The 286,037-nt window shown below is 50.8% G+C and overlaps 1 protein-coding gene, 3 long non-coding RNA genes and 1 other non-coding gene across 14 annotated transcripts; 2 read left to right on the top strand and 3 right to left on the bottom strand.

Moving 5' to 3' along the window:
- Nucleotides 1-46,566: 46,566 nt before the first annotated feature.
- On the bottom strand, nt 46,567-52,315 carry LOC132356806 (uncharacterized). Its single transcript, XR_009500079.1, has 3 exons — nt 52,236-52,315; nt 47,626-47,696; nt 46,567-46,698 (listed from the first exon to the last, which is right to left on the bottom strand). It is a non-coding gene; the product is annotated as an uncharacterized LOC132356806 (long non-coding RNA).
- Nucleotides 52,316-53,614: 1,299 nt separating this feature from the next.
- On the bottom strand, nt 53,615-125,240 carry LOC132356805 (uncharacterized). The gene is made up of 3 exons (XR_009500078.1): nt 124,815-125,240; nt 122,495-122,732; nt 53,615-53,927 (listed from the first exon to the last, which is right to left on the bottom strand). It is a non-coding gene; the product is annotated as an uncharacterized LOC132356805 (long non-coding RNA).
- Nucleotides 71,757-71,863, top strand: LOC132358114 (U6 spliceosomal RNA). The gene has a single exon (XR_009500466.1). It is a non-coding gene; the product is annotated as a U6 spliceosomal RNA (small nuclear RNA).
- Nucleotides 123,726-237,613, top strand: BCOR (BCL6 corepressor). 9 transcript variants are annotated; one of them, XM_059909849.1, is made up of 16 exons: nt 192,926-193,022; nt 210,947-211,010; nt 213,150-213,275; nt 214,597-214,675; nt 215,567-218,407; nt 219,071-219,124; nt 219,596-219,782; nt 225,297-225,557; nt 225,873-226,217; nt 226,821-227,146; nt 227,463-227,717; nt 232,630-232,796; nt 233,991-234,136; nt 234,552-234,629; nt 234,832-234,988; nt 236,519-237,613. In XM_059909849.1, the coding sequence occupies exons 3-16, from the start codon at nt 213,190-213,192 to the stop codon at nt 236,808-236,810; spliced, it is 5,274 nt and encodes a 1,757-aa protein (XP_059765832.1). In that variant the 5' UTR covers nt 192,926-193,022; nt 210,947-211,010; nt 213,150-213,189; the 3' UTR covers nt 236,811-237,613. The 9 variants fall into 9 exon arrangements, with proteins under 9 accessions (XP_059765830.1, XP_059765834.1, XP_059765832.1 ...); XM_059909848.1 differs by lacking the exon at nt 192,926-193,022 and adding an exon at nt 193,446-194,198; XM_059909847.1 differs by lacking the exons at nt 192,926-193,022; nt 210,947-211,010 and adding an exon at nt 123,726-123,952.
- LOC132357261 (uncharacterized) lies at nt 170,113-182,362 on the bottom strand. Of its 2 annotated transcripts, XR_009500185.1 has the most exons (4): nt 182,199-182,362; nt 176,091-176,257; nt 172,836-173,120; nt 170,113-172,117 (listed from the first exon to the last, which is right to left on the bottom strand). It is a non-coding gene; the product is annotated as an uncharacterized LOC132357261 (long non-coding RNA). The 2 variants fall into 2 exon arrangements; XR_009500186.1 differs by lacking the exon at nt 176,091-176,257.
- Nucleotides 237,614-286,037: the final 48,424 nt, after the last annotated feature.

Genomic DNA, 286,037 nt, shown 5'->3' with positions numbered 1-286,037 from the left:
TTAAAAGAATGACTTGGTCACTGAGGATATGATATAACTGGTTAAAACTGATTAGGTCCAAGATGGCAGAAGAACTGACTTCCAGTGGACCTTGAGCCTCATTATACGCTCATTGTAATGCATTAGCATATGCTAAATGACACACAGGCACCATGACAGTTCCGAGGCTGACCATAAAAGGTCAAAAACTGGGCAGTAGCCCAATTCCTGGAAATCCCCGCCCCTTCCCCCAAATAGTTGGAATAATCCTCCCACTCATTAGCCTATGAAATTACCCAGCCCATAAAAACTAACCACCCCATATTTCAGGGCCTCTCGCCTTCCGAGATGGCCCACACTCAGTCTGTGGAATGTGTTTCTTCCAGGGCTGTTCTCGCCTTTTGAGACAGACCGCATTCTGTCTATGGAATGTGTATCTCTCTCAATAAATCCACTTCTTACCTATCACTTTGTCTCTCACTGAATTCTTTCTGTAACGAGACATCAAGAACCTGAGCTTCATTAAGTCCTGAGACCAGGTGTGCGATTTCAATTAAAAGACGGTGGGTTCAAGTCCCAAATCTGGGTTTCGGCTGGGTTCGAGTCCCACCCTGTGGGTTCAAGCCCCAGTCTGTCGTGCGGTTTCACTCTGACTCTAAGCCCAGAGTCCTTCACTTTACCTAACAACTACTTCACTATGATGAGGATCACGATTTCCAGGACACAGACTGAAACCAAACAGCAGGTCCAAGAGGGAGGGGATATATGTACACATATAGCTGATTCACTTCGTTGTACAGCAGAAACTAACACATTGTAAAGCAAGTATACTCCAATTAAAAAAAAAAAAGGGGCATAGGCCTTGAAGCCAGAGGTGAGAAGTCCCAGCTGAGTAGCCCTGGGTGAGTGGAAAATGAGATCAGCCATCAGTGCAAAAAGAAAATGAAGGCTGTGAGCAAACACATCCCATTCAGGGGAACTATTTAGAAGAGGAAAGCAAAATGGCATTGCCATTATGAAAACTCAAACATAATCAGCTACTTGGGGGGTCTGTTAAAGAAAGAATGTGCTGGCAGAAGGGGTTTACTCTGCAGCATTTATAAAAGGGGAAGCTCAGAGAGGCCACACGTGGCTTGGGACCAGCACTGCTCAGGGAAGTGGACCCCCTGACCTTCAGAACACTTGCGTTTGTCTGAGCAGGCAGAAGGAAATGGATGAGTCCAGCACGGAGCCTAGAACTATCTCACCCTCCCGCCGTGACTGATCAACACCCACCAAGCTGAATCCTGCCCCGTTTGACTTTCCTTCTGGCTTTGCCTAGAAGTCAGTTCACCAGATTTAGCAAATAAAATACAAGTACTTATACTAAAAAATTATTTGTTGTCGATCTGAAATGCTAATTGAACTGGGCATCCTGTAGTTTATATGGTAACTCAAACTACACAGCGGGTTGGCTGACAGTTGAGTGAAAGAACCTCCCATGTTTTCACAAAAGTGCCCAGACCGTGCTGGCCGACCCCGCATCTCATCGGCACACTTCACACATGCTGCAGTTGCCTGTTTATCTTTTGCCTCCAGGCCACGAGTTCCTTCAGAGCAAGGACGGTGCCTGATCCACCACCAAATCCTGGAGGCGCCTGGTATAAACAGAACTTTTTATAATGTCTGCATTTTACTTTTGAAATATTTCCACCTGAATAGTGTGACGTTATGTCTGTGTTAGTTAAAACTTCAATTCTGGAGGTAGTCATTTGCCCTCCATCGAAAATCCCCTCTCCAGCTAGTCAGCTAGCTTTGCATCAGAAAGGCTATATCTAAATGCAAGATCACAAGGGCTTCATCAATACCTGAGGCTTCGTTAATTAGCAAAGTGAAAGTCAGAAATAGGTTTTCATTGATGAAACTGGTGCCTTGTTAATTAGCATGACGGATGTTAGAAATAGGCTCTTGCTGGTGAAATTAAAGGGATTCAGGATCTATGGATTTGCTTACGTATGTTTGAGATACTCTCCACCTTTACATGAACAGGTTTTCAGAATCTAGGAAGACCTGTAGGCTGCACCTTAGAGATGGCACCTGAGGCTTGGTCCAACTGTTAGTTTTGGAGGATTTCTGGTTCCCTGATGCTTCTGGAATGTTGCATCTGCCTCTAATGGACCTTTCATGCAAAGAGTAGGCTGAGAGCTGGGGCTTCTCAAGCCTAGAGAATAGGTTGCAGGGACTTTTTTGTGCCTGGTTGCTAATGAATGCCTGTTTAATAAACGTTTCCGTGAACTTCCCTGGTGGCGCAGTGGTTAAGAATCGGCCTGCCAAGGCAGGGGACAGGGGTTCGATCCCTGGTCCGGGAAGATCCCACATACCGTGCAGCAACTAAGCCCCTGCGCCACAACTACTGAGCCCGCGAACCACAACTACTGAAGCCTGTGCACCTAGAGCTCATGCTCTGCAACAAGAGAAGCCACCGCAATGAGAAGCCCGCGCACCGCAACAAAGAGTAGCCCCCGCTCGCCGCAACTAGAGAAAGCCTGCGCACAGCAACGAAGACCCAATGCAGCCAAAAATAAATAAACAAATAAATTTTAAAAATAACAAATAAACGTCTCCATGTGTGATGTTTGGGCAGAGACTTGCTTTTGTGTGAACTGGTAGTGAGGTTATGGGGAGGCGCTTAGCTCACCCTCACTCAACCTCAAACTTTTCGGAGATGTGTCAGTTATTAAGATATTGTGTCTCAGCTCCAAACCCACCCTTCTTTATGATGCCGGGGCTCTGCAGACCACGTTTCTGCATTGCCAGCTGCTCCTTGTTAGGCTCTGCCCGTAGGAGGTGCTAGAGGAAGACTCACAGCTAGAGGACGAGGAAGGGAATTGTTTCTTTCTTCCTTTGGGCATCTGCTGGCTTCCTGTTCGCTTCCTGACCCTGTGAGCTGCATCGTCCATGTTTCTTCACTCCGGCAGCAGCAGTTTCTTCCTGTAGCAGCAGCTGAATCCAGTTTGCAGTTTGCCTGACATCCACAGAACCGGCCAGCATCCCCTCCTCAGAGGTCTGGGTCCGAGCTCCATCAGATTGCCTTTCTGAGCTCAGAGACATCAAAATCAGCTGGCTAGCATGCCCCCCTCAGGGATCTGGGTCCCACCTCTATGGGCCGCCTCCTCTGAGCTCAGACACCAGCACCAGCCAGCAGGTGCCCTTTCCTCAAGCATCTGAATTTTAGCCCCATGTGATCCCCACTCCAAGCTTCTAGGTTTTAATCATTCCAGCTTTCTCCTTGTTCCCCCAGGAGTGGTAGTTACCGCCTGAAATTACAACCTCCGTGATGCCTTAGAGCTCCCTTTTTGCTTTTTTGGTTCTTTGGTGACTAGTTAATAATTCCTTATACAGGCACACCTTGGAGATATTATTGCAGGTTCGGTTCCAGACCATTGCAATAAAGTGAATATTGCAATAAAATGAGTCACATGAAGTTTTTTGTTTCCCAGTGCATATAAAAGTTATATTACACTATACTGTAGTCTATTAAACATGCAATAGCATTATGTCTAAAAAAATAATGTACACACTTTAATTAAAAATAACTTTATGGCTCAAAAATGCTAACCATCATCTGAGCCTTCAACGGGTGGTAGCAGGAACATCAAAGATCACTGATCACAGATCACCATAACAACTATAGTAACAGTGAAAAAATTTGAAATATTGCAAGAATTACCAAAATGTGACACAGAGACACGAAGTGAGCAAATGCTGTTGGAAAAATGGAGCCGATAGACTTGCTAGAACAGGGTTGCCACAAACCTTCAATTTGTTAAAAACGCAATAAAGCGAAGCTCAATAAAATGAGGTATGCCTGTATCTAGCTAACAATTCTCTATATTAAATTTCTCTCTGTTAAAATAACCAATGTGATTTTTGTCTCTGGCCTGAAGGCTATGTAACCTTTCAGAAAGAACTTTCGGGTTATGCATGACCAAACTGCCTTAGGTCAGCACTCAGATATTCATGGAATAAATAAATGAGTAAATGACTGGATTTCTCACTGTAAATTAATAATAACTTTCCAGGTTTTTTATACCAATCTCCAGTGATTTTAATTACCGTGAGTCAGTCCCCTGAGCCCTCCTGCTTGTGAAGGAGAGTAACAATCAGACCTAAAAAGAATAAGATACCAAAAGTTTAAAGGAATAAGAAGTGCAGGAAGCCAGGGCCACAGCAGAGGTAAGTGGACCCACCACAGTCCTCTTCCGGCGATTTTCAGTTGATTCAACTGATTCAGCTCTGCACTGGCAACTTCTCACCTAACCTAAAAGTCCGCTTCCCTCTGGCCCAGACGTCCTGCTTTTCTTTGATCTCACTCTTCTCTAAGCTCAGAACCATCTGGGCTCTTTTGGGGGAAGCAGAGAGGCACCTTTATTCACCAACCCTCCACCCCATCCACACACACAAAGTTGACATCCTCAGAAGGCATCACTCATTCAAGGGAACACGTTGGTGGCTGAGAGGCTGCCCAACTGGCCTCAGGATCAAAACGATCATTCCAGAGCCGGCTAAGACCCTAGTGCATGCCTTGACTTCTGCCTTGTTCCCAGACAGCCATGGTTCAGTCTTGATCCTCTGCATTAGTGGACATTCTATCTTCCATCCCTTTGGCAACGGTGATTTAGGTGGGTTATACACTGGGCCTTGAGCTGAAGTCTGGAGATACGAAGTTGCTTCCATGGAGCTCACGGCAAGAGCAAAGATGATTGTAACAATGGCCAGAGAGGCACAGAGGAAGAGCAGCCATCGTGCTCTGGAAGGGGTGAGGAAGTCATAAAAACTGCTTGCTCTTTACTAAGAATCATTGTTGCCAATGTCAATGTTGGCCCCGGCTTCCTCTGGATACTTCTGTACTGTTTGGGGGCGCCCACTGGCTTCAGTGAGCTTCTGTTACCAATAAGGAACACTTGTCTGTTCTTTAGAGTTCCTGCCCCGGGCTCCTGGAGCAGCTTTATTCAGGAGAGCTGGAAATGGCTGGAAATGTATCTCTCCCAAGGGCAGGGCGGCCTCTGCCCAGGACTGATGGGTGGGGGGAGTATGATAGCCCAGCTCCCTCACCATGGGTGGGACCACCCCGGGGTGTAGCACGCTCCGGAGCCCCAGCCCCAGGGTCAGGCTGAATGGAGCCGCAGGACTTTATCTGAAATGGACCCCTGGCTTCTTCCCCCAACCTAAGCTGCCCAATCATCCGTGTCTGTCCCTGGGGGCTGGGGGCCTCCTTTGTTTCCCTCCCTAGGTGTCCATCCAGTGCCCGCAGGGAGCGTGAAGGGCCTTTGTTCTCAACGCATGTATTCAGCGGCAGCTCTTCTGAAGCCACTGTGTTGCCAGCCTACTTGTGTCAACTGAGGGAGGAACTCTCAAATTCCTCATGGATCCCGCCCTGACACCCGCCTTCCCTGTCCACCGGCCCCTTTCACCAGGCAGCTCTCAGCAGAAGGGGGGCCCCCCGACAGACTCCCCCCTCCCCGTGCAGCGCCTACCCTCATCCGGCATCTGCAAGTGAAACCGTGCAACTCAGATTGGGACTTGAACCCATGGTTTTTTCATTGAGATCGCACACCTGGTCTCAGGACTTAATAAAGCTGGATTTTTGATGTCTCGTCGCAGAAAGAACTCAGTGGGAGACAAAGTGATAGGTAAGAAGTGGATTTATTTAGAGAGAAATACATTCCACAGACCGAGTGTGGGCCATCTCAGAAGGCGAGAGAGCTCCGAATATGGGGTGGTGTTTATGGGCTGGGTAAGTTCATAGGCTAATGAGTGGGAGGATTATTCCAATTATTTCTGGGAAGAGGCCCACTTTTTGGCCTTTTATGGTCAGCCTCAGAACTGTCACGGTGCCTGTGGGTGTGTCATTTTGCATATGCTAATGTATTACAATGAGCATATAATGAGGCTCAAGGTCCATTGGAAGTCGAATCTTCCACTATCTTGGACCTAGCCGGTTCTAACTAGTTTTTGTCATGTCCTATGGCTGTCATTCTTTTAAAGGTTGTGCCCTGCCCCCTTCCCTCCTGTTTCACAAGCACTGGGGGCCCTCCACCAGCAACCACTCCCTTCCAAGCCCTCACTCCTGAACCTCTCTCAGCCTTTCCCCCTCAACTATTTCACCTGCGCAGATGACTCCGGAGCAAATCTCACATATTTAATTCAGCTTCAGGTACTGAGGGCCATTAGTGTTCCCAGGAAATAGTCAACAGGGATCTTCAGCATCTGAACCCAAATACCAGATAATTCCTGGAGCAGATGTTGTGCAGCCCATATCCCCGTGACCCACCCAGAGGGATGTCATCTGCTGACATCCCTGTGCTTGCCAGTGGCTTCTGACTTACAGTTTCCACTTCAAAGCTGTGTGACCTTGGGCAATTCCCTGTATTTTTCTAAACTTTGGAGTCCTCATCTGAAAAATGGGAATAAAAACACCTACCCTACCTCTCCACCAGGCTACTTTCTACTAAAGCATACCTTTGTACTCAGTCACCAGGTGTGGGCTGCCTGGGAAAGGCATGACCTGCAGCAAGGTGGCTCTCTGTACTGAGACAGCTGGGGGCTGTCTGCTCGTCATATACCCACATACCTAGGGACGGGCAACAAGAACTTCCTTGAAGGTGGATCTGGGCACACATCTCTGTGTCTACCACAAGAGGGATAGGGGATAATACCAGAAGAGTGGTCCTCCTGAAACTGAGCAGGACCCTGTGGGGCTCCTGGACATGGAAGCCTTTCCGTGTCCCCCGTTCCTTGTTTGTAGGGAAGAGACTCCAGCCTCCATGACCTTCCCTGAGTCCCAAAGGGCAGATTCAAACAGTTGCTAATCAGGGAAGGGAGGGGATGCAGAGACAAGGGAGAAGCAGTCAAGAAACAATAGTGCAGGGGCTTCCCTGGTGGCACAGTGGTTGGGAATCTGCCTGCTAATGCAGGGGACACGGGTTCGAGCCCTGGTCTGGGAAGATCCCACATGCCGCGGAGCAACTAGGCCCGTGAGCCACAACTACTGAGCCTGCGCGTCTGGAGCCTGTGCTCCCCAACAAGAGAGGCCGCGATAGTGAGAGGCCCGCGCACCGCGATGAAGAGTGGCCCCCGCTTGCCGCAGCTAGAGAAAGTCCTCGCACAGAAACGAAGACCCAACACAGCCATAAATAAATAAACAAAAAAAAAAAAAAAAAAAAGAACTAATCTACCACAGAAGTCTTTTAAAAAAAAGAAAAAAGAAAAAAAGAAACAATAGTGCAGCGATTAAAGCAGGGCTCTGGTTCTGCCTAAAGGGATACACATAACAATTTCTTTGAGCTCTCTACAGAACTAAAACCCCCAACAAATGGAAGATGTTAGCATTCTTCATTCCAGAGGAGACCACCTGAGACCAGATTAAAGGAACCAGAGAAGCTCATCAAGAGACTACCTGAGGCCAGATTAAAGGAGTGCAGGCCCTGCACACACCCTAATCTTACCAGCAACCCCGCCCTTGAACCATTGCTATAAAACTCCTCACCAAATCCTCCTGGGTTCGGACACGCAGTTTTTCAGGGCCCACACACGAGGCCACTGTGTCCCCCTTTGCCTGGCAAAGCAATAAAGCTATTCTTTTCTACTTCACCCAAAACTCTGTCTCCGAGATTTGATTTAGCACCGGTGCACAGAGGCCGAGTTTTCGGCATCACTCCCAACCATTACTTAATTCTGTTATTCATTTAGACAGAGTGGGCCAGTCGACAAGTTTTTATCAAGGACCTTCTCTATGCAAGGGATTAAACTAGGTGCTGTGGAAAGATAACTCAAACAAGACATGGTACCACCATGGTTTATATTCCCTCAGAAGCAGATCCTGAGATAAGAGGTGAGTGCTAGCTAAACGGTTTACTTGGGAGGTTCAAGGAACAGCACAAGTGAGACAGGGAAGGGAAGTCAGCCAATGAAGGGTGGGCTTTACTGGCTACCACAGGGAAAACTCAGGATGATGGTATAGAGCACACGTCTCAGCGTTATCCCACCCAAGGGGCAAGGGAATTGGGGTATTTATACACTAGCTCCCATCTTTCATTGGCTGAGAGCTGTGCTCAGGAGCCATTGTCAGTCCCTGGCATTTTCAGCCTGCCCTGTGCTGCCGGGCACAGAAATGGTAATTGCTGAGAGGATATGGGGCGGGGCAGGGCAGGGAACACGGGCTGTGGGTGCTACACTCACATCAAGCACTTTACAGTATTGAGGGGAAGACTGACCATCAGAAAACAGCCTGACAAGTTCAATGACAGAGGTATGCTTGGAACACAAAACAGAAGTCCCTAATCTGAGAGGCCTCCTCAAGGAAGTAGCCTAACACATGAACTGAGTCTCAAAAGGCAGCAAAGCGTTGGCCTAGAAGAAGGGGCTGGGAAGGAGCCCCTGAGGCTGTGACAGATGGGCTGCTTCAGGAGTTTTCAAGTCATCCAGTGTAGCTGGAGCATAGCCAGCATGTGAAAGAAGAAGAATAGGGGGATGAGGCAGGGAGAGAAACTGGTGCTAGATCATTCAGAGCCTGAATGTGGCTTTCTACTTCCTATGGAAGGATTGGGCAGACTTGCTAGGATTTTAAGCACAGGTAGGTCATGAATCTGATATACTTTCTAGAGAAATCACTGTGGCTGCAGAGCAGAGAATAGATTTGAGGGGACAGGACTGAGGGCAGGGAGCCCAGGAGAGAAATTACAAAGGTTGAAAACAGAGAGGTGGCAATGGAGAAAGAGAAGGCAATAGAATCAAGAGAGATGAAGAATGCACAAGGCTTAATGGCAAACAGCATGAGGAGCCCTCGAGAGGCATCTATACCAGTCATAGGTTCCCACCCAGAGTTTTAATCCATTCAATACCTCTGAACTTTCTACCACACCTGGAAGGACTTTTTACTTGGAACCAGGATACAACAAGGAGATGTCTGTAAGTTTTACCACGAGATCACAAGCATAAACTGTGAGTGGGTAATTGAGATGCAAGTACCAAGTCTGTGTTATTACCCTGAGAACATTCCAGGACCAAAGTCAGACAGAGGGCCCCAAAGTCTTGATTTAAATCCATTTTCAATGAGAAGATTCACCACCACGTATTTTTTTCAAGGCACACAAAATGTTAGCAGATTGCTAGCAGGTTAAAGGTAATCTTTCCAATTGGATTTCCCTGTGTCATATTAAACAAAAATTTTTTAATTGAAGTATAATTGACATATAACATTATATTAGTTTCATGTGTACAACATAATGATTCAAAATTTGTACATATTGCAAACTGATCACTACAATAAGTCTAGTTACCATCCATCACCAAACACAATTACAAAAAAAATTTCTTTCTTGGGAGGAGGACTTTTAAGATTTACTCTGTTAGCAACTTTCAAGTATACAGTACAGTATTATTAACTATAGCCACCATACTGTACATTACATACCCATGATGTAATGATTTATTTATTTTATAACTGGAAGTTCGTACCTTTTGACCCCCTTCACCCATTTCGCCCTCCCCCACCCCCCATCTCTGCCAACCACCAATCTGTTCTCTGTATCTATGAGCTTGGGTTTGTTTTTGGTTTTAATCCCACATATAAGTGATATCATACAGTATTTGTCTTTCTCTGACTTATTTCACTTAGCATAATGCCCTCAAGGTCCATCTATGTTGCTGCAAATGGCAAGATTTCCTTCTTTTAATGGCTGGGCAATATTCCATTGTGTGTGTGTGTGTGTGTGTGTATATAACAATGTATCCATTTAACAATTTCTTTATCCATTCATTCATCAACGGACACTTAAGCCGTTTCCATGTGTTGGCTACTGTAAATAACGCTGCAGCGAACATGGGGTTGCATATAAATTTTCAAAATAGCGTTTTCATTTTTTTTCAGATAAATATCCAAAAGTGGAATTGCTGCATCATATGGTAGCTCTATTTTTAGTTTTTTGAGGAACCCCCATGCTGTTCTCCATAGTGGCTGCACTAATTTACATTCCCACCAACAGTGCACGAGGGTTCCCTTTTGTCCACATCCTCGCACTGTATCATTTTCAGCTCCTTTTTCCTCCATTGACTTTTTGATCCTCATACCTTGCCTAAAGTACGCTGTTTTGGTTGCTGTTGCGCTTGTTTTTTCCTAACAGGCACCAAAGCAACCCATGTCTCATTCAGATAAGGTAGGAAGCAAAGATGGTCATGGTGCAAAGTGTTCCTGTCTCTCCAATTGCAATGGTGTCTCCAGTAGACTCTGATGTATTGTTAAGATCAAGGCCTCAGGGGCTTCCCTGGTGGCGCAGTGGTTGGGAGTCCACCTGCAAATGCAGGGGACACGGGTTCGAGCCCTGGTCCGGGAGGATCCCACATGCCCCGGAGCAACTGGGCCCGTGCGCCATGGCTACTGAACCTGAGCTCCAGACCCCGCGAGCCACAACTACTGAAGCCCGTGTGCCTAGAGCCCGTGCTCCGCAACAAGAGGAGCCAACCCAATGAGAGGCCCACGCACCGCAACGGCAGCCCCCTCTCGCCGCAGCTAGAGAAAAGCCCCCGCGCAGCAACAAAGACCCAACACAGCCAAAAAAATAAATTAATTAAAAAAATTTAAAAAATAAAAAAGAAATAATTCCTCTCCTCCTTAAAAAAAAAAAAAAAGATCAAGGCCTCAAAGATAGACATTACCTGGACGTTGTATACACCCTTTCTATGTATAGCCCATTGGCCAGAACTTAATTATATGGCTGTATCTAGCTGCAAGGAAAGTTGAGAAATGTAATTTTCATTTCTAGTGGTCATATATCTAGCTGAAAAATGAGGCTTTTTTTTTTAACGAGGACAAAAGAAGGGACATTATGGGGCACCTGGAGGTCTCTGCTGTGTTAGCTAGCTATTGCTACCTAAAAAACCACCCCAAAACTTAGTAGCCTAAAACAACTACCATTTTTTTTTCTCACGATTCTCTGGATCAGGAATTTGGAGCGGGGGGTGGGGGTGGGGGTGGGAGTATGACTCATCTCTGCTCTGCACGATGTTGGCTGGGGCTGGAGAACCCACATGGCTCAGCTGGGGTGGATCAAATGCCTGAGGGCCCACTAGGATGTCTGGGCCTCTGTCTTCTCATGGTATTGGCAAGAGTCACTAATATGTCTGGGGGCTTCGTTCTCCTCCAAGTGGTTTCTCTCTCCAGCAGGATAGCCTGGGCTTTACATGGTAGCTGGAAATCCCTCCCCAAGCAAAATGGAAGCTACAAGTCCCCTTGAGGCCTGGTAATTCCACCTTTTGATGGAAGCAGCTAAAGATACTTTGCAAAGGGAAGTGAACCCTGGGAGACATGATTCTTTGGAAGCCGTGTTTTAGAATCTACCACCATATGATCCTGCAATCCCACTCCTGGGCATATATCCAAAGAAAACCATAATTCAAAAAGACATATGTGGGCTTCCCTGCTGGCGCAGTGGTTAAGAATCCACCTGCCAATGCATGGGACACAGGTTCGAGCCCTGGTCTAGGAAGATCCCACATGCCACAGAGCAACTAAGCCCGTGCGCCACAACTACTGAGCCTGCGCTCTAAGCCCGCGAGCCACAACTACTGAAGCCCGCGTGCCTAGAGCCCGTGCTCCTCAACAAGAGAAGCCACTGCAGTGAGAAGCCCGCTCGCCACAGCTAGAGAAAGCCCGTGCACAGCAATGAAGACCCAACGCAGCCAAAAAAATAATAAATAAATTTTAAAAAACAAAAAAACAAAAAGACACACACACCACAATGCTCATCACAGCACTATTCACAACAGCCAGGACATGGAAACAACCTAAATGTCCGTCGACAGATGAATGGATAAAGAAGATGTGGTCCACATATATAATGGAATACTACTCAGCCATGAAAAAGAATGAAATAATGCCATTTGCAGCAACATGGATGGACCTCGAGATTATCATACTAAGTGAAGTAAGTCAGACAGAGAAAGACAAATATCATATGATATATTTATATGTGGAATCTAAAAAAAGACAATGATACAAATGAACTTATATACAAAACAGAAATAGACCCCCAGACATAGAAAACAAACTTAAGGTTATCAAAGGGGAAGGGCAGGTAGGGATAAATTAGGAGTTTTGGATTATCAGATACACACTCCTATATACAAAATAGATAACCAACAAGGACCTACTGTATAGCACAGAGAACTATACTCAATATTTTGCAATAAGCTATAAGGGAAAAGAATCTGAAGAAGAATATATCAATATATATACACACATACACATATATATATAACTGAATCACTTTGCTATACACCTGAACTAACACAACATTGTAAATCAACTATACTTCAATTTTAAAAATTTAAAAATAAAAAATAAATTAAAAAAAAACAATCTACCACACCTGCAATTGGGGGTGTACTAGTCTACTTGAGTTGCCTTAAGATAATACCACCGACTGGGTGGCCTAAACAACAGAAACTTATTTTCTCACCGTTCTGGAGTCTGCAAGTCCAAGATCAAGAAGCTGGCAGGGTTGGTTTTTCTTGAGACCTCTCTCCTTGGCTTACAGATGGCCACCTTCTCATCATGTCCACACTTGGTCTTTCCTCTTGTGATATTGTGATCTAAAATAAATATATATTTGGTCTTCATCCCTGTTTCTGGCACAGAGCTCCTAAAACTATTGGAGTTTCCTAAGTGTTGAGAGCAATAAAGGCATCTTTTGTTATGTTAATGAGGTGACTTTTGGAAAGCACACAGGTAACCTGAGGATGAGGGCCGGTTGCCAGGGGACCCAACCATAAGATCTGAGGATTGGAACTTTCAGTCCCTCCCCTTACCCCAACTTCCGGGAAGGGGAGAGAGGCTGGAGGGTTAACCGATTGCCAATGGCCAATGATTTAATCAATAGTGCGTACGTAGTAAGCCTCCATAAAAACCCAAAAGGATGGGATTTGGAGGACTTTCAGGTTGGTGAACCAGAATGTTTCCACTTGCCCGCCGTGCTGGGCCCCAAACTCCAAGAGGACAGAAGCTCCTTTGTTCAGGACCTTGCCCTGTGTATCTCCTCTTCATCTGGTTGTTGATTTGTATCCTTTAATATCCTTTGTAATAAACCAGTAACCTGAGCTCTGTGAGCCACTCTAGCAAATTAATTGAACCCAAGGAGGGGGTCGCTGGAACCTCCAATCTGTAGCCTGTCAGTCAGAAGCACAGGTGATAACCTGGGCTTGTGAATGCAGTCTAAAATTGAGGGGGTAGGGCAGGAAGTCTTGTAGGACTGAGCCCTTAACCTGTGGGATCTGATGCTATCTCTGGGTAGATAGTGTCAGAATTGAGTTGAATGGTAGGACACCCAGCTGGTGTCCCAGAATTAATTGGTGGTGTGGGAAAAAAAAACCCATACATTGTAATTGGTGACCAAAATCCTTACCTCTGTGCTCACACATCCCTGGTGTCTCTTCCTCTTCTAAGGACACCAGTCAGATTGGATTAGGGCTCCATCCTTACACTTTATTTAAACTTAATCGCCTCTTTAAAGGCCCTATCTCCAAATACAGTCACATTGGGGGGTTTCAACATATGAATTTTGGGAGGACATAATTCAGTCGATAACAGGGGGTAATATATTAAGTTTGAGCAGTCATTTACACCATTTACCACTGCTTATAAGCTAGTCTTACAGAGACTGAGAATTTTCTTTTGAATTCCACCATGTAAATACTGGTGCCTTGGTTTGGTTATATATGCATATATCAGGGATCTGAAAGAAACCAGGAATTTAACAAAACATTAATTCTTGCACTTTTCCTATAGAAGCATCTCTCTTCTATAAAAAAAAAACCAAAAAAGCAGTCTGCTTAGGATACAGAATGTTGGAAATAGCACACTAGTAACAACAACAAAAATCTGGACAATCTGAAAATCACAACTTTTCTTAAACTCATCAGAGAGCTGAGGTCACAGAGCAACCAAGTGACCCGAATGCTAAGAAAACACGGGTGCCTCCAAGGTGAGACAAGATGTGAGCACCTGTTTGCCTGGGGTGGAAGCCACTGGACACTGGCCTTAGTGAAAAAAGTACAACAACATGCAAGATCAGATGGGTAATTTCATCAGAGAGAATAAAACTATAAGAAAGAATCAAATGGTGGGACTTCCCTGGCGGCCCAGCGGTTAAGACTCTGCACTTCCACTGCAGGGGACACAGGTTAGATCCCTGGTTGGGGAACTAAGATCCTGCATGCTGCACAGCACCGCCCGGCCAAAAAAAAAAAAAAAAACTTTCCTTAAATGCATACTTGTGTTGGGTTAACAATGTCTGAGTAAATTAAGTATTAGAAAAAAAAAGAATCAATGGAAGTACTGGAAATGAAAAACATTACTGTGCCTTTAATGGCTCAGCAGGAGACTTGACACAGCTAAGGAAAGAATCAGAAAATTCGAAGATAGGTCAATGGAAATTACCCAAACTGAAACATTGAGAAAAAAATTGTAGGAGAAAAAAACAGAACAGAGCATCACAATGCTGTGGGAGAATATCAGTGTAACATATATGTAATAGGAATCCTAGGAGAAGAGAGAGAACAGGGCAGGAGAAATATTTGAAAAAATAATGGCCAAGAATTTTCCAAAATGAGTGAAGCTTATCTACCACACAAATTTCTCATCCCAGCCTCTTCAGCACTACACTTGGGGGTTACCTTAAACAGCAGAGTCACCAACAAAAAGCTCAAAAATGTGAATAACATGGCACTAAACAGACCACGAAAAAGACACTTATTTATAGTAGGAGAGCCAAAACAAAAAAGCAGAGCATCACCATGTTCAACCTCAGCTGGGAATGGGCACTTTGGATGACTCAAGTTTTTCACCCCTCTGCACAAGCCCATGAATGACCATGACTGTGCCATGAGTATTTACTTTGTGGTTACAAATAAATTTTAGTGAGAAGGCAAATTTGCAAATAGGGAATCCACAAATACAGGTATTCCTTGATTTTCTAAAGTTCGCTTTATGCCACTTCACTTTTACTAAAGACCTGTATTAGTACCTGTTTTCACTAACCCTGAGAAATTCGAAGAGGATTTTCGCTTTTTCAAATAAAGGTGAAAAGCGAAAATAGCGTTCAGTGTTTGTTTTGCAGCCAGCTGTTATAGAGGCAGCGCGCACCCCAAGCAGCAAGAGTGGTCCCGCCAAGCTCCTTCCCTGGGAACTACCCTCAGCATCAAGCCACCATAGCTTGCACCTGTGTCTGTGAGCATCTGCGTTTTATTTATCTCCATTTATTTTGTGCACCTGTTAGCGAGATGTGTCCTAAGGTAATTGCTTCTTTGCTTTACGCCATTTTGGCTTACAAAAGGTTTCGCAGGAACACTCTACTTTCAGATAGCAGGGGAAATCTGTAATGAGGAGCTATTGTATTTGCACACGACTTGGAAGGCTAAAGAGCGGCAAGAAGCCATAATTATTGTTCCTCCAGCAACAGCAGGCAGACACAAAGCGTACAGCAAGTGGAAATTTTCATGGCCACCTCCAGGCACGTCTCTGAGAATCACCTACCTTGGTCCTGCACCAGCATGCAATTCACTGTACTCTCTGACGCTCTGGAAGTTTGAAGGAATCTGAGAGCTGGTATCAGCTTTCCTGGACCTTGGCTCTTCCAACTCTTCCAATTGTTTTGTTAGCACCTGATCTCCAGTATTAAATCCCTTCCTATTTGAAGCACCAAGTGCTGTTTTCCCAACCAAACCCTGACTAATACACATTCCCTAAAAAAACATACAGCTTGGAGGAAGATTGGAACAAATATTAAAAGTCCAACTTTGTATAAGTTGTCACAGCTCAGGATTTGCCGGTAAGGCTGGGGTGTGACCTAATTCAACCTCAAGGGGCTTTGCGAGTCACTTTGGCTTCTTCATCACAGAGGGGCACATGACAACAGAACTGCTTTGTCTTCAAAAGTGCTGTCCCATTTCCTATTTATATTTTCCAGGGTAAACCCTTATCTTAGGCCACGAAGACACTGTGACAGGATTTGTGTGCAAGTGATTTATGAAGGCAGTGCTTCCAGGAGAGACCAGTTAAGAGAGTGAGGAAAGCAGGACAAGGAAAGGAAAGCAGTCGAGCAAGGGCGCACACTTGGCCTGACCCCGCCAGGGCTCTTGAGTGTAAATTACACTTTAGTCTTTTTCCCAACTCCAGCCAAGGGAGCTGGGCTTGCAGACTCCCGCGCAATGAGTCATTGGCGAAGTGCCATCCCAATTCCCAGGCGCGGACTGAGTGGCTCCGGTAACCGGAAGGCAGACCTCTGAAGAGTGTTGCACGTGCCGTCTGTTAGCAGCGAAAGTACAGAGAAGTCAGGGAAGAGGCACCCAGAAATCAAGGAAAGGATTTGAGGAGGGCTGTGTGAAACACGCACCCTTTCTTTGCTGAAATGGAGAAGAAGCAGGACATCGGGGTGACTAAGCCCCAGGACTCGAAAGCCATTCTGATTGGGTTTAAATCCCAGCTGTGGCAGACACTGAGTTGACCCCTGATATCCATTTTTCTTAATACAGAAGCTCTGACTGTCAGCTGGGCCCATGGCTGCCCAGAATAAAAGCCATATTTCCCAGCCTCGCTAAAAGCCATGTGTGGCCAATGTGAGGTGAGCAGTAGTTTGGGTACTGACTTCCATGAAGTGTCTTTAAAGGGAGCGAGACCCTTCTTTAACCCTCACTCCCTCCTGCTGCCTGAAGTGTGGTCCTAAAGGCTGGAGCGCACACAGCCATCTTGAACCAAGAGGTGGAGATAGGGTTGCCAGATTGAGTAGATAAAAATATTTTATTTTTACTTAATTTTTATTCAATTGAAAAATTTCAATACTTTAATTGTACTATGTTAGTTAATTATTTAATATGGCACAGGACATACTTAAACTAAAAAAATTGTTAATCTGGAATTCCAGTTTAATTGGTGTCCTGTATTTTATCCAGCAACCCAAGGCAGAGACCATATGTTGTTTTTCTAAGAAAGAATATCTTTCTTGTTTAAGCCACTCTTTTCTTCCCCCCCCCCCCACCACTGTCTCTGGCAGCCGAACCCAATCTACTAACACTGGATTAAGTACAAAACTTGTTGGGTGACCTTGGAAAAGTTACCTAACCTCAAGATTGCTATCGTTTAGATGGGGGTGATTATCATAATCTACACCGCAGAGGGCTGTTGTGAAGATTAAATGCATTTCAAGTGACCAGATACAGTAGGCAGGGTTCAATAAGTGTTAGCTATTATTGAAGCAGTGGGGTCCTCCTCTCACTTATAAATGATCTCCAACACATTTCCCCTCCCCAAACAACATCATTGCACAGCATCCGGGTTCACATCTTCACCCCTGAAGACCATAATTCTATCTCCTCTGAAGGTCTAACGTCTCCCGATTTACAGAACCACTATTCGGCATCAAGCACTGCACCCTTAGGAGGTAGCTCCTGAATCTATTTCTCTCAGTCAGTTTTGTAGGGATTAAAAAAAAAATGCAGAGAAACTGGGACTGACCATGCGACGCGAAGTCTCCCACGGATAAGAGTCTTTCTATCTTCGCTCAGAATTAGACACAAGAGGAAAACCGCTGGCGCATTCTCACCTTCCGTCTAAATTTAGAAATCTGAAAACACTGTTCATTTTGCCAGACATTTGGTGCCTTCCTTGTGGGTCTGAAGGTGGAGAATTAAATCTCAACACTTTCTTGCATGAGAAGAGTGTATGGAACATTAGACAGTGATCCCCAGAGACAGATCCCCACAGCGCGATCCCCTGTGTACTTACAGGACAAGACTTTTCCTGCAGAGAGAACCAGCCGAACCAGTGTAGGCTTGCAGGCCTTGCAGCCACTCGCTCAGCCCCTCCGGCTGCCTGCAGGTGTCTGTTTCCAATATCTGAACCCGTTCCATGCAGAGGTCCATTTGAAATCAAGAGAATTCTGTCCCAAAGGCAAGGGGAGAGCCCACCCAGATCTGACAACTTGTAGATTTCCTCCTGTCAGCATATTCTAATGGCCTGATTAGCAATTCTATTGTACTTAATTTGCACCCAGGGTAATTCACTGTCAGCCAGAAGAGCCATCAGCATGAAAAATGGCACCAAAATTAAAAACCAATAGTCAAATTTCAGTTGGAATGAGCTCTCCAGGCATAATGATGAAGCAGGATGAACTGGAGTCAGCGGGTCCAGCCCACGAGGTGCAAGCATGTTAGTTACTAACATGCTGCCTGGAGTTTGAGCCAGGCCTTTCTGCATCATGGGAAACAAGCAGCCGAATAGAAAATCGAGAAGGAAAAATGTGTTGGTCCAAACTGTCAAGCCAAGTGGCTGTTTGCCATCTCCTAGCCCACTGTGGTGGTTTTAAAACATGTCCCCAAATTCTTTGACAGTCCTCTCATCAAAGGGTGGAGGAGGCTAATCCCTTCCCTGGAATATGGACTGGCTTTTCAGACTCGCATGGGATGAATAGAATATGGCAGAAGTGACGCTGCGTGATTGCCAACACTAGGTCATAAAAGGCGATACAGCTTCTGTCTGGTTCTCTTTCTTGGAAGCCCTGGGCTGATGTGTAAGAAATCCCACTGCCCTGGGACTTCCCTGGTGGTCCAGTGGTAAAGAATCCGCCCTCCAATGCAGGGGATGCAGGTTCGATCCCTGGTGGGGTAACTAAGATCCCACATGCCGCGGGGCAACTGAGCCCACGCACTACAGTTACTGAGCTCACACGCCTCAATGAGAGAGCCCATGTGCCGCAAACTACAGAGCCCACGCGCTCTGGAACTCATGTGCCACAACTAGAGAGAGAAAATCCCCACGCCACAACTAGAGAGAAGCCCACGCGCCACAACGAAGAGCCCACGCCGCAATGAAAGATCCCGCATGCTGCAACGAAGACCCGATGCAGCCAAAAATATAAAGACAAAACAACAACAACAAAAGATCACATATTAAAAAGAAAGAAAGAAAGAAAAAGAAATCCCACTGTCCCAGAGAGCCCCAACTGAATCTCAAAGGAATGTCGTAAAGAGGCAGAGACAATGACACCATGGTGGCAACCTCAAAGGTCTAGCAGTGACAGTGCCCTACGGAGGCTGGTGGAGGTAGGGGTGGGTGCTAGCAAGTCACACACACACATTCCCCGCACCCACCAGAGTATACTTGGTTACAAGTCCTATCCCCTTCTGTCAAGCAGGTCGACCACCTCACACCTTCCAGAAATCCCTTTACTACTGAAGTTGGGTAGCATTAGTTTCAGTTGCTTGAAACCAAGAAGCCTGACTCAAAACACCCTCATCCTAGCTGAGCCCAGTACACAAGTCTAAAATTAGCAAGAGGCACCGAAGTGCTGCCGGTCTCACGAGGGAGGCCACAGAAGCTACAAGGATCCAAGACCACAGTGAGCTGTGTTACATGCCCATTCCCCACTCTGGCTTCGGCATGGAAACAAACGAGAGGTCACCTTTGCAAACTATTTATTACAGGGTCATACAGTATTACACGGATAATCCAATATAAAAATATATATTCTAACTAAACCTTCCTATGAACACACATGCCACATACACACACAATTTCCTTTAGGGCGGAGGTTAAAGGCCATAGTAGCTTAGTGCCTAGGCGGGTACCTAAGATAGCCTATTATTCATCTCATAGGCCTATGCAGGAGATGTCACCATCACTGTCGCTGCCCACAAGTTCCCTCACTCTTACCGCTTATTGTATCCAGGCCCAACTTTCAAATGGCAATCCCTGAGTTTCTTCACGCAGGGGCTTCTACTGATCACCAATGCTGCTCTGCCTGTCCCCGGGCAGACTGGGGGTGTGGGAATCAGTGGCGCCCCCCCCCCCTGGAAAGAGCCCCCAGTGAATGACTGATGCAAGTTGGTGGATGAATGCCCCAGCTTCCTCACTGCCCTCCCCTCCCACTGTGTCTTCACACGGTTGTCTGTGTCTGTCCTACGGATACCAGTCAGATTGGATCAGGCCTCATCCTTAATGACCTCATTTTACTTTAATCACCTTGTTAAAGATCCTATCTCCAAATACAGTCACATTCGGAGGTCCTGGGGGTTAGGATGTCAACATATGAATTTGTGCAGGGCACAATTCAGCCTAGAACGGTTGCCCACAGAGGTACCTGGCTCGCTTGTGCATCCTTTATTAACTGTCTTCCCGCATACCTGCATGCCCCTGCTGCTGCTTCCTGCCCTTGAATCTTTGTCTCAGGCTTGCTTCTGAGAGAACCCAAACAGTACTACGGTACGGCCACTCCCTTCCTCTCGCCCTCGGCAACTTAGGCTGTCACTGTGGATGGGATCCAGCACCGGATCCATGTCAGAGCAAATTCCAAGTCCCCCACGGCCTCTCCCCTGGGCTGGGAGTGAGAGCCATCCAGCTGGGGAAGCTCAGGCACTTACACTCTGCGGTGGAGAATTCCCTTCGTGTGATTCGTTCCCCCAGCAGCTCTGCTGTTCATACCTTGGCTGTGATTGGCTGCATGTAAATTAGCTAAGCCTAATCCATTGATCGTAGTTGTGATTACTGCACACACTGCACTACCCACCCTGCTGGGCTGGCTGTAGGCTTGGTATGGATATGCAAATTAGGCAACCCTCATTTGTTGATGCTGATAAGATGTGGGATGAACGAAGTCCTCCTGTGTGGCATCGATAAGGTGCTGAGGCTGGAACTGAGATTCGGAGTCGCAATTCATAGGCTCACACACTCCACAGAGACCATCCCTGCACACCCAGGAGCCAGGACACATTGATTGTGAAACGGTGACGGAGTCAAGACATCTAGGGGCCCGGTGGCCTTTCCTGCCTTTATAGCCGTTGTTTGGGTGTCACATCACCCCAGCCTACCAGTGTGACCCTCCTGATATGACCACGAGATTCTGTTCCACACCTCACAACTGTGCCAAGTGACACAGCTTACAAAATGTCGCTTCTTACATCAGCTCCTTCGTGACAAGCCTGCAAAGTAGAGGGAACAGGAATTGTCATCGTCCCCCTCGATCTACTTCTGTTTTCCTGCTGAGGTCTCAGAAACTTTGCCTACGGCCCCACTGCTCAGGGACTACGTGGCTGGAGCTAGGGCCCCGGCCTCTGGGTCTGGTCCTCTCCCAGGTATCACTGCACCCTGCTTTGACAAACTCAGCTGGCAATGCTGGGGCAGCCCGGGGCCTCGGGTCCCTCTGCCACATTCCCGGGGAGCGGGGGGGAGCAGCCTGGGTGAGGCAGGTGGAGAGGGGCCAGATTCTCACAGGTTCTGGAGCCTCACTCACACACCAGCCTGATTCCATCTCTCCCCAACTCCAGTGTGGTTTTCAGCTGTGGCTTTTTCTCCAATCCTGACCTTGGCTCCTAGAGGCCCAGCTGTTTTCAATTGCCGGCACTGGGGGTGGGTTGGGCAGGAAAAGTCCTATTCACACCAAATCTCAAGTGTAGCAGTGGAATGGCGGGCCCTAGCAGAGCGGAGCCGAGAGCACTTTGGTGCCTCAGATGGATTTATTCAAAGTTCATAATTACCCTGAAATCTCTTAAAATGAAAACATGATTGAAGAATTAAACCTGGTAAACAAATTAGTCAGAAAGAAAACCTCCGCATAGCAAATGACAAAATCCCAAGATCCAATGCAGCAAATGAATGGGCCTGCGCTATAATTGGCAGCCAGGGCTGCAGACAGACCCAGGGCCCTGGCAAAGGCACGGCTGGAGAAGCAGCCAGCCCCTTGGGCTAGGGTAGGCTGGGCCCCTGGGGCCGTGCGGTCAGGGCCCGGGGAGGGCTGTGGTCGGGGCCCTGCTGCAGCCGCAGCTGCGTGGGCAATTGTAAGTGCCTCCGGGCTCCACCGTAGCCCGCCTTCGGGAGCCTTGCCCTGGCGGAGGCTGGGGAGGACGGCAGCTGTGGGGAGGCCTGGCTGCAGCCTCAGGCCCTACAGCTCTGTCTGCGAGAGGGTTTTGGGGAGGGGCGGTTTCTTGTGCTGAAAGGAGCTGTTGCTATTTTCTGTGCTCCCCCCGCCCCCCCTCCATCTCTCATCACAGAACCACTGGGAATTGGGGCAGGGGTGCTGGTTCACACAGGATATATTCCCTTTGTCTCTCCTCTGAATCAGACCTATTTCTCAGGAACTGCTAACCTCCGATTTGGGGCTTTCTCTAGACAAGGAGGGGGTGTCCTGATTACTATTGCTGTGTGACAAACCACCCCCAAACTTAGTGGCATAAAATAGCCATTTTATTATCTTCAAATTCTGTGGGTTGGGAACTCACACAGGGACAGCAGGGACAGCTTTTCTTTGCTCCATGATTTCTGGGGCCTCAGCAGGGAAGACTCCATGGCTGGGGGTGACTGGAGAGCTGGGGGCGGGAATCATCTGGAGGCACGGGGTGCTGGCTGTCAGCTGTCTCAGCTAGAGCTGTTGGTCAGAACACCTACGTGGGACCTCTCCATGTGGCCTGGGCTTCCCCCCAGCATGGCGGTCTCGGGGCTCCAAAAGCAAATGTTTCCACAAAGAAGGCAGACACTACATTGCCTTTTCGGATGCACCATTGGAAGTCACGCCACATTCTTCTGGTGACAAGTGAGTCACAAGCCCATTCAGGTTCAAGGTCAGGGGCAGTGACACCACCTTTCCATGGGAGGAGTGTCAAAGACCTTATGGCCACGCTGTAAAACCAGGACCAGGGGGTTCCTACTGGTCCAGCTCTTCTTGGCAAGATTGTATCACATTCCAGGGACAGCAGATCCTTTTTCTTAGGTTCAGGGCCCTGGTCCCCCTCTTTCCATGTGTAGTGGGTTGAATGCTGGCCTCCAAAAAGCTATGTCCATGTGTTAACCCCTGGAACCTGGGAATGGGAGCTTATTTGGAAAAAGGGTGTTTGCAGACATATTTAAAGTAAGGATCTTGAGACGGGATCTTGGATTATCCAGGTGGACCCTGGATCCGGTGACAAGTGTCCTGATAAGAGACACACAGAGAAGATACATGAAGAGGAAAAAAGGCCATGTGAAGACAGAGGCAGAGATTGGAGTGATGTGGCCACAAGCCAAGGGATGCCCGGGGCCACCAGAAGCAGGAAGAGGCAAGGAAAGATCCTTCCCTAGAGCCTTTGGAGGGAGCGCAGCCTAGCCAACACCTTGATTTCAAACTGCTGGCCTGTAGGACTGTGAGTGACTCTGCTTCTATTGTCGTAAGCCACTCAGTCTGTGGTAATTTGTTATAGCAGCCCTAGGAAACTAATACACCATCCACGGGACCTTGGCCAAGTGGCCTTAACTTCATTGAGTCTCAGTGAGATGGGGATAAAAATAGTATCTGCCTCCTAGGGTTGTTGGGCAGATTCGTGAGATGACCTGTGTAAAGTGCTCGGCCCAGCATCTGGCACTATTCTTGCACTGTTATTTATTAATAGAGTCATATAGAAGCAGGTAGAGGCCTATTTCAAAAAAAAAAAAAAAGGAAAGATTAGAAAGACAATGGAGTGTAACACAAAGGCAAGTGATGTCTACTTTATCCAAGTGCTGCCTACCACGGTCCCTTCACACATCACCTGCCTCCTGCCCGGACTTGGGACCCTTTAGGCGAGTTTACCCATGACCTAGGACCCACCCTTTAAGACGTGGCCTGCCCTGCCGGCTCTGGCCGGCTCTCTTCTTCCCTGCCTTTCTCCAAGGCTGCTTCTCTGCGCCCCTGGCCCCATACTCGCTGACCTGGGGACTGCTGCCTGGAGTTCTCTTGGCCTAAGAGATGTCTGCACCCTCTGAAGTCCCCACCCACACCGGGAGGGTCTCCAGGGCGGGAGCTGCACTTTTCCCTGTAAATGACCATTCCCATAGAGATCAAATAAGATTGGCGACGAGTTGGCAATTACCTGAGCTGGGCCATGAGATCATGGAAGATCACTATATTATTCTTGCTGTTTTTGTGTGTGTTTGAAATTGTCCCCAGTAAAGCTGTGAAATATGTGTGTGCACGCGCCAGCTGCGGCAGTTTGGGTTTCCTAGGAAGTGGACTCTCAGGTGGACTTTAATAAGATGCAGGATGCTTATCAGGGAGAGCCCGTGGCACCAACCCTTGTGGAAGGGCGGGAGGAGAGCCGGACTGGGCAGAGGGAGACCTGGCAGCAGCCTCCGGGCCCTCAGCCCCAGGGAGCGCTGGAGCTGGACCCACCTTCAGAGCTGTACTAGTTTCCTACTGCTGCTGGGGCAAATTCCCCCAAACTTGCTGCCTTCCACCACCGCACATTTATTCTCTTATAGTTTAAGAGATCAGAAATCCAAAATCCAGGTGTTGACCGAAGTGCGTTCCTTCTGGAGGCTTCAGGGGTGAATCCGTTTCTTTGCTTCTTCTAGCTTCCAGAGGCCACCTGCACCCCTTGGCCCTGGGTGCTACCTTCAACCTCAGAGGCAGCAGGCACATCACTCTGACCTCTGCTTCTGTCCCATCTCCTTCTGCGACTCTGACCCTCTTGGCCCCCTCTTATAAGGCCCCTTGTCATTACATTGGGTCCGCCTGGATCATCTCTCCATCTCCAGATCCCTAATTTAATCACATCTGCACAGTCCCTTTTGCCGTGTGAGGTGACACACGTGTTCACAGATTCCCAGAACTAGGACGTGGACATCTTGGGAGGCTGTGCGGCATTACTCAGCCTTCCACAGAGTAGTCCAGAGGTGGGCCTAGGTGCCTAGGACTCTATATCCCTATATTAAAAGGTCACTGGAAGGGCATGACTTTGACCGAGGCACTCTCTGTAGCTGAGGCACCCCTGAAGGTGCTAATAGCCGGAGGGGGCCCCTGAAAGCACTCCACAAACCAGGACAGCAAGTGGTTTCTTTTTTTTTTTTTTTTTAAGATTTATTTATTATTTATTTATTTTATTTATTTTTGGCTGCCTCGGGTCTTAGCTGCAGCACACGGGATCTTCGCTGAGGTGCAGTTTTTCATTGCGGTGCACGGGCTCTTCGTTGTAGTGCGTGGACTTCTCTCTAGTTGTGGCACGCGGGTTCTCTCTCTCTAGTTGTGGCGCGCGGGTTCTCTCTCTCTAGTTGTGGTGTGCGGGTTCTCTCTCTCTAGTTGTGGTGCGCAGTCTCCAGGGCGCGTGGGCTCTGTAGTTTGCGGCACGCAGGCTCTCTCGTTGAGGCGCACGAGCTCAGTAGTTGTGGCGCAGGTGCTTAGTTGCATGGCGGCATGTGGGATCTTACTTCCCTGACCGGGGATCGAACCCACCTCCCCTGCATTGGAAGGCGGATTCTTCACCACTGGACCACCAGGGAAGTCCCAGAAAGTGCTTTCTTAAAGGGGAACCTGGGCAGTATATTATGGCGTCCACTACCACACTCCGTCCCCAAATCTTAGCACAGAAATGGGCACCAAGTAGGCTCGTAACCTTGACTTTAGGTGCATAAGTTGCCACCTAGACACTCACCCACAGAGGAATTCCCAGAAATGGATCATAATGACAATGGCACCCACTGACTGAGCACATACCATCCATCTGCCAGGCCCTGCACTAAGCACGAGACTCACATGACCTCACTGCGTGCCCGCCCCTGCCCTATTACTCTTCCCATTTGTTTAAACAGAAAAGGAAACTGAGGCTTAGGAAAAGTCCTCTGTCTGAGGTCACACAGCCCCAGGAAAGGCAGGACTCAAACCCATGTCCTTCTAGCTGACCAGCACCATGACACAGTCCAACTGAAGTGATGCAGCCATAGTAGAATGAACTGGACACTCAGAGACCAAAAGGATCCCCTCTACTGTCACCAAGCCTCACCGTGTAAGTCTGGGTGTGTCCTCCCTGGACCCTGCCATAATCCCTCCATGTGGGGGATCACCTCCCAAATAAAATCCTTGCACTCAGTGTCTGCTTCTGTGTGTGTGTCCTGGTTGTATGTTTTTTGCTGGTGAATGAGGTCAGGTTTATGCAAGTTTTGATAAATAAAAACATAAAAGTGAAAAAAAATTCAACTCAAACTAGGACAAAACATAGCACAGAGAACACATCAGACTTGGTCAGGTGAAATCTCGGAAACCAGATACTTTTGTTGTTGACATGTGAAACCTGGGCAGAGAACACATCTTCAGCTGCCACGGAAAAAGAGGTAGGCATTTCTTTTCCTTCACTCTGTCTCTCCCCTTTCTCTCTTCAACTTCATCTCTGCCCATTCCCTCTGGCACATACCACAGTAAAACATGCGCTCATTCCCTGAATTACTTATAGTTCTCTGCTCTTTCAAGCCTCCATTCCATTCCATGGGTTATTTCCTTTGCTGGAATGACCTTTGCCCCTTTGTCCAACCTGGAAAACTCTTATTCAGCCTTCAGAACCCAGTTCCATCATCCTTTGAGAAGGCCTTTCTTGACTCCTCCCATCACCTCTGTGCTTCTTCCCTTGGCGTTATAATTGAATTTGTTTCATATCTCTAACAGGACACCCCCCCCCCCACACACACACACAGTGAGTTCCTTAACTGAAGAGCCTCTAGACTCCTAGCAACTGGGACCTACAATGCTTAGCACGTATTAGAAACTCAATACTGAAATTTAGTATGGCTTATTCCCTTTTTGTCTTGCATGAGAATTTTGGAAAGTGTGTATTATAAAGGTGATCCTTTTAAAACCTAAGTCGAGAATGAAATATCTAGGATTAAACCTACCTAAGGAGGCAAAAGACCTGTACTCTGAAAACTATAAGACACTGATGAAAGAAATCTAAGATGACACAAACAGATGGAAAGATATACCATGTTCTTGGATTGGAAGAATCAGTATTGTCAAAATGACTATACTACCCAAGGCAATCTGCAGATTCAATGCAATCCCTATCAAATTACCAATGGCATTTTTCATAGAACAAGAACAAAAAATTTTAAAGTTTGTATGGACACACAAAAGACCCTGAATAGCCAAAGCAATCCTGAAGAAAAATGGAGCTGGAGGAATCAGGCTCCCTGACTTCAGACTATACTACAAAGCTACAGTCATCAAAACAGTATAGTACAGGCACAAAACCAGAAATATAGATCAATGGAACAGGATTGAAAGCCCAGAAATAAACCCATGCACTTATGGTCAATTAATCTATGACAAAGGAGGCAAGACTATACAGTGGAGAAAAGACAGTCTCTTCAATAAGTGGTGCTGGGAAAACTGGACAGCTACATGTAAAAGAATGAAATTAGAACATTCTCTAACACATACACAGAAATAAACTCAAAATGGATTAAAGATCTAAATGTAAGGCCAGATACTATAAAACTCTTAGAGGAAAACATAGGCAAAACAGTCTTTGACATAAATCGCAGCAATGTCTTTTTGGATCCACCTCCTAGAGTAATAAAAATAAAAACAAAAATAAACAAATGGGACCTAATTAAACTTAAAAGCTTTTGCACAGCAAAGGAAACCATAATCAGAATGAAAATACAACCCACGGAATGAGAGAAAATATTTGCAAACAAAGCAACCAACAAGGGATTAATCTCTAAAATATACAAACAGCTCATGTAGCTCTATATTTAAAAAAAAAAAAAAAAAACCCAATCAAAAAATGGGCAGAAGGACCTCCCTGGTGGCACAGTGGTTAGGAATCTGCCTGCCAATGCAGGGGACACAGGTTCGACCCCTGGTCTGGGAAGATCCCACATGCTGAGGAGCAACTAAGCCCGTGCGCCACAACTACTGACTCTGCGCTCTAGAGCCTAAAAGCCACAACTACTGAGCCCACGTGCCACAACTGCTGAAGCCCGTGCACCTAGAGCCCATGCTCCACAACAAGGGAAGCCACCGCAATGAGAAGCCCACGCACCACAATGAAGAGTTGCCCCCGCTCGCTGCACCTAGAGAAAGCCCGCACGTAGCAACGAAAATCCAACGCAGCCAAAAATAAATAAAATAAATTTTTAAAAAAAGAAATTAAAAAAAGGGCACAAGGTCTAAATAAACATTTCTCCAAAGAAGACAGAGATGGCCACAAAGCACATGAAAAGATGCTCAACATCACTAATTATTAGAGAAATGTAAATCAAAACTACAATGAGGTATCACCTCACACTAGTCAGAATGGCCAACATCAAAAAATCTACAAACAATAAATGCTGGAGAGGGTGTGGGGAAAAGGGAACCCTCCTACACCATTGGTGGGAATGTAAATTGGTATAACCACTATGGAGAACAATATGGAGGTTCCTTAAAAAACTAAAAATAGAACTACCATATGATCCAGCAATCCCACTCCTGGGCATATATCCGGAGAAAACCATGATTTGAAAAGATATATGCACCCCAATGTTCATTACAGCACTATTTACAATAGCCAAGACATGGAAACAACCTAAATGTCCATCGACAGACGAATGGATAAAGAAGATGTGGTACATATATACAGTGGAATATTACTCAGCCATAAAGAAGAATGAAATAATGCCATTTGCAGCAACATGGATGGACTTAGAGATTGTCATACTGAGTGACGTAAGTCAGACAGAGAAAGACAAATATCATACAATATCACTTATATGTGGAGTCTAAAAAAATTATACAAATGAACTTACTTATAAAACATAAATAGACTCACAGACTTTGAGAACAAACTTAACGGTTACCAAAGGGGAAAGGTGGGGGGGAGGGATAAATTAGGAGTTTGGGATTAACATATACACACTATTATATATAAAATAGATAAGCAACAGGGACCTACTATATAGCACAGGGAACTCTACTCAATATTATGTAATAAGCTATAAGGGAAAAGAATCTGAAAAAGAATGGATATATGTATAACTGAATCACTTTGCTGTACCCCTGAAACTAACACAACATTGTAAATAAACTATACTCCAATAAAAAAATTAAATTAAAAAATAATGAAATAAAACCTAAGTCGGATCATATCACTCCTTTACTCAAAGCCTTGCAGTGACTTCCTATTTTACTCAAAGTAAAAGCTAAGGTTCCGACACTGGTCTCCAAGACCACTGGGTACCAGAGGGTACAAGAATCTGCCCCACCTCTCACATCTCTGCTCATATCTCCTATTCTCCCCCTCCCTCTACCCCAGCCACCCTAGCCTCCTTGGTGCTCCTGTAACATCCCAGGCAATCCTGCCTCAGGACCTTTGCACTGGATGTTCCCTCTGGCTAGAACACTCTTTATCCAGATAACTGCCCGGCCTACTCTTTCACCTCCTTTGAGCCTTTGCTCCAATGTCACCTTCTTGATGAGACCTCCCTGACCACCCTATTCAATTCAGCCACCATCCCCATCTCATACTCCCAACCCTGATTTTCTCCTCTCCTTTTACATTTTCCATAGAACTTCTCTCTTTTTTAAGAGATGCGATAATTTGCTCATGTGTTATGTTCATTGTTTGTCTTGCCCCATTCCTAGAATGTATACTTCATGAGAGGTGGATTTTTTTTTTTTGGGCCACGCCTCACGGCACGTGGGATCTTAAGTTCCCCGACCAGGGATCGAACCCAGGCCCCCTGCAGTGGAAGCGCGGAGTCTTAACCATTGGACCGCCAGGGAAGTCCTGAGAGGTGGAATCTTTTGTCCATTTTGTTCACCAATACGTCCCCAGCACCTAGGCCAGCTCCTAGCACATGGCAGTCACTCACGAAGTATTTGTTGAATAAATGAACCTAGGTTATCAATCCCTCTTGGATTAGAAAAAGTAGGCCGGCCCTCCTGGAGGTAAAAGCATAAAAGCAGCCAGAGCCCCCAACCTGTCTGCCTCCCAGGGAAGCTCAGGGCAGGGGTCTCCCTCTTTCCTGGAGATTCTCCCAGAAATGCTCCTCCATGTCTCCTACGACAGCTTTCATTTGATGAGGAAGTTCTCCCCTCACAGGCACCCAGTTGCCCTGCACATCCTCAACTCTCTGAGCAGGGCTGAGACTCAGGGACGGGACGAGAGCCCAGGAGCAGGCCAGCGGAGGCCCCCATGGCCTGTGTCGGTGGCAGGGAAACCTGGCCGCCGTGGCCTGTCCTGAAATGCGCCCCAAAGGCTCGGAGAGGCTTCGCCACCTCAGCACACACCTCCCTTCGAGTTCTGGGGCCTAGCGGCCTAAACACCCCAAGGAGGAGCCCGTGGGTGACAGGGGGTCCATTCTGAGCTGTTACAACACAATCCCTCGAAGCCATCTCTCAAGCCCTAAGGAAAATTCCACAGGTTCTCCACAGTGAGCACTTACAGGAATGTCTACCCTGTTCAAAGGAAAAAGACAGGATACTGATAATGACTCCTTCCTTCACTGGGCCAAGTTCTGGGAGACCAGGCAGGCCCTGCATGTAATTAGATAGCGCAAGAGGCAGGCGTGATTCACCCGTCCACCACTTACAAGCATATCAAAATTTCAGGTTTTGCAACTGAGGCTCAAAATGAAACCGTTTGGGTTTGGCAGACCTGCTACAGTGTGCTGGCTTCAGCCTCAAACTGGTGATTTAGTAAACAACTGTGTGGTGGTAGGGGGGGAACCCCAGCTCCTCAACAGGCAAGACCCACCAGCTTGGCACAGAGGGCCGCGGCAGCATTTTGATAAGAACAGGAACGAAAGCAGAGAGAGGTTTCCGAGTTGAGAGGACTCCAGGGGTGGCGGGGATGACGGCGCGGGTCTTGAAGGCACGGCAGCAGGTCAAAGGACCCCCTCAGGCCGGACCTGTGGAAAGTGCTTTGATCTCCTAATCACATCTATTTATCCTGGGTCCAGCCTGAGACAGAAGAACTGCCCAGAAGGACCAGCCTTTGAGGGCAAGCCGGGCTCCTGAGGACCTCTCTGAGCTCTTGCTTCTCTGGAGGTACTTGGGGTTCTGTGGGTACTTCTTGGGCAACCAAGAAGGCAGTCCTGGGATCCCTGAGCCCCAGATGGACCTGGTTTACTAGGGCCCAGAGAGCTGCCAAGGGGGCAAAGGGGGTAGAAGCCACTGGGCCGTGACCTCTGTGGCAGCCGGATACAGAGGCGAGAGCAGCAACGTCCATGGGATTTACTTGTCCTCAAAGACCTCCAAGTGTGCGACGTGGGGAGGAGGGCCGGAGGGCGGGAGAAGCCAAGTTCGAAGTGGCCTTTCATTGGACTCCCCGACATCTAATAACAACAGTGATCACAGCACTTACTTCGCGCTTGGCACTTTTCTTCAAACTTGCCCTTTACTAACCCATGGCCATGCTACTGTAATTCCCATTTTACAGATGAGGAAACTGAGGCACAGAGATGTTAAGTAACTCACAAAAGGTTACCCGATTTGCAAATTGTGCAACAGGAGACTTCAACCCAGGCCATCTGGCTCCACCATCCACATGCCTCACTACTGAGCCCACCGCCTCGTCACCCTGTTTTCTCCTCTCCTGCCTCCTGACCCTGACACGGTAGCACGCGGGCAGAATCAGGACCTCAGGAGCCCTGATCTGACTCTAACATCCAGGTTTATCATTTTCAACCTCCCTGGGTCCTGTTCCTCACCCATTTTGTCAAATGAAGCTTGGGAGATGCCAGGAACGTGAACACGTTAAAAAAAACAAACAAACAAACAAAAAACACACCACCACCACCAAACGTCTATTGTTGTTTTCTTTCCTCTTCTCAACTCCTCTAGGCTTCCTGCGAGATCAAACTTATGAGAGGTGTGTGAAAAGAGTTTGGGGGGGCAGAGCTGCCAGGAAAGAGGGGGCTGGGGTCTTTTCCTGACTGGAAAGGGCTTTGAATCTAGTCTCCTTTTAGGGCCTGCCAGCAGAGCCGTTTGGCTTTAACTCCGGGAGGTGCCATTCACATAGGATACACACTGATGGTGACCCTTGGAGTCATCCAACATGCCTACCAGGCTGAGTGGGAGAAGCTTCTCGAAGAAAGGGCACATTTGCCTGGGGAACAGCCCAGCCCTGACCACAACCCCTGGGCGTGCGGAGCAGGGACTTAAAGGCCTGAGGCCTTGGGGGCCGGGGGTTAGATGAAGGGCAGAGGCCAAGAGAGGGGTCTGGGAATGCCAGGTAGGCAAAGCGGGCCTGGGACGGGGCGGGGGGAGCAGCCATGAGGGAGAAGCTCAGGGACGCCCGCACCCACACCCCCGCTGGGCTGTGGGAGGGAGACCCTGACCACATCAGGGGTGTGTGGCGAGGAAATGAGGCCTCCTCAGGAACGAGCTGCAAATGAGAACCGTATGGAGTTTCGGGATCCCCGCAGGAACACAGGGAAAGGATACAGTTGCATCCATGGGAAAGTTATTATCATCTCCGCTGAAGTTAAACATTCAGGAGGCTCTGTTTTCCATCTCCTCCGCCTGGGAGCCTGTGAAGGGGGAGGCGGATGGGAGGGCGGGGGCGGGGGGCTTGTCGGGAGGGCCCGGTGGGTCACGTTTTCCGAGGGGAGTCAGGGACAGAGAGGCGCTGTTAGAGGCGTCCCGGAGGAGGCCAGCGTCTGCTCGCTCTTTCTCCAGGGCTCGGGAAGCCAGTTTGCCAAGGGCAGGCTCTCTCTGGGAGCTGTCAGAGGCTGCTTCACCTCCGCAAGTCCCTGGGCAGATGGTGGGGAGGAGGAGGGAGAGAGGCCTTGGGCCCTGAAGAGACAAACAGGTCATGTAGAACTCGGGCCGAGCTGCAGGAAGGCGAGGGCTTCAGGCTTCTGGACAGTTTTCTATCCCTTCAAAATGTACTAGGAATGGAAGTGCCGGGCAGAGAGGTCCAAGAAGGGAAGAGGATCAGCCTCCAGCTGCTGGACCTCCACCAGCATCCACTAATGACCTTTGGGACAATAAAGCTGCCTGAGAGAATGGTCCCCCTGCTGCGGCTGCCCTCAGAGGGCACGGAGAAGCTGGGCTTTCGGGCTTCAAGGGAACAAGTGTGCTGAGCACGGGGCCCAGCGACCTCCAAGCCTGAGGAGCCCGAACACCCATCTCAGAGATGCCTCCCTCCCTACTCTCCCTCTGCCCAGGGATGTTCCTTCACCGAGCATGGAAGGCAGAAGGCTGCCTGCTACCTGCCTCACAGCTGCTCCCGACCCTCTATCCCATAGCCCTATTGAGACTTTCTGGGCTCTTCTCTCAAGGATAATAACAGGGAAAGACAGGAGGTTTTTAAAGGTTCCTTTCACACACACACACACACTTTCCTGGACAGAAGGATGCCTGTCTGGGTGCCAGCGACGTGTTGTGGGATCTGCAAAGGCCATCCCAACATTGCCCAGCCTCGGAGGACCTCCCAGGCACTGTCCCAGAGACGAACAGGAAGGGGACTCCAGTCCTGTCTGCACGGATGAGAAGTGTGGTGGAGCAGCTGTGGGCTCTGGAGCCTGCAAGACACAGGCCTTGGCCCCAGTTCTGCCACTAGTCAAGCCACATAACCTCTCAGACCAGTTTTCTCAACTGTTAAAGTGAGGAAAGTAACACTAGTCGCCAGAATGGTTTTAAGGATTAGCTGACAAAACACATCTAGCCCATGGAAGACACGTGCCAAATGAAGATTCCCTTTCCGGCTACATCCCTGACCCTGGAGACACAGGCCTTGAGGACTGGAACTGAAATGAGTTAGCAATCAAATTTAAATACTAACAACAGAGACCTAACTACAGAGGCTTACACAAACTTGAAGTTTATCCTCTCTCGTAAAAAAGAGTCCAGCAGTAGGCAGTCTAGGGCTGGTATGGCAGTTCTACAGTCATCAGGGTCCCAAGCTCCTTCTATATTTCTGCTTTACTTTCCTTAGCATGGGGCTCCCATCCTCAAGGTCACAAGATAGCTGCTGGAGCTCCAGCCATCATCATCACAGGAAGGAGAGGTTTAGGGAGAAGGAGAAGAGCAAGCGGCAAAGGGGATTCTTCCCAGTTAAAAGAGCCCCTTTGAAGACTTGCCCTTATTATTATGAGCCACCTCTAAGCTTCAAGCAAAGCTGTGGATGTAGTCTTTTAGAGGCACACAATGCTGCCCCTAATAAAATCCAAGGAAGACGAGGAGAAGGCAGAGTTGATATTCACGAGTACGGCAGCACTGTTGTTAAAATAGTGAAATATCTCCATACTGATGATAAGTGGCCCCTTCCCCAAGCCTCGCTCCCAATGTCCCTCCTTGTGGCCCTGACCCCTCCTCTATCTCCCTATGACCTAGCAACTGGAGGGTCAATGCCTAGCCCAGCAGAGGACCTCAAGAACCCCGGTTCAGCACTGGGCAGGCATCTGCTCTGATTGGTCATTGCCTGTCCTATACGGCGGTGAAATATTTCAAATGTCACCCTTGGAAGGATGGGTGCCAGGCAGGTGAAGAGCCCAAATGAAGTTTCCTAGTAGCTGCACAGGAAGACGCAAAAAGAAATGAGTGACAGCTCAAAGGACACAGAGCAATTCTACCGAGCACGACTTAGTCTGCTCTCTAGGATAAGAAGTACCCTTAGAACCGGGCAATCAAGGCCCCTGGCCTGGGTCCCATGCTCTAGAGGGCCCTGCTCTGGCCACACCCCTGCCCATGAGGCAAGGCATCCACAGGACCAAAGGGACACCCACTTGGAGTCTCTTCTCCCCTCTGGACATGCTCTGGGATCCTGGGACCCCAGAATTCCCCTCCAGACAGCCCTAAGTTCACTACCAGGGACTGCCCAGGCCTCCTCCCCTTGTCTGTCCTCCCAAGGGCACACACTGCCATCTGTTCACACCCTTAGGTGCCAGGGGTGACTGTTTGCAGGGGGATTTGGGGGAGGGCAGAAAGTGGACAGCGCTGGACCAGGTGGGTCGGAGGGTGAGCATTTAGGTGCACCAGGCCCCTCCCAGTGTGGAACGGAAACGGGTAGAGCGGGCCCAGGAGCCAGCTGTGCTCCAGTGCAGAACGCTGCGGAATCCAAGAATTCGAAATTCACACCTGGCTTTTCACATCACTGTGAAGTTACATTTGTCAACATACTTCGGGAAGGTTGATTTGAGTTTTGAAATATTTAGAGGTACAGAATGGGGGCTTCTGTGTGTCCTCCTGTCCTGGCCCCCAACCAAGTTAGGGGTGGGCGTGTCCACAGTGATCAGCCATTTGTAAGTCTGGCCTCTGTATCTTGGGGGAGAGAATAATCAGAACAGGGAGCAGGGCTTCCCTGGTGGCGCAGTGGTTGAGAGTCTGCCTGCCAATGCAGGGGACACGGGTTCGAGCCCTGGTCTGGGAAGATCCCACATGCCGCGGAGCAACTGGGCCCGTGAGCCACAATTACTGAGCCTGCGCGTCTGGAGCCTGTGCTCCGCAACAAGAGAGCCGCAACAGTGAGAGGCCCGCGCACCGCGATGAGGAGTGGTCCCCACTTGCCGCAACTAGAGGAAGCCCTCGCACAGAAACGAAGACTCAACACAGTCATAAATAAATAAATAAATAAATAAATAAAAAAGAACGTGAATTTCTTTAAAAAAAAAAAAAAAAAAAGAACAGGGAGCAGACCTGGATGGAGTGAGTCAGCAGCAGGGCCCGGGCTGCAGCCCCGAGAGGTACCTCCCGTCCGCTGTGGGAGCCCTGGGTGTTCCTCACAGTATCGTGAGGCAGGGCTGCGGCTCTGAGGTCCGGCTGCGTGTTGTTTAATGACCGCCCTGGTCCCTGCAAGGGACACTGACTGAGCATCTTCTGGGGCTGATGAACCAGCGAATGCAGGCGGCAGCCGAGGCGCAGGTACCGCTAGCGGTGGAGAAGATGGAGTAACCCACCAATGCCTACTCTCAAGCCCACGGAGAACTACAGGTAGAAGAGGCTGTGTGTGAGCTTAATGCTGATGGACCAGACAGACGCCATCACAGCCAGGACAGCCCTGTGAAAAGGCAGCTGATGGAAAGACCCCAACCCCATCTCCAGAGGAACCCCCATTCTCCAGTCATAGGGAAATCAAGAGCCTTGGCGATGGTCTCAGAGCTGCCCCTTTCCCCGTGGAGCCTGCTGGAAATAGCAATTTCGGCCCATCTTTCTAGGCAGTGACAGACACAGAGCACAGCACGGTGGCTGTGATGGGGACCTGACCTGCTCCTCATTCTCACCCCCAGCCTGCAACCCAGTCCCTGCTCCCCGGGCTTTCCAGGCGCAATTCCCCAGCCTCCCGCAACCTCCCCTCTTCTCTTTCCCCGGGGCCGTCTCACTGCTACGCTTGAGCTTCCGGAGAAATCATTAAAGCTGAGACCGGCCACACATACCGGTCAGCCACGCTCCTAAAACCCAATGACAAATTTGATGCGTAGGCACCGTCCAGGCACTCTCTGGGGTGAGGGATGGCGGAGTCCCTAGTTTTCATGGGTCACCCAGATAAAAACCCCAATGCTTTCTGGTTTCTTATGAGTAAATGCTTTTTAGTATACGTGGGTCCGGCTATCTTTTTCAGTAGGAAATCTCGTTTTGCTAACTTTCAAAAGTGTATGATAAAACCTTCCACAGCTTGGAAGAAGTAAGTTTTGGAAAGCAAAGGGGAGAAGGCGGGGGGTGGGAGAGAGAGAGGGGGAGAGAAATCTCACTTCCTGAGAGAGACTTCGTCAACACCCCAAACAAAATCTAGACCCTCGATTATACTCTCTTAGCTTCCGCATCCGGCATTTTCCCTCCAGAGCATTTATCTCAATTTGTAATTATGTATTTACTTATAAGGTAATTTGTTTTCTGGCTGAAGTTAGGAACGGTGCCTAACGGCTTAGGCACTCAATAAATATGTGTAAAATGAATTTATGAATTCTTCAAGGGAATGGTTCCAAAAACAAAGTTTTAAGAATTTGCAGGAGAGTGAGACCAGCTGCCGTGTACTCTCAAACCAATGCCAGTTATTGGTTGGGATTCTGCCCCAAAACAGAAGATCTGAGAGGAGGCTGGTACTGCCCTGAGCCCCAAATATGCACCCGAACGCCTCCTGCCCCTCAACCCAGCTGTCCCAGTTATCATAAACGGTGGAACGAATTTTCCCAAGACTTAGTAACCTAAAAAAAATAAAAATAATTATGCTTACAGATTCTGCAGGTCAGGAATTCAGACAGCGGGAACAGCTTGTCTCTCTCTGTGTTGTCTGGGCCCTCCTCGGGAAGACTCAGAGGCTGGGGGCTGGGGGATAACGTTGGTCATCGGGTGGGGGCCTCGGTTCCTCTCCCCATGAGCCTCACCACGTAGCCTCTCGCATGAGCTGGTTTGGATCTGCTCACAGCTCGGCAGCTGGGTTCTAAGGGAGAGCATCCCAGGTGGAAGCTGTATCGCCTTTTATGACCCAGCCTCAGAAGAAAATTAGCATGATGTCTGACTCATTCTGTTCATGCAGGTAATTACAAAGTCCCACCCAGGATGGAGGAGGGGGACTCAGACTCCACCTGTTGATGGGAGGGTGTCATGGTTCTAGAAAAACAAGTAGGACCAGAAATATTGTTGTGGCCATTTTTGGGAAATAAAATCTGCCACGAGCCTGACACCAATGTGCCAGCCCTAAGCCTCGTGCCCTCAGATTCCCCATTCCCCACTCCCGCCCTGCTTCCTCTGCTCAGCTTTGCCTGAATGTTTACTGGCATCCATGGAAAGCCCTGGAAGGAGACTGGAGGACAGGAGGAAGGGAGAAGCCAGGGAATTCCTCCTCCTTGCTCTCTGCCTCAGTAGCTGGAGCACCTCTGTGGCCGCAGATCCCAGGGGACAGAACCGTCGCAGCTCCGGCTCCTGCCTGCTGAGCCCACTTCCGGACTCCACCGATCCAGCTCTTCCCCACCTCCCTCCAGCTTCAGGGGCAACAGACGCTTCCTGCACTTGCCTATCTCGGCGTTTTCCATCACATGTGTAAACAATTTTATGCATTAAGTTCCATCTGCTCCAAACACCTAGAGTAGTTCCTGTATCCTTGATTGGACTTTGACCGATATAACTAGCAAGGGCCAGCAAGTGCTTGCAGAAAAGCAGACAAGGTCACGGAGTGCATGTCAGAAACCCTAGAATCGAGTCTCAGCCCCATCGTCACTCAATTTGATTCACTCTGAAAAGTTTGTCTTTCTCCTGGATTCTAAAACAGCAAAATTAAACAAGTCTTTGGGACCCCTATGTTCATAGCCAGAATTTCCAATTTCCTTTTCAGACATTTAGAGTAGTTGTCTGACTTTGATAGCTCTTCACTTTCTTGAGTGTACTTTGGACCAACAGGACCCTCATTCACAGGGCCAGGAACCACAGAGCCAAAAATGTTGGCCAGATAATGCGTGTGGTAGCTCACCTCCAAGATGGCCTCCACTGAGCCCCACCTCCCGTTATTCAGGCCCTTGTATATTCCTCCCCTGATCAACAGGATATTGTGGGAATGACAGAGTGTGACTTCCGAGGCTAGATTATCAAAGACGTTGTGGCTTGTGCCCTACTCTCTCTTGGATCAACCTATCTGGGGTAAGCCAGCTGCCATGTTATAAGGACACTCTATGGAGAGCCCTAAGGAGACGTCCATATGGTGAGGAACTGAGGCCTTCTGCCAACAGCCAGTGAGGAACTGAGGCCTATTGCCAATATCCATATAAGTGAGCCATCTTGGAAGTGGATCCTTCAGCCCCAGTCTAAGCCTTCGGATGACTGCAGCCCCAGCCAACATCTTAACTACAACCTCATGAGAAACCATGAGCCAGAACCAGGGAGCTAAGCTTCTCCTAAATTCTTGACCCAGAGAAACAGTGAGGTAATAAAGGTTTGTTGTTGTTTTAAGCCACTAAGTTTTGGTGTAATTCGATGTGCAGCAATAGATAACTAATACAGCACAGTAACATTATACTCTGAGAGCAGCTCTGCGGATAGAAACTCTGCTGTTGACCCCTGGGAGGTGGGCATCCCCACATCCAAAAGTGTATTCCAGGTAGACAGGACCAAAACTTTAACAACCTATGAAAGTACCAGAAGAAAACACAAACTAATTTTTTACATGATTGGGGTAAAGAAAAAACTTCCTAGGCAAGCCATGAAGTCTAGAAGTCATGGAAAAGACGGACAGATTTGACAATGTAGAAGTAAAACCTTGTGTATGAAAAAAGACATCATGAACAATGTCTAAGATAAATGACAAACTGGGAGAAAATATGTGGAGGAGAAGGTGAAAGCACACACCACAGTGCCACATGGAAGGGGTATGAAGAGCAGATTTTATTGGGAAGTTTTTCAAGTAAATGCTCAGCAGGATGAGGTACATGGACCCTGTGCTCTCATCAGTCCACAGAAAGGAGCTGGGACTCTGGATGTAGGATGCACAGTGGGCTATGATCCACGAAGGGACCCTGCCCCTCCCCACTCTGGATGCTACCTTTCAATTGTGTAAGATTGGAGAGGCTTTACATACAGGGAACAGTCAAGACTTGGAGGTATGTGTGCTGGAGGAAGGGGAGCCCTCAGCCCAATGCAAAGTTGGGTTCAGTCACAGCCACTCCCACTAGGGGGAAGGTGGGAGTCCTCAGCCTGAGCAGGCAACAACAGAAGGGTTCCAGGAATCATCATTGGACCATTCTGCTTGTCACTCCACAAAATGTTTGCAACATACATAACAGGCAAAATGTTACCATCTCTGATAAGCAAAGAGTTTCTACAAATTAGAAAAAAAATAGTCCAATAAAATATAAGCAAAATAGGACTTCCCTGGTGGCGCAGTGGTTAAGAATCCGCCTGCCAATGCAGGGGACACAGGTTCGAGCCCTGGTCCGGGAAGATCCCACATGCCACGGAGCAACTAAGCCCGTGCGCCACAGCTACTGAGCCTGCACTCTAGAGCCCATGAGCCACAACTACCGAGCCCGTGTGCCACAACTACGGAAGCCCGCGTGCCTAGAGCCTGTGCTCCACAACGAGATAAGCCACTGCAATGAGAAGCCCACGCACCTCAACGAAGAGTAGCCCCCGCTCACTGCAAATAGAGAAAGCCCGCGCGCAGCAATAAAGACCCAACACAGCCAAAAATAAATTTAAAAAATTAATTAATTTTTAAAAAATAAGCAAAATATAGGAACACAAATCACAGATGAAGTATACAAGACCCAAAAACATATGAAAAGATGCTCAATTTCACCCAATGATAAGAGTAATGCAAAATTAGGGACCTCCCTGGTGGTCCAGTGGTTAAGAATCCGCCTTCCAATGCAGGGGACGCGGGTTCGAGCCCTGGTCAGGGAACTAAGATCCCACATGCCGCGAGGCAACTAGGCCCGCATGCCACAAACTACAGAGCCCACATGTGCTCTGGGGCCTACGCGCCACAACTACAGAGCCCATGCGCTCTGGAGCCCGTGCACCACAACTAGAGAGAAGCCTGTGCACCGCAACAAAAGATCCCACATGCCGCAACTAAGACCCGACGCAGCCAAAAATAAAATTAAATAAATAAAATTTTTAAAAAGGAGTAATGCAAAATAAAAACCAAAATGAAATACCATTTTTAACCTGTTCCACTGGCAGAAAAATTGAAACAATTGACAATAGCTCATGTTGGTGGGAGGGTAAATTGGTTCCGCATTTTGGGGTAAAGCAACTTGGCAATATCTTTCACAACTGTAAGTGTGTAACTCCTCCTTGCTCAATATACCCTACAGAAATAAATCTTAAGGAAACACGAAAACTCAAGGGGACATGAACTAGTTCATTCCAAAAATATTTATTGCGTGCTGTTCCAGGTACTGAGGGCTGTTCCAGGTGTTGGCACCTTTCCAGGTGCTAGGAGATGTAGCAGAGAAAAAACAAGTCCCTGGTCACATCCTAATGGAGGACACAAAAACCTGTGGGCAAATGAGGTACCATTACACTCACCAGGGATGCTACAAGTAAAAAGACTGACAATGTTGAGTGCTGATAAGAATATGGAGCAACCAGAACTCTCATACTTTGCTGGCGGGCATGTAAAACAATTTGTCAGTTTCCTATAAAGCGAAATATACACTTATCATATAACCCTGTATTAGCATTCAGATATTTACCCAGAAGAAAGGAAAACATATGACCACAAATCCTTGTAGATGAACATTCATAGCACTTTTATTCATAATAGCCCCAAGTATAACTGACCCAAATGTCCATCAGCAGAAGCATAGACAGATTGTGATATATCCATACAATGATAGACTACGCAGCAATAAAAAGGAATTAACTATAGGTACACGCAACATGGATGAACCTCAAAAATATGCTGAACAAAATATTATGCAGTCACATGAGTGCATCCTATATGATTCTACTTATATGAAACACCAGAAAAGACAAAAACTGATCTCTAATGGTAAAGAAAATCAGTGCTTGCCTGGGGCTGGGGGTGGGAGGAGGGGATTGACTGCAAAGGGGGCACAAGGAAAATCTAGGGTGATGAAAATGTTCTAGACTTTGATTATGGTGGTGGTTACATGGGTGGTGGTCACATGGGTCACGTTTGTAAAATCTCATCAATCTGTACACTTAAAATGGGTCTAGTTTATCATATGTAAATATCCATCACTAAAGTTGATTAAAAGAAAATGTGTGGGTGGATTCTTGCTGTCTATGGCACAATCCCACCCACAAAACCTTCTGGAGGCAAGAGCATGGCTTCTATCTCATGGCCTCCAAATAAGGCACCAAGGGCCATGCTACAATGTGTGAGAGACACTGAACCCCACAGTCACACAGAGGAGGACACAAGGGGACACCTGGCAGGAAGTGCTCTCTCTCTCAGGAAGTGCAAGATAGTGTTTTGATCAGAGGCAGCAGATGTGAACTGAAATAGTACTGCTCTATGATGTTAGGGACTCATTGCCCTAAAGCTGAATCCAAGATTTAAAAACTATACCTAATTATGTGTCACCCTATGGTTTATGTGTCTAACCAAAGTTGCTCTTGTCCTTGTTACCTATTGCCACATCATGCACCCAAACCTAGTGGCTTTAGTACAACAACTCGTTACTATCTCTCACAGTTCTGTGAGTTGACTGGGCTCAGCTGGGGGGCTTGCTCAGCTGGGGGGTTTTTACTCTGGGTGTCTTGTGCAGCTGCAGTCAGGTGTTGGCTGGGGCTGGAGTCTTGAAGGCTTAACCCAGCTGGACATCCAAAATGGCACACACACGGGGCTGGCAGTTAATATTGACTGCTGGCTGGGAACTTAACTGGGGCTTCAACTGGAATGCCTTAAGTGTGGCCTGTCCATTGTAGTTTGGGCTTCTCACAGCATGGTGGCTAGCTTCCAAGAGGGAGTGTCCCAAAAGTGAGCATTCTAGTAGGCTCAGGAAGCTTCAAGTCTTTCTGTGATCCTGTCCTGAAAAAACCACACAGCATCACTTCCACCTCATTCTCTCAGTCAAAGCAGGCATAGGACCCACCTGGGTTCAAAGGGGTAGAGACGCAGACCTCTCTACTTGATGGGAGAGTGACAGGTCACACTGCAGAAAAACATGTGGGATATTGTGGCAACCATCTTTTAAAAATGCAACCTATCCGGCTTCCCTGATGGCGCAGTGGTTGAGAATCTGCCTGCTAATGCAGGGGACACGGGTTCGAGCCCTGGTCTGGAAGGATCCCATCCCACATGCCGCGGAGCAACTGGGCCCGTGAGCCACAACTACTGAGCCTGCGCGTCTGGAGCCTGTGCTCCGCAACAAGAGAGGCCGTGATAGTGAGAGGCCCGCACACCGCGATGAAGAATGGCCCCCGCTTGCCACAACTAGAGAAAGCCCTCGCACAGAAACGAAGACCCAACACAGCCAAAAATACACAGCCAAAAATAAAATAAATAAATAATTTAAAAAAAAAATGCAACCCATCCCAAATACATAGTGAAACCTCATTTTTCTTTGTGCTTCAGTGTAGTTTTAAGTTGGGCTCCAACAACTTTGACTAAGGGCAAAGGTTTGAGAAAGGCAGGATTACACTGATGGTCAGCCCAGTGGTATGGAGGTCTTATTATATACACACTAGCAGTATTAGGTATTAGAGAAGTTAGCGCCTCCTCTACAGCACTTAGAGGGCTTAGTAGTGTCTCTCTTACTCCAGGATTCCCCTCTGCTGTTAGCCCTCACCCTTCCCTCAGGATCAACCTCATCCAGAAGATATTTCTCTGGGCCACACCTGACTCTACAATCACATCTCCCAGCATTTCAGTCTCTGTACACTGCCCTACAGGCATTTACAGTATTTCGTAGAGCTGGGCTGCAATGCCTCATTACACCAACAGGTGGCAACCTAACATCTGACCCAGGCTTGTACTTTAGGGAAAGGGGATGTGGGATAGGGTTGGGGAGAAAGAAAGGCAGCAAAGGAAGTATCTAACGTTCCTGTGCTGCAGTCTGCAATTTTCGAGTTTGAAACATTAATTGTTCTAAAATACCCTTTTCATCAAGCTTTGAAGTTTGATAACACCGGTTTTCTCCCGAACACAGGACATCTATGACAGCTGTACTGAATGTTCCAGAGGGAGCCTCGATAATCCAAGATTTCATCCAATATCCCGACTCGTTTTAGAGCCAGTCAGCAATCCATAATGGATAAGCCACTCTGCCAAGGGCACTCTATTAGACTCTTAAAGTGGGCCATGACAAGGAAGAAATCCAGTCTCTAGTTTCAAGGTGCCTACATGGTAACTTTCAAGACACCTCCAAGACAGTGTCTAATCAACTTAAACCTGGCAACTGAGGGCTCAGGTGTGGGCCAGTGGGAGCCCATGATTGCCCTAGCAGGGGGGAAGGGGAGAGGGGCCAACGTGGGGAGGGCAGAGTGGGAGGGCCAAAAGGAAACCGGGTGTTGATGCACACAGGATACAGTTGGGCAAAACGTCAGAGGGAAATGGGGAGAAAAAAAAAAAAAAAACAGTGTAAAGCGTGTTGCAGGAAAAGACAGACTTGACTTGAATGGAGGGTACAGACCCTAACTTCAAATTATAAGATGTTAGTGCCAATAGGGACCCCAGAGACCATCCAGCCCCAAGCTCATTAGCTAGGAGGGCCACTGTCGGTTAGCGGCACGTCTGGACTGGAACGTGGCACCCTGACTTCCACATGAGGTCTCTCTCCAAGTGTTGAGCGAGGATGACGTTAACACAGGCAGAGAAACAGTTATTAGTCAGAATTTCCAAGAGGCAGTAACCTCTCCTCTTTTTCACCGAGTCCAGCTCAGTTTGGCAAATCCCTGAGTGACCTCGGGGAGGCTGCTTCTCCTCTGAGCCTCATTTCCTTCTCTTATCAAACGCTTACTGTACGCTTTGTGCTATTCCTGATGCTTTATATGTTAATTCATTTTGTCACCGCTACAATTGTCTGAGGTAGGTGTGATGATTACTATCCCCATGTGACAGACGAGGAAACCGAGGCAGAGGTTAGTAAACTTGTCCAAGGTCACACAGCTAGGAAGTGGTGGAGAACTGGTTCAAACTGGGGCTGTCTGGCTCCAAATGTGTGCGCTCAACCACTAGGTAATCCTGCCTTTCAGCTGGCAGGGCTGGACTAGATGCCCTCCAAGGTCCCTTCCAGGGCTGACTTGGTAAGCTTCGACCCACTTGCTTCCTCTAGGACTGGTCCAGGAGAACCCAGGAGAGTTCCAGGAAAAAATCCTCCCCGAATGGCCATGTATCCTTCTGCGCTGGGGCCCATTTTACAACCCTAGACATCATGGAAAAGGCCAATGGGGACGATCAGAATCCTGAGATGAGAGACAAACGTGGAGGGCAATGGAAGAACTTGCCTTTTTCAACCCGTTCATCTTTGTTGTTGTTTCTCTCAGTGGCTGTTCTTATGCACAGAGGGTCCACTTTTCCAAATGTGATTTTTAAACTGCAGCAGAGAGAAAGCCAAATAAACACAGAATGGTCGGCCAAGGGCCCGTACTTTCTATTCCCTGGTTACAAAGTAAAATTAGCTAGCTGGTGGCCAGGGCTGGGAGATTTATTTTGGTCTGAAGTCAACCCACAGATTAACAATATTGGCAAGAACTATACAGGAGGGGAAAATATTTTGGACAAGGCTGCATATGTTTGCAGATACATCATCTGCCTCTGTGCAGCAGCCAAGGTTAAAGAGAATGGGAGTCAGGAGCAGGATGCGCTGTGTCCTTTCCGTGAACAGTCGGTTTTCTCCCGCACGATGCCAGCTCCCGCCCTCTGAGAGCAGTTGCACGGTACATCGCAGGAGACGGGGAAGGTGGCCGGGAAAGGACACTCCCCATCTTTGAGAAGACGTGCTTGCTCATCTTTTATTCCTCCTTTCCTTCCAAGACCTACATTCCATTCTGAGGGTAATTCTCAGGCAAGAGCAATTTCCGGATTCTCAAGGACTAACCGAGGGTAGTGTCAGAAAAAATTATCCAAAATTGGAAATAGGCGAAAGAGATTACTGGGTGTTCTTGCTGCACCGTGCGGGGCTGGCACCTTTGATTGATTTCCTATTGACTGGGCTATTTTACAATCCCGTAGCTGCAGAGGTTGGTTAACTTTCAGATTTTTGTCTGGTAGAGATGCAAATAATTTCTAACCTAGCTATCTCACCCTAAACTTCTTCTGTTAAACTGCCTATAGATACCTAGCCCCTCACATTCTCACTGTAACGGGTTTTAACATCTTAGAGGGTCCCCTCATTAATGAATGAGCTAAATCAAATCTTTGACATGCGGTCATTTTCTATTTGCACGAGAGGCAAGTGTTTCCACCTGTGTAAAATTCCACTTTAACACAGGAATTCCACTTTAACACGACATTTTTTTCTGGCCTCTTTGTCATCCCACCTCAAGCCCCAGGTTCAAGACCCCATACTGCGATGGGGCCGCAGATAAGACCCTGGCCCCTGGCCTCGCTCATCTCCACCCTGCCCTGGAGTATGCTGGTCCTTCAGGGAACAGCCATGGGTAGGGAAAGGGATCCAGGACGAACCCCCCCCCCACCACCACCACCACCAGGAGTCACAAGGCCTTAGAGAGCTCATGAGCTTGGGCAAAAGAAGGCATCAATTCTCTGACTCTGCGGAAGTGATCTCATTCTCAAAATGGGAATAGTCATTTCTACATTGCAGATTTCACAGGGAGTTTCTAAAGTGCTTCTCAAAGTTTAACGTGCATATGACTCACCTGGGGGAATCTTTTTTTTTTTTTTTTCACCTGGGGGAATCTTAATATAGAAATTCTGATTCGACAGGTCTGGGGAGCATCTGAGGGCGTCCTAACAGCCTCTCAGGTGAGGCTGCTGCCGGTCCGCGGGCCTTTTGAGTAGCAAGGCTCTGGGGCTGTTGGGAGAGCCTGCCCTTTGAAAATCCCAGGGCACAGCAAATATACCTTTGAGGAGTTAACGATTTACACTTAGGGCTCCACTCCCACAAGGCATAGGGTCACAGGTCTGCATAAATCCCAGGAACCACCATCACCTAAACCCATGGTGTGCCTGGGCCGTTACTCGCCTGATCTCCCTTAATCCCCATAACCAGCCCGGAAGTAATTCCAATTTTACTAAAGAGGAAACTGAGGCGCACACCAGTTACATAACAGCGCTGGCTTTTGGAGCCGGGTTTGCCGAGCTCTAACCACATTACCACACAGCTTCCTTCCTCCACCATGGCCTCGCAGGGCCGGGCTCCTCGGCCACATCTGCGGGGGCATTCGAAAGGGACAAGGGAGAACTCTCCTTCTTACCACGTGGCCCCCATTGCCCTCGCATTCCCTGGATAATTCCTCCACCCTCTCCCCCTGCAGCTGTCAGAGGGAGGGAGGGCGTGACTTCTGATTAATTCCACAGCAGACAAATGTTCCTTGAGAACCTGTGGTTGGCAGAGCTTGGTTCTTCACCCTGGAGAGGAATATGGAGAAATTCAAAGAACGAAAACAGATCTCTGCCTTCAAGGAGGTTAGAATCCAGTGGAGAAGCTATCATGTAGATACACTACTGCAATACAAATTCAGATTGTCCGTGCCAGCCCTTTTGTTTGGGGAGCCCGTCTCTCCTCTGGGTAGGGCCCCTGTTTATCAGCAGACCTTTTGGTCTGCAAAGATAATCCTTCTGAGTTTTTTTTTAATGGGACTGGGGTGGGGGAGGACAAGGCAGGTGGCAGATGGGGGCAGGGGGAGGGAGGTTGTGAGCGGCAATTAGAGTCTATTCGGTTGACGGTGTGTGCTCCCAGGGACCCAGGGACTGGGTGCTCCTTTGGCAAATGTAAATATCAAACCAATAAATGCTAATGTAGCATGAAAAAGTGCTGATCTGGGAGAAAGTTCCAATCATTTAGAGAGCTTGTCGCAGAAAGCATTTAGGTGTTCCGGCTGCAAGGGAGCTGGGGAGGGAATCAAGGGGATGGAATTCGGAGCTCCCTTCTGGGTGGTAGTACTATCCTGGCCACCCATTCCAGGAAAAGGGAACCAGCAAAGAGGGTCATGGCAAGGTGTTGGGGAGCGGGGGACAGTAAATAAAACAAAGCCAGGAAAGGGGGTCAAGTTCCTGAACATCTGGCACGAGAAGAGGGAGATAGCAAAGAGCCCTGTTATCAAGATCTCTGTGAACTTGACACCTGCCTTGATGGGTCTTTGCCCAAGGTCATTGTCATCCTGATGGGTTTCCTGAATGTGGCCCCAGCCACATCAGCCTGCCTTCACGGACCGCTTTCTGATTGATGGCTCTGATCTCTCTGTCCCTCACCCCCTCGTCCCACCCCACCATATGCCCACACTTCTAACACACCTGTCAAGACCACCCCGCCCAAAGTCTGCCACACCTACCCACCTCACAGAGGCCCTGGAGGAACTCTGCAAATCCTTATGAACTTGATCCAATACAAATGGCCATTAAGGGACCTGTGAGATGAGAAAGCAGGGAAGTATGTTGGAGAGAAGACTCGGCTGGGTTCCAGGCCTGGCTCTGCCACCTCTTTGACCTTAGAAAAGATATCACACCTCTCTGAGCCTGGAAGCCTCAGTTGCTTCATCTGTAGAATGGGAATAACAACTCCCACCTGGACAATTAAGTGAGACAGTGATATATATGCAAGGGCTTGGTAGCCTACACATCCAGCTGGTCGCAGGGCAGGTTGCCTGGGAGACGAGCAGCAGTGGGGGCCTCCACAGCCAGACCCCGCATGTGAATGACATCACACTCTGCTGGGCCCCAGGCTTGCTGGGTTCTCTTTCTGGTCCCAGGACACTGAGCAAACACCTGAAGCCTCCTTACAGCACTGCTGCCTCTGAACATCAGAGAGAAAGAATGTTCAGAGGGAAAACCACTCATCCACCGTCCCTGCCTCCTGCTCTCTAACCCAAACTGGCTATCTGATCCGGTCAAGTTTACATCTAAATATCTCTGGAACCTGCCTCTTCCCTTTCCTTACATCCCTTTCCCAGAGCTGCCGCCTTGGCTCAGATCCTCTTCACTTTTGCCCGGAAACTTGCAGGCTCCCCACTTCAGTCTCCCAAACCCAGCCCCCTCTTCTTCCTCGAGGCTGCCTCCGTTACCCCACTGCTCTGCTTCCACCGTCTTTCGGCCTCATCGGGCCCTGCCCTCACAGCCCAGCCCTCCTGCTCAGAGGCCCCAGAACCTGCTCCCGCACCTCAGGGCCTTTGCATCTGCTACTTAAACAGGACAGCAACTTTGACCCGTCCTTTTTGGCCCAGCTGGAAACCCCGGCCCCTAGGTTACCCTCAGTGGGATGTGAGCTCCTTCCCATGCACTTTCTTCTCTCAGGGTTTGTACAGCTCTCAGCCTGGTAGGACAGTTATTTGGGTTTTCATGAATATGGACTCCCTCAGAACATGCTCAGAAGCCCAAGGTCAAGCTCTGGAAGGAGAGTTTCCGGTAAGGAAGGGCAGCTGGGCCCTGAGCCTTAGCGGCTGTCTCTCCCTAATTCTTCCTTTCCACAACCTTGGGATCCTCTTTGAGACCTTGAGCCCGCTGTCGACCTAGGCAGAGGCATGAAAAGACCTTGCAGAACAATGTCAAGGGACTAGGGCAGAATAGCTAAGGCAGTTCTCAGTCTTTCAAACACTCACAGAATGCTCTGAGCCAGGCGGAGCTCTGGAGATACAGCGAAGACCAAGGCAGACCCAGATTCTGCCCTCCTGGAGAAACCTGCTCTAGGGGATGTCAGCCACCATGGCATGAGGACGCTCAAGCAGCCCTGTGGAGGGCCCGTGTGGAGAGAACAGAGGCCCCCAGCCAGCAGCCAGCACCAACTTGCCAGCCACGTGAGTGAACCACCTTGGAAGTGGATGCTGTGGCCCCAGCTGAGCCCTCAGACAACTGCAGCCTCGGCCGCCTCTGACTGCAACCTTTTGAGAGAGCTGGGCCACAACCGCCCAGCCAAGCTTCAGATTTCTGCACCAGAGAAACCAAGAGAGTGGAAAAAATGACTTTTGTTGTTTTAAGCTACTAAGTTTTGGGGTGAGTTGTTACCCCGCAATACATAACTAATACTGTGCCACAGATGATTGAACTCAGGTGGGGTAATAGCACATATCATTATAGTAGCTCTCATCTGTTGAATACCCACTATGTGCCAGGCATCCTACTATACTCCACACACCTTACCTAACCTGCTCCCCACAATGATCCTGAGGCAGGGCTTATTATTCCCAATTCAGAGATGAGCCACTTATCCAAGGCCACACAGTCTGGGACACTGTCCTATGGGCCTGTGTGAAGAATCCCGTCTCCTAGGCTCATCTCTTCCTCCTCATGTGTCCCACTCAGCTTGGACTTGGATCAGTGACCTATGATCAGGAAGGAACAAGGACTATCTAACAAAGATGCCTGTGTGGGATGCCCAGGGCCCACATTCCCCGAGTGCCCATTGCTCCCACCCATCAAAGACAAAAGCCTTGGGAAACTGATGTGCACAGCAGACTGTATTTTCCAAGAATGGCTGTAACAATACCATCCAGCCCACATCCTCTTCTACAATGTGACACTGACACTCCCTGTTGAGAAACTGGGTCTCTGCCCCCTTCCCTTGAATCCAGGCGGGCTTGTGACCGCTTCAGTCAACACTTCCACTGTACGTGGACGTGATGCCGGCTGACTCCCAAGGCTGAGTCATAAAAGCCCATGCAGCTTCCACCTTATTTGCTAGAACAATCACACTTGAAGCCCTGAGCCACCACATAAGAAGTCCCATCATACTGAGGCCACCATGCTGTGAGGAAGCCCAAGCTATATAGAGAGGCCACCTGTAGGTGCTCCATCCACCGTCCAAGCCTTTGAGTCCCACCGAGCCCAGGCACCAGACATGTCAATGATTGAACCTGCAGATGACTCCAGCCCCCAACTATCATCACTGGGCTTTGAGTCTTTCCAGCTGAGGCCCCAGACATTGTGGAGCACGGACAAGCCATCCCCCATTGTGCCCTGTCTGAATTCCTGACCCATAGAGTCCAATGAGCATAATAAAATGGTGGCTTGAAGTCGCTAAACTTTGGAGTGATTTGCTACATAGAGATGGTAACTGGAACAATGTGCCAGAAGGTGGGTGGAAGGCTGGGTCAGCCAGTGGGTCCCTCCCTCCCCATCATATACAGACCTGCCGCAGCTGTGTCTCAGCTCTGAAACCCAGGAAACTCTGCACCCACCTTATACCACTGCCCCCCCCGCCCCACTTACCACTGAGAACTGAAACCACATAATTCCCTCTCCCTGTGATTCTCACCCCCAATATTAACTCCCTTGCCTGGTCACCTTCCATGCTGAACAAGGCTGCCCTGTATAACCAATAGGATATCTTGGAAATGATGAAGTGAGATTTCTGAGGTTAGGTCATAAAAGACATTGTGGGTTCTATCTGGCTCTCTTTTGAATCACTTGCTCTAGGGGAAGCTAGCTACCATGCCATGAGGATTCTCCAGCAGCCACATGGGAGGGGCCCACACGCCAAGGAACTGAGCCCTCCTGCCAACTGCCAACCCCATTTCACCAGCCACACAAATGAGCCACCTTGTAAGTGGGTCCTCCAGCCCTGGTAAATCTTTCAGATGGTTATTGGTGACCCGAGCCAACATCCTGGCTACCACCTCATGGGAGACCCCAAGCCAGGACCACCCAATTCAGCTGCTCCCAAATTCCTGATCTTCAGCAACTGTCAGATAATAAACGTTTACTGTTTTAAGTCACTACATTTGGGGGTGATTTGTTATTCTCTGTCCCTACGTTAAACAATTCTGGGACCAGGCATGCTTTCCGATCCCCATGTTTAAATCGTACTGAGAACAAACAAAAATAATTTAGCTCTTTGCTATAAGAAATACTTGCTCCTGGAAGATAAGACTGAACCAACTAAAATAGCTTGTTATCAAGACCAACAGCTAGCTCATCAAGACTTAGTACAAGACCTCTGCCTTGCTGTGTTTCCCAAACCAAAACTACTTTGTCAGAAACTCTCCCCAACCCCAGTCAGTTTCTTGCCTTGAAAGACCCAACTTCAAAATCACCCAGAGTCCAGCCTCTAAATGCTATCAATACCCTTCCCCAGGGTCCCTGCTTGGAGACATCACTAGCATTCTGTCACAGGGGTCCTCTTCCCTACTGAAGTAGGTCTAATAAATTAAGCTTTGCTTGATTGAAAAGTTTTTCTGGGGACTTCCTTGGTGGTCCAGTGGTTAGGACTCCGCACTTCCACTGCAGGGGGCACGGGTTCGATCCCTGGTGGGGCAACTAAGATCCCGCAAGCCATGTGGCACGGCCAAAAAAAAAAAAAAAAGTCTTTTTGGGACGTCGATAGTCAATACCATACACCCCCCAAACTGGGGCATCCACTCTTGGGATTTGGTCATCTGTCCAGATATAGTCGCCACTAGCCACATGTGGCTATTTAAATTAAATGACGTGAATCACTTTGCTGTACACCTGAAACATTGTAAATCAACGGTACTTTCATTAAAGAAATCCCAAAAAAATTACATAACGTTGAAAATTCATTTCCTCAGTTGCACTAGCCACATCTCAGCACAGATATAGAATATTTCCCTTCTCACAGAAAGTTCTATTGGACAGTGGTGCTCTAGAGGAAAGTGGATCATTTGCTTCAGAGGATGGCTACCCCTGAGGAAGCTCACAGAAGCAGGAGGGGGTGTGTGGGAGGGACTGCAAACCGGGGGCAGGCCACTGCCCAGAGGAAAGCAGACGGCCCAGCTCCTCCCGGGCTTGACAAATGCCCGCCTAGGCCGCAGGCACGACTCCACCAAGCAGGCCCCTCCGTGGGCTGCAAGAAATCACCAAGCTTTAGACCCACAGGGCACACGGGCATGCTGATTTCTGGGACTGTGCACGATCCCTGCAGAGCGGCGCTGGCTCAGCTGGAACGCAAGACAGATGATCCCCCGATCAACACACAGTCTCCCTCATCAACTCACCGGCCTGCGGCAGGGCCCTGCTCTTGCTTCAGGTCTGACAGCAACCTGCTGGCCTGCAGAACCTCCTAGCCGAGTTTCCTGGATCCTCGTCATCCCCCCAGGTCGGGGACGTGGGGAGAAGTTCGAGAGGAAACCATGGCCTGGTATGTGGCCCTCGCAGAACAAAATCCGAGCAAAGGAGAGATTCATCAAATCCTCGGACTTATTTGGCCTTTTCTGGGCTTTGAGAATTTTTATCTCTTCCATGGTAACTCTTCCCTGGCTGGGGAATGTCATTTTAAATCATTCTGTCTTTAAAACCGTGGGATGAGGGGAAAGAAAAAGTCACCTCCAACCAGGTTTTCACCATGCAAATCAAGGACATTTCAAAATGCTGGCGAGCTGCTCCGGGGACTTCAAAGATGTCCAGGTCCAATTACGCTTCATTTGGGGTGTGAATTGAGGAACTCTGGGGGAGGTGGCCCGAGTGCAACGTGTCAGGGTCGATACTGTGGTAATGAACCTAGGCCTTTGTTCCTGGGAGCCCAGCTGCTGACAAGTGGGCCGTTTCCTGAAGGGCGGAGAAGCGCTGTGTCCCCCACCAGGTGCAGGAAGCAGGGTAGAGACGGACGTAGATGCCAGTCAAAAAAAAAAAATCATTTTAGGATGGCTTTTATTTTTCTTCCTTTTTAAAAATCAAAGGTTTACGACAATGTAATATTATACATCAACTATACTTCAATAAAAAAAGGTTCACACAATTAAAAAAATTAAAAGGGGGCGTCAACGTCAAAATCTTGTCATGTCCTAAAATTAGCCACGGTAAGGGTCTCCTGAAATTTGACTGAATTGGGATCTGGGAAATGACTCTAACTTACGGTTTAGATACGTACCACCTCAATTTCTGTGCCTGAGTATGTTTGGATGGGCACTGGGAAAGGTCTGACAGGGGAAGATTCATCATTGAATGGTTAAAAAAAACAACAACAGCAAAAACATTTTGGGCAAATAATTTTGGTTTTGCTTGCTAGTTAGAATTGAACTGACTGCCCTCTGTGGGCAAGGCTGATGGCTTAAGGGCATTCAAAAATGATTCATTCAAGTTCTTCTAGCCCAAAAAGCCCCTCAAAAAGCCACAGCATATTCAGAAATCTCAGCCAAGACTGCTGGGTAGATTCCTAGCAGGACATGTGAGGGCAATAAATCTGCTGCAAGTGTGAGAAAGGAGATCAAAAGCTGGTCTCTCCCACTCGCTAAGATGCTTATGCAATTCATTATTTTATGTCCTTGGCTCTTTTTTCAAATGCAGACACCCTGAGAAAGGTAACACATCCAGTTACTAACACCTTAGTGCAAATGCATGCATCAGAAACATTTGGAATCGCAAAGGAATCTGGGTAAGGCTGCCTGTGAAGAGGGAATAAAAAGTACAGATGCTGAAGTCACACCCTGGAGATTCAGTTTCCTAGGGTGGAGGCCTAACAGCAATATTATTTTTTAAAGCTCCCCAGGTGATGTCAATATACGGCCAAGTCGAGAACCTCCGGGATAGAGGATGGTGGGGTGAGGACAGAGAGGGAGGGAGTGGAAGAGACAAAAGAAAAAAACAAGAGTTCTTCTCATGAAAGACCTGCTTTGAGTCCTGGCACCCAACTTGCTGGCTGCACGATCCTGGTCGAGTGACGTAGCCGCCCTGATCTTCATTTTCTTCATCTGTCAAATGAGAATAATATTCTTCGTAAAACAGTGGCTCTCAAACTTGAACTTGAGAGGGCATCAGATTCACCTGGAGGGGTTGTTTAAACACAGATTCCCAGGCCCCAGCCCCATTGCCAAAAATCCTGACTCAGTAGGTCTGGGGTGAGCCCCCAAATTTGCATTTCTAACAAGTTCCCAGGTGATGGTGATGTTGCTGGTACGGGACAGCGTTTTGAGATCCCCTGGTATCAGGGGCACCTGAGCTGCTTATTACTCATTCACCAATTTTATCCATGACAAGGCCAGAAACCAAAGGTAACACCTGTTCTCTCTTGAGAAGGGCTCAAGAGCCAAATAGGGGGTTGAACTTGCACACAAATATCTCCATTGTTTTAGCATTTTGCTAAGATACAGCCCACGTTCAAACCTCAGGCCTGAAGCCACCAACGAACCGTCCTGGAGAAGACTGGAAAAATTGTGCCGGGCCACAGAGAGGCCACATTTTAAGCAACACCCCTCCTCCCCCCAAGAGCATCCCTGACATATGTCGTCCCAAAGAGGCCTGGCCTGGTCTTTCTGGAACCCACTAGGCTGGGGCATCGGCACCAAGAGCAAGTGTAACTGATTCACACTGCCCTGCTCCCTGGGGGAACAATTCATACAATGAAAGCTCCAAGCATTGAGGGAGGGGCACACATTTCCTCTTTAAAATGCTCAATGGCTTTCAGGAGCTGGAAGAGGGGCTGGGGTCTCCTACCTTAGCTGCCCCTTAGAGCAGGGCTGGTGAGCCCAGGCTCTGAAGTAGAGAAGATCATCATTTATGCGCTCTGTCCATCCCAGCCACCCACCCCTGTTCTTCCTGTTCCAGAACCCAGTGTCCTTATGCCTCCAGCCTGGGTTTTTGGTCTCTCTTTGCCCCCCACTTCCCCTACCTCCTCCTATCAGAAGGTTGCCAGCTCAAACTTGTCAGTGACAAGATGATAAAAGAGCCCAGTCTTCACATATTTGGGGGTGATAGGTTGAGGCCCTTCTCATGAATCAGAGCATTTTCCCTGGGGACTCTGAAATGGGGGCCTCTCTGGCTCAGGGATTCACAGGGGACACTGCAAGCCACAGAGGAGTCTCCAGGATCAAAATTAAAGCCAGAGCATGTCAAGTCAGGTCCAGAAGGAGACCCTCCATTGAGAAAAGGGAAAGTGAACCAAGAAATAGGAACTCTGCCCATATGGGTTACATCTTCCACTTAAGGGTCTTCTACCCCGAGTCCCACAGTCACCAATTAACTAGGCATGAAGAACCTGAGATCATTCTGGTTCACCAGGGCCTCATGCCATCTCTCCACAGCTGCCACACATTTCTTGCTCCCTGGACCCTGCAGTCTGGGCCCACCCCACCCCTAGTCTGGGCCACATATGATGTCACCTGCCAAAATGGTGCCAATTTGAGTGTACCAGCTTCCTGTGGCTCCAGGCTTTGGGGGTCCAAATGATCACAACCTGATGTTATTATTTTTAAATTCATCTTATTGTTGTTTCATCTGTTAAAATGTGACACGCTCCATAGGGCAGTCACTAGCAACCTTGTTAAAGTACCAGCCCTAGCACAGTAGTTGGAACATTTTGATTGCATGGGTAGATAGGTGAGTGAGTAGATGGATTTAAGGGTGGATGAATGGATGGATAGAAGAATAGATGCATGGAAGGACAGATGGATGGATGGATGGAAGGATGGATGGGAGGATGAGGATGGATGGATGGATGGTTGGATGGTCAGATGGATGAATGGATAGATGGATGGGTGGGCCGACTGACCTCCACATGTTACTAACGTACTTCTCCTATAGATACCATAACACCTAGACCAGCAGTTAACAAATGTTTAGATCTTGGGACCCCTTTACATTTTTATTTATTATTGAGCACTCCAAAAAGCTTTTGTTTATATTGACCCATGTATCAATATTTCCCATATTAAAAATGAAAACCGAGGAAAGTTTTAAATATTTGTTAATTGATATAAAAATAATAATAATGAACTTATTAGATGAGTGGTAGGCAGCCTTTGAGATGGTATCCAGTAATTCCCACCTTCTGTCACCCACATCCTTGAATATTTCCCTCCCCTTGAATGTGGGGTGGGCTTACTGAGTCACTTCTAATAGACAAGACAGAAGTGATGGGATGTCATTTCCAAAATTAGATTATAAAAAGACTGTGGCTTCTGTCTTGGGTGCTCTCTTTCACTCTCTCTGGGGGAAGCCAGCTGCCATGTCACAAGGCAGCCCTGATGAGAGGCCCACATGGCAAGGAACTGAGGCCTGCCAACAGCCATGTGAGGGAGCTGAGAGCTGGATCCTTTCTTTCCTTGGTTGAGCTTTGACATGACTGCAGCCCTGGACCATGCCTTGATTACAGCCTCATGAGAGATTCCGAGCCAGAACCACCCAGCTAAGCTGGCTGCTCCCAGATTCCTAACCCACAGAAACTGAGAGATAACGTGTGTTGTTTTCAGCCACTAAGTTTTGGGGCTATTTGTTACACAGCAATAGATAACTAATACACATGTTAACATCAATAGCACAGTTTAATGAAAAAAAAGACTGTATTTTCTAAAAAAAAAATCAGGGAGAAAAGTGACATCGCTTTACATTTTTGCAAACCTCTTTAATAGCTGGCTTCATAGAAGACAGCTGCTTTCTCCTAGCTGCTTCAGCATCCAATCTGTTGTGATATGTGGTTTTGGTCAAAATACATGAAGAAAATCCAGCCTTATGGAGCTTGCAGTTAGAAAAGACAGTCTTGAAAAGGTCTGGGGTACCACAGGGATCCTTGGAACACACTTTGGGAACTGCTGACTTAGACAATCAGGGCCTCAAAAGAGTCTAACTCTAGGGCCTTGACCCCTAATGTTGCTTTCCTGTTTGGGACATTTGCCAGTTTCTCCAGGTGCTAGGGTGACCATGGTAACTGACACCACCCAGGAGGTCTTGTCCCCTGCTGGAAGGGATAAGGCTCTCCTCCAAGGCCCAACAGCAGAAGACAGTGATGAACAAATGCCTAGTCTTGACTGGGTCACGCCCAAGGTGTCACCCAGAAGGGAAAGGATGGCCCACTTCTAGCAGCCAAGGTTAAGGCTGAGGCATCTGGGGCACAGGACGGCAGAGGGGGGTTGTTCTGTGCAGTGAAGCCTTCTGGAGACTGTGGTTTGCTGTATCCTCAGGCATTTCCCCCTCTTCACCCCTTTCCTGTGCACCTCCCCCTCCCTGCCCCCCACCCCAACTATAAGGCCTCTTTCGGCAGGAGCCAGTCTGATTTTCTCTGCCTAGTTGGTCAGAGAAATGCATGCAGCTGCACCAAAGAATAAAAATAGCCTCCTCCGTGACCAGTTTCTTCCCACTTCCCTTTCTCTCTCTTCGTGCTCGCCTCTCTGTCCCCACCTTCTGTGGAGGCAGGAAGGTCCCCGGAGGGCGCGAGCATCACTGAGCTATGCCAGGCGCCCGAGTTTCCCTCCCAGGCAGCACCTGTTCCTGATTCTATTTTGCTGTGGCCCGCGCAGGCTGGCACTGGCTTCCCAGGGGACAGGGCATTGTCAGATGGGTCCCTGCCGGCCCAGCGTCCAACCACCTCATGGGGCAGCCTTGCTCTGCTGCACACAAGCACGACAGACATTGGCACATAGAGTGCCCACCGGCGGTGCTGGGATCTGGGGCGCCCAGCCTCTCCCGTAGCCAGCCAAAGGCCTGCACGCGAGCCTTCCAGACCTTCAGGCACCTTAGAGGTTAAACAAGATACCTCAAGCTGGAAGGAAAAAAAAAAACTGCCCAGGTGCTATGCGCCCAGGCTCCAGGTGGTGTCCCCAGCATCTCGGGCTTCCTCTGCGCAGTGAGGATGGAATCTGAAAGTGGGCATCGGTTTTTTAGTTTGGAAGCAGAAGCGGAGAATCAAACCAGCAGCAGCTCGACTCCCCGAGGCGAAGGTCTTGCCTGCCTTGGGCAATGGAGCGTTCCTAAAACCCCGTGCCACCGGCGAGAACCAGGGGTATGGCACGCTCAGCCTCTCTTCCCCAAGGCTGTAGGGCCCTGCGGGGACAGAGGACAGGCCACCTAAATCATTTCAGCGCTGGCTTACTGGGTCCAGGGCTGTTCGCCTCACTGTACTGCAGTTTGGGAACAGAGTAAACCACCCCGGCAAAGCTGGGCGGACTTGTCCAAACCACACAAAAGTTCAAACCACACAAATGTTGGCTCCAACTGGGCTTGGAGCGCAGGGCTGGCTTTATCTGTCCCCGAGGGCTTTGCCCTGCCTTGCAATTGATTAGGGCTCCTAAAAACCACTGAAACGGTTTATCTTGCCCACTCAGCCTCAAGCCCCCTGATGGGCTGGAGTGGAGCCTGGATTGTTCTGGCAGCCAAGCCCCAGCCCAGCTTCCTCCCAGCTTCATGGCCCCCAGGACCACCTGCCTGGCCCCTCACCCCACAAAGACTCCTCATTTTGTGGCAGGAAATAGGGGCCAATGACATGACCATGAGAATGTTATTCACCACAGAAAGGGAGATCCTTCAAACCTGATGGGAGAGGAGGGCAAGGTTTTGTAAATACAAAGATTTAACTGGGAGGGGTACGGAATTAAAGTGGGCTTTAACACAAACTAGCGGGTTAATGGGGGAGCCCAGGCATGGGTAGGGGAGAGTCCCGTGGTAGCTGACTTTTCAGGTTCACACCAGGACACCTGCCACCTTTCCCAGCCTCCATGGCATGTCAGTCATTGCTCTAACTGTGGACAGAGAGGCTGTATTCGCCCTGAATCTACAGCAGAACCCTTTTGGCCTCCGAAAGCAGGTGACGCACACAAATTACCTGAATTCTTTCAGGCTGTCTTCTGCTCCAGCAGTTTGTGATAAAAGAACGTGTAAACAAGTGGCTCGTCACAAGGGTTTCTATCATGTTTAGTCTCCCCTGACAAAAGGGACACCCTTCCTTGAAAAACACCTAACAGACATAAAGGGCTTTACAGTTTACAAAGCTGTGTAGCACCCACCATCTCCTCTCATCCCAACAACTGTGTGAGCAATGGGGTGTGACTCCTATAGCAGTTAGGGTTCAGTTGCAGGAAACAGAAAACCTCTCCAGCTATTTTAAGCCAGAAGAGATATAATACAGGAAACTAGGTGCTTACAAAATCATTGGAGCAGGCTCTAGACGCCCGTAACACCACTGAGCTGGGCTGCCAAGACTGCTGCCATCTCTGCCATCATCAGGAAGGTGGGAAGGGAGGGGGTCAGCCACAGAGATGTTGATTTCAAGAGGACACTATTGTAGTTGCCATCCAAGGTCAGGAAGCCACTGCCACCACAACACCTCTCAATACAAAGCCGGTAACTAATCAGACACTAGAATGTTGCCTCTCTCTCTCTCTCTCACACTGACACACACACACACACACACACACACACACACACACACACAGTCTTCAGCAGCAACATCCAGAGTAGCAGGCAAGTAGTCTCTTCCCCACTGCTGCCTTCCTAACCTCACACAGGTGCATCTCCTTGCTGGAATCTAATTCTCATCTGCAGCCCCAGCTGCAGAGGTGTCCAGGAACTGTAGTTCTTAGCCTTCCAACCTCTGCAGAACATGAAGGCGCCACAGAAACAGGTTGGAATGGAGGCTGAGTGCCTGCCACCTCATCTCCATTTTACAGATAAGGAAACTGAGGTTCAGAGACGTTAAGGAACATGTACAAGGTCACATGGCTGGCGAACCCCGATCTCTCTGACTCCAAAACCTGCGCTCTCATCTGTTACACGGAACCAATGGCCCCATTCCATTTGGGGCTTTGGCAGTCTTGGGGGCATCTTTTGGCCCAATGGCCCAGACTACAGCAGAAGCCACCACACATCTTCTGCATGCTCAAAGGCTGGACAGCAGGCTGTGAGTGGAACTGAGGCCCAGGGACTCAGAACCGAACCCAGGGTTCCTGACCCCACGTTGTGTAATGTGTTCCTGTCCTTCCAGACACACACACACACACAGACACACACACACAGACACACACACACACACACACACTTCCATCAGCATCTGGAGGAAGGGAAGACAAGCTCAGGCTCTCCCTGGAGACATACAATCCTCTAGCACTCCCTGGGGACAGCTGTTCGGCATTTTTCCAGGTGAGGTAAGTACAAGGCTGACCAGCATCCAACCCCCACTACCGTGTTTGAGAAATTGCCCATCTTCCTAGTTGCCTCCCACCAGAGAAGCAAAAAACACCATACAATCATTTTCCCAGCTGCCACTGCAGTTAGCGTGGGCTCCTGACTTACGCTCAGCCAATCAGATGCCCCATCAAAGACTTGGAGTCAGGAGCTAGTGAAGCAGAGATGCACAGAGCACAGGAGTCCGTTCTGGTGGAGGGTGGCAGTCACCATGGCAATGACATTCCATTCCTGGGATGGCAGGGACCATATCCATGTCCGGAGGTGGCAGGGTGTCCTGGACTTGGCAGTGGGATTGTCACTGGATGGGCCTGACTTTGGCCGTGGTCCTGACCGCTGTGCAGCCTCCTTTGTTTGGCCTGCTTTCCAAACCCGGTTCTCCAGCCCTCCTGGTTATTTTGTGAACTCACCAAGACCCTTTTGATAAAGTCCTTTTCTGCTTAAATAAACCAGAATTGCTTCCTGTTGCTCGGAGCCAAGAGCTCTGGCCGTTACAGCTCAGTTGCCAGATTTTGCCTGGCTTCCCTCAGCGAGACCACACAGGACACCAGCGATTCTAGATCCCTTGTGCATCGTGGCCCACTTCCTGGGAGCTCGTGTCCCAGGACGTCAGCCTGTTGGCCTTACATCAGGAGAACTGGCCTGGTTTGTCAGAGGATCCCATGTCCATCCTGGGCAGCTGCACAATGACGTTCCTGGGCTCCATCTCAAGACTCCCTCCCATCAAAGGCCTTCTCACTGACCATGACCTTTCCTTGGGCACAAGTCAGAGGCCTCCCACACACACACACCTCCCCCAGGTCTCCCATTCAGCACCCAGAGAACATTTCCTCTTCCTCCAGAGGCTTTGCTTTTTGTTAGCCTTCGTTCCACGCTGAGGCAGAAGAGCTGCGGGCCCAGCTCAGACTTCACAAATGCAGGCTGGGGGCAGTGACGCTCCCGCAAGAGATAACGGCTGGACATTAAAAAGAATGAAATAGGGCTTCCCTGGTGGCGCAGTGGTTGAGAATCTGCCTGCTAATGCAGGGGACATGGGTTTGAGCCCTGGTCTGGGAAGATCCCACATGCCGCAGAGAAACTAAGCCTGTGAGCCACAATTACTGAGCCTGTGTGTCTGGAGCCTGTGCTCCGCAACAAGAGAGGCCGCGATAGTGAGAGGCCCGCGCACCGCGATGAAGAGTGGCCCCCGCTTGCCACAACTAGAGAAAGCCCTCGCACAGAAACGAAGACCCAACACAGCCAAAAATAAATAAATAAATTAATTAAAAAAAAAAAAAGAATGAAATAATGCCATTTGCAGCAACATGGATGGACCTAGAGATTGTCATACTGAGTGAAGTAACTCAGACAGAGAAAGAAATATCGTATGATATCGCTTATATGGGGAATCTAAAAAAGAAATGATACAGATGAACTTATTTACAAAACAGAAACAGACTCACGGACTTAGAGAACGAACTTATGGTTGCCGGGGTGGGGAGAAGGGTGGGGTGAAGGGATAGTTAGGGAGTTTGGGATTGACATGTACACGCTGCTAAATTTAAAATGGATAACCAATAGGACCTACTGTATGGCATGGGGAACTCTGCTCAGTGTTATGTAACAACGTAAATGGGAAAAGAATTTGAAAAAAAATAGATACATGGGGGACTTCCCTGGTGGTCCAATGGTTAAGAATTTGCCTTCCAATGCAGGGGACTCGGGCGCTCGATCCCTGGTGGGGTAACTAAGATCCCACATGCCCCGGGGCAACTAAGCCTGCACGCCACAACTACTGAGCCCGCGCTCTCTGGAGCCTGTGTGCCACAACTAGAGAAGCCCGCGTGCCGCAACAAAGACCCAGTGCAGCCAAAAAAAAAAAAAAAAAATAGATACATGTATATGTATAACTGAATCACTTTGCTGTATACCTGAAGCTATCACAACATTGTTAATCAACTATACTTCAATATAAAATAAAAAGTTTAAAAAAAAAAAAGAGAGAGAGAGATAATGGCTGGAGATGACATCCCAGGTTCAAGGCCCCAGCTTTGCCGTCAGCTCATGATAGGGCATTGAACAAATGGCTTGTCCTTTTGGGGCCTTAAGAAGAGGGGAGAGTGAGAGTCCAGCCACAGGAAAGTGAGCAATGCTCCCTGCAACCACAAACTGGGAGCGGAAAGGACCATGAGAAGGGCACTCCTCACCTAGGTGCTGGGCCTTCAGGTCAGATCAGTGGGTGGAACTGACCAGGGCCTCACTCAGTCAGAGGCAGGCAGGAGCCGGAAGGGGCTGGATTCCTGCAGTCATCACCGTGGAGCCAACTCAAATCAGCTGAGTGTAGACAGGGGTGAGGGTAGGAGGCCTATCTCAGGAGTTGGCCCAGCCGGTGGGCAGACTGGAAGTCCTCTGGGATGACGACAATGTGCTATAAACTTGGGCTTATCTCCGTGATATTGTCTTTGTTCCCGTGACCCTTGCTTTCCAAGAAAGGGTACCCCCAAAACAGAACTGAGGTCCAGAGAGGTGTGTGTACCCTGAGGCCAGCAGAGCCAGGATGCTGCTGTGGTTGGAGAGGCCACAAGTGATGGGGCCACCTCGGTCCTGGCTGGGACTCTGAAGGAAGCAGGAGTAGCTTTCTGTAGTCAACACGGAAGGGAGAAGAACAGAAGGGGCCCAGCAGAAGAAGGGTGCTTTTCTCCCCTTTGTCAGGTGAGCAGGAGAGGTTCAAGGACATCATGGAGTGCTAGGGCAGGATGGGCTGAAGACGAGATGGAAAATCACATCACCATCCGATTCTGGTGGGGGCGGCCACAAACACCAGCCTGCCATAGAGTCAGCCTTGGCCATGCTTTGAGGGAGAAGCACGGATTTTGGAGTCAGACAGACCTGGGTTCAAATCCCAGCTATGCCATTCAACAGCCGTGGGAGCCTAGACAAGCCTTTTTTTGGTGGACTGTTACTTGGGCATCCCCAATAAGCCATGCTTCCCAGTATGTGTGCCCTCATGTTGTCCCCTCCCACACTGACTCTGGGTTTGGGCATGTGACTTTCTTTGGCCAATAAGGACATTAACAAGCATGATGTAAAGCGGAGGCTTGCTAAGTGCTTGCATGCTGAGGCTTGTCCTCTTGGAACACTCCCTCTTGGAAGTCAACTGCCATGCTTGGGGAAGCCCAAGCTAGCCTGGTGAAAACGACATGAGGAAGAGAACCGAGGCAGCCCAGCCAACAGCCAGCACCAAGACCCCAGGCATGTGAGAGGCCCTCTTCAACCTTTCAGCCAAATCTAGCTGCCAACTGACTGTATTCACATGATAGACCCCAGCTGACACCACCTGGAGCCCAAGAACCACCCAGTTAATCCACAGAATCATGAGAAATTATCATTCATTCATTATCATTCAGTGTTGTTTTAAGCCACTAAGGTTTTGGATGGTTGTCACACTGTAATAATTAGCTGAAATACTGTGTAAACTTCTGAGCCTCAGCTGCCCCCTCTGTAAAATGGGGTGATAATATTCGTTGCCAAAAGTTATGAGGAGTAAATTTAACACACAATAACAATGAGCATTTATTGAGTACCTGCTGTGTTTCGGGCACTGTGATAGATGCCAAATGTACATAATTTAAAGCATATAATCTGTAGAGCATCTATCTCTGTGAAGTAAGTACTGTTAGGCCCATTTTCCAGACAAGGAGACTGAACTCAGAGGGGTTAAGTAACTTGCCCAAGGTGGCAGGTTAAGGTCAGAGCTGGGGCTCTAACCCAGGTCCCTCTCATTCTAATCACTAAGACCCAGCAGGGCCTCCTCCACTGGCACCGACGAATGAATGACCTTCCAGGGGAGCACCAAACCTTCCTATGCTTCAAGAACTTTGTCTCTGTCAGGTGGTTGGAGGATGGAGACAGGGGGCATACTCACAAGGCCAGCATCAAGTCCAAGTACCCTTGAGGGCAGGTTAACAGGGCTCCGTTTGGTGGCCAGTCCCCTGCTCTTGGCGCTGCTTCAGTGAGCCGTGGGTCACAAGGGATGACAGAACTCAGAGCAAATCCATTCTCACTTCTAGGAAAACAGCTAATGGGGCTTAGCAGTACCACAGTCACAAGCAAAAGGCAGCTTGTTTCTCAAGAGGCAGGAGCACCTCAGCCATGAGTGCCCCGCCCCCGCCACTGGAAGGCCTCAAGAAGCCAGAAGCCACCCCTTTTGTCCCTCTGAGAGACAGCCCCCCTCAACACACACACACACACACACACACACACACACACTCACTCACACACAAAATCACAGGGGAGGGGGCAGCTGTGGGGTCCTGGATCACAATGGGGTAGGAGTGGGGCATGACCAGAGGGCCCCGCTGGCCCAGGCGGCCGCTGCCGGGAGTCTCCCACCCTCCCAAGAACTGGTGAGTGACACTGAAGACGGTGGCAGAGGGATCCTTTCTCGCCCTCCCCAAGCTGACGGCATCACTCTCCACCCCAGAGGCCCAGGAACAACCTTGTCCTGGGGAGGGTAGGGAAGCCTGCAGCTGAAAAAACCCACACCCTTCCCCCCTTTCCTTGATTCCGCCCATCTTACCCGTCTTGCCTTCACGGGGTCCTTTTCACAAGTGTTCACACATGATACAATGCGTGAAAAGAGATAATCTAAAAGTATATTGCTAGAATGCTCTCAACTTTGCTTAAAGTTACATATATATTTGAAAAGTTATATATATATTTTCATAAATATACAAAAACGAGTAGCAAGAACCATCTGAAAATGTTGACAATGATTATCTCTAGGTGGTAAGATAAAGTTTTTTCTTCTTTGTACCTTTTGTATCTTCGACTTCTCTACAAAGGGCACGATTGCTTTTAGAATCAGAAAATAAACTATACTATCTGTGCTTTTTAATGAATGTGCACGGCCTGGAAAAGTCACACCTTAAAACTCTTCCCAGGGACTTCCCTGGTGGTCCAGTGGCTAAGACTCCGCGCTCCCACTGCAGTGGTCCCGGGTTCAATCCTTGATCAGGGAACTAGATCCTACATGCTGCAACTAAAGATCCTGCCTGCGACAACTAAGACCCGGCACAGCCAAATAAATGAATAAATATTTTTAAAAAACGCTTTAAAAAAAAAAAAACTCTTCCCATCCAGCACCTTCATTATTGGTTCACACCTGGATCATTAGTAGTGTCTCCGGACACCTGAGTCTTCACCCAGGGTAGAGATGGGAAGGGAGCGGCCCCAATGCCCAAGGCAAAAGGGGGCAGGGCCACTGAGGCCAAGCAGAAAGGGGCGGGGTCAGTGAGCCTGGAGCCTGTGCAGTCAGTACCTAGGACTGCTTCCAGCCCTCCAGTGGACTGAAGACCCGGTACCCAAGGCATTGCAAGACTGGGCTGGAGAAGTTGCTGGAATGGAGGGCCTACCCTGCCTGGCCTGGGAGGGCAGGAAGCCCTGGCCCAGGAGTAAAATTCCGAGGCCTGGCTCACGCATGCCGCCTGGTTCACAGCGGACCCCATCACTTAGATTAACAGCCCTAACTTGCAGGCAGAGCATGAATTGTAGGAGGCGAGGTGGCGCATATACAGCGCTCATCACAATTCCTAGCACACACAAGGCACTCAATAAATGCAGCTGTGATTATTAGGGATAAACACATGCCCATCAGCACCGGCTCTCCTGGGTAAGCCCAGCACCCCAGTCATCTGGTGCCAGAAAAGGGACGAGCCATCACGGTGCTCAGCCGGCAATCCCCTGTTTTGTTCCTTGCTGGGTCCTGCTAAATATGCAAGCAGAAAAATTTTTTCCACCCCCAGAGCAGTTTCTAGATGTGCTACCTTGGCCAAAGCAAGCTGCTAATTAACATGGGTGAGAAATGCCCAGATGATACCATCAAAGGCCGTTAAAGTACCCCCAGCTGGTTGTGGGTGTTTGTTTTGCTTCCCATCAATTCTGCTCAGAACGATGACAGTACCCAGGCAGAGTGGGAGCCACACAGGGCAGGGTGGGTCTGGGGAAGGCAGACACAGCTGGGAGTGGTCAAGTTCCCTCACACAGAGGAACGGACTCAAGATAAGCTCTATCCTCCTGTACTTTCAGACTTGCAGTGCCCAGCTGCTCTCTCCCTGCTCTGACTTACACACTTGCTCCCAGGAAGGGGTTTTCAGTAAGTTATTTACACATTAGTATGAATTTCAGTATTCCCAGGGGCCTCTGGTTTCATCATGGAATAAAACTCTTTATTCTCTTCCCTTGAAATCCTACCATGTGGGGGGGGGGGTCCTTGGCCTTAAATGAGAAAATGGGAAGGAGTTCTAATTCTGTTTTAGCCATTCCTGGGCTCAGCCACCCACATCCCCAAGATCAGGACCTTCTCTACTCTCTGAGTTCAGCAGCGTATGTATTCACCTTTATTTCTCATTAAGGAAACCTCAATAAAAGCATGAAAAGCTCTTCTCTATCTTTAAAAGAGAAGGATTTAGAGAGTAAAAAAAAAAAAATGTGTTAAACTGATAAAAAGAAAAAAAAAAGACACAGAACTCAGAAGTCCTAAAGGAAAAGATGGGCAGATGTGACAACACAAACCTCCTTTGCAGGGCAATACAGCATCAACCAGAGGTTGCGAGCTGGTGTCCTGCTGACCCAACCCAGCCCAAACATGGCTGTCTCTTCTAGTGCTTAAAGTTTTTTGAATGAGTTGCCAGCATTTTAAAACTGGAAGTTTGGGCTTCCCTGGTGGCGCAGTGGTTGAGAGTCTGCCTGCCAGTGCAGGGGACACGGGTTCGAGCCCTGGTCCGGGAGGATCCCACATGCCGCGGAGCAACTAGGCGCGTGAGCCACAACTACTGAGCCTGCGCGTCTGGAGCCTGTGCTCTGCAACAAGAGAGGCCGCAATAGTGAGAGGCCTGCGCACCGTGATGAAGAGTGGCCCCCGCTCGCCACAACTAGAGAAAGCCCTTGCACAGAAACGAAGACCCAACTCAGCCAAAAATAAATAAATAAATTTAAAAAAAAAAAAAAAAAAAAAAACTGGAAGTTTTCCCATAAAAGTCCATATTTCCAGCGTCTCCTGAAGAATCAGAAGATCTGGCACACTGGTTCCCAGCAGAGGCATGTGCTCTCCCCGGCCTGCCATGGCCTCGGAGCCTGCTCCACTTATTCACATCGCTTGCCTCGCCTGCAGCAGATGCCTGTGATGTGCCGTAAACAAAACGAAAAAAAGCAAAAGGTGCTTCAGGAGAACATGTTTGCAACACATCCAAGGAAAAGTTAATATCCATTATATATCAATAAGAACCCCACCAACGGTTCAATTCAAGAATGGGGGAAAGTATAAACAGGTAATTCATAGAGAAAGAAATTCAAACAGCCAATAAACGTGAAACGTACTCAACCTACGGGTGATTAGGAAAATGCAAATGAAAATGAGAAGATACCTTTTTGCCAAAGCCATCAAATTGGCAAACAATCAAAAAGCTTTCTAGCACTGCTGTTGGCAAGGATGTGGGGAAAGGAGAGCTCGTGCGTGTTGCTGCTGAGCGTGTAAATTGGTGCAACCTTTGTGGAGGGTGAGTTGGCAGCTCTGATCATTAGTTTAAATACATGTACCTTTAAAGAAATGCAGGTAAATTTTTATTGAAGTAGAGCATGCAGGGAGAAAAGGATGCAAATCCTGAGTGTGTGGCTGAGACACTGAACGCACCCAGGTGACCGCTGCAAAGGGAGAAAGAGGATATTATCAGTACACAGAAGGCCCCCTGCGCCCTTTCTCAGTCAGTAAGTCTCCCCGAAGAGAACCACTGTCCCAACTTCTAACAGGATTTGACTGTTTCTGAACGTTCCGTGAATGGAATTATGTAGTATACATTCTTTGGTGTCTGGCTTCTTTCACCGAATATTATATACTTATTTTATTTTATTTTATTATTATTTTTTTTATGATGCTGTTTTTTTTTAAATTTATTTATTTATTTATTTATTTATTTATGGCTGTGTTGGGTCTTCGTTTCTGTGCGAGGGCTTTCTCTAGTTGCGGCAAGCGGGGGCCACTCTTCATCGCGGTGCGCGGGCCTCTCACTATCGCGGCCTCTCTTGTTGCGGAGCACAGGCTCCAGACGCGCAGGCTCAGTAGTTGTGGCTCACGGGCCCAGTTGCTCCGCGGCATGTGGGATCTTCCCAGACCAGGGCTCGAACCCGTGTCCCCTGCATTGGCAGGCGGATTCTCAACCACTGCGCCACCAGGGAAGCCCTTATTTTATTTTTTAATCGAAGTACTGTTGATTCACAAAGTTGTGTTCATTTCTGCTGTACAGCAAAGTGACTCAGTTATACATATATATACATTCTTTTTTATATTCTTTTCCATTATGGTTTATCCCAGGACATTGAATATAGTTCCCCGTGCCATACAGTAGGACCTTGTTGTCCATCCATTCTATATGTAATAGTTTGCGTCTAATAACCTCAAACTCCCAGTCCATCCCTCCCCCACAAATATTATATTTTTAAACTTCACCTATGCTGTTCTGTGAAGCAGAACATTCACTTTTGTTGCTGTATAGCATTCCACTGCGTGGCTAGACGGAACTTTATTATTCTGTTGTATTGATGAAGAACACGTGCGTTGTTTCCAGTTTGGGGCTACTGCAAATAGTGCTGCTAAGAAACATTCTTGCATGTGACTTCTGGTGCCCATAGAAACACATTTCTGTCGGGTATACAGTTAAGCCTTGAACAACATGGGGGTTAGGGGCGTGGGGCCCTCTACACAGTTAAATCTGTCTATAACTTAGAGTCGGCCTTCCAGATATATATGTTTCCTCTGTATTCACGGTTCCAAATCCGAGGATTCAACCAACCCGTGTAGTGCTGTAGTATTTACTATTGAAAAAAACCCGCCTATAAGTGGACCCGAGCAGTTCAAACCCCTGTTGTTCAAGGGTCAACTGTATACCTCTTGACACCGCTCACACTAGGAATCTATTTTACAGAACCCCCTGAGAGAACAAGACTTCATGTCCAAGGCTGTTTATTATAACATTAAAAAAGAGTGCGGTCAACCTCTGTGTTCATTAATAACGATACGGTTAAAAAAAATGATGCAATGCTTCCCTGTGACTTGAAATAGTATGCAGCTCATAAAAAAGAGAACGAGCTCCATAGGTGGATTCTGATATGGAAAGGTGCTCACACATCCACACATCGTCAAGTGAAAAAAAAAAATCCTGCAAAAAAAATTGAGTATAGTACGATTCCACTTTTTAAACTAACAAAAGATAAAACAGACCTTTACATGTGGAGATGTGTGTCCATTATATCCGGAAGGACTTTTCACATATGAACTAGAGAAGGGAAAGGCAGTGGGGGGAGGGGGAGGAAGGGGTGAGATTTTATGTATATTCTACACATCTCAAATTCATCTACTCTTCTCCATCATTGCCACTGTCCTATACTAAGCCACCACAGCTCTGGTGCTGAAAACACAATGGTCTCCTTATGCGTTCACCTCTCAAGTCATCTCTGCCACCATCAGGAAGGTGGGGACTCAGGGGACAGTGCATGGAAATGTTGGCCTCAAGACTCAAGGGTACACTATTGTAGCGGGGTCAGTAAGGCTGCCCGTGACACTGCCCATCAAGTGAAGAAAGAATCTTGCAAAAAAGTAGGTAGGGTATAATCCCATTTTTTTTTTAAATAAAAATTTTCAAGTTAAAACAATACAAGTGAATATATATATATGCATTAGAAGATTTGGAAGCCACGGCCAGCATAATATCTCATTATCTGCAAAGCAGGTGACAGGCCAGTGTTCCCCCAGGAACAGCTGTACCATGGCACCCTAGTGACCTTCCATGTATCCACACGGGTCACAACACAGGCAAAGCTTGAACCGCAGCTAATCTTCATCTTGGCAGAACATGAGAAGATGGAGGCCTGTAGGGAATGCTCTGAGGCCATCTTCCATTCATCTCCCATATTAGTCAGCTCACACTGTCATGCACAGCACCACAGACTGAGTGGCTTACACAACAGAAATTTAATTCCTCACGGTTCTGGAGGCTGGAAGTGCCGGATCAAGGTGCCGGCAGAGTTGGTTCCTTCTGAGGGCCAAGAAGGAAGGATGGGTTCCAGGCCTTTCCCCGTGGTTTATAGATGGCTGTCTTCTTCCTGAGTCTTTACATCATCGTCTCTCTGTGTCCTAATCTCCTCTTCTTGTAAAGACACCGATCAGATTGGATTAGGGCCCACCCATATGATCTCACTTTAATGTAATTACATCTTTACAGGCCCTGTCTCCAAATACAGTCACGTTCCGAGATACTAGGGATTAGGATTTCAACATATGAATTTGGGGTGGGGGGGGGATATAATTCAGCCTATAACACCCCCCTATCTGCCCTGGGAGGCTTTCACGGGATGGTTTCTCATCACCTCCTGGGTTCTGATGAGCTAGGAAATTTTCATACCACCCCCCTCAAGATAGAGCTTATACAAAACTGCCTAGTTTTATATTTTTATACTGCCAGTCTAGAATCGGCCCATCAGGCCCATTTTGTTTTGATGTCATCCTTTTTGGGGTGAGGCAAACACCCAGGGAGCTGGCACCTCTGACTAATCTTCCTTTCACTGTTTATGTAAGTAAGAAACTGTCCAAATCTGAGAGTGGCTCACTTCATCTTTATCAGCCAAGGCAGCCAGGGCTTGGCCTTTGGCTTTCCTAGAAAGCCTTGTGTGTGCTTGACAACAGACACTGGAATGTGTTGCAAAAGCAAAAACAAAAATCTTGCTAACAGAGGTGGGAGAAAGGGAAACAAGAAGGATGGCTCCCAATTCTGTGTTCCTCCCACACATCCGGCACCCGGTGCTCTTATGCGGGGATGACCCAGGCCTCCCCACCCCAGTCTCTCGGTCACCTGTATTTGCACTTGCTTGCCATTTAGAAAATGAATTAACGAAAGATAAAATGCATGCACTGAAATATCTAGAAGAGCTTTTTACATATGAACTGATGGCATCAATAATCCTCGGGGAAGGGATTTTGACACTTCATGTGTATTTTATACAACGGGCCTCAGAGGACACAGGTGACCTGCCAGAGGTGGGAAGGTTGGCCTCGGACAGGCAAAGTCGAGTTCATTCACAGTTAACATCCTGTACAGGAATCATTACTCTCAACTCTTTCCCCAACAAATAGAAGTTTAGCTAAAGAAATCAAAACCATGAGGAGAGACTACTTCACACCCATCAGGATGGCTATTTTCAAAACCCAGAAAAAACAGAGAATAACAAGTGTTGACGAGGACGTGGAGAAACTGGATCCCTTGTGCACTGCTGGCCGGAATGTAAAATGGTGCAGCCACTGTGGAAAATAGTAGCCAGACACAAAAGGACAAGTGTATGATTCCACTTACATGAGGTGCCTAGTGTGGTCAGATTCATAGAGGCAGAAAGTAGGATGGTAGCTGCCAAGAGGAAAGAAGGAGTCAATGTTTAATGGGTGCAGAGTTTCAGTTTGGGAAGATAAAAATGTTCTGGAGCTGGATGGTGGTGATGGTTGCCCAACAATGCACATGTCTTTAATGCCACTGATCTGGACTCTTCAAAAAGGTTAAGATGGTAAATTTTATGTTATGTATATTTTACCACAATAAAGAAAGAGGATAGTGCTCGCTTCAGCAGCACATATGCTACAATTGGAACCATACAGAGAAGATTAGCGTGGGCCCTGCACAAGGATGGCACGCAAATTCGTGAAGCACTCATTTTTTTAATGCAGAAAAAATATGAAGACTAGAATAAAAATTTCCTGGGGGAGGGAGGGATAAATTAGGGGTTTGGGATTAACAGATACACAGTATTATATATAAAATAGATAAACAACAAGGACCTACTGTATAGCACAGGGAACTATAGTATCTTGTAATAATCTATAAGGGAAAAGAATCTGAAAAACGAGTGTGTGTGTGTGTGTGTGTGTGTGTGTGTGTGTATGTGTATCACTGAATCACTTTGCTGTACACCTGAAACTAAACTAAACTAATATTGTAAATCAACTATACTTCAATTAAAAAAATAAAAATTACCTGGTATCCGAAAACCTAGCTCACCACACGCACACACAAAAAAACAGTATAAAAAAGGATCTCTTCTAAAGTAAACTTTATACTCCATACACACACAGAAGTTTAGCTCAAGATTTGAGAGGCTTTGCTGCCTGGAGATGGAATTTAAGAAAGACACCAGTTTCCTTGTTGCAGTTTTGCACGTGTTGAGAGAGGGACTGGCTTCAGCCACCTGCGAGCTAATGGCCAGAGAGATTCCCCAGGCGGGGATGGTCCTGAGCCAGGGAGGCTGGACACACCGTGGGCATGTCATTTCCCTTCTCCCTCTTCTCTGTCTACAGCCTGGGTCAGAGGACACAGGGTTAAAAGCTGAGACACGCAAAGCCTTCCTCAAATCCTCTCTGTCTCTCCCCACCCTCCTCCCATCGCATTTCTTCTGTGGAACCTTCCACGAACTCTTCCTTCCCCGAACTGCTGGAACAGTTATTCATTCCATATGTGTCTTTCAGCGTGTCTGACTTACTGTTTAATATCACGAGCCGACTTTGCACGGGTGTGTGTCTTCTGGCCCCAACTAAACTAGAAGTTGCCCGAAGGTAAAGACTGATGCTTAGCCTCCCTTGGATCTCTTTAGCTCTCCCATCAGTGTCTAGTGCAGAGGAAGCGGCATGTACATCCAGACGATGGAATATCGCTAAAGCGCTAAAGAGAGATGAGCTGGCAAGCCATGAGAAGACGTGGAGGAAGCGGAAATGCTGATTACCAAGTGACAGAAGCCCGTCTGAAAAGGCTACCTGCTGGATGAGTCCAACTACTTGACATTCTGGAAAAGACAAAACTATGGAGACAGTCAAACGATCAGTGGTTGCCAGGGGTTGAGGGAGAGGGAGGGATGACTAGATGGGGCACAGAGGATGTTTAGGGGGTGAAGCTATTCTGTATGATACTGTAACGGTGGATGCATGACAGTAGGCATTGTCACAATCCACAGAATGCATACAACAAAGAGTAAACCCCAATGTAAACTACGGACATTGGTTAGTAATCGTGTATCCATATGGAGTCATCAATATTGAACCAATATTCTAATGCAAGATGTTAATAATAGGGGAAACTGGGGGTTGTATATGGGAACTCTATACCATCTGCCCAGTTCTCCTGTAAACCTAAAACTGCTCTAAAAAAGAAAATTTATTATAAATATATATATATTTATGGAAAAGAATATGAAAAAGAATGTATATATATATATATATATATAAAACCGAATCACTTTGCCGCACAGCAGAAATTAACACAACATTGTAAATCAACTATACTTCAATAAAATAAAATTTTAAACTAAAAAAAAATTTTTTTATATATAGTTGGATAGTTGAGTGAATATTGGACCATACACATGGACACATCCAGTTATGAGGGAGCTGGGAAGATTTACCCAGGCCTGACATTTTTCAAAATCCAGTGAAACATAGTTGGGAGTAAACGAAAGTTTCTTCTTGAAGCCAAAGAAGAAAAATTAGGAGATAAGCATTTATTTGTGAGTTAAAATTTACGCAGAAAGTTGCTAGATTTGCCTGTAGGTGTTTGTGTTTCTTTACATTTTGCCCTAACTAGTGTTATCATATTTTGTATTAAAATCAGAACTAATTTTGACAGAGAATCAAAGCGTCCTTAGTGGGTATCTGACATCCCCTTTCCAGGCCTTCTCCAGCCCAGACCTCTGATGGGAAGGAACAGGCCACATATCACACGGCTTCGTTCAGAGAACGAAGGAAGGGAGTTAAAAACCAAATGAACAACATTACAGCAGTATCACCTGGCTACCAAACAGTTTCTGGAAAGACAGTATTCAGGGAACTGCACTGCACAGAGAAACACAAAGGCTCTGATGTCAACAGATACTTGTCAAGAAAGTGCTTGACCGAAAGGCAGCGGGCAGGACGGCCATTCCAGGTGGTCATTTTGTTTCTGTAACAGCCCAGGGCAGGTCCACGGCAGTGGCCTATGTGAACTTCCAGAGCCTTCCTGCCCCTCCAAACCCACAGTACAATGACATAAACAGGTTTAAAACACTTCTGTATTTCCCAAATATCTCGCCTTCACTATACTAAGCTTAATGTATCTGCAGCAAGAGCCACTAACTAATGTTATTTTGCTGGCATCCAGGGCTCATGACCTCACAGTGTACATGCACAGAAAGGAGAGGCAACCAAGTGCCTCCAGCGGGTGGTCCTGACACTGGGTTTTGAGCGGGACTTTCCCACTGTTTCTGACTCCCAGGTAACTGCGTTTCTCAGCTTCACACCGCACCACGGTTCCTTCTTTCCTTTATCATACTCCCCCAGCAGCCCCCCATGCCAACTTCTGATTAGAGGCTGGAAAACAGGCCCTAGGAGGGAACTAATTACTTAAGTAGGGGACAGAGAGGCCCAGGAATGGCTTGGAACACTCTCCGTGCATCTCGAGGGTTATTGCTGCGGGCCATGGTGACTAGCAGTGTCTTAGGTCAGGTTCTCCAGAAGGAGAGCCCCAGACATGGATTCTTGTGCGAGTGAATTATTGAGGGAAGGGCTCTCAGGAGACACAGGTAATGGTGGGAGGGAAGAAGAACAGGGCAGGGAAAGAAGCCAAGCAAAGATGGAGATTTGGCCAAAGCCTAGCCTCAGCCTGATCCCCTGGAGGGAGGGGGGTAGGGGCAGGGGAAAAGGAGGCGGGGCAGCATCGCAGAGTCATTCATTCCCATACCTGACACAGGGGGTGGGCCTTTATATCTCCCATATCAGTCAGTCACCGACCACAGGCCACCTCCATGGGGGGCAGGAGGGCACATAAGCCCCAAGCCATCAGCTGTGGGCGAGGCTGCTCCTGTAGGGTGGAGGGCTGTTCCACAGAGAAGGCTGAAGCTGTGAGCTGCTCAGCTGGGATCAATGCAGGGCATCTGTCTAGACACCACCAGCAGCCACAAAGGGCTGCCCTCTAAAACAGAAGCAGGAGAGAGGTAAGGTAGAAACAAGAAAAAGCCTCCTGAGGTGGCAGGATTCTTTAGAAGTCCTTCCAGCTGCCTGTCATTAGAACAGATGGACAGGGAACGGCCTCAACTCAAGTGGATCTTTCTAGGCACATCCAAGCAGAATGTTTGTGCAGGTGCCCTCAGAACAGACCCAATCCGAGAACCACACACGTAATCCTGCTGTCAAACAGTAGCCTGAGACCTAAGGGGCTCCCCAGAAAGCTTCCAGAATAGTTTAGTTCTGACAACAGTGGCAACCTGTACAGATGTTACTCTGCCAGGTGCTGTTCTAAGCGCTTTATGTCTGTTACCTTCACTTAATCCTCACAACAACCATAGTAGTGAGGCATTATTATTGGCCATCCCCATTTTACAGATGAGGACACTGAGGCCCAGAGAGGTTCATTAATTTGCCCAAGTTAACAGTTGGAAGTAGCAGAGCCAGGATTTGAACCTAGGTAGCCTGGCTCGGGAGGGCTACACCACCGCTCTACGGCCCCTGGCTGTCTAGCTGGAGTAGATGATGCTATAAGGCAGGAGACCACCACCGTGGATGCCTTCAAAGGAGCATGTTTATACATCAGAATCACCTGTGGGTGACTGTTGCGCTACAGAATCCAGAGTCTCATCCTGAACCTACTCAGAAGCCAGGGCTGAGGGCCAGGTGGAAATCTATACATTTAACAAGCCCCCCAGGTGTTCTGACACAGATGGCAACTCTGAAACCCCACAATGATTCAGACTGAAAGAATAGAGGCCAGGTTCAAATTCTAGCTCTTCCACTTTCTATCTGTGTGACCTTGGAAAAGTTCATTCACCTCTCTGAGCCTCAACTGTTCTCAAATCTAAAATAAAACTAGGGACTTCCCCGGTGGTGCAGTGGTTATGAATCCGCCTGCCAATGCAGGGGACACGGGTTCGAGCCCTGGTCCGGGAAGATCCCACATGCCACGGAGCAACTAAGCCCGTGCGCCACAACTACTGAGCCTGTGCTCTAGAGCCCGTGAGCCACAACTACTGAGCCTGCGTGCTACAACTACTGAAGCCCGCGCGCCTAGAGCCCGTGGTCCGCAACAAGAGAAGCCACCGCAGTGAGAAGCCCGCGCACCGCAACGAAGAGTAGCCCCCTCTCACCGCAACTAGAGAAAGCCTGCGCGCAGCAACGAAGACCCAACACAGCCAAAAAAAAATAAATAAATTTTTTAAAAAAGCTTTTAAAATAAAACTAATACTTCTCCTATTAAGATTTTGTGACATTTAAACTGTGAGTTACTGTACATCTGGTATAATTCCGTGTATACATATTTAAAACTGTGTACATGTATATCTTACACATATATATATAAATATTAGACAAAAACCAGACAGAATAAAGTAGTAAGGGTGATTATCTCTCACGAGATAAGAGGGTGGGATAAAGGGGGGTAGAGAGTGAGATGGGAAAGGCTTTCACTTCTTACTCCATGTATTAAATTCTAATTTTTTATAAAGAGAACATATTAAAGTTTTGTATATGTAAAATGTATTTAATCAAAACCCAAAAGACTAAAGAGAATCATCTAGATAAGTGCCTGGCCCACAGTACGTGCTCAATTAATGGTAGCTGTTGGTCTTATCATCGTCCACAAACATTTGTTGAGTGCCTATTATGTGCGAGTCATCATATTTAGGCTGCATTGGGAGGCAGAGAAGCACAAAACAAAGTCCCTGCTCTCACATGCACAAAAAAAAAAAAAAACCAAACGCCCAATGGCAGTGTTTACTTTGGGACCAATGAGTGCTATAGAAAAAAAAAAGCCTTTAAGAGTTGAAATGAGAGAGATCATTTCCAGCTGGCCTCTTCAGGGGAGGTGGGGCTCGCAACGAGGCATTGAGGAAAGGGGAAGATTTCAATAGGCAGAGAAAGGGGGAAAGAACATTCCAGTGGCAAAAAAGAGCTTGGTTCAAAGGGCAGTGGGACTTGGTGGGCATGTGCAGAAGATGCTGAGCGGACATTTGGCTCCGCGCGGCCAGCCTGCGGGATGCAATCGTGCCGGGTCCCAGGCAGGCCATCGCGGGCCTCCCCTCCCACAACTGAAATAACACAATCTCTGGCCCCATCCCTTCCGGTGCTTGGAATGGGGCCAAGATCGACTTTCTCAACGATTCTTGACCCTTGTGGACCAAACGTAGAACGGGAAGAGAAGCGGCCAAAGAGATTGAAAAAAAAAGTGGATCCTCTCCCCCAGCTGCTGGGCCCAAGTATATGCAGGGCACATGCTGGGGATGCGGGTGGAGCCAGGTGGGGAGGTGCGTGGTAACGTGGGTCTGGGGGCGCCGTGTGTGTGTGTGTGTGTATGTGTGTGTGTGAACTGACGCGTGAGCATGCACGTCGTTCTGACAGGCGGCATTTCCTGTGATTGTGTGCTGTGATCTACGGGCCTGAGTTATGAGTGCAGTGTGTGCTCACCACATTCCTGAAGGCTAATCTTTCTGAGCCACTGAGGAGGACGCAGAGGGAAGCAGGAGCCAGCAAAATATCTGTCCACGGAACACACCCTCTGCCTTCCTAGGACTTCTGCTCGGGATGAGGGTCCCAGGGAGCGTGGGTGGCACCGGGAAGAGGCAGGGAAAGGTTCACACAGGGCACTGACGAGAGCAGGACGAGAGCTGCCCCTGCCTCAGCAAATACCACACCGCAGCTGTGCACTCGGTCACCTATAAAGCACCCTGACATCTTCCTGGATCTGGTGCCTGTGTGTCTATATACGCAGTGTGTATGTAGAGAGCTAGAGATAAACACTTTTTTAAAAAGTTAAAGCTTGATTAGCTGAACACCACGAGGCCCTGGGAAATTGAGTTTTAGAAAAAATTTGGATAATTGGAACAGCAGAGAATATCAAGAATGTTAAATACACAAGTCAGCTGAGCACACAAGAGTTTATGGCAAGCTCTGATTAAGACGAAGTTTCTGATAATCAAAGTTTTAAGGGCAGAGGCTCATTTGAATTTCTTCTGTCTAAAAGGGAGATTAGATATCGTGTGCACAGAATATCTTGTGATATTTTCCATTCTTCCCAACCCCGGGTGAGTCACGAACATGCTTTTTTATGTATGTATTTATTTTGTAAAAAGTACTCTATCCTTTGGTCTGCTCCAAACTACCCCAAACAGGACTTGCCACAGATGTGTTTATCAGATTGTACTGCAAATGCTCGGAGAGGGCAAGTCTGCCTAACGTCTAAGTGATTTCAAAATCAAAGCCATCCCAGACACACCAGAAGCCTAAAGCAGCCAAGAGATAGGCCAAGTTTATAAACTTCCATAATATGTTTATTGCACGGATGGCAATTACCCAATATCCCTGCCCTCCTGGGTCTTAGATCAGAATAGTTCCACAAAAAGAAATCTGTGTTTGACTGCATTTAACCAGTCATAATTCCAGATGTCTGGAATATTCCAACACCAGGCGTGGGGATGGGGAGGAAGAAAGGAAGCTGTTGATCATTCGGCGACAGTCTTGTAGTCTGCGGTGGCGTGTCTAGTGGGGCTGATTGTGCCGCTTCCTCTGTCCCTAAAGGAGAGGTGTCACAGGAGCAGTCATTGTATTTAGGGGAAGTGGCTGTCTCCAGCCACAGGCAGGCTTTTCTGTCCACCTCTGGAAACCCGATGTGTCACATCAGAGATATAATTTCTTAATGAAATGGCGAGAGTGTCCCTAATTTATGCCAGGACGGAAAACGCTGACGGGGCAGAAAGGACACTTGTTTCTGCTGTAACAGGGAGCACGTGTGGGCCACGTCACTCAGGAATGAATCAGACCAGCGTTCTGGGGCAGTCTGCTAAGAGAATTGCCTCCTTGCGAGCTCCTGTAAAGTGTTAAAGATATTTACTGCGTGCATACATGCCGGTCCATTCCAACCCTTTCATTGGAACGCAGACTTATGTGAGTTCAATCCTTTGTCCCAGACCCCTTCCTGAGCATGAGTAAGAAAAGTCGGATTGTGCTATAGAATCATCAGTGCGATTCATTCTGCCCTTTCCTCTAGGGCTTTTCTGGCAAACATTAAACATCACGAGGGACTTCCGTGGTGGCACAATGGTTAAGAATCTGCCTGCCAATGCAGGAGACACGGGTTCGAGCCCTGGTCCGGGAAGATCCCACATCCGGCAGAGAAACTAAGCCTGTGAGCCACAACTACTGAGCCTGCGCTCTAGGGCCCGTGAGCCACAACTACTGAGCCTGCACGCCACAACTACCGAAGCCCGCGTGCCTAGAGCCCGTGCTCCACAACAAGAGAAGCCACCGCAATGAGAAGCCCGTGCACCGCAACCAAGAGCAGCCCCCGCTCACTGCAACTAGAGAAAGCCTACGCGCACAGCAATGAAGACCCAATGCAGCCAAAATATAAATAAATAAAATAAATAAACATCATGACACCCCCATTAAAGGGATGCGAAGTACTCATTTCACAGACGGTAAGACTGACACACAGGTTTTGCCTCCGTGACACCTTATAGCCAACGGGATAGATTTTTTTCCCTCTCCAGCAAAGCGGGTGTGAGATGCATTGATGAACTTTTAAAAATTTTATTGAGGTATAGTTGATTTAAAATGTTGTGTTAATTTCTGCTGTACAGCAAAGTGATTCAGTTATTCATATATATACACGTTCTTTTTCATATTCTTTCCCACTATGGTTTATCACAGGATATGAATACAGTTCCCTGTGCTCTACAGTAGGACACTATTGTTTATCCATTCTATATATAATACTTCGCATCTGCTAATCCCAAACTCCCAATCCATCCCTTCGCCACTCCCCCTCCCCCTTGGCAGAGATGTGCTGATGAACTTAACCTAAGGCTTGGGTATGGTGTGGCCAAAGAGGTCAGGGCTTCTCCTGACGGTCGTGGGGCTGCAGCAGGGTCTGAAAGTCTGGAGTCTTTGTCTCCTGCTCAACACTGGGCCAAGAGGTATCAGTCATGGCCAAGTGCAAGAGAACTTTCTCTACGCCAGAAAGTCTCCAAAGTGGGGGCACACACACCCTAAGTGGTACACAAGACAATTCTTTGAGGGATAGTGTTAATGGGTTGAATTATGTCCCCCTCCCCAAAATTCATATGTTGAAGTCCTAACCTCCAGGACCTCAGAATGCAACCTTATTTGGAGATAGGATCTTTAAAGAGGTAATAAAGTTAAAGTGAGATCTTTAGGGTGGGCCCTAAAAAATATGACTAGTGTCCTTATAAAGTGGGGACATTTGGACAGAGACACACATAGAAGGAAGATGATGTGAAGAGACACAGGAGAAAGACAAGCCAAGAGGAGAGGCCTGGGAGAGCCTTCCCTTGCAGCCCTCAGAAGGAACCAACCCTGCCGACATCTTGATCTTGGACTTCCAGCGTCCAGAAGGGTGAGACAATATATTTCTGTTGTTTAAACCACCCTGTCTATGGTACCTTGTCACGGCAGCCCAAGCAAACTAACACAGATAGGAAGAAGATACTAGAACTTTAGAATTTCTGTTTATATTACTGTGGTGGTTTGGCTTATGGATCCTAATTCATCACCTGCATGGAACAGAATTAATACCATTTGCCATGTCACTTTGCAGTGCTTCCCACTGTGGGGGGGACTATACTCCCCCCATGCCAGTGACGTTGCACTTGACCAAAGGAGTATTAGTGGATGTGGCTTGTGAGCAGGACTGTAAATGTGTTGTGTGGTGTGTGATTTGCCCTCTTGAGCTTCTGCCATCACTAAGAGAAGAACAGGTCCTAGGTGGCTACAGTCACATCAGCCTGGGCTCCAGACCTGCACAAAACCTGCAAGCTGGAACCAAGCCTGGCCAACCTGCAGCCTGAAGTCGCCCAGCCCAGCCAAGATCCATTAAGACCCCGCAGGACCAGGAGCGACAAAAACCCATAAATGCCTATCATTGTAAGCTGCCGAGTTTCGGAGTGTTTGTTTTGTAGCATAATTGCAGGAAGAGTTGACTGTTACAATGACCAATATGCAACATGTAGATTGACCACATGGCCTCACTCAGGCTGAATGTCACTGCTCGGCATCCAGTGTGACAGGCAAGGAATGGCAAGGGAAGAGTGACAGTCTTGGAACCTGGCTGGCATCTGCCTCGCATGATTTTTCACCTCAGTAAATGGCCTGTTATGAGTGCCACGTCGAGTGATTTGCAAATTATATGATCTTGCTCTAACTAAACTAATCATCACAAAATGGGCAAGGGGCTTGAAATGTCTCCTCTAAAGAAACCATGGCTTGCAGATAATACTGTGAAAGCAACTATCAGCTAGGAAGGAACTGGCCAGCTCCGGGTTCCAGAGCTCTGCCAGCCCGATTAGGAGGAAACAACGTGATCTGAATCAGATTTGACAAAGAGTACGTTTTAAAAATTTCAAACTTCAGAAGATCATTTGAGATGCAGATTTTCAACTTCTATTGTTAAGAATGGGCCTCGCACACATATATATGGCCTTATGCTCTTAGCAGAAAACATCAGCACGTGAATGTGATTTGTAAGTAAATAAATATACTCAAAATGTGCAAAAAATGTTTCACTAATCGGGTCGAGACCCCTTGAAAGTCGCTTGAAAGTGAGTCCAGCCTATCAAACTGATTTATTAACCTTTTGGGCGAGTTCATTGTTTTTACTGTTGAGGAATGATTAGGGTGCCATCAGTGAACATGGGAAAGACCCGTCCCCTCGAAGTGCAGTGTGCAGAACCCATGGGCTCTCCAGTGTTTGGCTGTGTTCACCCTGTTTCTAAAGCCTGGGGGAGAAATTGATGTCACGGGGAAGGTGAGGACGCACCTCAGTGCCGGGCCTAAGGAGAACCTTCCAGAGCGGGGAGCTGACGCGCTGTTCAGCAGAGAGGGTGCGCGGGGCAGGTGGGCCCTGCTTTGGGCCCAAAGACTCCTCCCAGCTTCGAGAAGTCCTGAAAGGGCCCAGCTCTGCTGCCCCGTCCCGACTCCAACACCACCATTCAGGGCATGGAGACAAGGAGACAAGGAGACACCCCACTCCCAACCAGAATCTCACTCTGGGCACAGACACCGGGCAGCCAGACTTCATGCCCAACTCTGATTAAACCAGAAAGTGTCAAATAATGCTGACCACTCCCTCCACTCCAGAAAATAAATATCTTCCTCCCTTGAACTCTTGAGCTGCATCGTTTCTTTTTCTTTTTTTTTTTTGGCTGTGCCACATAACTTGCGGGATCATAGTTCCCTGACCAGGGATCAAACCCGCGCCCCCTGCAGTGGAAGTGCAGAGTCCTAACCACTGGACCACCGGGGAAGTCCCTGCATTGTTTCTATCTTCCCTATGATGCTGACCCCATTTTGTCTTCAAGTATTGTCACTTAGACTTCCGCATGGGTGCGTCCCATCTCAAGGATGTGGGCTGGGTCTTACGGAGGTGAGGACCCCATTTTATATTCCTTTGAGTGTAGAACCTATTTAGGGAGCTGGGTGCATGAGTCCCCGGGTTTCTCTCTGGGCTGCTGTGAGCATAGGGCATTGCATGGGTTACGGGTGGAGGGGAGGGCACTGCTTGACCCTGAGGTCTCTGTTCTGAAGAATTTTCATCAATTCACGGGAGGCCACCCATGCCCAGGCATTACTATGAAGAGACTGGGACAGAAAGGACGAGGAGGTTGTACCAGTCAGGGCTGGAGCAGGGACGCAGACCACGATGAGGATTATGGAGGAAGGGCTTCATAATGGAACAAGAGCCGACCCAACTGTGGGAGAGTCTGGGAAAGGAAGGGTCCAAAGGCGAAGTTGGAGGGTCCAAGGAGAGTCACTAGCCAGCCCTCCTGCAGCCAGGCGCGAGCAGCTGCCAGAGCAGGGCCACGAGAGGGAGTTGGGGGAACAGCCCACAGAAGATATGTCTCTATGTCTGGTGGCAGGCCTGGCATGGCTGTGGCTCAGCAAGGCCTGCAGAGCAGAAGAGAGCAAGGGCAAAACGGCCCCTTCTGGCACCTCCTGTCTTTTATTGCATCTAACCATGATGGCCAGAGAGGAGTAGCAGCTGCTTCTCTGCCACCTTCCAAATGTTGTGCAAATTTCTCTTCTGACCACCTCTAATGTGGAATCATAAAAGGAAGGGAATTCTAGAAAAGGCTCCAGCTTAGCTGAGGTGACACGACACAAAACCACCACAAGATTTGAGCTGTCACAGGGTCCGCCGTGGCTCTTCTGCACAGCTACTTTAGAAGTGAGGACTACGCTGCTTGTCCTCAAACATTTCTGTGCCCAGGCTTGGCAGGTGGACTGGGCTCACGGAGGGAAAGACCTTTATGGAGCAGCACCTTCCAAATCTCACCAGCAGGTCAAGCTCGACACTGTCCTGTTGACCCCCTTATCACTCAAGAAGGATGATTTCAGCTTGAGAGACTCAGAGAGGAAAATAGCTAAGGGCCTATGGCAGACTGTATTTTCCAAGAGGGACTGAACTGTGTCCCCGCCCCACCCCACCCCACACGAATCCGTATGTTAAAGCCCTAACCCCCAATATGACTGTATTTAGAGATGGGGCCTTTAAAGAGACAAGTAAGGTTAAGTGAGGTCATAAGGGTGGGGCCCTAACCCATTAGGATTGGTGTCCTTATAAGAAGAGGAAGAGACACCAGGGACTTGCATGCACAGAGGGAAAACCACAGAGAGGGTGCCTGTCTGCAAGCCAAGGAGTGAGGCCTCAGGAGAAACCAACCCTACCAACACCTCGATCTTGAACTTCCAGCCTCTGGGACTGTGAGAAAATAAATGTCTGTTGTTTACGCTACCCAGTCTGTGGTATTTTGTTATGGAAGCCCAAGCAGACAAATATAGCCACCACACTATCTCCCATCCCACAGGCTCTTCTTCAATGTGACAATGACACTCCAATGACAATACTTCCGATGGTGGTGTCTACACCCTCTTGCCTTGAACCTGATCAGGCTTTCATGACCGCCTCAACCAACAGAATACAGCAGAAGTGAAGCTATGTGACTTCCGAGACTAGGTCCTAAAAATGCCATGCCCTTCTACCTTGTTCCCCCAGCACACTCACTCTTAGAACCCAGCCACCATGCTGTGAAGAAGCCAAGAAGCCACAGGGAGAGGCCACGTGGAGAGGCCACAGCCAACAATCCCAGCTGAGGTCCCGGCAGCAGCCAGCATCGACACTAGATGTGTGATCGAGGGAGGCTTTGGGTGATTCCAGCCCCCAGCCACTGAGTCGCCCCCTACCCTTTGAGCCACCCCAGAGGACATTCTGTCCCCACTGGCCTTGTCCAGACTACAGATTTGTCAGCAAAATAAATGATTTGTTGTTGTTTCAAGCCACTGATTTTGGTGTGATTCATTATGCAACAGTAGATGACCAGAAGAGAGGTCCTCAGAACAAAGGCATCCAGGAGACCGCCTAAGAGAAAATGGGGCCAAGCCAATATATAGGCTTGACCTGTTTTGGGGGGTATTACAGTGATTTCAGACAATCAAAGCAGTGCAAACCTCCGGCATCAATGCAGAAAAACAGGCTGTCAGATGAGCGGTCCTCTGAAGATCACACCCACTTTACGATTCCTATTCATTTTCCCGCAACTCTGAACATCTTCCCAAGGAGATTTTTTTATTCACGTTGATCAAGCTCTGGACAGAGTTTAAAGGAAGCGTGTATACAGAAAGAAAATGGTGGAATCGGGAGGTTAAGCTGGAGGCTAGAATAATTAAAGGTTAAACTCCAGGTTTGCATTTGGTATTTATAGAATTTTCCATGCTTGGTGTGAGGGTTTTAAAACCAGGCTGAGCAGGGAAGCGCCTTTCAGCTCTTAAAGGAGGGAAAGGATTCTAACACAAGGAATCCAACCTGCCTAGTTCAAAGTTTTAAAAGGCAGGATAATTAAGCTGCTTTGTGGCTTCATGTGATGCTGTTAAGGTGAACAGGGCTGGGAAAGGAGGCTCTGTGAACAAAACAAAGCCAAACAAAACATTTTCTTTCCCTACCAGGCACCCAGGGCTGTCAGCAGCGGTTCCCTGGGTCCTCGAAAGCGGTTTTCTGCCCCTGTTGCTCCCTGCTCGGAAGGCACGTGAGTGCTGCTTATAGCATTTGACACGAGCCAAGGCAAGCATGGGACAGCAGTGTTCCGGCAGGCGCATTGTGGGGGTTACCAAAGGATGCGCGCGAAGGATGTGGGTGGAGGCGGAGGTAGCGGGGACCCGGCACCCGGTGCTGGCTCGCGCACAGCTGCGCTCTGAGGCTGAATGCAAACTCCCCGGAATGCACTTCTGCTTTGCTCCAAGCTTCCTCTCGCCTCCTTTATCCCCCTCCCATTTTCAGTATAGAACTTCAGAGAAACTCCTCTCTCTGTCTTTCAGCTTGTTGTTATCTGTTTGCGGGACATGGTTGTCTCTTTTTGTTTCCTGAAGCTTTGATGGGGCTGGGGATGAAAGGTCAAAGGAGGCGAGGCCAGGGGTGTCTGCGCTACAGGCTCAAACTGCTTCTCCCAAGAGTTTTCCAAATGCATCCTGCTCCCAACCTTCAAAGGATGCGGGATGCAAAGGCTTGTGAGAACTTGTCTAAACTGGCACTGCATTTCTTTGTGAAAATCTAGTTACTAAGACAGACTATAATGCAGCTATTGAGAAGGATGATTATAAAGACCATGTGGCAACATGGAAAAGGCAGGCGTGACATAACATTAAACGAAATAGTAGAACTCCAAACTGTGCCTGAGGTACTGTCACAACTATGTTCAAAGTGGATTAGGAGCAGGGACTCAAACAGATACTTGTACGTCAATGTCCATAGCAGCATTATTCACAATAGCCCAAAGGTGGAAACAACCCAAGTGTCCATCGACGGATGAATGGATAAACAAAATGATCAAAAATTCCTTTTTGACCTTAAAAAGGAATGAAATGCGGAGACCTGCTACAACATGGATGAAGCTTGAAGACATTATGCTAAGTGAAATTAGCCAGTCGCAAAAGGATAAATACTGTATGATTCCATTTATACGAGGCCCCTGGAATAGTCAGATTCAAAGAGACAGACAGTAGGATGGTGGTTTCAGGGGCTGGGGGGAGGAGGGAATGGGGAGTTGTTGTTTAATCGATATGGAGTTTCTGTTTGGGATGATGAAAACGTTCTGGAGATGGATGGTGGTGATGGTTGAACAACACTGTAAAAGTACGTAATGCCACTGAACAGGACACTTAAAAATGGTTAAGGGGCTTCCCTGGTGGCGCAGTGGTTGAGAATCTGCCTGCCAATGCAGGGGACACGGGTTCGAGCCCTGGTCTGGGAAGATCCCACATGCCGCGGAGCAACTGGGCCCGTGAGCCACAACTACTGAGCCTGCGCGTCTGGAGCCTGTGCTCCTCAACAAGAGAGGCCGCGATAGTGAGAGGCCAGTGCACCGCGATGAAGAGTGGCCCCCACTTGCCGCAACTAGAGAAAGCCCTCGCACAGAAACGAAGACCCAACACAGCCAAAAATAAATAAAGACATTTATTTTAAAAAAAAAAAGGTTAAGATGGTAAATTTTATGTTATGTATATTTTACAATAAAAAATTAACTTTTTTAAAGTGCATTAGGCAGATTGGTGATTGCCAGGGGCTGGGAGGAGGAGGGCATAGGGAATAACTGCTTAATCAGTACAGGGTTTTATTTAGGGATGATGATAGTGTTTTAGAACTAGATAGAGGTGACTGGTTGTACAACAGTGTGAATGTACTAAACACCATTGAATTGTTCACTTTAAAATGGTTAATTTTATGTTATGTGCATTTCATCTCAATTTTTTTAAAAACTGGATTAGGAGGACACTGAAAGGGAATGTGGAAAAATGAGAACTGTTTAATGCATTAGGATGGTTAGGACTATGGGTGGATTCATTTTGATTTCTGAAAAAATTGTTAAAATACAGTTTGTGCAATGTATTTTTTACATATTTACGAAAAAACTGTCAGGTAGAAATTCTGTTACAAAAAACAGAATGTATACGGGATTAACATATACACACTACTATATACAAAATAGATAACCAACAAGGACCTACTGTATACAGGGAACTGTGCTCAATATTTTGTAATAACCTATAAGGGAAAAGAATCTGAAAAAGAATATATATATGTGTGTGTGTGTGTGTGTGTGTGTGTGTGTGTGTATATATATATATATATATATATATATATATACACACATATATATATATAAAAAACTGAATCACTTTGCTGTACACCTGAAACTAGCATGATATTGTAAATCAACTATACTTTAATAAAAAACAAAACAAAACAGGGGAATTGCCTGGCGGTCCAATGGTTAGGACTCCGTGCTTTCAGGGCCGAGGGCCCAGGTTCGATCCCTGGTCAGGGAACTAAGATCTACAAGCGGCATGGCACAGCCAAAAAAAAACCCAAAACAGACTATTAATCAACAGACAATTAATCAAAGTTTCTTACTTTTTCTTAAGACTTGTGGGGCAAGATTGTACAGAGAAAAACCATAGGGAAAGAGAAATTGAGGACCGGGCTAAGATAGTGCTTGTCACTTTTTAGTATGTATTAATATATACTATGTGTCATGTATTAATGTGTTAATAATAAAGAATATATATTAATGTAAATCAATAATAAAGACTATAAGAGATAATCACAGTAAGTCCTTACCAATCAATCAAATATATATATGTTTAATATCCAGTGTCCCCAGCATGATGCTGGGCCCTGTGGGAGGCCCAGAAGATGAGGCAGAGTGTCCTTTTGGAGCTGACACTGTAGGGCTAGCTTGTATGATACTGATGGCAAGTGTGTGAGGTCAGAAAGAAGCGGAAGCACACAGAGAGGCTGCCTAAAGGGAGTGGGGGCACCTCGGCTGGACTTGGAGGGATGGCAGGGTCTGCACAGGCCAAGGGGAGAGAGAGGTCCTTCTAGGTGTGAGGGGACAGGCAGGGGGCAGGAACGCCAGTGTCTGTAGTCAGGGGAAGGAAGGGGAGAGCAGAGAGGTGTGCCGTGCGAGTTGAACAAAGCCCAGTTAAAACATCCCCCTTGAGGGATAAACACTGTAGACAGTGGGGAGCCGTGGTTGGCTACTGAGCAAGGGATGGAAGCCATATTTTCAGATGGGGACTCTGCCAGAATGACAGTAGGCCTTGGATCCCCTTTCCCTTTCACTCAGGGGGCTCAGACAGGCCAAAACACAGCCAGACACCCCCAGCCCTCACATGGATTACAGTAGCAGCAGCAGGGAGCAATTCTGGAAACTCTGTTCTCTCATTGATGGTTTCTAGTTCCTCGTCCCCAAAGGGAACACTTTTAGAGAAAAATGATATGTCTGGTTAAAGATTGAGGATTGAACACATGCGTCCATCCCTCTGCTCCAGGCCAAAACTTCATGAAGATGATAGTAATGGGATTTTCAAAAGGCATTCACCTGCAAGTATAAAGAGAATGAGAAAGGAGAAAATAGCCAAGAGTTTTGGAAGCTGGAAAGCAGAAGGTTGTTTGGTGACTAACCTATAGCAGGGCTGAGAAAGCTGAATCTCAAACTGGATGTGGGGAAAGCTGAGAAGCGGCCTGAATGGATGGCATCGTAGAACCTCTCCCCGCTCCAAAGACTCAGAAGTGGCAATGCCAGGTACTTCTGGAAGAGGAGGTGAAACTGGTACTAAGAACAGGAGGATCAACTGAAAGTCCATTTAAGAAGCAGTCAGGAAGGCTTCCCTGGTGGCACAGTGGTTGAGAATCCGCCTGCCAATGCAGGGGACACGGGTTCGAGCCCTGGTCTGGGAAGATCCCACATGCCGCGGAGCAACTGGGCCCGTGAGCCACAACTACTGAGCCTGCGCGTCTGGAGCCTGTGCTCCGCAACAAGAGAGGCCGCGATAGTGAGAGGCCCGCGCACTGCGATGAAGAGTGGCCCCCCGCTTGCCACAACTGGAGAAAGCCCTCGCACAGAAACAAAGACCCAACGCAGCCAAAAATAAATAAATTAATTAATTAATTAATTAAAAAAAAAAAAAGAAGCAGTCAGATGTTCGGATGCCTTTCCCTGTGCTGTGAACCTAAGTGACTGTCCCTTCACTCCCTCATCCCCCATCTCAGACAGAAGACTGGACTTTTATTTAGTATCTGGAGAGGGTTTTAAAAAGGGTCTTTGCATAGAAAACAAACTTATGGTTAACAAAGGGGAAAGGGTGGGGCGGGGGATAAATTAGGAGTTTCGGATTAACAAATACACACTACTGTATATAAAATAGATAAACAACAAGGACCTACTGTATAGCACAGGGAACTATATTCAATATCTTGTGATAACGTATAATGGAAAAGAATCAGAACATATATAAAACTGAATCACTTTGCTGTACACCTGAAACTAACACAACACTGTAAACCAATTATATTTCAATAAAAAATAAAAATTTAAAAACTTAAAATTAAAAAAATAAAAATAAAAAATATCTCTTTATTTTTGGATAGAGATATAAAGCATAGTTGAAAGTAGGATGCCCAATTGAAAACAGGGAGATTATATATAAGTTTTTTTTTTAATGAACATTGTACCCCCAGCCAAGCTTCCCTGCTCATTCAACTCCCAGAAACTTGACATTCAGGCTTGGACCCTCTAGGAAGCAGATCGAATACTGACATCAGAGATTTGCCAATTAAAAGGCTTACCCAGATCACCATAGAGTGGTGGTTCTCAAACTTTAGCCTGCATCAGAATCCCCTGGAGGGTTTGTTAAAACACAGACTGCCAGGGTTTCAAATCCAATAAATCTGGAGTGGGACCTAAGAATGTACATTTCTTAGAAGTTCCCAGGTGATGCTGCTGCTGGTCCGGGGACCACACTTTGAAAACTGCTGCTCTAGAGTGAAGTCTGCAATTGGCAAGCCACATCCCCACACATAGAGATTTCCAGCAGCTTTTTAGTGCCCTGCTGTAGATGTGCACACATAACTGGTGATCACCAGACGTCTAAGGGAAACCTCTAACATGAATGACCAAGACCAAAACAGATGAAGCAGGCTGAAGGAAACAGAAACTATGCTGAGAAATGTAAATTTCACACACACGTGGCGCGCACACACACACACACACACACACACACCTACCTATCAATAATGTCCCAGAAGAGACATTATTTTAATAGCATTAAAAAGAAGCATTCAGGGAACACAAAGCAACTTTTAGAGAGTAAAAATCGAGCTACTGGAAAATTAAAATATGACAGCAGAAATGAAGAAAATAGTAGAAGGGTTGGAATGTAAAGTCTAGAACGTTTTCCAGAAAATAGAGAAAAGAAAAGGAGATGAGAAATAGACAAACAGTTTTTAAATGATTACTCTAAAAGTCTAAATAAAAGGAGTTTTAGAAAGAGAGAACAGAGAGACAGAGGGGAAGGAAGCATCAAAGAAATAATTCAAGAAAATTTCCCATACCTAAGGGACACGATCTTACAGATGGAAAGGACCACAGAAGTATCTAATACAATGGATGAAAACAGACTCACATAAATACATATCATCATGAATTTTCAGAACATTGGAGACAAAGACCCTTAAAGCTTCGAAAGAGAAAATATATATTATATACAAAGGATTGAGAACATTTCTGGCTTTGGACTTCTTAATGGCAAGTCTGGAATCTGGGAGAAAATAGAAAAATGCCTTTCAAAATACTAAGGGAAAGTAATCCAACTTAGAATTCTATATCCAGCCAAACGATCAGTTAAGTGTGAGCACAGAAAGAAAACTTCTCTGACATGCAAGGTCTCATAAAATTGCTGCCTGTGCATCCTTTCTCAGAAAGCAACTGGAGGAGATGGTCCACCAAAATGTTGGAAAACATCAAGAAAGGGGAAAACGTGGAATCCAGGGAACTGGGGATGCCACCCAAGATAGAGTCAGAGGGAATTTCCATGATGAAGGAGGCAACCCCAGGGTGACGGCTGAGCCCCAAGCATAAGGAGCGACCAGCCTAGATAGGAGCTGCTCAGAAGCCTCTTGATAAGCCAAGAAGAGGGACTTGAGGTGTCTGGACACAGTGCAGATCTAGTAAATTGAGAAAGAGTTTGGGTTGCAGCAACCTTCTTAAAGCAGAGGCAGCCCGAAAGGTGGTAATAAAGCTCAGTGACTACAGCCTGAGCTGAATTCCAATTTTCCATACAAAGATGAAAGGTCCTGGCTCCCGCCTCTGCCTTCCTCCACCGACAGCCACACCCCCACGCATATGTGAGAAGGCAGAAATATCTAGGCCAATTTTATCATACTAAAAAGGAAGAAGAATCATCAAAGTTCAAACTCTCCATCATCAGACGATCTCAGAGTCTCCCCGATGTGAAATTCCAAATGTCCGGGTCCAGGTGCTCTCATGTGTAGAAGGGAAACTGGTGATTGGCAACGTTCATTGTTTTATTGAACAAGAACTTGCTTGCTGGGGTATAATTAGATGACACAGATTCCTTTTTCATTTTTTTATAGGGAAGTATTTTGCCGTTACCTCGGAGTATGGCATGATATGTTTTATGGCCAGGGATTTTTTTCACCGTGTAGTCTTTCTTTCAGCGGTTTATTTAAAGTCGAAATGACACCAAAATGGAGAGCGAGTGGTTTGTGTTCTCACCCCAGCCCCACCCCAGAGCTGCAGCACAGGTAAGTGTCTGTCACCTTGAGACAGGCTGGGACCTAGGACCCTTTGCTGCAGTGCTGGCACCTGGACCTTCGAACAACAGAATACAAAAAAAACTATAAGGGACTAAAAATAACTGCACGCATGCCCAGTTGGGGCAAACTAGGAACAACAAGATACAAAAAGAGCAAAAACCCAACTGCCACTTCTGAGGTGTCAGGAGCAAAAGCAGGGGACTGTGCATGACCCCTGCACACAGCACCACCAAGGGGGTGGGCAGACCACCCAGGCCATCCCTCTGGCCCGACCCCTGGACGCGCCCCTACCCTCACCCCATTTAAGGGACCAGCTCATCCCCCCACTCAGGGAGCCAGCAAGGACACCTATTACTTGTTTTCGCTCCCTCGTGCTGCAGCACGAGTCCCATTAAAGCCTCGCCTGAATTCCTCCTATGGCCTCTTAACAATTTCTATTGATTAAAGAGTCCAAGAACCTAGGTCGGTCACAACCTATCACATTTCCCTTCGGTGGAATTGGCCACCTTTAGTGGTTCACATTAGGTAATGCAGTCCCATTCTACAACTTTCGCGGCATAAAATGTAGGACTAATCAGGATAGGAAGATATCTCAACAGGTTGAAATAAATAACAAGTCCTCTGCCTATGGCCTAAAAAAAAAAGGCACCAAAACAATCCATCCCATTGCTCCATGATACAACCAAGAGTCCTCCAAAGGAGACGAGACCCTGTGGACCAGGCTTCGGGCCCGCCCTGCTGCCTGTCATGATGCGCCCCCCCGCCATGATGAACAACTGCCCGACACCCACTGTAAGCTCCTTCTGGGAGTCTGGCAGACCCTCTCCAGCTTCCCCACCCCACATCTCCTCTCTCCAGACCAGGGGTCCCTTCCAGACTGAGTCCAGACAGGCCAGCAGCACTCCTACCTGGTCCCTGTGTCCCCTACCCACTTACTTAGGTACCTTTCTCCCAGCATCCCGGGACTGGCCACTGCCCATCTCTCCTGGCACTGTGGCCAAGGGAGGGTGGAAAATATAGATGATTCATCTTTGAATCTGAGCACCTAGCAGAGTCTGGCATGGAATCGTGCTTAATAAATACTTGTTGAATGAATGGGTCAATGAACAAAACGAATGTATGGATAAATATGACTTAGGGGCTTTGGTAAATGCCACATGAATTTCTTGTGTCATATGACCGCCCCCAAAATGCTAATACCAAAGGCTTAATGCTGTAGAGTCGTGGTCTTTGACACTCCACTGGGGTGCATTGACAGCTTTCATTTCTCTCTTATGTTTTTAGGATTAAAAAAATCTACATAAAGTCATAATGTAAATATTAGTGGAGATTAATTTCTTTTTATTTATAGGTTAAAATCAATGTGACTAGTCTCTATGTTTAGCGTGCAGATTGCCACTTACGAATGTCCTTACCTGGCCAGTAGGACTGTGAATTGCAGTCACGGGTGACACGCACGCGGCTTCAGGAGAAGAGCGGGAGGCCCACTCCGTCCTCCACTGTCAGCATATTGTGACGCACTGCAGCTTACAGGTGCCTAGTGATGTGGATTTACTGATCATATGACCTAGTTTTAGCTTAACTCCCAAATGAGCCATAGGGCTTAAAAAGATTCCTGCAAAGAAACCATGTGTTAAAAATAATACTAATAATACAAGCACGCTTGAACGAGACGGAGGCTGGGCAGATGTTTCTTCTAGTATGAGCTCTTTGTCAGCCACATCATGTGGCAAAAACAGCCATAATCTAATCAGATCTGAGCCGAAGTCAGCCCCCAAATTGAAATTATCAAGAGACAATTGGAAACATGAGTTTCCCATCACCGCTGTCTTAATGACAAGCCTGGCCTTGAGTGTATATGGTATATTGGGACTATCTGGTGAACGTCACAAGCCTCCAGAACAGAGGTCCTTAACCATAAATAAATACATCGGATTACAAAGGATACCAAGGAGGTTGAAATCATTATCAAATTATTAAAACAAATTTGTGTTACAGATATGTATGTATGGGCTTCTTTAGTAAATCATTAAGTAACAAGACCCGTGGCAGATCTGATGGACGCCACCATTTCACGGTGTTGATGAGCATATGTGATATTTTAAGATATCTGCTAATACTACTGAGATGTGTTGCCTATGTAAGTAATTGAAGGAAATGCTAAGTTGTAGTTAGAGGCTACTGAAAATGGAGATGCCATTTTTCCCCCATCCAATTCACAAACCCTGTGAATTCTATCCTTGAACCTCAGGTCAAGAAATGCAATCTAGGGCTTCCCTGGTGGCGCAGTGGTTGAGAATCTGCCTGCCAATGCAGGGGACACGGGTTCGAGCCCTGGTCTGGGAAGATCCCACATGCCGCGGAGCAACTAGGCCCGTGAGCCACAATTACTGAGCCTGCGCATCTGGAGCCTGTGCTCCGCAACAAGAGAGGCCGCGATAGTGAGAGGCCCGCGCACCGCAATGAAGAGTGGTCCCCGCTTGCCGCAGCTAGAGAGAGCCCTTGCACGGAAACGAAGACCCAACACAGCCATAAATTAAAAAAAAAAATAAATAAACCCAAAGTTTAAAAAAAAAAGAACTGCAGTCTAGTGCAGATCAAAGGCTATTGGTCCCATCTCGCACAACCTTGTTACCAGGTGTTCTGTTAACAACCATTTAAAAAAAAAAAATCATAGCCAGCCTCCAACTGAATCAGAAATCACACATAAAAACGTTTATTACAAGCAGGCACAAAAACCAGTTACGCAATCTCCTCTTATAACTCAGTGAAGTGCCAGGTCTCTGTGCTTAGGCACACCAACAGGTCCCTTGGCTAAAAGCTACACTGAATATAGAAGTGATAATATTAAAGTGGCAGGATTCAACTAACCCTCCAGTTAGAACAGGCACAATGTCCTCTGTTAGGTGGCAGGCCATAGGAGTAAACAAAGCCTGTGGCCTGGGATGCCACACCCCAGGGTATTTCCCCTCTGGGTTCCTCAGATTCATAGACCCCATTCAGGCAGCAACAGAGGTGCTAGTACCATATTTCTTGCCAATTCCCATGTCTTTTTTTTTGAAGTACAGTTAATTTACAATGCTGTGTTAGTTTTAGGTGTACAGCACAGTGAATATATACATATTCTTTTCTTTTTTTATAAAGTATTTTTAATTTAAGGTATGTACATTTTTTTTAATTTTATTTATTTATTTGTTTATTTATTTATGGCTGTGTTGGGTCTTCGTTTCTGTGCGAGGGCTTTCTCTAGTTGTGGCAAGTGGGGGCCACTCTTCATCGCGGTGCGCGGGCCTCTCATTATCGCGGCCTCTCTTGTTGCGGAGCGCAGGCTCAGTAATTGTGGCTCACGGGCCCAGTTGCTCCGTGGCATGTGGGATCTTCCCAGACCAGGGCTCGAACCAGTGTCCCCTGCATTGGCAGGCAGATTCTCAACCACTGCGCCACCAGGGAAGCCCTATACATATTCTTTTTCAGATTCTTTTCCCTTAGAGATTATTACAAAATATTGAGGACAGTTCCCTGTACTCTGTAGTAGGTCCTTATTGGTTATCTATTTTACTTATAGTAATGTAGCCAAGCCCCATGTCTTGAAAACCACTTATTTTGTCAATAAAAACTTTTTTCTAACATTTAAAAATGCTAATCAGCGAACCCTCTGGTACAGATTTAGATAGCAGATGTGTAGTAGGTGTCTTTGGACTGTGGATTTCCGATTCAGGTTTTTCGAATGTTAACTAACCATCCCAGAGGTGTGCATCCTTCATTAGTGTATTTCAAATGGAAACCCACCTCTTCTACAGTATAGATTAAAAACAAGCTATCTATACTGAAGTACTTCGTTATGGACTGAATTGTGTCCCCCCCCACCAAATTCGTAGGTTGAAACCCTAACCCCCACTGCAACTGTTTTTAGAGATAGGGACTTTAGGGAGATAATCAAGGTTAAAGAGGTCATAAGGGTGGGGCCCTAATCCTATAGGACTGGTGTCCTTATAAGAAGAGGGAAATTTGGACACAGACACACAGAGAGAAAGGGGAATGCATGTGAAGACACAGGGAGAATGCCATGTGAAGACAATTTCTGACAATTTATTACATGTCTTAATTCCTGTGGGTCAGGAATTCAGAAAAGTCACAGTGGGGACAGCTTGTCTCTGCTCCACAATGTCTGGGGCTTCGGTTAAAAGCTGTGAAGTCAGGGCCTGGAAGATACACTTCCATGGTAGCACACTCACATGGCTGGCATGGTGGTGCTGGCTAGTTGGTTTCTCACCATGTGGATCTCTCCACAATGCTTCTTGAATGTCCTTACAACATGGCGGCTAGCGTCCCCCAGAGCAAGCTACACAAGAGAGCAAGGCAAAAGCTGCAATGCCCAGCTTAGTGATTATAGACAACAATACTGTATTATAAATTTCAAAGTTGCTAAGAGACTAGATCTTAATTGTTCCCACCATAAAAAAAAGAAATGATAATTATGGGATGTGATAGAAGTGTTAGCTAACGCTATGATGGCAATCATATTGCAATACATAAATGTATAAAACCAACATGTGGTACACCTTAAACTTATACAATGTTATATGTCAATTATATCTCAATATAAAAGAATTCTTTAAAGAAAGAAAGTTGCAATATCTTTTATAACCAACCTCAAAAGTCACATGCCGGCACATCTGCAGGAGTCTATAGGTCACAGTAGATTCAGAGTGGATCTACCCTGATTCAGTGTAGGAGGGGATTGCACAAGGACAGGAATACTAGGCGTGGCTCATTGGGCCCACCTTGGAGACTGGCTTCCACACCTCCCATCACCTCTATATGTGGCTAATGATGCATAATAATGACAAGGACAGAAGGTCAGACATGGCTCTCCTACTCATGGCTTTTGAGAAAGATACCAGCCAAGAAACATTATCTTAAAAGATTCAGGATGTGTCTTCCCCTTCTCATATTCATCCACTAGGGATCTAGACTCATCATCGTTACCATAATAACAATCATCATCTTTGTCACTGTTGTCAGTTACTGAGCATTCAACTATGTGCCAGGCACTGTGTCAGGTGTTCTACAAACATTATCTCCTTTAGTCTTGTCAAAAATCTTGGAAAAGAAAGTATTATTGGGCTTCCCTGGTGGCGCAGTGGTTAAGAATCTGCCTGCCAATGCAGGGGACACGGGTTCGAGCCCTGGTCTGGGAAGATCCCACATGCCGCGGAGCAACTAAGCCCGTGAGCCACAGCTACTGAGCCTGCGCATCTGGAGCCTGTGCTCTGCAATGGGAGAGGCCACGACAGTGAGGCCTGCGCACCACGATGAAGAGTGGCCCCCGCTCGCTGCAACTGGAGAAAGCCCTCACACAGAAATGAAGACCCAACACAGCCAAAATAAATAAATAAATAAATAAATTTATTTAAAAAAAAAAAAAAGAAAGTATGATTAGCCCCACTTTACAAATGAAGAAAGTGAGATTGAAAAGGTTAAGAACTTCACACCTAGCTAGTAATGGAACCAGAATTTGAATACGGGGCTCTCTGGGTCTTTGTTTTCTGTCATACTGCCTCCCTGTCTGTATTACGGTTCTCCTGAGAAACAGAACCAATAGTGTGTGTGTGTGTGGAGAGAGAGACAGAGATTTATTTTAAGGAATTGGCTCACATGATTATGCAGACTGACAAGTCCCAAGATCTTTAGTCAGTAAGCTGGAGACCCAGGAGAGCCGATGGTATAGTTCCAGTCTGAACGTCTTCAGGTTCAAAACCCAGGGACAGGCAATGTTTCAGTTGAGTTCAAAAGCAGGAAAAAACAGATGTCCCAGCCAGAAGGCAGCCAGACAGGAGGAGTTCCCCCTTATCCCCAGGAGGGTCAGCCTTTTCGTTCTCTTCAGGCCTTCAACTGATTGGGTAAGGCCCACCCACATTACAGAGGGCAATCTGCTTCACTCAGTCCACCAATTCAAATGTTAATTTCATCCAAAAACACTCTCAGAGACTTCCCTGGTGGTTCAGTGGTTAAGAATCTGCCTTCCAATGCAGGGGAGACAGGTTTGACCCCTGGTCGGGGAACTAAGATCCCACATACCGCAAGGCAACTAAACCCATGTGCCGCAACTACAGAGCCCACGCACTCTGGAGGCCATACGCCACAACTAGAGAGAAGCCCGTGTACCACAAGGAAGAGCCCGTACGCCGCGACGAAAGACCCTGTGTGCCGCAACTAAGACCCAATGCAGCCATAAATAAATAAATAAATAAATAAAAACACTCTCAAAGACACACCCAGAATACTGTTTGACCGAATATCTGGGCTCCCGTGGCCCAGTCAAGTTGACACCTGCAATTAGCTATCACACTGTCCTCCATGAACTCAACTTGCTTATCCTTGCACATTTTTAGTTTGTGAGACCAGTTTTGCTCTTGCTTGGTCTGAATTTTATGCTTTAAGGAGTCCTGCACTCACCCATACATAATTCATGTATTTTCACAATTTCATTGATGTTGATAATATCTCCTCTTAAATTAGGTGGGGGAAAATAGATAAAAGACAGAAGGAGTATTAGGGTATCCTAGTTCTAAATACTTTTTCTTAATAATTTGGGGAAAAATCAATGAAAATACTTTAATAGGAAAAAAATAGGAAAATACTTTAATAGTCTATGACAGTTCTTAAATTATAAAGTGCATCAGAATCACCCATGGGCCTGTTAAAACACAGATGGCTGGGCCCCACCCCCAGAGTTTCTGATTCAGTAGGTCTGGGATAGGGCCTGAGAATTTGCATTTCTAACAAGTTCCCATGATCCTGATTCTGCTGGTCCAAGACCACATTTTGAGTAGGAAAATGCTAGGGGGAAAAGCGTGTCCATAATGTGCCCAGAACTGACATGGCACTCGGGGACCTGTGTTTCTGCTATCTTGGTACACTTCACCATTCTATGCCACCTCACAGTCCCAGATGGCTGCCTGAGCTCCAGCCATCAGGACTAGATTCTAAGCAAATGTTAGAAGGAACAGAGAAAGACCACTCCTTTTAAGGATACTTTCCACTTCCCAGAAGTTGCATGCAAGACTTCCACTTACATTCCACTGACCAGAACTTAGTCATATGGCCACACTTAGCTGCAAAGGAAGCTGGGGAAAAAATTTTTTTTCTCCAGGAGGCTATGTGCCCAGCTAAAATTCTATTACTTTATTACTTATAAATAGCGGGGGTGGGGGTGGGGAAGAGCTATTTAGGGACAATGAATGGTCTCTGCCATGGGGATCTTGCAGCTTGTTTGAAACACGAAATAATTCGTTCCTATGTCAGCGTGTAACTTGGGCCTACCTTCCCTTCTGAGGCAGCGGCACAGTCCATGCAGCTCAATGAATAGAACTTAGAACCTTGCAAAGCCTAGTGAGTAAGGAATTACCAGTCTGGCCTATGTCACATGTTCTCCCTGCTAACTGCCAGAAGAATGAAGATGGAACTCCAAAGCTAGATACGGGCATTCCCGTGTTCCCTCTCACTGGTTTGGTTAATTGGTTATCCTGTTAACTGGCAGAGGTTTTGGTTTCCTCTGGATCGCTTGCCTTCTGAAATCCGGTAAAGACCAGACGTCAGCAACTTTAGGGGGGAATGTCCTCTGGAGGAAAGACCTGGAACTCCAGCAATGCACATAATTACACACGCTTGGTTCTAGAGAGGACATAGAATAAACAGGCTTTTAACAATCCCCATAGCCGTGCCAGACGACAGAGGTTTTTCTAAGACCCCTCCCCCCACCAAATTCTGGGCTCCAAGGTGGAGGATGAGCCCACAAGATCTTGGCTGCTAAGAGGAAAGGAGGCGTGGGAAAAAAATGCTGCCAGATTTAAAGCCCAAACAGATATTTTCTTCAATGTTTGACTCAGTGGTTTAATTTTTAAATGCAGCTCTGGTTGATAAAACTGAGATGCAAAAAGAAACTGTTGTTCCCTGATTAACCCTTCTAGCCACTGGGTGCCACTATTGATTTGTTTGGTTAACCAAACTGTAAAAAAACACTTTACTATTGGGGGGGGAATTCTCAGTGTAGATTACTTTTGTAAAGCAGGAAGTGAAAGCTGGACCCAAAAAAAAGTCTGTATGTGTATATATATATTTCCTTAGATGTATGTTGGTTATTTTTTTCTTCTGACTTCCTCTCACCAGACAACAACATACTTTTATTTCTCTGTAGTATCTCCTCCTTGATCTCATAATGAATTTCAGAGTAACGCTTGAAGTACTGCTTCAAAAATTATATTTTGTTTCCTAAAGTCCCTTACCGCTCTTAGAAAAAGAAATATGTACAAACTCTACTGCTTCATGATGTTTGAAATCATTTATACATGTCATCATCATCAATAACAAATGTTTATAAAGTACCTACTATGTGCCTGGGGCTGGGGAATAGAAAAACCAAGAGGTTCCTGCCAGCAAGGGGTTATACTCTCTCTATTCATGGAAATATGACATACAGTCAAGAATATAAAGGTAGGGACTTCCCTGGAGGTCCAGTGGTTAAGACTCCACGCTTCCACTGCAGGGGGCACAGGTTCGATCCCTGGTCGGGGAACTAACATCCTGCATGCTGCCTGGCAAGGCAAAAAACAAAAACAAAAACAAAAGAATATAAAGGCAAATAGGTAGGTAGGTAGGTAGGTAGGTAGGTAATTGTGGCCAAAACTACAGGTTGCTTATCCAAGGGTCCAGTCTCTCCTTCTATGCCCTCAAGGTCACTGCATCTTCCTCGACGGCCAAGCCCAAATTTTGTTCTGGTGTTCATCCTGCAGTGTGGTCAGGGAAGGGGACCCCCTCACATTTCTAGGGGGTGAGTTATGCTCGATCCAAGCCAACCATGATGACCTCATATTCTTTACCAAAGATTGGTGGAGCACGGTCTTGTGACCCAGTCCTAGACAATGAGACTGGAAGTAAAATGCACTACCCACAGAAAAGGAGGTGTCAGTTTCTTTAAACTGAACCTGTGATGTCTGGAATTGCTTTAGTCGTCTTTACACCATAAGGATCGTCACCTCCAACAAGCCGAGGGTAGTGGAGCAGAGAGATGCTACCCCCGCCCCCAGCCCACCCCCTGAAGTGAACCTGCCTCAGGAGTTCTCTTGTGAGACACAGTCCCATTTTGTGAAGCCACTCTTAGCTGGGTCTTCCGTTCGTCGCAGCTGAAGGCACCCTGTCCGAAGCAGTGGCCACGTATGCTGGTTGCTTCACATACGTTAGCTCACTGCTGTCCATCTGCCTGCGAGGAAGACATTATCAAGCCCACTTTAGGGATGAAGCAATGGAGTCTGAGAGGTTAATACCACATCCAACGTCACACTGGTGGAGCCCTATTTTACGCACAATCAGTGCTCAATAAAGGTTCGATGGCGGGGGGATCCATGGCCCAGCATGGGGTGCAGCTGAGTGGCTGAAGGGCACAGCCACTTGGTGGCCGGGAAACACAATCCTCTGTGGGACGCACCCTGTCCCAACCTTCAGACAATTTCTAGACCCTCCAGCCTAAGCATCTCCCAATTCAAACCAAACAACAGTTTTCTGGGTTTCACTGAAAAGCCTCTAATCGAAATCCAGGTTGAAGACTATCCTTCTGACCTGGAAGTCCTTCCTAAGATCTGACCTCAGACTCCCCCGTGGGAGAGCACAAGACAGCCCTGCCCTCTTCCTTCTCTTTAGCAGGAAAGAGAAACTGTGGCCTTGGATTCAGCACCCCGCCCTCCAGGCAGAGCCGTGACTGTGAAAAGAAATCTCTTTGGAGACAAAGACTGCCGGCTCCCTGCGGCTGTCAGCACCGAAAGTCCGAGAGCTCCGTTTCCAGCGTCCTTCACGCTCCTTAGCCAAATGGAAAGCCCGCACAGCAAAGCGATGCTTATGCTTTCCTTTCTTTTGTTCAGCGTCCATTACAGGACGGCGATGACTGCTCAGCGGGCACATTTCTCTCTGGCTCGCCACCCAGCTCCGAAGCTGGGACTCGAGGGCTGTCCTTCACCCGGCGCCACACCGCAGCCCATCCCAGCCAGCTTCCCGAGGGCGGTGTTCTAGGCGAGGAAAATTGCTCCCGAGATTGCTTAAGGCCCCTGGGGAAATGACAAGGAGAAATTAATCTTCCATTGCTAATCTTCCTACACGGCTGGATCAGAACTGTTGCCTGCAGGAGATCGTCGCCTGGCTCCCGCGGGGCCTCGGATCCGTCTACACTGCCGATGGGCAGAGGGCAAGGCAGAGGAGGTCAGAAGGAGGCCCGGGGTGTGGTTGTCACACACCTTGCCCTGTGTCCCCGTGCCAGAATTCTCCACCAGTTTGAACCCAATCACTGATATGTGACCTTGATTGTCTGCCTACACTTAACCCTCCAGGTGCACAGGATCTGGACCCCGTTCCAGCCTCCACTTAGGTGTGCTCCGTCTGGGCTTCAGCAGCCCACCCCCTTCACACTCCAAGGCCTGGACCTGGGCCAGGCCCTCTGCCTGGAGTCCTTATTTGTCACAGGTGTAATGACTTTCACGTCCTTGTCCCTGGCAGACCATGAGGACAGGTGCCTTATCTGTCTAATTTGCCACTGTACCTCCAGCACCTAACACGGCGCCTGGTATGTACTGAATACTCATAAATAGGTGTTGGGTGAAGGAAACTGTTCCTGGAGCTTAGAATGTGCAAAGCACTGCCTTGGGCACTGTGAATGAACACATAACTTTCATCATCATCATCATCATCACGGCTAATTCACTTAACTTGCACCAATGACCCCAAGGATTAGGTACAATTATTCTCTCCATTTTACGGAGGAAGAAACTGAGGCACACACAGGTTAAGTATCTTGCTCGATGCAGGTCATCCATTCCAGAACATATGTTCGTGGACCCCTATGCTATCATGCCTCCTGAACCATAGGCCCTCTTGGGAGGCTCCAGACGCCTCCAACTAGACTGTGCCCCGTTTTAGGACAGGACAGGCCTTCCATCTCCTTGGTATTTTCCCCTAGCCCGGAGCAATCCAGGCTCTCAGTTAGTACCAGTGAACAACTGTACACGATTCAGTCAAAAGAAATCACAAGCCTAGTTTTCACGGGCTTGCTTTCTAAGACAAAACGAGACAGAAAGTAAAGAAGAAATGTAAATTACAGGGGAATCAGGGAATTGTCCCCCTAATTGGATAGATTCTTATCCTTTTGCTTCAGAGCTTGCTCTCTCTGTAAATCTGAAGTGAGAAAGAAGGAAACAGAGGCTGGAAGGTGAGTGACGCAGGTCAGAGACTTGCCTGTGGTCTCCGAGGCCACCTGCATTCCTCAACCTTTAAGTCTGAGAATTCCCAAGAGGGGCCTTGTCCATCCCGCTTGGGAGAAGCCGTGGAATTTGGAGAGGGGCAAGAACAGGACTGGGAGCTGGCAGGGCAGGGGCGGCTGTGCTGCTCCAACATTTGCCAGCCTGCTGCAGAGCAGCTTGACTCACTGGCTCCACGACTTGAAAATCTAGGTTGCAGCCACCATTGACCTTGGCACCCTGAGCAACTGTTATCAGTTAGGTCTGCATTAGGGTGCAAGTAACCAAGCACTCCGTGAACGGCATCCTCAACAAACCCGCGGGTTTATTTTCCTTACAAAAGAAGAAGTCTAGAATTAGCTGCCTACAGATGTGAGTTCAGTGACTTAATACATAAGGGACATCAGCGTTTCTGTTATCCTCTTGGCCTTTCCTTCTGGTCTCAAGACAGCTGCGGCAGCTCTAAAAGCGTGTTCATGGTCAAGGCAGGAAGGTGGGGGAGGTATTCCAGCACCAAAAATATCTGTTCCTTTTATAAAGAAGTGAAAGCTTTCCAAGAAAGTTTCCAAAAGACTTTGGCTTATGAGCCAATACCTGGCAGTGGGTCACGTGGCCACCTATAATTGTGATGGGAGCCGGGAGAGGGAGCTTTCAGCCCTTTCACCTTACATATCGGGGAAGGGGGTTGGGAATGGAGAGTTGGCTGAGGTTCCCCCCAAAGCAGAGCCTGAGATGAGAATTTGGGTGCAGGTCGCTTATTTGGAAGGTGACCCCGGGAAGCATGGTGAGGGAGTGGGGAGGTGAGATAAAGAGGAGAGCCCATTCAGGGGGTGTTGATGAGTAAGTTACCACTGAGGGCGGCTGCTCCACCCCACCCGGGACCCCCGAGAGGCCACGTGGGGCACACATCAGAACACACCCCCCATTCCAAACACCCAGCTTGGGGTAGCAGGGTTGAGAATTTCCCCAGGACGCTGACTCCGTGGCATTTCCAGGTTGCATGCTTCCAGCAAGATCCCTGATGCCAAAGAAAGTCCATAGGCTGAGAAGAAAAGAGAGACGAGCCCTGCAGGCTTTCTAGAAACAGCTCAGCGCAGCTGCAGGTGAACTCAGAGGCGGGCTGAGGGGATGCGGAGATGGGCATCAATAGGGTCGGCTCCAGCCACCGACACTTACTGCCAGAGTGACTCATTGGTATCCCCTGCTGTCCCTCCTTGACTGCACACCTCAGGGCCCAGGGCTTGGTGACCATGCCAGGGGCCCTCCCTTCAGCCCTCTCCCTGCTGGGTCCTTCTCTATATCCATCCTCTCCCCTCTACCACCTACCCTCAGATTGGCCCTTTGGTACTCCAGAAAGAGTGTGATGAACTTACACCAATATTGTAACAATATCTCAATAACAATAGTGTATATAAGGCTCCTTAGAGTTCACCATGAACCTTTACACGCATTATATTGTTTAAAACTCACAATATTACCTAGCAAGGAATCTGAGACTCAGAGAAGTTAAGAAATTTGCCCAGGGATACTCAGCTAATACACTGACCAAACTGGGTACCTTCTAAATGCTAATACTCCAAATATCAAGCTATTCCTACCTTCCCACAATGCCTTCCGTTTTCCTGTCAAGAGTAGGCGCTCAATAAATATTTGTGTTGAATGGACTTTTGCACCAAAAAAATAATTGCTAATTGTGGGAACTGTAGACATCAGAGTCTGTTCGGAAACGTGTTCCAGAATAAAATCCAAACTACTAATCCTAGCCAACATGGCCCCACATGGTCTGGTAGTTACCCGCCTTTCCTTTCATCTCATCTCTCTCCTCCTGTCTACCTGCCCTCACTTCCACAGGTCACATCCTTCACTAATTACACTCCTGTACCTTGAATAGGCCATGCTCTTTCCTGCCTCTGAGCCTCTGTTTTTGCTGTTCCCTCTGCCTAAAATACTCTTCCCCTGGTTCTATCATTGCTGACTCTGACTCACCCTGAAGCTCTCAGGTTAAATGCTGCCTCTGTTGTCAAGATAGGAGTTCTCCTGAAAAACCCATTCTTTTCTCCCTTGATAAAAAAAAAAAAAACTTCCAATTTTTCACTGAACCCATGGTTTGACAGAATAAGGTCTACATTTCCCAGTTAGATGTGGCCATGTGACAAAGTTCTGGCCAATAAGGGGTAAAATGAAATGGTGGATACAATTTACAATAAATGTCCTTAATGTGGATTCTGCCCTCAGAAGAGTAGCTGCCTCTTCCCTGCTGGCTGGAATGGGCACCAGAAGGCTGGGGCTCAAGCAGAGGAGACCAGGGATGGTTGGAAGCTACACGGAGAAGCCTCACATCCAACGTGGTGCCGGAGCCACAGGGCAGCTACGGCCCAGGAGGCCTGGAGGCCAACAGTGTTCTCCAGCATGAGGAAATAGAGCTGTATAAATGTTTCCATCCCCAAGATGGGCACAGACATGGCTGTGAGGCTGGAACACCAAGAGGCCTCTGGGTAGCGGTGAGGGAACTAGAGTGGACTTAATGAACCAGAGATGGTGGCAGCTCTAAAAAGATCAGCAGCCAATGCATGGAGAAGAGAGGGTGTAGCAGACCGTATTTTGAGAGTGTCCTCTACAACATTTATGAATTCACATGCTCTTCTAGTATGTGCCATTTCCCCCCTCAAGAGGTGGAGTCTTCCTCTCCACCTCTTGAAGTTCAGCGGGCTTTTGTGACCACCTTGACAAACGGAATGTGACGAAGTGATACCCCACGATTTTTAAGGACTAGGTCATGAAAGGCAAATTGGCACACCCCTCCCCTCTCTCTTCATTTACCCTTAGAACCCAGCTGCCATGCTGTGAGGAAACCCAGACCACAGGCAGAGGCCATGTGTAGGTGTTCCATCTGACAGCCCCAGATGAGGTCCCAGATGACACCAAGCAGCCACTGTCTGAGGGGGCCTTGGAGAGATTCCAACCCCCAGCCTTCGAGCTACCCCAGCTGACACCAAATATCTGCGAAGCCCTGCTCAAATTGCAGATTTTACAGGAAAAATAAATATTGTGTTTGTTGTAAGTTTTGGAGTGGTTTCGTATGCAGCTGGAGATGAATAACACAATTGGGCAGAAGTCAACGAGTACCAGTGGTGGCCTGTGGGCCCCTTCCTCAGGCCGGGACCAGGGGTCAGCCCTTGATTACCCCTGGGAGAAGGGAAGGAGGACGTGAGGATGAGGGAGTGCTGCATTTACCCGGAGAGGGGCTACCTTTAAACAGGAAGTGCTGAGCTGGGTTGAATTGGCACGCTGACAGTATTCACCAACAGTGGAAACGAGAGCTCAAGAGCGAAGGTAATTCTAGTTAATGCTGACGCTTGGGCTTCCCTGGTGGCGCAGTGGTTAAGTATCCGCCTGCATTGACAGGGGAAACAGGTTCTATCCCTGGTCCGGGAAGATCCCACATGCCGTGGAGCAACTAAGCCCGTGCGCCACAACTACTGAGCCTGCGCTCTAGAGCCCGTGAGCCACAACTACTGAGCCCGCGCGCATAGAGCCCGTGCTCCACAACAAGAGAAGCCACTGCAATGAGAGGTCCGTGCACCGCAACAAAGAGTAACCCCTGCTCGCTGCAACTAGAGAAAGCCCGCGCACAGCAACTAAGACCCAACACAGCCAAAAATAAATAAATAAATAATTTTTAAAAAAATACATAAATAAAAAATTCTGGCATTTTATTACCAATAAAGCAGAATTCCTTCACCCTGCCCTGCCCTGCCCTGCCCTCCACTCCTCTCCCACCCTTACCCTCCCCACACTAGTATGGATGCTTGTTTTTAAAAACTCATGTTAATAAAAATTTAGAGGCTGCCAAAAAAAAATAAGAAAAGAAAAAAGAAAAAGGAAAATAAAGAGCATTAGTGTCTGCACACCAGACTTTGTGACCAAGCAAAAATTCCTACCCACTTTACAATTTGGGGCTGGATGCTTCCAACCACAACTCTGATTCTAGCCCCCGAGCAGACATTAAATTCACACATACAAAGACTCAGGCAGCACTGTCCCTTCCAGCAGGCAATCGTGAATCAGCGGTATCAAGTCATGGTTCCTGGAACCAAGTGGGTCTCTGCTAAGTTCATTCCTCTACCATCCCAGCCCACCTGAGGCTTCTGGCAACGGGAGAGATGGGGAAAGATTTGTGCTGGGTGGAGAGCCCCATCCCAGCTCCATTCTTGGTGGCGGTAGGGAGCACTCATGGCCAAGCTGCAGCCCCACCGGTTTGCAGCCCCTCTTCTTGGCCTCTGCACAGAGGGCCACATGCTGGCCCAGTGGTTTTGTGGACAATCCAGGCATCCCCCACCTTCCAATGACGAGACAGACGTTTTATGACTCAATAGTTTGGGGAAGGCAATCTTGCTGCAAGTACGCCTATGGTAATATCTACAACTTAAGTTTTTACAAAATATATCTTTTTTACTTTGAGATACCTGAAACAGCTCTCTGTCCCCAAACATGCCTTTGGAACTCTTTGGCTTCCTCTGTGTACTAGCTGAGCAGCGCCGTATTTTTTCTTCCTCCCACAAAGTAGGTGCATATTCTCCGGAATAACACATGGTTGCCATTAACGCTCGTGATGTTTGGGGTCTGGTGTAAACCCACATTTTATCCATTGAACTATTTCTTTTTTCCAAAATAGTGAAAAGAAGTACAAAACACAAAAGCAATTACATGACTTAACTTTCCATCTCTGTCAAGCTGTGATTAAAAGTGGAAAATAATACTAGCACTTAGGTTTCTTTCTGGAAAGGCAAGAAGAAAAGGCAATTTGTTGTGATGGTTGTTTTTTAAATGCCATAAGCTAGCAGTGAAGAGGAGTGGAGAGAATGATGGGGGTGCCTGAGAGCACAGGAGCTAAAACGAAAGGCCTTTTTCGTGAGGGATGAGGGTTTGGTGAGCACCCAGGTCCTAGAGCAATGGGAGATGTTCCCCATCGTGTAGCTTGGGATTGTCGTTTAGCCTCTCATGGCTCATTCTGCGCTGGTAGAGTCCAAGAGAGATTCACTGTGATCTCGTGATTTATAATAAGAAATACAGATTTGGTCTGGTCCCTTTCTGGCACAGAGCTCCTAAAACCCTTGGAATTTCTTAAGTGCTGAGAGTGATAAAAGGTGTCTTTTGTTATGTTAATAAGATGACTTTTGGACACCTCGTTAAGGATGGGAGCTGGTCACCAGAGGAACCAACCCTGTGATTAGCAGGTTGGAACTTTCATTCCCACCCCCTGATCTCCTGGGAGGGAAGAGGGGCTGGAGGTTGAATCAGTCGTTGATGGCCAATGATTTAATCAATCGTGCCTGTGTAATGAAGCCTCCATAAACACCCAAAAAGACAGGGTTTCGAGAGCTTCCAGGTTGGTGAACACGTGGAGACATGGAGGGAGTGGTGAGCCAAAGAGAGGGCATGGAAGCTCTGTGCCCTTTCCCCAGACCTTGCCCTATGCCTCTCTTCCATCTGCCTGTTCCTGAGTTATATCCTTTTATCATAAACCAGTGATCTAGTGAGTAAAATGTTTCTCTGAGTCCTGTGAGCTGCTCTAGCAAATTAATCGAACCCAAGAAGGAGGTCGTGGGAACCTCTGATTTATAGCCAGTAGGTCAGAGGCACAGGTGACAACCTGAACTTGCAATTGGCATCTGAGGCAGAGGGCAGTCTTGTGGGATTGAGCCCTTAACCTGTGGGATCTGACGCTGTCTCCAGGTAGATGGTATCAGAATTGAGTTGAACTGTAGGACACCCAGCTGGTGTCCCAGGCACTGCTTGTTGTTGGAGCAGGTGGGGGGGGGGGACCCCTCTCCCTCCATGCATTGGAATTGGAATCTGGACACTTTCACTCACCAATAGTCTATACCAATGAGGAGGACGAACTGGCTCCTGGTTCACCAGCCAAGCCTGTATGATCTCCCCTGGATTCCCTGAAGATTTTTTAAAACAAGCTTGGAGAGGTCCTCCCACGGCCATTTAGCTCTACTCTACCTACTTTCATCTGTCCTGATTTGGATCTGTTGCCCTGGCCACAGTTTAGGCCTTCTGAGGTCTCCACATGCCCATGATCCTTGGGAAGGTGGTAAAGGAACATCCTGGTAAAAGTAAAGAGGCTTATATAATTCTGTATCACACAGGACTGCATTCAGCTGCCCATAAGAGAAACTCAACAACTGTGGTTGTTGGCTTAATGGTAAAGGCACTGATTTATCTCAGGCAGTAAGAAGTTGGAGTAATAGAGTCCAGGTCTGGAAGGGTGGCCCACGAAGGCCAAGAAGAAGCCTGTCTGTCTCCCCCTCCTCGGAACGTGGCAATGACGGGTGCATCTCCAGCCCCAGCCCCTCACTCCAGCCAAAGGAGAAAGCAGTGGAAGAGGCAATGATAGCTGACTTCTGACTGTGTCCCACTGGCTGGAATGGAGTCACACGGCCACCTCTCTTGCACAGATGTCTGCAAAAGCATGTTATTCAATGTAGAGCCTTGCTCTAAAGGACTGTCAGCAAGAGGAGAGTTGAAATGGGTGTTTAGGGACCCCACAACCTACCATACCTGCCCTGGTCTCTTTTGGACTGATGGTTTCTTTCTGTCTTTCTTTTTTAAATGAGATGTAATTGACATATAACAGTATATTAGTTTCAGGTACACAACATAATGATTCCATATTTGTATATATTACGAAATGATCAGTACAATGTAAGTCTAGTTAACATTCATTACCATACATAGTTACACAATTTTTTTTGTGATGAAAACTTTTAAGATCTATTCTCTTAGCAACTTTCAAATACTGCAATGCACTATTATTAACTATTATTAATGTAGAGCATAGTTACCATGCTGTACATTACATTCCTATGACTTACTTATTTTATAGCTGGAAGTTTGTACCTTTTGAGCCCCTTCACCCATTTCACCCACACCCCCATCCCCTGCCTCTGGCAACCACCAATCTGTTCTCTATGAATTTTGTTTGGTTTTGTTTTGTTTTTTAGATTCCACATATAAGTGAGATCATACAGTATTTGTCTTTCTCTGTCTGACTTATCTTACTTAGCACAATGCCCTCAAGGTCCATTCATGTTGTCACAAATGGCAAGATTTCCTTCTTTTTTTTAATAGCTGAATAATATTCATATATATATATGCCGCACCTTCTTTAATGATGGTGTAGTTTCTGTCTACACTTAGCTTCAGCCAACAGGCTGGACCATGTGCAATTCAGAAATAGATCCTAACCAAACTCCTCAGGGTGTTTCTTAAGTCTTATTTTACTACTGACATAGGGTTAAAAAACAAAAAGGTCGTGTTCGTTTTGTTGTTTGAGGGGCAGTAGTAGGAGGGAAGTACCCTATCAAATACAGAGGGGCTGAGAAACACTTATACAGAATCTCCACACCTCTGCCAATCTCAATTCTCATAGTAAGACTATTCAGCATCCAAAGAATTGCTAAGCTAATTAACCTGTAGAGTAGTAAAAACTGCTTTCCATGATAAGACATAGAAATCCCCATGGAAACTGGTTTACATACTAATTGGGGAATGTACTGGTTCACATAATCTTAAAGTCCAGAGTTAGATCTGGCTTCAGGAAAGCCCTGACCCAGCAGCATCATGATATCTCCAGGGGCCTAGTACCCCCGCCCCCATTTCACTGTTCTACCTTCCAAGGCACAGGTTTCTTCCTTAGGTTTGCTCCCCAAGGCAGACACTATTGATGCCCCATTCCTTACACCCTTGGCCTGCCTGAGTTCGCGGGCAGCTATGTGAGACAATTCACTGTACTCTGACAACTTCCTTCCTCCAGCATCCACATATCTTTGATGCTCTGCCTGGATACCTTCTCCTGCAACAGGGGAGCTGATGCTACTGCAGGCTGGGAATTGATACTGGGGAGACACCGCCTTTCTCCACAGCTACATATGTGGCTTGCGTTATATTTCTATTGGACAGTGTTGCTATAGATTCTGTGCAAAGTACAGCCTGTGCACCAAATCTGGCCCACTACCTGTTTTTATAAATAAAGTTTTATTGGAACCCAGCCACACTCATTTGCTTATATATCGTCTGTGGTTGCTTTGGCTGCAAGGGCAGAGTTGAGTATTCACAACAGAAACTGTCTGGCCTGCAAAGCCTGAAATTTTTCTTCTCTGGCCTGTTACAGAAAAAGTTTGCCGATCCCTGATAGAGAATATTGACCCTAAGGATATTTCTAGGCTGCAAAAATATTACTGGCTTTCAGGAAAGAAGAAAGGTTTGGTTATTTTTGGAATATATGAAAAATACATATTTAATAGGTGTGTGTGCACATCACGTGTGACTGGTGTGTATGTGTGTGTATTTTGGGGTGGAAAAGGGAAGACGGAAGCCATGTGGAAATTAATGCAGACAGCAATGTGGACACTTCAGCAGAACACTGAAGTCCCTGCTTCCAAGTGATGACTGACCTGACGTAAATTTTGACTAAAATGAAAAGTGTTTCTAACACACTCTTAACAACTTGCCAGAGAAGTATTAAAAAAAATTCTTATTAGGCTCAGGGTGGCAAAGTAACTTGCTCAAAGTCACACAGCTTGTGGTCTCCGATCTTCTTTTAAAGGAAACTATCTTAAACCTCCCCTTCCCCCCCAGAAAAAGGTTACCAAATAAAGGTGACAGAATATAGCTATTATTTCAGTCTGCCCAGAACACATTCTCATACCCCTTCTTCTGATACCACCCCTACCACCTTTGATGAATCACTCTAGCCCTAGGCGTCTGGTATGTGGCCGTAATAACATCCCTGCCTACTCCTCCAGGAATGAACACATAAACTAGGCTAGAGCTACTCTACTTCCTCCTGGACAGAGCAGTTGGCTCAAGAGGTAGGCATGTGACCCAAGCCTGGCCAATTGGAGACCTTTCCCAGAATTTTCTAAAGAGTGGTAGCTGTAAGAGTGTAATCCTGGGCTCTTTATTCCACTTACAATCGCTATGGAACAAATTATGTCAAAGCATAGTGGCATAAAAGAACCATTTATCATGCTCACAGATTCTGTGGATCAGGAATTTTGACAGGGCACCATGGGGAGGACTTGTTCCTGTTCCCCAATATCTGGGGCCTCAACAGGAAGGACTCAATGGTTGGGGGCCAGAGTCATGTGGAGTCATCTTCACTCACATGTGGTGGCTGATGCTGGCTGTTAGATGGGACTTCAGCTGGGGCTCTTGGCCAGAACACTTTCATGTGGCTTCTCCATGTAGTTTGGGCTTCCTGACAGCATGGCAGCCTCAGACTTCTGCCATGGCAGCTCAGGACTCCAAAGGCAATGTTCTAGCAAACAAGGCAGAAGTTGTATCGTCTTTTATGACCTAGCCTAGAAGTCACATAGTGTCATTTCCACTGTAGTCACAAGCCCACCCATATTCAAAGGCAGAAAACACAGGCCCTACCTCTCAATGGGAGGAATGTCAAAGTCACACCGTAAGATGAGCAGCTGGGATGGGAGATATTGTTGTCTTCACTTTTGGAAAATATAATCTGTCATTCTCTTGGTAGTCATTTTCTCTGCAAAAACAAGGCCAAGTGCCTCAGTGAGGGACCATGGAAAGAGGATCTGGCAGGTGAGGCCCTGGTTCCTAGAATCACTCTGTAGATTTTAGAAACTACCCCAGTCATCTGACCCCAAAGATTTCCTTTTTGCTTAAAAAAACTTTAAATGGGTTTCTAACACTTGCAACCATGAGTCTGGCTGATAAAATAAGTAATTATTGATTTTGAAACTGAGAGAAGATTTCATTCATTCACCAAATATACATAAATATGTACACATGGTAATCTGCTAAGTACTGTGGGGGAAGACAACACCATGAGTAAGACACAGCCCTGAGTCACCCACAAGGGGTTTACAGGCTGTATTAGCTCAGGTTGCCATAACAGAATACCACAGACTGGGTGGCTTAAACAAGAGAAATTTATTGTCTCACAGTTCTAGAAGCTGGTAGCCCAAGATCAAGGTGTCGGCAGGTTTGGTTTCTTCTGAGGCCTCTCTCCTTGGCTTACAGACGGTCGCCTTCTGGCTGTGTCCTCACATGGCCTTTCCTCTATGTGTCTAAATTTCCTTCTCTTATAAGGACACCAGCCAGTTTGGATTAGGGCTCCCTTAATGGCCTCATTTCAACTTAATCACCTCTTTAAAGGCAATATTTCCCAATGCAGTCACATTCTGAGGGATTGCGGGGTCAGGCTGCAACATATGAATTTTGGGGGGACACAATTCAGTCCGTAACACAGGCTTTTAGGGATGATAATTATGAGACTGTAGTATTGTTCAGCCCCCTCCCTCTTGGGTTGTTGTGCTCCCCTGCTCCACTGACCTTGGGCTTGACCCTGTGACTTGCTTTAGTCAATGGAATGTGAGCAGGTATGATGCCAGCAAAGGCTTTAAAGGTGCTTGTGTTGTTTGGCCTACCTTTTGCTCTCTGGTGATCTGCCATAACATGAGGATGCTCCAGGAAGCTGCTGGGCCAAGGAGGATGAGGAGACATGTGGAACAGGCCTGGACCCAAGCTATAGAGTACAGCCAAACTCAACTGAGATCATCAGAACCCCAGCCCCCGACCCCTACCCCATGAACAGGAAATAAACATTTTAAGCTGCTGAGTTTGGGTGTGCTTAAAACTTTCGTTACACAGCATGACTGCAGCAATAGCTGACTAATGTGATAAGTAATAAAATAAATTACTGTGCCATGTAGACAAAAAGCTTTTCCTCTATGCTGAATTTTATTTTACCAAAGATTTCGAATAGACAGAACTCCTTTTTTTTCTAATGGTTAAACAGATGGGGGCTTCCCTGGTGGTGCAGTGGTTGAGAATCTGCCTGCTAATGCAGGGGACACGGGTTCGAGCCCTGGTCTGGGAAGATCCCACATGCCACGGAGCAACTAGGCCCGTGAGCCACAACTACTGAGCCTGCGTGTCTGGAGCCTGTGCTCCGCAACAAGAGAGGCCACAATAGTGAGAGGCCCGTGCACCGCAATGAAGAGTGGCCCCCGCTTGCCACAACTAGAGAAAGCCCTCACACAGAAACGAAGACCCAACATAGCAATCAATCAATCAATTAATCAATCAATAAATAAATCTTAAAAAAAAAAAAACAGACGAGCCATAAATTATTTTGAAAATCTAACGTACTTGACATGGAGGAGATTTTTCCAAACACACTGCATATGTTTTTACTTTCAAGAGGATTATTACTATTTCGTTGAGTGTCAGCAAGGCACTAAGTGCTGACCTGGGATTCCAGGAAGCACAGTTCATGCCCAGAAACCTCAATACTGGAGTCACCTAAGGACCATCAGACAGATGAGGTCATAAGCTAAGGATTTCTTAAATATGTGAAAGGATTGTGAGTGATTATGTAATTATGCTGGTGATTAAAAGACCAAGTTGGCATACCTTCAGTCTCAGGTATGGCTCCCTACATATTTCCAAATTGAAATTTCTCAAAGCTTGCACGGCCCTGGTATGTCCAGTTTCTTATTTCTAATCCTAGGAATCTGCTCCCAAGGTTGGAGGCTCATCTTACACCTAGTGGGGTCCAAACACTGGAAGCACCGTTTATCCATTCTTATTTTCCTGATAACCTGCTAGGATCTAAGATTTATAATCAACTGCATGGGATTTTGAACATTAGTTGAAATGCAGTTTATATGGCCTCCGGATCATCTGTTTTATTTCATTTAGGCTCACCCGTTTCCATTGCATCTATAAGCAAAGGTCATGACCTCTTTTGAAAAGGGCTCAACGGAAGGGAAAATAGCAAGTCTACGTGTTGAAGTAAAAGAATTTGGTTCATAAAATAAAACTAAGGCGACAGAAGGCAAAGGGAGTTTCCGCTCTTTGAAAAGGGGCTTTCTCAGCACAAGCTTGGAAAAAAATGTTGATGATTTATGCAAATTAGAGAGGAAATGTGCCCCGAGGGATCTTGGCACAGAAGCTCAAGTCGGAATTCTGGATTCGAGGCTGGCGGTGTCTCTGATTCACTCTGTGACTGGGACTGAGCCATTGAACCTCTCTGTTTCTAAATACCCTCATCTATAAACGCGGGCTAACAACCCTGTTCTTCCTGCCCCTGAAGGGGAGGCAGTAAAAATGAATGCAATGTCGGGGAATTACTTCTAAGAGCCATCGATTAGAACTACAGCATATGGTCTTAATGAGAGCTTGTTTCTGCCGCAAATTTTTCCCTGCGCCCTATGATCACTCCAGCTAGAGTGCCACAGAAATCAACTTCTCTCTTCAGCTATCTTCACATGCCGCTCTTAAAATCACAGAGGTCTTTAAAACAGAACTCCTGCCTGCTCCGGGTGTGCATTACGAGGCCATGGCTCCTGGCTCTTTTCGACACAGAGCCACGCAGCCCAGATTTTCTGAGATGGTGGTGATTTAAAATATTCTGTCCCATTGTCAGACCATGTGTCGTAACATGTGTCAGATCATGTGTCCTGATCATTGCTTCAGAAAATATGGTCACTCACACCTTCACGGGAAAGGAAGCACCTGCTTGTTGCCTAAAGTCCTCTTTGGAGATGGATGGGAATAAGCAATAAAGCTGTAGGGACCAACTGATTGATTGAGCAGTGGATATATAAATAGTGGAGGGGGAGGGGGGAGAGTGTTAATTTGACTCAATCATTACTATGTGCCAGGGTCAGGTGGGGCGAGTTGTCTGTTTATTAAGTAGCTAAGTTTGTGCTGGGCACTGGGCTAACGACTGCGGTTACAGAAACTGATAGACAACATCCCTGGCCTTGGCAGCTTGCAGTGCAGTGAGGGACAAAGGCAGGTAGCAATTAAGAAGCCAAGGGCGTGCTTTCAGGCTGTCACGAGAGCAAGGACAGTTTGTGGCAACACAGGGAGAGCTTCACAGAGGCGGTGACACCATAGCTGAGTACTGAAGGATGAGCAGAAGCTCGTGGCAGGGTGGGGGGGGCGGTGGGGGTGTGTGTGCTAAGAAGGAGCAGGCATTCCAAGCAGGGGGGCCCTGCAAAGACCTAACCGCAAGCTCTGTTGGTGTCCCACCCATGTCCCTCCACCCAACCCGGAAGGCACCTGAAAAGATTTCCCAAATACAATGAGGACTTCCTGAAACCATCAGAGGGAGTTCTCGGGCCTCTGAAGCATGCTCAGCTGGCCACCATATGGGCGAGCAGATCCTAAGTGCTTAGCTTCCCAGAAACAACCCTCAACTAATGCGGAATGAGAGCTGGGGTGTGCTGGAGCAGTGGTACTAGCTCTGGAGAGCCTGACTGTTACATATTCAGAAAATTTGCAAGCCAAGTGTTAAAACATTGGTAGCTTCCAATCAGCCACAGTGGGAATATTTATATCGTGGCCACTGGCAAACACTACAAATTGGGACTTTCTTTGTTCTCCCAGAAAGCTGGTTTACCAGCACACCACTGGATGGGAGTTGGTGGATAAATACTCCAGCTTCCTCACCCCTCACTGGGGCAGTGCTGAGGGGTGTGCTACACAGGATCTCAGAGAGGCACCAGCAGAATTGAGCCCCAGTTGCCCATATCGGTAACCTGCTCACAAACGTACCGTATATCGGCCTTCCTCCCTTCCCTGTCTTGATTCTCATTCCCTCACTGTGCTTCCCTGGGATCACCTCTCTTATGGCCCCAAATCCTTGGCTCAGGGTCAGCTTTGGGAGGTACCCAAATTAAAACAGGCATGGAAGCAAGAGCCGTGATTGTGGAGGGCTATTATACCAGGCAGAGGATGTTGAACTTAACCAAGGTGTCTCCGGTCTTGAAAGAATTTAAAGAGGGAAAAGACAGCAAGATCAAGTTTGTATTTGAGGAAGGTCCCCTCCCACTGGGGCCTGTGTGACAGATGGAAACAAAGGGAGCAAGACTGAGGCAGGAGGATGGTAGTGATGGTTTCGAAACATGAATGTACCTAACACCACTGAACTGTACACTTACAATGGTTAAGATAGTCGGTTTTATGTTATGTGTATTTTACCACAATAAAAAAAAAATGGGGGGAAAAATTGAGGTGGGAGAACCAAGAACTAGGTCAGTGGGAGAGTCCAGGGAAGAAATGATAAGAGTGTCGGACACCCATGGGAGGTGCCACCCACAGAGAACACGATGAAGTTGTCCTTGCCACAGCACTGCTTGTGGATCAAACTCTGAGCACAGCCGACGTTGTAGGAGCAGATACCAGAAGAGGAGGACGAGACCCAAAGGAAGATTGTATCAAGGAAGACAGGGTAAAGGGAATGTCAAGAAGGAAGTGTCACCAGGGTCACAGGCCAAAGAGAAGTGGTTGTGAGGATTAAATAGGTAAGGGGTTAGTAGCTAATACAAACTTCTCATTGACTCCTCACCAGAGCCCTACATTAAATTCAGTGACCTTGCTGAACTCCCTTATTAATTCTAATAGTTGGATTGTAGGTTCTTTTGGATTTTCTTTGTGCACAAGCATGTCATTTGAGAATAATGACAGTTTCACTTCTTCCTTTCCAATCTGGATGCTTTTTCTTTCTTTTTCTTGCTTTATTGCACTGGCTATGACCTCCAGAATAATAATGAACAGAAAGAGTGATAGCAGACATCCTGTCTAGTTCCTGATCTCAGGGGGGAAGCTTTTAATATTTTACCATTAAATACAGTGTTTGTTGTAAGTTTTGTTTGTACATACTCCTTATCAGATGAAGGAATTTCCATTCTCTTCTAATCTTGCTAAGCGTTTTTACCATGAATGGGTACTGAATTGTATTTCTGTATTTCTCTGGGTGACCCTGGGAACGTAACTTAAACTGTAAACTGTAAAATGACCTACTGCTTTTGCATTAGATATATCTGGTTTCAAATTCCAGCTGTACCATTTTCTAGCTGTGATTCTGGGCAATTTAATTAAGTTTCCTCATATAGAAAATGGAGACAATTATAACTCCCTCATAGGAATCTGAGATTATTTTTTGTAAGTTCAAGAGCCCAAGAGGCTGGTTTTGAAGCAGGACTAGGATTTAACATCCAGAGCCTATGGAATTAGCTCTCTGCAGAGGCTGATGTTCCCAAGAGCCTTTCCATCTCCTGCCCCTTGCTGAGGATTTCCCAGAATATTTCTGATGATGAATGGGGATGGACCTGAGCTCTTCCAACCATGTCCTTGCACTTTGCCCCCCAGGACTAAGGGAACAAACATATAAGTGGTTGGTCCACTGTGACAGCTAGTCTCCAAAAATGCCCCCACCCATGACCCAGGCATCCTGGTATGCACACGCTCATGTAGTCCCCTGCTTTGGAATCTGCGTGAGCTTCTAACTCTCTTGTAATTAGGTGAATCCACAGAAGTGATACCGCATGATGTCCAAGGCTAGGTCAGAAAAGGCTTTCTAGATTCTATCTTGGTCTTTTGGAACTTGGGCCACCATGGAAAAAGTGATACTATCCTAAGACCACCATGCTGGAGAGCCCACAGATAGGAACCACATTCTACAGTCCCAGCTGAGCCCAGCCTTCCAGCCATCCCCACCAAAGCACTACACTTGTGCATGAAGCCAACTTGGACCCTCCAGACCAGCACATCCACCACCGGAGTGCCACTGAGAGCCCCTAGCTGACCCCACATGAAGCAGAAGAATCACCCATCCTAGTCCTGTCCCAATTCCTGGCCCACAAGATAATGAGATACAGTAACATGGTTGTTATTTTGAACCACACATTTGGGGGCTGTTCATTGTGCAGCGATAGATAACTGGAATATCTACCTTATGTGTTTAGTCTTTAGTCATGGAAATACGCTAAGCAAACCTGTCTAGTGCTCAAACCTATGACATCCATCTTGTTTGACCCTATTCTAACCACTTAAGTTATTAACCAGATTCAAGTATGCAGTATTTAAGTACTGAGAAAACAGTCAGAGAGGGAAGTTGTTTCACTCAAAATTCTCTACATGCCTTTGTGTCTTAAATCCTTCTATTAACAAGAAGGGGTGTAAACAGATAATCCTTACAGCAACTTACAACGTTGGTACCATTAGGTCCAGCCATTTTTTTAAGGTTGAAGAAACGAAGCCTCAGAGAGAAAAACTAACCTGCCCAGGGACTTCCCTAGTGGTCCAGCGGATAAGACTCCGCGCTCCCAATGCAGGGGGCCCAGGTTCGATCCCTGGTCGGGGAACTAGTGCCCACATGCATGCCGCAACTAAGAGCCCATATGCCACAACTAATCATGCCACAATGAAGACCCTGTGTGCCACAACTAAGACCTGGTGCAGCCAAAATAAATAAATAAATATTTTTAAAAAAAAAACCACTCGCCCAACATCACACAGCTAGTTAAACGGCAAAGTTGGGACTGAAACCCAATACTATAAACTGCAAACCAAGGTTTTTTGTTTTTTTTGTTTTTGGTCTGGGTTGGGGCACTTTTAGTTGGTAATCAGGGGAATCCATTCATAGTAGCACAAGGAACAGAAGGGAACTGATGAGAAGAACTCAGGAGCAGTACAGGCAGGCCCCCACAGGGGGCAGGAGCCGGGCACTGGACGCCCTTCAGGAACCCATCTTTGCCCTCTCTGGGGCCCTGTGTTTCTGAAGGCACTCTGTTTTTTACCGCATTTCTTTATTATTCTCTGCCTTTCTGCAGACTGGCTTTCCCTGGCCTGGCATTCACAGGCTCGAACGCAATGGCCCCGCGGTCAGGCAGGGCTGACTACATAATTTGTGGGGCCCAGAACAAAACTAAAATGCAGGGCCCCAGCCAGGGGCTGGGACCTCACTCTCCCCTTCCCACACGCCCACTGCCTCCACCCGAGGTACTCGCTGGCCTCCAAGGGATCACGACCTCCATGCTGGGACACATTCGGTGCCGGAATCCTCAGTGGAGGAGAGGGCCCTGCCAAGGGTCCGGCCAAGAGTGCTGCCACCTTGCCCCACCCCCAAGGCGCCGTGAGGCTCCCCAACCCTGACCTTCCCAAAGTCAGTACCCAGGGGCAGAGGGTGATAGCAGCCCAAGGCCAGGGTGGTGTGTGGGAGGCCAAGCAGGGCCAGGGTCACAAGGAGGTGGGGAGCTGGCATCTGAGGACCCATCATCTCAGGAAGGTAAGCCGGGGCGGAGGGCGGGAGGTGGAACCATGCATGAGCTGAGGCTCCACTGTCCCACTGGACATCACCTACCAAACACAAATTTGAAATAATATTATTCAGAACGTCGAGATGGCGACTGCAGAGCATTAAATCCCAAGGATGGGGCCCATGACACAGGGCAGCGTGACTGCACTGGTCAGGCACCACGCAGCCAGCCCTGCCCTGACTGACCAGCTTTCTCTCTCCTGATCCCCCATTTCCAGGGGAAAAAAAAAAAAAAAAAAGAACAGAACTGGCTCAGCTAAGGGCAGATTCCACCTGCACCTACAGCAACATAAAGGCTGCTGGCATCCCAACCCCACGGAGGAGACAGAGGGCAGCTCCCAGAGAACTGGGATGTGAACCAGGAACAGAGCCCAAAAGGTCCCTCTTGAACCCTCTCCTACCACCTACTAAGTGATGTCATACTGTCTGTCACATACCCTGTGAGTATATGAGCAGAGGTGGCTGGCTGACCACCCCAGTAGCCATCCCCCCCTTCCTTAGTAACCTGAGGCAGCAATGGCCTCAAGCTAAAAGGTACCATTCCTCAGCCTCCCTTGCAGCAAGAAGTGGCCAATGAGACAGAAGTAGAAATCACTAGGTGGGACTTCTGAGAAATCTTTATAAGGGAGGCTGACTCAGCTGGATGGGGGTGTCCTTATCTCCCCTTGTCTCTCCCCTTCTTGCTGCTTGAACGATTCAAAGCAGTGGGTGGCATGATCAGATGGAGGAGGCGAGTTTGGGGACGGTGGGTTCCATTGTCCCATGAGGAGTCCTCAAGGATCTGAATTAAGGATGGTCGGATGAGGAAGAGCCCAGGATAGACGTTAAGGAGGTAGGACCTACAGGATTCGACGGTCAGGACCACATCCAGTACCTTTCGTGTGCCAAGCAAAGTAGAATATAAGCTCCGTGACACAGGGACCGTGTCTCTGTTGCTTACCATTGCATACCCTGGGCCAGCACAGTGCCTGGCACAAAGTGCGTAATCCCTAAGTGTGTTCCAATAGATGAATGAAGAATGAATGAAACTGCTCCAGGAGTCATTTGGGGGCTTGACTCCTAATTGTTCAGGAGCATCCGTCCCCAGGGAGCCCCTTGTACCCATGGAATGATTCCCAAGTACGACTTCTCTTGCTTTGTGCCACCTGTGAGTGCCCGTCATCCCCATGCTCAGACCCAGGCTGGGTTTTTGGGGACCTGGAGGACGAAAACCATAGGAATGCCACCCTGCTCCGAGCTTTTCCCAACTCTGGCTCTGATGTGGTTTGCAGGCCAAGTTAATGCCCCTGTTTCCACAACATCACTTCCTCTGCAGCGTGAGAAAAGAGGAAGAAAACTCGCTCTGTGACTCTCCTCTTCCCCCAGGGAAAGCACAAAGCTGTTGGAAACAATAAAAGCAGCCCTGTGTAAAGGGGAGACTTTTGTCTGTGCAGTCAGGGGTTGCTGCGCCCGCGACTTCCTGCAGGGACATTCGGCAGCTTTGCAGATAAATAAATGCTCACATTCAGAATGACCAGCCTAGAACACTTTTATGAGCCTTTTCTCCTCCCCAGGCTGTACACAGATAATAAATCATATTAGCATCCTGAACCTCTGGTTCAGCATCACTTGTCACCAGTTCCCCCTGCACGAGGAGTAAGTGAATTTCGGCAAGACTGTGCTCAGCTACGATCCGGCCACGTAGGATTGAGGCCTGTGGCCTCCTTGGAAATCACTTGATGTTTCCAACCTGGGCTGGCCACAAGCTGAGGTCACAGGGTCCGGCTGGTCACTCCAGACCAGACTGTAAAAGAGGCGGCTGAAACCCCAGCCTTCTAATCAATATTGGGTTGTTACTTAGAAAATAAACGCTTTCATTTCTTGGTTAATTATCATAGGAACATGAGCCAAAATAGACAACTGTCAGAGAGAAAGACAAAGAAGGAAGGGAGGGAGGATGGGAGGGGTAGAGAGAGAGAGGGAGGACAGACTATATCACTAATCAGAAACAGAGACTAGCCATTTTCCTCCTCCATGTTCTGCCTAATATAGTGACTTACACCACAGAGGCATTCAACAGATGTTGGAGGAATCAAACTGGAAGGGAGAAAGTTTACTTTCAGGTAACCGGAAATGAAATTTGTCCTCATTTCAGGCTGCCCAATTAGTGACACAGAAGGAACAACTGGTTAGGTTTAGAAAACGGGTGGTGGTGGGGGGAGGAGACGGCGGATGACAATATGGATTACCTGAATATATGAATTTTTAAAAATCGCATCCTCTCTTTGGCTACCGGAAGGAGCAGGACAGCCCAGAGCACCAGCAGCAGCTCTCCAAATGGCAGATATGGTCCCGCTGCCCAGCATCTCGGAGCTGTTGGTTGAGGTAGATGACTGCCTTCCAAGAGATGTGACCTCACAGCTGGTGAGGGCTGGGACTCTGGAACAAGCTGCACAGATGCACGGATCAGGGTGTTCCTTATGTGGTCTGTGAATTAAAAGATAACCACTGAGCTGCAAGTCACGCTCCCCCCACGCCAACACCACCACCACCAGCCTGTGGAAGGGAAGCCAATGAGCCATGTTTGGTGGGTGTATACTCCTTTCCTGTGATATGTTCAGAATCACTTCAAATGCAGCTCCAGGCTGCCTGACCCTGAGCAGAAGCCTACGGAGAAGGAACAGGGTAGGGAAAATGGCTGAGATCAAGTAAAAGCTGCTTTGGGTATGTGCCCTAGCAAGTTCAAACGCTGCCAGGCTGATTGGCTGGGGGGAGGGGTGGGAGGTTAATATATTTTTGAATAAGAGTTTCCTGTTATCTGCAAACAGTCACAAAACAGCTAGAGATTTTATTAAGGTAAAACAGTCCTCTTAGAAGGAGCAGTGGTTGGGGCCGTTTTCTCTAAAATCACTTGCCATCAGCGATTCTGTCAATCATTTATTCGGACACCCATTCATTTCACCATTATTTATTAAGGCCTACTGGGTGCCAGTCACAATGCAACGTGGAAAATATGTAGCCCTCAAGTGAACACTAAGTTCTGTAGATGGGTCTGTACTTTTGATTCCAAGGTGAACACTAGCATAATGTTTAACCACCCCGGACTCTGGGACACCTGGGTTCAAATTCCTACTAAGTCATTTAGCTTGCTGGGTGACTGATAGTCAATTAACTGACCTTTCTCTACGCCTCAGTTTCCTGATCCGTAAAGTTCAAGGGCTTGTAAAGTACTCGGCACAACGCAGAAGTGGCAGTTACTATTACTATTAAGCGCAATCCCTCCACCCCACCCCAGCTCTGATCCGTGCCGCACTCCACCGCTCCGTGGTATTTCGGAGGCTGTCCAGGCCCTCCGCCGCTGGGCCGTGACCCTGGAAATCAGGTCAGGCACCAGTCAAGGCGGCGTGTGTGTGTGTGTGTGTGCGTGTGTGTGTGTGTGTGCGCGCGCGCGCGCGCGCGCGTTGGGGTGGGAGTGGGGGGGGTGGCTTTCTTTGCGTGCGGCTTTCCCCAGGGCCTCTGGACAGTCTAAAAACTCACTTGGGAGGAGAGGAATGAGCGTGAAGTGGCTCTTTCGATCTGAGACACCCCCTCCCGGAGGAATCACCCCCTCCCCCCAGCCCAGCGCGGAGTGAAATCTTAGAAGCCGCCGCTGCCGGGTTTGAACAGAATGCCGGAGTCGGTGGAAGCCGGAGCTGGTCGGCCCGAAGGTCAGCGAGTTGTTTTGAGTTCTCGTACCCGGAAGGGGGGGGAGGCAAGGAGGAGAGGACGCCGGGGCCCGAGAGACCCCGCGTCAGAGCAGAAATTGTTTGTGCTCCGGAACAGGCAGATAGGCGGAAGCCGCGACGGGGGCGGGTCACGTGCGGCAGTGGCGGCGCAGCTGGCGGGGGAGCCGGGCTGGGACAAGGGCCGGGCCGGGCCGGGCCGGGCCGGGCGGGGGTGGCACGGGGCGGCGGCTTTCGCAGCCGAGGGTGGAACCGGCGTACTCCGGACGCTGAGAGCGAGTGGTGCCCCGAGCCCGGGGCGAGGGAGGTGCGCGAGTTATGGAGGGGCTGGGGTGGGAGCCAGCGTGCTCGGAGCTCTGCGTGGTGCCGCACGGGCAGGACGAGGGATTGCTGGGGGGGGGTGGCACGGGGTACGGAAGCGGGCCCCCCAGGCAAGAGTGGCGATAGCGGGACTGACGCGGAGACTGCGCGGGCGTCTCAACCCCGAGAATGGAGGCGCCGCTCCTGTAGTCGCCGGCCTTGTTGTCTTCTTGCACGCAAATCCCGGAACGACCGGAACCGCCATCCCTGCCTGCGTCCCAGGGGTGCCCCATTACGCGCGGGGAAGGCTGCATCCCGCAGGCCGACTCCGGGCGGGGCAGGCTGCGGAGGTGCCTCCGCGGAGGGTGCGGGCCGGAGTCGTAGTGCACGCCGGAGTCGTGGTGCACACGACCCACACGCCTCCCCCTCCCCCGGAAGAGCGGGCGAGGGAAGGCGCGGGCCATCTGTGGGGACTCCCCGGGGCTGTGGGAGCGGTGCGGGGACCGCAGAGCGGGAGAGGGTGCTGTAGAGAGACCATTGGCCCTACCTTAAAGACAGGGGTGGCCTCGTGGCCGGGGTTGAGGAGTCTGAAGCTTCCCCAAAGTAGCGAGCGCTACTCCGGCGTGGGATGGAAAGAACACAAACTTGGCCATCCGCCAGAGCCCTTGGGGACGCCTGACTTCGGTGCCACCCTCCGAGTGGCCCGAAGTGTCCCTCTCCGCTCCGTAGTCCACGAGGTTGAGGTCCGAGGCCTAGAAAAGTGGGAGGGTGTGGTCAGGCCTCGGACGGGAAACCCACCCAAGTTCCTCTCCGACGCCACGCGAGAAAGGCGCGGAACAGTCGTCTCGCAAAGTTTCCCGCCCCCCTCCCATCGGGGAAGGGCAGCTCTTCCGGCGGTGGGGGCGGGGGAATGGCCTCGGCCCGGGGAGCGGTGCTAGTTTGTTTTCCCGCGACCAGGTCGCAGGAGAGGGGCGCGGGCCGCCAGCGTGTTCGCGTCCCCAGAGTGGCGGCGCTTGGCCCGCTGCGACGTCTGCTCGGAGTCTCGGCAGCGGGAGCTGTGCAGAGTCTGGGACGACGCGAGACGCCATTTGCATCCCCCCCTCCCTCCTGCAGGTTGGCGGGGGCCGGGGTGTCGCCCGCCGCGGAAGCGTATTCCTGGCAGTGACACTGATTAGATGCTGTGTCGGTACGTGCACAGAATCGGGTGGGCCTTCACCTCTCCTGTGCGCATACACTTTCTGTTGGAAAAGTTGCGGGTTATTCCCCACCCCACCCCACCCCACCCCCCCTGCGCCGCACAGCTGCTGTCTCCAGGGCGGAATTTGGAGAGCACGTTTGCTCAGCCCGAGGGAGAGAGGATCGCGCCGGCGCTGGGAGGCCGCCGGGCCCAGGCTGCGAAAATCCAGCCCTGGCTTTGCGTCGAGCTGCCGAGTGCGGCGCTTACGCGCGCCCGGCCAGCCGAGGCCTGGTTTCCATCTGCCCCTTTTGCCTCCGTGTTAAGTTCGCCGGGGAAAACCCAATGATCCGTGCAGAGCCCCTCGGAGGAGAACACCTCCCCGCCCCAAGCCCGATTCTGACCGATGGAAAAAATGACAGTATAGGTCAGAACAGGCTGCCCGCGAGTATTAATGCGGCCGTCTCCGTTCCCGGTGCTTGGGGAGGATGGGCGCCAAGCCAGGAAACCGCCGAAGGAGGAGCCTGCCCCTTCCCGGGCTAGAAAACGTGGATTCTTAGAGAGACCAGACAAACATGGGCAGACAGCTGAGAGAACTTAGCCCATCTAAATACAGGTTGTTCATGTATCTTTCAAGCAAGATAAATCTTTTTTAAAAAAATCAAGTAAACGTTGAGTCAGTTATAAATACTGTGAGAACTAGTTGATCTGTAGATGAAACTCCGCTCTCTGCCTGCTATTAAACGTGTGTGCAGGAGGTGCCGGCCTGAGCATGATGTATCTTAGCACAGCCCGTGTGTGTCCTAAGAAACCGCGGTCCCCTGTGCACTCCACCTTCGAGGACTCTTACTATAACTCTAAACGGGGATTTCGTTTAGTTGTAGTTTCTATATGGGGGTTGCTTGCTCCTTGCAAACTCCCTCCTGAGGTTGTTTGTACTTCAGACTAGATGGTCCTGGGTTTTGGCTTTTATAAGCCCACATTTTTCTCTTGCCTTTTTCTTTAACCTGCGTTCGTGCTGCTGGGTGCCGGGGAGTCCCCGCCCCCGGCCCCCGGCCCCCGGCCCCAAACGTCTGCCGCCGCCGCCCTCGGACTCTCAGTCGCGCACCACGCGGCCTCGGAGGAGGGGAAAAGTGAACGCTCCGGGTGGCGCTCGAGAACTGGAATTCTGACTTAGGGCTGCGGGTTTGTTCCGGAGGCTGGCCGGCAGCGGCTTGGGAGCCAGAGGCTGTGAAGGGGAAGCCCCGGAGGTGACCCTGAGGCTTCGGGAGCAAACCCAGGAGGCACCCGCGTCTTTGTCTTTCGCGGGGCTGGCCGCCTGGCACGCACAGTTCCGATAAGGATCAACTGCAAGAGCGAGAGCGCACCGCCAGCACATTTCAGTGATTAGGCGAACGCCGGCAGCCACGTAAGGGAAAGGCCATTTGCGTTGTCTTTGAAAAGGAAAAGGCTGTCCCACCTAATGAATTATGAGTGACCTGGGAGAGGCCAGGCGGGGAGTGAGTGGCGCCGAGGCCTCCTCGGGGCGCTTCTTTGCCCCACCTCCGCCCCATCGCGCAGGAGACCCCATTTCAAAGGAAATTAGAAATCTGACCCATTCTATGTACGTAAATAGTGGTGCATTTGTGAGTCCCTAAAATGAGACTCACCAGCAGCCCAGGGACTGGGGCCTGCCGCCTGCCAGCTCTGGACCAGTGTTAAAATCTGGCTAACTTATATCCCCAGAGGATGTGGCTTTTGCCCAGCGCCTCTAAGAACTGATTTATAGGAGGTGGCCTTGAGCCATCAGAAAGGGTGTCCTGGAAGAGTCTACCGAACGTCCTCTAAACCAGTGCTGTTCGCCCAAGGCCTCAGGGAGAGGGTGGGTAATTGTGCCTGAGCCCTAGCAGGAGCTTCCCATTAATCCAGTCTAAATGAGCACCATTAAAGCAAAGTTCCCCCTTCCATCCCTACCACACATGAGGGTCTTTAAGGGAAAATCTAGTGGAGACAGTTTGAGCCCATTTTGTCTTCTTAACTTTTGTGGGCAGCAGTGCCCTTTCTACCCTGTGCAAACCCTGCCTTCAGCCGCTTCAACCTGGTAAGAGGGTACCAAATCCTAACAACAAACATTGTAGCACTGTATGCCAGGCAGAGTTCTGTGCACTTTATATATTAACTCTTATCCTGAAAACAACCCCGTGAGTTAGACACGTTATTGGTATCATTTTACAGATAAGGACACTGAGGCCCAGAACTGTTAAGCGGCTTTGTCGCACAGTTTGGGCTATGGCCAGGATCGCCCCCGACTGAGGAATGTAGGGCTGTGCTGCCCCCCCCCCGTGTTGTGTAGTGAAGGTGAGCTGTTTGGGGGGTGTTGGACCCCCCACCTTCCAAAGGGTTATGGGAAGAGATGAGGAAGCCTGACATTTGGCTCTTATTTTGCACGTTATTGTGGCTCCGCGGCGGAGAAGGGACCAGGGAAGGCAGTGCAAAGGCCCCTGGCCCCACCTCGCCACATAGCATCCGGCGGTCACGTCCGCCGGAGGTGACTGGGGACTGGGGACAGCCGATTGCCGAGGAACTCCTTATCGCCGAGAGTCAGTGGTCCCGGGAGGCGGAGCTAAACTACCGCCTGCGGGGGCGGCTGGGTCACGCCGGTCCCTGGGCTCCGGGCGCGCCGCCGGGCTCCTCTCGCGGAGCTGGCCGGACGCCCGGCAGCGCCTTCCGCACCTCCTGGCTCCCCTCCGCTTGAGCCGCCAGCCCTGGGCACGCAGCCTCACGGCCGGGGGCTGGAGAGGCCAGCTAGGCAAGTCCCGATTGGGACGGCTGGTTCCGGGTTGCTCACACTCACCCTGCCTCCCCCAAACACTCGTCCCCCTTTCCGGGCGCGCGCGCCTGCGCGTGTGTACACACACACACACACACACACACGTCTCAAGCGCGCAGCCCGCCTCCCGGGCCTCCGCCTTCCCTTCCTCCTCCCCTCTCCGGCGCTTCGGAAGCCCGTGGCGGTTGTGTGCTGCACGGGGGAAGATTCAGGGTGGAGGGGCCGCGCTGCCCTGCTCCTCCCCAGGGTCCGTGCACACGCTGGCACCCCTGGGACGTGCAGCCAGGCCTGGGGATCCCCAACTCCCCCGGGAAGCGGCTGGGGGGGACCTGTGCGCTCTGTGTTTCATGATGGCCGGGGGGGGGTCAAAGGGGAAGGCTACACAGTGGGGCCTACGCGTGGGTGGCGGTGACGATAAATCCCCTCTCCGCGAAGGCTGGCCGGGTCTCGGGCCACCGCTACTGGGAGTCTACCCTGCATGTCTTGTATTGGCCGCAGCTTGACGCCCTGCGTGCCCGGGCCAGAGTGTGGCCCTGTGTGTCTTGGGGCGGGGGCTGTTGTGATCGGAGGCGGCTGGGCGATCAGCTCCCCATCTCACATCCTCGAGCCTTTACTTTTAGCTCGCGAAGACCCACGGGCCCCCGCTACCCTAGCCACCGCCGGGCCCGAGGAGGGACAGGCTAGCCTGGCGGCAGGCTGGCCTACCCGCACTTACGGGCATTGAGAGAGGCTCCGAGACCCCGGCCGGCTGCCGAGCCGAGGGAGGGAGCGCAGCAGCCCGCGCGCCTAAGGCAGAACACACGCCTTTCCCGGAACCTTGAAACCCAGGGGAGCCGCTGCCATCTTCGCGTGACGAGCAGCGAGACGCCGGTGATTAAGTGCTTCTTTCCGGCTCCCTCTCCGGGTTGCGGCTCTCCTCCTTGCCAGGGAGGGAAGGATAAAACCTGGGGGGGAAAAAAGCACACTACTGCGCTCTCCACTCGCCCTCGATGTCCTCACTGGTTTCCCAGGGTGCGTCTGCGCAGGGCGCCCTCCCCCCTTGCACCCCGCCTTGCCGAGGATCGAGGCTTTGGGATAGCCGCATACCTCAGTTTCCATCCGCCTCGGCCCAGATCTGGGAGTTTAATGGGGGGGGGCACACATTGCCGTAGCCACCCGTCCCCCATCTCTTCTCCTCCCGTGGGGATTAAAGTTTAATACAGGAATCCCCCACCCACACCAGGGACTAATCCTGCCGCCCCTCCTGGGATTAACTCGGCTCACAGGTCCATAAAACACTTCCGGCGCGGCCAGAGGGTCTGTCTGCAGAAACACTTTAAAATTGTCCTCCCGGGCCTGGAGTCGGAATTGACCCGGTGGAGGGAAGTGAGTAAACAGACGGTTGTAAGAGACTATCCCGTGCGGTTTGCAGGCTGTGGAAAGAGGTGCCTAAAATGTGGGCCGTCGGGGCTGCTTCAACCCAGAGGGTGGCTGGGGTCTCAGTAGACACATCTCAGAAAAGGATGCAGCATTTGCTATATGACATTGATCTGGAGGAGGGTGGATGCAGGCAGGAGCTGGCAGGTTTCAGCTGGCTTCTGGCCCCAGTTCAATGAGGAAGACTAGATTCCTGAAACTTGGTGGGGGGGAGTCTGTCTCCTTATCTGTAAATGGCAACAGTAACACTCATCCTGCCCCTCTCAGGTGGGATTCTGAGAACCAAAGTCTTAAAGCACTTTGTAAACGGGGCCTGACCCCCTGCACATCACTGTGACTAATGTTCAATCTCTCTTACTCTAGAAAACACAGTGATTTGCTGATTAAAAACCAAAACAAAGTAAAAACCAGCTCTTCCTCAAATCCATGCAGGAATGTACAGATAAAGGGAATCCAAAAGCTGTTTAAGATTTTGAACATCCTTTTCATTTACATCACTTCAAATTAAGTTTCTGAGGTAATGGGAGAATCTTTGGAATGCTCTAAGAAAAATCTCTGTCAAAAGTGGGGTTAAATGGAAAGAAAAAAGACCTCTAAATTGGGTCAAATCACATTTTAAGGAGACGAAAACGGGATGAAGAATATAAATTCTGAGTAGCTTTCTGGCTCCCGTATCCTTCTCTTAGTCTGGAGAGCAGATGCTATAGATAGCCACGCCACCCCCCAGAAGCCCGGAAGTAGGCCCTGACTCGGGCTTGATCAGCTAAGGGCGAGGTGACTGGCGTTTAGGGTGGGGACAGTGACGAAGGGCAATAATTTGCTTAAAATGAACATAAGAAAGACCTAGGCCTGCCTCTGCGTCCTGAAGGCCCAGAACTGCTAAAACTGTGTGTGGGAGGGGGCGCCAGGTGACCTCCTTCCCCGCAGATGGACTCACGCAGCGTGACCGGCCCCAGGTGGCGCCCAGGCGCGCTGGGGATAGAGGCCCAGGCTGCGCATTCGCTCAGCCTCGAAGACTGCAAGCGGGGGCCTCTGGCTGGACCGCCCACCGACCTTTCTCTCCCCGGCCAGGCCCCGAGGCCTCCGGGCAGGGTCTACTCGCCGCCACCCCAATGCCCCTCGTGCTGCGCCCTCCCCTCCCTGGCACCCGGCCCAGATCCCGAGGCCTCCCCCGCCCGCAGCCGCCGTTCTTCCCCTTGTGATTCAATTAGCAACGGTGCAGAAAGCCTGTTTACCTCTGCAGGCCAGGGCGACTCGATCTGCGTAAAAAGCCCTAACGCCAGCGCCGACCAGTAGGGGGGGATTGTCCTATAGATTATTTCTCCTCCTGGGTTTTTTTTTTTTTTTAAACGGGAAGGCTTGGTTGGAGAGGGGGTGGGGTGGCGTGTTGCTGCTGTTTTTTAAAACACCGTATTTGAAAGAGAAACAAAAGCCACACAAAAGCCGTTTAGGAGGTACCAAGGCTGTTTTTACATATAAAAAGTGCAGCGAATACCAAGGGGCCCCCAGCAGTGATAAACTAAATGGTTGGCCGATTTCGACAATTAGCAGTTAATGTGTTATCTGCGATCTGCAAACAAGTTTTGAGGCTCGAAGGACACCAAATTCCTGTTCCAGTCGACAGCGTTGTACTCGAATCTGTCGGGCACCACCTTCCCTGAGTGCGAATCCAGCTTCGGCAAACGTGGGTTTCCCGAGTTGGAGTACAGACTTGGGTCTCAGAAAATTCACTTGGGCAGCCGAGAAGCCTCCGCCTGCATCGCCCCTCCGGCCCGAGCTTGTCTCTTTGTTCCAGTTTCTCCAATTTTTTTTCCCACTCCCCCCTAATTTCGCAGACCTCTTAATTTTGCACGTAGTAGGCCTCCAACAAATGTGGAATGAGTGTCAGAAACCAAAGTGAGTCTCTTGGCCTGGAAGGCAGCCTGGTGCGCGGCCTCGCCCTCGGAACCCCATTTGGGTGCCCAGAGCCCTCTGGCCGCCGCAGCCTGCGCGCCGCTTCGCCCTGCGCGGGCCGGAGCGGGCGGGGGAGGCCGGGAGGAACGAAGCGCCCGGAGCCTGCACGATGATAAATATTGCGCAGACAGCCCATAAATAATTTGCATTATGTTCAGCTGACAACGCAGGGCGATTAATTTTAATAGCTACATATTTGCCTGGGCTGCTGCTTTCGTAGGCCCGGTAATGAAAGGCGAGAGGCCGCCCTGGCTCTGTGCTCGCGGTCCCGGAAGGCAGCCGGGAGGTGCGGGAGAGCCCGACACGGCGTCTCCTCCAGGCAGCCTCCCGGCGAGTCTCAGCCCCTGGGCCCCCCTCTCGCTCTCCGGGCCGTGTAGACGTGGGGTGCGCGCGCGCCGCGGGAGCACCCCCGGGGCCTCGAGCAACAGGAACCACCATAATGACACTGCACATTTGTCTATATGGGGAGAGCCACTTGTGGACCAGGAGACCCTCCCCAAGGCGATGCGCCCCACCCGGACCAAGTCCGGAGTGAACTCCGGAGGGGATTTCACGTTCCAGTTTTGGTGGGGGTGGGGAAGTGCTAGTGCTAGCCCGCCGAGTCACCGGTGGGCCCCAGCGCGGCAGAGGCTTTTCCGCCCTCGGGACCCCGGCAAGGGGCAGAACAAAGCCCAGCTGCCCACGCGTCCTCTCCGCGCGCGTCCTGAGTCCTGCGGTCTTGCGCCCCGCGGGAGCCCCCTCTAAAATGCTTCCCGAGCTCCTCGATTAAAAGGACCGCACACATAAAAGACGGAAGAAGGGATTTGGAGCAGCTCTTAAAAAGAGGGGGCGGGGAGGGGAGCGCAGCGAAGAAGCACACGGCGCAGCGGCTGCCGCGGTCCCGTGGTGGCCGGGTGCGCGCGTGTGCGTGTCTGTGTGTGCGTTCCGATGACAAAGCCCCGCCGCCGCCTGCGAGCTCCAAGCTGCCTGAGCACTGGTGGGGGAGGGGAGGGGAGGGGACGGGAGGAGGGGAGCCAGCGCTCGCGTAGGTAGCGGGGAGTCGAAGCTTCCCGGGAGAAAGAGTTCATTCATAAGCTGGAGGAGGCCTCCTGGACGGGCCAGGTGGAGCCTCCCGAAGCCAACACCTGTGTATTTTCTTATTTGAAAAGGGGCGAGCGCATCGATCATTACCATATTTTAATTGCCTTTCGCATAGGTCATCTCTAATTATGGGTTGCGAGGAGGGTTGGCCAGGGTCTGTAAGCCCTTTATTATGTGTGTGCGTGAGTGTGTGTGTGTCGCCGCTGAGACAATGCGCCCAGCTTATCGAAATGCCAATCCGAGGGTGTCCGTGCGCGCCTGCGAGGCGGTCACGACGTGCTGGATCCACGCAGACAGACCAGGCTGCGTGCACAATAAAAGCCGAGCAGGCGGCGAAGGGCCGCGCAGACCCACGGGTTTTCTTTTTAGAAACGGTGGTGCGAAAAGACTTGACAATAATAACACGCAGCAGAATTAAATCAGGGCGGGAATAAGAAAATGCATTTTTGTTTCTAGAACCGCGTACTGTGTTTAACCCATCCGATCCCCCAAGAGCTTTTTGTGCCCACGTGGAGGCCCGCGCAGGGACAGGTGCGGGGCAGAGAGTGGCTTTGGGACTGCCTGGTGATGGTCCAGGACAGCCACCTTATTTTAAAATAATACTAATCTCTTCCTTTAATTCAGCGTAGTTGTCAGCTACAGTGAAGTGGAATCCTTAACGATGTCTGTTTTATGGGGAATGATACCCGGCTAGTTGAAAAGGAGAAAGAAAACATTAAGGGTTTTTTTAACTTTTAAAAGTCTGCATTTCCTTAGTTTTCATCACTTGCGGAAACCCTTGAGGCAGAAGCCGATTTTAACTTCGTCTGAGGGAGCAGCCGGCAAGGTTGTTGGAGGGTCAGGGGTTCTTAGGAGGCTATTTTGGAGATGAGGGGGTGGGAATCAGTGAAGAGCTGTTGGTCAGGGGTGGCCAGCAGCCACTCTAAACTTGACTTTATCAAAGGAGCCTGACATCTCTGAGCCACCATGCTGTTTCTGGGAGTCCCGCCTGGCAGAGCCAGGGGCTGGGGTCAGAAGCCTCAGAGAGTTAGAGGGTTTTGTACCAGCTCTGCTTCCTGCTCTGCCCCCCACACCTGGCCTCCTGGCCTCACCAGCAGCCTGCTCTGCCCGGAGGAAGGCAGAGCCAGATGACTGGTCCAACCCCCGAGAGACCGCCTGGCTTTCTCCTCCCCTGTAATCAAAACCAGATGCACTTAAGCGCCTTTCATCAGAGGAAGCCCAAAGCCCTTTAACAGGCTTCAGTAAAAGCCTTGCTAGGGCCTACCAGCCTGCTCAACGTCCAGGCCCCTGTGCCCATGTCTCACCTGAGGAAGCCTGGGGTTGCAGACAGGGTCTCGCTCCTCCCAGAGGGGCCCCAGAAGCCAAGGACATCTACCCAACCAAGGCAGCCTTTCCAGGCAAGTAGGGTGCCAGGATCCCTGCCAGGTGTGTGAGTACGGACTCCGTTGATAGGAGAAAAGAAACAGGCATGGAAGAGAAGCCAGCAGCTAGTGCTTAAGGAAGGATAAGAGCGGCCTTGTGAGAAGAAACCAAGGGGGGGGGGGGCTAAGAAAGTAGAAGTGAAGTGAAAGGGTGATGACGATCAGATCAAGATATTCAGAAGGGCTCCACGGTACTTGGACCACCCCGCATTCAGAGCCCCTATCCTACTGTATTGCAGTGTTTCTGTCTCCCCCACTAGACTTCAAACTCCCCAAGGGCAGAAACTGTCTTATTTATCTTTGCAAGCCTGGCACAGGTTGGCACAAAGTACGTGATCAAAATGTTTGGGAGATCACAGGTGTGTTGGAAAGCGCTGGAGCAAGACACATCTGGGCTTAAGATGGGAGCTCTGCCCCCAGGGGTTATATAACCTTTTTGAGCCTCAGTTTCCTTATCTGTGAAATGGGCATGAGAATGCCTGCATCACCAGATTGGGGAAAGATTTGGTGAAGTAATTGCATGTAAAGCAATAATAAGGTTTTAATCAATAATAATAATAATAAGGTTTTAATAAATGTTTTACCCTTGTTCTTGAAGGAGTGAGGAAGGGTTGGGGCTGATATTGTTTGAAGCATACGAAGAAAGGTCCTAGCTGGGCACACATCTCACTGGCCTGAGATTTGGGTCAGCAGAGAGAATTGTTTCTAAAATGTGTGTTGCAGTAGCCCTGTGAATTGGAGCTGCAGGACTCCACTGTCCAGCAGGCAGGCAGCCCCAAAGCTGTGAGCTCGGGGAGCCGTGCCAGCCTTTGGACTCAGGCTCTGGGGAAGGGGTAGGTCCCAGGCCCTTGGGTGCTCCTCTGCCCATTCTGGCCTGTTCAGTAGCTCCTCACCTCTCACCTTCCCACCCCACGCAAAATGTGGCCTATTTTTCTCCACATTGCAGGCGACTTGTTCTTTTCTCCTGCTCCTTGGCTGCTGTGCTTATTGGGTGTGTGTGTTGGGGGATGGGGATTAGGACCTGGCCCCTCCATCTTCCCCTCCTCAGTCTTCCACATTCCAGATGTCTTGCAGCCCCTCCCCAGGTCTCCCCTGAGCTCAGCATTTCCCCAGGAGGGCAGGCTAGGCTGTAAGTTAGGGTCGGTGGGCTGACTGGGCAGCAGGGGCCTGTGAGTACCTGCCTCAGGGGAGGAGAAAGAGGGGGGAGGGGGAGGGGGAGGCCAGGGGTGCTGCTGGGTGATTCTGTGGGTGTGGCCAAGCAAATGTGACTCTGAGTATCATGAATGGAAACGTATTTGTCTGGACTGTGACACAAATGGGGTAGTTGGGTGCCAGGGAATGAGAAGATGTGGGGTTTGTGGAGGAATTGGGAAGAAAGTGAAGTAAGCTGATCCCTCTTCTGTATTCCACCCCACCCCCTCCCCGACATGAGAACCTTCAAGAAGAGGCAAGGAAAATGTGGGGTGGGGAGGGGAGGGAGGAGGAAAGATGGGAGAGCAAAGCTAGGCCGGTGGAAATGTTCGGTCCCGCTCTCCTGCCCCGTGAACTGGCTGCCTTGTACAGCCAGCGTAGGTCAGGAGGCAACAACACATTAATGGGGTCCTTTCAACCAGATCCTTTCGGGGAAATGTGAGATCAGATTTGAGGAGGAGACAGGTCACCGTCTGTCCTCCAGGGATTCCATAAAGAACAAGGCGTTGTGTCATCCAAGGTGGAGGATTTGGGTTGTGATGAAATATGTCCTGTTCTCCACACTTCTGTTTTTAATCTGCTCGCCTTCTTCTATGGATTTCACAACATGTTATAAAACTGACCTCCCCTACTGACTGTGGTAAGTGAGGGTCAGAGCTTGTCAGCTGCAAGGGAGCTAGTGTAGAAGCAATTGAATTCTGCTTGTGGACTCAGTGGGTCCAGAATTTGGTGGAAATTCCGGGAGCTGGAATCATCTGGACGCTGCCTCCCCCGCCTGTCCAGCTGCTGGCTGAGACCTCAGCTGTGTTCTGCAGCACAAGCACAGGGCTCTCTGTGTGGCTTGGGCTTCCTCATAGTATGGTGGCTTAAGGGTAGTAGGACTTGAAGTTACATAGCAGCAGCTCAGGGCTCCAAAAACAAGCATGCCAGCATCACCTCTTCCAACCCACCCTCAGAAATCATGTGGTGTCATTTCTACTATATTCTACTGCCTACCATGAGTCGCAGGCCCACTCAGATTCAAGGGGAAGGGACACTGAGAAAAAAAAAAGAAAGAAAGAAAGCCATGCCAGGCACTCTTGAGAGCTAAGCCTAATTAGCACTGGCTCTAAACAGAATAGTCTATGTTATAATAGGAGCTTGTACCCTCAAGAGGCTGTATAAATTATATGGGGGGTGAGGGGGAGACAGAGAGCTAAAATTAGGCCAGGGTAAAAGAAATAGAGCCGTAAAGCAAATATGGGTTTTATGAAAAATAGACGATATCAAAGGACAGCTCTCTCTGTGAGCTTGTGAAGTATGGGAAGAACTGAGGAAGAATTGGTTGGTGGAATCAGCTGGGTTTTAGGCCCTTCAGTGTTGAAAGGGAAAGCAGGTAAAGGACAGGACTGGGAATCTGGCCACCACCATCCTTCACCCGCCATCTTGGGGGGATCTGTGGTAAACCCTTCATTGCTTCAGGCAACATTAGTTTCACGATTTGCTTGCAAATCACTCTTTTTTTTTTTTCAACATACAGATATCTTTCTGTGGTACAGAGCTGGAAATGTAGTCAGTGCATTTGCTAAAGTGTGGAAAAAATAATACATTACTCTAATAATAAATTATTCAAATACTTACTGTTCGTCCCCTACCCCCAGGTGTGGTTTTAAATATCCAGCATGGATAGTGTTGTGACTGAAAGGAGCTGGGTACATCTCTAGGGCCTCGGGTTCCCATTATCCTTGTCTCTAACCCCTGAATGGAGAGTTTGACTTCTAATTTCATGCTAGGGGTTTCACAGGCAACATAATTGTATTTGCCTCTGCCTTTGATCTGCTATTTGATCTGCTATTTCATTGTGGCTTGACTAGGAGACAGAGATAGCAACGTAGTGGAAAAACACGATTTTGCTTTGCTTCGGAATTGGCAGTTATTATTTTCTCTGGCTCCCTTAATGTGACACACATTCCCTAAATCTGAAATCTAATCATTTTCCCGTTTTTGAAATTCCAAAAGGCATGTGCACCCTCTGGCCTGCTTTCCTTTTTGCTCATGAAGATTTCATTTTCAGCAAGGCTTTGGGGCAGGATGCTCATGTTTTTAAAAGATCTCAGTGAACATCAAAGTCCCAGAGTTAGTGGAGAACTCCTGGGTGAACTGGGACCTACCTGCCCCTTTCCTGACCTCACCCCAACTTCCCAGGATGCAGCTGGTTCACCCCAGCCTCTCTTCAGGTGATTAGGGTCTGTAGGGCTGAAAACCAGGTCTGCTGTGCTGGAAACCAAAGAAACCCAGATGCAGCAGGAACCTTGCGGGTCAGAATTGAGCAACCTCCAGGGTAGCCCCCGGAATAAGCTGGCTTCTCGAGCAGGGTCACCACATCAGGTTGTGTAGTTTGTGCACTACACTAAGGTTCCCAGCCAAGACGGGGAGTGAGGACTTGGAATTCAGGCCCAGAGGCACCTTTCTCCAATGCTCCCAAAGTCACCAAGTAGGCTAGTGGCAGTTCTGTTTTCAGGGCAGAGGAGAAACAGATTTTCTCTCTGATCAAGAAGAAAAGAGATGGTGACACAGGGCAGGACGGGGGTCAAAAGGGCATCTTGGGAGCAGAGCGGGCCAGCCTTAGGCTGCAGATCAAGTCAGTGTTGGCCCAGCAGGTTGGAGCAGTAGGCCCGTTACTCGCTCTTTGTTTTGTCCCCTCTCATCTGCAGGGTCCAGTGTTCATAAACTACTGAATTACTAGATCCCTCCTAGGCTTTATTTGGCGTTTTAAAAAAAGACAGGGGTGTCACTCTACCTATGTGTCTTGTTTAGCCAGCAAGGTGGGATTTGAGGGGGGGATGTTTTCTTTGTTTTTGAATGTGAAGCCTTTCAGGGATGTTGTTAACTGCAGGCCTTTATGTTGTGGGTGTAGGCATTTGAGTGTAAGACCCTAACAGGTGGTGCCATAGAGTTGGACATCCTAACTGGTTACCTGTGAACTGAAATTCACACTAATGTGTAATGGACGAAAACAATTTGCATTTAAAAGTGGAGGATCATCCAGAGAAAGCAATTCCTAGTCAAAGTTAACTCCAAAGAGGGATTTTTCTGGTGTCAGCAGTAGGGTCCTAGGGGAAGCCTTTGGAAGCCTTCTAAATTAGCCCTGGAAAGCTTACTCTTGTTCATTTCTATAGTGGACAGTATGGGTATGTGGAATTGCATTAATATTTGGGAAGGTATTTTCACAGTAAGGCCAGAAATGGCATCTCTCCTGAGAACAGCAAATTTGCTCTTCCTTTATAACTAGGAATGTACAGGCCAGGAGCTCCAAATCCATTCTCCTCCCTCCCTGTTTCTTTCCACACTTTGGGTAATTGGAGCTGAGTATGTTGAAGGAAGATACTTTCAAAGAACATTAGTTACATCATTGTGGCTGAGAGTTCTCAGAGTTTTATTCTTCTAAATAAGTGTGTGTTTTTAATTTAAAAAAATTAATTTGTATTTTTCACAAAGGACTGTTTACCCAAAGTTTATGAAGCCAAATAGTATGTAAAGGCTTGGTACAAAAAAGCAGTCCCCCGGGGGCACCTCCCTCTCTTGTTCTGCTGGTTTCTTCTGGTAGATACCATCATATTTGTAAGTAACACATAGATGTGGCCTTCTCTGAAATAATCCATAATAATAATATCATCTGTTGACCTCCTGCTACGGTAGAGGAGGATTTTAGTTCTCTGCATCATATTTCCCCTCCCCCACTCTCACAATAGAACTGTATCATAATTTCTTATTAAATTCATATCCAGTGTTTACTTTGTGACCACATATAGATTGTTTGTTGATGAGGCAAATGAGCTTCAGTGATTGCATTTCCTTTCTTGTACGATTTTTTTTTCCTGGAGTTAATAATTGCCTCATTTTTTATTTGCTTAATTTTCTTTGACCTATGACTAATTTTCCCACACTCTCCAACCTCTGTACAGATCATCTTGGGACAGTTTTCTGCGTTCACATCTTGGAGACCATCTGCAAATAGGCTGATCTTTTTTGTTTTGTGTGTTTCTTTTTTCATTCCCATTTTCTTTAAGTCTGAAACCTTTTTTAGAAGTTTCTAATCTTCCATTTAGTTTTATTTTCTAAAACTTTTCTTTTTATGAAGTGTGGTGGGAGTTTTACCGATTTCAAAGCGGGGGAGGTAGGAGGTGGTGGTATTGTATTTGGATGGAAAATTGCATCTCTACAGCTCAGCTGATGTCAGGAGCTGAGAAATGAATCCTAAGTTTCTGAATCTTGGTATTTTGCTTAGTTTAAATAAACTTTCACCATTTTCCCTAAACATCAACCTTTCAGAAGTGATGACTGTTACTCCCTGGAACCCTGGAACTATTCAGTGTTAGCATATTTTTATCCTCCCTTCCCCTCCCAGAACTGATTCTACATTTTTAGAAGTAAAGGTTATTTTAAAAATAATTAATTGGCCCTTCCCCAGACCATTTACTGCAGGATTCATGCCCTTTGTTTACATTCATTTCACTGTTGCCTTTTATTTGTGTTTAGTGAGTCATTTACAAGTCTGCCTTCCCACCTAGATTGTAAATTACCTGAGGGCCAGGGGTGCCTTTTTACAAAATTCACTTTTGTACTTTTGGATTCCCCTAGGGACTAAGCCAGTGCCTTGCCCTTAGCAAGCTCTCCATAAACGCCTGTCAAAAAGCGGACAAGTAGAGTGACAGTCTTCTCCAATCAAGATCCCTTAAAGAGAGGTAACTTTCAAATCCTCTCTTGCCCCGAAAGCGGCTTAGAGACCCCTTGAACGGCGGGGACTGTGCTGCAGGCCTCGCCCCCCGGGATGAGAACAGCCCAAGTTGCGGGATGCGCGGCCGGGCCGCTGGGCGCGGGAGAGGTGATAACGCGTGGACCATTCAGGAGTCCGGGAACCGGAGGTCGTTTCTCCAGATTAAAATCCGCTCTGGCGTGGCGGCCAGGGGCGACTACAGGCCGCGCCTTGACCAGGAGCGGCCGCCCCGGGCCAGGGGTCAGCCTTGACCCGCTGCGCGGAGGGGCCTCCGGAGGGAGCGGGCGTGGCGCTCCGGGAACGCCCGCGCGGCCGCCTCGGCCCGGCCTGCGGCTCTGCGGTCCCACCGCCGGGGGCAGCGCCGCCCGCGCCGCCCGGGCTAAGATGGCGGCCGGCGTGCAGCCCGCGCCCGGGGGAGAGGCGGGTGCAGTCCCCCAGGAGCCGGCGCGCCCGGCCCGAGCCCCCAGCGGGGAGGCCGCTCCTGCTTGGCCTACGGGGACCCCTGAGGACCCAGTCCTGCCCCCTCCCCAGACAAGCTCCCTGCCCTGCGTCCTACCTGGATGGTTCCTAAAGGGATGTTTTATCACCCAACTCCCCCGGATTCCTGATAGGGGGAGGTAGGGACAGGCCCTGGCTGAGATGAGGACTGCGAGGAGGATGGCTGTCAGACTAGACACAGTGGACAGAGGACCAGTGGGTACCACTGGGTGCAGGCCTCACCCCCAAGCCATTTCCTCCCATCCTGGCAGCTCGGCCGCTAAGGCATGGGACACAATACGCACAGTTACACAATACCCATGACCGCAGGTCGCGAATCCTGCCCGATTAAGATACAGGGCCCAGAGCTCTTGAAATCAAGAATGTCTGGGAAAACGGGGTACATCCGGTTGGGAAATCCATAATATAATCCAGTAAAGGCTACAGAATGTGAGCCGCCCATCACATTTGCACTGACATCAGTATGCGCACTGTGTAGGCTGCCTTCTTCCTAGGACACTCCAGAACCTGAGGCCCAATTTACCAGAAATGGCATTGATGAATACTGTCCATTCTGAGTGATCTCACCTTGGGCTCAGGTGGGGAGGTCAGAAGGGCCACCCGAGGGAGTAGCTGAAGCAGGTAGAATCACAATGGTAAGAACGGAGAAGTACCCGGAAAAGCTTCCCATTGCCCTTTGTAAACTGCAGCCTGACACCTCCCACTGGTTCAAGATTCCATCCAAAGTTTGCAAGTTGCTTATCAGCTCAGCATGAGAGGCTGAATGTGAACTTTTTTGTTTTGTTTTGGTGAAATAAAGTCGTTCTGCATAATGTTTGCACCGGCTGGTTATTCTCATGGAGAACACTTCCTTCACCCACCCAGGCAGCAGCCACGCCAGCCTTTCTTTACTTCTGCAGCCCCTCTATTAATTACCTCTCTCTTGCCCCAGTTTAGGCAGCCCCCGGTGCTTTGTTCAAGTACAGCAATAAACCCAAGACTGGGCCTAATCCTCCCTGGTCCTGACCTTCCTTCTAGCGGGCCTGGAGCCTGTGGGCCCTCGTGCCCCCCCCCCCCAGCTGATTGGGGCCAAGGACCCTGCTTGTTGTGTTTGTGTTTTCTCCCCTCTGCACACTTGATACTTTTCAGACAGACCGCTTCACCGAAAAAAATAAATCGTGTACAAGAAAAAGTTCAAAGCGGCCCTTTGGAGCCGGGCCTGCAGGAGCCAGCCTGCCACCTAGCCAACCATCTGATTTCTAAACCGTAGCCCGCGCCAACGGGTTACCGCAGACCTTGCACCCACCGAATTCCTCTAGTAGCGCCAGCTCGGGTGGCCCGGGGGCACCCACCTCCAGCCTTGTCCAGCCCCGTGCCCCTCCCGGGAGGCGCAGTAACCATAAACGGTACGACAGGCGCCGGCCGAACTGGTTCGGTAACGGCTCCCTGGAGACCGTCGCCTCGAGCGGCAGGCCCCATCTGCAGTTCAGCTGAACGAGTTAAGCTGCCCCGGGTGTCAGCGGCCCGGGGTGGGGCCTGGACGAGAGAGAACCAGCGGCAGCTCCGGGCAGCCGCGGCCTCAGGATCCCCCAGTTACAGAACTGGATGGACCTGACTCCTTGCTCCCGAAGGGCTGCGTGGGAGGCTCGGAAGACCCCAGGCAAGGGTTGGGGCGGCGGCTTCCGAGCGGGTCCCGAAGTGTGAGGCAGCGCTGGGGACCTTGGAATCGGAGGGGAGATGCACCCTCCTGGGTCCACCCCACCCCCCGCCCCGGCGGGCGGGGAAGACCCTTCTGCGCCAAACTAGCTGGGAAAAGCTGCAGCACCCGACCCTCAGGCTCCTGCAGCCGAGATGAGCCCATGATACAGGCAGGCAAGGGAAGCGCGGCTGTCCGCGCAGCCCCAGGTGTGCTAAGGTTAACTGGCCACCTCCGGGACAGCCTGCCCCCGCAGTGCGGCCTCTGCCTTCCACCCTCGGGCGCCGGCCGGATCCTGGGCAGCACGGGCCACCGCCCCGGGATCGCCGGGCTCAGCCCGGCGCGGCTCCGCCTCGGCCTCACAAAGGCCGCGTGCGGCTGGAGCAGACGAGGAGCGGCCACAACTCTCAGATCTTTAATTACGCCCCTACCCTTCCCCCCACCCCATCGCCGGCTTCCAGCCCTTTAATCAATTTCACGATATTAAATATTAATTTCCCGCCAGCCAGTCTTTCTCGAAGGAGGGGGAGGGGACGGGCAGGGCAGCTCCGAGGAAGGGACGGCTTTGTAGGGTGTGACCTGGCTGGTAGGGCGTGAGGGCTCTTAAGTGACCTGTGCCGGGAACGCGGAGCCACCGGGTCTGCGCTTTGCGGCTGGGGAACTTGGAGAGTTATGAACGCCGGGATGCAGGCCTCCCGGAGGGGCAGCTAGGTGCGCCGAGAGTCCCAGTGCGCTGGGCGACAGCCTCCTGCTCCCCACCCCCCAACCCCCAGCCCCGAGTCAGCTTCACGCGGGCCCGCGGCGCGCAGCGATGATGGATCGCGCCTGGCGGGGGTGATTTGGTGTTGATCGCACATTATCACTGGCAGGTTGGACTGGTTGCTGATGGACGACTTCTAGCGGCTGCAGCAGCAGCGTCTTCAGACACCGCGCGGGGACTCGCTTGCTCTGCGAGGGTCTCTCTTTTTCCCCCCAACTCCTCCCCCGCCCCACTTCCCAGAGACAGGAGGCCCTGAGAGTCCGAGCGGGATCTTGCGGCACCCAAGGCCGCCCGCCCCGGTCTGGGTCCTGGTGTGGGCCGAAGGCCGGGCAAGGAGGGGAGCCAGGACGCCTCTCCCACTTCCTCCCATTCCTCCTTCCCCGCCTGCTCCCCCCCTTCCTTCCTGCTTCCCCATCGAAACCGGGAGGGCCTGGGTCACTCGCCGTGCGGTTTCCCCGCTGCTGGGTAGAGGCCGCAGGCGGCGGGGGGGAGTTACCCCGCCCCACGGCTCCCGCCCCTCTCCCGGGGCTCGCAGCACCGCGGCGCTGCAGTGCGCCCCTCCTCGCCTCTTTTTCTAAAGTGCCTGCAGATACAAAAGCGGTTTCGTAATGCCTTCCGTCTGCGAGAGCCGGAGGACCTTGGCTGACCTTTCGGAAACTGATTGCAACTGCCTGTTAACAGCCCGTACTGACCGCACCGAGCGGAGCGGAGGACAATCATTTAAGTGACAGACGGCGAGGTGGCCTCGGCTCAGTCGAGCGGCCTGGTTAAGCCCGCTCCGCCCCTCCCCCCGAGTCTCTCCCCACCCCTAGCTTCGGGCGCACTGCGGGCTGTGGCGGGCGCTCGGGCGGGCAGGGAGGGCGCGCCGTGCGCGCGCGCGTGTGTGAGTGTGTGTGTGTGTCCGCGATTACCGGCCGACGGGTTAACCCTTAGCCGAGCGGCCGGCCCTTTTGAGGCCGGACGCTGCTGGCTTAATCTGCCATCTGCAAAAGAGGAATAAAAGGGCCGCCTCCGCCGACTTTGCCTAATGGGTAAACTGTCCCCTCTCAGCGTGACCGGGGCTGCGTCCCTCCTGCTGCCGGGGAAAGATCCCGACCCTCGGCCCTTCCGGCACGTCCCTGGGTCCCCTCCGTGCGCCCCCTCCCTCCCCCGCACACACACCCCGACACGGGGAACAGCACGGGGACAACGCGAGGGGTCCAAAGGCTCCGAGAGACTCGCGGTGCAGTGGACGTGGGTGTTCCCAGTGTTTTCTGTTTTGGAAACTGGAGAAGGGTGGGGGGTGGGACCGCACTGGGAAGGCGAGGTGGGGGAGGGGAGGCTGGTGACAGGGCACCTCGGGCTGCGCTCGCTCCCTCTCTCGGGAGAGATCGCCAGCTGCTCTCCAACAGGCAGCGCCCTGAAATCTATTTAAAGAGAGGGAAAGGGGAGGAGAACAAAGGGGGAGGAGGGGGGCGGCGAGCAGAGCCAGGGCGAGAGCGAGCGAGCAGGGAGGATCCGCCGCTCCGCGGGCACATCAAGCGCTCACATCTGTACACTCCGCGATCGATGGGGAGAATGGATAATATTTGTCAGCTGCAGACCTTTCTCTTCCCGGTTCCCGGGGAGGGGAGGGGGCGAGGGAGGGGGAGGGGGAGGGGGAGGGGCGGGCAGACCAGGCGAGAGAGGCCGCCTCAAGGACAGCGCGCTTCCCGCTGCAGCCACACGGAAACCCAGAGCCATGAAAGCCCGGGGATTTTTCTCTTATTATCATTATTAATTATTTTTTATTATTCCACAGCAGCCAGCGAACGCTCGGCGGCGCCCCTCCCCCGCTTGCCCGCCGCCTCCCTTTGTTGATTCTCAGCTGCGAGCGCGGCGGGCCCGAGCCGCCGCTGCCGCCGCCGCCGAGCACGATCTGCTCTTGCGCCCTCGGTCGCAGCTGCGGCCCAGGAAGCCTGGGCTGCGTCCCCGCCCCCCGCCCCCCACGGCGCGGCTGCCCCCGCACCCCCCTCCCTGCTGCCCGCCACGAGGCCGCCCCAGCCTCTTCGCTGTTCCTCGCTGCGGCTCCGCGTCCCCAACGCCGAGCAGAGGCGCTGGCTGCTGCCGCCCCGAGCCTCCGGCCGCGCGGGGGCCTTCGCCGCCCCCCACCCCGCGGCGGCTGCACTCTGATGCCGCCGTCCCCACACATGGTCTTCATTTCGCACACTAGCTGCGTGCTTCCTCTCCGCTCCCCTCCTCGGGGCTTTTCGGAACGAGGAGGGAGGTTTAGAGGAAGTTGGAAACCCAGCGAGCCCAGGGGAAAGGGGGAAAACCCTCGCTCTCGTTCTGAGCTTCCGAGGCGGAGGGGAGCGCCCCGCGGAGGGTGGGGCAGAGCCTGGGTGTCCTCCCCTTCCTCAGGTGCAGGAAGGGCGAAGTGAGGGGTGGCGGTCGGGGGAGGACAGGGAGCTGGAGAGCGAGAGCTCCAGGTCTGCTTTCGCTCCGTTCCCTCGCCCGCACGCACCGGCCAGGGCAGAAGTGACCCGCCCCCTCGCAACGGCACAGCGGGCCGGGAGCCGATCGGATTAGCGGTCATCAAATGGGACCAAAGACACCTCAGATTGTCCCCCACCTCCCGCGCGGGGGAGCTCCCTAGGCCTTTGCCCCCTCCCTCCTCCAAGATTGAAAGCCCAGAGCCGACGCCCCACAGGCCCGGGGTCCGGGCCCACTCTGGGGGTGGGGGGGAATTGTGGTGCAGAAAGTTCTAGTCAGGGTTTACTTGTAGCTTTGCGCCCCCCATCCCCGTTGTCCTTCTGCGATTCTGGGCCAGCCTGCGGCGGCGTCCCCGACTGCTCCGCGGTCCTGGGCAGGGCAGGAAGCTGGCACGGCCGCCGGCTGGGCCGGCGCCACTTGGCCGGGCCGGCTGCTCGCTGGAACTCGCGCGGCACCTTCGCGCCGAGTCGGGTTCCCGGGTCTCCCGCCCGGTCACCCTGAGCGGCTGACCACCCCCACCCCCCCGTGCGTCGTCCTCCCTCCGGAGTCTCCCTGTCTCCACCCGCCCTCTCAGCTTTTCCCCTCCTCGGTCTGTCTCAGGAGCCCCGTAGCGCAGTCAACCGCCCTTCCCGAGATTCAAAAAGAAGTTTTGTGTTTCCCCGGGGGCAGCAGCCTAATGCTTCCCTTGTTTTCCGGAACAAAGCCGACATTCAGTGGGGAGGGGGCAGGCGCTGACTCCTTCCCCTCCCCGCAGCACCCCGCACCCCTGCAGGTTCAGAACGCTCGCTCCCGGGCCACGGTGGCCTGGGGGTGGGGTGGGGGCCCTCCTTCTTCGGGCTCGGCTACAAAAGCCTCGCCCTCGGCGCCTCCCCCCTCCCCCCCCCCAGCCTCTGCCGGGAGCCGGAGAGAAGGCGACATGGTGTTTGGGTGAGGTTCCCAGCCTGGGCGGGGGGGGGGGGGGCGCACGCAGCTGTTTACAGTGTGCCTGTGCTGCTGGAAGCTCACCCGCCGCCGCCTGACAGCGTGGGGCACCCGCGCGCTGCCAGCTCAGAGAAGGCGCGGGGCGGCGAGCCCTCCGGCACTCGGCCCGAGGCCTCGGCAGCCCCGGGGCCCGGGCGCGCGGGGAAGCTCGAGGTCTCCAATAGCGCATTCCTCTTCTAGCCCACAGACCGTCCCCCCTTCCTCCCCAACAATGGTCTGAATCCGGTAGTGTATCAAAGGAACTGGGGGGAAGGAGTGAAGAGCTCGCAAGGGGCGCTCAGAGCAGTCTTTGCGCCCGGCTTCTGGGCACTCACTCCTTCCCCTCGCCGGGGGTTAGTTCTCCGGCCAGAGTGAGCAAAGCACACCACTCTTGCGACTCGGAGATGCTTCTCCCTCCCGATAGCTCTTCGCAGGCCCACCTGCCCCTGCCCACCCTGCCCGATGGACTTCCCCTCGCCCCACCGCCGGGGGAACCGCTGCACTAGCTGTGCCCACGCGCGCCAGGCCTTCTTGTCCGCGCAGCGCTGCCTTAGATCCCGCTCCAGTTCTTCCCCTCTCCCGGGCCTGTGGCCGGCCCCCGGCGCCTCCAGCGCGGCCTGAAACTTGATCCCGTGTCGGAAGGACAGTGTGTAAACACCAGGCGCGCTCCGAGAGCCCGCGGGAGGTGCCGGGCGAGGGCCGCCCGGGCAGCTCCGAGGCCCCGCGCTCCCGCCCGCCTGCTCGCCCCGGGCACGATCGGCGGGGCCGCCGCCTCGCTCTCTGCCTTCCCAGTTGGCTCAGCTAATTGGAGCCGCCGCCGCCGCCACCGCGGCGGCCTCTTGTTGAATTTTCTAGATCGTAACCGTTCAGTCGTGGCTGCTTGCGGCTCCCCTCCCCCTCCCACAGCTGTTATCTCCGCCGGCAACTTGTTGGTGGTGGGGACCGTCCCTCCGCTGACCCTGGCCTCAAGCTCGGTGTACACCCCAGCAGTTCGGGGGTGTGTTTGTGCGGGGCGTGGGAGGGGAGGTAGAGTCTTATCCGAACTGTGAGGCTTCGCGCCAGAATCTCAAGCCCCTTGTTTTGGTGAATGCAAATACTATCCAGGGGATCCTATGGGCAGAAAGCCATCGTCCTTGCTGTCTTGCACCCGGAGGTAGTGGTAGTCCCTGAGAGGCTTCAGGAACAACTCCACTAGCAGTTTTGGTTGGTTCCAGGACAACGTTCAGAAGGGCGGGGTGGTGGGGAGGCCCACCAGTCCGGGGCTGCCTACCTCCTCCGAGCCGAATCAGCTCTGAGCTTGCGCCAGGAGGCCCTCCTGGGCCCTTGGGTCCCCCCAGCTGAGCCTCCCTTCTCCCTTGGCCAGCTGTCTCATACCCTAGTCACATGACCCTGCTAGGTGCAAACTGTGGGGTCTGCAAACTGTCAGGTCTGCATGGGTCTGGAGGAGGCCCAGAGCCTGGCCCGATGGCCAAGGTGGGAAGGAGCTAGGGAGTTTGGTAGTGCCGAAGGACTCAGGAAGACGTTGCTGACGATGCTGGAGCAGTTGCTCTATATCCAACATCCGCCTTAGAACGTCTTTTCCTCTGAAAAGAACTTTTGCTAGTGGGTTTCACAGGCCCGGGGCCCGGTGTTGTAAAAGTGACTGCACCCCTAGCCCGGAAACGCATAAATACAGGCAGGCAAACTCCCAGGGGGCTGGGTCTGTGAGCCACCACCGAGGGGATCTATAGCAGCCAGAGAGCATCAGCTTTTCCTGTGACAGTTCTGAGAAGGGCCCCTGTTCCCTCCCTTTGATGGTTTCTCTGACAACTGTTAGGGAACAAAGAGGCAAGGCCACTGGCTCATTAACTGTCATTTTCTAACACCTCTTTCCTTCCCTTCTAACTTTTACCCAAATTGCCACTTTGGGGTTTTCCTGAGGTGTCCTTTCTATTTATAACCAGAGCAAGATTTCCGACTCAATCCATGTTGATTTAAGCTATGATAAAAAAGGGAATCTATAAAACTAATATTATAAGTTAGTGTCTGGGATGGCACTTCAATAGGTCAAGTTCACCTAGTTCTTTGGCATCTATAAACCTCCAGGCCCTTCCAATCAGATAACCTAAATGTGTCTCCCACTGTTGGTTTCTCTTCTCTTTCTGTAGTGGAAAAAAAGGAATCCTTTCAAAGATGTTTATTCTTCTTCACCCCTTCGCTATCAGTGTGTGAGAACCTTGTTTCTGTGTAGGGGAGAGTGTATTTCTGTGTTTTGATAAAGAAGAAAGTAATTTGTGTTCCTCTTCAGGCCTGAAAAGATAATTGTGCGTCCCGGGAGCTCGCTCTTCTCCTGGCTGTTTAACAGACAATCTGGATTCTTGTTCTCTAGCAGGAGTACTTCAATGTCCCAGCCTCCTTCTCATCGTCGTCCCCTTCTCTGTCACCAGCCAGCCATCACCAGGCCCTTCAGCAGGTCACATGGCCGAGGGTTTCTGTCTTGAAGGCTGGTGGTGCCTCAGAAGACCCTGTGACTCCGAGCCTAATTCACATTTCTTTTACTGTGCAAAGAATATTCTGAGCCATTGGAATTCCCAGTCCATCTCCCTGAAAGCTTATGCCAAAAGCTCCCCATGGGGCCTATCGGTGATGGATGTCATGAGGCCCTGGGAAGGAGCCATTATGGTGGGAAGTGTTGAGTGCTTGCCTGCAGGACTCAGACCTGAACCAAACTGAAGTGCAAATGGCAGCAAAAAGGGCGGCTCCATCCACCTGGTAGCTTGCTTGGAAATAAATCCTACCCTATCCCACTCCCCAGCTAGTAAAGCCTGGGAGCACATCATTCCTTTGGCCTCCCTTTAGCGTGACTTAGGAATGGCACAGTTCAGCATATCAGGAAGCCGAGAGGCGTCCACTACGCCTCACTTCCCTGGCGCTGGGCTCAGCTTGGCTGAACTTGCCGTTCCTGTCTCTTTAGAGGAGCTGGTTGTGTTCCTGAAGCAGGATCGCACTGTGCCGCCTCCCCAGGGGTCCCCAGCTATTGATTTTTAATATCCGTATTCAATATTGTGTATTAAATATTGAATCCATGCACGAGAGGATGTGATGCAAATCACCAGCCGTGCCTGAGACTTTAATAGTTGTTTTATTGCCCGGAAACCACAGTTGGACGCAAGGCATCCTGCAGCCGAGGCTGGGGGCGGGGATGACAGGCAGAGAGGAGAGCTGAGCAGACAAGCAGAGCGGGGCCTCCCAAAGATACAAGACCTCTGGAATAGCCACTGCTGAAGGCACGGCCAGGCACCGACAGCTCACCCCTGGGCAGGTGGGTTGGGGGCCAGCTCGCAGGCTGCTATGGAAAGAGCGGAGGCTGTCGGGTGAGACCTGAGTAGAGGAAAAGGTGTGAGGCTGTGTCCTTCCTTCCTGGACTCCCCTAACGGGACTGTTGGTTCCCGTCCGGCCATCCCCCTTCCCCTCCACACAGATATTCACCCAGACACACACACACACAGCTATTGAACAGGAAAGTGAACTTGGGAGCAGGAAACCCCAGGCCTGGGGCCTCCTCCACCACTCTTAGCTCTGAGACCTTGGTGCAGACCTCTCTTAACCCCTCTGGGCCCCATCTCTCTCCTCTGCCAGTGGGGGTAACGCTATCTGCTCTACCTCCCTCACAGCCCGGTGGTGAGGCCGGTGCAAAGGAGATAATATTCAGGGAAAAGGCTTTTGTAAACTGTCAGGCCCCACATAGGCTGGCTGAGGGATTAGTGTTGCCTTTCCCTTTATGCTCCCCTTGTCCTCCAGGCTGTGGCTCCGGGCTGGCTTCTTTTCTCTCAGGCGTGCGCCCCCTCCCCTGTTATGGGCCCTCTCCTCCTCTCCCCTGGCCACCTCCGCTTGGTCTCCCGGGCTCCCCACTCTGCCGGGGCTCTGCACTCAGGCTGTGCAGTTAGGTTTCGAGGACGCCCGGCAGGGAGACAGGAAGGGCGAGAACGACTCGTGTGTGTGTGTGTGTGTGTGTGTGTGTGTGTGTGCGCGCGCGCGCGCGCGGTGGGGGTGGGTACAGCCAGTGTGCCGCCAAGCCAACAGCCGCGGGAAAGCGCTCAGCTTCATTCGAGGAGGAGAGGTGCGCTCCGCGGCTTGCTGCCCCGGGCTGCGGAGCCAGCGCGGGGGAGAAGTGGGGAGGATCAGTGAGTAGGGGGCGCTGCTGGCCCAGTGGGGGTGGGATGGGAGGGAGCGGCGGCGAACTTGAGGCTGGGGGTCTCTTCTCACATGACGCTGTTCCTCCTGGCGGGAAGTCCAGTCTTGATTCCCGATTGTTGGAAAGTCAGGGCGTGGGCTTTGCCGTAGGGGTCTTGCGATCGGGAAGTTGGAATGTCAATTCGGTCGAGGGTGGCGGCCTCCCAGCGCCTCCAAGTCAGATAAGCAGTTGCCAGAGGCCCCCCAGGGTGGAGACTCGAGGGCTGCACTCTTGCCTTGAGAAAGTGCGGAGCTCCTCAAACCCATACCTTTGTCCGGGGGTCAGCGAGGGGCGGGGACCAGAGGGGTACCTATCATTTTTTTATTTTTTATTTTTTATTTATTTATTTATTTATGGCTGTGTTGGGTCTTCGTTTTTGTGCGAGGGCTTTCTCTAGTTGTGGCAAGCGGGGGCCACTCTTCATCGTGGTGCGCGCGCCGCGCCTCTATCGAGGCCTCTCTTGTTGCGGAGCACAGGCTCCAGACGCGCAGGCTCAGTAGTTGTGGCTCACGGGCCCAGTTGCTAGGGGTACCTATCATTTAAGCCCACTCCGTGGACCCCACCATCTGCTGGGAAGGTCCAAGCTGACTCGCCGAGCCAGCCCAGGCCCAACAGAGACCAGCTCTGGCAGTAGGCCCTGCCGGGAGTCCGCGCCGGCGTCCCTGGGCGCGCAAACCGGGGGATGCCAGGCAGGGCCTGGCTGCGCACGCCTCCGCGTCGGGGCTCGGGCATCTGCTGCTGCCTGCGTTTCCGGGTCTGCGGCTGAGCCTCCCTGGCTCTCTCCTCCCGCTTTGTTTCGCTGCCAACTTCTCGCCTGCCCTCGCCAGTCTCCTGGGTCGGCCGGTCGCGCTCTGCCTCTCCGAGTGCGTCTCAGCTTTTACGCTGCCTCGCTCTTTGCGCACGTGTGTGACCGCCTTCCCTCAACCCAGGCTCAGCTTGGCCTCTTCTCGCGGGCTACTTGGCACTGCCCTCGGATCGCTGCGAGTGCGCACCCCTGGCGCCCCCTCCCCCGCGCCAGGCTGCAGCGTCCGGGGCTCGGCGACCTCCGGGACTGAAACATGCCGAGGTTCTGGTTTAGCTCCCCGAAAGCAAACCCAAGAGGGCTCGGAGTATCCCTCACTGCGCTCCTCGTTGCTCCCAGCCCTAGGCAGCAACTGGAGGGGGACTTTTATGAGACCTACTTTGCAGAGTTAAAGGGAACCACTTCTGCGGCCGACCTCGCGCCGTCTGTGGCGTTCTGCGAACTCTCGAGACTGTAAGCCTCTGAGAATTTGAGTACACGGCTATGCCGCTGACACGAAAGTTGGCCGGACGTGTGGGTCCGGGTGGCGGTGCCCGAAGTGCGTGTGCATGTGCGGATCGCAGGGACTCTCGGTGGATTAGCCGCCACAAAGGGAGGAGGAGGGGGCGCGGGCCTTGGACGCTGGGGCTGGGGGCCAGCCGGGGGCCTGCGAACACCCTAGGCCGTGGGGCAGGTGAAGACACCCTTCCGAGCCCGCCCCCTCCCCCTGGGACCCGTGCGCGGGCGGTCTCTGAGGCGGAAACACCGTCCAACTCCTTGAAAGTAAACTTGCCGCGAGGGGAGCGAAGGGGGGAGGGGGCTGGCGGGGGTGTCTGCGTCGGGAAGGCTTGTGTCAAGTTTCAGCCCCTAATGACTCGCGGTGGCAAGGTGCCAGGGCCCTGGGAACGGCGGCAGGGGGAAGGGCGGCGGGGGGTCGGGGTGAGAGTGACCGGACTCGCGAACCCAGAGGCGCACCGCGCGTTCTCCGGCCGGAGGAGGCCGGCGGGGCGGGGGCGGCGGGCGGGGAGGGGGCGCTCCGAGAGCCGCCTGAGCCGAGAGGAGCGCAGGCATCTTCCGCAATCCATTCATGCACTGAAGCGCGTGCAGAGCTGCTGATCGCTGCCATTGTTACTCGCGGGCGGTGTGGGAGCCGAGCTTCCACTCTGGCGAGAGATAAATGGCCTCTGACAGCCCCTCCTCGCCAAGAGAGCTCCTCGGATTTCACCGCGCGGCGGCTCTCAGGTCTGTGCCTCGCTCGCTTCCCGGTGAGAACCTTTAAATCAGCCTCCCGGCCCTCCCTCCTCCCGGACGCTGCCCCCCGCCTGCTCAGGCCCTGGCAGGGCCCCGGGCGCGCTGCGCGCAGTCTCCGGCCCCCTCCCCACCTGGTGGGGAGGACAAGGTGGGGAGCTCCGGGCGGACCCGCGGGCCGCCGGGGGAGGCGGCTGGAGCCCCCCGCCCCGGCTCCGCACCTCCCCCGGAGCTGAGCCCCGCGCCCCGCCTCCGCGCCCACAAGATGGATCAGGCTACCGTGCGGAGAGCGGGCTGTAAATATTTAAAAAGTCTCTCGCGCGCCGGCGGTAATGGCTTTCGCAGTCGGAATGTGTGCTGGGAGAAGAGAGGAAGGGCGATGCGTGTACTGTGTTGCGAGATGGGGGAATTGTTCCTATTCCTCCCCCCCACCCCGCCCTGGTCCGGGGTGGGCTGCAGGTTCCGGCTTCCCGATTTCCCGCCCTCCGTTCTCTGCCGCCGCGTCCCACGATAGCGTTTGAGAACGCCAATCGATAGGGAACTTGAGCGTGGCACGGCGACGGAGGCTCGGACGAGGTGACCTGGAGCCACTCTCCCCTTCAGGGTCTCCCGAGGTCCTAGGCTGGGACTGGTCCGAGACCCCCGGTCCAGGTCCGCTTCTTCCTGATGCACAGGGGAGGGGGGGAAACGCACAGGTTGAAGCCCCCTGAGTTTGGGTGGTCGCTAAAGCCCGGACGGGGGTCTCTGCAGCGGGGCCCTGAGCCCTGTTTGTGCCTTTGCTCCCCTCCCCATGCCTCTCTTAAGCCTTGATGCACTCTAAAGGAGAGCCCTTCCCCCGCCCGCCCCCCCCCCTTTTGAATCGGAAAGTAGCTTTGTGGCTGCTGGGACCAAAACCTGGGAGGAGGCAACGCGGAGAGATTGGGGGTGGGGGGGAGGCGGCGGTGCCTCGAGCCCAGGCTCAGTGGAGGTCACTCGTGGATGTGGAGGGGGATCCTTCGTACTGCTTGCGACTGTGGGCCTGGGATCTTTAAGGCTGAGCCCAGCCGGATGGAAGAGGTGGGGGAGGGGCATCCAGCTTTCTCGGCTTCTCGGCTGGGAGAGGCTTAATGGGCCCACCACAGGGTGTGTGCTGGCTGAGGCCGTCGCCTTTGCCAGTGGCCCCTCCCTGGCAGGGCGGGGGCGCCGAGTTGCCCAGAGCTGAGGCGGGCCGGGCGCCGCGGGTTCGCGCGGAAGGTTGGAGGGTGTGGGCCCAGGCTGGGGCTGCTCCTCTGCACCCCTCCGCTCCGCCCGCTCGGGGACCAGCCAAAGTGTGGGTGCTGGCGGCATGTCAGGGCGCGCCAGGGCTGCTCTCCGCGTTCGAGCGCGTGGAGCTCCCGACTCCTGGCAGCTCCGCGCACGCCGCTTCCAGGGGCTTGTGTTGCGCCCTACTCGCTTGTTTGTCTCGTGTGAGCCTCGTAAACCGCCCTGATTTATTACCCAGACTAAATGCTTAATTTGTGAATATGAAACAGATTAAAAGGGGCGGGGGGGGGAGGGGCTTGGGGTCGGCATATTTTAGCAATCAGACCAAAGCAGACCGGCAGATGTTTCAAATTTGTCGACATTTTCAGGCTCATGTGGAAAGCCAGCCAGAATGGTCAAGAGGTTCTTTCTCCTTCCTTCAACCTGAGAACTTGACAATGATCAAAAGGAGGTGATTAGTAGCTACAGAGAAAAGACACCAGCAGGCAAGGAGTTAACAGAGGCAGAGCCCTTCACCTCCAGGATTGGAATGGGGGTGAGCGGTGAGAGCTGGTCACAAAGGCGAGAGGGGTCCGGACTAAAAAGGCCCAATTCCTAGAAGCCAACTTTGAAGAATAAAGTAGAGGATCCATTAAAAGTTAATTCAGCAAATAAACTTCATTTGCGATAATACAAACAGGAAAGATGGAAAGGCCAACTTAAAATAGCCAAAAGATAATACAAATAAATTGTTTTTATGCGGCCTGTACATGTGCTTCACTACAGTGATCTGCAGCGGCATGGGCCTCTCCCGAGCACCCTCTCCCTTTGAAAAGCCCCCATGTGTACAGGCAGTGTTTGGGTTGGGTTTTTTTGGCATTTGTCATTTTGGGGCAACTTCACACATCAAAGGCGAGCACGGTGTTCTTATCAGCTCCCTGGTTTCAGCCGCCCAGTGAAGCAGATACAGTTTCTATAAATTGGACTTCTCCTCTGGGTTTTGATTGATCATCACCATATGAGATTATTGAAAGTCTAATGTCTCATTTCACTTTCTCCAAGGTGTGAGGAGGGGAACAGTTTATTGGAAGTCAGGCCACGTGAAGATTCTGGTGTTGTGCAACAGTAATTTCCATTATCCTGGGTATATCAGCCTCTGGAAAGTCCCATGCATCTCTTGCCGGTTCCTTGTACCATCTTCCCCCTACCCCCTCCAGGTCTCAGCTTCAGTCACTGTTAACAGGTACAGTACAAACTAGAGCCTTCTGGAGCCTTTGTAGTTAGAAGGAGAAAATGGCTGTTGACTAAAAATAAGGCAAGAAAAGATTCATTTTTTAAAACATTTATTATTAACTCAAGAATCCCCTCTTGAGGACTGTTTCCTACTCCAAACTTTTTTGTTCTCCTTTTGCCTCAATACCATCTTTCATTTTATTAAAGTTGATTATGGTCCCTCTGTCTTGTCCTCAGCCAGACAAAGGCTTAGGGAAAGTCAGAGAACGTATTAATTATATGTTTCTTGTAAACTGACTTTTCATTTCCCCCTAACACATTTAGTTGGCTTGGTGTTTAGTTCAGCACTCAATTGCTGCAAATATGCTGCTTAAAAACGCTGTCTTTATTAAAACAAATAAATGAATGCAGAGACCTTTCTAATTTCAACTGGCGTGGGCTAGAAACAGAACAGAAAACCGAAAGCGAGAGCAAGAACGAGGGAAAGGCAGCGGGGAGGAGAGAGAAAAGAGACCAGGACACACACACACACACACACACACACACACACACGCAAGCACACACGCAAGCACACGCACGCACGGAGCTTTCCTTCTGCCATTCCTCCCCCCACCCCGCCCCAGCCCTGTTAAACTGGTCCATACAATTGTCCCTGGCCGCACCCTGCAGCTCGCCAGCCCGCCTGGATATTCCATCACTTGGCGCCTAAGGCGATCATTAGCTGAGAATGGACAGCCTCCTCTACCTGCTGGCAGCCCATCACTTACCAGCCAGGGGGGAGGCTGGCTGCAGGTTCCTGCGCCTGGGCTGGGCCCCATTTGCTCAGCCCGAGAGGGGGCCTGGGTCCTTGCCCCTGGGTGCATTGGTGCCTAATTAAACTCTATCCAGGGCAACGTGCACTAAATATACGAAGGCTGAGAGGAAGCTGGGGTGGGGTGGGGTGGGGTGGGGTGGGAGGGGAGGCGGTCATTACCTGGGCAGAGAAAGTGAATCTTCTGAGAGAGACAGGAAGGGATCCCCCGATCACACTCTCTGTTTATCCTCGGCAGAGCCCCTGAGTGCACATTTAACTCTCGTGCTGAAATCAAGGAGACATGGAAATGAGGAAGAAAAAAAAAAATCCAGAGCCCACACATAACTAAACAGGGCCTGTGTCACCACCAGGCAGGAGGGAGGTCTTCCGTAGCTCCAAACAGACAATGCTAGCTGCAGAAAAATGACTCGGGTGCCCTTGTGGCATTGGAGTTATTGCTCATGTGCCACGGCCCCGTCGCACGTGGGAGCTGGAGCTGTATAACTGGCTGTGAGGACAGAAAGGAGCAGACGTGTCAGGAGCCCAAGGACCAGGTGTGTATGTTGTGAAGCTAAACGGACCGTGGAAAAGCACAGGAAGCATCCTCAGCCGAAGGCCAGGGACCCCACTAAGACCTGAGCCCTGGCAGGACGGAAATGGCCAGACCAGGGCTTAAAGCAACAGCTGGGAAAACAGGAGTGCGCGCAGATCTCAGAGCATAGCTGCCAGGGCTTTGATTGAGCCCCCATTTAGTCCAGCTGAGGAAATCGGTTCAGAGCGTGACAACGCTAGCTCAAGGTGACACATCAGTGCCAAAAGTAGGACCAGAACCCAGAGCTCCCTGCTTTGGGAATCAGAGGAGGAAGAGGACTTCTGGTTAGAGAGGGACCCAGGGTGATCTTGGTCACTGCAGAGCCCAGGTATTTTTGCAACATAGCATTTGTTAAGCGCTTGCTGTGTGCAAAGCGCTGTGCTGGGCCTACGAGACCACAGTGCTAGGGGCCCTCAAAGGCCCGAGCAGGTGAGTAGGGGGTAACACAGGCCATGAAGGACGGTGGGCGAGGGGACTGGGGAAGAAGGAAGCTGGCCGGCCACTCGAAGGGCCACAGTGAGGTTTACGGGAGGGCTGCCTGGACATGAGGCCACTCTCCCAGGGGTGGAGGTGCGAGAGAGGCCATCTAGACCAGGGCCTTTCACTCCGCTGTAGTCAGAGGGCCTGCCGGCGTTTCCCAAGGCAGGCCGGGAAAGTGAGTCTCGTGCGAACGGAGGAGGCAACTTTTCTAGCTCGAGCACTACTTGCAGCTCTCTCTCTTGCTCTGGACAAATACGAGAGTGTAGCTTACCCCCCAAAGGCTCCTGGATAAATGGAGGCTCTCTGGGGGAGCTGGTAAGGGAATACCGCCTCCCTTAACAAAATAAACCCGAGACTCTCCAAGGTTTAGCACTGGAAACAGTCTTCCAGCAGAGAAAGGGGGCTGGCTTAAGTGCCCCCGCCCCCCGCTCTGCGCCCCCTGGATTCCACCTGCCCCTTGGGGCGCTCGCAGTGTGATCACAGGTGCCCTCCCTGCAGCCATCTGGCCTCCGCCCAGCCTCTGCTCTTGGTTTCTCTAAGCAGAGGCGAAACACGCTGGAACCTTCAAAGCACATTCCTAAACACTAAGGGAGAGCGGTGGGGAAGCAAAAACAAAGGCCCAGGAGCGCTGGAGCAGTTCAGCTTACAGAGTCTGTGGGCCAACAGGGCTGGCCCAAGTTCAGTCAGACTTCCTGGCCGCGGGCCAGCTGGAGCTGGCAGCCTGCCCCGTCCAGCCCACCACTCAGGCCCACGTCGCCCCCCAGCCCGGGGCACACCCTCGCACCTAGCCCAAACCCCAGGAAACCCTGCTGCCCCTTAGCAGTGCCCTCGGCCCGCCCTCTCCTCATCTAGGTGGCTAGCTCCAGACAGCCAGCGAATGGCCCCTGCAGCCCTCCGCCCAGAGCTTGCCAAGAGCGACGGGGTTGCCAGTGGGCCAGACCCTTGGGGTGGCCCGGTGGGTCTGGCAGGGGCGGGGGTAGCTTCAGGCCTTGAGCAGCCAAGTGCGGCTGTTGTGAACACTTCGTCGCTGTTTACCCTTGTGCGTCGTAAAAATATCATCACGTTCTATGTGTGTCAAGGCTGGGAAGCACTGCTAACTCGCGATAAGTGTGACATCCAGGCCCCAAGAGGTACCCATACATATCACGGGGAGAGTATCGGGCCAGCTGGACCCTGTCCGAAGGTGAGCACGGCTCATTCATTCCACAAGCACTGCATAGAGCCCCTTCTGTCTGTTGAGCACGGTGCCTGCGACTGTTGGGGGTGGCTGGGGGAGACCCCAGGCTACCAGGCTCTGGGCCCCTCCTTAGAGAACTTACAGTCTCCCCGAGAGATTTAAGCCCCATGTGGCTGAAAACCTCCCTGTGCTCAGAAGCACCCAAAGCCGGCAGAAAGCTGCCCTTGATTTTCCTCCTCAAGCTTATATTTTTCAAGCCAAAGAGTGGATGGAGTGTTTCTGCCCACTTTCCACTTACAGCTGGATAACCAAAGATTCCCCCACACTCTGAGCAGCCAGCCTGCTGGATAGGGACTTGGGAACCGGGAGTTCTGCACTTTCTTTCCTGAGGTTCCACCCAGACGATGTCACGTGCACGGCAGATGCTACGGATAACACCTGCCTGTGGCACAAAATTCCGAGAATATCAAGGGGCGCCTCTCCGCCGTCCCACCACACCGTTCTTCAGCCACCCAGGCTGCCTCTCTATAGGCAATCACTGCTCCCGGTTTCTTGCTTACCCTCCCCAACATAGTCTATTTTCTTTTTTAAAAAAATTTTGGCCTTGCCCCACAGCATGCAGGATCTTAGTTCCCTGACCAGGAATCGAACCCGTGCCCCCTGCAGTGGAAGCGTGAAATCTTAACCACTGGACCACCAGGGAAACCCCCCAAGATAGTCTATTAAAGCTAATTCTTTTTATTTATTTATTTTTAATTTATTTGTTTTATTTATTTATTTTTGGCTGCGTTCGGTCTTCGTTGCTGCGCGCGGGCTTTCTCTACTTGCGGCGAGCGGGGGCTGCTCTTCGTTGCTGTGCGCGGGCTTCTCATTGCGGTGGCTTCTCTTGTTGCGGAGCGCGGGCTCTAGGCGCGTGGGCTTCAGTAGTTGTGGCACGAGGGCTCAGTAGTTGTGGCTCGCGGGCTCCAGAGCGCAGGCTCAGTAGTTGTGGCGCATGGGCTTAGTTGCTCCGTGACATGTGGGATCTCCCCGGACCAGGGCTCGAACCCGTGTCCCCTGCATTGGCAAGCGGATTCTTAACCACTGTGCCACCAGGGAAGCCCAAAGCTAATTCTTTTTAAAACATTTAAATTTTATTTTGAAAAAAAATCCAAAACCCACAGAAAAATGTAAAGAACAAGTACAATGAACACCCATATAGGAAGGCAGGTTTTTGAAAGCACTGTATTTATTCAACACTCCTACCCTTGGAAAGAATTCAAAACCCCTTCAAAGATCTGAATTAATTTAACTTTATCTTAAAATGTTACTTAGGCCCTCATGGATACATTGCTTGTACAGGATGCTCCCCGCATAGCCCCCAGCACCTTATCACTGCGCTTGGCTCGTGGGAGGTTTCTGGGATTCAATAGCCAAGACAACACAGTAGCTGGTAGGGCACAGCCAGTCTGCCCTGGTTCCTTCCAAACCTGGCTCGGCCACTTGACCAGCTGCGTGGCCTTAGGCAATTGCTCTCAGTGTGGCCTTGGGCAATTGCTCTCAGTGCCTCACTTTGCCTGTCTATAAAATGGAGGGGGGGGCAGATAAAACAACAGATTTCATAATGTTGGGAGAATTAAGTTAGTTTATGGAGATAAAGCAAGTAAAATAGTGCCTGGCATATAGAAGGTGCTTAACAGGTACTGGGGAGACAAGACAAACACATTTGGTATCAGCTTTGCTTCGGTGATTGCACGTGAGTCATTTGGCCCTGAGTTCATGGCCTCCCAGTTTTCATCAGTAACCGCGAGAGAGGCCGGAGGAAACCCAGAATGTGGCTTCATAATCCTTCCCAGCCTGAGAGAATTGCCCTGGCTCAGCTCTGCTCGGAGCCGGGGGCTTCCCCCTGGACAGTTTCCACACTCATGAAGAGTTTCTAGCCGTGCTTATTAAAAAGACATTTGGAGGGAAAGCCTTTTTTTTTTCTTTTTTTCCTCCCCATTTTCTAGCCTGGCTAGTTGCTTCCCTGCTGATAGAACCATCTTCGAAGAAAGAACTAGCATTTACTTTCGGGACAAAGCCAGGAAGAATACATCCTTCTCCCTCAGGGAGTTCCAGGCTCACAAAGGCCCGTTTCAGGCCCAAGTTGACGGTCAGACGGGGCAAGTGGGTACGATCCCAGGAACCACCACCCCCCCACCCCCGCATCTGACAAGCCAGAGAGGGTCTTAAGGACCCTCAGACAAAGTTGTCCAGGATGCTCTTCACATGGGCAGCGTCGAATGGCAGATGTCTGACGAGCCAGAGGCAAGAGACGACACGGGAGAGATAAGGAAATTTGTTTAAAGGTATACTTTGCTCTGTGCTATAAAATACTGCGCCTAATGTTAGGCTTTGACGGCTGTAATGTCTGACCTTGACATTGTGGTGTTTCTGCCATATAATTTAATTAACGTGTGATGCTGGCCCAATGCCAGGGAGTCAAATGTCCTGACGGCTCTTGGAAGCCACATCAGTCCCTTTGAAGTTCCCCCCAGTGAACCGACACACACAAACCTCCTAAGGCTGAGGACAGCCCCTGAGATGGGCCACAAAAACTTAACAGTGTCGTGGTTCCATTGGATGGCGCTGGCCAAGCCACCTGCTGACTTGTCACAGTTCTGGAGGCCTGCTGTGGTTTCTGAGGGCCCTGACCACGGGGAGCGGCTCCTTGAGGAAAAAATCCCTCACCCCTCATCAGGGACAATATCCGGCGATCTGCTCACAGATTTTTTTTTCTGCACAAAATGTTTTCTTCTTCCTCAACTTTGCCTATCACCACGTCGTTGAGCTTCACAGAGGAACACAAATTAGACAAGAGGCATATTAATTGAAGGCAAAAAGGACTATCCATCCATTCCGTACATAATTTGGTGGCGCAGTGGTTGAGAATCTGCCTGCCAATGCAGGGGACACGGGTTCGAGCCCTGGTCTGGGAAGATCCCACATGCCGCGGAGCAACTAGGCCCGTGAGCCACAATTACTGACCCTGCGCGTCTGGAGCCTGTGCTCTGCAACGAGAGAGGCCGCGATAATGAGAGGCCCGCACACCGCGATGAAGAATGGCCCCCACTTGCCACAACTAGAGAAAGCCCTCGCACACAAACAAAGACCCAACACAGCCATAAATAAATAAATAAATAAATGAATAAAAATTAAAAACAAAAAAAAAGGTTAAAAAAAAAATGATATGACTGCCTTTGCTGGAATCCTCTGTTTTAGATTACATTAAATCCATGCAATAATTACACATTCACATCCCTGAGGTGGTTTATTATGGGACCAGAGGCTTCTGAATCATGGCCGCCAACCTCAGGAAACCTGGGAAGATGGACCACAGGCCATCCCAATGCTGAGAAACAACACCATGATGCAGACCTTTCTTCTTGCCTGGGTTTCTTACATAAGGATGGGGGTGTAGGTGGGAAAAACCAGAGGAGACCCGAGACCTAGCAAGTGTCCTTGCTGGCCTCTGAGCATGTCTTGGAGTGACACAAATCTGGAGTAAGACCCAGGAAGTGTCACCACTGGACCTCACTCTACTACCAAGTAGACATTCTAGCTAGTCTCACTGGCTGTCTAGGACAGGCCTTCTTCATGCATTGATTGTTTAAGGGAATAGGTAGAAAATTCCAGCTCTTTCTTACAGCTCCTTTCCCCCCCATCCTGCCCTGCCTTTCTCATGCCATCCTTGAATAGTGTGGGAGGGATGCCTAATGTCTCTTCAAAAAGTGATGTTGTTTAAAATCGGGCCTCCCTTCAATGAATTCCTCCAGGGCTCTGCAGTAAGCCAAGTACTGGAAACTGGCCCTTCCCTTTAGGAAGGAAAGCTCGCTGTTCAATTGATTCCGACAGCTAATGGAGTATAATCACCTTTGCCCAAAGTGATCCCAATCAAAGGAATCCACTGTATAAAAATTCAAGGTGGCAGCATCGAGATTTACATCTTGTAAGCAGAGAGAATGGAGTGTTGGGGCAGATGTTTAATGGTGGGGCCCCATGAGGATTCGGACCATCCCATCTCTTATTTGGGGGAATTCTGCCTCCTGTCTCCAAAGGTGTGTGAGGTGATCCGTCTTCTGTAACTAATCCTAGCCTAGGTCTGGAGAGGGGACCAGCTGGATGTAATCGCCTCTTAGACCAGCCGCCATTATGGAGCGTGTCGGGCACTCCTGAAACTGCAACTTGCTCTCTGATTTCACTGACAACTTTGCTTGATTTAACTGGGTCCATCTTGAACTTACCCATGTCGGAACGTCCCTCGGCTTTGTTTCTTTGTCACTCTCCATGTAAATCTCTTCGCAACTCTATCCCAGAGGCCCTTCTGTGCCTTCTGCCTTCATTCCCCATCAGATGATGACGATGACAATGGTAATGATTTCGTTTTTATTGACGCAAAATAGCTGTGCAGAAGAGCACACAGATCATTAGCGTCGGGCTTGATGAACACACCCATATATCCAGTGCCCAGATCAGGAAACATCTCGTGCCCCCTTCCAAGTACTACGGCCCCAGAGATAACTGCTAACCTAACTTCTAATAGCATGATTAGCGTTGCCTGATTTGGTACTTTATAGAAACGGAATCTACAATATGAAATTTTTGTGTGTCTGGTTTCTCTTGCTCCACGCTGTGCTTATAAGATCCATCCGTAGTGTGTGCTGGATGGTTCACTCATTCTCTTTGCTGTGTACTATTCCATGGTATGAATACACCACATTTTATTTCTCCGCTATTCTCCTGTTGATGGGTACTTGGGCAGTTTTGCTTTGGGGCTATTCCTAATAGTGCCACTATGAACACTTACGTTCATGCCTTCTAGTGAATAGATGGACACGTTTCTGCTGGGTGTCTGTATACCCACAAGCTGAGTCGCTGGGCCTGTGTTCAGCTTTCATAGATGGTGCCAAACCTTTTCCAAAGTGGTCATGCCAGTTTATATTCCCAGAACTGAATAGGAGAATTCTCCTTGCCAGCACTTGGAATTTTCTCTTTCCTTTTAGGCATTCTGGTGGACCCTATGAGATTTCAAGCTCCTAAAGGGCAGAAACAAAGGATTTTTCTTCCTTGAAAATTCTCCCAAGTGTCTCCCGTAAAACCATCCTGGGGAAAATGTTAGCTGATGCCCTGGGAAATAAAAGCACATGGTTTTCTTTTACTTTTCAGGAAAAGCTGAAATGTGGTCCTTGATCTTTAATGACAGTAGCTTTTGGAAACTGAGAAAATAAAAATCTGGATCGAGCCTCAAATTCCCTCTCCCACCCTCCCAACCACCACCAGTCTGGTCCTGCTCTACAGTGGTTTCCATATGACACAAGCACACCTGCCCGACAGCCCCAGGCTTCCCACTGCCCACCCACACCCTCTTGCCCGCTCTGCTCCCTGAGGGAGACTCAGCTCCTGGATCCCCCACCTGGAGTGATCTCCTTGCTCACCTTGACGCCCAGCTCCAGGCACACCTCCTCCACAGAGCCCTCCCAGACTACCTTTAAGTTGAAATCTCCCAGATGCCTTTGTGCTTATCGTCACAGCCACAAAACTTATCCTTTGTTTGTTCGGTTACACCTTATCTCCTCAGCTCAGTTGTAAGTTCTTGGACGGACCACGGTGTCTAGCGAGGTGTTCTCACACACCAGTTGCCTACGATGTGCTTATTGATCAGATACATGACCGTTAGGTTTTGTCTCTTAGTTGTGTGGGGCCGGAGAAGACTTCTCAGATGGTAAGATCAAGAAAGTCTCAATTGACTCAGATGAGCACATGTGGTGAGTGGTGTCCTGACACTGGGTATATTTTGAAGAAAAGCTTGCTGGTCCCCTCTAATTCTCTCTGATAACCTGGCTGAGCAGCGGGGCCTGCTGCTTGGTTCACTCACCAATGGTCTCAGTATCACCTGGGGTGTCAGCGTAGAATGCAGTGTCCTGGCCTTACTCCTTAGACCTGGGGTGGGACCTGGAAATCTCTATCTTCACCTCTCACCACAGTTGACGCTGATGCACAGCCAGGTTTGGAAACTAATTGATTCTGAAAAGAATGTTCTCTTCTAGGAAGTGAGACAATGTCAGGGGGCATGTGAGGAGGGGCTGTGATAGAGTTTGGATTGAGAGAGGCAGAGTTTGAGTCTTAACTCTTCCACTTACCAGGCGTGTGACCATGGACAAGGCACTCAACCCCCCTGAGCCTCAGTTTCCTCTTCTGTGAAGTGGGAACCTCACTATGGATCTGGTTTTGGTGCAAAAATTACCCCAGATTTGTTGGTAGGTAATTTATCAACAAATTACTTTGCCCCTTAAAACAACTGTTTTATTTCGGTCACAACTCTGTGGGTCAGGAGTTCTTGGAAGGGCTCAGCCGGGTGGTTCTTTTTGGGCGTTACAGTCAGGTATCAACAGGGGCTGCAGCCATCTGAGGGATGTCCGAGATGGCACGCCCACGCGGCTACCAGTTGTTGCTGGCCATTGTCTGGGAGCTCAGCTGGGCTGTAAACTGGGGCATCTACCTGTGACTCCCCAGCATGGCCATGACTTCTTTTTTTTTTTTTTTTTTTTAATTTAATTTAATTTAATTTAATTTATTTATGGCTGTGTTGGGTCTTCGTTTCCATGTGAGGGCTTTTTTCTCTAGTTGCAGCAAGTGGGGGCCACTCTTCATCGTGGTGCGCGGGCCTCTCACTATCACGGCCTCTCTTGTTGCGGAGCACAGGCTCCAGACGCACAGGCTCAGTAGTTGTGGCTCACGGGCCCAGTTGCTCCGTGGCATGTGGGATCTTCCCAGACCAGGGATCGAACCCGTGTCCCCTGCATTGGCAGGCGGATTCTTAACCACTGCACCACCAGGGAAGCCCGCCATGACTTCTTTTTGACTTGTCCCAGAATGGGTGCCCCAGAAAGCCAGGAGGAAGCTGCATGGCCTTTTCTGACTTGGCCTTAGAAGTCTCACAGCATCACTTCTGTTGCATTCAGAGCAGTCATGAGCCCACCCAGATTTCTAGGAGTGGGATCACCACCCTCACCTCTTGATGGGAAGAGTGTCAAATGACCCACGGACCTGTTTAAAACTGCCACGGTATCTGATGGGGTTGTGATGAGGATTAAGTGAGATATCTTTGAAGTGCTGGGCAAATGTGAATTCCTCTTCTAGTTTGAGACCCAGGAGCTCCCAGGGCAAAGTCAGTGCCAGGTGCCAGGTTTCCAGTTGCTTTTGTTCATGTCTACTGGGCTGTAAGGATGGGGTGAAGGGATAGTCTTTCTCAGTATCTTTTTTTTTTTGGCGGGATCTTAGTTTCCCAACCAAGGATTGAACCTGGGCCACGGCAGTGAAAACGCCGAGTCCTAACCACTGGACCACCAGGGAACTCCCTCTTTCTCAGTTTCTAGTCATTTCTAGTGCCTTGGGATAGTTAGTACAGGGCAGCAGTGAGGTACTTTCTGATTCCCCGATGGGGGTTGTTGGATACACAAGGTCTCCCGTGGTCCCCTGAGACCCCGTATCAGCCCCAACTGAGTGCCTGGGCTCAACTGGAACCTTCTTGGGCTCCAAATGGGAACACCCGGCTGAGGACACAATGTCTCCAGGACAGATGCCCTGGTGTGGGTCCCTTGGGAGGCCCACACGTGTTGGGATGGGGAACTGAGTGGCAGCTGAATAGAAAGCAGTCAGAGAGTGGCTCTTGGGGGCGTTGTTCTTCCTTCTCTTGTTCAGGAGTGGGTCCCATCTCTGCCCTTGCTTTCTTCACCCCAGGTCGGGAGAGAGTCGGGGGGCTGAGGAGAGGTCAAAGGGAGACCATTGGGCCAGCTCCCGGGCTGCCAGGGGAAGATGGGGGATGGCTTGCCTTCCAGAGCTGCATTCAAGGGTGCCTCCGGATAAGGCAGCGTTAAGAGGGAGGCTGGGTTCCAGCTGGTGCCAGAGTGGGTAGGATTTGCCCAACAGGGAAGGCAGGACAGAAGAGGCAGGAGCCCTTATGCGTCTGCTCCAGTGAGCTGGTGTCCTTTGGGAAGGTGGCCGAGTGCCCTCCTTGAGGAGCTCTCCCATGGACCCCTCTTGCTCACACTCTTATTCTGGAGGAAGACGGCGGGACCTGTGTTTGGCAGCCTGAGGATGCTGCTCCCTTTGGTCCTGCTTTTCCTTCTGGGGCTCCCTCACCTTCTTCATCACCACCACTAGCCTACCTCACGTTGGGCGACCGTGTTGTTCAGAGCAGGGCGGGTAAGGCTCAGAACCGCACAGCCGTGCAACACTTTAGCCCCCAGAGCTCACATTATTGCGCTCCTACGTGCCCGACACCGTGCTGAGGGCGAGAAATGGTCCACAGGCCTCGTGATGCCGGTCAAGGAGAGCAAATTGATGAACAGGCACCACGTGCCCAAGTGAATGATACACGTGTGGGAGCACCTCAGGAATCCATGGCGGGGCAGCTCTCGGAGGGCTGGGGAGGCCAGGAGAGGACTAACTAGGCTAGGCCATAATGCAGGCTGCTCATCCTCTCACAGCTCCGTGCCTCAGTTTCCGCATCTGTAAAGTGGGGATAACGAAGTGCCCGCCTTGAAGCGTCAGTCATGAGGATGAAATGAGGGGATGCAGATAAGCACTTGGCAGGGCCCCGGGTACACAGTCAGCCCCTAATCAAGTTGGTCTTCAGTGGTTAGGGATTTGCATAAGCAGGAGTGAGGGAAGGAGGGAGGGCAGAGTCATCCAGAAGGAGAAACCAGCAGGGAGCCCGGAGGGAGGTGGTGGAGGGGCGGCCTCCTACAGGGGTGGGTTCCATCCGCCCCTTCCTGCCCCCAGGTAAGGACAACGAAGAGCTCCCCACGCCCCCCACCTCCACCTCCCCAAGGCCTCCCAGCTCCTCCCCCCTTCGGACTTCGACACCTGCTCCCTGAGGCTTTTCCAGGTGGCTCCACCCTGGTTCTCCCTTGCGAACCTGGCCTGGCTCCTCCTTATAGACCAGCTCCTCCTATTTCTATTCACTGCGTGGGGGGGGGGGGAATCCCCATTCTCCTTAAGCATCAAACCTTGGGGGAGAAGAAAGACCGTCACTTTGCAAGTCCAGGCCCACTAGCTTTGTGACCTTAGGAGAGGTACTTAACGTCTCTGAGTCTCAGTTTCCTCATCAACAAGAGGGTAATCCCTGTGACTAGTGACTTGTTCTGCCCACACTTCTAGGAGAATTAAATAAGAGAATGCATTAAATATGCACCTAATATTAGTAGGTGCTTAATAAATGGTGGCTATTTCCATAGTGATTCTACTGCTGTGTATCCAGAAGGTGTTCGGTTAAATGACATCCGGGGATTTGACTGGCATAGGCAGCCGCTCCTTGTTGGCAGATAAAGAAATGGAGGTCTTCCTCTCTCTTGATGATTCGGGGAAAGCGCTCCCTGCCCCCTTTCTCTCCTGAGAGGTACCCCATGCTGTGCTTCAGAATTGGAAACAGCAGGCACAGACACAGTGCGGGGGTCAAGCCAGAGGTAGCTGAGGGAAGAAAGAGTTCTAGATAAAGATTTTTCTCACTTAATGGAGGGCTTTGCCCAATAGTCACGAAAACATAACTTTCTTCTAAAACTCTGGGATGGAACCCTTTCTATAGTACGTTTCAATGAGCTGTATTAGTTTGTTATTGCTGTGTAACAAACTGCTCTAAAATGCAGTGGCTTAACACAACAACAATTTCTTCTTCCTCACCATCGGGTGGGTTGGCTGGGCTCGTTCATGCAGCTCACTCATCTCAGGGGAGGCCCAAGATGGCCTCATGCACAGTATGGCAGTTGGTACCAGTTCTCAGCTGGGGTGAACAGTGGCTCTCCAGCCTGTCACCTCGAATCCTCTAATACACAAGACTGGCTTCCTTATGTGGCATTTTCAGAACTGCCTGAGAGAGTGAAGCAGGTTGCTGCAAGGTCTTTTAAGGCCTTATCTCAGAAGTCACACAGTATCACTTCTGCCACATTCTGTTGGTCAGAGTGAGTCACCAGGCCAGCCCAGCTTCTAGGGAAGGGGACACAGATTCCACTCTGTATTAGTCTGCTCTGGCTGCCATAACAAAAGTACCGCAGACCAGGTGCCTAAAACCACCGAAATATACTGCCTCACAGATCTAGAGGCTGGAAGTCCAAGATCAAGGTGTGGGCAGGGTTGGTGGCTTCTGAAGCCTCTCTCCTTTGGCTTGTAGATGGCTACCTTCTTCCTGTGTCCTCACATGGTCTTCTCTCTGTGTGTCTGTGTCCATATTCCCTCTTCTTATAAGGACCCAGTCAGACTGGATTAGGGCCCACCTGTGTGAACTCATTTTGAATGACCACATTTTAACTTAATTACCTATTTAAAGACCCTAACACCAAATACAGTCACATTCAGAGCTACTAGGGCTTAGGATTCCAAAATATGGATTTGGGGGGACACAATTCATCCCATAACACACCCTTTGGTGAGGAGAGCTACAAAGTTGTGACCATCTTTTTTTTTTTGTGGCCATTTTTAATCTATGACAGGAGACTATAGTAAATGCTCAAACATGCAACTGCTAGTACTGTTATTTCTGCTATTTTATTACCTGACTGTTGTGAGGTTAGTGAGGAAAAACTCCAACTCTAGGTCCTTAAACCCTCCAGATTCACTCTCTCCAACAAACACGCATCTTTCCCAGGGCAGCTGCCCTAGTACATCACTGCAGGCGCTCAGCAGGCTGCAAGGACCTCACGTGCCTGTGCCACTGGCTCCCTGGCTTTGAGGAGACTGTGTGGGCAACCTCCCAGAACAGGACAAGCCAGGCTGGCTTCACTGGCCTTTATCACCCCACACCCCAGGCCCCAGACAAACCCCTCCATCTTCCATCTGGCCTGCCGCTTCCCCCAAGTGCCTGGGGTGTCTTTTTCAGGGCAGTCTAGTTCCCATAACACCTGACTTATACATACGGGGTGTTTAATAAGAGTTTGAAGAATAGAATTGAGTTCGGAATCTTCGTGGTCCCCTTAACCCCTAGCTCAACGATTCCCCCCAGTCCTCATATCTCAAAGTCACCAAGAGCCCAGTGGGGATTTGGAAGGTTTCTCCTATTGCAGCTTCTCTGGTTGTTATTCCTCCCCTCCCAGGCCCCTGCCCCTTCCCCCAAATCCATTCCACAGCTGCCTTTCCTCACCACGTGGCATCCTCAAAGACTCAGGGTTTTGACATTGAACCTGACTTTTATCTGCTATGGATTGGTGGAATGGTGATGCTGGGAGAGAGGAAACATTTCTGCTCCCCCCAGAACCCCCTTACACACACACACACACACACACACACACACACACACAGACTTCCGGAGCCAGATAAATGCAGGAAAGTAAGACACAGCTGCAGGTCCAGCCACCCCAAGAGAAATGAGAAAGTGTGGAAGAAAACAAGAAGAAAAGGTGCGGAGTTGGGAGAGGTCAAGTGCCATATTATTTGCAGTTCTGATGGGCACACAGCGCAGCTCAGGGATGCGGTGTTGGTAGCAGCCCAGCAGAAAAGGCTGACAAAGCCAACACCCATTGCCAGAGCCGCAGCTCTGCAGGGCGGCCTGATGAGTTCTGCCTCTGAACACCATTGTGAATGGACGGGATGGTGAATGTGCAGAAACCTTCACCCCCAAAATGCGATTAACTGACTGTAGCGCCCCTACTGACTACACTGCCCTCCCGCCCACAGTGACCCTCCACCCCCGTCCCCACCCCTGCCACTGCACACACAACTTGGTGGCATGCCAGGTGTGAGGTACCCTCCAGGGTGGGAGAAACCGGTTCATCCAGAAGGGGAATTCACCCAGGGATTTCAGGAAAGAGCCACAACGGGGATTTCTGATCCCCAGGACCCCCTTTTTTTTTTAAAGTTGCTGCTTACATGGATGGACCTAGAGATTATCATACTAAGTGACGTAAGTCAGAAAGAGAAAGACAAATATCATAGGAGATCACTTATATGTGGAATCTAAAAAAAATGATACAACTGAACTTATTTACAAAACAGAAACAGACCCACAGACTTCAAAAACAAACTTCTGGTTACTGGGGGGAAGGGTGGGGAGAGGGATAAATTAGGAGTTGGGGATTAACATATACACACTACTATATATAAAGTAGATACCCAACAAGGGCCTACTGTATAGCACAGGGAACTCTACTCAACACTCTGTAATAACCTATATGGAAAAAGAATCTGAAAAAGAACAGATATATGTATATGTATAACTGAATCACTTTGCTGTACCCCTGAAACTAACACAACATTGTAAGTCAACTATACTCCAACATAAAATTAAAATTAAAAAAATAATAACGGTAAGAAACGACCCAAAAAAATTGCCTCTTGACCCACAGTGGATGCCTTTGACCTGTAGAAAGGAAGGTCAGCCAGTATCTGAGACTCCCTGGCCTCCGAGTTGCCCCAGGGCCCAGGCAAGAGGTCAGAGCCACACTAACTGCCCTGCTGTGGCCAAGAGCCCCTGCTGGGCTGAACAGTTCCTGCTAAGTCAGAACGCGTTCTCCCAACAATCTGGCTGCTCGTCAGGCCCAGGCGGCAGTGAGCAGCCCCTGGCTGAGTGTGACGCTGGGCTGCGGGCCTTTGAAACAAGCACGCTTCGCTTCACTCGACTCTGAGTTGTCTGCTTGGAAACAGAGAACATCTTGGCCCCGGCGGTGAGCGATCTAAGCCCTGGTGGCAGGGGAGTTGAGATTCTCGGGATGACCGGCTGAAGGCTGCTAAGAATATCCAGCCACAGGCCTGACCACAAGCCAGTGAAGGCCCCACGTGGCGGCTTCCGTGGTCCTTCAGGCGTGGGAGGAAGGAGCTGTCTGGGCAGCCGGTGCTCGTGGGGTCCCTCAGTTGGAAGTGTGTAGACGCAGAAGTAAAGAGTAAGGTCAGGTAACATTTTTAAAAATCCAAGAAGCCCATCCTGCCCCCAGGGAATGCATAATCCCAGGAGGAAGGACATCAGCCACAAGGGACTTAGTGCGCGTTACAGGTTAAAGTGAGGACAACCAAACAGAAGGGGCCGGCGGCAAGCCACCTCACACGCGTCTGTGAGGCTGCAAGTGCCAAAGAGAGAGCACCCACACCGGCTTCCTGCAGCCAGATCAGGTGGGTCTCGTGGCCTAGCAGCTGGTGGCCTGATGGGGAGCCCGGGATACATGGTCCGTCCTCTAGACCTCAGTTCCCACATCTGCAAAGCCAGGGGTTCGGGTCACTGTTTCATAAACGTTTTGAAAGGTCAGGTCTCAGACCTTCCAGACTTTGATGCATGCGCCCCCTGAAAAATGGACACAGGCACCAAGGCCACCATTTTTGCACCATTTCAAGGGGTTGCCCGGCCCCAAGCTGACCATCCAAGGATCTCAAGCAAAGGTTCTGAGGGTTTGGCTTAGGGGAGGAAGTATTCTTGGAGGTCTGGAGAGGACTGGGAAGAGTTCAGGGATAAAGTGGGATTGAAGGAGGGGCAGAAATTAAATATCTACTCCTTCATCCAACAAATGTGGTGAGTGGCAGCTGTGGGCAGGCACAGTGGGTGCAGCCACAGAGGAAACACAGGGGTCCTGGGTCTTGTGGGAACGCCTTTCTAGCTGGAGAGACAAGCCCCTTCGCCTCCAGCCACACAGGCCGTCGTTGTTCCCTTGCTCAAATAGTTCAGGGGCAGTCGTACTTCAGGACCTGCGCACTTACCCTTCAGCTGCCTGGAGCTCTTTTTCCCTTATCCCCAGACAGCTGGTCCCCTCTCAGCTCAGAAGCCATGCCCGGGATGAGGCCTCCCTGGCCATCCCCGCCCCTCGCAGCCACGCTGCCCTGTTTCATCTTCTTTGCAGCTCATATCATCATCCGAAGTTATCTTCTCTATTTGCTTTGTGTTTATGGTCCGTCTCCCTTAGCACAGGGACCCCGTCAATCTTGTTCTCCACGGTGCCCTGGCGCCCAGGACAGTGCTCGGCATAGAGTAAACACCTGTCAGAGATGTGATGAACCAAATGAACTAATTACAGACTTAAAGATAGATTGCTGCAAACTGGTGAGGCCTGTGGTGTAAGGCTAAGGACCAGGTGGTTTGAGAGGGTGAAGCTGGGGGACTAACCTGGCTCGGGGGAATGTGTCTTAGAGGCAATGCTGTTTAGATAGAGCTCCAAATGACTAGGAAAGTGGGGTGGAGGGAAGACGGATCCGGGCAGTCTCCTGGGATGGCCCGGATGTGGGAAGGGGCTGGAAACAGAAGCCGAGAGCAAAGGTCTGAAGGGTAGGGCCTGGTGAGCTGGCTGAGGGTTTTCATCTTCATCTCAGTAGTGAAAGCTGTAGGGGTACCATTGCTCTGGCTCCAGGGCGCTGTGCCCCCTATTACCTCTCTGATCCATCCTCCTGCTTTACACTCTGGCCACACTGGAATCCTGCTTGTTCCTTACACACCGCAGACACCCTCCCGCCACAGGTCCTTTGCACTGGCTATGCCTCTGCCTTTAACTCTCTTCCTCCAGAAATCCTCTCGGCTCCCTCACCTCCTTCGAGTCTTTGCTCACCTCTCACCTCCTCAAAGAGGATTCCCCTGACCACCCCTGAATCCTGAAACCTTCTCCCTACCCCCTGCCCTCCTGCTGGCCCTTACCTGCTCCCACTTTTCTTTCCTTGGTGTGTATCACTGTCTACTGTCCGAGGCAATTTTAAGACCCGTTACCTTTATTGTCTATCATCCATCTCTCTCCTGCTGGAATACAAGCACCTCAAGGACAGGCATCCGTTTTGCTCCCCAGGATGTGCCGAGTGTCTGGAAGGGCACCTGGTACCCAGTAGCAGTCAAGATTTGCAGGGATGGTCGTTGCTGTTGGCTGCTGTGCTGGAAATGGACGGCAGAGGGGCAGAAGCGGACCAAGGGGGCCAGTTAGGAGGTCACTGCCAGGTCTTAGGCAAGAGATTGTGCTAGGCAGGCGCTGGATGCAGAGGGAATGGATGACTCCTAGAGCTGCCAAGAGGACAGAAAACAGGATTTGGTGATGGGTCAGGTTGGAGGGGTGAGATGGTCAGAGAGCTCAGAGGTGACTCCCGGGTCCCTGGACTGCATTCTGGGCATAACTGGGTGTCATGACCAGGTGGTGTGTGGGAACCAGGGAGAAGAAACAGGGTTAGAGGAAAGAAGGGAGAAAGGGGTTCCCGGAGGGGAACAGTCATGGGCACCAGTGGGGGAAAGGCTCACCTGTCTAGGGGAGAGTGAAAAGTGCGGTTTGGCTGGAGTGGAAGGAAGTTCCTGCGGAGGAGAGGAAGATGGCAGGAAAGGCCGGATCAGGGGGCCTGGCCATCCGCTAACGCTGCCTACTTGCTGCCCTTGCTCTGGCATCCTGGGCTGTGGGCAGGGTGCTGTGAATCCTCACCCTGAACATGGCCCATCCACCTGGTGCATTGCTCTCAACGACTTGCTTCTATCATGGAGCAGAAAGTTTGCTTTTGTTCCCGTGATTTTAAACCGTGCTTCCTGGCTGTCTCTAGAAAAACCTCACTGCCCTGCCTCCCCACCCCGACTCCACCCAGAGTGTCCCCCACTCTCCTGCAGCCGGGTCTCCTGCCCAAGAGCTCGCATGCAATTATAAGCCTTCTCCTTCCCCAGTTTGTTTGCGTATTTTTTTATTTATTGTATTTTTTTTCTTTTTGGCCACGCCCCCGCGGCTTGCGGGATCATATTAGTTCCCCCACCAGGGATCGAAGCCGCGCCCTCGGTAGTGAAAGCATGGAGTCCTAAGCACTGGACCGCCAGGGAATTCCCTATCTATTGTATTTTTTATTTTGTTAACATTCTATTGAAGTGCAGCACACAGACAGAAAAGTATCTAAATCCTAAATGTACAGCTTGATGAATCTTTACAAGCTGGGCACACCCGTGTAGCCAGCATCCAGATCAAGATGCAGCGTGTTCCCAGGCCCCCCACCCCGAAGTCCCTGTTGTGCCCCCTCCCAAGGGGCATGCCCCTCTCCACTGTCCCCCTTCCTCCAAGGTCACCCCTAGGCTGACTTTTGACACCTTAGATTGGCTTTGCCCACTTTAAAACTTGAGGTAAATGGAATCCTATTGAGAGCGAGCTTTTGAGGTGGGCCTGCATTTTAAAATCAGTCTTCCTGGCGGCCTTGAGGCCAGTGGTGTTAGGTGCTGGAATTGATAAACAAAGGGAAAATGGGGTTAGGACGGAGTGAAGGCAGTTGAGACTGGATCTGGAGAGTCGGGCGGAGTTCTAAGAGGATCTTGAACTGTAGGAGGAGGAAGGCAAGTAGCTCACACCTGAGGGAGGGAGAGACCCCTGCCTCTGAGAAGGACATGCTCCATGCTACCCTGATCCCAGAAGTGTCTCTTTAGCTAAAGATCAGAAAGGGTTCTTGCCTTAGGGGAAGAGATCATTCAAGTTCCATTGTTCCAGTGTCCGGGAAGATTTTTCTCTCTCTCTGTGTGTGTGTGTGTGTGTGTGTGTGTGTGTGTTTGTGTTTATGAGAGAGAGAGAGAGAGAGAGAGAGAGAGAGAGAGAGAGGTATTCCTGGGAACCCATTTCTCTAATAGTAATTCCTAGGGGGCCTCATGCTAGATGGGCAGTACTGGCTTCCACCTGCGTGATGGTGATGATGGTGGCGGGGAGGCCTCAGAGATGGGCAGAGACATTTGAGGATTTTAGAATCCAAAGTCCAGAGAGGGTGAGTGACTTGCCCAAGGTCACACATCGAGGGAACCAGCATTAGAAATGGGATCTCTTGTGCCCTCCCCGGTCCTTTCATTACCGTGTACCACCCCCTTGCTTTACAAAGAACCTAGTGTTGCCACCAAAACAGCAGAATTACCTCATTTTTCCTTTTTTATAAATTTATTTATTTTTGGCTGCGTTGGGTGTTCGTTGCTGCACGCGGGCTTCCTCTAGTTGCAGCAAGCGGGGGCTACTCTTTGTTGCGGTGCGCGGGCTTCTCATTACAGTGGCTTCTCATTGCGGAGCACGGGCTCTAGGCATGCAGGCTTCAGTAGTTGTGGCATGCAGGCTCAGTAGTTGTGGCTCGCGGGCTCTAGAGCGCAGGCTTGGTAGTTGTGGCACGCGGGCTTACTTGCTCCGCGGCATGTGGGATCTTCCCGGACCAGGGCTCGAACCCGTGTCCCCTGCATTGGCAGGCGGATTCTTAACCACTGCCCCACCAGGGAAGTCCCAATTACCTCATTTTTGAAAGGCGTTATGAACTCAGTTCTATATGTGGAACGGGGCACAGAGGTTGTGAGTGGGCATGACATTATAATTCACGTCCCACTCTATTTATCTTTGCTGGGTTTTGTGTATCTTTGGAAGCAGCCTTAAATCATTATTGGAACAAAGTAGGGAGAAAAATAATAATATATAATTACAAATGAGGACTAGACCGTATGAATCCTAGTAATTGCCTTCCCTGCAATCCTTAGTTTGGGTATTTTCAGAATAATTAAAAGATTAGGCTTTCATTGGTGGAGGTGGTGGGTTAGCGCTGAGCCCTAAACAGTGGCATCACCTACTCCAGGGATGGCCCCGTGCCACCTGCTGCCTGGGACGCTTTCTGAGTAACACCAAGGGCTGTGCTCCAATCTCTGAGTATTTACTCTCTGCTGAGGAGAAACTCTGGCAACGGCTGTGAAATAAACCCCAAAGCCAGGGAGAAGCTGAAGAAAGGAAATAGTCGGTGGCGCATTAATCATTGTCGGCAGAGCTAGAGCAGAGGACAGAGGCTGGTTTGAAGAAAGACAGAACCTGAATTATCTTGGAGATTGATCTTCCCTCCTGCACGCTCCCTGTGCCAGCAAATAGGTCAGGAAGGTCCCGGCGCAGCCACTGGCATTGAACTGGCGAGGGCATCCACCGACTGGCCAGCATGCTTTGTCAAAGAGACCAGGGCAGGGATGACCACACTCTGTCACGGGGATCATCCCAGAGCTTCTGCTTACCCTGAACAGGCTGCATCTTGGAAAGCGACAGAACACAAGAGGCATCTCAGAGAGACCTTCGGGACAAATTCACTGCTGTCATGTCCTCAGAGGGCATTGTTGGCATGCCAGCATGCAGTGAAGGCCATTTCCTGTAGATCCGAAGAAAGCACCCAATTATGATGCACCTGTGGAATTGGCAGAGTAATGACGTTGACCACAGGTGCCTGGAGAGTTGGAAAGACTGCATGGATCAAAGTTTAGGCTCTAGGAATCAGGCAATGAGTGTCCAGGCAAGCAGGCAAGTTAATTATCCTCTAAGCCTCAGTCTACTGATCTGTGAAATGGGGATAATAATAGTACCTTTATTATGGGATAGTTTTCCCATATGTGAAATGAGATTAGTAATGCATATAAAGTGTTTAGAATTGTGCCTGGTGGATAGTGAGCCCTTAATAAATCCTAGCTATTGTTCTCCTAAGAGCTGAAAAGGGCTAGTGGCCCTCCTCCTCCCCAAATTCAAGAACTTCAGAGGGGCTGTGTAGTGGGTTCTCCCAATATCCTCTCTTCCCTGCTTTAGCTCTCCCCATGGTAAGAGCAGAGTAATCTTTATCAAAGCCCAAAGCTGGGAAAAACGTTGCCCAGAAGTCTGAAAGGGCAAGGTGGTTTATAATCTCACCAAACACTGAGCCATAATTTAGTACTGGTGGAGGTGCAGAAACTTTCCAAACAGAGCTAGACAATCTACTTGTTCTGGGGAGGAAGTCCTTCCCTTGAACTTGGCCCCTCATTTTTTCGAAGCTTACTTGAGAGGAAGGCAACTCTTCACATAGATGATAAATTCTTAGGTTCCCATGGTGAACACAGCAGATCAGCCAAGACCTGCTGATCCCAGAAAGAAACAAACTCCTTTTATGATATTTACTCCAGTTGGCAAGTTGGCAAGACGACCCCAGAGGGACAGGATTGGAGAAGCTATGTAGGATCTGATCCCAGAAATAGTTTAAGGTTTGGGGGAACAGTGCATATGCATGGGAGACAAACAATTACTCTACTGGAAAGAGCCCAGGTTTGGAGTCAGGTAGAACCCCCATCGCCAAACTCAGTTAGATTAGCTATATATATGGGGAGGGCAATTGTGAGCTTCAGTTTCCTTAGCTGTAAAATGTGAATCATAATACTTAACCCATAGGCTTATTTTTGGGGCTTTGGTGAGGTAACTTGGGAATCTACCTAATAAAGTAACTGAAAAGAGCGAAGGCCCTCAATAAACAGTAGCTATTTTTATCATGGAGGAATTATTCATCCTTAAAAAAGACTTGCTTTGCTATCAAATGCATCATAATGACATAGTTACTGTTCAAAGTCAAACGGCGGCATGGGACTGAGAGAAGAACTCCGACTGCCCAAGGTCACCTGTGACCAGAACCCACTCTTCTGGTTTCTGAGGGTCTGGAGAGGAAGGGTGGTCTCAATCTTTTGCCACCAAGTAAGGACCAAGTGGTTGGCAACAGGCAAAATACTCTAAGGAGCTTTGGGTTCTGTCTTGTTCTTGGCTAGGACGTCCCTCTCTCACCTCCTGGGGCTGATATTCTGTGGCACTTAGCAAGGATAGGAACGTCCAAGGCCCGCCCTCAGCATGCACACCCAGGAACCCTGGATCCTCTGACAAAAACCTGTATGCTTGCATCCCATGCTCCCATGAGCCTCTCCAGGCGATAATGGCTCCTCTGGCCTCATGCTTTACTTTCCTAATTTCTTAGGTCTCGATCCTCACCAGAACTACAGAGCTACTCCCTGCAAGCCCAGACACCCAGCTTTTCCTGAAGCACATGCCCGTAATTATCTTACTCTCTCTTTTTTAAAAAAAAATTTTATTTTTTGTGTATTTTTTTTGGCCCATTTGCACCAAAAAAAGTGATTCATGTGGGATCTTAGTTCCCCGACCAGGGATCAAACCCGTGCCCCCTACATTAGAAGGGCGGAGTCTTAATCACTGGACTGCCAGGGAAGTCCCTTGTTTTGCTCTCTTGAACTTGGTTTCTTTTCTGGCCATGATATAGAATATTGATTAGAGTTAGCAAAAACGTATGAAGCATTCAGTGACTCATTTACTGTTTATCAAGTATTTTGGGGGTAATTCCCTGGCGGTCCAGTGTTTAGGACTCCGCACTTCTACTGCAGGGGGCACGGGTTCGATCCCTGGTCAGGGAACTAAGATTTCACATGCCGCGTGGCGAGGCCAAAAGTAAAAAATAAATGAAGTGTTTTTTTAAGCATCTATATGTGCCAGGCATTGTGCCACAAATGTGCCGCAAACAACATTATGAGAACAGTGCGTTTCTACATGTTCGTTCCTGGATATTGATGCAAACTTAGTACACAGTGATGGCGCACCCTGTCCTTACAGAGCGTACAGTCTCTTTGGGGAGATGACAGCCCAGGGAGGAATGCTCAGAGCCTATTAACAACAGGGCCATGTGTGCTGGCCCTCAGAGGGTGAGGCAGGCAGTGGCAAGGCATGAGGTGGCAGGGATTGGAGCAGGCAGTGGCAAGGCATGAGGTGGCAGGGATTGGAAGCCTTGTTAAGGAGTTTGGGTTTTGTTCCAAGTACAGTGGGAACTAGTGGGGTAGTGACATGTGACATGCTTTTTTTTTTCTCAAAAGACCTTTGTAGCTGCCATGTGGAGGATGGGTTGGGGGAGGGTGAGAGTGGCAGCACAGAGAACAGTGGGACTAGTAATCCTGTATGCTAATCCAGGCAAGAAGATGGTGCCCTGGCCAAGGTGGATTTGGGAGAATCCGAAGAAGTAGGTTGACTGGATAGAACATTTGGAAGTAGAATCGGTTAGCCTTGCCATCAGACTGGAGGAAGGCGAGGTGGGAGATAAAGGAGATAGGTCTAGAATGACCCCTTCCCTCCCACCCCCAAGATTCTGCTTTAAGCACTTAAGTGGTTGAGACATTTTCTGCCATAGGGAAGGGAATTGGGACAAAGGGCAGGTCCCAAGGGAAGAGCAGGTCTCTTTTTTAAGGGACAGTTTGTCCTGCTTGCCACTCTTTCCCCAGGACCTGTTGCAGGGCCTGGCATTTAGTAAATACCCCCAAATATTTGTAGATTGATTTTTTTAAAATTCAGTTTTAGGTAGGCTATGAAGCAGAGTGACAAAGAAAGTGGACTCTACGACTGACTGAGTTTGAATCTTAGCTCCACCATTTTCCGAGTGACTTTGGGAATGTTCTGTGACCTCTCTGCCTTAGTTTCCTCATCCGTAAAATGTGGATAATAATTCTACCTGCCTCAGAGGGTAGTTGTAAGGATTAATCGTTAATTTCTAGAAAGTCCTTAGAAGAGTGTTGCCAGCACTCTGCAAATGTTCACTATTGTTATCATGAAGCTGGTCATAGATGGCCAAATTGAGATGTCAGGTCTGCAGTTTGATATGGGGGTCTGGAACTGGAAAAACAAATTGAAGGGTTATCAGGTCATCAGCAAGTAGGTGGTATTTAAAGCCATGAGCCTGGATGAGGTTGGGGCAGGGGGGAGAGAAGGAAGGACCCAGGCCCAAGGCAACTAGTAGAGCATAGAGAAGAGTCCAGAAAGAGACTGAAAGAGACTCAGAGGTAGGATGCAAACCATGTGTGTGTGGTATCTGGGAAGCCAAGAACAGTTCAAGTGGGGAGTGGTCAGGGGTGTTGAGTGCTTCCAAGGCCAAGGAAAGCTTGACACCCCCCCCCCCCGCATCCCCACCCTCCAGCAACAAGGAAGTGGCAGGTGATCTTGAGCCCTTTCTGCAGAATAGCTAGGGAGGGTGGAGGTTGAAGAGTGTGGGTTGAAGAGTGTGATAAATGATGCATCTACACAGTGAAATTCCACAGACCTTGGCACAGACAGAGCCCATCTCCAAGTGCTGATATAGAAAATGATCTGTAAGATGTAGCAATAAGTTTTATAGGTGAGGTATGGAACAGCTTGTGCAGTGTGTTCCCATTTCTGAAAATAAAGAAAGTGGTGGTGAGGGTGGTGAAGATGTTTAATCTTCCCCAGCAGTGTTGAAGATGTTTAATGTACCGACAAATATGTGTCTGTATCCCCTCTACGTTGTGTTTTACACAAACTGTAAGGTACTCAAACTGTAACGTACTATACACACCCATTCTGCACATTATGGTTTTCCCCTAACAATAGACCTTAGGAGTCATTCCCTATCAATACTGCAGAGCAAATTTTTATTTTTTAAAATAGGTACAGAATGTTCCCTTGTATGCATGAACCATCAATGTCATTGCTGGACATTTAGGTTGTTTCTAATCTTATGCTGTTACAAACAAAGCTGTAAGTTATACCAATATTTTAGAATAACTTCAAAATGAGCTGAGTTTTAGAGGGCACACAAGGTAAGGAAATGGAAATACTAATGGACGCAGACACCTCTTTTGAGAACTACAGCTGTGCAGGGGAACGGATAAATAGGGAGCCGGGGAAGGAGATGTGGGGCTAAAGAAGGGCATTCTAAAGATGGAAGATGCTTCAAGGGAATGAATACAACAGAGTAATTCAATAAAGAGTGCATGAGGGTGGGGGAGGGAGGCAGTCAGGAAGAGCCTCTGCCAGTGATATTTTAGCAGGTGTAGGAGGATGACTTAAAATGGTATGAGGCCCTGTGCTGAGTGCTGTGGGAACAGCAGGTTGGATGAATGGACACAGGCCTTCAGGAAGGTTCCACTCCAGCAGGGAAGCTACGATGTTTCACAAATCAGTTGTGGTATTGTTAGAAAGTGGTTGATTCTGTTACTGAGGTATAAACGTCTATAAACATCCCACTGGGTGCCTGCTGGTGGAATTTGCTCACACTTCCGGTGGTTCCCTGGGTTTTTGATAAACCATTAGCTGGAGGAGAGGAGAATGATATTTTGCCTGGAATTTGTGGATTTTCCTATAGGGATTAAATGACATGCACGCCCTGGAAGGCTGAAAGAAAAGAAAAGGAAAGAAAGAAAGAAAGGAAGAAAGGAAGGAAGGAAGGAAAGAAGGAAGAAAGGAAGAAAGGAAATAAATAAATAAAAATCCCAAGAATTTATATTCCTGATGGCTTTGCTGATGGTCGTGTAAATTGTATATTTAATCAAAGGCACTCGAATGTCTCTCTTTTTTTTTTTTAACTATTGAAGAGCCATTTAAATGTCAACATAAGTGATTCCCTCCCAAATAGTGCTGTTTATACATTACTTCCCCTAATAGACCATAATGATTCATAAGGAGGCATTTCGCGCCTCTAAATTGTAGGCCTATTGAAATATAAATTAAGATGATAAATAATTTGACCTTACCTGAGAGTACTAAGTATTTACATGTGTCAAATACGAAATTACCCTGAATATCAGGGTCCCTAAAAAGGCAGCCTTCCTCTCCTGGCTGAATTCAATAAATGAAATGGGTTTAAATATCTCCCTTAGAGTGTGGAGAAAAGAGAGGGGCAGACACAAAAGAACGGGCCGGGGACCCGGCCGTCCCCGCCCTCCAGACTTCGCCTTGGCCTGGGGGCCCGGGACCCCTCCCCGGGAGTGCAAAGCGGGTGCCGGCCGCCCCCGCGTGCCCCGCGCGCCCTCTTCGCCCCCTCCTCCCGCGACGCCGCTGGAGTTTCTAAACATGGAGTTTCATACAGGAACTTTGCCAGGCCGAGCTCGCCGCTCTCCCGGGTCCCCGCAGCGGGATTCACCGAGTCGGCGGCGCCGCGCGGCCTCCCCGCCCCCACGCCTCCGGGGAGCCGCTGACCTGGCGGCCTCCAGCTCCGCAAAGCCGCTCCGCCAGGTTCATAACCCGAGAAGGCGCGGAACCTCCCGGGCCCTGCGCCCCCGCCCGACCCTGCCAGGGCCCCGGAGGGTGGCAGCTGGGCGCCCTCGGCGGGACCCGAGCCCAACCTGCCCGCCGGGCCTGTTTGTTGGCGGCCGCCTGAGCTTGGGGCCCGGGGCTCGGCGAGCTCTCCGCTCCCCGGACCGGGGCCGAGCCGCGGGGGTCGCCGAGGCGGCGGAGGGGCGCAGGCCACGGAGGACCCGGGCTGGGTGCGTTGACCGCTCGCGCCGGGTTTTTGTTTTGTTTTGAAGCCGGGCGTGGGGGAGGGGAAGCACCTTGTCAATGAGAAATTTCCTGTTCGCAAGACTCTTCTTGCAGAGTTTCTGTCCTGCCCTTGAACTGACAAGTGGATCTCCGCAGCGCGAGCCCCCGAGAGTTCATCCAGCCGCGCCGGGCGCGCGCAGGGGTGGGGGCGGGGGCACCCGCGCCGCGGCGCCGAGCCCCCGGGAGCCCGGTGGAGCGGGGCCGACGCCTGCCCTCCCGGTTCCCGGGCGCACCCGTGAGCGCCCAGCCGAGCGGTGACTAATCTGCGGCTCTGGGCCTCTTGGCGCGCAGCCCGGGCTCGCCTCCCGCCCCCTCGTTCCATCCCCCTCCCCGCCGGCCTCCCGGCCCCGCCGCGCCGAGCTCCGCGGAGAGAATCGCGCGGGCCGCCGCCGCCGCCGTCGCGTTCCCGGGAGTGTGGGAAGCGGGTCGAGGCAGGCGGCTCCCAAGCCGTCTCTCCAGTCGCTCTTCTTCGACCCAGGCCCAAGTGTGCGTGTGTGTTTCCTTCCCCGTAAGCACTTTGATCAGCGTTTCCTCAGCGCCGCGGAGGAGCCAGGGCGAACCGGAGCTTTTAACCCCCTGCGTGCCGCCCCACGGTGGGCTCCGTGGGGAGGGTGCCGCTGGGAGACTAGTCGACACGGGGGCCATCGGTTTGGTTTGGCAAGCCAGTGTCTGGAGGAGCCCGACCGGATCCGAGGAGCTTGCCCAAGCGCGGCAGGCTCTCCTGGGGAGAGCAGGCCGCGAGGCCCGGGGCGGCTCGTTAATGTTCCAGCCTGCCCGGGGGCCGCACAGTAACCCGACCTGACTGGCGAGGCGAGGTGCGGGCTTGAAAGGCCCGGCAGGCGGAGGCTTCTGGAGGGGATCTGGAGGCCCCGGGGGGACCCCCTTTCACGCACCCTGTCCGCTGGCGCGTGGACGGTTCCCAACCCGGGGTGGGGGCCTCGCTCTCGCCCCGCGGACTCGGCTCTGGCTGCCGCTCCCTCCCCTGGCCAGGCCTCGCCGGGGAGTTAATGATTGATTTACTGGCTCCGCGCGGCCGGCGCCCTCCAAGCTATTTGTCCAAGCTGAGGAGTTGCTGGCGAGCAGCGCAAAGGCCGGGAGCACGGGGGTCGCCCGGGAAGGGAAGCCGCGCTGCTGACGGGAACGAGCGACCACTTGATTAGCCCCCACTGAGCGGCTCTAGCCGTGTCCGGGGCGAACCTGCTGGAGGCCCGGGCCGGGCGAAGGGAACATTGGGAAGCGCCACACGTAAACGGGTTGGCAGCTGGTGATTAGGCCGCCCGGTTTTATGAGTCATAATGGGTCGCCCGCCTGGCCCTCAGCCTGCTCGCTGTGGACTCGGCGCGCCGGGGTCCAGGCGGTGGACCGTTCCGGGCCGTGCAGAGGGGGATGCTCTGGGGGGGGCTGGGCCGCCGAAGGCGTTGAGCAGGATTTCCTCTCATTTCTCGCGGAAGGCAACACAAACATCCTAAATCAAACCGCTCCGACAACCGAGGGCTCCACACAGACACATCAATAAGAATTTCGCCTCCCGCGTTCGAACGCACTGAAACACTTGTCCTATTTTTATGCAAATGACACCACACAAATAGATCTCGCAGGCCCGGGAGTGGGGCGAGAGGAGGAGGGGCGCCGCCGCCCCAGCCTGGGGGCTGTGAAGGGGGGAGGGAGTCCCAAGCCCGCACCCCGGGACCCGCGCCGGCTCGGGCACAGCGGGTCTGGTACTGGCCAGGCGGCCCGCCCCGCGCGCAGTGGCTCCCTGCCAGCGCCGCCAAGTCGGCCGCGTCCCCAGGCTGCCTGCAGAGGCGGATTAGGGAAGGAGCGAAGCGAGCCTGTGACTAATCGCGGGGCCTCGGACCGGAGCACCAAGGCCATGTGCGACTGACAGGATCGACACTAGCAGAGGACACGGCGACGCCTCGCTTAATTGCAGGCTTAAAAAATTGCCGCCTGAGCAGCTCCGGTGCGGAGCCACGGCATGCGCTCTGGGCTGGGGAGCGCGCCAGGGTGACCTGCGCTCTCGCCCGGGGGAGGGACGTTTGGCGTCTCCTGGATCGAGGGACCCGGCCCTCCTGTCCGTTCCCCACTCTGCAATGTCCCCCCACCCCGCTTGCGGACCGGGCTGTAGCTGAGCCGACCAGCAGAGTAAGATCCAGCTCCCAGGCCTAGGTTTCTGACCCTTTCCGCCGTGGGGCCCACGTTCCCCCTTCTCGCCATAGATCCTATAAAAGAGGCTATACAGTTGGAGGTGAGAGATTCCAACAAACCCTTAATATAAAAACCACACACGCGAACCACTTTCTTCTCTTCCCTCCCCTTCCTTCTCCATCGGCTGATACAAAGCCCCGAATGACCAAAGGGAGGGAGAGAGGCAAGTCAAGGCTTCAAGGAGCGAGGTCACCGAGTGCCAAAAACTCGGGGCTCACGGATACGCACCCTAGGCTCTTCACCCCTGGTCACAGTCCCTCTAGCCCAGACCTCCTTCCTGGAGCGCTGAGGCCTCTCAGGGGGAGAAGGGGGGAAGCGTTGGTAGGCCGACTGGCCTGTGTGTGAGAGGGGAGGGGGGGGAGGCGGGGTGGCGGGGAACCCAGCGAGAGAAGTTTCCACCACGCTCTGGTCGGCTGCTGCCAAAATCCCCGGGCCCCTCCCCGCCCGCACCGCCTTCCGTTGCCACCACAAGTTTGGTTTAACGAGAGCTCGGGACAAAAGCAAACGTTTTCTATAGACCCCGAAAACAAAAGGGAACGAGACGCGCGGGGCGGCCGAGAAGCGGCTGCTAGCGTAATGGTGCCGAGCGGACAGCAGAGCATTAGAACTGCAAAAGCCTCGCGGGCGGGAGGAAGTGCGAGGCGGGAGGCGGGAGCGCGGGGAGGGCGGGCGGGGGAGGGGCGCTGCGCCATGTTTCCGTGTCACCCGCCGAGTCGCCGGCGCTGGGCTCGGCCGCCGGCTCCCGCCTGCCTCCGTAACAGCAGAAAGCGTGCGATTAGCAGCCAGACAGGCGGGGACTCCGGGCCCGCGGGGCCGCCGCACACGCCGCCCGCGGCCCGGCCCCGCGCCCCCCCGCCCGCCGGGTAATCATCCTCCTCGCTGCAGCGCTGTGTGCACTCTCATTAGAGCAGGGAGGCTTTTCTCTGCGCACTCGCTCGGCTCCCGCTGGCAAAACAACGCCTTTCCCGGCCGGGCCCTGGGCCAGGAGCTCCGGGGAGGGCGGGACGGGGGAGGGGGGGTGAGGCAGGGCAAGCGGCGCAGGTCATCTCGGCTGCCCGATCTCCTCTGGACACACAGGAGATGGGGAGGGTCCATCGGCCCTGCCCACGCCGAGTGGCAAAGTCCGAACCCCGTACCAGTGCCGCCATGGCCTACTCTCGTCCCCCGCCGGAGGCTAGAATGGGGGCCGAGGGGAGATGAGTGTGTCTGGTTTGGAGAGCGGGGGCGGACACCGGGAAGACTCCCAAAACAGGTTTTGCCCCATCTGTCTTGCGAACGACCTCCTGAGGCCAGAAGCTGGATCCCAGGGGTGGCGGCCCTTCGACCCTCAGGGAGACCCGAGTCCCCGAGCTTCGGGCTTGATCGCACAGAAAGGGTGGGAGTTGGGGGCGGCCAGGGCGCGGCTGCGCCTGGCCCTGAGCTTCGGAGCCCCATTTTCTCCTCCGCGATCTCTGCACACAACAGTAGACAGCCTCTCCCGGCACCACGCGCCCAGCTGCAGGGCCCGGGAGCAGGTGTTCCTGCCCGGCCGGAGTGGCGGCTCCGCGCCCCTCCTGTCCCAGCTGCCGGGGGAGCCGCGCTGATGGCGGTAATAGAGGAAGGTCTCGCTGGACCTCGAGAAGGGTCCTCCGGGTTTAAATGGGGATGCCCCAGGTCGAGGGCGGCCGCCTGGGACTAGGAGGGATCGAAGGTGACGCGCGACCAGCCCTCGTCTGGAACAGCCCTAGGGGCCAGCGGAGGCCGCTCGGGGCGGCGCAAGGGCTTCCGGTCCCGGTGACTGCGGCGGCGGCGGCGGGGCGGCTGGGAAGTTCCCGGGGCGGCCGCGAGGAGCACCCTCCCCTGGCTGCCGCCGCCGCGCAGCTTTCGGAACGGCGCCCTAGAAGCCTCTCGGCGTCTGGCAGCGCCGCTCTCGGCCGGCGCGGGGCTGGGGGCTGCGGGGTGGTCCGGACCCAGCCCCCCGCAGGGCGGGGGAAGGGGGGCCGGAGACCCCGCGGGAGCTGTGGCGCGCCTCCCTGCCCCCGCTCCTCGCCGCCGCCGCCGCCGCCGCTGATATGGCGGGCACGTGAAGCGCAGCTCGGCGCCTCGGCGCCAGCCAGGGAGCGGCCTGCCCCGCCGGCTCAGCTTACCCGCGGGCCCAGGAACGCGGAACCGAGCCCGGCCGGGCCCCGCAGAGCCCGCGCCCCCGCCCCGCTCCCAGCTCGCCGCGGCCCCGCACCCCCTCCCCGCCCGCGCCTGGCCTTGGGGCCGCGCCAGACTGCTCGCCCGAGGGGAACTCAGGCTGACTAATGGGACGCGTGTGGGCCTTACGTGAGGCCCGGCTGTCAGCGGATGCCCGTTTGCTTGGCGCCTACGCCGGGGCCAGGCTTTTCGCGGAAGGGCGAGAGGAGGGGTTTCCCCGCTCGGCGGTTTCGGCTCCCCGGGGACTATCCGGCCGCGGCTAGCCCCGGGCTTTAGGTCGTGCCCGGAGAGGGCAGACTCGGTGTGCGCTCAGCGCCGAGTTGCGAGCCCGGGATGGGGGGTGAAGAAGTGGGAGCTCGGGAGCTGTAAGCCGGAGGTGGGCGCAGAGGCTCATCAACTCAGCCTGGGGCGCCTGCCTTGATGTTTGCGATCTGGGGCCAGCGGCTGGGCTGGGGGGAATTTACAGGCCGCCCTGCGGGCCTGGAGTTCAATACCGAAACCTCCCTCAACAAATACAAAGCCTTCCGGAAACCCCTTGGTGAGATTTTTGTGCGAGAAAAGAATTTTATAAGACTCCCCGAGAGTCCGGTTCCGCTGAGAGTTCTCGGGTTCCGGGGCGCATGACGCCTTTTCCTTCCGTTACAGGGGCCTGTAAAGATCAGCAGAGTTTCTTATTATTTCGCATTAACAACCGCTTCGTGTTGACATAGTTATATGATCCTCCCAAATATAACTACCTGTTTAGTTTTAACACACGAGCGCGATGGTGAAACACAAACAGCGATCAGGAACTCAGGAGAAGGAAAACCCGGCTGCGAGCCTGGGGTTGGATGCAGGATAAATCCTCATCACGCATCCCTGGTTTTATTCAGCCTAATTACACTAGTAATCCTGCCCCCCACGAGAAAGCCTGAAACCCTGTAGTCGAGGTGCGACTTTTCCTGGGGAGCCCCGCGGATGGGGAGGGGGTTGCTGGTGTAGAGAAGGTGAGTTTTAAATGTCAGTTCCAAATGAAAATGCTTTCCTTCAGCCTTTTTCTTTTTTTGATGCAGTTTTCGAAAGGAGCATTTTTGTGAGATAAGAAGTGACCGATCAAAATCGCTGAGGGGAGGTTGTAAGCAGCCGCTTTGCCTCAGCTTAGCGTTATCTTATCTTTCACACTTGCATGGCGGAAAAAAAAATTGGCTTATCTTTATCCCCACCCCCTTCTCGCCTTAATTGCTAAAAAACACTGGTGTGTTAAACGGGGAGGAAGGAGGTCTCTGGATTGTCAGTGGAAAGGGAAGATTCAAAAATGTGGGCGCCTGGGGGGAAGCCGGGGTAGTAGGGTTTATTCTTTCCCCCAGGCCTTTCTTTTTAGTACAACGTAGAAGGTCCAGTCCGGGGTGGAAGGCTCGATGGCCAGATTTAAAAAAAAAAATCTGGGGATGGCCTTGGGTCGTGTGGCTTCCCTAGGCCTCACTTTCTCCTTGGTGCATTTACCAACCTCTTCTCCCCTTCATCCCTCAGAAGCTAGCGGTGGGTCTCGGGTTGAGGCCTCTCACTCTGCCTTCATTCCTACCCCCCCATACACGTCCCCCTTTTGGGGAGCGGGATGCAAGGCTGGGGCGCACGGCCTGCTGGAAATCATTAAAATATATGCGAGTGTCTGCAAACACACACTTTTAAATCATGGCGTTTCCCCTCCACGCTGGTATATTTAAACTCCAGAGCGAGCTGGATCTCCTCCCTCTCAGTCGTTTGTCTGTGTCACCGACAGGCCGCTAATGGCCGGGCTTCCAGGCGCTGTGCATTATGCATTAGCCTCCTCCCTCCGCCGCACACAGAAGGTTCTGTCAGGCCTCGCAAAACAAACCACCCTGCGCACCCCCCCCACCCCGCCCCGTGCTCGCGGCCGGGGGCTGCGCGACTGCCAACGTGCTGGAGACGCCGGGATGGGGGGGAGCATCGCGGGCGAAGGCCGAGCAGATTGGACCCGGAGGGGGGAGGGGGGAGGGGAGGGGGGAAGTGCAGCGGATTAGGCCGTTTGGAATCCCCAGCCCTGCGCTAGCCCCAAGCTTTGCTCCCTGGCTGACCTTCCCGGGGCAACCGCCCCGCGCCACTCACCTCTGTGCCCGACTTTGTGGTGGCCTCAGAGGTACTTAGGGACAGGCCAGCGCCGCGTTTTCATCTGCTGGGCGGTACTCCCTTCCTGCCCCGAGCGAGGGGCTGGCGGAGCCTTCCAGATCCCTCCAGTCCCCGGGATAGTGCCCGCGAAGGGGCTAAGGGTGGTGCATGTCGGCAGGGGTCCCGCGGCCACCGAGGAGGGAAGCTGCAAATAAAACGGCTCTGGCGGAAGGCCGCCCTGCTGGGTCTGCGAGCGAAGAGTTGGTGTTCTCCGCCCCCTCTCCCCGCGGTTCCCACTCTCTGACCCCGACTGGGTAAAATATGAGCTGGAGGCACCTCGCTAAATAAGCAGCCGGGGCGGGACGTGGCGTCTGAGTTTACCTACAGGAGCATCCAGCCCAGCTCAGTGGCTTCGAGGGCTCTTAAGCAGGGGCCAGGTGGGGCGCAAGACGGGGCCTCCCCAAGCCGCCAGTATTTATGCTCATTCGGCTGACATCCGTCTACCCAGCAAGCCCCTCAGTGTCAGCGGTAGTTCACCCACCGGTGCCTGGTCAGAGCCTGAAATCTAACCCAGACCAGAAATTCTGAGAGGCAGTTGCTACTACCATGTTGGGCCTGCCTTCTGGACCCTCCTCCCACAAACGCCCAGTAACCGTTCAAAGACTAGACAGAAAGAGCAACTGTCTTCAACCTGGAGACCCCTAAGTCTAGCAGACTCCTACCAGGGAAGGCAGCTACCTTTAGATGTTTCCAGATAGGTGAAATCCCTGGGACAAGGATGCCTTGTGCTTGGGAGATGGGCCAGTGGGTCTTCTAAGTGCCACTTGGTAAGCCCAGAGCTCTTTTGCAAAGTGACCAGGGAAGACTGTTATTGTAGGTTTGTGTGTTTTTAAAAATAGTTAACATTGACAGGCTAGCTCACACTATATAGAGTAAAAATGCATTCTCTGTAATCACACAAATCCCACCTATTCCGATAACCAGTGGCATAGACGTGAGAACAGCCTCTGAAGAGCGCCATCGGGGCCTACAGAGCTTTATGACTTAGTTCCTGCAAGTATGTTACAAACAAACCCCACGCACCATGTTAGGGTCCCAGGGTCCCCCAAACACCAGGTAAGAACCGCACCACGGGATGCATGGCCTTTCCCCTAGGCCTTGGGCAGTGACTGAAGGTGTGGAAGAGGGCCTGGCAGACCTTACACAGTCAGCCTGGCAGGAAAAGGGCGACCAGGCTCCAGGCCTGCTCCCCGGAAGTGCCAACCTGCTTGTCCAGTTGCAGAGGCTGGATAGAATCCGCAGCAGGAGAGTGCCCGAGAGCCATAGGTTATAACTGGGAGACCCTTACCAGGGGACAAGAGGCAGGTGGGAGAGGAGTGGCCCTGCGGCTCAGTTGGAAGCACCTCGCCATTCTGTGCCTATTTCTCCGCTGCCTGTGCGGCCTCCCCTCCCTTGCGCTCACTCGCTGGCTCTCTCCCGCCGCCTCCTCCTTTGCTTTCATTGAAATCCTCCCCTTGCTGAGTGCCGAGTGTAGCAGCCTGACCCCCAGGTCAGCTCCTGAGGGACTCGTGGGAGGGCAGGGGAGGAGGGAGCAGGAGTAGGCCCGCACAGGCTGCAGGCTCCACAGTGTCCCCACTCCCAGAGCCCCTTCCCAAGTGAGGACACAAGATGGGACTGCCATTCCTGAGCTTTCCGCTTCTCCTCCCTGGAATAATGCCAACTAACTGGGCCAATAGGTGTAAACTCCCTCCCCCTCCTCCACCTTAGAGCACCCCAGGAAAAATCTCACATTTTAATCCCCAGTGAGTCATGAACCCCTCCCCCCACGTACATTCATGCCTCTTAGGACTGCCTTAATAAGATATTTTTTTTAAGTCCCACGGAGTTGTAAAATATATCCCTCGGAGATGGAAGAGAAACCTTTTAATCCCACCAAGGATACCACGGAGGCAAGACTCCTTAAAAAGGGTGTGTGTGTGTGTGTGTGTGTGTGTGTGTGTGTGTGTGCGCGCGCGCATGCTGCAAATTACGTCAAAGGCGAATTTACTGGTCTGTTTGTCTCCAGCATCAAATTTCTCCCACAGTCAGCCCTCCTCTGGCCCCTTCGCATTTACGGCACCGCCCCCCTCCCCAATTCATTTTAACTTTTAAAGTTAGACAAACAGGCCCCTTTGTCAGCAGCCCCGGGAGGCCACAGGACTCGGAGAGGCAGCAGACTCCGTGTTTTAACTTGGTTCCTGGATTTTCCAAAAGTTCTGGACTGTTACACGCAACTTTCAACTTCGGGAAAAGCCTGTGCCTGGGGGGAGAGTTGGGGAGGCATGGGAAGGGGAGAGAAGGTGGCTGGGCATGGGGCCAGGGTCTCTGCGGTGGCCTAACTGAGCCAGAAGAGCCTGGCACGGCTCCGCACTCACCCAGGCCAGCTCTCCCTCTCGGCCCACAGTGGCACAGCGGCCTCCTTGCCTGGAACCGCATTCAGAGTGTTTCCCCACAAATACCCAACTTCAGTCTTCCCGGTTATTTTAGATTTGTTTTGAATAAAAGGAGTTGCTTCAAAAAGAAATGTTGCTACAACACACAACCAGAGGCCTTTTCTCCAGCTGTGTCTGTAACTTGCATGCGTTCAGTCTAATAACTTTTAATGTCTGGCCCTAAAATGTCTTTATAAAAAATAGCTTTACAGCATAATAGTCCAGGTGTCTTTCTGCTTGTTACCGGAGATTAAAAAAATGTGTGGGTTAGCCTTCAGAGACATCCACCTCCAGAGACCAGGAAGAAAAAGGCGTACATTCCATTATGCAGGCACGGGTCCTGGAAGCCGTGGCGGCCCAGCAGGGCTGGGAACTGCTCACAGGGGCACTTGCCCGCCTGTCTTTTGCATCAGTTGTTTTAAGCAGCTCTGGAGCATGAAGATTTAATTCTGCCCGAAGTTTCGGGTTTCAAACGGTAGAGATGTTTCACTTCTGCTTTGAAAAGGGCTGTTTTTATAACTATGTACTGAGAACTAAAACAGAATAAATAAAATCGCACCTAACACCAGTCCCGCAGTCAGTATTAAGTCTAATTTTTTTAAAGGGATCTGCTAGCTAGAGCTGATTTTGGCCTTGACCTTGACTTAGTAATCAACTTGAGATGCTTTTGATTATTTTTGGCATGGAGACACTCCAGGATATTTTAAAACTTTCCGTGTGGATTTACAAGCCACCTCCATTTCGGATTGATGTTCTCATCGAGCCTGCACCATCTTGTCCTTAGGCAGAAAGAGACTCCCCCACGTTCAGCATAAAAAGACCCTATCCAGCAACGGAGTGGGGTCACCTTTTGCGGCGGTGTCCGGGCCCGGTTAGGCCGGAACACCCCTCCCCCACTCCCACCCCTTCCCGCCCGCTTCACGAACTGGGGCTTCTCGGCTCGCCCTAGAGGCTCTGCGCTCTGGGGAGGCCGGAACCTCGCCTCTCCGCTTCCCCCTCTCGCCTGCCTGCCCCCGCCCTCCCCCCGCACCCAGCGCCGCGCCGGGTGCGCTGGAGAAGCTCAATACGTGTCAATTGAATTGAACTGCTGCGGGCGCAGGCTGTACGCCGCCGCCGAGCTCCGATCAGCACGACGTTACCGAGTGGAAATTTATGGAGCGAACGGTGTAAGCCAAAAGTTGCTCCCTGCCAAGGAAAATAAAACGCGGGAGATAATCTCCCGAGGCAAGGGTGAGGGGCCCGGACAGACCCTCTAATCATCTGAGATGCAGACTGTGAAAAGCCCGAGAACGGGGAGAAATTCTGGTGGATCTCCACTCCCCTACCGCTCCCACCCCCGCCTCCTTGTGCCCCACGGGCTGCCTCCTCCATCCCCCGCCTCTCCAAACAATTCCCACACAATCGAAACGTCCGGGGAACTCGGGCGCGGAGTTCGGGCGGAACGGCCACCGTTGCCCAAGGTGGTGTTTTCAGGTAGCTCTTGACACCGAAATGGGAAAGGGCTTCTCCGGGAGGAAGGGGCGACCCAGGGTGGGGATGGGCACCGACGCGCACTCGCCAGGCTCTGCTTGGTCTCGGAGGGGACGCGCGACCGGGAGAGCGCAGCGCTGGTGGCGAGAGGAGGCAGCGGCGGCTGCCGCTGGGGTTTGACAGCTTTGGCTGAGCGGAGTGCTAGGCGCTTTATGGTAATTGCGGTCCTCCACTGGCCTTCTGGGTAGCGAGGGGAGTCTCGGCGCGCGGCTGGGAGAGCCGCCCCCGCCGCCCCCCATCCCCTCGGCTCAGGATCAGCGGGCCGCCCGCGCCGCCGCCGCCGCCCAAGTCGGTCTCTCGCTCGCCCAGGACGCGCGCCCGGGCGGGGTGTGCGCAGCCAACTCGGTCCGAGCGGGGGAGGGGAGGACAAGGGGCGAGGGGGACGCCACCCAAGTGGTCTGGGGTTCGGACCCAGAGAGGCGAAACGCGCCGGGAATCGATGACGGCTGGGGAAACTCGGGCAAACCTTTCTTGGGGAATCACCCCTCCGAAACCCCACCGCCCAGGCGCCGCAACGGAGGGTGAGCGGAGGGTGAGCGGAGGCTGGGGAGCTCAAACTTGCGAGAGCTGGAGGCGGCGGCGGGCGGGCGGCTGTCGCCCGAGCGCTGCGCCTGCGGGGGGAGGGGAGGCGGCTGCTGGGAGGGAGGGAAGGAGGGAGGGAAGGAGGGAGGGAGGGCGGGCGAGAGGGCGGAGGGAGGGGGAGGAGGAAGAGGAGGGAACCAGGGAGGGGGGACGCGTTGGGATCGCGGCGTGCGGCGGCAGACGGAGCCTGGGCTCCCAGCGGCGAGGTGAGGCAGAGCTACGCTCCTTGCTGAAGGCGGACCGAGCTCGGCGGCAGCGGGGGAGACGCGCCGGAGCCCAGACCGCGACCGAGAGCGGGAGCGAGGCGGCAGCGGCGGCGGAGGGGGAGCCCGCGAGCTGCCGGGCGGGGAGCCCAAGCCGCGCTGTCGCCGCGCAGGGAAGACTTGGCCAACACACTCACACACACACATTCACACACCCAGCCCGAGCGGGCGCTCGCGGCGAACCGTCAACATGGCGCTGGGGCTCCTGCCCGAGCGCGGGCGGCAGCAGCGGCGGCGCGAGAGCTGCTGAGCCCGGCCGAGCCCGGCCCAGCCGCCGGAGCCCGGAGGATCGCGCGGGGCTGTCGCCACCTGCCCGGAGGCTTTGAGCCCGCCCCGCCCTGCCCCGCCCCCACCCGGCCCAGAGCCCACCCCTCGGCGGGGCCGACCCCGAGGGCAGCCGGCTGGCAGCAGACGGCGAGGGAGGCGAGCGAGCGCGGCGCCGCGAGCGGGTTGCGGGCAGCGGGGGACGGCAAACTTTGCTGCTCGCCGCGCTTCCCCGGCCCGGCCCCTTCTCCCATCGCCAACGTCGCCACCCCACTTTCCTCCAACCCCGCACACCTCTCCCCACCCACTCCACCTCCCCTCGCTCCTCCTCGCCGCCTCGACTCTGCTCCGGGGAAAACTTCAAAGCGCCGGATCGCAGGCTCCCTGCTTACTCCCCGGCCGGGGATTTCAGGTCAGTGCTCGGAACACCTTTCCCCGGGGAGGCCGCGCGGGCTGGCGGGCGTGCGTGCGGCGGGCTGCAGTCGGCCCCCTCCCTCGGGGCCCAGACTAGCGGCGGGTGGCTCCTCTGACTCTCGCGTACCCCTCGAAGCTTGTGCCTCGCGCTTCACTTTGGCTGCTTTGCTCGCTTTCGTTTTTATTTCCTAGCTGTAAGTTATTAAAAATGCAGCCAACCTAAGCGGCCCCGCGTGGGCTTCGGGGAGGGAGGGGCGCGGCGGGGGGGGGCCTGCCGCCCCCCTGGGGGCTGGGAGGAGAGCAGGGAGTTCGCGGAGTGGAAGTTTGCAGGCAGTGTGTGCCTGTGTGCGCGGGAGCGCGGTCGTCGCTGAGCGCCGTGAGTCGGGCGGGGGGGCGGGGGGGTGAGCTGGGCTGGAAGCTGGGAAGCTCGGCTCGGCGTTAGCTCGCTAGCAGGAAGGGGAGGGCGGCGGGTTCCCGTCTGCTTTCTTTTTCGACTCGGGAAAGAACTGTAAAAACCCCCAGCCGCCGCTGCCTCGTCTCGCCTCTCCGGGGGCAGCTCGTTCTTGCTCGTGGAACGACGGCGTGTGCGTGCGCGAGGGTGTGTGTGGCGGGCGCCCCGGGCCGAGCCGAGCTCGACCTGCCGCCGCTGCCGCGCGACTCGGGAGGGGAGTCCCGGTTTTTTTGTTTTTTGGTTTTTTTTGGCTTGCTCCAAAGCGTGAATCACGTGGATTAACAAAAAAAAAATACTAGGAAATCGAGCAGAGCGAGGGGTTCCGACTCGGCCCGCCCGCCAGCCAGCCAGCCAGGTCAGACGCTTTGTTTTGTAAATGTTCTTTTAAAATTTTAATCTGCCACCCTGGTCCACCCCCAACCTCCCCGCGACGTCGTGGGGTTGGTTTTAAGTTTTGAGACCCCAGGGGTGGGGGTAGATCGTGCGGGGGCGGCGGCGGGCGGGGGGGCGAGACCTGGGTCGTCCTCTGGGCAGCGAGGAGTCTGGTGGAAAGCCCTGTAGGGCGTGTGCGAGTCTGCGGCCGGAGGAAGTTGGTCCCACTCGGAGGGCGTGCGGCGCAGAGGCTGAGGGCGAAGAGGAACTTGCGCACCCGGGCGCGATCCTCGGCCGAGGCGGGGAGGGCGAGGCGCCGCCGCGCCGCGGGGCCCGCGCTCGGAGCAGGCGGGCGGCTGCGCTGCAGAGCCTCTGCCAACTAGGGGGCTCGGGGCGGCGGCGACGTGCTCCTGCTGTTTACCAAGCAAGCCCCGGGGCGCCGTGTGCGGAGTAGGGCGGCTCGAGGCACGCGTGGTCCCGGCGGGCTTCCCGCCGCCTGCACTCTCGAGTGGGCACGTCCCCGGGTCCCTGAGACGCCTGAACCTGGCCGCGTGTAGGCCGAGGCCGGGGCGAGGCTTAATTTGCTGTTAATGAATCTTTTCCATAAAGTCCGCGATCTCTAGCTAGAGGCTGTGAGTGCCCGCGCGCGAGGGCGCGCGCCGCCGGCGTCTAAAGGGTTGGGGGGTTGGGGGGATGGAAGAGCGAAGGAGGGGGGAGGGTTATGTGTATTTAAAAACAAACCTTAAAAAAAGAAACCAGCGCGCTTCAAATAGGTATTCGTACAGCCTCCTGTGTCTAGAGTAGACTGCTCAGGGTTTTAGCTGTTTTTTTTTTTTTGTTTTTTTCTTTTTTGAGAGAAGGCCAGAGGAGGGGTAGTGGTATTTGATTCTAGGGGTAGTCTCTGGAGAAAAATCCTTAAAATGACTTGGGAATAAAAACGAGGAGGAAATGGCCCACCCCAGAAGGTGGTGGGTGGTGAACGCAGACAGACTTGGGTATTTCTAGCCATCTGACACTTCCTGTGGCACTGGAAACGGACACCGCGGGCCGAAATCAATCCTTACGAGGTGTTGGATTCGGTTTGGCCAACAGAATTGCTTGTGTGGAAAGCATTTTAATTGTCGGCCTCCGAGACTCCTGTACGTGGACACTTGGAAAATACGTTTGCTTCTCGACCCTTCCCACTCCACCCCCGACCTGTTATCTGGTCTGGGCTTTGCAGTGTTGGTTCCCGTGTTTATTTTGGGCACGATTTCACCGCGTGGAGGAAGGGGGGAGATGGCGGTGATTAATATGCCGTCCAGGTTTAATCCGAGGCTGGTCTTTAGTGTGCGGGTTTACGCCGCCACTCACCGGGATTGCCTGGGGTAGTGAGGGGGGCGCGCGGGGTTCGGGCGCCAGGCGCTCCGCGGGCAGGTCGGGGTTGGGGCTCGGATGGCCCCAGCGCTGTCCTTTGAGGCGCTGTCACCAGTAGGTGACTGAGAGTTAATTAGGAAGTGTTCTCCGGATCAATGGGCCGCACAGCTCATTAGCGATTCTCTCCAGCCCTTTGCAGGGCCGGCCGGGCCTCTGCCTCCCACACAGGCCGGGGCCCCGCGGCCCGGGCTGCGGAGAGCGCCGCTGGCAAGTGGGGAGGGACGGGCGGCGAGGGGCGACCGGGAGGCGAGTGTAACTTCGCCGGGCGGCGCGTTGCGTGCGGCGCCTCGAGGCCCGCGCAGCCCGCTCTTTCTTCCTGCTCTCGGTCGCCTCGACTGTGTCTTTAACTCGCTCCCGCTCGCGTCGCTGCCTGGCTGCTCCTCCCCGCCTCCCTCGCCTATCTCTTGTTCTCTAAGCACGACGCCTGTGCTCCCCGCCCAGTTTGGGATTAGACAAGATAAAAATAGGACTGCCCAGCGCGCAGAGCTGTGACTGTGCCCCGGCTGCCGGGCTGGCGGGAGCGCTGGGGGCCGGGGCCGGGGCGGACCCGCGGTGCGCTTGGGGCAGCCCGAGCCCGTAGGTTCCCACCCCGACCCTGCAGGCGCGGTCACGCTCCAGGGTTCTGTCCGCCGGGAACCGTGCGGGCAGGGGGACCTGGGTAGGGTCTCCGCACTCTCGCGGGTGTTGTTGGTGTGCCTGTGATAGATCGGTCTAGACAGGCATGCAGGCTCCCTCCCGGCTGAAGGACGGGAAGGGGGGGGGGGGCGGGCCGCGGAGGCGGCGGCAGACTCCCGTGAGCGAGCGAGCCTGCGGGCCCAGCGACCAGGGTGGAGGGAAGGCTGCGAGGGTTTCTCTTAACCCTTTAAAGACGGTAGGGAGAGTGGGGGTGGGGAGTGTAGTAGAAATTCCTGGAGGCAAAGTAGCCCCCTGGGGAGAGGAGGCGGGAGTCTGGGCTTAGGGTTTTCCTTTCTCTTCTGTGTATGCAATCTCACATCCTGGTACATTGGGCTCGATTCTTCGACAAACCAAACGCAGCTGCTAGGTGATCTAATTTGACCCGATACTTCTCAATGGGGGAGGTGTGAACACACACAGTGGGCACCCTCACTTAAGGAACTGAGTTGGGGAGATGCAGAGGTTAGACCTTAATGTTCCCAGCGGCCCAGTATGTGAAGGTCTGCTCAGAGCTTTAGTCGGTGGGGCCTCTGACCGAGAGTGCTGCCGACCAAAGACCCAAGCTTGAAATGCCTGGCCAGTGTGTACAGGTATGCATCGGAGAGAGCAAAGGGGTCCTTGAGTTGTCTATGTAAATAAAAACACTTTTAACCATGAACTTGTGGAGAGTTCAAATAAGATATGTGCAGGGAGGCAGCCTCCAAACAGGAGTTGGACAGTGATGTGTACAAGATCGATCATTTGTATACACATACATGGGGTCAACATTGAATTGGTCTAAAAATTTAATACAACTCTGCAGGCATTGGTCTCGTTCTTTCCCTGAGGTAGAAATTGGTGGGTGGGTTACCCTATAGAGAAATGAATCATTAGTCACACTCCTCTCCTTCCCCCTCCTCTCCCTTTTAGGGTTTGTAGTCTTAGGGGATCCTCTAGTTACATTAAACTGCAAACCCATATTGGTCTAGGAACGAGCCACATTATAGGCAAAGCAAGAATGTAAGTCGTGGGGAGGTGTACGTGTTAGAGAGGAATGCACAGATTAAGATGTGTGCCTGAATGACATGTGCTGAGACAAATCAAGACACTTGGGCTCTGATGCCCACATGGAACAAGAGATACAGAAGAGATAAAGAACTGGCCGCGAGGAATGTAAACATGGGTATGCAAATACTGAGACCTAGAGCGAGATTCTAGGAGAAAATCCCAGACTTTGTTGAGCTGGAAACTGGAGCAGAATTTCTGTAAGTTCGTTCCAGAGACAAAAGCCCATTTAAAGGTGTGAAGAGGGTCACTTGGAAACACAAAAAGCATTCACATGCATACATCCATGCTTAGATACACAGGCTGAATGACAAAAACTCAATGCCTGATGAAGATTTTCCTGCCCAGTGAGACCGAGCCAGGGCACGGAAGTGTGGGCCACACAACCACATTCGCACACTCATTCACTGGGAAATACTGTGTCTTTGGCTAGAGGGAAACTGAGGGCAACGGTGCCTAGCTAAGGGTGGATGGCCCTTAGTTACTAAGATTGCTTCTGGTTATAGTTTCTTCCCATCTAGAGTGGGGAAGAGGGTATGTCTTGAGCAGGTAGGAGGATTTCTGAAAGGTTTTTGAGTTCTTGACCCTGAGAGGATGGATGGTGGAGGAAAAAGAGGAGTAGCTTTGCACTCTGGGTCGGGAGCAAGGGATGTTGCGCTCCTCTAAGTCCTGTTTGCTAAGGTGGCGCAGGGCCTAGTGAACTGATAGAGACTGAACCGAAAGAAGTGCGAAGTTCGGCCTCTGGGCGGAATCAAGGGGAGGTATGCTTTCTTTCCCTTTTTTTTTTCCCCCCTTGAGGAGACCGTGCGGGGACGGCCAGCGTAGGGAGAATTAGCAGGCGCCTCTGTGACCCCAGACGCGCGCGTAAACTCGGCTTGGGTTTGGTTTGCCCGCGGCGTCGATTTGCCGCGGTCCCTCTTTGTCTGAGCCCAGCCGGGAATTCCAGCTTTTATTGGGAAGACCGCACTCGGGTGGAGCCCGCGCTGGGTCGGGCATGACAGCCGGGCCGCGGGGCTGGGCAGGAGGCTCGCCGGCCTCCGAGCCGCCCGAACCCCAGGACGGTCCTCGGGAGTGCCCAGCGGCCCCGGCAATGCCACCTCGGTGGTTTCCTCGAGGGCGCCGGGCCCGGCCGACCCAGCCCGGCGGGGCGGGGGGCCTCACGGGTCCACTTGGGCCGCCGCACCGCCCCCCTCTCCGCTGGCCCCACCCCTCCCCCGCCAGCCCGAGGCCGAAAGGAGCTCTGAAGGCCCTTTGTTAAGCTCCAGGGTCACACCCGTGCCCCGAGGGCCGCGCAGGGGCGGGAGGACCTTCTCCTGGCTGGAGGCCTCCAGCCCTCGGCTCACATGGTTCGGGCCTGGAGGGGCCTCGCCCAGTCAGGGGAGGGGAGGCCGAAGCCGGCCCCGGCCCGACCGGGCTGCTTCGCCCGAGTGTACAGCCGGCAGGATTCTGTCTGTTTGCAAGGCTGGCTGCGCTGCCGGGGCCTAGATGGTGGCGCTGGCTTGAGAAGCAGCCGGGGCAGGAGTGGAAGGTCTTCTCAGGCCACCCCCGTGGCAGCCAAGCCGCCTGTGCCCCGAGCACTTGGCCGGGGACGTCTCCCAACCTCCAGCCCGGCCCGACGGCTTTCGCTGGTTGCCCCCCATGTGTTCCTCCGGAAGGGATAGCTGACTTTCTGTTGGATGGGAATTAACCAACGAGCTTTTCCCTCGCAACGTTTCTGTAGAAGGCCCCCTTTCCCAGCGCAGGCTCATTTCCGCCTGCCCCTAGTCGAGGGTGTTGGAAGTGGGGGGGGGGTCCCCGCACTTTGTTATTTCTTAGAACCATGTCTCCCCGGCCAGCCATCGCCCCTCAGCACCCATGGGCTCCGGCGCCCCGTGATTAGACTAGCGGGGAAGTCCACTAGGAGAAGATCCTGACAGCATAAAATATAATTTGATCTAAAAGACAGTTTCCAGTATAATCTCATTATGCATCACAGACTCCCGGTGTTATTTTGTGGAAGGCGGACAATGATCAATTTACATTGACCCGGGGCTGGGCGAGCTTTTAGATGGTAATTGCCATATTGATTTGCATGCAAAAAGGAGACCTGCTAAAATTAAAGACCGGAAGCTAAATTAAACTAAATTTATTGTCTAGGTGCAAACCAGAGGAACTACTGGGGGGAAGAGGGTGAGTCAGGTCAGGGTGCCAGGGGCAGAGCAGGTGAGAGGCCCAAGAGCTTCGGGAGGTCACAGATTTGGGAGCGATCTTTGCCCTGGTGATTTCAAAACGTGAGGAGGGGGCTTGTTTAGGGTATGGGGACCCAGCAGGGAAAAGTTATAAACAGGCACTATTGCATTGAAGGCACTGGGATCTTTTAATGCTAATAGTAACTGCGAAGGGGGAGGAGAGGTTTATAGGGTTATAGGGGTCTTCCTGCACCATTTCCGGCACCCCCCATTTCTATTGTTCTACCCGAGCGCTCATAACCATGCCAAGAGCACCCAAATTCTTGCATCTGAAGAGTTAAATTTTTTTTAAAAAGACAGGCCTTAAACTCTCCCCCCCCACCCCCGCGTCAGGTCTTTGGGAGAGAGCGAGAGTAGGGGGCGGTTCTGCATGCCGCCGCAGGCAGGCCCGGACCTTTGGAGGCTGCGGGTTCCTCCCCGGACGCAGCAGCAGTCCCAGACTCGGCCGGACGCCGATCGCTTTGGGAAGCGGATCGCTCCAGGTGGCCCAAGTGGCGGGGGCGGGGGAGGGTCTGCCGGGGCCAGGGACTCACGGTGCCCAGGGGCGGGGGTCACCTCACTGGATGTTGGAAGGGCCTGCACGGAGGGGGTGGAGGAGGGGAGGCGGGGGCTGGAAATCCTGTCCCAATCGACGGTGATCGCCAAGGCCGGAAAGTTTAAAAAAGAGAGAAAGCCACTGGCTGCGAGCCAGGGGCTGCCGGGCCGCCGGGGCGTGTTTGGCTGGCTAGAGGGGTGAGGACCCGGTTCCGCCATCGCCTCGGTCCCTCCCGCTGCCGAGGCCCTGGCCCGCCCCAGGCGCTCCTGGAGCCATTTCACACATCCGGCGCCTCAGCCGCTGGAGGAGCCACCCGCCCGGGGCCGGGAAGCCGCAGGGGCGGCTGAGTGTCCGGCGCTCCTGCCCGTTCCCCTTCGAGCTGAGCTGGAGACAGCCCTCGGTCGTGGAGCCTGTGGCCTCTGTGGCATCGGGTGTGGATAGTTCCCGGAGCTTCTGAAAGCCCGGGGCAGACCAGGAAATTGAGGATGGGGTGCGGAGGGGATGTTGAGCTGCTGGGATGAGAAGTTGGGGAGAGGAGAGATAACCCCAACCTCTGGCTTGTCTCGGGACTTGGCTTTTTGTGGGGACCCCCAGGAGTCCAGGAGGGTCTAGCATCTTGCAAGCCGCTTCCCCCTCAATTGCCTCCCCAGCCCACTTTGGTCCCTGGGTTTTTCATTAAAGTCCTAGGAAAGGTAGATGTAGGCACTCTTTCCAAAGGGCTTTTGCTCTGTCTAGATAATTTGATTTATTGCTTTATGTGGCAAAACTAGGGTGGCAAGCCTTGTTCTAGTTCCAGGTGTCAGCACTTTTTACAGAGACCTAAGAGTAGCACCCACCTCCCACTGCCTGTTCTGGGCTCCTGGAGGAGGGGCAAAGTGGAGCCTTGTTGGGATCCCTGGCCTCACACCAGGGTGTTCCAGTGTAGGGAGATGGGTAGGATGTTGGCAGAAATTTCGAAAGACTTCACATGGACCAAGAGATTTCTGGGTGTAGGAGAAACTAGGGTCCAGGCTTCTTGTGGACCGAATTTCATAGGTGTTAAGTGCTATTCTTTTACCCTGTGTTGGAGTACAAGGGCTTAAGGAAGCCTTCCGAACTTCTTGGGGATTCCGAATGGCACAATTTGACCAATAATTGGCTCCTCTCCGCAACTCCAGGACTGAGTTTGACCGTGGCCCATTTTTACTAGCTGTGTGACCTTGGGGGCAGGTTATTTATGGCCTCTGAGCCTCGGTAAGTTTCTTCATTTGTAAGACTGGGAATAATTATCCACCTTTAGGATCAAAGAATACTTGGCACATAGTAGGCCCCGAGGATTAGTAATTGCTTTGAATGACTGGTCAGATTCCTATAGGTTGCTTCTCCATTCCCTACTGCCCCTGAGATGCCCGCCCCCCCCCCCCCCCAAGACCTGCGTAGGCCAGTGTCTGGGGACCAACCTGCAGGTTAAGCTCCCCTCCAAGGGTATTCCTCAGGCTATTCTTCCAGGTCTGCCTCCGTGGGTTCCTCTTTCCCTTTGTTACAGTTCTTTGCATTCTGGGCTTTAAAGGATTCCATATGAAAAGGCTGGGATTTTTTTTTTTTTCTCCCCCTAAGTGGGATCATTTATATGGTTAGGAATTGATTCCAGAACCGGTATCTAGGTGCTCTTTGGCAAGTCCTCCCGCCATTCTTTCGGGGGGAGGGAACGGCAGCGGCTGGAGGGGAGAGACCTGGTGGGAAGAGGTGAAAGGGTCTGGCCCGCTGCAGAGGCCAGAAGTGCTGTGGTTTGTTTGATAGGGATTAAGTCCGGATGTTATGAGGTCTCAGTGTGGTTTTCAATAAAGTCTGTCAGGGATTGCTTCTTTTATATCGATATGTATTTTAAAAAATTACTAGCATGAGAAGAAAACCAGACCTGTATGGATCCAGGCCGGTAGTAAGCTACTGTGATTAGGTTTCCTACTAGACTCCCAGAGGGGAAGTCAGCGTTTGATTGAAGCTACACTTGGTTCTTGACTCTCTGGGGATGCCTGCTCTGAAACAGGAGCCCTCCCTTTCTCTCCTCCCCCCACCCCCCTTTTCCCTTCTTCCCCTAAAAGCCTTTGTGCTGAAAGAGCTTCAGTAGGCATGAGTCCCTGGTCCCTCTCTAAAGAATGCCTTCCAGCCTTTGCTGACATTGTTTGTGAACAGTGGGTTTTACCAGGCCAGCAGTTTTCCCCCCATCTTAGCTCACTATTTTAGAGGTTCGAGTATGCCCAGGATGCGCCCAACTGCAGTGCTTTCCAGTGTGTGTAGCCAGGGCCTTGCCTGTAATCTGAAGACACCTTAACCTTTGCCCTAGGTGCCCCCCCGGGGGGGGGTGGTGAAGGTGGGGAGAGCAAGGACAGGGGATTGTTGTTGAGTGTCTGTTTGTTTTCTCCAGCCACAGAGGCAGAGGGGTGGAGTGGGGCGAGGCCGAGAGTACGTTCCAGCCTTGGGTCTGATTTAAAACTTGGTTTAATTGGAGAAACTCTTAGGCATTTAACAGTTCTGTACAAATGCAAACTTGAAATAGCTCTAGGCCTACGTCATTTAGGAAAGAATAAATGAAGTACAGAAATGTCCAAACTATGTAAATCCTAGAGTTGTCTGCCCTCCCATAAACACATGACAAGTGCCAAGGCATTTCCAGTCAAAACACCCATGGAACCAGCAGCCTCCATCCTTTGTATTTATTATTTTATTAACAGCATTTTACACAGCATTTAACAAGCACAGCCTGCCTGCTTTCCACCACGGCTCTCAGCCGACTGAGGGGTGGAAAACAGATGGGGGTGGCGAGGAGTGGTCTCTAGAAGAGACTTTTAAGCTGGAGAAATCTCTTCAGATGGGCAAGGAAAAGGAACGTTTGGGGTTCCTTTCTCCTGGCCCCAAAGAGAAGACAAAAGTAATGCTTTGGAGGAAGAAATCCCCTCTCCCTTCTCCGGAGGAAAGTTGTGCAGATGTGGTCTGTCTAGTCTCCACTTCGATCCCAGAAGGCGTGAAGCAGGGTCTACTTTCCCAATACTCTGCCCATCAGTTATTGGTGCTTTTCAAAGAATAAGTATTTGTCTGCTATCATTATTCTGTATCCTGGTGGAAAGTTTATAAGGAAAAGTAATGCCTTTCTTAAGTCATAAAATGAGCCTTGTATGATTATTTAATTAAAATCTATTTAAGGACCGATTAGGCGTGTAATTTGCGCTAATAATGATGATTATGGAAATGTTCGACTTAACCAAAAATCATAAAGGAGACATTTTGATCAGTGGGGCGACCAGGAAGGATTCAGGGAGTTGGACGGTTTTCCGAAACACACGAGGCTTTGGGCTGCAGAAAGTGCCGAGCTGCCTAGCCTCTGGGACACGGTAGAGAGGGCTGCAGGACCCCAGGCCTGGCTGGGGCAGGCCGACCCACGCTTTGCTGAGCAGAGAAACCGACCCTGGGAGTCTGAACAACCTTTATTCCCAGCTGAGGAAATGGGGGAGGGGGCCTGGGAGGAGGAAACTCTGGGAGAGAGCTGATGAACCCCACAGAAGTCTGCGCGAAATGGCTGTGTTCTCTTGCTTTAACAATCAGCAGCGACACACGCATTGCTGCCTCGGCTAGCCTTGGCTGGAGCCTGGAGGGGTGGGGGGAGGGGGGTCTCTTGTTCCGGAGAAACCTGCCAGCTGCTGGGCTTGGTGCGAAGGCAGACACAATGCTGCTGTTGTTGGTTTGATCTCTAACTGTGGATTGTTAGTCTGGCTTTAACTATGTGGTAAGGGGGGAATGTGAAGGCTGTTTACAGCGAGTGCAAATAATGTGACAGCTGTTGGTGCACGAGCAGCGCTGTGCCTCCTCGGCGCTCACACAAAGCGCGCACTATGCAGGCCCGCGGAGAGCTGCAGAGGTGGCCGCCGCTTGCTGGCCCGGGAGCCCTCGGATGCGCTGCGAGAGAGCCCTCGGCGGCGGCACCCGCCCCCCCGCACCCCGCGACACGCATCTTTCTGGCTCCTGGGATCGTGGTGGACGTGCGCGCTGGTTGGTGTGTTGTGGTTTAGGGAACTTGTTAGGCAGAGGTGGCAGGAGAAGGCCTGCGGGGTCATGAGTGTCAACTGTCTGGAGGGGTTTGGCCGGGATCTGTTGACCTGGGGCCTTGGCGGCTTGTGACCGGGTTGTTAAGATTTGGGAAAATAACTTTCCGCCCTAAAGCAAGCCTGTTGGAAAGAATGTATTATTAACTGAAGGCTTTCTGGAAATTGCAGAGGCTCTGAAGGCCGTTGTTCTTCCTCTGAAATGGCCCTGTTATTCAGACAAGTTCAAGAGACAGGCGGCCGCTGTGTTCTATGCCCTCGGCCCTGTTTCCTGGATTGGAAACACAAGTGTGTAGGTTCAGGACCCGAAGGGGGGCGAATGGGGGCGGGGAGGGGTGCAAGTCGGCTTTTGATTACCCACCTCCCTTTGCCTTCCCGGTTTTTAAGAGCGCACTTGCCTTTCAGCTGCAGGACCAACGGTGCTGTCTTGAGGTCTGCCCACAGCGCCACCCACTCTGTGACTTAATCAACTAGATGCCCACAGCCCGGCCTTCTCTGAGTTCCTGGTCCTCTGCCAGGCACTGCGGGGAGGCGCCAGGGTGGGAGGGAGAACAGTTGGTGGGTGGCAGCAATACCCCGCTGGGCCGGTCCAAGCTGGCGGGCTCAGGATGGTCCGGAAGATGGACCTGCCTCTGGGCTGTCCTGGGGCAAGCTGGGTGTAAAAGCCACTCCCCCCAGTCTCAAGGTTGAAGGCTTCGCAGCCCTGGCCCCCGGGCTTTGGAGGATCATTTAGAGCTGACTTAATTCTATATCCTGCCCTTCTGTGTGACTTTGGCCCCTGAGTGTACAGCTTGCAGGATATCTGCAAATTATGGGTTCACCTCCCCCCCCCACCCCTGCCCCCAGATCTACTCTCTGAGTTATAATGTGGACTTCTACATCTAGTTGGGTTCCCTAGTGGGGAGCTGGGAGATGCTTCTGGAATGATACATGAACTTCGGTGCCAGTTCTATAAATTGGTCTCTTTTTATGACGTGTGCCATTTTCTGTAGGAATGTTGCTTGCAAAACGAGTTTCGCCTTGGAGGAAAGGCGGAAAGATAAACAAGCCTGCAACGCCAAAACACTGGCAGTCTTTCCCTCCTTCCAGCTCTCTTAAAGCAGCCGGGCTGTATTTCCAGGATTAGACTCGTGCTTGTGAAGAGGGACTCTGGTTGGCTTTTTTTTCCCCCCAAGCAAATGCAAATTAGAGAAAAATAATTTTCTTTCAACGATATGCAATGTATTAGTCACTTGTTATCGTGCTCCGAGGCAGGCCTCATTTGCGCGTCTGCCAGCTCGCTCACATCTGCTCGGCGCTGTTTGGGGGCATTTTAACCTTGGCGGTGTCGTGTCTGGTCCCACGGATCAAGGAGGAGTAATTAAGCTCTGAACGGCTAGAAAAATTCACGGGCCCCTACGTCTACCGCAGTTTTCCCACAGCTTTGTTTGGGGTGTTCCGGGTTCCAAGATGAACAGACGTGGGGTTCCTATTGTTCCTTGTAAAGAAAGTGGGAGCCCCTGTCCTCCCCTGACCCTCATCCCCAGCCTTCCCAGGACTCCCAGGCTGCACACAATCAGCAGGGAACCCGGGTGCAGATCACAGGACCCTGTGTTTTATGCATCTTTTATTCGTAAAAAGTTCCTTTGTGCTTCCTGTGTGTACTAATGATAGCTGTCGTTAATAGCCTTATGGTATAGCTTGTTCCTTGTGGGGGGAGGAGTTTGCAGTGAGTTCACTTTATTTCTACAAAGCCCTGATGGAGGCTGCAGTGCAGTGACACCCCCTCTAGAGTTGTGGTCTATGGATCGTTTATTCTGGATTTGCCTCCAGGTTGTGTAGACTCCAAGTGGGAACCCAGCCTGTAGGGACCAGACCCGAGGGGGTGTGGAGGGTGGGTTGGCGGGGAGGAGAGGAGTAGTAAGGTTGATTAATTGCATTCAACCTAGGTTTCCTGTCCTGGGCTGCTGCCTCCTGTTGAGGGACACCAGCTTCCAAATGGGGCCCCCTCTTGCATACACACGTGGTTGTGTGTGGCACAACCGTGAAAGAAAGTGAAAGGAACAAAAAGCCGAGGCCTGGCGTCGGGGGGGCGGGGGGGTGCGGGGAAGGGGAAGTGTCTGAGGTTGGTCCAAGAGCTGACGGGGGGCAACGGCTCTGTTTTTGGGAAAGGGGGTGTGTGGCGGGCAGCCCCGGTTTGGCAGCGGCTCTCCCGGTCGATCCTTGCTGGTGCCCCCCTCCCCAAGCCCCCGAGCCCCCTTTTACAGTTGGCTACACCTGGCTTGCATCTTTCAATCGGGGAAGGTGAGGGAGGCGTCCACGGAGAGAACACTCCAGACTGGCCGAAGGGAGCGCAGGACGATGGCCCGGAGCGGTCTCCAGTCAGAGCCCACTCCACTCCCCTGGGGCGCGCCGCCGCACATCCTGGGCTCTCCGTGCGCCCACCCAAAGTTGCTTTTTGTCAGAGATTCAGCGGCAGGCGCCTGGGAAGGGGGAGCCCAGAGGAGCGCGCGGGCGGGGTGAGCTGGGGTCGAGGGCTGGCCGAGAGAGCGGGGGGTCCTGGAAGGTCGGGCGGGGGGTGCGTGTGGGGGGGCGGCCCCGCGCGGGGACCTGGCGGAGGAGGGGCGAGGAGCCTGCGGCAGCGCGGGTGTGTGTGGTGGGAGAGAAAATCCCTTTGTTGCCGACCGATCGCGCTCGGGGCTGAGGCGGGGGAGGGGGCGCCGCCCCTCCCCCACTCGCAGCCGCCGCCGCCGCTGCGGGCCAAGTTCACTCCCAACTGACCCGAGTGGCTCGCTGCTCTATCCTGGCGCCCTGGGAGGAGGCAGGGAAGGTTCTGGTTGCTCAAAAGGTCAGGGCCGGCCGCGTGAGTTTCCCGTCCCCCACCCCGTCACACCCCTACTCCCGCTCCGCAGCTCTGTTACTAATGCAAAACTTGGGTCGTGAGTGGGGACGCCTCTGGAGGCGGCGACAGCCATGACTTGGAGTGTGCCAAGAGACAGCGCCTGGGCAGGCTGGATCACCCCTCCCACCCCCCCCCACCCCCCTCACCCCCCTCACCCCCACCAGCACCCATGCCCGGCTACAGGACCCAGTCGGCGACTTCCTTCAGCCACACCCCAGGAAGCCTGCGACCCTCCCCCCGACCTGGGGGCATCCTTGGGGTCCCCCTCTCCCCACTGCTACACATACTGGGGAAAACATCCCAGGAGGACTTGCCCCAACGCTGCATACCCTGGACCGCTTTTTCTCATCTCCCACCTCCTTGCGGCCCCCAGTCCTAAAATAGGAACTTCTTCATCCCTCCCTTCCTTGACGCCAATAGAGAAGTGCCTGTGTGTGACTCAGTCTGCGCTTGAGCAGTCCCAGGAAGGGCTCCCGCGCCATGAGCTTTGGGCTTCCATGAAAGCCACACACTCTGCAGAAGGTCACCCCTCCCTGGCCCCCTCTGTGTCCCTGCCTCAGCCTTCCCTCTGCCGCAAAGAAACTATGCAGCCATTCTGGGGTTTGTTTGTTACATAGTATGTTTAGTGGAGTCAGATGCTGTTTAATGGGTTAGATGTGGCCTGCACCAGCTATTGCCAGGCAGAACTCAAGTCCATAGTGCAGTTTAATCCTCTGGAAAACACGGTGCCAAATATTTACAGATGAGGGGGCCAAAGTTGAAGAGGTCCGGCCACCTGCCCAGAGACACGCCGTGGATGAGAGTGGGAGCTGGGAGGCTGTGGTGACTGCGGGCACGCGCGTCCTCCACAGAGAACCAGCCATGCCCATGCAGTGAGGGACACCCCTTCCCTGAAGAGGTCCCCAGCCTGCGGAGGACCGTGGCACATGGCATGCTGGCTGGGAGCCCTGCCGTCTGCCCGGCCTTCTGAGCTGGAAGCTCCCCAAAACCTGTCCAGGTCTTCTTGGTCACTAACTGGATAAGTGCCTGATGCGGCAAGGGGTGCCTAGAGAGCGAGGCCCTAGGAAGGGGCACCGTTAGTATTGGAGTGGAGTTGGGATGGTTTGGTGGCGCTGCTTCCCATTTCGTCGCTGCCACTTGACAAGCGTGCTCTGCAGACTTGAACCAATCCATCAGCCGCCTCAAGGGCGGAGGCAGTGGAAAGTGGCCCGGTGCCAGGAGGAGCTGGGGTGGAGAGAAAGGAGAGGTGCCAGGAATGGCCTGGTGCTGCCTTCCTCCCCGCACTCACGCCAGCCTCTCACGGCCACTGCTCCTTCCTTTGCAACCTGTTTGTTGTCTGCCAAGGGGAGTCGCCTTTAAAGAAAAAAACAAACGTTCTCTCCTTTTCCTCGTTCCATAATGGTGTCTTCATGGCAGGAATAGGCAGAATGGTGGTGGGTGCAGCTTGGGACCCGTGTGCCCCCTCGTGTCTTTTCACAGAGGGCCAAGGTACCCTCACTCAGGGATGCCGAGGTTGGGGTGACAGCTCCTAATCTTGGTCCCTCTGACCTCTTTCTGCCAATCACGCTCTTCTCCCCAGTGTCCAGGCCAAGCTCGGATGCTAATCATAACTCTTGGCTCCCGGACCAGATGACTGCCCAAGTCTGTCGAGGGAGACTCAGGCTCTCCTGTGCTTGCCCTTAGGGCCAGACCGAAAGCCGGAGACCACACGGCGAGTCTGCGCTTTTGCAAGCCGGGTCTCTCCCAGAACTGGGTGTTCAGCGAGCAGCCACCACAATTCCTGGTCTGTTCTTCAGAAACCAGACGCTCCTCCGTCTCCCCAGCTGATCCCTTCTCTTGGCCACCTTCCCTCTTCATCCCTGTCCCACATCCTTGCCCCTTTCTCTCCACTGCTGGAAAAAAGGGTTAAAACCCAGAGCCAAGGTGTAGCTTAGCAGCTCCCACTGGAAACAGGTTGGTGCTTGTAAAGTGCTTTTCATGACTGACTTCACACATCTTGGCGCTTCCAGAAGCATCATCCACCTGTGGAAGAAAGGGGGGGGTCGTTGAGAAATAAGGGCAGATGAGCCTCTTATATACAGCAGCAAAGCGCCTGCTCTGTTTGTCATCTAAATCACGTCATTCGCCCCCTGCACCATGACCCACAGCCAAGGGTCAGGGAAGTCACTTTTGAAGAACTTTTCCTTGGAGGTTAAAAAAGAAGAAGAAGAAAGTAAGAAAGACCCCCAACTATTTCAATAGCCGCTTCTAGAAGAGGAGTGAGCATGGCTGTGTCTCTGACCCTGTCTCTGTGTCCCTTACGCCCAAGATCCCCTTAGTTAGTTCTACATCCCAGAGAGATGGGGGGTGGGCCCGTTCTTCAGTGACGGTGGGGCGTAAGCAGTATGGCCTTTGCCCAGGATTTGGGCTGTCACTCTGGAGAAGGGCCTCATGCCAGGCAGGGCCCTGGCTCCTTGGCCCTTTCCGCTCAGGTCCATCTTTGGCCCGGAACCTGAAGAGTTAAAAGTCTTTAGCTCGTTGCAATGAAATTATGGCTGGCAGTGGCGCCGCTGTTTGTTCAACAGACCTCCACTTTTAAACAGTTCACAAAAAGTTCATGGGGCAGCTAAAGATTATAAGTGTGTGTGTGTGTGTGTGTGTGTGTGTGTGTGTGAGTAGGTATAGTCAGCAGGATCCAATACTGAGCCTTGCCCCTCCTCCTCTTGTTTCTTCACGACCAGCCCCCCGCCCCCGCCCCCACTCCCATGACACCCGACCACGCTCGGGGCCTCAACCCTCCATCTGACCCTGTGCACGTAAGAACACTTCATCCTGACACTGGGTGTTATTTATCTGTGCGGCGTTAATATTGAAAACCCCACCAGACAAGACCTGGAAGGGCGGGGAGAGACTTTGAAAGCACCCAGTGGTCCCAGGTGTCTCTAAACTGCATTCCCCTCTCATGCTAAGTCCAGGCCGCCCTTTCTAAAGAAAAGCCCTTTCAAGGGAAGGGGGCTGCTGGCCCTTTTTGAGGGGAGGGGAGAGGGCTCAACAGGTTGATTGTGGCAGCGGCCTTTCTGTTTCCTCAGTCAGGTGCTCAGAGGTCCTTGTCCCAAGGTGACAACTAAAGGAGACATGTAGGAGGCAGCTTGTGTAAGTTTTGAAGACTGGGGCACCAGAAGATTGGGGCTTCGAGGGCACACACGCTTCTTCCCTCATCCTTTTCTTAAGGGTTTGATGGAGTGACCCTTTGGCTTCTGGTGTAATGTCCACATTTCATCATGACACCCAGCCAGGGGGTGGCATGGTGTGGCCCTCTCGCTGCAGCCACGGCCAGGACACTTGCACCGAGGAATGTTGCTCCTCCACCTTTTAGATGAGGCCTCCCTGGACACCTTCCTTTTGGTCTTCCTTTCGTTAGAAGGGGCGGCAGGGGTTAGGGAGGGGACACTTTGCTGAACGTGCCTTCTGGTCGGCCCTGCACTAGTGGTGGCCTGCCCCCAACTTGATTTGTATGTTCGGAACACGGAAGGACAGCCCGTGAGCCCCACACAGAACCTTCCTTGATACCCAAGTCCATCTGAGTCCACCTTTTCGGGGCACTGTGGCCAGCCACTGGAAATGCCCCAGTCTGTCTAAAGAAAGGGGCGCTTCCTAAAGAAATAGCTTCTCTAGAATCCCACCAGGCCGGACACAACTGGGAGATCTCTGCCTCTCCTCCAGCTTCATTGTTGAGCTCTAACTACGCGCTGTGTGTCTGCGCGTGCGGCTCTTGATTAACAGACGGTGTTCTCTTCTGTATAGGGGCCGACGGGGGATGCTGGTGGACAAAAGCCTGTGTTAGGACAAAGAAATGCAGAGGGATAGCCTGGCTTGCTTTGGGATTCAGGTCTCCCAGGTGCTCCCCGACCCCACCCCTAGTCACTCTTGGAAAAAGAGTCCCCAGTCCTGGTGGCTCCCACCCAACCGACCTGGCAGTCAGCTCTGTGTGCTAAAGTGTAAAAGCAAGCATTTGCATATTTTTTCCTGCTAACAAAGGAAATGTGTCGACTTAGGGAACATTTGGGCTTTCGGAAACTGTGTGGGTGGGTGTGTGAGGGAGGAGAAAGAAAAGTTCCCCCATGAGCTGCACACCAGTGATTTCACACTCAGGTTTGGGTCCTGTGTAAAGAGGCCGTGACTGGGGGGGCCCTCCCGGGGGCCCACCCCCCCACCCCCGCCCCGGACAAGGGAGTCTGCGAGCAGGGGAATTGCCTAGGGCCATCGGTCCCAGGCATTAAAGGCTCCCCTACTTATTAACCCAGCATTTAACAGCAGGATATGGGGCTGAAGCGCAGTCAAAAGAAACGGCTCAACCTCCAAAGAGCAATTAAAATCCTGCACGAGGATAAATCACGCGCCGTGATAATCCTGTTAATAAAATGCAGCTTGTCCTGACCCTTCACTCATGCAGCAAACTAGAATGTGATGTGGGTGGGGCTGGTGGGCCGGGAAGTTAAGGAGGGGGCGGGGCTCTCCCCTCTGCCTCGGCAGCCTCCCCCCTCCTCCCGGTAGACGGAAAACGGGTGGCTTCTGCTTGCTCCCCGCGGGCCGGAAACTTGCAGCCCCAGCCCGAGCCTGGCAGCCTGGGCTGCTACGACTTCTGCACTCGCTACTGATTGCTGGTCCCCAGCGAGCAGGCGTCATTGAATTACTCAGCCGCCTCCCTCTGCAGCTCCCAGGCCAAACCACCCAGGTTTGGGGCTTAATCTAATCTAGGGCTCGGGTGGGGTGGCTCGCCAGCCCACTGACTCTTTTTAACCCTCCATCTGTTAGTCACACGCGCCGAAGCCGTGGAAATGAGTCGTAGTTTGGGCCGGCACACCGGACTGTTTGTGCCTTTTATACCACACCCCACCCCCGTCCCCAATCCTTTCAGCCCCAAGAAGAATCAATGTGGGGCTCCCTGGAATCCAGCACCGTCCGCTTTCAATCCAAGTGTGTTCTCCAAAAGGCTGGGAAAGGGGAAGGGAGAAGGGCAGGTGCAGGGTGACATGTGCTGTACCTTGAATGGTGTGGCCTGTGGCTCTTGAACCCTCTCTGCATCCCCAGCGCCTCCTGCCAGGGAAGTTCCATCTCTCTCCTTGAACCTCTGGCTCAGGTGTGTTCCTTTGCTCCTGGCCATCTGTAGAACATGGAGCAGGGTCTGCCTTCCCAAGTGGATTCTGTATGAATTGCCTAGGAGGGTTTCTCTTGTTCCCTCTTTGGCTCCTTTTTTATTCAACCTCCTGGGATTCTTTTTGTTTTAAACAGACTAGACGCTTGAAGAAAAGCTGCCATCCAAGAAGACGACATGCTTTCAGCAACCCCCCTGTATGGGAACGTTCACAGCTGGATGAACAGCGAGAGGGTCCGCATGTGTGGGATCAGCGACGACAGGTAAATGCGCGTGTCTGGCTGAGGCCTGGGGAGAGCGTGGGTCCTTCCCCAGGGCTCCTGAGCAGAGCCCCCCCCTTCACGTCCTCACAGCCAGAGTGGGCTCAAAGGGGGTAGGGGGGAGATCTCCTGCCTAGCTGGCGGCCCTTGATTTACAGTTTTAACAGGCAACCTGGCTCAGCGAAGCATTGCCGCCCTTTAAGAGATTAGCCCCTAAAGCGGCCTTTCAGTGCACTTTCGTCCTTAATTTATTATTTCATATTTATGAAGGAGAATTAATCCCAGTCTATATGCTGCTTTAACTCTAAATGTCAGGAGTGTGGGCCCAGGTGGATCGGCATTCGATGTGCTTTTAAAACAAATAGTTTGCTCAGTAATAAATGGGGTGATAGCCACCCTTCACATCATTGAAGCCCAGGGTTTCTCTGGGTCCTCCGCCGCCTGTTCAGCGAGGCCACTGGCTCCTGGTTTCAGTCACCCGACAGCTCTGTTATGCTTCCTAATCAGTAATTTTGGAGTGCGAGGTAGAGGCAGCTAAGCAGTAGATAATTGAAGCTGCTCTTCCGGGTAATGATGAAACTTTTCTCTGCGGCTTGTCAGTGATTTTATCCTGGGGATTTGGAAGTTGGCACCAAGCACTTTCTTTATCGATGCTCTCTGGTAACAAGTTCCAGGGCAGCCGCAGCAGCCTGGCACAGATGTGCGGCTTCCCCTGGAGCAGCTGACATTTGTATGATATTAGTGTGTATCCCCCATCATTTTGATAGAGACAGTCAAATATGGCTTCATTATCACCATGGAAACCAGTTTCGTAGGACATGGTACCTAACTTTGTTTGGGGAAAAGTTTTGAAAGCCTGTCCTCACGGGTAACACAGAAGTGATTGATGTAGCCAGCTCGCAGACTCCAGCCTTGAGGTCCCCCCTTTGGCTTTGGCCATTGTATTACTTCATGCCTGTCCTCAGGTAGAGCTTATAAGGGTCTGCTAGGTCAGCAGAGCCCAGACTGCCCTGCCCGGCCTCTCTAGAGAAAAAATTGTGAGGGTGACGTGGTTGTGCAGAATTTCTGCCTTACCCAACTCGAGGACGTGTTTGTGATTTCACATCCCTGTTGCCCTGCCTTTCCTTTGTTTTTCCCAGTACGGTTGAATCACCATTTGGGGACAACTTTCAATATGGGCCATTAGGGAGGATTTTTTTTTTTTTTTTTTTTAAGGGCAGTTGGAAAAATGGAGTTATTAGAAACTGGTCTATTCTGGGGCAATCTATGAAAGATGGATTAAGTGAGGAATGCTTTCATGAAGTTGGTGTGTCCTTCTAAATAGGAAAATTCCTGTAAACGATGGTGACGCTTCAAAGGCCAGACTGGAACTAAGGGAAGAAAATCCCTTGAATCACAACGTGGTAAGAGATTAATGGCTTCTGTTGATGTGCTGAGTATCAGTGATCTGTAATCAATCGTGCATTCATTTGCATACCATTAAAGGGCCTTTTGGGGGCAGGGCGGGGTGTTTCAGGGCAGGGCTTGCTTTCTTGGCTGTGCTCGCCATTTACGTCCTCGTCCCCTGGTGACTGGTGGGATACGTGCCGCCTTTTCTTCGATAAGCTACGTGCCACATCAGTGCTCCCAGCTGGATAAATTTGTAGCCTCCAAGTAGACCCTTAGGGTTTACCTTCCCAGTAAAATATGAAACAGAGCTGTCTTCAGATACCAGGGAGAGGAAGTCAAAAGACACAACTACAGTTTGACCCATGGCCTCTTTATTGATTTAGAAATGAGACAGCTCAAGTCCTTCATTCCTTACTGTCCCCCTGAAGATGTTTTTTTGTTATGTTAAATAATGCCTCGATACATCCGGGAAAAACCACAGTGAACATCGCCCCGCCCCAACCCGACAGGGCCTGGGGAGGGTGAGTCCGAGTTCTGTACCCCACGAGGGTGGTTCTGAGAGCAGTGGAGTTGGTATCACCTCAGTTGCAGCAAAGAATTTCTGCTGAGAAGGTGGATCTTCCAGAGTTAATAGATGACTGAATTAATGCAGGGGCCTCAAGTCTAAAGGGACCAACGTTTTACGTGCTTTCAGGATACTAGTTGGACAAAGGTGAGACGGCAGGCAAAGGAGGGTTCTGGATAAGCGGGGAGGGGGCCAAAGACCTTGTGAATCCTTTATTTTTTAACCCTTTTGGCTCAGATGTTGAGGCTGATGTCCTATTGAGCTAGTCCGCCTTTTCTCTTTGGGATGGGCTGCTTTGAAGGCGTGTCCTCGGTAATACCCATTTTCTTCTTCTGTGAAGGTGGATGCGACCACGGCCCATCGGATCGATGGCCTGGCAGCGCTGAGCATGGACCGCACCGGCCTGATCCGGGAAGGGCTGCGTGTCCCCGGAAACATCGTCTATTCTAGCTTGTGCGGACTGGGCTCAGAGAAAGGGCGGGAGGCTGCCACAACCATAGGTGGTCTGGGGTTTTCTTCCGAAAGAAACCCAGAGATGCAGTTCAAACCGAATACACCCGAGACGGTGGAGGCCTCCGCTGTCTCCGGAAAACCCCCAAATGGCTTCAGTGCTATATACAAAACGCCACCCGGAATACAAAAAAGTGCTGTCCCCACGGCAGAAACACTGGGCTTGGACAGACCTGCCAGCGACAAACAGAGCCCGCTCAACATCAATGGTGCTAGTTACCTGCGGCTGCCCTGGGTCAATCCTTACATGGAGGGGGCCACGCCAGCCATCTACCCTTTTCTCGACTCGCCAAATAAGTATTCCCTGAACATGTACAAGGCCTTGCTACCTCAGCAGTCCTACGGCCTGGCCCAGCCGCTGTATTCTCCGGTCTGTACCAACGGGGAGCGATTTCTCTACCTGCCGCCACCTCACTACGTCAGTCCTCACATCCCGTCGTCCCTGGCCTCGCCCATGAGACTTTCGACGCCTTCGGCCTCACCAGCCATCCCGCCTCTGGTCCACTGCGCAGACAAAAGCCTGCCCTGGAAGATGGGCGTCAGTCCTGGGAACCCGGTCGATTCCCACTCGTATCCCCACATCCAAAACAGTAAGCAGCCTAGGGTGCCCTCTGCCAAGGCGGTCACCGGCGGCCTGCCGGGGGACACGGCTCTCCTGTTGCCCCCCTCGCCTCGGCCTTCACCCCGAGTCCACCTTCCCTCCCAGCCCGCTGCGGACACCTACTCCGAATTCCATAAGCACTATGCCAGGATCTCCACCTCGCCCTCGGTCACCCTGTCGAAGCCATACATGACGGTCAGCAGCGAGTTCCCCGCGGCCAGGCTCTGCAGCAGCAAGTATCCAAAGGCTCCAGAAGGAGCCGAAAGCACCCAGCCAGCTCCCGGGCACACCCGGAAAACAGCAGGTCAAGACAGAAAAGATGGCAGCTCACCTCCTCTCTTGGAGAAGCAGACGGTTACCAAAGACGTCACCGATAAGCCACTAGACTTGTCCTCTAAAGTGGTGGATGTAGATGCTTCCAAAGCTGACCACATGAAAAAGATGGCTCCCACGGTCCTGGTTCACAGCAGAGCTGGAAGCGGCCTAGTGCTCTCCGGAAGTGAGATTCCGAAAGAAACTCTATCTCCTCCAGGAAATGGCTGTGCTATCTATAGATCTGAGATCATTAGCACGGCTCCCTCGTCCTGGGTGGTGCCCGGGCCAAGTCCTAACGAAGAGAACAATGGCAAAGGCCTGCCGCTGAAAAACAAGGCCTTGGACTGGGCCATCCCGCAGCAGCGCAGTTCTTCGTGTCCCCGCATGGGCGCCGCCGACGCCGTGGTCACTAACGTTTCGGGGTCGGTGTCGAGCGCCGGCCGCCCAGCCTCTGCGTCGCCGGCCCCAAATGCCACCACCGAGGGCAGCAAGACCAGCAGGAGCTCCGTGGATACCACGCCATCCGTCATCCAGCACGTGGGCCAGCCCCCGACCACACCTGCCAAGCACAGCGGCGGCACCGGCAGCAAGGGCGCCAAAGCCAGCAACCCAGAGCCGAGCTTCAAAGCGAACGAGAATGGCCTCCCGCCCAGCTCAATATTTCTCTCACCAAACGAGGCGTTCAGGTCCCCACCAATCCCCTACCCCAGGAGTTACCTGCCTTACCCAGCGCCCGAGGGCATTGCCATAAGTCCCCTCTCCTTACACGGCAAAGGCCCTGTCTACCCTCACCCGGTGTTGTTGCCCAATGGCAGTCTCTTTCCTGGGCACCTCGCCCCAAAGCCGGGACTGCCCTATGGGCTACCCACGGGCAGGCCGGAGTTTGTGACCTACCAGGACGCGCTGGGGTTGGGCATGGTGCATCCCATGTTGATACCTCACACGCCCATCGAGATCACTAAAGAGGAGAAACCGGAGAGGAGGTCCCGGTCCCACGAGAGGACCCGCTACGAGGACCCAAGCCTCCGGAACCGGTTTTCTGAGATGCTGGAAGCTGGCAGCACCAAGTTACATCCAGAAGTCCCCGCGGACAAGAACCTAAAGCCCAGCCCCAGCTGGAATCAAGGGAAGACCGTCGTCAAGAGTGACAAGCTCGTCTACGTAGACCTTCTCCGGGAAGAGCCAGATGCGAAAACCGACGCTAACGTGTCCAAACCCAGCTTCACAGCTGAGAGTGTCGGCCAGAGTGCCGAGCCCACCAAACCTCCGCCTGACCCGGCCCTACAGCCACACCGGGATTTCATTGCCCTGAGAGAGGAGCTGGGGCGCATCAGTGACTTCCACGAAGCCTATACTTTCAAACAGGCTCCGGGCCAGCCAGTGTTCGGCTTAAGCAAGGAGAATGTTCCAGCGGGAACCAACAAGGAGAACCTGGCGATGCCGGTCTCGACTCCGTTCCTGGAGCCGACCCTGGGGAGCGATGGCTCTGCGGTCACTTTCGGGAAAACCCAAGAGGATCCCAAACCATTTTGCGTGGGCAGTGCCCCACCGAGTGTGGACGTCACCCCCACCTATACCAAAGACGGAGCTGACGAGGCAGAATCAACCGATGGCAAAGTTCTGAAACCGAAGCCATCTAAGCTGGCAAAGAGAATCGCAAACTCCGCTGGTTACGTGGGGGACCGGTTCAAGTGCGTCACTACCGAACTGTACGCAGACTCCAGTCAGCTCAGCCGGGAGCAGCGGGCATTGCAGGTGAGCCCCCCACCCGAATTTCAGGAGCCTGACCAGTTGTCAGGTTTTTTTAATGTGTGAAGAGGAGGGGGCCGGGGGTATGATAGGGCAGGACACCGGGCTGATTTGGTTAATGCAGCTTATGATAATTTAAATGTTTGAAATGTGTCCAGTAAGGGGACGTAAGTGGATACTTTAAGTTATTCTGTAGATTTTAAGCGAACTCCACTCGAATGCTGATAACGGAAGTTTTAATTATTGCGAAGGATGTCTAAAAGACTGCATGACATTTACCTATCAATCGCTTTGATTTCTCTGCCGTTACTGTACGTTAACAAATATACCTAAAAGCGCTGCTTAGAATGCCTTACGTGATACTTGGTGGAGGTGTGTAGCGGCCGCATGTCTGTGAGATTCGTGCAATTTTTTTTTTTTCACCAAAAAAACAAACCAAAAAAAAAAAAAAACAAAAAAACAAACCTTGCTTAAAGGGATAGAGTATGTATTTAACTTGCTAGTGAATGATAGATGTTGTATAGGAATTTCCTTAAGATATTTTACTTTTAATTAAAAGATAAATAAAGCCAAATTGTTTTGCAATGTTAAGAAAAAAATTGGTTTATGCTTATAAAAATGGATGAAGTTATCTAAATGATCCATTGAGTGCCCATTTTAATTACATAGATGGAAGGATTACAAGAGGACAGTATTTTATGTCTACCCGCTGCTTACTGTGAGGTCAGTTCTTCAAATTTTTATTACTAGAATCTTACATAAACCTTTTGAGTTAAATTTCATTTCCAAATATACAAAGGGAAGTTTGTGGGCCATGGTCGTCTTTATTCATTGTGCATTTGTTTTCTTTTCTGTTGTGTTTTTGTTTCGCTTTCTTTGCGTTGTGTTTTTGTTTTGTTTTATTTACCTTCGAAAGAGAATGTCTGTCTCTATGCCACAGCGTATGTATGGCTATACATACACACCGCATATATCTCTACATACATATGGCTTTATGAATAAAGAGTGTGTGACTACTTACATATAGACACTCTTACATTTTTACCGTTAAATTTTAAAATATCTCAGTTGTATCATAAATTGTGGTTGGTTTTGGGCAAACTTTTCTTTGAAGATACTTTCCTTTAAGGTAAGGGCAGTGAAATAGCTTTGGTGGTAAGGTGTGTCTTTTTTCCATCTCCGTTCTCTTTCTAGCGTGCAATGATGCGCTTCTCAGAGTTGGAGATGAAAGAGCGAGAAGGTGGCCACCCCACGACCAAAGACTCCGAGGTGTGCAAATTCAGCCCCGCTGACTGGGAAAGGCTGAAAGGAAGTCAGGACAAAAAGCCAAAGTCGGTCGCCCTGGAGGAGGCCATTGCCGACCAGAACGACAGTGAGAGATGTAAGTGAACCCAGGCGGCTCGCGTGTGGTACCACGTCGGTGGGAACGGGGCGATTCCGCTCCCAGTGCTGAGGGAGGTGAGAGGAAGCAATACGCTTCCGATGGCCCAGCATCTGGGTGGTGGCTGTTCGGAGAACGGGCTGCTCTGGCCATCCTTCCCAGCTGTGGATTGCAGGGCTGGTTGTCTGTCCTTTTGAGCATTGCGGCATCCAGGAGTGAAGCACCTATGAAATGTTGTTTCCTGGCACGCATCTCCTTTTTCCGGAGAAATGCTAGTCCTGTAGTTAGTAATAGTCTAATACAGCAGAGCAGAGGAATGGCAGTGCAAGACCTCCAGCGTAGCAGGTATGTGTTCTGTTTTGTAGCAGGTACGGATACGGGTTTTTGGTAGCAGTGGAATGACACTTGCAGCCAGAGCCAGACCCTCCAGAGTGACAGTCTCCTATGGGAGGGAATGGAGAGTACTCGGATTCTCCCTCCAAAGGCAGAGGTTTCGTTAAAATGAGATGAGGGCTGATGAAGGCACCAGAAAGATGAGCATAATTATTTTCTGTGGCAGGCTTGTTTGCAGTCATTAGGAATTGACAACACGCTCCAAGGGCGTGGGATAAACGAGGGCGTTCTTCCTACCAGACGGGGTGTATTATGTTTTGGAGGCAAAATTGGAGAGAAAGCTAGCGTTTGCCTCGAGTCACACTCTGCGGTCCCAACAGCTGCTCCCCCACTGGGGTTGACTTCGGGCTTTGCCCTCGAGACTTCCTGGGCTAATGAGATGTGTTGGCAGGAAGTGGAGGTCTTTCTCCCGCTTTCTTCAGTGTGCGTGCTTGTGGCCTACAGCCTGCTCCAGACCCCAGAAACCTCACCGGTGATGGTGAATGAGGGCATCTAGGTGAACGTCCAGGACAGGGTGGGCGTGACATCCTCCTGAGACAAGACAGTCGGGGGTGGTGGGCACGTTTGGGAGGTCCGGGCCCTTGGACCCAGTCGTAGGGTCGACGTTCCCCCGCACGCTTAGGTCGTGGGTGCCTGATGCAGTTCGGGAAGATTGTGGTCAGCAACAGCGTGTGCTTCTCTCTGCTGCTTGGAGCACCACCCTCTCCCAGCTCATCTTTGGGGTCAGACAAAGGCCTGTGGCCAGGGTTCTGGGTAAGCCACACCGGGACCGGTTTGTCCTACGTGGCTCCCGTAGAAGGGGATTTCTGTGGCTAGTCAGTGGCGGCCTCACCCGAGCGATGGCGCTCTTGATGTGCCTGGAGTAGACGATTCCGAGCTCCTCCTCCTCGGGATTGGAATGAAAAATGGAGGGTCCAGGCCACCCTGGAGTAAAGCAACAAGAAAGCCTCCCTCTTTGCCTATGCTCACAGCTGACACGCAGCCCTTACCCTCCTGAGTGGCCTCATAACTCAGCTCTTGGGGAAGTTTCTCAGAGAGATCTGATAAAAGTGGGCAAGGCCAAGTTCACGGGGATGCACTTTTCTGAGGAGGGGATCTGCCTGTTCTGGGTGGATGGTGAGGGAGGCTGGAGGAAGGGAGCGGGAAGTGAACAGGCCTCGAGTCTTCTTGCCCTTTTTTCCAGCAACATGGCCAAACCCAGGGTGGCCGCTGCCCTTCATGTCTCAATGGCCTCACCCCGCCCTTCTTCCCAGAGAAGTTTGTGTGTGTCCTTCCCAGTCTTTCCTGCTGAGCGTGGAGACAAGAACTCGGTGTGGCTGATGGCGAGCAGGGCCTGAGCCCCAGATGATTCCGAAAGCCCCCTCCCCCCACTGCCTGCCTCCAATCTCAGACCGACCGACGGGTCTCTTCCTGGAGCACCCGGGACATGGCCCAGTGAGCCATGAATCGCCACCATGGGAGGGCGGGAGAAGGGTTGTGGAAGGTGAGGGGCTCCGTTTGAAAGACTGGGGCAACTGGGGCAACGGAGGTGGGTTCACCATCCACCCTCTGTCTTGTAGAGACTTGTGGTTTGTAAATAGTTGGTCAAGAAAGGTCACCTAAAGGAGCCATTGTTCTTACTGCCGCCTCCGCATCCAAGGCACAGCAGGTGTTCATTCCATTCAGCTGGAAATTAATGGGCCTTCTTGTTCTTGGGCCATCATGTCTTGAGCTGATATGGGCTCAGGTCCTTCTCATGGGTGTCGGTGTGGCCGAGAGCCGAGCTGTGAGCACATGGGAGCTGGGGCGAGGATTTGGGGCGGGGATTTGGGGCGGGCAGGGGTCACAAAGAGGGTCCAGGACGCCTTCAAGATGCCTTCCCCCTTCTGAGGCAGCCCCTACCCGTGGAGGGACCAGGAGCTTCTAAGATGGTGGGTGCTGTTTGCACGGCCCTGGTTGTCCCAGTGCGGGTGCATCTTGTTGCTAGGTGCTTGTTTAAAAAATGAATTAACTTGAAAACACAGTGGCCGAGATATTCCTTTATTCTTTATGATCACACGGGTGGCTGAGTTAAATTTTTATTTTGGAAGTTCACCAAATGAGTTTGGAGGTTCCTCAGACTTGGAAGTTCATTACTAGGAACCCTCAGTGGCATTTGAAGATGGGGCGGGGCAAGGAGGCATTGGTCCCTTCCTTCTCAAACTTGGAGTAACCATCTCCCTTGCCAACCACTTGGCTGGGACAGACCTAGGACCTGCTCAGTGGCAATGCCTGGCCAGGAGCTGGAGGAAGCCTCAGTCAAGGGGCTTCATGAAACTTCTTTGCTCAGGGAACTTCTCTTCCAGCTGAGCACCCGCACGTTTGTAAACTACTTCGGAACAGAGATCCCCTGCACTCCTTCTGTAGAGGGTGTAAGTTTTAACAAGGTTAGCCCTTACTGGAGGTGCTATAGTTAAGCTACAGAGAAGGGGATTTTAATCCTGGGGAGCCTTCCAACAACTCAGAACCCTCTCACCTTCTTTAGGCCTCACTGGGCATGGCTCAACAGTGGTGAGGGTGCTTTTTTGCCACGGTGACTTGTAAATGTTGTTATGGTGATGCTTCTGTGAGGTGATGCTATGGCACAACCGTAATGAATTATGGGATATATGTGCTGTGAGTCATATGACCATGCTGCAGGGAGCAAACATTAAAACCTCAAACAATACAGCCACGTTCACATCTTGCTTAGACTGGGTGACCGAGGGCACGTGGCTTCCCGCTTTTAGAAGGGCCAAAAGTAGCAGTGATGGCCTGATGATTAGGATCCCTGTGTATCTAGTTATCTCCCCATCTCCTTTGTCCTCAAGGGTAATCCTCCTGTGGGTCGTGGTTAGAACAGTCATTGAGAAGCTCCAAGTGACACGGAGCCTCTCCCCCATAGCTGGTGGCCATGGGTATCTTGGGCAGTCGGGGTGGGTGTCCTTCAGGGTTATTACTGGCCTGGGTAAGGTCACACTAGCGTAAGGTTTCGGGGGGCCTTAGCTGAGGGGAATTGAGATCTTTGCCCTAAAAGGCTCCGGGGTTGGGGGGAAGGGTGGATGGACCTAGTTTGGAAAAAGAAACTTTAAAATTGGACATGGGGGTTCTTAAGGTAGCCCTTACATTCCTCCGTGGATCCCCTCCCACGGAGCTTTTAGGGAAGGCTGATTGGACCAGAGAAGTCCAATGGTATAACCAGGAGGGCTCACCTCTTAAAATTTCATACATTTTAGGCCTGAAATTCAGGCTGGTCTGAAAGTCTTGGCATCTTTTGGTTAAAGGGGTTTTTCCAGCCTTTCTCTGTGCTGAGCCCGGCCTGTGATTATGAAGCCCACCCCCGGGAGGAGGCTAGCAGTAACATTCCCACTTTACAAGTGAAGGGGGCCGAGTTGTAAAGCGGCGCCATTCCTGCCCGAGTGTTTAAGAGGGTCACAGAGCAGCCGGAGTGAGAGTTGCAGCGCACCCTCTTCACCGGGCCTGCGGTAGCCTGGGCTGCATCACCCGTAAGCACAGGCCAGGAGTTTGGGGTTTCTCCTGCTGCCATGACAGGAGACCCTCGCGGTTGGGGTGATTCCACCATTCCGGCAAGAGTAGATGGGGATCTGTCCCACCTTGGGATACCCTTGGAGAAAAGGTAAGTGGGTTCCACCATTGAGAACACAGGTCAGGCTAGCCAAGGCCAGGGTGAAGTTCATCCCCACAACTGACTGCCATTAAATGCTGGGAATGCCCCCAAGAGAGGCTGATCAGGGGACCAGCCGGCTGGGCAGAAGTGGGAGTGATACTTGAAGTGGTCTAGGGAGAGGAGGAGGAATGGGTGCAGCATGTGAGGGGTGTGTCCATGATTTCATCTAGAAAAACGGGCCGTGGGAGCTTAGCTCAGGTGTTAACGAAACACCAAACTCATACACCCACCCCCACCCCTGGCCGGTGATGGACAGGGTCATCTTAGGGGAACTCTTTAACATCACAGTGATCATTGTGGAATTATTTGTGTTTTAGAAAAAATGACCAGCAAAGCAGTTGAACTGTTTCTTTGGCTAGAGCAAAAGTGAGGAGTGATGTTAGGCTGGGGTGATTGGAGGAAAGGCCCCAAGTGGATGCTAGGTTGAGCAGAGGCAGCGGAAGCAACACAGGCGGAGCTGGGGTGTGAGCAGTTTAGCCCAGCCCCGCCCACCCTGCCCCCTGTCCCCCACCCCCCATGAAGGGGGTTGGAGTCTTGTCTTTGGAATGTCCTTAGATGCTTGCCTGGGAAGGAAGGCGTGGAGAAGTGCCAGGTGGGGTGACTGGTGTCCCCGTGGGTGTGCCTAGTGTCACTGAGGGCCTTCTTCCTAGACAGGAAATAGGAGCAGCCCTTTGATGGCAGTGAAATGCTTTTCCTCCCACGGGTGTGGAAAGAGGACAGACGGACTTGTGGCAATCTGGTTGAGTTCTTTGAAATTGCCCTTGACCCTTGTGTGTGCACCAGGAAGCCTTTCCTTTATCTTTGCCAGGCTCCTCTTCCCTTGGTCTCCCAGCTTCCCAGCCTCCCACCATTCTTTCCCTACCCTCTTTCTTCACCCTCGCCCCTGCTGACCCAAGTGAACATTGGTGCTATCTCTGTGTAGATGACATTTGGGGGATATTTGGTCTCTTTAGGACATCAGCCTTTTTTGTTTATTACAAAATAATGACCTCAGCAACTGTTTCCATAGTAATTTGTAGCTCAGCCCTGGATTGGTTGGATCTTACTGTGAGGTCACTCACCCTCAGCTGAACAGGACCCTAGAGGGGACCTGACTGCCAAAAAGTAAACCACCTTGGAGGTGGCAGTTAGGGAGTTCTCTCACGTGCCTATAGAAGGATAATCTTGACGCCTCACCTTGACTCTCCTGCTCCAGTTACGAACAGGAAGATGGGAAATTGTGGGCTACACGCCTCATTTTCTGCTTTCTTTGCTGGTTGTCTTCAGCTGCCCTTCCTTTGGGACGTTGTCTTTCTGAGGGTTTTGTGCTTCCAGCGTGTGAGGCCCCTGGTCTCCGAAGGAGGGTCTGTTGGTAGCAGATTGCCTTGGGCATGGGGGTCCTGCCTGCTCCTGGTGACCTTTGTTCCCTCCTTTCCGGGTTGTCTCCCCTCCCCTAGGCGAGTTTAGTGCTGGAAGCAAACACGACCCCTTCGAAGCCCCAGAGGACAAAGATCTTCCCGTGGAGAAGTACTTCATAGACAGGCAGCCCGCCAGCGAGCCCCCCGCCGACCAGGCGGCCCCGGACGCGCCACGCAGCCCCACCCTCCGGCTGGACAGAAAGCGCAAGGTCTCTGACGACAGCAACCACACTGAGACCACCGTGGAAGAGCTCCCGGAGGACCCTCTGCTGAAAGCCAAGCGGAGACGGGTCTCCAAAGGTGAGCTCGGTTTGGCTTCAGGCCCGCAGGGCCGGAGCAGTGGAAAGTTCCAGTCCCACCCTGGAGCCCTGGGGGGAGCCATTCACACCTCCCCACCCCCCCACCCCCCCACCCCCAAAGCCAGGTGCCGGGGCTGGAGCCCAAAGATGGCCAAGGGCAAATAAGCCCCCTCCCGAGACTTGGTGACAAGTTCCAGCCAACACAGTGACCACACCCCTCCCCTCCCCCACCCCTATTAGTGATGTGTAAGACAGTTTGTTCCCCACCCCCACCCCGGGGGGCTTCTTCATTAATTTGTAGTTATTTCTCCATTAGATGACTGGCCTGAGAGGGAAATGACAAACAGTTCCTCTAACCACTTAGAAGAGCCACATTATAGTGAGCTGACCAACCTGAAGGTGTGCATTGAATTAACAGGGCTCCATCCCAAAAAGCAACGCCACTTGCTGCACCTTAGAGAACGGTGGGAGCAGCAGGTGTCGGCAGCAGAGAGCAAACCTGGCCGGCAGGGCAGGAAGGAAGTGACCCAGGCGGTTCAGCCTGCGGTCACCCCCCAGGGCAATAGCATCTCCGAAGAGAAACCTGGCAGGAAAAGGGCAGAGGCCAAAAGCAACAGAAGCTGGTCGGAAGAGTCGCTTAAACGCAGTGATGATGAACAAGGTACGCACGGGGCGGGGGGCGCTCCTGGAGGCTGGATCACCCGCCCTCTGTGGGAAATGGCCCTGGAGGGGACCTGAGCGCCATCCAAGTTGACAAGAGTAGCGTGTGGCAAGCGGGGAGTTTTCTTCATGAGGTCCTTTCAGCCTGCACACTTCCTTATGGAATGTACAGTGAGGCGGGAGCTCGACTTCCTGGGCTGCTCCTCACCCAGCCCGCGGCTGGGCAGGAAGGGAAGTCTTGGGTGACCCCAGGCGCTTATCAGCGCCCTCATTCCAGCCTCAGGCTGTCCCCAGTCGCCCTGTCCCGAGCACCCAGGCCCCCCACGGGTGGGGACGGGAGAGCAGGAAGGGCTGGCTTCTGCCCTCTCTTGCGGCCCTTTGAAGCAACTTGCCATTTGGCGTTTCGTGGGTTAACCTATTTGCCGGTTGAATGTGGGATAATTAAAATATTAATGCTTTGAAAACATAATTGGTATATCTTTAAAAACTGAAGCCGCTCCAATGATCAGTGCTAACAATGGGCTTTTCTTTCCTCACCGGCTACAACTGTGTAACGCCCGCTTCTTCTCCCCCTGCCTCCCGCCCTCCCCCACTGTGGATTCAGCCTTGCCTGTGTTCTCCGGCTCTCCGCCCATGAAGAGCCTTTCATCCACCAATGCAAGCGGCAAAAAGCAGACTCAGCCAAGCTGCACGCCAGCCTCAAGGCTGCCTACCAAACATCACAAAGTTAAAGAAAGCCAGAAGGCAGATGTGCTGTGCACGGACGAAGAAGAGGATTGCCAGCCTACGTCCCTGCTGCAGAAATACACCGACAACAGCGAGAAACCATCCGGGAAGCGACTGTGCAAAACCAAGCATTTGATCCCTCAGGAGCCCAGGCGGGGCTTGCCGCTGCCAGGGGACTACTACGTGGAGAATGCCGATGGCAAGGTACCTCTTGCCCCTGGCTCTCCCCCGCCCCCCGGGCCTGTGCGAGCACATCCCGCCTGCCTACTTCTCTGCTTCTGGGGGCAAAGTTTTCCTTTTCCTGAACCCCTCCCCCAAAACGTCACTGCCCCTTCCTAGGGGACCTGTCTCCTGGGTGGTGGTGAAGGTTCCAGCTAGTAAAAATGCAACCCCTTCCTCCCACCCCGCCTCCCCCAGACAAAGAGGAGGAAAAGTGCTCTCCTCCATTCAGGGAGGAGGGGAACCAGGCGGGTGGTGGAAGGACAGCCTGAAATGTGTGCGCTGCCTGGTTTCATGATAGGTGACCGTCCGGAGATTTCGAAAGCGGCCTGAGTCCAGTTCCGACTATGATCTTTCGCCGGCCAAGCAGGACCAGAAGCCCTTGGACCGTTTGCAGCAATTGCTACCAGCTTCCCAGGCCTTGCAGCTGCCATGCTCAAGCTCCCCTCCAGAGACCACGCAGTCCCGCCCAATGCCACCGGAAGCACGGAGACTTATTGTCAATAAGAACGCGGGCGAGACCCTCCTACAGCGGGCCGCCCGGCTTGGCTATGAGGTGAGCATCCTTGTGGGTGCCCCGGATTCAGGATCCGCGGGCTGCTGCTCCTTGGGTGGGGGACACGCTGGCTGGGGACGGGGGGCGGGTCTCAGAGCCCAGCCCCCTCCACGTGGCGGGCTGGGCTAGGTGTTCCAACAGGGTGTTTGCGTTGGCCCCGCTCACACTGCCGGCTCTTTGGTGGCTTGTTCAGTCGTGGTGTGAAAAGAAAGGCAGGCCTCTCTGATGTTCCGTTCACGTTCAGGCAGGTAGGCTGCTTCGGCCATTCCGGCTCACTTATCTCTGATATAAAATCTGACCTAACCCAGGGCTTGGCGACTAGGGGAATTTTAATGAGCCCTTTTGGATTCTGAATAGCAAGAGGGAGAGTAGTTATTAGCTCTATTTTGGGTTACTTGTGCTGTTTGGGGCAGAGTGGTGCCCCTGTGGGGTAGCGGGTGGGAAGTGTCTGTGCAGAGCAGGGGTGGGAGTGGGGCAGACCTGAGCAGTCTCTTTCTGAGAGGGCACAGGAGCCGAGGGCTGATGGGGGGGGGGGCGGGGGTTGAGCCTTGCACAAAACTCCCTGTCCACACCGCTGTATCCCAACCCAGCACGGCTGATGACAGTGATAGCCTCTATTGCTAGAGCAACATAGACAGAAAGATAGCTGATATCTTTCTAAGCCCGTGTGATCTGTAGTAACTCCTTTCACCCTTTTAACATCTTCACGTGGGAGTAACGAGTACTAGCCCGCTCTTGGATGAGGAAACTGAGCCTCAGAAGGGTTAGCTGATACCCGTACAGGTAGCAATCCAGCAGTGCTCCACAGCCCACCACTCCCCACCACGTTCCTCACCAAGACTGGCTCACGTTGCAATTGCCCTTTTTACAAGTTCAAAATCTCTCTGAGACAGATTACTTCCTCTGCCCTGTGCAGTTCCCCCACCATACTTGTCAGTAGAAATTGTGATGTAATAGCCCACAGGGCAAAGGCATTTTTTTGTGCTGGCATCAGCCCTCTGGGAGTTGAATGGTGACAGTAAAATGCGGCTCAGCAGGCTGAGCGTGGAGGTGTGGACGAGCACTGGGGTGGCAGGACCCAGGCTGGCCCGGAGCCCTGGCGCCCACACCCTCAGCCAGCTCTGTGCCCCTGTCCCCCGTCCCCCCCTCCCGTGTCCCCCCCGCTATAGTGCCGTGAGCCCTTCGAGGTGTGCCTGCCTTGGCCCTAAGGCATGACTGTGGGTGGGAAGTTGGAAGCGCTAGGGCTATGCTTAGTTTGGGGGTGTATTTTGTTGTTGTTGGTTGAATGTGCTGTTGTTTATATCTACACGTCTCTTGGAGACCTCTCCATTAGCTAGAGAGCACTTTCTGGTAGTTAGCGCAGTTACTTGCAGGTGAAGTCCAAGGAGCACCCAGTTGGTTTCCCAAGAGCTGAGAGCAGCAGCGCCTAGGAGGACAGAGCAGATGTTGCACATAGCGCTGAGCTAGACCCCCCGTGGTTGAGAAAATAGACTCCTTGCTTCCAGCAAACGCTGGAGGTGGGGGGGAGCCCCCTAACCCCAACTTTTGGGTTAGGGTTGAGAAAATAGACTCCCGCTTCCAGCAAATGCTGGAGATGGGGGGGGGCGGGGTGCTGCTGCACCCACCGTGGAGGGCGGGGCTCCTAGCCCCACCTGTGAACTTGGCATCATTTCCAGCAGTCTCCCTTTGGGACCAGAGACCTCAAAAGACCCTCGTTGGTCCTCTAAGACAGTTTCCATTTTGGTTTGGTGGGTCTGAGGCCTGGACCAAGGGGCACTTGAGCCATACTTTTTTAGGCTACCTGGCCTTTGATTGCACAGGAAGCCTTGGGAATGTTTATGGCCGGATTTGTTTTTTTCTTCAAATGTAAATTTCAATATGTAGATTACACAGATCACCGGTTTTGATGCTGAACATTGTGACCAGTAGATGAACGCTTTCAACTTTGAATCCAACTTTCTGGGATTTCTCTGGGCAGAATTTCAAATGTTGGGATGATGGCCCAGTTGGGGGATGTGGCAACTTAAACCTTTTAAAATTGAAGGACAGTTTGCTTAACCAGATAAGGGTGTGGTTTGAACATACAGTTTGGGAGGGTTTTCCTGAAGTTTTGTCTTCAGCATTCTTGGTTATTTTCTTCTGCTTAGCCAAAGATACCATGTGCAGTAAAAAGGCTGTCTGAGCTTTATGTCATGACAATCTGGTTCTGGAAGTTTAGAAACACACTCTGGCTTCAGATCCGCGTTAAATAGATCACTTGCGTGGCCAAAGACCTCAAACCTTTCCCTCCCGAGAAAAAGGCTTCTGTTTCTTAGGCTAAAACGCCAGTGTGCAACCACATGCTTGTGCCTTTAGCGGTGCTGGTTAAATTTTCTATGAATTGAATAAATCATGTTTTTTAAAAAGTTAATGAGGCATTTAATTAATTAACAACGTCGGGTTTATGGCCTTTATGGTTACATTTTGCGGGTAATGGCATTCGGCTTATAGCCGCTTAACAGAGAGTTGTCCAACAAAAGCAGTTTGATTTTGCTTGGGAATGGGTGGGCTGCCCTTCAAACACTCCCGTTTATTTCTAGCGGAGAAAGTAAACCAAGAAATGTGTTGCGTAGACAGACTCGCCCGGCCTCTTCACCTTTCAGTTAGAGAAACTGTTGGTGACGACGGTTGCCATCCATTTAGAGGCCATCACCCTCCCAGCTAGGAGAGTGTAGTTAGCCCACTTGACCCCCAACAGAGAAGACCTGTGGGATGCTCGTCACAGCTGGATTGCATCCCTCTAGCTGGGGCCCTCTTGGGCCTTTTGAATCTTCCCAGCTGACCAGGTACCAAAGACCTGAGTTATAGGTCTAGTACTTCATGTTAATTGAACTTGGGGGGTTTAATATCTCTGGGCCTCAGTTTCCCCAAGTGTTGAATGAGGATAGTACTACCTTCCTTTCCTGATATCTCCTGGGTTCCTGTGGATGACAGAAGACGTCCTCATCTGGGGAAATGAGAAGCACTGTGTAAATAGTGGTATCAACGTGGTTGAGTTAGGACAGCCCGTGGCAAAAAGTCTGACCTGGCCGTGGGGCTACTGCTGCCTTTGCTGCCATCTTCCAGGAGAAGAGAGTTGACTTACCCATCAGCTTGGACGGCCTTTCATTTCTAGGTACCCTTGAATCGGCCCTAGTAGTGATGAAGGTTTCCAGGTGAAGGCCATGATTGTCACAGCAAATAAACCCTGGGTTGAGTAAATTGATCTGTGCACAGCAGTTGGTGGCGTTCAGACCTGATCCCAGAGCCACGTGACAGGGCCTCTCCCTGGCTGGGGCACACAACTCATTAGCTTGCAGCCGTCCACTCAAGTCTGGCTAGTGAGGGCCTGCTAAAAGAGCAGCAGCTTCATGCGGTATCCTGGATACCAGGGCTCGGGGCAGGTGGCCTGGGAGCCCAGAGGATTGTGGGCTTTCTGGCAGGTTGGGATCTAAACGGAGAAACGCATTCGTGGGCGTGCCTTTTCTCTTCCTCCTCTTGTTTTGGAAGGGAGCTGCCGCAGTGACCTGAAGTAACAGGGCACCGATGGCCAGGTTTACCAGCATGCCCCATTAGGTTCACGTGGTGAGCAAATGGAACATTCTAGTTCGTTCCCAAGTGAGTGGTCACCTTTGATTGGCGTGTCCTCCAAAGGGCATAAAAGGTTTTACAGAACCCATCTCGCACTTATGGGTGGCTAGAATGACCCCCGTTTTAGGTTTAACAGATGAGTTACCTGAGAGATGTCACAAGGAGGCCTGATGGGAGACCCCATCCCATCCCCCCTTACCCAGCAGACCATGTGTTGGGCCACATGCAAGCTCTGCCTACTCCCAGCTCTCAGAACCTGACAGCTCTCTGCTGGGCATGACTTACCCAGTATAAACAGTATAACGTGTTTTCTGGTGGCAGATGCTTTCGATGTGTTTGAAACTTTCTTAAGGTAATAAAACATTGAATAAATTACTGCTGTGCTTACTGGGAGTGGTTCATATTAATATTTTAACAAGCCAAAGAAATAAGATTAATAACAGTGATTCTAATGCACAGTGTTGACACAGAACCCTTTCGGGGGGAGGGGAGGGTGAACGTTTTATTTGATTCTTGAAATGTGGAGGTTGCGGCATGTGGTATATCAGGTTCCTGTCATTAACTTGAGTAAATATGAAAATATTAGACTGATTCTGCCCCGAGAGGGTGGAGTGAGGCAAAATAGAGGGTGGGGTTATTTGAAGCATTTTGTGTCATTCCTCGAGGATGGAGAGAGCGAGCTTCTCTTTAACTCTACTTAACATACAAACAAGAGCATCTGAGGCCCAGGTTCTGATTTGGGGTCTTAACAGGCGGCGCGAGGATGTAGCTGACCTGGGTGTCCCTCCTCCTCTAAGCTGGGGAATGTTCTCCGGCTGATTTAAGCTCTCTTTAAGCATTGGTCATCCATACTTTTATCTAAACTTGTGTTATCATCCACTGCCACCGACTGAACGGACCCATCAAGTGAGAATGGTCTGTACTTGGCAATGTGTCATCTAAGATGTTAGCAGCCGTGACACCTCTGTACTGGTCACGTCAGCCCCTGGGCTGAGGGCTTTCATCGCTATCCGAATGCGTCCTCTCAGCAGCCCTATGGAAGCTTGGAGAAGTTCAAGGGTAACTTGCCCATGGCCAGGCCACTGGTGCATCAGAGCCTTAGACAACACTGTCTGCATCTCCAAGCCCTTCGCACGCGCTCTTGCCCCCCACCAAGATGCCTGCCTCCTGCCCGCGCCATAGTGGGCTTTTGGACCCAAGGATGTATGCCTTTGAAAGTGAGCACCGCCAAGCTATGAAGAGGTCACCCTTACAAGGTTCACTGTGTGGTGGTCTGATGGCATCTCCTCTCCTCTCCCCATAGGAAGTGGTCTTGTACTGCCTGGAGAACAAGATTTGTGATGTGAACCACCGCGACAACGCGGGTTACTGTGCCCTGCACGAGGCTTGTGCAAGGGGTTGGCTCAACATTGTACGACACCTCCTTGAATATGGCGCCGATGTCAACTGCAGTGCCCAGGATGGAACCAGGTCAGTGGCGGTCTTGCTCTTGGCCTGGCCCTGCGGGGGCATAGGCAGTGGTTCTCAGGGTGTGCGGGGAACCCCAGAAGGAAAGATGGAGAGTGAGTTCCATGTAAGCACACTGATGGCGAAGTCCTCTAGAATGGAATTGAACAGATCTTTCTGGCAAATTTACATAGAACTGTAAAACTTTGTGACGCTATCATGGACAGAAGTCCCTGAAAATGTTGAGCCTGCATGAATAATCAGGGGTGTTCTCTTTTAAGACCCTGGACTCTTCACCAGCGTCTGTTGAATCACAGTATTTAAAATATATGTGAGTTGGAAGTTCCAGGAGTACAGACAGGTCCAATGGCGACTGGCTTGATAGGACCTGCCGTGTCCACCCACATCCCCGGGCCTGGCCCCCACTCTGTCCTTGACCTCGGTTTATTGGCCAGAGGCCCAGGCCTGAGTCAGCCCAAGCATCTTCCTGGTTGTGCCTGGGATGCTACCACGAGGCAGGGCACTGGGGCTTTCCTGACAGTCATAAAATTAGCAAAACCGAAAGGTATTTGGTGGTTCATGGTTTCCAAAAAGCATTCTTTCTGGATGGCACTGCGGACAGTGTTCCTGACCCCAGCGGACACGGGCAGGAGGACTCTGTACCCTCCTGAGAACTCGCCCTGCCTGTCGACTGCTTCTGGGCGAGAGGGTTGATCACTCATCTCCAAGTTGGTTTCAGGAGAGGTTCCACTTTGCCCCTAGTTTCTTTTACAAACTGCACTTTTTTTGTTGTTTGTTTTGTTTGTAACGGTATAACAATTGCTTGTCGTATTGGCTTCCATGATGCTGGGATTCTCTCCCCCCGCCGTAAGTTATCTTCTTACAGTCTGTCACTATTTAAGTTCATTGGAAACGTTTTCATCGTGGCCTGAGTTCCTCCTTGGGCCGTGCATTAAGAGAGATTTGCATTTAAGAATTAGGCCTGAGATAGTCCCTTCACCTGTCCTGTAAAGGGTTATGTGTCGAAATAACAATTTGTCGCTTGACCATGGGCCAGTCAGTGCCTCAGGTTCCCTATGTGGAAAGGTAGTGACCGTACACTCACCTCCTCGGTGAAATAGCGCGCCTGCGAGGCTTGGCCGCACATGCTCCATTTTGCCCTGTGTCGCTAGAAGCAAGCGTCACGTGCACAGGTGTAATCCCCCGCACCTCTCCTAGGCCTCTCCATGATGCTGTCGAGAACGACCATCTCGAAATCGTCCGCTTGCTCCTCTCCTACGGTGCTGACCCCACCCTGGCCACATACTCAGGTAGAACCATCATGAAAATGACCCACAGCGAACTTCTGGAGAAGTTCTTAACAGGTACGACAGAGGTCAAGAAACGGTCTTGTTCAAGCATCTAGATGGTGACTTCACAGGCTTTCACCTGGGTTCCCCCTACCCCCACCCCCCGTTTACCCTAAGTGACACTTTACTGGGAAAAGTGGCCTAACGTTAGTCTGTCAAAGAAGAGATACATACTTAGAGTTTTGCAAGGGAGGGCTGGAAAACTCTTAGCTAGCCAGGCTAGCTTTTGTTTGGCAGGCTGGGGCGGTGAGGCGGGCAGTCCCTCAGGAAGGCGGGTGGACGCGTGGGTAGGTTTCAGTCAGATACCTGGAGGCGTGTGCAGTGGGACTTGTCGGGAGGTGACACCAGCCCCAGCGTGAGATGTTCCTGAACTCCAGCAGCATTTGCCTCTTGCCAGCAGGCGTTATCTTGTTTCTCTCTCTCTCTCCAGACTATTTAAACGACCTGCAGGTTCCTGATGACGGTGACCCCGGTGGCTCTTGGGAGTTCTACGGCAGCTCTGTGTGTGGTGAGCAGCCTTGTTCGTTTCAGTTGGGCAGGACGTGCATGAGCTACAGAACGTTTCTCTCTGGTGCGGGCGAGGGCTTGCGGGGGTGGTGGTCCTGTGAGCAGGGCTCGCTTGGGAAAGAATTTTTCCAGGGTCCTTTTTGGAGAACAGCTGGAATCTTGCTCTAGCTTACTGACCTCTCTCTTGTTTGCCCCCCGGTTAGAACCAGATGATGAAAGTGGTTACGATGTTTTAGCAAATCCCCCAGGACCGGAGGACCAGGATGACAGCGACGAGGCCTACAGCGACACATTTGAATTTGAATTTTCAGAAAGCCCCCTTTTGCCGTGTTATAACGTCCAGGTGTCCGTCGCTCAGGGGTGAGCGTGGCCAGCGTGTGGTCGAGAACCAGCCCAGCTGCTCTATGGGGTGGCAGGAGTTAGAAATCCCCTTCAGCAGATGAGGGTGGATGGGGGGGGGGGTGAGTGAATTCCTCACCAAGTGTCCACCGACCTCACATAATGCAGTAGAACTTTTCCAGAAAAGTTTGGGGGGTGGGAGGGCTCTGCAGCAAACTACCCGCATTGGAACACACCCCTAGAGCCCAAAGGACACGGGAGTCAGCGACCGGAATTGCACAGTTTCGGTCACTAAACTCTTGGGGAAGGGATCCTCCCCAAACGGCTACCGTAGGGGCCTTCCAAGACGCGTGAGGGCCACGGGACGATACTGATGTACCCTCTTCTCGTATAAGATTAGAGAAAGCCATATGTGGCACCTGGGATCTTATGTGTCTTCAGATTTGCTTAGATCGAGTCTTGTCCCCACGGTCGGGCCACTGTGCCCCATGACCAACCCTTCGGAGTGAACACGTCAGGAGACCTTGCTCTGCTGTGTGTTGACCCCGGTGCTTAAGGAGTAGCATCCTGCTTGGACTCTGAGGCTGGGAACGTGTCTGCCTTTGTGGTGACATTCTATTCGGGATAGAGATCATAAAGCGTGGCAGGGTACCAGGAAGGATTGTACCACCTCCCTTCTCGAAAAAGCCTCACTCCCGCAAGCATTGAGGGGCGGGTTGGAGGTGTGGGAAAGGAAAGGAAAGCCAGGTGACCTCGAGTGTTTCTCGTGCTCTCTCCGTGAGGGCCGGAGGAGAGGAGATATCAAAGAGGTGTTCGCCATCTCCCTTGGGTTGGCATACAGACTGGTTTTCCCCAGTGACTAGAACGGGCTGCATCCACTTGGAGAGGGGTGACCTGAGTTGTGGCCAGAGCCAAGGCAGCACTGGGGTGGCCTGCAACGAGCCTCGTTCAGGGGCGCTGCTCCTGCTTTTGTCTAAGTTGGCTGATCCACCCTAGATGGTCTCTTAACACATGCACATGAGTCCAGAGTTCCCCCGCTAGAAGTAGATCTTCCGGGCTTCCCTGGTGGCGCAGTGGTTAAGAATCCGCCTGCCAGTGCAGGGGACACGGGTTCAAGCCCTGGTCCGGGAAGATCCCACATGCCGCGGAGCAACTAAGCCCGTGCGCCACAGCTACTGAGCCTGCACTCTAGAGGCCGCGAGCCACAACTACTGAAGCCCGCGCGCCTAGAGTCCGTGCTCCACAACGAGAAGCCATAGCGATGAGAAGCCCGCGCACCGCAACGAAGAGTAGCCCCCGCTCGCCGCAGCTAGAGAAAGCCCGTGCGCAGCAACAGACCCCAACGCAGCCAAAAATAAATAAATAAATAAAACTTAAAAAAAAAAGAAGAAGAAGAAGTAGATCTTCTAAGGACAGTGAGAAGTGGGGTGGGGGTGGGGTAATCAAAGTGGAAGTAACGGGCCCTTTCACCGCCAGGAGACGGGTAGTTCATAGTTGGGAGCGCTTCTAATTTTGCCGGAAACTCAAACCACTGTCCTTTCTCTGGTTCAGGCCTCGGAACTGGCTGCTGCTTTCAGACATGCTCAAGAAATTGAAAATGTCCTCTCGCATATTCCGCTGCAATTTCCCAAATGTGGAAATTGTCACCATCGCGGAGGCCGAGTTCTACCGGCAAGTGTCAGCAAGTCTCTTATTCTCTTGCTCAGAAGACCTCGAATCCTTTAATCCTGAAAGCAAGGAGCTCTTAGATCTGGTGGAGTTCACGAACGAGCTTCAGACTCTGCTGGGCTCATCCATGGAGTGGCTCCACCCCAGCGACATGGACTCAGACGACTACTGGTGAGCTCGCCGGGGCCCGCCGTGTACAGTGTGTCATAGTGTTAATCCTTGTGCATATGTGTCATAATACGACTATTTCTGTAAAGAAAGGACACTATTACATATGAAAATATCTCTTCTTTATATAAGAGACACGACTCCAGTCGGAAGGACTTAGAAACATGTTTTTTTCTTTTTAAACTTTTAAGTCAGTTTTTATGAAATTGTTATAATGTTTCTTTACTTTTCAATGCACACATGCTTTGGGATATGTTTGTTTTTACTCGGAACAATTGTTTCTTTTCTTTTTTAAGGAGAAAAAAAAAAAATAAGGAAAAGGAGCTCCACACTTTGACTTAATTTCATACAAAGCTCCGATGACAGAGGCCATAACTGTTGAGAGAGTGTGGTCAGAACCGTGTGGTTGGTTTGGGGGGTTGAATTCGGGGAAGGCACTTGGCGACGTTGTAACTTTATGTTTTGTTTACAGAGTACCTGCTCAGGCCAGGTCAATGCTACTGGATGTGATCCAGTAGTGTGTAATATAAATTCAAACCATATCCACACACAACAACTAATTGTATGAAACTTTTATATCCTAATTTAAAAGCTGTGAAATTAGTTTTCACGCATCAAACCGGATTGTTTATATGTTTAAACATTTTATGCTCTTATTTAAAGAAGACTTTGAGCTATTTTTTTCTGTACCCTGTAAAATACTGAAAACTAACATAATATGTTGAGGTTGCTTGAAATTGTACATAAAACTAAAATTTTCTGAATTGTGTGTTTATGTTTGAAATCTGTGTTTTAACTTTGTAAGTAAATTCTCTGCCTTTGTATTTATATTTTACAAAAATTTTCTTAAAAGGCAATAAACCTGTTGAGGAAAGGAGAAAATTGAAGTACCTTGTTTCCTATGTATTTTCCTAAAACATTACTGTTGTCACAATTTTTTTTTAAAGTGGTGTTGATGGTCGGTTCCCTATAGATAACTTCAGGGCAATTTATAGTCTCTATAAACTGAAACAGACTAGAGGATTTCAGGAGAGTGAGACTCTGAAGACAATTTGAAGTTCTATCCTGAAAACTCAATTCATAGACATACATGTTGATGTTTCTCAGATCCTTCTCAGCCTTATCTCCTCTGATGCCCTAGTAGGCTTTTACGTTGCCTTTGACCTTGATGGACTACGGTAGCTTCATCATGGCCAACCCTTTATCTTTAGGAATATTTTTTTCCAGAAACAGGACTTTCATTGTGTCACTTCTCCCTCCAGACCTCATGTTTTTCTGTGACCTTTTAACATGAAGTCCAAACCCGCTTGGCCCAATAGTCAAGGCTTGTAGTTTTGACCACTCAGCTACTCTACTGCTCTTACTTCTTGCAGCAGTATCCCTGTTGGGTACTATCAGTTGGCACTCAATTTCCATCCTACATCCTTTTAATTCCTTCTTTCATTGCAGAGGCTAGAAACCTGAAAACTACTAGACTCATTTGCTGCTAGGATTCCAGTTGTAGTGACTCGACCAGCCTTCCAACACTGGGTCTTCAGCTTTGTGGGTAATGAGACACAGTAGTGATTGTGGTGATGCCTGGATGACAACCTCAGCAGACTGTTCTTAAATCCAGTGGTTCCGGTGTCATCCCTGACTCATGTTCCTCCAGCCCTCCCAAAGATTTTATAAGCATCTGATTTCCTTGTATCAAATCCATTTGGGATCAGAATGCCCTTAGTGCTTTTCAGTCTCGCAATGAACCCTGAGAACACCTAGGCAGAGCAGACAGAAGGGGCCATGGAGATGATGTACTTGAGTGGGGTCGTAAAGTATGCAGACGGAGGGGACCTGCAAGCTCTGTGACCTGGCAGGTGGGAAAAGAGAGCCGTGTTTGGGAATGGGGAAATCCAGCAGTGTCAGAGGTGGAAATGAGAGAGGGCCCATTGTTGGTGAGTACCAAATGATGCTTGGGATGTATCCTGAAGACAAAAGGGAACCAACAGTGCTCTTGATTTACTAATTTTTTGATCATAAAAAAATACACTTTCATTCTTTTTTTTTAATTAAGATATGTGAGGTACATCCTTAACTTTTTTTTTAAAATTTTATTTATTTATTTATTTATTTATGGCTGTGTTGGGTCTTCGCTTTTGTGCGAGGGCTTTCTCGAGTTGCGGCAAGCGGGGGCCACTCTTCATCGCGGTGCGCGGGCCTCTCACTGTCGCGGCCTCTCTTGTTGCGGAGCACAGGCTCCAGATGCGCAGGCTCAGTAATTGTGACTCACGGGCCCAGTTGCTCCGCGACATGTGGGATCTTCCCAGACCAGGGCTCGAACCCGTGTCCCCTGCATTGGCAGGCAGATTCTCAACCACTGCGCCACCAGGGAAGCCCCTACACTTTCATTGTTTTAAAAAAAATCCCAGCATTTCAGAAATAGAGGTTCTTGTCATCCCAAGCCAACCCTTCCTCCCATTCCCCACTCCGGAGTTAAAACCAGTGTTCACAGTTTGCTGAATATTGTTTATTAGGAAGTCATCTCAAACAACAGGAGAGAAAGACAAAGTAAATGACAAGCAAGACCTGCAGAAACGATCGAAACGAAAGAGCACTGGTGAGCCTGAACTACTATAGGTAACAAGGGGCTCCCGAGAGCCCAAATAAAAGCAAAGAGTAACTCCAAGGTATTTGGCTGTTTGTATTTGCATTTGTGCTGGAGGTACGGGGGGGGGGGCCCGAGACCAACTGAGGTTCTATCCTGAATGAAGGTGATTTTATTAATAAAGCCAAGAAAATAAGTGGGAGCCACAGGTTTAAGGGTTGCAGAGGAAGTAAGTAATGGGCTTGGTTTAGGAGACATTTAAGGTTGTGGTTTATGCAGTTGGAGGAGCTGTTGTTGAGTTAGAACATTTATTGTAAGAACCATCAGGGTGTTAGAAAACGTGGACAAAGAATAACTAGGGTATCTGACCCAGGTTATAGATGAGCTGCCCATGGCCTAGAAAAGTTTGGATGTCAAGGAATTCCCCATGGGTAAAGAGGAGGTACCATAGGTGTAGATGCCCCCGCCCCCCCCCCAATGGGAGCAGAGGGGGCGCACCCACTGGGTGTAGAGGAGCTCTCCACAGTGAAGATACGGTATAAATGAGGTCATACTGGCTGAAGCGGGCTCCCAGGTATAGATTCACTCATACTGCTTACCAAGGTGGAGAGTAGAAGTATGGTTCTTCTGAAGGTGCCTCTAAAGGGCAAGGTCATTCCCTTTGTCTGGTCCTACCTCCTGGCTACAGTGTGGTTGTGGCAGCTATAGCCACAGCACCCACCCTGGACCATGAAGCATGGAAGTCAAGCGGTCAATGTATTTGGAGGAGCCTGGGTGCCTGAGGACCTAGTGGCACAGAACCACCATACCAGCCCTGCCCTGCTCCGCCTGCCTTTTATGTTTGAGAAAAATAAACAGTTCTGTTGAAACCACTGTTACTTTGAGTTTTTCTACGACTCCCACCAAATCTAATCTTAATATGCTTATCATCTGTGTGCACTTGGGCATCTTCCTCTTTCAGCCTCATCAAATTGGCCCAATAGTGTAACAGCAAAGGGGTGAAAACACCCAAATCACCATCAGCCGGGCCCTGTCTGAAGTAACAGTGGTACATCTGCACAGTGGGTACTATGCAACTGTACAAGGAATTGAGAGCTAGCTCTAAATTGCTTTAGAAATGGTGACCTCTGGGTAAAGAAGAACAAGCTGCCAGGAAAAGGGGTGGAAGCTTCACTTCTCTGAATGTTCTTATAATATCGATTTGACTTTAGAGTTTACATAATTATAAACCAAAAGCAATGTCAAATCAAAAAGCAAAATGAAACTGACCTTAACTATCCAGTCGGAAGCATAACCACACAGAAAGGAACTACTTCAAGTGACTTTAAAACACAATAAAGTGATTGTATAATCCCTTGCCCTAAGGACAAAAAAGTACAGAAACGGTTTAGATTATTTTCACTAATCCTATCCTTGGCGATAGTGTCAGCATTGTGATGCTGACACTGTCCTGTTTGTGTCGTGAGATGAAGCAAGAAGTATTTGGCATGGTTGAGAACTGGGGATTTTTAGCATGGGAGAGGAGATGCAAATATAGGATTGGTGAGGTTAAATAGAAATTGTGTAGTCCTTGGGAATTCCCTGGCAGTCCAGTGGTTAGGACTCTGTGCTTTCATTGCTGAAGGTGCGGGTTTGATCCCTGGTTGGGGAACTAAGTTTCCTCCAGCCACGAGGTGCGGCCAAAAAAAAAAAAAGAAACGAAAAGAAAAAGAAATTGTGTAGTCCTGAACTTGAATTAGAAGTATCAGTATGCACTCATGATGAATTAAAAAAAAAAAAAAGGTTTCCTTCTGTCCACTGAAAATACCTAGAAATAATAACTAATAGAAATGAGCACCACCAACTCCCAGACTGTGGTTTCTAAATACCTTTTCTCACTAAAGAGAATGGAGGTTCCTTTGAGAAATGGTTGATCCCAGTGAGAGTTGGCAGGGAGTATGGACATACACAGTAGAAGCTGGTAGGGCTGTGTCAGACTCAGTAGCCAACTTGGAGAAACCCCTATAAATATGGGCCACTTTTAGCATCAGTGAGGATAACTGCAAAGAATATAAAGTAGTTCCCCACCCCCCACACCTGCAGTTTCGCTTTCTGAGGTTTCAGTTACCCACAGTCAACCTTGGTCCGAAAATATTAAATGGAAAATTCCAGAAACAATTCATAAGTTCTAAATTGTGCACTGTCCTGAGTAGCATGATGAAATTTTGCTCCGTCCTGCTCAGTCCTGCCCAGGACGTGAATCGTCCCTTTGTCCAGCTTATCCACGCTGTACATGCTACCTGCCTGTTAGTCACTTAGTAGGCAACTGGGTCATCAGATCAACTGTCGCGGTATCGTAGCCCCTGGGTATAGGGTTTGATACTGTCTGCAGTTTCAGGCATCCACTGGGGCGTCTTGGAACGTATCCCCCATTGATAAGGGGGGAGTACGGTAAACATTAAATATGTTCAAATCCATGAGTTCATAATGAATGGTATATATAAAACAACAAACTCATTGATCTCTTTGGAGGGATGATAGGGAAAACCTCGTCATTTGAAACTGGCAAATATAGGGGAAAAAATGAAGCATTTCCCTGCCTTTCCTACATGAAATGTTTTGCTTTACAACAGTATTACAGCCAATATAAGGTGTTATCAGGTTACAACCCTTAATGAAATAGTAGATCCAGGCAATGACCATTCATGAAAGCCAACATTACCGAAAATAGAAAGAAAACACAAAAAGGAACAACCAGGTATTCTGAGCCTCCTGATAAGCAAACACTTCACCTCCTATGAAGTAGTCTTGCCAAAAAATTGAACCTGAAACTGATGAGCTTCCAGACCAGCGCTGCCCAATAGAAATATGTGAGTCACCTGTGTAATTTAGAATATTCTAATAACTACATTTTTTATTTAGAGGTGTTTTGTTTCTTTTTTTTAGAGGGTTTTTTTGTTTCTTTGTTTGTTTTTGGCCACGCCACGCGGCTTATGGGATCTTAGTTCCCCAACCAGGGATTGAACCCGGGCCCGCAGCAGTGAAAGCGTGGAGTCTGAACCACTGGACTGCCAGGGAATTCCCTAGTAGCTACATTTTAAAAAGGGAAAAGAAACAGATGAAATTAATCTTAATATTTTAACTCAATATATCCAAAGCATTACCATTTCAACATGTTATCAATATAAAAATCGTTATTAATGAGATAGTTTACTTTTGTTTTTTTCTACTAAAACTTTAAAAAAATCCAATGTATATTTTATAGCACTTGTCAATTTGGACTGGCCACATTTCAAGTGCTCAGTAGCCACATGTGGCAAGTGGCTACCATACTGGACAGTGAACGTTTAGGATCTATTTACAATTTACAGGAAATACAGGGGACAGAAGAACGTGTTAGGACATTATGGGTATGCATTCAGCAAAAGCCAGATTGAGGCTCTGTAAGGCATGTGATTTGGTTTCTTCAAACTGTAAGTGGAAAAAAAAAAAACAAAAACAGATCGAGGGAGGAACCTATAGACTAAAAGAGATTTAAGAGAAATACCAACTGCAAAATATGGATCTTAGAGTCCAGTTTGAACAAACTAAAAAAAAAATATTTGTGAAGAACAGGGAAATAGGAACACTGAACATTTTTTTTGGTAGAGATCTTATCTTTTAATAATACATGCTGAAATATTTATGGATGAAATGATAAGATATCTGGGATTTGCATCAAAATCATCCAGGAGGCGGGGGAAGGGGGAGGTATGTATAGATGAAACAAACCTGATCATCAGTGGGTAATTGTTGAAGTGGGTGATGGGTACATGGGGGTTTATTTGCACTATACTCTTCTACTTTGGGGTATATTTGAAATTTTCTACACTAAAAGGTTTTTGTTTTTTTAATGAGCACCAATACTTGTCTTTCAGAGCTGTGAGGATTAAATGAGAGCACCAAGCACAATACCCAACAGGTAGTAGTAGGCACTAGATAAATGCTTAGATTCCCCTTTCTAAAAAGTTGTATACTTAAAAATAAATAAATAAATAAAAAGACCCTGAAATGATCCTGTCTCTTCACATACAATTTGTAAATTCCTGCAGATTAGATTTGTTTTCCTTATCTCTACCATCTGGTGATGACCTGGTCACTGGGAAAACTGGCAGAGAGAAAAATTATGGCAAATGCTAGTCCTCAATGGCAAAAGCTCAGTCAGGGGTGGGGCAGGACTCTGTGTACACCTATTATATAGTTTTTAATGTTTTAAATATTCAAAAAACAAAAATAGATGAATAAAGATAAATGCTGAATTTGAATATAAATAGGAACAAATGAAACTTTGTATCCCATTGACAACATTACCACACAGAGTGTACGTCCTTAGTGGAATATATTCTAAGGACAAACATAACTGCAAAGATATCATGAACTTTACTTAGCAGATCTCTTGTAGTGATGTTTGTATTGAAATTGTATTTTATAGGCATTATAAGATAGAGCAAATGATAAATACATTGGTAATTTTGGGAACTTCTGTGTGAGAAAGGAGGTATGAATAGGGAATGTGCAGAAGGGAGAAAGAACCTTGTGATGTTGGATTTGAATTGTCAACTCAGTATTTAAACAAATACAAGCTCTGTCTGCCCACTAAAAGGGCCTAAAAAACATTGATACCCCGGTAGCAATGAACACATCCAGGACCAAGTTCTTGGTTTCTAAATACCATTCTCCACTATCAAGAACCAGGGGTTGCTTGAAAAAATGGATGACCCTGAGTCTGTAGCAGGGAACGTACAAGGTGAGCCTCACCCAAAGAGGAAGAGACTGGCACCATATGCCTCCCATCATGATGAATAAGAATAAGAAGGACACAGCATCACCTCTGCAGTGTTCTTGTCAAAAATTCGGAACCTGAATCCAATCATGAGGAAATGGATAAATCCCGAATGTGGGATATTCTGCAAGACAAGTGGCCTGGCTTTCTTTTATTTCTATTTTTTAATCACTGCCATGAAAAACAAAAGCAGGAGGGAATGTTCTAGATTCGAGAAGATTGAAGAGACAAGACAACGAAATGCAATGCATGAACCTTGATAGTATCCTAGATCAGGGAAAAAATAGTTATAAAACACTTGACTAATAAATTGGATAATAAGCAAAAAACAAGAACAACAACAACAACAAACCACTTTTGAGACTACTGGGGAAATTTTTAAACTCAATCTTATTGAGGTATAATTTAGATACAATAAAAGACACCCATTTTAAATGTATAGTTCTATGAGCTTTGACAATTTCATACCCATGTAACCACCACTCCCAGTCAAGAATCTAAGTTCCTTTGTGCCTCTTTGCTTTCAACATTCCCCTCACCCCAGACAACCACTGATGTGGTTTCTATCGCTACAGAGTCAATGGGGAAATTGAAATAAAGACCATAAATTAGAGGATATTATTGAATAAATGTAAATTTTCTTAGGAGTGATAATGGCATTGCAGTTATGTAGGAAAATGCTCTTATTCTTGGGCGATGTATGCTAGGGTGTTTAGGGGTGAATTATCATGATGTCTGTAATTTAGTTTCAAATGATTCAGCAAAAAGAGTATACACACACAGATAACAAAAGCATGGCAAGATAATAATTGGTGAATCTAGGCAAAGGGTATATTAAAGTGTTCTTTCAACTTTTTATAGGTTTGAAAATTTTCAAAATAATAAGTTTGAGGGAGGAAAAAAAAGAAAAAAATGTAATTTTCATCTCAGACTTTTTTCAATGCCTCTCATAACTGCTTCCGCAGAGAGAGATGAAACGAAGACAGGTTAAAACACTCTTCTTCCTTTTCTAAAAGGTCTTAGGATTCTGTCAGAAACAGAAGGCCCAAAAGGTTTTGCAGCCTCTCCCCACTAAGGCCCCTCCCAAAGCCCAGGTTCAGAGTTTGGGGTTTGGATTTGGGTCTGGTTTGGGGGAGGGGGTGTCTCTCCCCCTCACACTGAAGTCACTCCATATCTTAGTCTGTTCAAGCTGCTATTAAAAAAAGCCATAGACTGGGGACGTTATAAACAACAGAAATTTCTTTCTCACAGTCCTGGAGGCTAGAAGTTCGAGATCAGGGTATCTGCATGGTTGGGTTCTAGAGAGGGCCCTCTTCCAGGTTGCAGATTGCCAACTTCTCCTTGTATCCCCACATGGCAGAAAGGGGCTAATTAGCTCTCTGGCCTCTTCTTATAAAGGCACTAATCCCGGTCATGAGGGATCCACCCTTATGACCTAATCACCTCCCACAGGCCCCGCCTCCAAATACCAGCACATTGAAGGTTAAGCTTTCAACATATGAAATTTGAGGGAGACACCAACATTCAGTCCACAACACCCTCCTTCCCAGAGCCCTCTGGCTTGGACAAACGGGAGGATTGATCAGCCAGGCCTCACCCGGAGCAGCCTGTCCCTGCATGAAGTCCCTGCAGGCAGGCAGCCAGAACCAAGCTGCTGGAGAGGGTTGCTGTGCCGGCCATGAGAGCGCACTGTTCAGACCTGCCGCTCAGGGAGCATATTTCATGGAAGGCCCCAGCTGTCTTTCTCCTCTGGAACCACTACCGCGTTCAGGCCAAGGCCACATTTCCCCAGGGGGCGGAGGCTGTTCGAGCCAGTGACTGCGCACAGCAGCAGTACAGAGGCCGCTCATTCTGGCCAGATGTGGGGTTCCTCCAATGGTCGACTTTAGCTCAAGACTCTCCACAGCCTGGCTGGAGATTTCTTGGCACTACACTGCACTCTGAGAGTGTTCCTTCCCCTCTCCTTCCACGGGTGTCTGACCTGATTGAGGTCTGAAAGCTCTCCTTTCATTTTCCTGCTTCCTCGCCGACGACTGGCTTTCCTATCTAATCCCATCTTGGCATCTACTTCTTGGGCGACCCAAACGCATACAACTTTCCCTCTGCCACACATGCTATGAAAGAGGACTAGGACCAGAGTTAGCAGGCGCCCAGTATGACTTTGGAAACTGCTTTTTTCCCTCAAGGTGTTTATATTAAAAGTAGGCAGAGGAGGAAGAAGAAGAAAGAAAGAGTCCGCTTTAGATGACTGGTCAGGACAGAGAGGGCCTCTCTGGGAAGGTGGCGTTTTGAGCAGGCAAGTGAATAAATAAATTGGTTTATAGTCAACCAAAGAGATACTAGACCCCAGCTACACCAACCAAGACAGACGCATGTCACAAATGTAATATTGACCAAAATAGAAAGTGAGTTACGGAAGAATGTGTACAGCATGACATATTTCTCTAACATTTCCAAATAGGCCAAGTACCGTGTTATACTCTTAATGGGTTTCTGACCAGTTACTAAAGATATAAAAACAAGAAGAGTGATACATACTTAGTTCAGGATAGTTGTTACCTCTGTGGGGTGGGGGGGGCAGTGGAGGAAGGGAAATGGTTACTAGAAGGAGGAGGGCATGGGAGGGGGGAGGAGAAGGAAGACGAAGAAGAAGGAAAGAAGGAAGGAGGGAAGGAAGGAAGGAAGGAAGAAAGGGAATGCTGAGGATATGAACTTTGGAAGCAGAAATTTTTTTTTTGACTGAAGCCTGTGTGATGCTTAAAATAAAATAACAAATAGTTTCTGGTCTTCAGGCACGTCCTATGTCCACAATCCTAGAAGGAAAATTATAAGAGTTTGCAATTATAGCTTATCTGTCTGGTTTACCTCTACAGATTAATCTCGCTAGCAGGTGGGATCATCACCCTGAACACGTTTTGGAGGTAACTGTGAGCCTGGTTGTTTGGCCCAAGACTGAACTTCTGCCTCTGTCACTCCCATCCCCAAATCTGCTAGATTTGCAAGGTCTATACAAGTCCTAACAATGCCCCCAGCCAAAGGCTTCAAGCTAAAAGGATGGGACGGAGAAGGACAAGCCTGAAACCTTTGTAAGTTGGCCTACTTGTTCTGTTACACCACGAGATTGCAGTTCCCCAGAAATGAGCAGCCTTCGTGGCCCATTCCCTGGGGTCGGAAGAATCTGCTTGTGCATGTGCAAGGCTGGCAAATTTAGTTATTTATTTATTTTTGGCTGTGTTGGGTCTTTGTTTCTGTGCGTGGGCTTTCTCTAGTTGCGGCGAGCGGGGGCCACTCTTCATCGCGGTGCGCGGGCCTCTCACTATCGCGGCCCCTCTTGTTGCGGAGCACAGGCTCCAGACGCGCAGGCTCAGTAGTTGTGGCTCACGGGCCTAGTCGCTCCGCGGCATGTGGGATCTTCCCAGACCAGGGCTCGAACCCGTGTCCCCTGCATTGGCAGGCAGATTCTCAACCACTGTGCCACCAGGGAAGCCCAAGGCTGGCAAATTTAAGCAGAAGATAGGCTTAAGGAGACTCAACAAGGAGCAAGGAAGATTCCTGTCTCTTCTTCCTTCAGCCACCTTTCTCCTCCATCTTACACTTGATCTCTTCTAGTCACTCCCCTCCTTGCTTCCTCCCTGTTCCAGTTACCATGGCTACATAACAGTCACTCCCAAGCTTTATGGCTTATATTGGCATAAGGACAGGTACATAGATCAATGGGGTAGAATAGAAGAGAGCCCAGAAAGAAACCCTCACATAGATGGTCAACTGACTTTCAACAAGGGTGCCAGGACTATTCAGTGGGGAAAGGATAGTCTTTTTAACAAATGATGCTGGGAAAACAGGATCCACCTGCAAAGAATGAAGTTGGATCCCAACTTCAGACCATACCAAAAAAGAAACTCAAAATGGAGCAATGACCTACATGTAAGAACTAAAACTACCAAACTTTTAGGAGAAAACATTGGAGCAAATCTTGGTTAGGCAATGTTTTTTAAGATATGGCACCAAAAGCATGAACAACCAAACAAAAAATGAACTGGTGTATATATATGTATATATATATATGTATATATATATATATATATATATATATATATATATATATATATATGAATCACTTTGCTGTACACCTGAAACATTGTAAATCAACTGTACTTCAATTTAAAAACTAAAATAAATGAGGTTAAAAAAAAAGAAAATGGGCTTTCTCAGGATTAAAAACTTTTGTGCTGCAAATGATACCATCAAGAAAGTGAAAAGAGGGACCTCCCTGGTGGCGCAGTGGTTAAGAATCTGCCTGCCAATGCAGGGGACACAGGTTTGAGCCCTGATCCGGGAAGATCCCACATTCAGGGAGCAACTAAGCCCATGCACCACAACTACTGAGCCTGCGAGCCACAACTACTGAGCCCGTGAGCCCCAACTACTGAAGCCTGCTCGCCTAGAGCCCGTCCTCTGCAACAAGAGAAGCCACCGTAATGAGAAGCGCGCGCACCACAACGAAGAGTAGCCCCCACTCGCCGCAACTAGAGAAAGCCCGCGCGCAGCAACGAAGACCCAATGCAGCCAAAAATAAATTAATTAATTAAAAAAATAAGATTGGAACTTAAAAAAAAAAAGAAGATATATCGATATAAATGGCCAAAAAGTACTTAAAAAAATATGTTCAAGATCATTAGCCATCAGGGGCTTCCCTGGTGGCGCAGTGGTTGAGAATCTGCCTGCCAATGCAGGGGGACACGGGTTCGAGCCCCGGTTTGGGAAGATCCCACATGCCACGGAGCAACTAGACCCGTGAGCCACAACTACTGAGCCTGCGCGTCTGGAGCCTGTGATCCGCAACAAGAGAGGCCGCGACAGTGAGAGGCCCGCGCACCGCGATGAAGAGTGGCCCTCGCTTGCCGCAACTAGAGAAAGCCCTCGCACAGAAACGAAGACCAAACACAGCCAAAAATAATAAAAAAAATTAAAAAAAAAGATCATTAGCCATCAGGGAAATGCAAATCAAAACCACAATGAAATACCACTTCACACCCATAGGATGGCTCTAATCAAAAGACAGAAAATAACAAAAGTTAGTAAGAATGTGGAGAAGTTGGAACCTCTGTACATTGCTGGTAGGGATGGAAAATGATGCAGCCACTTTAGAACACAGTTTGGCAGTACTTTAAAATGTTAACTAGAGAATTTTCCATATGCCCCAGCAATTCCACTCCTAGATATATACCCAAGAGATATGAGAACACTTTCACAGAAAATCTTGTACATGAATATTCATAGCAGCATTATTCATGAGCGAAAAAAAGTGGATATAGGGATTTCCCTGGTGGCGCAGTGGTTAAGAATCTGCCTGCCAATGCAGGGGACATGGGTTCGAGCCCTGGTCGGGGAAGATCCCACATGCCAGGGAGCAACTAAGCCCATGCACCACAACTACTGAGCCTGCGAGCCACACCTACTGAGCCCGTGAGCCCCAACTACTGAAGCCCACTCGCCTAGAGCCTGTGCTCCACAACAAGAGAAGCCACCACAATGAGAAGCCCATGCACCACAACGAAGAGTAGCCCCCACTCGCCGCAACTAGAGAAAGCCCGCGTGCAGCAACGAAGACCCAATGCAGCCAAAAATAAATAAATAAATTTATTTTAAAAAAATGTGGATATAAATCCAATGTCCATCAACTGATGAATGGATAAATGTGAAAATGTAGTCTATCTATACAGCGGAATATTACTTAACCATAGAAAGGAACGAAGTACTGACACCTGCTACAATGTGGATGAACCTTGAAAACATTATGCTGAGTGAAGAAAGCCAGACACACAAGGCCACGTATTACACAATTCCATACATATGAAATGTCCAGAATAGGCAAATCCATAGAGACAGAAAGCAGATTAGTATTTGACAGGGGCTGAACAAGGGTGGAAGGAGCATGGGGCTTTTTTGGGGGGTGATGAAAATGTTCTAAAAGCGATTGTGGTGATGGTTGCACAACTCTGTGAATATACAAAAACCATTGGATTATATACTTCAAATGAGTGAAGTTTATGATATATGAATTATATGTCAATAAAGATGTCAAAAAGAAACTTCTTGTTTCAAAGTAGCAACAATTATTTTGCTCACGAATCCATAACTTGAGCAGGCCTCCTTTGGGAGAGCTTACCTATACTCCACTTGGCATCCCCTGGGGTGGCTCAGAGGTTGGGGCTGGAATCTTCTGGAGGCTCCTTCTCTCACACGTCTGGCATTTGAAGCTGGCTGTTGGCTGGGGCTCCAGCGGGGGTCTGGCAGCTGGAACACCTACACTCTGCATGTGGCCTGGGACGCTTCCCTCCACAGTGTCTGGGTTCCAAGGGCAAGCATCCTGTAAAAGCGGGGACCGCTCTGAAGCTTTCCTTTTATGATCCACCTCTGAAAGTCACACACTGTCACTCTCCCCACATTCTATTTGTTAGAAGCGAGTAACCAAGGCCAGCCTATATTCAAGAAGAGATGGATTAGACTGCGCCGCGCGGCTTGTGGGATCTTAATTCCCCTACCAGGGATTGAACCCGGGCCCTCGGCAGTGAGAGCAAGGAGTCCTAACCACTGGACCGCCAGGGAATTCCCTAGACTCCATCTAATGCGGGAAGAGGATCAAAGAATTTGGAGGCATGTTTTCAAGCCATCACATTCCCTCTGCTCCATACGTTCTCCAAATCTTTATGGAAGCGAAACCATTCAGTGAGTGTAAACCAAGGAACCCCACTGAATTTACGTTTCACAAACGGCATAAAGGAGAAGTTTGGGCCAAATACTCACACGCGCCTGACTTGGGGTTATACCTGATTGCGACACGGGCTATGAGAACCATCGGTGCCCTGTCTGAAGGGGCAGTGCGGCTCTGGAATGGGCTGTTGCTGCGATCAGACCCTGGATTGTCAGGTCTTCTGACCTTTCAGAAGAGAAGCCAGTAATCTGGAGTTTTACGTGAACTCTCTCTAGCATTCATGACATTGATAAAACACTGGGTAGGCCAGGCCAAACAAAACCATCCCAGGGAGGCCCTGGGCCCACCAGTTTGCAAACTCTGATGTAAATCCATGGAGGTTTTCTTTCACTCACACGAAAATATGGAATACAAATTTCCAGAATTGCCCATGGTCTGGATGATTCACCCCCTGTCGGGGCGGGGGCGGGCAAAGAGACAATTTCAAGAGCCTCTGCTCCAAACGTCCCCCGAGAAGCAGTGCAGTGAGGCTTTTGAGCCTGGGGTCTTGGTTAATTTCCTGGTAAATAAATAAGTGAATCCAGTATAGAGCGTGAACTTAAAAAATTCTTTTAATTTAAAATTTTTAAATTTTTTATTACGCAAATGAACTGCAAGCCCGTGGGTGGGGGGAGACAAGGTTTTGGTGAATAGCCTTTCAACTTTCCTTTTCTGTTCATATATATGTTTTGTTTTGTTTTTTCATATCATACAGGTGTTTTTTTTTAATTTTTAATTTAATTTAATTTTTTTTTGGCCGTGCCACACTTGCGTCTTAGTTCCCCGACCAGGGATCAAACCCATGCCCCCTGAAATGTAACGTGTGGAGTCTTAAGCACTGGACCGCCAGGGAATTCCCATACAGGTTTTTCTTCTTGAATTCCCCTTCTCACTTTATTATAAGAATCTTAGTCCCGTGAGTCCTGGATCCTGTTCCCATGGTCACCCACTACCATCACCCTGACACTTCCCATAGCTTAAGAGCAACATTTCCTAGACCCAGCAGGTGGGTTAAAGACCAGACACGGCCACAAACTGGAATGGAGGCCGAGGACATGTGGTGAGGCCTCACAAGTCCCCCAAAGTCCCCTCTTAAAAAGTAGCCTCTTAGATTCCATATATAAGTGATAACATACAGTATTTGTCTTTGTCTGTCTGACTTATTTCACTAAGTATCATACCCTTCAGGTCCATCCATGTTGCTGCAAATGGCATTATTTCATTCTTTTTTATGGCTGAGTAGTATTCCATTGTATATATGTACCACATCTTCGTTATCCATTCATCTGTTGGTGGACATTTAGGTTGCTTCCATGTCTTGGCTATTGTAAATAGAGCTGCTATGAACATTGGGGTGCATGTATCATTTCGAAGTAGTGTTTTCATTTTCTTCGGATATATACCCAGGAGTGGAATTTTTTGAGTTTTTTTAGAAAAACTCTTATCTTGAAAGAATTAGAATTGTAATGAACAAAATAAACTTTGAAACAGGCTAAAAAAAAAAAAAAACGTAGCCTTAGGCCCCTTAGGCCTGATGGATCTGTTGATGTCACCTGGGTCTTCATGTAAAAACTTCTGCCTTCCCTTAAATTTCTCCCTTCCTCTGCCTTCCCCTGTCCTTAGTCCCTGACCTGTCCAAGCCCCTGACTCTCCCCCAGAATCTCCAACAACTGGCCCTGCTCTCCTGACTCACCTTGCTTGGGGAGGGGGGGTGGCGGAGATAGGGTGGAGGCAGATCTTCTGAGCAGATTGGACGCCCAGGAGCCCTTAGCTGAGACACTTGGTCTCACCTCAAGGAGCTCTCTGGAGACTGGAAGAGCGCCATTTTCCACACACTAGGCCCACATGCTTCTAGCTCCCACTTCTCCCTGGCTGAGGCCCACGTGACACTCTGCTGACTGAGACCCCTCTCCCCTTCCCAGCTTCCCCCATCCCACTTCCCAGCTCCCTTTCACAGCCCGTCCTTCTCTCAACCCCCAGATCAACCCGTGTTTGCTACCATGTCCCTCAGAACCACTCTCCTCTTATTCCCCTGGTCCAAGGCCAGAACCCAGGCTAGTCAGGGCCCAGCAGCAAGTCTGGGTAGCCTCAGATATCACCCCTGCCCCTAGCCCTCTCTCCCTCCAAAGCATCCAGGGCTTCACATTCCCAACTCCCCTGTCAGATCACCACCACCGACCCTCCCCTTCTGCACCAACCTTTCCAAATCTTTCCTGTTCCCAGAGCTGTGGCTTCACCCTCACAGCTGCCCCCTCCTTTAGCTCTCTCAGAAACCGTCCCCTACAACGTGGTTCTAAAAGGAAATAAAGGGACTTCCCTGGCAGTCCAGTGCTTAGGACCCCATGCTTCCACTGCTGGAGGCCCAGGTTTGATCCCTGGTTGGGGAACTAAGATTCCGCAAGCTGCATGGCACGGCCAAAACAAAAAACAAACAAACAAAAAGGAAATAAAACAAATGAAGTAAAATGTAAGCCACCCCCAAAAATTCATGATTAGAATGAAGCTTCTGGAAACCCAGGAGGAGCTTATGTCTTTTCTGGTCCCTGGAACAGAACAGGAACACTATATTTTTGCCCTGTGGTGTCGTAAGTTCCTTGAGGACAGTGGCCAAGGTTTTTTGTGTCCACCTGAGTATTGAGTCTCCTCAGAAGTCTGCTAGGGCTTCCCTGGTGGCGCAGTGGTTGGGAGTCCGCCTGCCAATGCAGGGGACACGGGTTCGAGCCCTGGTCCGGGAAGATCCCACATGCCGCAGAGCAACTAAGCCTGTGTGCCACAACTACTGAGCCCGTGTGCCACAACTACTGAGCCTGTGCTCTGGAGCCCGCGGGCCACAGCTGCTGAAACCCTCGTGCCTGGAGCCCGTGCTCCGCAACAAGAGAAGCCACCGCAATGAGAAGCCCGCGCACTGCAACGAGGAGTAGCCCCCGCTCGCCACAACTAGAGAAAGCCTGCACGCAGCAATGAAGACCCAACACAGCCAAAAATTAAAAATAAATAAATTAAAAAAAGAAAAAGAAGTCTGCCCACCATGGCCCCTCTGTCAGCGCTCACTCCGTATACACCAGCCACTTTGGATTCGGGCAATCTACCTGTAAGAATTTGCATTGTCAGTCACTAAATTAAGCTGGAGAGAGTTTTCTTTGTATTCTCTCAGCCTGAACACCAGGCCTGAGTCAGGGCAGGCCCTGCCTAAATGTGCGCAACTGTACCTCTTTCCCCCCATCAGCAAAGAGAAATGACCCAACCCAGGAATCAGTGTTCCCTCAGGGAAACCTAAAGCAGAGGGGCCTATGCTTTTGTTTATTCATTTATTTATTTTCTAGTTAATTAAACTATCCAGCATCTTTCTGGACACAAGAGGTCCAGCGATTTCAGAATTGAGGCCACCCCCATGCCAGGGCCTTTAACCTTGGAAGCCTCACGCTACATTGTCCTCAGACAGCCGTCCCCTTCCTGCTCATCCATGTGCTCCTCCAATTTTTTCTTTCCTTTTTTTTTTTTAACTTTAAAAAAAACCACATTTATCTATTTATTTCTTTGGCTGCATCGGGTCTTAGCTGCGGCACGTGGGATCTTTGTTGCAGTGTGCGGGCTCTTCGTTGTGGCGCACAGGCTTCTCTCTAGTTGTGGTGCACGGGCTCCAGAGCGTGTGGGCTCAGTAGTTGCGGCGCCTGGGCTTAGTTGCCCCGTGGCATGTGGGATCTTAGTTCCCCGACCAGGGATCGAACCCGCCTCCCCTGCATTGGAAGGCGGATTCTTAACCTCTGGACCACCAGGGAAGTCCTCTGTATGTCTTTCAATGGAAGAGAAATAAGCATCTGTCTTGTCAAATAACTATGAGTAGTAGGAAAATAAAACTAAAGAGAATATGATCAGACCTGTCTCTACAGCCCAAGTACTACTGCAACCAAAATTTCCCTCAGAAAGCAGAAGCTACTCCAGAGGTTTTTCATAGAAACTTTTTTGGAAGTGTAACATACAAAAAAGTACACAAATCATAAATACACACCTTGATGAATACATGAATTTTCACAAGCTGAACACACCCATCTAAGCAGCACCCAGATGAAACAGAACGTGGCCAGCACCCCAGAAGGCCCCTCAATGCCCCCTTCCAAGCACCTCCCCACCAAGGGTAACCCCTAGTTTGTCTTCTATCACAATAAATGAGTTTGGCCAGTTTTTATATTTTATATAAATGGAATCCTACTGTGCCTATTCTTTTGTGTTTGGCTTCTCTTGCTCAACATTTAATTTGTGAGATTCACTCATGTGGTTGTGCGTGGTTGTAGTGTGTTCACTCTCACTGCTATGTGGTGTTCCATTCTGTGAACTGTCCACAATGTATGGATCCATCACAATGCACTGATCCATTTGCCTGGTGACAGTTACCTTGTATTTGAGTCCCAGAAAACTCTCTTGATTTGGATGACACTCTCAATGACTTTATTTCCAACAACAAAGTGGTGTTTAGGGAAGACCCATTAACCCGAAATGGCCTCAATCGATGCTGGTTTGCAATGCTTAGAGTGGTCACCTAGCAGAATTGGTTTATTTTAAAAAAAAAAAAAAAAAGAAGAAGAAGGAAGGAAGAAGAAAGAAAGGAGGGGCTGTTCAGGATGTTATAACAGAATACCATAGACTAGGAGGCTTAAAACAACAGACATTTATTTTTCACAGTTCTGGAGGCTGGGAAGTCCAAGATCAAGGTGCTGGCAGATTTGGTGTCTGGTGAGAACCCATTTCCTGGTTGACAGACTGCTGTCTTCTTGCTGTGCCCTCACATGGTGGAAGGGACCAGGAAGCTCTCTGGGGTCCCTTTTATAAGGGCACTAATTCCATTCATGAGGGCTCCACCCTCATGACCTAATCACCTCCCAAAGGCCTTGTCTCCTGATGCCAGGGGGTTTGGTTTCAACATATGAATTTGGGGGGGGACACAAATATTCAGTCCTTTGTAGAGGCAAAGAAAGTTAACCAAGATTTAGTCATTATTCCTGGTTACAACACAAATATTGGATGCTGTTTTGGATAAGCCCTTGAATGCCTGCTTTCAAAAGCAACACAGTCAGTGGTTCTGTTGTGGAGTCCACAAATGCACACAGAAGGAAAGCATGAAAGAGAGAACCTAATGGTTGGACAACAAGTGCTTATAGCTTTGGATAGAATTTCCACACAGAAAGTGTAGGGTCTCAGACTACTCAGTGAGTAGTGCAGATGAAATCACTAACGTCAAAGATTTGTGGAAAGTTTAATAAAGTGGTTTTGGGCTATGACAGTGGAAAAGGCAATACAATCTCAACTTATGTGTTATTTTAATAATAAGTTCTTCTAAATAATAAAGGTAACTGTGATGATTTTAAAAATACATTCACAAATTCTTTAACACTCCTCCCTTCAAGAGGTGGAGCCAAATCCTCTTTCCCTTAATGTGGGCTGGACGTGGTAATGAGGCTTCTAATGAATAGACTAAAGGGTACATGATGGTGTGTGGCTCTGGAGGTTAGGTCATGAGGCACTGTGGGCATCTGGTTGCTCGGTTTCTTGCTCTCTCTTGGATCACTATGTCTGGGGAAAGCCATCTGCCATGTTGGGAGGGGCCTGAGGGAGAGGCCCACGTGGTGACTGAGTGAGGGAGGCCTCCCTCTGGCCATCGTAAGTGAGGAGCTGAGGCCTGCCAACAGCTATGCGATTCTCCAGCGCCTGCAGCCCTGCAGCCCTGGCCCACATCAAATATTCTAGGCCTAAAAGTTCAAGGTAGTCACAAAAGGTGTTCGGGGACCTTCTCACTAGGACAACATGGGATCATTTTATATTTGGCCATCAAAGACATTTCATTCATTGAACGGATGGATGGATGGATGGATGAATAGATGAAGGAATGAATCTGGGCTTAAAGATGGCATTTTTTTTTTGGCCGCGCCACACAGCTTGCGGGATCTTAGTTCCTCAGCCAGGGATTGAAACTGGGCCCTCGGCAATGAAAGTGCAGAGCCCTAACCACTGGACAGCCAGGGAATTCCCAAGAAAGGATAGATTTTGGAAGAAGGATTTGACATGAAGAGCCCAATGGCAGAAGCCAATCAGGATGCTATTGCAGTGGTCCAGCAAGAGAGGATGGGAGGGACTTCCCTCGTGGCGCAGTGGTTAAGACTCCGCACTCTCAATGCAGGGGGCCTGGGTTCGATCCCTGGTCAGGGAACTAGATCCCACATGCGTGCCGCAACTAAGAGCGTGCATGCCACAACTAAGGAGCCCCGTGAGCCACAACTAAGAGGAACCCGCCTGCTGCAAGTAAGACCTGGTGCAACCAAATTAATTAATTAATTTAAAAAAAGAATAAATGTTCAGTTAATAACGTGCTTCTTTCAAAATAAATAAAGACTATGCTTTAAAAAGAAAAAGAAAAGAGAGAGAGAGGATGGGAGCCTGGGCCAAGGCTGAGGCTGTGGGGAGTGGACAGAAGGAGGATGCTTATAATCAGAGGGACATTTTGAAGCAGAGGTTCTCCATCATGGACCCCTGTGTCGATCTGATAAATCATATAACCCCCTTCTCAGAATCGTGCTTTACAATGCATAGAATAAAACAACAGGATTACAAAGGAAACCAATTATATTGAAATATGCTATCAAAATACCAAAACCCCACTAATTTGTGATATTGTCATTGTGGCCACAAATCTTTTGACACTTCCCCCATTGAGAGGTGGGGTCTTTGTCCCCTCCCCTTGTATCTAGGCTGACCTTAGTAAGAAATTTGCTTGACCAATAAAACGTGGCAGAAGCGACATTCTGGACTTCCTTTTTTTAACTGAGGTACGATCGACATATAATATTCTATTAGTTTCAGGTGTACAACATAATGATTCGATACTGGTATATATTATGAAGTGATGACCACAATAAGTCTAGTTACCATCCCATACATAGTGTCAACATTTTTTTTTTCCTTGTGATGAGACCTTTTAAGATCTACTCTCAGCATCTTTCAAATATGCAATGCAGTGTTATTAACTATAGTCACCATGCTGTCTATTATATCCCCAGGGCTTATTTATTTTATAACTGGAACTTTGTACCTTTTGACCCCCTTCATCCATTTTGCCCACTTGACATTCTGGAATTTCCTTTAAAAAAAAAAAAAATTAATTAATTAATTTATTTATTTATTTTTGGCTCCGTTGGGTCTTCGTTGCTGTGCATGGGCTTTCTCTAGTTGCGGCGTGTGGGCTCAGTAGTTGTGGCACAAGGGCTCAGTAGTTGTGGCTCATGGGCTCTAGAGCGCAGGCTCAGGAGTTGTGGTGCATGGGCTTAGTTGCTCCGCGGCATGTGGGATCTTCCCGGACCAGGGCTCGAACCCGTGTCCCCTGCATTGGCAGGTGGACTCCCAACCACTGCGCCACCAGGGAAGCCCGACATTCTGGAATTTCTAAGGCTAGATCAGAAGATGTCTGGCAGCTTCCTCCCTATTCTCTGTAACACTCTTTTTGGGGCTGTGAGCCACCATGTAAGAAATCCCACTACCCAGAGGCTGCCCAGTTGGGCAGAGGACATGGGGGAAGCTAGGAGGCTGCCTAGAGGTGCAGAGAGACAGAGATGCATAAAGGAGCCCCCAGTCATTGGGATCATCCGATCTGAGGCCTCCAACATTGCCTGGAGCGGAGACAGCCCACCCAGCCCTGCCCAAAGGGCAGGTTCAAGGGCAAAAGAAATGATTGTTGCTGCTTTCAGCCATTACCTTTTGAGGTAATTTGTTCCAGAGCACAGATAACCAGAACGCTAATGGATGGGCCTATTTAATTATGAATTAAATAGTAAGATCTAACAGCAGGCCTAACAAATACCATAATTTCAAATTAGTGATGAGTGTAATCAGTATATTGAGGTATCGGCGTCGACTATACTGTGATATGAAAGTATCTGTGATTTTGAGTGGTGACCAAGTCACAGGTGCTGCTAATACAATGATAATGGTTGCCTACATGCAGGGCTGAAGGAAATGCTAAATTTCAGTTAAAGGTTAATGAAAAGAAAAATAAAAAGATTTCCCATCCAAGTTCACAAGTCCCCTGAATTCTATCTACGGATCCCAAGTTAAGAAGCCCTATTTTAGAGAGAAATCGGGGCATCCCTTTGATGACTGATTCTGTCCTTCTTAAGAATTCAGTGAAGCAGCTTTTATAGACAGCTGAACAGACTGTATTTTTAAATGTGTTTTACCGGAAGCTTTAAAAATACCCCTCCTTTCATTCTTCTCCCCGCTCTCTGATGTTCTCTCTCATTTTTCTCCTACAGCAGCTCTTGCTGTCTCCTTAGTGTTCTCTGCTCCTCTCCATCCCCAACACCCAGCTGCCCTGGTGCCCATACTCCTGGCCTGGACCACGCAGAAGGTTCTCTCAGTCCTGCCCGGTGCCACCCACCCACTGCCCTCCTGCCTGAGAGAACTTTCTAGAACACAAATGTAATCCTGTTCTCTCCAGCTCCAGCTCCCAAGTCCACAATGGTGAGTGAGAGGGAGAAAAGCTTCTCTGACAAAGACAAGCCAGAGAAGCAGGCCCCTCTCTCCTGGCCACTGTTATTCTACGACACTTCCCTTATCGTTCCCCAGCGCTCAGGCTGCTTCCAGCCTCCCCGGGTTTGCTTTTGCATTTCTGCCCTCTCCCAGCATCTTCCCGAATTCATCCCCAAGGCTAAGGCAGGTATACCTGTGAAAACTAGGCCAGCATCACCTCCTCCAGGAAGTTTTCATAAGCTCCCCACCCTAAGAGTAACTAACAATGCCTTCCTCATTGGCCCACCTACTTGCTCAAAGGGTGGATTTTTTTTCTTATACATTTTATTGAAGGACAGCACACATACAGAAAAGTGCATGTGTCATAAGTGTATCACTCTATGGATTTTTGTGGACTGGAGAGACTTGTACCTGTGCGTAAGCAGCTCCCAGAATAAGGAACAAAACTTTCCCAGTCCCCCAGTGGTCCCCCGTGCCTCCTCCCAGCCACTACGCCCCTCCCCACCGGAGGATAACTATTGTCCAGACTTCTAAGTGCAAACACTAGTTTGGCCTGCTTTTGAACTTCAGATCCGTGAAATCACAGAGTAGGTGCTTTTTTTTTTTTTTAATTGAAGTATAGTTGTTTATAGTGTTGTGTTAGTTGGTGCTTTTTGATGTCTGTCTTCTCCCACTCAATATCATGTTTATGAGATCCCTCCCTATTGTTATGTGCAATTGTGGATTGTTTATTTTCACTGCTGTATAGTATTCCATTGTGTGAAGACACCACAGTTTCCTTCCCCATTCTGCTGTAGATGGGCATTTGGGTAGTTTCCAGTTTGGGGTCATTACCAACAGCACTGCAATGAGCCCTGCCTTTTGAGGAACATGGGTACACAAGTCTGGTTGAATATATTCCTAGTAACCTACAAAGACAGGTTAAAACAACTGCAACATTTTATTGCAAATCACTATAATTTTTTTTTTTTTTTGGTTGCACCGTGCAGCACATGGGATCTTAGTTCCCTGACCAGGGATTGAACCCATGCCCCCTGCAGTAGAAGCACGGAGCCTTAACCACTGGACCATCAGGAAGTCCCAACAAATCACTATAATTTGTGTCTCTGTTTCCCTCTATTAGACTGTGAACAATCTTTTTTATTTATTTGTTTTTCAAATAGCATGTTCCAAAGTTTAATTTTACGGTTATTGAGAGTGCCACAAAGAACTGTTTTGTTTTTATTTTTGTTTTTGGCTGCACTGGGTCTTCTTTGCAGCTCGTGGGGCTCTTGGTTGAGGACTTCTCTCTAGTTGCAGTGCGAGGGCTCTCTAGTTGTGGTGCTCGAGCTCAGTAATTGCGGTGCTCAGGCTTAGTTGCCCCAGGACATGTGGGATCTTAGTTCCCCAACCAGGGATCGAACCCGAGTCCCCTGCATTGGAAGGCAGATTCTTTTTTTTTTTTTGGAAGGCAGATTCTTAACCACTGGACCACCAGGGAAGTCCCTAGACTGTGAACATCTTTTTTTTTTTTTTTTTTTTGGTTGCATTGGGTCTTCGTTGCTGCGCACGGGCTTTCTCTAGTTGCGGCGAGTGGGGATTACTCTTCGTTGCGGTGCACGGGCTTCTCATTTCATTGCTGTGGCTTCTCTTGTTGCGGAGCACAGGCTCTAGGTATGTGGGCTTCAGTAGTTGCAGCATACGAGCTCAGTAGTTGTGGCTCGCGGGCTCTAGAGTACAGGCTCAGTAGTTGTGCTGTACGGGCTTAGTTGCTCCACTGCACGTGGGATCTTCCTGGACCAGGGCTCGAACCTGTGTCCCCTGCATTGGCAGGCGGATTCTTAACTACTGCGCCACCAGGGAAGTCTCCGACTGTGAACATCTTTAACAACGGGCTGTGTCTTACATATTTTTGTCTCATCATCATCTAGCTTAGAGTCGCCATTCAAGAAATATTATTTAAATGAATGAATACTGAATGCTGATAAATTGCTAGGAGAAAAGTATTTCTCCTATGGCCTTCATATTGTTTCATCCTTCTGTTCCTAGATTCTTCCAGATTCTGTTATTTACTATTTATAATTTTCGATCAGTTTGTTACATTTTTATTAAAAATTTACTCAAAATCCTTTGTGGAAGAATGTGAGACACACACACACACACACACACACACACACACACACACAGAGCTTCCTTTTTCCTATCTAAATTCAGAAAGCAGTGGGACTAATTTGACTATGTGATGGTCTATCTACTCTTCTAGGAGGAGAGTCTTAGCTACCTTAGGAAGTCCCTGTTCCTGGGACAGGAAGCAGCTTGAGTCATTTAGGTCACACTCCAAATGTTTTATCATTTCAGTTGTTGAAAAATACCATGCACACAGAAAGGAAGTTATTTTATCTTTAAGTAGCACTTCGGGGCATACCTATAGGAGATTCGCTCCTCTAGAACTTAATCATCCCAGTTTAGCTTTTCACACTTTTGGTGACTTCTTGCAGGGTATGAGTGTGTGTTTTGTTTCGTTTTGACTCCATCTCCAAGAATGGTTCCTCTCTGTAAGTTAAAACAGTAATGAATTCTTACAAAGATCTGACTTTCAACTACAAAGTGATCAAAAGAAATATTTAAAACTGTTTTACTGCTTCTGCTAGTTTATCATCACTGTTATTGCTGGACACATTAATTCGCCATATATTTAGTTCACTCTTTTCTCTCACTCCCCGCAGTGTGATTTAGGTTATTTCTCGTGGCTTTTAGAACACGGTTCTCAAGGTTGAGAGTTGGGTGGGTGTCTTGCTTTGGGGGTTGGCAGAGGCATATCCATCCCCCTAGGCAAAATAGAAATGTGTTTAGTGTTATTAGAATGGTTTAGAGCTGTGTCCAAATGCAAGGTTGACTCATGTATTAGTTACCTATTACTGCATAACAAATTACCCCACAATTCAGTGACTTAACAACAACAAAACATTTATTATCTCGCAGTTTCTGTGGGTCAGGAATTCAGGAGTCAGGGGCCTTCATGAGGTTGTATTCAAGATGTCTGTCTGAAGATTCCACTGGGGCTACCAGATCTGTTTCTAAGATGGCTCATTCACATGGCTGTTGGCAGGAGGCCTCAGTTCTTAGCTCACCCAATAGGGTTGCTATGTGCCCATGACATTCAGGAGGCTGAATGTGCCCATGTCATGGCAGCTGGCTTCCCCAGATAGCAATGAGGAAACCACAATGCCTTTTCTATCCTAATCATGGATGTCACATACAGTCACTTCTGTCACATTCTATTTATTAGCAGTGAGTCACTAAGCACCGCCCACAACGAAGGGAAGGAAAATCAGGCTCCACCTTTTGAAGGGAGAAGAATCAAAGAATTTGTGGACATATTAAAAAACCACCACAGGCAGTAAATATGTTAATTGAATCCAATCAAATGTTGAGGCAACATGGGTGGTAGCTACATATTTCTCTCTCCTTCAATCAGATGACAGGGCAGAGAGAGATCAGAGGTTAGAAAAGAATCAGGGTAGGATTTACCTTGAACTGGGAACCTGAGATTAAGAAAAAAATTCCACCTGAAGGGTATGGCCGTGGATCTTCAGTTGTCATAGCAACTACAAACAGAATTAAGAAGGGCTCTGGTTGTCTGTCTGGGGTGTAACCAAATTCTCCTTGGAGATCTGTAGGGCCCATATCCTGCATCTTGGCCTCCAGTTTCTAGCCAGCCACTAATGTTATCTATGTAGTGTGATGAACTCTTGACCAACGTTAAAGGCTGTCTCAAAAGAAGGCAAAATCATGACTCTCATACAAATATAAAATGAACACATCACAGGTTTTATATAACTCATTAATTAAATGAGGGAATGGGTGAGATATAACTGGCTCAAAGGAGCATCCCAAGAACAGAAACATTTGTAGGTCGGGAATACTGAAACAAATTTGCAAATGGACGCAAAACTGGCTTTTGGGGTGGGAGTAGGGGTTCTCACTGCCCCAGAGAGAAGTTATTTGCTTATCTATAGGCGAGAAGTATCCACAGTGCTATTAGTTCTCTGCATCGTATAGAGTTGTAAAATAGCCTGGCAAAGACAAAGGTTCATTTTCTGTAGGTTCAGAAAATACCCCCACCGTCAGGCTCCAGCATTCCATTGAAAGAATAGCCAGTAATCTTTTTTGCTTATTCCAAAGCCTTACATTTTTCCTTGTATCAAGTAACCTCAACTCTCTTGAGTTGGCAAAACACTCCTCAGAGGGTGTCCTTTGAACCTTGGGAAGGTTGAGAATTGAATACAGAGAAGACGAAATCAATCAAATATACTGTAGTGATATTTTGGTGTTAAGTTCAGGAACAATCTATGCATGTGATTTAATCTGTAGTGTTTATGACAAGTTGGGGGTAGTAAAGAATCTCACAGGTTAGCCTTATGATTCCAACTTAAAATTGTATAATAGACTTTAGACTTGCAATTTTAAGGTAAAAGGAATTAAAATTTGACTTGGAAAGCAAAAGTTGCAATGTTTAAGCCAACTGGATATTCACTATATTTACACATTTAATTGATTCGATTTTGCTTTTGGTCGGCCCTCTGTATCTGCGGGTTCTGCATCTGAGGAATCAACCAACTGCGGACCGAAAATATTCGGGAACAAAAAAATTCCAGAAAGTTCCAAAAAGCAAAACTTGAATTTGCTGCATGCTGGCAACTATTTACATAGCATTTACATTGTATTTACAACTATTTACATAACATTTACATTGTATTAGGTACCATAAGTAATGTAGAGATGATTTAAAGTATATGGAAGGATGTGTAGGTTACATGCAAATAGTACAACACTTTATATAAGGGACTTGAGCATCCTTAGATTTGGTATCTGAGGGGTGGTCCTGGAACCAATCCCCTGTGGATACTGTATTAGGTTCATAAGTTTGCCCATTCAGGCATTCGAATGCTTAAAAAGAAAATAAAACAAATTATATATGTGTGTGTGTGTGTGTGAATATATATAAAATGTTTAGGGAAATTTAGCTAAATTTATAAAGGGATGGGACAGTTTAAGAGCATTTAGTCTGTTCAACTTGTCTTGATTGAGCCTTAATCAAACGCCTCTCTGAAAATGATTGCTCTAATTTTGTATAAAAATAACAGGGTTAATAAATGCAAGTTAAAGACTTGTGAAACTCTAGATTTAAAAATCTGGAACTTGAAAAAATCAATAGTAACTTAGCACCTGAAATTGAATGGTTTTTTTCTATATACACCCACACGAATTAACTGGGATATCAAATAATTCCCATTGATGGTTTGGAGGAAAGAGATGTGGAAGAAGGCAAAGGAGGGGTAGGAGGGACTTCCCTGGCGGTCGGTCCAATGGTTAAGACTCCTCGTTCCCAATGCAGGGAGCACGGGCTCGACCCTGCATGCCACAAGGAGGGGCCGGAAAAAAAAAAAAGAAAAAAAAAGGAGGCGTAGGACATGAAGCAAAAAATGAAGTTATGTGTTCTATTTTCATTTAAAATAACATAGGTGGCAGGTTTTTGTTTTGTTTTGGCCATGTAGCGCTGCTTGTGGGATCTTAGTTCCCCGACCAGGGATTGAACCCAGGCCATGGCAATGAAAGCGCGGAGTCCTAACCACTGGACTGCCAGGGAATTCCCTAGGTGGCAGTCTTAAAGCAGAGCCCCAAAATTCTTTGACACACTTCCCATTGAAAGATAAAAGGGAGGGGTTGATGTCCTCTCCCCCATTGAATCTGGGCTCTGTAACTGCTTGACCAACAGAATATGGCAGAACTGACACTGCTAGTTTCCAGGCTTAGTTTCCTTAAGTAACTGGCAGCTTCCATTTCCTTGCTCTCTTAGGTGCTCACTCTTGGCACCCAGCCACCATGCTGTGAGGAAGCCCAAGTGATCCTGTGGAGAGGCCCACGTGGAGAAGAACCAGAGCCAGCACCAACTTGCCAACCATGTGTGTGAGCCATCTTGAAAATGGATTCTTGAGTCCCAGTTGAGCTGCCCCAGTTGACGCAGCGTGGAGCAGAGGTGAGTTGTCTGCCAAGCCCTGCCCAGACTGCAGATTCTCGAGCAAAATAAATGCTTATTATTGTTTACACCACTAAGCTTTGAGGTGGCTTTACACAGTAATAGATAAACAGAACAAAATATAACTTACACAGTAAAGCATACAAATCTTAAATGTACAGCCTGATGAATTTTTATATTTGTAAATAATCAAGTAGTCATCAATCAGGTTAGATATAGATATTTGCATCTCCCCAGAAGGTTCCCTAGTCAAACAGCTTCTTGAAATACTAACCAGGCACCTGAACTATTAGCCCACAGTTCTGGGCAGCTCAGCATTTGTTTTTTCTCAGAGATGTTTCCAAACTTAACTGGATTAGAAACATTCTCTTCAGCATCCATCGATGGAATAGAAACAGGCTCTGATGTGTAGGCCAGAAAAGAGCAAAGGCTCGAAGTGAAGACGACCAGATTTCAGTCTGTAACCTCTGGGAAGTAGGTCGGCAGGAAAATGAGCTGATCTGCTCTTAAACCTCCCATCAGCGCATAGGGTGCTTTCTTAATACCTGTAGTCAGGCCTGTGAGGCCTGATTTAGTACTTACAGTCCTAACTCTGTCCAAAGCAACAGAGACCAAAAGGGCTTTGGGGAATCTTTAAGCTGGATGGAGGAGATCCCCCCAAATCTGCTTCACCAACTGCTTTAACTTCAAACTGTGGGCTGATTTCCATTAATCACACTTGGCCCTAATTACCCTGGAACAGCCTTTCTTCCTTAGGCCTGGAGCAGGAATTTTAAGGGGCTCCTGACAAAGCAGGTCCCTGAGACCAAACAATAGTGGTCTCCAGGAAAAACCTGGATGAGGAAGTGTTCGTCCCCACTCCTGTCCTTCCTGGAGACCCAGGTTCTAGGCCTGCTTGTGATCTCCCCAGGTAGAAACTCGAGTTCCTCCACTAAATAGATTTTCCTTTTGTTGTCACATTAATTTGCAACTCATTAATAGTGACAGAAGTGAGGTACTGCACCGATGCCATTTGCATATTCATGAGTGACTTATTATTAAACAAATAAGATTTTCCTATCTTCGCGAGCATCCAAAGTAAGGCTGAACAGTACATTACGCCGGCCCCGATGCTTTATTCTCTCTTTAATATGTTAATAGATGCAGTTGATTTCTTTAAGTAAATACGCATCTGTAAAACAACACGTACTTTATAAAAAAGAAATCATTTAAGTAATAATCTATTAGCAAAGTTGGCAACAATTTAAGAGGAACAACCCGTTAATACCAACTCGTGAGAATCAATTTGCGAATTTTAACTCGGTTGGGTGGTGGGTTGCGGACGATCGAGGAGGAGGACCTGCGAGAGTGTGTGCGCGCTTAAAAATATATTTTAATGAGTTTCCGGAGACAAGCGCTCGAATCCTTCGCATCTTTCGGGTGCCGGCTCCTAGTAGGTCGAAAACCGCCTGCGTCCTGACCCGGATCAGCGTTTTTCCGACATCCGCAGGGCACTGGAATCGTGATCTGAAAGCAGGCCGGAGCGCCACGTCTACCCGGCCGCTTTCACCGTGCCCACCGGCCCCGCATTAGCACCGGGTTAAGCCGGGTGGGGGCGGGGCAGGGCTTGGGCTCCCGGCGAGACTCCCCCACCGGGCCGGGACTGGTGGCCTCCCCTCCTATCCATCCCCGCTGCGGCACGGGTTTCGTCACAGCCGGTTCTTTCCTGCCGGGGTCAGGGCGGGTTCCCCCCGCGGCGGCGCGGAGCGCGGGGCCAACCGCGCACCCTTATCTCGGCCGAGTCAGACACTCGCCGCGCGGAATCTGTTGACATTTACTATTGTTCGCAGGAGTCCGGAGCACGGGGCGGGGGCGGGGGCGGGGGCGGGGGCGGGCGGGCCGAGACTGGGAGAGGGAGGGCGGCGAGTGTGGGGCCCGCGGCCGGCCGGGGTGTGTGTTTGTGTGAGCTCGCGAAGGGGAGGGGGGGCGATGCGCCGTCTCCACGGAAAAAATAAGTGGCTCGCGGGCCCGGAAGCTTCCAAGGCGGCTCACTGGCCGGTGGTGGTTGGGAGGCTGCACAAGAAGAAAGACGGGGCAGCCGGCGGTGGGGCCCGCGGATGGAGGGGGTCGGCTCCAGCCGCACGGCCCCCGGTGACCCGCAGGACACAAGTGCATTTGTGCCCAGCCGTGGCGGGGATTAAAGTGCCATACGGCCCGAGCGAGGGGGGCGAGGCGGGTGGAAAACAACTCCCCGCGCGCACAAAGCGCGCATTGTTCCAGCCACCTCCATTATGCCGCGCTGCAGCCAAGAGCCCGTTTCGCAACTGCCCGCCCGGCGCTCGCGCGCGCGCGCGTACACACACACACACACACACACACACACGCACACACACATACACGAATTCGCCTGGGCCTAGGCCGGGGGTGGGTGCGCTCCGCCGGGACTGGGAGAGGCCGCTGGCGCTGGGGGGCTGGGGGGAGAAGGGGCTAGCAGGCGTCTTTTTCAGCTCGGCTGTTTGTCTATTCAGGGCTGGGCTTTTTAATGTCTTCTCTCCCTAATCTCCTCCCCGGCACTTTTCCTTTTCTCCGGTTCCTCGGGCCTGCCCCGAGCGCACCCCGGAGCCTGGAGCTCCCCGGGAGAGGCGGCGACAGTGGGGGGTTGGGGAGGAAGCGCTCTAAGCCGCTGTCACCCGCGGATCGCAGCCCCAGGCACGCAGCGCTTGCCTGCTCTGCTGAGGACACGTGCTCGGGAGGAACCGGGGAAGCGTCCCGCCTTCCAAGGAGAGGCTCCCGGAGCGACTCCATCCCGGGCTCTCCAGGACTTCCCCGGGACCGGAGCGGGAGCTGCGGAATCCCGCGCCGCACTGACGGGCCTGCCGCCGGTGCGTGCCAAGTGGGACAGCCCGGCCGCCCCTACCCTCACCAGGCCAGTGCCTGGGCCCTGTTCTTCACTCTCTCCAGCCTTCACGGCACTAGATAGGCTCCCCGAGAGGAATTTAAGGCTTGCCAGCCCCTTAGGACCCTACCCTTTTCTCCCCCGGGAGCGGAGCTGGGGTGGGGATGGGGGGCAGGGAAAGAACCGAGACGCCCCACTCGCCTCCCGCCGCGCCCTCCTGGTGGGCAGGTGGGGAGCGTAGGAGCCCGAGCGCGGCGAGCCAGCGCGGTCTGGTTTCCTTTACGTTTACAAGCTATAAATAAACTTCCCCTTGGGCGGATGCGCGCTGCGTCCAAGGGTGGCTTCCCGCCGAATCAGGCGGGTGGTTTACCATCCAGGCCGGGAGCTGGTCCTAGCGCGGCCTGAGCCCAGGGTGGGGCGCTGGCTCCGGGAAAGCTCAGAGGTCGGCCAGGAGTGGCCGAGTGACCCTCCATCCCTGCGGGCCTGGGGCGCCTCTGCGGTGTGGCCCGAGGGTGGGGCTGGGTGATTTATGAGCCGTCACCCACCCCGCCTCTCCCGTTTCACTTGTTTTCCTCGCCTTCTCCAGCTCAAACCCCATTCCCAGAGCCTCGCCCCCAACCCTGCCAGGCGACGATTTGGCAATTGCAGGCTGCTAGAGCGCCAACCCCGGCCCCGGCGGGGCGCGTGTCCGCAGGGCGTGGGTGAGGTCCTCGGTGCTTTCACCCCCGCGCCCCCGCCCGGCGCGAAGAGGGGGCGGCCTTGGCCGGAGAGGCGGGGAGGAAGGGCTGGCCGCGCCACTCCGGAAACCGCGGGCCTGCCGGGTGGATCACTGACCCTCAAGGTCACGCGGCGCGGGGAAACCACCGGCCCACGCCAGAGCTGAGGCCAGCGCTCCAGTCGTAACCCTCCTGGGGGGTGCGCAGCTCCGCAACGGAGCCCAGAGGACGAGACAGAAGACGTAGCGCAGAGGCCACCGCGGGTCCCAATACTGCCCTCCATCAAAGGGGCGCCGTTTCAGTCGGCTCGGCGCCCACACTGCGAAGTCTGGGGCCAGCCCTCCTCGAGTCCCCAGCACACGTGTGTGTGTGTGTGTGTGTGTGTGTGTGTGTGTATGGCAGTGTACATGTATGGGCCTACGGGGACTCTAAAAGGAGTGGGGTGACTCTGGCGGCTGCTACGTTCGTTTCCGCTGAGACTTGGGAGGCCGCGGAGGAGAGGCGGCCAGCGGAGTGGGCGAGAGCCGGGCTTGGGAACGGGGAGGGGGCGTCTTCCCCCCCGGGAGGCTCCGTAGCGAGCGCCCCCAGCATCCTCTACCCTCCCGTCTCTGGGCCGCAGCCCCACACCGCCCGAGGCTCGCTCCTCTGCTCCGTGTTTATTTAACCCTCAACCCCTCCGCGGCAGCTGCGGGTAGAGGGATTCCCGGCGGCGCTAATCCCGGGGCTGGACCCCAACCTCGGGCCGCCGGGAGCGCCCCTCCCCTTCCCGAACCTCGAGGTCGAAGGTCCCAATGGGCCGGCGCCTCCGCTACCTAAATGGGCCTGGGGACCGTAAGGGGTCGACAGAAGGGGACCCTTGGCAAGGTCCCCATTGTTCCCCGGGAGCTGGGAAGCTGACTCACGCTCCGAACACAGAGCGATGCCGAGTGTTTTCTCGGCAGCCTTCACCCGAGTGCTTTATTTAGACAGGCTTTATTTACAGTACACATGTTTTCGGCTCGTTATTCTGGAGGCGGGAGTGGAAACTGGGCAGAGCAGGAGTTCTCCCCGTGAGCCTCACGTTTTGAAGGGGCTGAGGCTCAGCGCAGTTGAAGGATCCCGCTCCCGCTTTGCTGTGTTCCCTAGTGAGATGATGCGGAGGAAAACAGTGAACGGGTGGCAGTGGAGGGCGCTGGGGGGGTACACGGGGGGGTCACCCCCTCCCACAGTGCCGCTCTTCAAAATGCATAGCACCCCAGGCATGTGAGATATCCGCAGGCCCATTGTACAGACTTGGGGTGGGGACAGAAATTCACATAGACAACACACACCAGCTTGGTGAGAAAAGCGTCTTTAACTCTTTTTCCTGGGCTTCTTCCTTCCGGTTTGGACTTCTCGGGTTATCCAGGTCTTGGTCTCTCTGGATTCTGGGAAAGGCCTTGTCCAGATTCCTGAGTGGAGGGTACAGGCCAGCCAGGCGGCTCGAAGGCCTCTGGTTGCCAGCCTGTAGTCAAGCCTTTTTGGCAGCTCCTCAGTAAGTGGGGTGGTCCGGTTAGGGGCTGCAGGAAATTGTCTGAGCTAGGTGAAATATTTTACAAAACCTTTTGGGGGGTTTTGACTTGAAGCTGGCAATGTTAAACCAAACCAAGGTTAACGAGTTCTCTCTCCTGACTTTTTAGGTGCAGTTCAGAGAAAACTGGGGGTGGCGCTCTTTAGAGGAAGTAGGTTTAATGGCATTTCCTCTCATTTTTCTCCACCGCGAGGTGTTGCAGTCGTCCCCCCTGCTGCTTGCAGAGTTCAGTAGCCTCTCTCTGGTTGGGGGTGGCAGAAAGGCTTCTCTCTCTGGTTGGGGGTGGCAGAAGGTCCCTCTTTGGGGGGCCCGCAGCTGACTTGGTCTCTCATGGCCACTGAAGTCGAAGTCTTAGCCTGTTTGCTTGCTCTGACTCCTGCTTGGAGTGAAGGGCAGCCTGACCAGAGGTGCTCAGGCCCTCGGAAGTGCACAGGACACAGTACAGACACCCGGGGCCTCTTCTCCTGGCCTTCCCCCAGCGCAGCCCCGGGTCTCTTCAGGAGTCAAGGCCTAAACAGCCTTTGCCTGGGTTTCTCTCCCTGTCTTGAGTCTCTGGCTGCAAATCCTCAGCTGCTTTCTGGGGTTTATCTGCAGCGCTTCCCTTCCTGAATCCCACACCCTTTGGTCCCTGCCCCCTGGCTTGCGGGGCTGACTTTTCGCCTGCACACATGCCCACCCCATTCCCGTTTTCAAGCCGCGGTGTTGGAGCTGTGCGGGCCAGAGCTGAACTGTGGCCATGCGAGAGAAGGAGGTGGCTTGACCTTTGCAGGAAGGGAAGAGAAGGCAGATTCACAGCTCGCAGCGCTGCTGGGAGACCCGGGGCTGCACAGGGAGCCGCAGGCGTTGCTACAGCCCCAGAAGCTCTGACGGGAGCCTGTAAGAGGAAACCAGCTCCGGGAGGCCGAGAGCTTCTGTGCGATATATGTGTGTGTGTGTATGCGTGCACAGGCCGCTCATCGAGAGAGGAACTGCCTTTGTTCGGGGGGGAGGGGGGAGGCTGAGGCTGCTGCCAGCGTAGGGCAGTCGGCAGTGGGGGGAGGCTCACAGAGAGGCTGGGGGCCAAGTTTGGGGCTGCAGTGGTGGATGGGGCCTCTGGAGAAGACAACTGCTAAAAGAAGCTGCTCTTAAGAGGCCCAGACACCTGGAGACTGGCTCATCAGATGTTGGGGGGCGTGGGGGGAAGGTGTTCCAAACAGCTTAGGAAAGTACAGCCTAGAGGGGGTAGAATTTAGAACTGCCAAAGGGTAGAGAGCCTGGAGCCTGCTTGGGTTTTTAAACATTAAGATTTGGGGTGGCGTCTTTGAGACAGCACCTTCCCGGGGGAAAAACAGCAGGCCCTTTACTTGGAAGTCCCCAGAGGCCCCAGGTACAATGAGCCAGCAGTCCAGGCTCACCCAGGGGCGTGCGTCTGTGGAAGGGGCTGCAGAAAGTGCAGCCCCCGCCGGTCGCTTCCCAGGCTCCGGGCGAGGGAGCGGGCAGTGGTGGGGTGGACCCACTGCACACCGAGACCGCTGCCATTGGGGGGGTGAGGCGGGGCAGGTGCTGCTTCAGCTTAGCTGCTGGGAACCATTGTTTGAGTCTGCACCCAGCGCTTCTCCAGCCGGGCTAATTCTCCACGTGTCCAATTTTCGTGTCTGAAAAAAAGCAGCAGTACAGAAACAAAACCATATGACAGGACTGGGCTGCAAACCTTGAAGAATCGAGAGGGTGGGAGAGGTGGCGGCTGGGAAGGGGGAGGGGAAAGAATGTGTGTGTGTGTCTGTGGGTGTGTGGTGGCGGCGTGGGGCGGGCGGCGGCGCACAGCTCAAAGTTTCGCCCATTTTCTACCCGATCTCACCTCCCGGAGTGCTCATCTGATGCAGTTCCAACTCCCTCAAACGATTCCGCAGCCCCAGCGCCCGCAGGAGTGTGGAATTACAGTCGGGAGGCGAGGCGCTGCCGCGAGCCGCGACGCGCAGAGCCGGGGGTGCGGAAGCCCAGGCCCGCAGCAACGAGACACCCCGGCCAGCTCGGGCTCGCCGTCCCCACCCCCCCCTGCGGCTCCGTCCCCTTCCCGGTCCCGAGCGGGAAGGCTGGTCACCGCACACGCTCTGCTGGCTTCGGGACAGGGGGGAGGGGGAGGAGGGGGGAGGAGGGGGGAGGAGGGGTACGGGGCTTCTCCCGCCTACCTCTCCGGGGCGCGATGCCCCCTTTCCCCTTCCTGAGATCCATTTCCTTAAAAAATAGCCGAAGGGCCAAACGTTTAGCTACGGGTTCGGCCTTTCCCCACCCCCTGTGCACTCTCCGCGTTCCCTAAACCCGCCAGGGCACTTTAGGCCCGGCTTCCCCCCCTCCCCCCCGCTTCCGCCCGTGCACGAGCTAGTGGCGGTCACTTCTGCGACTCTTTGGAGGCCGACGGCCCGGAGCTTTGTTCTCCCGGGGCTTCCCCTCCCCCCTCTAAGTCATCCCCGGCTCCACACTTTATCTGCCCCCCTTCCACGTCCGCGCACACAAACAACCCAGGTTCATAATCTCATTAGCATAGGCCTGGATCTGGGTGACCGCGAGGCTCCGCGCGCGACCCGGCGCAGCGCTGTACTTCGCCGCGAACCGGAGTTTCCATCAGGCGTGAGCCCTGGGCGGGGGCGGGGATGTGGGCTTTGGGGCAGGATTGGGGCCGGCCGGGAGGAGGAGGCCGCCCGGGGCAGCCGGAGCTGCGGGAGGAAGGCCCCTCCCAGCGCCCAGTTGCCGTGGTCCCCGGAGCAGATGGCAACTTTGTCTCCTGGTGTGCGCGCAGCGACTTTCAACACATTCAAAAGGCTGCGCTCAGCCTGTCGGGGAAGCCTCGCTGACATTCAGAACCGATTAAAGACCCGAGACGGTGCCAGGCGCAGTGGAGAGTTATGAATTAATCATGGGGGTTACCGATATCTGAGGCTCCCCAGGGCAGCCCCTCAATTATTAAGCAGCCCCCACTGCCCACTCCTGACCCCACCCCCCGCCGCAAAGCGGGTAGGCCCGGCGTCTTTTGCGCTGCCCCAATTAACAGCCACCGGGTAATGTGAAAAGTGTTTGCCCTGCCACCCGAGGTGCGGGCTCAGGCTGCGCCGCTGGGCCTGCCAGACGCACGCCGGGCAGAAAGCTCAGCCTCTGGGACAGGCCCCGCGTGAGCGTCGCACTCCCGCCCGGGAGTCGGGGGTGGAGTGAGGCGCGTTCTCAGGCTCCGTGCCCCAGGCGCGGCTCCCTTCACCTCTGCAGGTGGGGAGGCCCTGGCTAGAGGGCGACGCCGGGGGCCACCCTCCGCAGGGTACATGTCCTGGGTCTCCGGAGTAGCGGCTGGCTCGTGGTTTTTGTGTAGTGGCTCTGGCGATGTTCCAGGCATGGAAAAGCGAGGTTTGTGTGTGCTGTGAAACCCCGCACGATCCCTGGGCCTTCTAGGAGGCCCACTGGCTGGAACCCTCATGCCCCAAGCAGCCCAGAGTCCCCCTAAATGGGAACCTCCTCGACTACCGAACCCCCTGTCCGCATATTAAATCACGCACAGCCGTTTAATCGTCCCTATTTATTTCCCGGGCCTGCCTGGCCACAGATTTCTGCAAGACAGAGCAGTCTTCGGGTTCCTCCTGCTTCCAGAGGGGCCATAAAAAACAGATGGTCTCATTAGGAACAATTTATGCATATATATTTCGAAGAGTTCAGCAGAGCCGGGGTAGGTTTGCAGCCCCTGCGTCAGGCAGGAGCAAAATATCACCACTTGCAAATGTTTCCAGTTTGCAAAGTAATGGTCTATCCAAAGTAGCTAAGCAACGAATTACTCAAACACTAGAAGGTTAGATGCCAATATTATCACATTCCTCGTGTTCCTTAAACCGTCCTCCTCCGCGGTCACTGGATTTCGGAGGGAGGCTCGCTGGCCACGCACCCCTACGCCCGCGGCTTCCTTTCAACGACTATTTCCAATCTCCAAGTCAAATCACTTATTAATTATAGAGGCAACTCGAGCAAACCCAATTACCCGTAGGCAGCCCTTCCCAGATGGGAAGTCTGTCTCGCGGCTCCCACGGTGGCCCAATTTCTGGGGAGCCTTTTTTTGCATCCGATTTCTTTTTGTCAGTGGTCCGCCAGCGGCCCTGAAGGAAACGTTTCCTCTCCCTGGTTTTTCTTCCTAGAGGCAACTCCATTTTCTTACCCAGTTCCCTTTCCTTCCTCCAAGGAGACCTCCCCGCCCCTTAGGAGGCTCTGCCTTCAGGCTAAATTTACCGCCGCGCCAGGTTTAAGCCTTAGGCGTTGCAGACCTGGCGCTGGAATGGCTGAGGCCGTAGACAGAGCCCTATTCATTTGCAAAGGCGGAAGGCTGAGTGATTCGCTCGCTTGGCTGCCCTTCGACTCCTCAGCCTTCCCTTCAGGCCTAGCCGGTGTCTTGGACTCACCATGATCTGTGAGTTGTGACCCTGGGCTCCGTGGGGGTTCACTCCAGGTCGGAAAAAGGCCACCTCACTTTTTAATGCCGCTACGGTTCTGGCCATATGGTAATAATAATGCTAACCACCAGGACTTTTTGTGCCAAGCAGTTTATATATACATACATCTTGTTTCAACCTCGCTGTCGCGCATTTATATAGGCATCATTTCTCCCATTTTGCAGATAAGGAAACTGAGGTTAAGAAACTTGCCTCAGATCACGCTGTTACTTGGAAATGAAGCCCTTAATTCAAAACATGCGTTTTCATTCACAGCTTCAAAGACACCTTCCAGAATAGTGTAAGCCGTCGGGGGAAGGAGGGGGGCGGTTGGCGTGCAGCAGAGGAGGCCTAGCAGCGCAAAGGCCTCGGAGTGGTCTAGGCGTCGAGTAGGCATTTGGATAGCACACCGGCTGGACGGGGGAGAGACCTGGAAAACCGAGGCGCGCCTGGGATTTGGAGCGCTAGGGTGGCTGCACTGGCTGGGGGCAGGGTTGCGGGGCAAAGCGCGGCTGCCAGGGTCTTGCAGCGCGTGGAGAGGGGTCCTGAAGGGACCGCGACAGCGGCTTCCGGGGCTGTGGCGCGAGTGGGACGCGTTGCGCGGTGCGGAGGACTCGCCCCGGCGACCTGGGGGGTGCGCAGCGTGCGAGAAGCCTCGGGAGATACCCAGGGGCCGTTGGCCTCCGCCGCGCCTCCCGGCCGCGCTCGCTAAGATGGAGCCAGCAGTTCCGCGGAGGAGGGGAGGAGAGGGGAGGAGAGGGGGGGAGAGGGGGGGAGAGGGGGGGAGAGGGGAGGAGAGGGGGGGAGAGGGGAGGAGAGGGGGGGAGAGGGGGGGAGAGGGGAGGAGAGGGGGGGAGAGGGGAGGAGAGGGGGGAGAGGGGAGGAGAGGGGGGGAGAGGGGAGGAGAGGGGGGGAGAGGGGAGGAGAGGGGGGAGAGGGGGGGAGAGGGGAGGAGAGGGGGGAGAGGGGAGCGGGGAGAGGGATGCGCGGGCGAGCTGGTAACCGTCTGCAGCGAGGAGTGTAATTGCCCCTGTGACCGCGGGCGACGAGGGCGAGGCGCGCGCCCGGCCTCCTCCCTCCCACTCCGCAGCCGGCGCGGAGCTGGCTTTTGGCTGGGAAGGCGCAGAGCACCTCGAGGGCCTGGCCGGCTCAGCGCAGGGCAAGGCGGGTGCTAGCCCTCGCCGCCTGGACAGCCGTCCTCGGCGCTCCCGCCTGGGGCCTTCCTCCTGCGCGCAGGCCACTTCCTTTGGCTCCTAGGCCTTTCCAGGCACCGGCCTCCCTCTTCCTTAGGGTGCGCCCCGGCCCGGGCCTGGGGTAGTCAGCCGCGCCCGGGTGACATCGGTCACTGGAGAGCGGCGTTCCCTGGAGGGGGCGAGGCGGCCAGCCTCGGGTGGTGGGTGACCTACGAGACCCTCCACCCCACCCTCGCCCCGGGCGAGCCCTGAAGCCCGCGGGCCTCGGAGGTCGCCCTGGGCCACCCCTGCTCGGCGAGGCCGAGCTTGGCTGCGCACACTCGGCCGCCTGTCCCCGGGTCGGAGGGGAGACGGACTTCGGGCACTCTCCGCGCCCCCGGATCTCCCCGCGCCGTCGGCGGGTGCGCTTTGCTCTTTGGTGGGTTCCTGGCCCTGCGCCGAGCAGAGGGGGCCGGGTCGGTGGTGGAGAAGGGGGCCCCGGCCGGCCAGGGATTCCGGAGTTTGTAACCCGTGTAGTTTCTGGCTTTCACGGCTCGTTTGAAATCCTCCCACAGGAAGATGTCTGCCTAGGAGGCCTGCGCGGCTCGGAGCCCCGCGCGGCCACCCGGGTGTGTGTGTGCGTGTGTGTGTGTCTGTGTGTGCGCGCGCGCGCACGAGACCCGGGAGAGGGGAGAAGGAGCCGGCCTCAGCACTTTCTCAGCCGCAGTGCTGCGATCGCGTCGTGCGGCGCAGGGCCTGGCACCCGGGGCTCGCCCGCACCCCAGCCTCGGCCCGGCGGACGCCCCGGCGCCCCTCTTGAGCTTTCTCCCTGCCCCCTGGCAGGGACTGTTAACACAGGCAGGTGATGGCGCCCTGGCTCCCGTCGTGCGTTGGTCTTTATACCTCGTGAGTTCAACACTAATGAGTTATGGGTTGGCCCACGAAAACATAATGTGTAAATTAGGAATTTAATGATGTGTAAGATTAAAAGCTGCGCAGGGTTGCATTTATTTAAGGCTGCCATCTTGTGTTCGCAGAGAAATTACTTGAACGACATTGACCCCCCTCGCCCGTAGGACTGGAAATGGCGCAGGGGCGGGGATGGGTTCTGGGGGCTCCCGGCCTTGGGACTTGAGGCCCTTCTCACCTCTCTCGCGGGGCAGGAGGTGATCTGTGGCGGCTGAGGGCTGATTTTGGGTGGGCCCATTCACAGGAGGGGCTGATTAAACTCTTTCCCCCTTTCTGGGGTCTGGGATTGGCAAGGCCCACAGGGGTTGCCAATTTCTGGGAAACTTACTGCTTCTTCCTGTCCTGATGCGCTCACGCGTTTTAGGGGTTGTTTCCAGAATTCAAAAGCATCTGTTTTTTTTTATTTTTTATTTTTTAAACCCATTTCCCTTCATTTGTCCAAGCTGCAAGTGTTGGGTCTGCCCTCACTGAACATGAACCCGTCCCTTGGAGCATCCAGGGGCCCCCCAGGCCCCTGGAATCTGGATCCTAAACCCTCAGGTTTATACAGATTCAGCTCACTTTTTGTAGGATTCTTTTCTTTTTTTGCAAATTCGAGGGGAAGTGGAAAGCAGAGACTCCCTGCCTTTATGCTCTGACATTGGGGCTCCCTGCTCTGTGCCAGCATGCCTGTGTACAGGCCAGCTCTCACCTCAGTATTGTTTCCTGCAGTTTTCTTTTTCCAGCAAAAGCTTCTGGTGATGTATGTGGCCTGAGGCTCCCTCTCAGGTGCTCCTCAGACCCAGGCGAGGCACGTGATGCCATCTTGGGGAAGCTGCACCCAGCAGCCACCAGGCCGAGCTTTTCCATCTCGTTCTGTGGCCAGAGTGACTGGCAGGTGGGATGCCTTTTGTGGCCACCAGATGTGAGGCCTCTCTGACAGTCTCTGCCCAGCCCTGTGGTGGCTGAAGAGGGAACGAGGTAAGGCTGGGATCCAGTCCAGAGCTGGCTGCTCACCCCCTGGGAAATGAGGGCTCTCCTCCCAAAGGGACGGCTTTCCACCTGGAAGAATGTGATGGCCTGGCAGGGCTGGAGCTGTAGTGTTTAGGAGGCATGGGAGGAGTAAAAGCAAAGAAAGGATTGGATCATGAACTTTTATATAGGGAGCCAAGGCTTGTCTTGGTAAATTACAGAGCGCCAGGGCCTTGCGGGAACAGGGAGGCCTCCAGCGTGTATTTTCTAGGCGATGAAAGAGTTAATGGGAGAAATGTTGTTCCTGGTTTGTCTGTTTGCTCAGGCCCCACACTTATCTAACCAATCACTGGAAGGGTATAACTTTAGAAGTTTAATTCTCTCTCCCGCTTGGCTGGGAATTTCAGAAAACCCTTGCTTAAGTAATCATGATAATCCTTTCAAATTCCTTAGGGTCTGAGGCCATTTGGTGTTCCTACTTGAGTCCTGTTTAAGGAAAAAAAAAGACAAGGAGAGAAGAAGGCAGCCTGTAATAAAGAACATTGCAACATATCCCTCTGAAAACTACCCCCCCCCCGACATGGCTTTGTTGCCCAGATAAGCTTCCTAAGTGGGTCCCCAGGTTTCTGAGAAATGGTACTGCCAGGTCTGGATGTTGGCGGCAAAGGGAAAGATCAAAGGGAAACCAGGTGAGGGGGCCATAGTTTCCCTTTTGGTGAAAACATGAAGGGGACACTTGACCTCCTTGGGGAGCTGGGAGAAGCATATCGCATTGTGGGGAGCAGGTCAGAGTTTGAGGTGCTGCTGATAAGACGTGCTGTTGGAATCAAAAAGGTGTGTGTTGGACCTCCCTGGTGGCGCAGTGGTTAAGAATCCACCTGCCAATGCAGGTGACACGGGTTCGAGCCCTGGTCTGGGAAGATCCCACATGCCGCGGAGCAACTAAGCCCGTGCGCCACAACTACTGAGCCTGTGCTCTAGAGCCTGCAAGCCACAACTACTGAGCCCACGAGCCACAACTACTGAAGCCCGTGTGCCTAGAGCCCGTGCTCCGCAACAAGAGAAGCCACGGCAATGAGAAGCCTGCGCACCGCAACAAAGAGTCGCCCCCGCTCACTGCAACTAGAGAAAGCCCGGGGGCAGCAACGAAGACCCAACCCAGCCAAAAATAAATAAGTTAATTAAAAAAAAAAAAAAAAAGAAAGGAGGTGTGTGGTTTCTCGGAGCGCCTTCAGCCAACTTTTTTCATTGGTGTTTGTTGCATGATTGTCCCTAAGGGGTCCTCCAGCCCTGGACCTGCCCTCTGCAGCCCAGATCAGCCTGTCATGGAAAAATGCCACGCCACCACCTCTGTCCCTAGCCACACTGTCCCTGATCCAGGGCCTCGGGTCTCGGACGTCCTAGCTCTTTATGTAGCCTGGCCGCCTTCAGTCTGCGAGGATTACCGCCCCCCCGCCCCAGAAATTCTTCATTGAGCTATCACAGCACGCTGGCCAGGCCTGTTCCCATTTCTGGTGACATTCTCCAGGGTTTTGTTTCGTCCTTTATACACCATTCCCAGAGAGGCTGCAGGAGGAAGTGAAAGAATGCTTGGCTGAATTTTTATAGGTCTTTTCTAGTCCATTCTGCAGCTGATCTAGCCCTACATGCTTAGGCAGGCCTCCCCCGCTCTGCGCCCTGGTGTGGGGGGAGATGATTTCAAAGGGACTTTTCAGCTCAGACATTCTGGTAATTTCTTTGACAAGGCTGGAAGGAGGTAGGGTTCGCATCCTCAAGACACGATACAGGGAAAAGGCAAGTTTTGATTGATTGGGAGGTTTTGGTGTTTATGGCTTTGTTGGCCGATCCTCAGATGTGGTAGATAGCTTTGGCTTGTCTGCTCAACATTTGGTCCCCCTTGTAGAATCAGAACCCACACTTTGTTTGGGGGAACCACTGCTTTCTAAGTACGAGTGCTTTGTGGGAGGGGATTGACTCCATTTCCCAGCTGCAGAAGTGGGATGAATGGAGCATTTGAACCTGCCCCCTCACCCCACTTTGGTCACAGTGATTGGTTCAGAGATGGGTATGTGACCTGAGTGGGTCCCAGAGAGACAGTTTCAGAACTTGCTGTTTCTAGTGGAAAAGAGAATCATGCTTTCTACTGGGTTACCAAAAAGATAGGCTATAAACCTGGGCGGGCTGGCAGCCTGAGGAAGCAGCCAACAAAGACAGAGCAGAGCCAGGTGATAGAGTTTTCATTGTTTGAACCCCTGGATCCCGTTGAACCTGAAGCCAGCCCTGCCCCAGGATATTTCAGTTATATGTGCCAATAAATTGCCTTTCTTTGCTTAAATCACTTGGACCTGGGTTTTCTGTCACTTGCAGTTGAGAGAGTCTTGATTTACCTGCCACCCTGGGGAAGCATAAAGATCACTACCCCCTGACAGGTTCAGAAAAGTTAAATCCAAGAGGTATGGAACCAGAATGGGAACTCAGATCTCCTTCCACCACAGTGCTTGGCCCAAGGAGCTTTATCATCATTGTAGTTTTCTCTTTTTCTGGCCTCTTTACATCTTTCCAAAGGACCCACCCAGAAGTGACCCGAGTATGCTGGGGCATCTTCATCGTGGTTGGTGCCAGGGGAGAATGTTTGCTTTTATGTCTGGTGGAGCCTGTCCAGGGTTCCATGCTTTGCTCTCAAACCCTCTCCCGAGCTGTCCTCCCGAGATTAACTTCCTTTCTTTTGGTTTTCTGTTTTGCTTTCTTGCCCTTGTTCCAAGGACATTTTCTTGACTCCCATCCATTCCCTTAATCTGATTTTCTATATTCTACTTTAAAGACACTTCCCAGGCCTGGGTCTGGAAACAGTGCTTAGCACATAGTAGTAAGTGCCTGGTAATTGTTAGTTTGCTGTGGCTTGAATTACATTGCTTCCTTTCCCCTTGTCCACCAGGCATTGATACTTTGTCTCCCTTCTTTCAAACAGTTCCTAAGGCCCCAAGTCTTTCATGAAGCCTTATCAATATCTGAGAAAGAGGTGGCCATCTTGCCTGGCTCTAGCCTAGATAAACGTGTGTGGCCCCCTTTCCTCCCTACCCCAGCCCTGTCACAGTGTAAAATACCAAGAGCCCTGGACTAGGAGATAAGAGGTGACCTGGCGTCAGGCATAACTCTAGTTAGTCTCACTCACACCCATTCCAACTCTCTTCTGCTTTCTCATTCTCTACCATAGAGGCTAGATAGTGAAGTTCTCAAATTGCAGGCTACTTTAGAGCTAGTGGTGGCCATGTGACTCAGTTGCGGTCAAGGAGAGGTAAGCAGAAATCTCTGGAAAGGGTTTCCCTTCCCAAATAGGGCAAAACCTTGAACAGAGAAGAATTTTAATCCCTCTGTCTTCTTCCTGTCTGGAACTCAGATCCTGTGCCTGGAGGTGCAGCAGCCATCTTGGGACCATGGGGATGAAACCCACATGCAGTGCAGGAAGACAGGAAGGGTCTGGGTCCTGGATAACTGGAGCAGATGCATGAGCCCTGGATACTGTATGTTCCTCTGGACTTCTCTTACAAGAGAAAACTTAACCCCTTACTCAAGCCACTGTTTGTCAGGATTTCTGTTACTCGTGGGCATTCTTTTTTTTTTTTTAATTTATTTATTTTATTTATTTTATTATTTTTGGCTGCGTTGGGTCTTTGTTGCTGCACGCAGGCTTTCTCTAGTTGCGGTGAGCGGGGGCTACTCTTCGTTGAGGTGCACGGGCTTCTCATTGTGGTGGCTTCTCTTGTTGCGGAGCACAGGCTCTAGGCACGCAGGCTTCAGTAGTTGTGGTGCACGGGCTCAGTAGTTGTGGCTCTCTGGCTCTAGAGTGAAGGCTCAGTAGTTGTGGCACACGGGCTTAGTTGCTCTGCAGCATGTGGGATCTTCCCGGATCAGGACTTGAACCCGTGTCCCCTGCACTGGCAGGCGGATTCTTAACCACTGTGCCACCAGGGAAGTCCCTCGTAGCATTCTTATAATTGACACACCTGGGCTCTGTTCCCAGCTCTGCTCTAATTCACTGTGTGGTCTTGGGAAAGTGACTTCACCTCTCTGGGCCTCTGTTTCCTTATTTGGAAAATGAATATTTGTGAGTACATGCTTTAGAAGATTTTTTTAATATGTGTATATATAATATGTATATCTCCACAAGACTATTATTTTAGCTATGACATTATGATGTGCTTAGGTGTGGATTTCTTTTATTTTTATGTTCTTATTTTTAAAAAATATATATTTATTATTTGTTTATTATTTTGTTTGGCTTCGTCGGGTCTTAGTTGTGGCATGTGGGATCTTTTCGTCGCGGTGTGTGGGCTCTTCGTTGTGGCGCACGGGGTTCTCTCTAGTTGTGGTGCGTGGGCTCAGTAGTTGCAGCACACAGGCTCTCTAGTTGTGGTGCACAGGCTCCAAAGCATGTGGGCTCTGTAGTTGCAGCACACGGGCTCTCTAGTTGTGGCACATGGGCTCAGTAGTTGCGGTTTGAGGGCTTAGTTGCCCCACTGCATGTGGGATCTTAGTTCTCCAACCAGGGATCAAACCCACGTCCCCTGCATTGGAAGGCAGATTCTTAACCACTGGACCACCAGGAAAGTCCCAGAAGATGTTTTATAGCTAACAGATTCTGATTTTATGAATGTAGCTTTTTGTCTTTTTCTGTTTTCTTTGCCTGTGTTTAGGTCTTATCTTCTCAGACTGCTACCTCGCCTCCTGACTTCCAGGTCTGCTCCACTTTCTTTTTTTCTTTTAAATTGAAGTATAGTTGATTTATAATATTGTGTTAGTTTTAGGTGTACAGCAAAGTGATTTGGTTTTATATTTGGTTTATATGTGTATATATAATATGTATATATATATTTTATATATATATAATTTATATAGATATATAATTATATATATATATTATATATATAATTTATTATATATAATTGTATATATATAATTATATATATGTTTATATATATTTATATATATAATTATATATATATTTATATAATTATATATTTATATATATATAAATATATAAATTATATAAATATATTTATATATCTATATATTATATATATATTTATATATCTATATTCTTTTTTTGATTCTTTTCCATAATAGTTTGTTACAAGATATTGAATATAGTTACACGTGCTATACAGTAAATCCTTGTTGTTTATGTATTGCTTCATTTCTAAATTTCACACACTACCCCCTGATTAACCCAAATTATAGGAAGACTGTTTTGTTATGCTTGAAAATTGCTAATGGTTCTTCTTACCCACAAAGTAGAATACTGAGTCTTTTTAAAAATTTCCCTACAAATGTCAAGGGGTGAATATACTACTGTGATAACGAAGATCCTATGTAATTGGCTCTAAAACAGAGAACTGATCAACTGAATAGGGAAGATTGTAGAAAAAGATTTAAAACAGCACGAGAACTTAATCCATGACAAACAAAGCAACCAAATCACATTATTTAATATTTAATAATTACTTAAGAAATGCCATTAGCACAAATTATTGGTCTAGAGAAGAACTAACTTGGATTTGGATCTCACACCAGACCCTGCCCCAACCCCCCCCAAAAAAAGAGATTCTGGATGGGTTAGAGTTAAATATAAAAACATAACAAAAAAGTAAACAATATAACAAAAAAAAACCTGAAGAAAATAGAAACATATTTATAACATCTACAGGAGGGTAAAGTGGACTTCATAGAAAATGACAAGAACAAAATGCTATGTTTCAACATAAGAATAAAGAAAGCGGGCTTCCCTGGTGGCGCAGTGGTTGAGAGTCTGCCTGCCAATGCAGGGGACACGGGTTCGAGCCCTGGTCTGGGAGGATCCCACATGCCGCGGAGCAGCTGGGCCCGTGAGCCACAATTACTGAGCCTGCGCGTCTGGAGCCTGTGCTCCGCAACAAGAGAGGCCGCGGCAGTGAGAGGCCCGCGCACCGCGATGAGGAGTGGCCCCCGCTCGCCGCAACTAGAGAAAGCCCTCGCACAGAAACGAAGACCCAACACAGCCAAAAATAAATAAATTAAAAAAAAAAAAAAAAAGAGTGTGGGTCTATTTTGGGTTCTGTATTCTTTCCCTTTGATGTATGCATCTGGCCCTCCATCAATACCACACAATCTTGATGATGGTAGCTGTATAGTAAGCCCTCATATCAGATGGAGTGAGAACTCGGAGTCTTTTGACCTTGAAAGCCTCTGTGAGCTGGCTCAGTTTACCGTTCCCTCTAACCAGTCTGCTCTGTGCACTGTCCCTTACACGTATGAGCACACTTGAACTCTTTGTTGCCTGCCTGGAATGTTGGGCCCCAGCCTGCATCTGAGACCAACTCTTCCTTTAAGATTTACCTCAGTTTCTTCTTTTTCCCTGAAAACTTTCTTGGTTCCCACTGCTCCTCACTCCAATCCTAAAAGTGATTATTCTTTCCCTCTTGAGTTCCCAGCACTCTTTATCTGTATCATTTACTCGGGCTTTAAAATGTTATCCTTTTTATGTATTCCTGTTCCCACATGTAACTGTAACCTTCTTGATTATGGGTTCCAGGTCCCTGACACACACACTGCCGGTATACAGTAGGTACTTAGCAAATGGTTCATTGTTGGAGAAAAAGAATAAACCAAACTCCATTGCTAATTCAGGAAGGCATAGGTGTGTGGAATTACAGGTGGCCAAAAGTACGCATGCATCCTTTAAGTATGGGTACACTTGGAAGTTGATTTGCAAGAAGGTCTCTGACATCATATTGGTGGGAAGCTAAGTCTTCTGCAGAAGTAAGTTGATAAAGGCTCTATATTTAAACATAACCTGAAGTGGGTGTTGTAACTATCGCTACAACCCAGATGCATAACAAACGGCCCCCAAATCCCAGTGGCTTACCACAAACACTTATTTCTCACCCATGGATGGCTGTGGCTTCTCTGCTCCAGGCTAGGGGTTGGATTTAGGTCAGCTCCACGCACCTCTCATTCCAGGGTGTCAGGTTGAAGCAGCAGCAGCTACCTGGAAGCATGTTCTTCTCCCGGTGATGGCAGGAGTGCAGGAGGGCCAGGCCAAACCAAGTAAGCACATTTCAAACCTCTGCTTGTATCGCATTTACTTATATGCCGTTGACCATAGCGAGTCACATGGCCGAACTGACATCATTGCGGCCCGGAAGTATATTCCTGCCTTGGAGGGAGTGCAGAGAGGGGTTGGAGTGGGGAAGGGGAGTGAATATTTGCTGAGCGATGCTACTGTCTAGCGTAGTGTATACAGTGCACGAACAAAGACCAAAGACCGAGGGCCCAGCTACAAAGGCCTGAAGCCGGAGAGGTGGAACTGAGCCACTTGGGACCACACAAAAAGATCCAGGAGGAAGCAGGGCTAGGGAGGGGCTCTCACCGGGTTCTCAGCTGGAGGCTGGTATCAGAACCTGCCATGTGTCCTTTACGGCTTGCGTTTAAAGTGCTCGCAGTCGAACTGCGCACAGCTCTGAAAAAAATCCAATCCGGCAGAAGTGGAGGACTCATCCAGGTGCAGGTAAGGACATTGAATCTGCTGTGGACATCGCAAATCAATTTTTCCCCCTCAGTGATTTTTCCGCCTCTCCTTCCACCGTTCATCCTTAGTGGGGAAGAATTTGGATTCCCATTTTCTTATTCTGAAATATCGGACGGTGGGAAGGCATAACCTTTTCAAAGCAATCGCAATTAAGCTTCTGGAACGGGGAGTCTCTTCTCTCAGGTGTCTGCTGTTGGAGTCCTTCGATAGCCAGAAGAGAGAGAAGCTGGGAATCTTTTCTAGATGAGGGGGAAGAGCTGCGGTTTGGCGGGAAGGTCTCCAGGTTCTACTCGCTGTTTCTCGTGGGAACAGATTCTAGGTGGGGAGCAG

This window comes from Balaenoptera ricei, chromosome X, assembly GCF_028023285.1.
Source record: "Balaenoptera ricei isolate mBalRic1 chromosome X, mBalRic1.hap2, whole genome shotgun sequence".
Lineage (NCBI taxonomy): Eukaryota > Metazoa > Chordata > Mammalia > Artiodactyla > Balaenopteridae > Balaenoptera > Balaenoptera ricei.
Note: the sequence above shows the minus strand (reverse complement) of the source record. Positions and strands in the feature narration are given on the sequence as shown.

What these genes read in the sequence shown, in the direction of transcription:
- BCOR (XM_059909847.1), top strand. Translation starts at nt 213,190, where the DNA reads ATGCTTTCAGCAACCCCCCTGTATGGGAACGTTCACAGCTGGATGAAC. An exon ending in GGGAGCAGCGGGCATTGCAG is followed by an intron (nt 218,408 to 219,070) that starts GTGAGCCCCCCA and finishes TTAATTACATAG; the next exon opens with ATGGAAGGATTACAAGAGGA. An exon ending in CCAGAACGACAGTGAGAGAT is followed by an intron (nt 219,783 to 225,296) that starts GTAAGTGAACCC and finishes CCCCTCCCCTAG; the next exon opens with GCGAGTTTAGTGCTGGAAGC.